This window comes from Ovis aries, chromosome 17 (genome assembly GCF_016772045.2).
Source record: "Ovis aries strain OAR_USU_Benz2616 breed Rambouillet chromosome 17, ARS-UI_Ramb_v3.0, whole genome shotgun sequence".
Lineage (NCBI taxonomy): Eukaryota > Metazoa > Chordata > Mammalia > Artiodactyla > Bovidae > Ovis > Ovis aries.
The window spans coordinates 52979814-53243737 of NC_056070.1; the positions used below are offsets into that span (position 1 = coordinate 52979814).

General features: G+C 43.2%; 6 protein-coding genes and 2 long non-coding RNA genes across 27 annotated transcripts; 4 read left to right on the forward strand and 4 right to left on the reverse strand.

Moving 5' to 3' along the window:
• Positions 1-2496: 2496 nt before the first annotated feature.
• Positions 2497-28317, forward strand: ZCCHC8 (zinc finger CCHC-type containing 8). 3 transcript variants are annotated; one of them, XM_004017335.6, is made up of 14 exons: positions 2497-2714; positions 3936-3978; positions 7281-7355; positions 9273-9378; positions 10533-10607; positions 12800-12903; positions 13017-13082; positions 13647-13707; positions 14174-14316; positions 15224-15366; positions 18059-18180; positions 19881-19967; positions 20223-20340; positions 22144-28317. In XM_004017335.6, the coding sequence occupies exons 1-14, from the start codon at positions 2516-2518 to the stop codon at positions 22923-22925; spliced, it is 2124 nt and encodes a 707-aa protein (XP_004017384.2). In that variant the 5' UTR covers positions 2497-2515; the 3' UTR covers positions 22926-28317. The 3 variants fall into 3 exon arrangements, with proteins under 3 accessions (XP_004017384.2, XP_042089971.1, XP_060257127.1); XM_042234037.2 differs by lacking the exons at positions 2497-2714; positions 9273-9378 and having other exon boundaries at positions 3957-3978; XM_060401144.1 differs by lacking the exons at positions 2497-2714; positions 3936-3978; positions 7281-7355; ... (1 more) ...; positions 12800-12903; positions 13017-13082.
• Positions 25722-170244, forward strand: CLIP1 (CAP-Gly domain containing linker protein 1). 10 transcript variants are annotated; one of them, XM_060401140.1, is made up of 27 exons: positions 25722-25773; positions 87647-87841; positions 91074-91645; positions 102265-102389; positions 103618-103840; positions 107544-107741; positions 108593-108696; positions 110651-110711; positions 112145-112177; positions 115758-115862; positions 119464-120408; positions 122403-122519; positions 124721-124778; positions 125977-126060; positions 126990-127146; positions 128990-129155; positions 129261-129476; positions 135328-135444; positions 137528-137634; positions 139377-139472; positions 142768-142888; positions 158040-158092; positions 164449-164566; positions 164647-164797; positions 165293-165342; positions 167627-167751; positions 168549-170244. In XM_060401140.1, exons 2-27 carry the CDS (start codon positions 87757-87759, stop codon positions 168772-168774), a joined length of 4413 nt encoding a protein of 1470 aa, XP_060257123.1. In that variant the 5' UTR covers positions 25722-25773; positions 87647-87756; the 3' UTR covers positions 168775-170244. The 10 variants fall into 10 exon arrangements, with proteins under 10 accessions (XP_060257123.1, XP_060257121.1, XP_014957099.1 ...); XM_060401138.1 differs by lacking the exon at positions 25722-25773 and adding an exon at positions 54901-54989; XM_060401139.1 differs by lacking the exon at positions 25722-25773 and adding an exon at positions 70390-70471.
• Positions 170245-175465: 5221 nt separating this feature from the next.
• On the forward strand, positions 175466-208093 carry VPS33A (VPS33A core subunit of CORVET and HOPS complexes). Of its 2 annotated transcripts, XM_042234039.2 has the most exons (14): positions 175466-175652; positions 179346-179411; positions 180054-180181; positions 181628-181814; positions 186719-186790; positions 187835-187951; positions 189009-189183; positions 192953-193146; positions 195192-195318; positions 196530-196597; positions 197454-197591; positions 200597-200734; positions 204677-204845; positions 205355-208093. In XM_042234039.2, exons 1-14 carry the CDS (start codon positions 175551-175553, stop codon positions 205534-205536), a joined length of 1863 nt encoding a protein of 620 aa, XP_042089973.1. In that variant the 5' UTR covers positions 175466-175550; the 3' UTR covers positions 205537-208093. The 2 variants fall into 2 exon arrangements, with proteins under 2 accessions (XP_042089973.1, XP_004017388.1); XM_004017339.6 differs by lacking the exon at positions 186719-186790.
• Positions 201809-211420, reverse strand: LOC121816865 (uncharacterized). The gene is made up of 2 exons (XR_006056576.2): positions 207301-211420; positions 201809-206665 (listed from the first exon to the last, which is right to left on the reverse strand). It is a non-coding gene; the product is annotated as an uncharacterized LOC121816865 (long non-coding RNA).
• A 202-nt stretch (positions 211421-211622) lies between these two features.
• DIABLO (diablo IAP-binding mitochondrial protein) lies at positions 211623-229663 on the forward strand. The gene is made up of 6 exons (XM_004017340.5): positions 211623-211695; positions 212566-212692; positions 216236-216367; positions 219556-219666; positions 219855-219951; positions 228756-229663. Exons 1-6 carry the CDS (start codon positions 211646-211648, stop codon positions 228953-228955), a joined length of 717 nt encoding a protein of 238 aa, XP_004017389.4. The 5' UTR covers positions 211623-211645; the 3' UTR covers positions 228956-229663.
• Positions 220030-228276, reverse strand: LOC132658042 (uncharacterized). The gene is made up of 2 exons (XR_009597009.1): positions 221113-228276; positions 220030-220134 (listed from the first exon to the last, which is right to left on the reverse strand). It is a non-coding gene; the product is annotated as an uncharacterized LOC132658042 (long non-coding RNA).
• Positions 229664-229795: 132 nt separating the features above from the next.
• B3GNT4 (UDP-GlcNAc:betaGal beta-1,3-N-acetylglucosaminyltransferase 4) lies at positions 229796-234610 on the reverse strand. Of its 5 annotated transcripts, XM_060401152.1 has the most exons (4): positions 234537-234610; positions 233993-234070; positions 231166-231314; positions 229796-231020 (listed from the first exon to the last, which is right to left on the reverse strand). In XM_060401152.1, exons 3-4 carry the CDS (start codon positions 231180-231182, stop codon positions 229940-229942), a joined length of 1098 nt encoding a protein of 365 aa, XP_060257135.1. In that variant the 5' UTR covers positions 231183-231314; positions 233993-234070; positions 234537-234610; the 3' UTR covers positions 229796-229939. The 5 variants fall into 5 exon arrangements, with proteins under 5 accessions (XP_060257135.1, XP_014957106.3, XP_060257134.1 ...); XM_015101620.4 differs by lacking the exon at positions 231166-231314; XM_060401151.1 differs by having other exon boundaries at positions 233993-234610.
• Positions 234611-234846: 236 nt separating this feature from the next.
• Positions 234847-250406, reverse strand: LRRC43 (leucine rich repeat containing 43). 4 transcript variants are annotated; one of them, XM_060401149.1, is made up of 13 exons: positions 250283-250406; positions 248730-248961; positions 248039-248149; positions 246359-246498; positions 243570-243808; positions 242527-242714; positions 241267-241499; positions 240961-241102; positions 240650-240805; positions 240371-240559; positions 240006-240036; positions 239840-239884; positions 234847-235168 (listed from the first exon to the last, which is right to left on the reverse strand). In XM_060401149.1, exons 2-13 carry the CDS (start codon positions 248787-248789, stop codon positions 235065-235067), a joined length of 1638 nt encoding a protein of 545 aa, XP_060257132.1. In that variant the 5' UTR covers positions 248790-248961; positions 250283-250406; the 3' UTR covers positions 234847-235064. The 4 variants fall into 4 exon arrangements, with proteins under 4 accessions (XP_060257132.1, XP_060257129.1, XP_060257131.1 ...); XM_060401146.1 differs by having other exon boundaries at positions 248730-248990; XM_060401148.1 differs by lacking the exon at positions 248730-248961.
• Positions 250407-263924: the final 13518 nt, after the last annotated feature.

Here is a 263924-nt window from a genome sequence, read left to right on the forward strand (position 1 = left end):
AACATATATGTGTATTTTTTGTTTCTTTTGGGCTTCCCAAAAGGAACCAGAGGAACCAGAGATCAAATTGCCAACAACTGCTGGATCACTGAAAAAACAAGAAGGTTCCAGAAAAACATCTATTTCTGCTTTATAGACTATGCCAAACCCTTTAACTGTGTGGATCACCACAAACTGGAAAATCCTTAAAAAGATGGGGATACCAGACTACCTGATCTGCCTCTTGAGAAATCTGTATGCAGGTCAGGAAGCAACAGTTTGAACTGGACATGGAACAGACTTGTTCCAAACGGGGAAACGAGTATGTCAAGGCTGTATATTGTCACCCTGCTTATTTAACTTATATGCAGAGTACATCATGCAAAATGCCGGGCTGGATGAAGCACAAGCTGGAATCAAGATTGCCAGGAGAAATATCAATAACCTCAGATATGCAGATGATACCACCTTTATGGCAGGAAGTAAAGAAGAACTAAACAGCCTCTTGAGATTGAAAGAAGAGAGTGAAAAAGTTGGCTTAAAACTCAACATTCAGAAAACTAAGATCATGGCATCTGGTCCCATCATTTCATGGCAAATAGATGTGGAAACAGTGACAGACTTTATTTTGGGGGCTCTAAAATCACTGCAAATGGTGACTGCAGCCATGAAATTAAAAGACGCCTATTCTTTGCAAGAAAAGTTATGACCAACCTAGACAGCATATTAAAAAGCAGAGACATTACTTTGTCAACAAAGGTCTGTCTAGTCAAGGCTATGGGTTTTTTCAGTAGTTATGTATAGATGTGAGAGTTGGACCATAAAGAAAGCTGAGCCCTGAAGAATTGATGCTTTTGAACTGTGGTGTTGTCTAGACTCTTGAGAGTCCCTTGGACAACAAGGAGTCCAACCAGCCCATCCTAAAGGAAATCAGTCCTGAATAATCATTGGAAGGACTGATGTTGAAGCTGAAACTCCAATACTTTGGCCACCTGATGGGAAGAGCTGACTCACTGGAAAAGACCCTGATGCTGGGAAAGATTGAAGGCAGGAGGAGAAGGGGATGACAGAGGATGAGATGGTTGGATGGCATGACCGACTCAATGGACATGAGTTTGAGTAAACTCTGGAAGTTAATGATGGACAGGGAGGCCTGGTGTGCTGCAGTCGATGGGGTCAAAAAGAGTCGGACACGACTGAGCAACTGAACTGAACTTGGGCTTCCCAAGTTCAGCTGGTAGCTCAGCGGGTAAAGAATCTGCCTGCAATGCAGGAGACCCCCAGTTCCATTCCTGGGTCCAGAAAATCCCCTGGAGAAGGGATAGGCTACCCACTCCAGTATTCTTGGGCTTCCCTTGTGACTCAGCTGGTAAAGACTTGGCTCACAATGCGAGAGACCTGTGTTCAATCCATAGGTTGGGAGATCCCTTGGAGAAGGGAATGCTACCCACTTCAGTATTCTGGCCGGGAGAATTCCATGGACAAAGGAGCCTGGCAGGCTACAGTCCATAGGGTCCCAAAGGTGGAAACTACTTGGCGACTTTCACTTTTCTTTTGTTTCTTTTGCTAGACTGCACCCCCTGTGAAAGCAGGGCCATCTCTATTTCGCTCACTCTTGCATCCTCAGCCCCTAGAACAGTGCCTGGCACACAGAACTCGGTAAATAAATGTTGAATGAAAGAGTGATGCTGCGAAGTCGCTTCTGTCGTGTCTGTGCGACCCCATAGACGACAGCCCACCAGGCTCCCCTGTCCCTGGAATTCTCCAGGCAAGAACACTGGAGTGGGTTGCCATTTCCTTCTCCAATGCATGAAAGTGAAAAGCGAAAGTGAAGCCGCTCAGTTGTGTCTGACTCTTAGCGACCCCATGGCCTGCAGCCTACCAGGCTCCTCCGTCCATGGGATTTTCTCGGCAAGAGTACTGGAGTGGGCTGATTGAAGGAGAGATACCACCAAAAGCTTCTAGGGACAAATCTAAAATAATTTAAAATCAAGCTAGCTTTTTATGAAAAAGTGAAACAAGTCCAATCAACTGAAGTACCTTCTCCAAGAACAAAAAAGGTAGTCTGTGGCAAAACTGGAGTTCCTTATTGCTGTTTGGGACGAACACCAGAATCTGTGACAATCCATGCATCGTGCTCTTTTTTTTTTTTTTTCTGCTTTTGAGGCAAAACCGGGACAACTCGCTTTGTAACACTTTCTGATCTGGTTCGGCTTTTTTCACGTTAAAACCAACCGATCCCAGTATGCAATGCAAACAATGAGTTAACAGTCGCCTAGAAACCACATATCCCAGAATGCCATGGTCCCAAGCAATTTCAGAAGTGGGTAAAGGAGACGCCACTGCATTCTGGGAGTTGTAGTCTCACAGGACTGGCCCGCCCCTTGTGCAACTTCGGCGGCCTACGTTTGGAGGAAACGCTGCTTGGGTGGCTTAGCGCGTTGGGGGCAGTAGAGAGCGGTTCCGCCCAACAAAACCTTCGCCTCCGGCCTGGTGGCCAGCTCCGCCTCTTCTCGTATCTTTCCCACAGCCCAAAATGGCGGCGGAGGTGGATTTTGGCGACTTAGAGCTGTTCGAGGCGTTTGACCACCCCGAGGAGTCGACTCCGAAGCCCGTTCATACCCGCTTCAAGGACGACAATGGCGACGAGGAGGACGAGAATGGGACTGGCGACGCGGAGCTGCGGGAACGGCTTCGGCAGTGCGAGGAAACCATCGAGCAGCTCCGCGCCGAGAATATCCTTCCCGTTCGCTGGGCCCTGTCACCGGGGCTTGTGGTGGGGCCCGTGCCGGGAGGGCTCAGGCGGAAATTCCACAAGGGCCAGAATTCAGCCTGAGAATCTAGGGTTCAGGTTGCGTAAGCTGTCCTCGAGGCCTCGGCGCAGACCTCTCTCCTTGTGGGATTCGTCTCCTCGACCTCATTCGCTTCTCCCGTCCGCGAGTCTGGGGCGGGATTTTAGCGCTATTCCGGACTGTTTGAACTGTTCAGTTATAGACTGTTCACCACGTCTCTTCCCGTCTTTTGAGTCATTATCCGGTCTCCTTTTTCGGAACCAGTGTAAAGTTGATGCAGACACGCTGTGTGGTGTATTAGGCGATACCGGCTACTTTGACCTGGGCGCAGATGTGTTTTTAAGGCGGGGCCAAAGTTAGTGGTCCTATTCTGCGGAGTTGGGGTTCCTAAGGAGCCGAGGCAGGCACAGAGAAATGGTTCATTGCCTGATGACCATTGGGGATTCATTTGAAAGTTCTTCCACTTTGAATCAGCTTCCGTGTGGAATGTGCATTACGTTTCCGTTTGATAGTTACGTGTCCACAGGCTTTCTAGTAAAATGTGTTAATATATTCTTACTGGGTGTTTGCGGGTGGGGGTTAACTTATTTTAAAATTTTTTGTTTATTTTTACTTGGCTTACAATTTTGGTTCAGGAACTGTTTTCTAGTGTAAGGTTTTCGAAGCCATTTTTTTCATAATGCCTTTTTCCTGGACATTTTATTGTGGAAAATTTCTAAAGATAGAAAAGTTGAAAGGATTTGGCGGTGAACATTCATAGATCCCATCCTAGATTTTTCATTTCTTAACAGTTTGTTATGCTGCATTTACCTTATTGAGTTATCATGATGCTTTTGACCTGGAACGTTTTCTTAAGTGGCTGTTTAACTTCTGACGGTACACCGTTGTCCGAATAGCATTTTTGGTTTCAGTCTGTTAGTCTCTTTTGAATTACATGACCCTGTCTTAGAAATACCATGTTGGAAGGGTATGTATTTTAGTTTTTTAGATCCAGGTACGAGTCCTGCAACAGAAAAGGTCAGTAAATGTGTCGTCCTCAAAACATTTATCTTTTAACTTTTGTAACGTATGTTTATAACATTGACATCAAAAGTGAGGTTAGTAGTTGAATTTTATGATCTTATTTCTGTTTAATGAGGGCGATACTCCTTAACAAGTAATAACATCAAGAACTTAAAAGAAAATTGAATATTTTGACTCGACCAAGGTATGAGATCTTGAATTTGCACTGTAATGTACTTTTTATTTTGTCCTGATATTAATATTTAATCACAGGTTTTTTGTTTGTTTTTTTAAAAAGTATTTGGGACTTTTGTATCACTTCTATTTGTTCCATGTACTCTGAAGAAAGCACAGTAATGATCCTTTAATTTGTGAGGGTAAAATTTGAATTCTCATAACTGCATTAAACTTTGAAACTGACTGGGTGAAAATACGTGTGAAACACCAGAAATTTTTTACTTAATCTTCAAAACCAGTTATCTTCAGGCAAGTTATCAACCTATTCATGTTGTTTCTATTCAATGAACATTTCTGGGAAGTTACAATTCAAATTACAGTATTGATATAGCTGAAGATTTATTTACACAATTAAAATGTGTCTGTAAATAGAAACAATGCGAGGTAAATTTTAGAAGAAGAGAAAGGAGTTGCTTTTGAAAAAGGTACAGTGAGTAAATTTGCTTTCAGGCACCTAATTTTAATAGATAATTACATGTTGATATTTCCTTTTTTATGTAATTTTATTTATTTGTTGGCTATGCTGGATCTTCATTGCTGCACAAGCTTTGCTCTAGTTGCAGCTGCTGCTGCTGCCGCCAAGTCACTTCAGTCGTGTCCGACTCTGTGCGACCCCATAGACGGCAGCCCACCAGGCTCCCCCGTCCCTGGGATTCTCCAGGCAAGAATACTGGAGTGGGTTGCCATTTCCTTCTCCAATGCATGCAAGTGAAAAGCAAAAGTGAAGTCGCTCAGTCTTTTCCAACTGTTAGCGACCCCATGGACTGCAGCCCACCAGGCTCCTCAGCCCATGGGATTTTCCAGGCAAGAGTACCGGAGTGGGGTGCCATTGCCTTCTCCCTAGTTGCAGCGAGCAGGGACACTCTCCAATTGCAGTGTGCAGGCTTCTCCTTGCTGTGGCTTCTCTTGCCGAGCACAGCCTCTAGGGCTCAGGCTTCAGTAGCTGTGGCAGTTGGGCTCAGTAGTTATGGTTCCTGGACTCTAGGGTACAGGCTCAGTAGTTGAATCGCACAGGCTTAGTTGCTCCACAACAAGTGGGATCTTCCCGAATGAGGGAGCGAACCGTGTCTCCTTCATTGGTAGGTGGGTTCTTTACCATGGAGCCATCAGGAAGGCCCCAATATTTCTCAGTGTGCATTTATTTAGTAGTCACTAAATCTAAAATATTTGTTAAAACAGATTTATTACAGAGTGGTATGTTAAGGCTTTCAGACTTCGGGGTGCCATGATGCAGTTTCACGTGGAATTTTTTTGTCCCTGGTACCAGCTGAAATAACCTGCTACATTGGTGACTAAAATTTTAGAATTTAAACATATTTCAGAATATGTCTAAAGAATAATTTCTCTATGCCCTACCTTCCTTCCTATCTATGTGAGGACACTCTGTGGATCTACGGTTGTTTCTGGTTAGGTAGTAAATGTATTGAATGTGAGTAGGATTCCTAAAAAAAAAATCATAATTTTTATACATGTAGAGATTTTTTATTTAGACAGGCGCATACTTTGTAATAGAGTCGATCATTTGAACGTTAAATATTTATTTTATAAGTGGGTTACAATCACCTGAGTTCAAACGATTGCAGCATTATAGGCTTTGCCAATTTATAAGAAGGAAGCATTAGTATCCTGAAAAAGGAGTAATCATATATTTATTCATTTATTTAGAATTAGGGTTTTCCACATTGTGAGACTGACAGAACTTTCTGTAGAAAACCAAGGAAGAAAAAAATTTAGATAAAATTTGTACCCCATTTGTCTTGATTTAACCCTTATTTTTGGAACTTGCATATTAAAGTGTCTCTTTCTTTTAGCCAGTAAACATTGTGAGTTGGTTTTTGTTGTTGTTTCTTCTTTATATGATGAAAATTTTTAATGTACAGAAAGTGGAAACAATAGTATAATTAATACTCCTTTTTATCACTTAGATTTAACAATATTTTGACATATCACCTTCTTCTAATTCCATATACATATTTTACCCCAAATATTTCAGCATGTATTCTTTTCTCTAAAAACTTTCATGTATTACCACAACACCATGATCACACTTAATACATGATTTCCTTAACAACATTCTCAACCATATTCAGATTTCCCCAACTGAATGTCTTTATCCCTGATTGCTCAAACTGAACTCCAATCAAGAGCCACACAATTGCATGTGGTTTTTAAAAACAGGGTGTTTTGTTTTGTTGGATAGTTTTATTTATTTATTTATTTTTGGCTGTGCTGGGTCTTTGTTGCTGTGTGGGCTACTCTAGTTGTGGTGTGCGGGCTTCTCGTTGCGGTGGCTTCCCTTGTGGAGCACGGGTTCCAGGGCGCTTGGCTTTCAGTAGTTGTGGCACAAGGGCTCAGAAGTTGCAGTTCCTGGGCTGTAGAGCACAGGCTCAATAGTTGTGGTGCGTGGGATTAGTTACTCTATGGCATGTAGGATCTTCCTGGACCAGGGATCGAACCCGTGCCTCCTGCGTTAGCAGGCGAATTCTTCACCACTGAGCCACCAGGGAAGCCCACAATGTATCTTTTTTTTAAAACTGAAGTTTGTGCAGATTGAAACAAGTTTCTGAATGTCTTCATATTTTAATTTTCTCTACTTGATGTGAGCAGTTCCACATACAGATTGATTGATTTCACATGCTGTACAGGTACAAGGATTTGAGGAAGGGGTGGAGAAATCAGATACAGCTGCTTGCAGGTTACCGAAGGAATATATAGCAGATTTCAAGGCTGCAGTCTAGTTCTATTTTTTCCAGTTTTTGAAAGTCACATCCAGAAACAGTGTAATTTTACATCTTTACTTTAAAATTTTGGATCCGAGATATATAGTGCAGTGTGCTCTGCCCTCCAAAAAGAGTCTACCCATTTATTTATAAAGTGTTTCCATTTCCTATATATTTCCAAGCCAAATTTATTCTGATTCTTTCAGAATTATATTCTTTGTAACCTGCTGGTTTACTCAGTTCCTCCTTCTCCTCAATTTATAAACAAACAGCCATTAGGTAAAGAAACTTTTTGGCTGAAAACTGAACTGCAGCTTTTAATTTTTTATGGAATATTTAAAATATATATGTAAAGTAAAAGATAATCTTTATAAAATTGTTCAAGTATGTAAAATTGGTGAAAACCGGAGTTCCCGGTGGTTCTTGATCTTATTTGTAAAATATTATATGATCTTTGGTACTTAGAAATGATAAAGGTTCAGTGTTTATATATACATATGCAAGTTTTACTTTAATGTCTTCTAAGAATATGTTTTAACTTCTGTTCTAGTGGAATATTGGTGAACAATACTAAGTTAGATGGACCTTTATTACAGATTCTATTTATGAACAATGTTATTTCAAAGTAAGTAGTTTTTTCTTTCCTAAATATTATGAGCTAATGTGTTTATGATACAATGTTTATATAAATATGCTGTTGTCATCTGTATTTATACCATCTGTATTCTTTTACTTAAAATTTATGGAATCATGGTAAGAGCCAGGACTTTGCAGTCATATAAACCTGAATTTGAATCTGACTACCTCTGCTTTCTACATATGTGAACCTGGAGAGGTCACTGACCCTCTCTGCATATCAGTTTCCTTACTGGAAAACAGGACACTAATAGTAACTACCTTTTAGGTAACTAAATGAGCACCTGTAAGAGCCCAGTGTTGTTGTTGTTTAGTTACTAAACGGTGTTTGACTCTTTGCAACCCCATCGACTGTAGCCCACTACGTTCCTCAGTCCATGGGATTTCTTCCAGGCAAGAATACTGGAGTGGGTTGCTATTTCCTTCTCCAGGGGCTCTTCCCTACCCAGGGATTGAACCTGCAGCTCCTGCATTAGCGGGTGGATTCTTTACCACTTAGTCACCAGGGAAGCCCCAGTAGCCCAATAGACAGCCACTAATAAAAGGCACTGCTACCACCATTTCGCTACCAAAATCAGGGAGCTGAGTTTTCCCTGTTGACTATGGTCAAAACTTACCACGTGATTTTTTTTTTTTTTTTTTTTTTTTGAATAGCAGAACTAGATCTTTGCTAGTTTTCAGTATTCTTGGGTCTAGGATGACTCAGTGCTTTCCTACGATGCTTGCTAGAATGTTCTGAAATGGTTTGAGGCCTTGGCCCATGCGTTGCTTGAAGCATGGTCATGGACATTTCAGATAGTTGCTTGCCCCCTCCCGCATCACATGTTGTTATCTTAGACGCTGTGCACGGTAAAGGGAGCATATTGAGGTGTTAACCTGCATGGCAGATCCACTGGCTACTTTATCTCACAGAAGTGGAACCTGAGGCTCTGTGGAGTGGTACAGCTGGTGGCATGGTGCTGGCCACGTGGGACTTCAGGGCTACTGTCACCATTAGAGTCAGCTTCTAACTCAAGCTCCTGGCAGACCTTTTTTCTTTTTTTAATTAAAAAAATTTTTTTTGGCCACGCTGCACAGCATGTAGGATCTCAGTTCCCCAAACAGGGATCGAACGTGCACCCCCTGCATTGGGAGCGCTGAGTCTCAATCACTGGACCCCCAGGGAAGTCCCTCCTGACAGTCTTAATGTCTGCACCACTCCCCTGGGGTTGTGCCTGCAGAAATCTTAGATGTCAGGGCTAAAGAGACCTGACAAGTCATCAAGTCCACGAAGAGGAATTTGGCTCTTTTGGCCACTTCTGAACTGAGTACCGAGGAGTATTTGATGAACACGGTTCTTGACCTGGAGAGCTGGAGAACATAGACCTCGGTCATTTTTCTTGCGTTGCGTTTTGGTCTTTTTTTTTTTTTCCTGCAGTGTCATATTTACATAGGTGTTGTCTTGTGTGTGCAGAAAGAGTCTGTAGGAAGAGGCTGTGGAAGAGCTGAATGCATTGATTGTGTGTGTGTTGCAGAAATAAGTGGCTGTGAGACAGGGTAGGAAGGGGGCTTTTTGTCATGTAACTAACTCTTTTTCTTCTTTTGAATTTTGAACCATTTTCATGTGTTATATATTTACAAATTGTTTGTAAAATTTATAAATCCATGTAGTCTTTGTGTAAGTATCTGCCAGCTGTTATATGCCAGGCACTGTGTTAGATAATCATCATCATTTTGTTAACTTGGCAAAAATGGGTTTTGTTTTTTTTTTTCCCTAAAGAATAGATTAGACTGTTACATAGAGTCAGTGATTTGATATAAACTCTGAAAAACAAAATAACACATGCCATCTTCTAAAAATGCATGACTTCAGTCAAGTCAGTGTTTTACTCTGTCTGGGTTCTGACCATTTTGTCCTCTTATGCAGGCAATATCATCAAGAAATAGAGGAATTTGTATCAAATTTAGTAAAAAGATTTGAGGAACAGCAGAAAAATGATGTGGAAAAGACTTCCTTTAATCTTTTGCCCCAGGTATTTCAAACTTAAGAGACTTTAAGATTAGTAGGTTTTGCGTTTTACTGCCAACTATTAGGCGGCTCTGGGGATCCTCTTGAATCAAAACCAAAATGGTTGTTGAGATTGTCTGTTCACTTTCCATCCTGCAACCTGGCTTCCTTCTCCACAATCTGACCAATGCAGCCATGGGGCTTTTTTCTTTTGGATTGTGATTGCTTTTCTTAGGGATAATATTCACACCTGGCTACACTCAAAGCCTGTCCCTGTGCACCATTCCCTAACTTGGACACATGGTTTGGGGCAGAAAATTAATTTTAGGCCAGGGAAAAACATCTCTTTTTGTGGGGACTATAAAAAATGGATTTTCTTGTGGTTTTTTTTTTTCCTAAAATGAAGAAGTTCATATGTCATCCTTTTCCCCCCCTCTAGTTGTTTTAAAAATCAGTAGCATGCCCAAAGAAATCTGAGAGATTCCACTGTGTGAATATTAGGGCATAAATTTATCTCAAGAATATCAGGATTATGATTTCTGGGCTTTTTTTTTTTTTTAATTAAAAGTTAAGGTAAGTAGAGGCTCTCAAATAAGGATCTTTAGCTGTTTATCCTCAGAGGTTGGAGAATGGAGTATTCTAATTTACTAAATTTTTGTCACCTTTAGTTTTCATCTATTATATATAATTTTTTTTAAAGATTCAAGGAACAGGATACATTTACCAATAAAAACCGTACTGAATGTTATTTAATTTTTGATTCAAGAAACACTTCAGAATTTTGTGCCTTGAGTATCAGTATCGACCAGCAATGTCAAGTTTATATATTTAAATTTTTGATTATCTGATTTGAAGATAAAGCCTGTCTTGTCAGTTTAAATGTTGAAAGTTCCATAATTAATATTTATTAACATAAAAGTCATTGTGTAAGCTAATGCTTCAGAAGATACTATCTTTTATATCTTTTTTAACTTCCTCACTTTGAAAATAGCTTTCATAAACTTTCCTACCTAGCTTAACTTCTTACTCCCCCTAATTATCACAGCAATGAATTCAAACTTATATATATCTTAATGGTATGTATTAGAAAATAAAGTGAATTTGTTCACATTCAATTATGAAATTTAAAGTTGTTAAAAATTGTTTAGCTTTTGTAACTTGTATTTTTCTTTGTGTTAGCCATCCAGTGTTATGCTAGAAGAGGACCATAAAGTAGAAGAATCCAGTGCCGTTAATAATAAGGAAGCTTTTAGTGTAAGTTTGGACGCTTTAGTTTTGAATTCTGCAGATATATTTCCTATCCTCTGTCCATTGGGAGCCTTTAAATGGTAAACTGATGTAGTCACGTGTCATCTAATGATCACACATTCTTTCATTAAATTTGTTCTAAACAACAGTGTCGACTTCAGCCTTCTAAATATTATAGTTTGCTTTTTAAGAACTATTCATTGTGACCTAGGGGTACAATGGATACACCTCAGAGGACTTTTTCTCCTGACTATCCTATCTGTTCATTCTCTTTTCTTTTCTTTTTTAAATAGATTTTATATTTTTCTCAAGTTCACAGAGAAATTGAGTGAGACACACAGAGATTTGCTACACGTCCCCTGCCCCCACACATTTATAACCTCCCCCTCTGTCAACATCTCCCACCAGATGGTACATTTGTTACAATTGATGACTCTGCAGTGACACATCATTATCACCCAGAGTCCATGGTCTAGGCTAGGGTTCACTTCTGGCGCTGTACGGTCTATGGATTTATACAGTCACACGCATCTACCATTACGCATCTACCATGTGTATCTACTGCTTCATATAGCGCAGTTTCACTGCCCTAAAAATTCTCTTTATTCCACCTATTCATCATCCTCTCCCCACTCATCATTTTCAGGAACTTGGATGAAAATATAGAAAGCATGCTTGTGGAACTTATAGATGGGTGAATCCAAGAGGGATAACTAGTATAACAAGTGGCAACTTGGGAATGTTAAATATTTGAAAGACTCATATAGTGAGTGAAAAACAGAAGATTTTTAACAGAGATGAGCCTGTATGTAGGCCTTTTGATGCCTATGCAAAATTCAGAAGTGTCAGTGCAGTGTCATGTGTGATTTTGCAACTTTTAAAGAAGTTTTTAAAGAAGATGATGGAATCCTGGATTCCATTAAAGGAAGACCAGTTTTCATGTTCATGGAGTATTGTGTGCCATTGACATACCACAGTTTAGACTAATAAGTGTGCAAGATCCTAGGCAGGTGCCACCTTAAATCCAAGAACCTTATTGTTTAGAAGGGAGATGAAGTTATCCAGTTCAAGGTCAGGGATCTTTCTTTAAAGCGCCCTGATAGCTAGCATCCTGGTCTTTTTTTTTTTTTTTTTTTTTTTTGACTCTTCTCAGTAACGTGGAATTCCCTTAAAAAAGAAAAAGAGAGACATACTTCTTCATTTCTCACATCTCTGATAGAAATTTGCACTCTCTAAAGGTTGAGCTGAAATGTGCTTCTTGTACTCACTGGTCCTGGTCTTTCCACTTGGCACTCTATAGGGTGATCTTGCGTAATACCTTTGGAGATATTAGCCTTTATCACATATGCAGAGTTGTGTCCATGTCTTATAAATCTTCTCAGTAAAATCTGTGGGCTCTTCATCCTCCCAGCACAGACAGGATATAGATGATATAAAGTGTTACTAGTTTTCTCAAGTGTGACGGTGGTACCATGATTTGTAGGAGAATGTTCTTATTCTTAGGAGGCTCATACTGAAGTATTAGGGGTGCCATGTTGTGAATGGTGCAATGCGGTAGCTGGTTATATGTGGAAGCTGGAACTCAGGTAGGAAGTTGTTAGTCTCCAGCAGGAGCAAATAATAGCTTAGACCAAGGTGAGAGTGGTGGCAGCTTACTTTTTAAAAATGGCTCAGTAAAAAGTATGTTTTTGTGTGGAGAGAGCGATGTGCACACAGAAATGTCCGTTAACCATCGTTGAATCCAGATGAGGGCTCATGGTGTTTCAACTTTTCTGTATGAAATTTTTCCAAATTTGTATGGAATTTTTCTCCTATTGGGAGACAAGGAAATGGAAACAATGAATATAGAAATAAAGACAGCTTTCTGAGGATCTTGCTACAAAAGGAAGTAAAGAAATGGGAAATAGAAGAATTGTTGACAAATTTTTGCTCTTTAAGTCTGGAGGGCGTGCCCCTGACAGTAGCAATCCAACAGGAAAAACTCCATGATCTAGGCAACGTGAGGGAATTCAGTGATGGAGATTTTACTGACACATCAGGATGTGACTCCTTCACTAGGGAGTTGATTATTATTTCTAGTAATTTCATCATCCAGAAATAAGTTGGTAAAAACAATTAATCATAGTCTTACAGTATCTAATGTCATCTTTTTTTTTTTTCTGCTTAAATAGCAATATTTTTTGACTTGTTTTCTGCAGGTTGTAGGAAGTGTCCTGTATTTTACTAATTTTTGCCTTGATAAATTGGGGCAACCGCTACTAAATGAAAACCCTCAGCTTACGGAAGGATGGGAAATACCCAAGTATCCTACATAGTGAATGAAGATCTTTATGCATCTTGCCATTAAGTTCACCTTTAAAAAAAAACCAAATTGTGCAGACTATGATAACTATTCCTTAATAAAACTCACTAAAGGTACCAGCAAGTCTTCAGCCACATTGTTTCTCTAGAAGGGCAAGAAATACAAGTAAAGGCAAAAAGGTTTGTGTGGGGAGTTGCTTTTGTTTTCTTCTTCTTTTTTAACCAAAACCATAAACTCTTATAGCTTGAAAAGTTAATATTACTGGCTTACTATAAATAAGCAGATTAAACCAGAATTTCAGTACATAGACATAGAGTAAATCTCTAAGTCACTCATATTGCAGCTCATTGGTTCAGGCCTGATGTGCCTGGGTGGGTGGAAAGGATTAATTACTGCTGTCTTTGATTGCTGTCTTATAACCATCTACCCCTTTCCAAGTTTCCTAAAAGAAAATATGATAATCTGTTTGCCTCAAATCCTTCTGTTATCAGCCACTGACAAAATTCAGAGGTAACAGATCAGTTGGGAACATAAGGGCTCTTGGTTAAAAGACTTGATCAAAAGTAATATTTGCGTAACTCATTAGGACAGGAGGTGAAAGTGAGGTCATTTCTGCAGATGTTAGTAATTGGTGATCTGCGTGCTTTCTTGTTCTGATACACGTTGCTGTCACACAGAATTTTATTGATTTGCTTTGATATTTCTATTTACATTGTGAAAATCTTTGTTTTTTGACCAAATAGGCCAAAGCCTCACTGTTTCAATTGTGGTTCTGAAGAGCATCAAATGAAAGATTGCCCAATGGTAAATTTTTCTCATATAAAAAAAAATCTTTGAACCAGAGCTTTCTAATATTTTCAATGCATCTATAGCATTGTGCGATATAAAGAAACTTCCTGTCTTACTTTCCTGTAGTCCTTAATTTTTAAATCTTTCCAAATTTGTCCATAAGTTTTAAGACATTATTTTAAAAAATAATAATTTATTACAGTGCTCTCTATTTAAGATGAATAAAACATGATGAGAATTCATGTTTAGACAATTTATTTTAAAAACTTTGTGATAGTACCAAGGTAATAAGAAATTGAAGGACTGCCTCTCTTCCTTGCTTATTTTTCTAAACTATCCAGTCTCTTTTATACTTGCTCCTTATGCAGTAAAACTGAAATAATCTGTGTGCTTGACCTAGGAAAAGTGCTTATGTTTATTTAATTTCTGAAATATTTCTACACTGTTTGATACCATTCTTTCTAAACACATTATGATTTAGCCTCGAAATGCTGCTCGAATAAGTGAAAAGAGAAAAGAGTATATGGATGCCTGTGGTGAGACAAACAATCAGAATTTTCAGCAGCGATATCATGCAGAAGAAGTAGAAGAGAGATTTGGAAGATTTAAGCCAGGAGTTATTAGGTACCTGTGTCATTTTACCTTAGAATGTCATTTCTATGTCCCCACCTTTTGGAACAAGTTCTGTGTATCTTCAGGGTAATAATCAGAAAATAAGTGTTCTCCCGCAAGTCTCTATATAAAAGGTACATCGATTAATCCAAAAGATATCTACAATAAGTCCCCTACATATAAAGGAGTTCTTTTCCAGAAGCATGTTCGTAAGTCCAGTTTGTTCATTAGTCCAACAAAGTTAGCCTAGGTATCCAGCTAACACAGTTGGGCATATATAGCTTAATAGGTTTCTAATATTTTTCACACAAATAATACATAAAAAAACTAACACAAAAAATAATTTTAATCTTGTAGTACAGTTCCTTGAAAAGGACAGTAGTTAACACTACAACAGCTAGCATAAGAGGCAGTCACGTCTTTGAAAGTTCGCACCTTGAAGGTTCGTATGTAGGGGACTTAACTGTATTGTGATTGATGGCACTGCTGTGCCACATGCTGTGTAATATGAGACATGGATGTGGTTTGTTTTTTTTTTTATTTATTTTTAATTGAAGGATAATTGCTTTACAATATTGTGGTGTTTCCTGCCATACATCAACATGAACCAGCCCCAAGTATGCATGTGTCCCCTCCCTCCTGAACCTCCCAGCCCATTCCACCCTCTAGGTTGTTACAGAGCCCCGGTTTGAGTTCTGTGAGTCATGCAGCAGATTCCTGTTGTCTGTCTGTTTTGCATATGGTGATGTGTATGTCTCCATGCTGCTGTCTCCGTTTGCCCCAACCTCTTCCCCACCCCCGCCGTGTCCACAAGTCTGTGCTGTAAGGACGTGGATGTGTTTAAAATACTAGAACAGTATGTATCTTCATCCAAGCAAGAATACAGTATTTTTTTTCCTCCTCTTCTATTTTTACTCAGTGAGGAACTCCAGGACGCACTGGGTGTGACGGACAAGAGTCTTCCACCTTTTATATATCGAATGCGCCAGCTAGGATACCCACCAGGGTGGCTCAAAGAGGCCGAACTGGAGAACTCAGGGCTTGCGCTCTATGATGGGAAAGGTATAGTATGTTCAGTTAGATAAGTCAACTTAAGGGTTCTGTGTCTTTCTGTTTTTTTAAATTAAAGAATAACAATAAAATAGAATGGGAATGGCTGTCTTGTTTAATGTGTACTGAGTTGACTAAAAAACATCATGATTTTCCTTTGTTTTATAAGGAAGGAACTAAAACTTCACTGAGAGTTATCAAGTAATTATCTGGACTTGCTCAGTGACTACCTAGCAAGGTAGTAGCTCTCCAGCTAGACCTCATAAACTCTTGCCTTTCTCAGTAATAGTAACAGAAATGTGACCTGTCTCTTCCAGGAGATCTATAAAAGTTAGAGTAAATAAACCTTCTTATTAATATAATCTAAAACGTCTCTTAGGTATCTAGAAAAATACTCACACATGTGCCCCAGGAAATGTCTATATGTGAAAATACTTTTTAGCATTGAATATGGTAGTGAAAAATAAAAAACAACATTAAGGGATCTTCCCTGGTGGTCCAGTGGCTAAGACTCTGCTCCCAATGTAGGGGACTCCGGTTCAAGCCCTGGTTGGGGAGCTAGATCCCACATGCTACAACTAAGACCCGGCGCAGCCAAAATAAATTACTTTTAAGAATATATATATATATATTTTAAGACAACATTAAGGCCGTAAGGGAGAATGTCTAAGTAAACCGTGGTAGATCTAAGGGGTAGAATCCTTGTAGAATTTAATAAATGGAGTAAATCCATGGAGCTCCCATGGCAAGATTCTTATGCAATACTGAGTTTAAAAGATAAATTTCTGGATAGCTTACTTATTATGATACTGTTGATCTTCCTGGTGGCTCAGATGGTAAAAAATCTACCTTCAGTGAGAGAGACCCGACTTTGATTCCTGTCTTGGAAAGATCCCCTAGAGAAAGGAATGGCAACCCACTCTAATATTCTTGCCTGGAGAATCCCAGGGACAGAGCAGCCTGGCAGGTTACAGTCTGTGGGTTCGCAAAGAGTCAGACACGACAGTGCTAACACTGCTGCTACCAGTACCGTTGATCTTAAAAAACAAAAATCCCACATGGATGAAACCATGCTGTATATTTTCTATGAGGAGTTATGTTTGTAAAAGATATTTTTGAAAAGAACCATCTAGATTTTAGGGTTTAGACTCACAGAGGCCTTCCCTGACCACCTGGTTTGAACGTCGGTCTCCCATGTTCACCTGCGTGTCCTGCCAGTCTCTGTCACTGCACCCTGTGTGTTTTCTTCATGCCCTGTCACAGTTCATACATGTTTGTTTATCATGTAGCACAGTGCCTGACATCTGGTAGATAGTAAATAAGTTTTTAAAAGTCTTAACCAATATACAGCAAACTCAACAGTGGTTATCCCTGAGAGGGAAAACAGGATTGCACTTAAGATTTTAGTATTATCTCTAATGCTCTAAATTAGAAAAGAAAGTGTTTCTAGATATTACTTAGGTCATTAAAATAAAAACAAAACATTTACCAAGCCCCCCTTCTCACGTAGTACCAAAAAGTATATTTAGCACAGTCCTTTTAATATTTTATATCCCCAAGTCATGCTGACATTCAAATTATCATTACTCATGCCACTTTCTGTAGGTGCTTGCAAGTCTGCTGTTCTCTCTAAAAAAACAAAATTTATCTGGCTGCACCTAGTCCTAGTTGCAGCACACAGGATCTTTGATCTTCTTGTGGCATGTGGGATCTAGTTCCCTGACCAAGAATGGAACCTGGGTCCCCTGCATTGAAAATGCAGTCTTAGCCACTGACTACCAGAGGAGTCCCCCCACTGGTCTCCTTAAATTTATTTGTTCACCTAGGGATTCTTTGGACACATGATTGTAGATAATTGAGAGTCTCTTAAATGTCTTTTAATCTGTAAGTTCCCTTTCTTGTTTTTAACAAAGCTCTGAATTTTGTCCTTTTGGGTTTTTTGAGATTTTGCTGATCATCCCCATGGTTTCCTTTTAGTATGTTTCTCTCTGTCCCTGTTTCCTGTGAAGTGGTGGTAAAACCAGTCATTGGTGAGCATTGCCAATATCTAATTATTGGGGATGGCACAGTGGTTGTATTCTCATTCTTTCATTACTTCTTGGCTTATTATCCTGAAAACTTCTATAAAGAAAAACTTCTCATCAACCATTTGGTTGCCTTAGGTATATAGACATGGGATTAGCAACATAAATGTTCGCTTTACTTAGTACTTTTCAAAAAGAATAAAGTAGTTCTCAACCATCCTTCAAGGATTGCTGTCATCTGTAAAGTGGTATTAGTAGTAAGTACCTCTTAGGGTTGTTGTGAAGAATAAGTGAGTGAATACTTATAAACTTACAAACTGTTTAAAGTACCATCTGAGAAGAAAACATTTTTCATATATAGTAACCATTATATAAATGTCTCTTAAATAAAAGAACTGGAATAGAGCATTAGGCAAATCATAAAATCAGTGCAAAATAGACTTTTAAGGAATTCATGGAAGAACTAAACTTTCCAAGTTTTTCAATATTTATATTTTTATCAAAATGGTATGTCCATGTTGTTTAAGAATTCTAATCTAATGGTTCAGACAAATAATGAAAGCCATTCTCAGAATAATTTTGTGGCCATAAATACAAGCACTTTCCAGGTCTGCTTTTGGTCCAGAGAGGGATTTATATGGGCACTTAGCAATATTAACCTTTTTGATGACCCATAATAGATGGTGCTGATGGAGAGACAGAAGCTGGAGAAGTACAGCAAAATAAAAGCGTCACTTATGATCTCTCGAAACTGGTAAACTATCCAGGTTTTAATATATCTACTCCCAGAGGAATTCCAGATGTAAGTATATTGGTTTTATATTCTTTTGGGGATATAAAATTATTTGTGTAGACTGTCAAAATGTTACCTTATATAGCAATTACTGTCTCATAAAGAAGTAAAGGTTGAGAATTCCTTTGCTGTGCAGTGGTTAGGACTCTATACTTTCAGTGATGAGGGTGGAAGCTCAATCCTGGGTTGGGAAACTAAGCTCCCATAAGCCATGCAGTGTGGCCAGAAAAAAATAGTAAATGTGACATGAATTTGAGCAAACTCTGGGAGATAGTGGAGACAGAGGAGCCTGGCGTGCTACAGTCCATGGGGTCAAGAGTTGGACATGACTTACCAACTGAACAACGACAACAAAATGTGTTACTTATGAGTTTAACTTTTTAATTTCCTTTGTGTTGACTAGAATGTTAAATGAAATCTTGAATACGTCAAAAAGCAAACCCAGTTTTTTCTGACTTTATGCCCTAAGGAACTAAAATAGAATGATTAGATTCTGTAAATCTGACGCTATCCTAAAATTAAAAGATTATTATTTCTTTTTTAACAACATGGGGTGGTTTGAAGCAGTATTGTAAGTTTTACAGAATTGCTTGGGAAGTATTTTTCTACCTGTAATCAATCTACATGTACTATAACTTTTTCCTACTTTTCCTTCTTTTCCCCCCACAAAGTAAAATTTCTCCGATACAAGAAAGGTTTGCTATACTTAATCTTTTCCAACTTTTATCTTATGTTTCAGGATTCAACAACTAACTGTAGTAGTGGTGATGGTGGTGGTGACATTTTAATAAAAAGGCATTCTAGGGACTTCCTTCATGGTCCAGTGGCAAAGACTCTGAGCTCCCAACGCAGGAGGCCTGGGTTCAGTCCCTGCTCAGGGAACTAGATCCCACATGCTGCAACTAAGACCCAGTGCAGCCAAATAAGTAAATGACTTTAAAAAAAAAAATCATTCTAGCTATTCTTAGGGACTGCGCAGTAGAGAAGCAGCCAAAGGTCTGAACTTAAGAGTCTGGTGAACAGATCTGAAGATGTGTGTAATTAGTAAAGGGCTGGCTAAATTGGGTGTACAAACTATCAGTGCCTCTGCAAATTGGGTCCAAGTCCCAGCCTACATCAGAATCCCCTTGGGGTACGCATTAGAAGTACACATTCCTGAGCACCCCCTCTCCTTAGACTTAACTTAGTCCCTAGAGTCTGTTGGTTTCACAGGAGCCCAAAGTGATTCCTGTTGGGAGCCGCTGTTGAATGTGTTACTGGCAATAAGAGAGAAAGGAGTGATTACTACTCAGTTTGAAAAGACAGAAGGTAGAAAACAGCATGAGTGAGCAAGTTAGGAGAAAGGGGCAAGGAACAGCCTATGGGCAGTACTGGTTAGTGTCAGGAGGGGCGTGGGGACCAGCCACGCTGCTGAGAGGCTGTCGTCACTGCCTGTAACTTCTCAGTAGTAGGCAGAGCCTTTTTGGCCCAAGTGGTTTTGTCAAGTATTCTTTTAGTATCCTGTCCTGCCTGTTGTACGGGCAGAGTTGGGTTTTTTTTTCCCCTTTCAGCGCACTATTATTTTTACCCCCCACCCCCTGCAAAAAGGAAAAGTCACATATGAAGCAGGAATGTAATTTGATATCACCACTTCACCTACTGTAAGCAGACTTCAGAGCATGACATTTTCCAAATACACACTTCTTTTTCCCTTCTCTTTTCATTGATAGGAATGGAGGATATTTGGGTCAATACCAATGCAGGCGTGTCAGCAGAAGGACGTGTTTGCCAATTACCTAACTTCTAACTTCCAAGCGGTAAATAGATCTTCAGAGTGTGGTTTAGAAAAATGTATAGCTTTCATCCATGGGGTTTTGTAACTCATAGGCATCTTGTTGCCTGTTTTTGTTTGTATATAAAGCGCTCTATGTTTTCTGATGAATCCAAAGGAAAAAGGTAACTACATTCATCAGTTACCTGGATTGGTCCTCTGTATCATGTCTAAATGGAGGGATGGAGTGTAATGCTTGGTCTCCCCCAACTCACTTGTGTTTGGTTTGGTTCTCCGTTAGCCAAGCATGAAGCCTAGCAGCAAAAGGTCTTCGTCTCAGTCCAGCCCCAGTAGTCCAAAGAAGCAGAAGAAGGAAGACAGCGCAGCAGCCTCACCCGCCGACATGGAACTGGACTCGGGTAGGTCCCACCCCGTGGTTCTGCTTTCATTGAGAAAGTAGGACGAGTTTGTATGCTGCTGAGTTCCCTAAGAAAGAGGAAGGTCTTAATGAGCAGTAACTCAAGAGTAAATCTTCCCTTTTATCCTTGGGTATCAGAGGACCCCCACTGTTGCTGGTCAGAGCCGAATTGGAAGGCTTATAGCTTGGTGTGAGAGCCGGATGGGCCCGCCAACCGGGCTCTTAAGACAAATCTTCGCACCCAGTCCCAGCGGCCCTGGATCTGGACTGGCCCCCAGATGGACAGTGCTTTGAGACACACAGTGGAAAATATTCCCCTTTGGCAGCTCATTCCCAAGAGGAGGAAGGGCGGGACTGAGTCAGGCTTTCTCAGCTATTCTTCCTAAGTGTATAAATTCACGAAATCCCGTCTCCCCCCAGGAAAGAGACTGTGAGGAAAGTCCATCCTTTCAGAAAGCCAAGGGAAGGGAACAAAGGCCTTGCCCTCTGTACTCCCCTAGTCTTTTGCTGTCTGAATCCTCTGGGTTTACCATGGAACCTGTGGTCAAGCAGGGTTGTGATGGTCCTGAGGGATGTGACCAGGGTGAGATGAGTAGGGTTAGGGCATTTGAGAAAGTGAGAAATGCAAATACAGAAGCATGAAGCATCATGGCATGTTTGTCCACCAACAGTGTGATAGTTGGAGTACAGACTGGGCTATAAGAAATGACGTAGTCAAAATAGGCAAGTTTTTGGTTGTGAGAGCCTCATCTGGTACAGAGGAGATTGAACTTCTAGATCATGGCAAGGCACTAAAGGGTTTCTTAATGAGATGGAAAGGTTAGTAGGACCAGATTTGTGTTTTAGAAAGACTAATTGTTTGAAGATGAGTATAAGGAAGACGAGTCGAGAGGCAGGAACAACTCTGATATTCCTGACCAACAGTAATGGTCCCAAAATAATGTAGCAGCTGTGACAGGCTGTGGGAGAGGGTGGACCCCAGAGAGCTAAGGACCGGGTGTGGGCGGAAGGAAAGGAGGAGGACTCTGGTGACTAGGTTTCAGTTTTGGAGACTTAAACCAGATACTACTGGTGGTGCCAGTGAACGAGTTAACAAACGGGGGAAGAGTCTGAGTTCCAGTAAAAGATTGCTTGTTTTATACAGGTCAGATCCCTTGTGTCTGTGAGACACCCAGATAGTGATGACCAGTGACCAGTTGACCACATGAACCGACAGTTCAGTTGAACAATCTAGACTGGGGTACAGAACTGGGAAATAAGCCAGGGAGTTTCCCAGTTGTCTCCTCCGCTGCTTCTTCCACATCTGCCCACTCAAGGGTCTAGGCAGCCTCATTTCCAGCCAGATTTCCTACTGTGTTACCCTCGGTTAGAGTTCCTGGCACCAGAGATCCTGACTTCTCCCACTGTAGATGTTCTTTTCAGACGGACTGAGGCCATTAAGCAATGATGATGGTATGCTTCCCAGGGGGCTCAGTGGTAAAGAATCTGCCTGCCAATGCAGGAGATGCAGGTTTGATTCCTGGGTCGAGAAGATCCCTTGGCGAAGGAAATGGCGACCCACTCCAGTATTCTTGGCTGGAGAATTCCATGGACAGAAGAGCCTGATGGGCTACAGTCCAAAGGGTTGCAAAGAGTCGGACACCACTGAGTACACCTTACACAGCGGGTATCTGAGGATCCAGTTTTCCTCTCTTGAGCCTGTTATTTTGCAATCAAACCTCTGGATTCACCTGAGTTCAAATAATAGATGCTAGTAAAATCAAGTGCTGTATGACAACTCAGTATCTCAACATCCTCATTTCAGATGCCGAGGTCCCGCATGGGTCCCCAAACAGCGAAGCTTTTCGGTTTCAGCCCCCGCTGCCCCCTGGCACGCCTCCCCCGCTCCCCCGGGGCACCCCTCCGCCCATCTTCACTCCTCCACTCCCCAAGGGCACCCCGCCGCTGACTCCCAGTGACTCACCTCGGACGAGAACGGCATCCGTGACTATGGACGAGGACGCGCTGACTCTGGAGGAACTAGAAGAACAGCAGAGGCAGATATGGGCGGCCCTGGAGCAGGCTGAGAGCGTCAACAGTGATTCGGATATTCCTGTAGACACACCTTTAACCGGGAATTCGGTGGCCTCTTCACCTTGTCCAAACGAACCTGACCTCCCTGTCCCAGAGGGAAAAACATCCCAAAGGCAGGTGCCAGGGGAGGCCGAGGTACCAGGCACTGCTGCAAAGAAATCAGAAGAGGAGCAAGCCTCGAGCCCAGGTTCTGAGACTGCTTTGCTTGGCCAGAAGGAAAAGGAAGAGTCCACTCAGGTAGACCCTAAAGGTGCTCTTGACCACGGCAGGGTCGAGTCAAACAGTGAGGTCAGGAATGGAGGGAGCAGCCAGCAGCTCCTTCATGCGGACTGCAGTCCTGCAGCAGCCACGAAGGCCCACAGTGCTATCCCCGACATGAGCAAGTTTGCAACCGGAATAACACCGTTTGAATTCGAGAACATGGCGGAATCTACTGGAATGTACCTCAGGATAAGAAACTTGTTAAAGAATTCACCTCGAAACCAGCAAAAGAACAAGAAGACTTCTGAATGACTGCTTGACATAGCACCCAGTGCTATTTAATTATAACTGTGTTCTGGTAATTAGGACTAAATGGACAGGTAAAATTGTTTTCCTATTTGTCCCTCCCACGTGAAAGAAAAAAAATCTATCCAAGGCTAAATTGTGGTCTAAGGTCAGGCCTCTTTTAAAGAACAGAAAGACTGAGCTTGCAGGCTTACTATATTTTATTCTCACTGATAAAAACTTGGGGGGAGGTAAGTAGGAGCCGGTTTAGAGATAGTTTGTTAAGGTTTATACTATTTTTGGATTGTGAATGTCTGTCAGGAGTGATGGTTTTTAATCTGTCTTTTGTACATCGTTTTCCCTTTCTACATTTTGCTAATTATCCTGTACGTAAGTTTAATATATCACTTTTTAAAAAGAAAAAATTTAACCATTTAAAATTCATATTTCAACTCTTAACAACCAAATGAGAAAAATCAGGGATGAGCAGCTTTATACCATTTGGGGTATTTTTGTAAATGATTTACATGCATCCGTTTTAATAACACTTTTACTTTTTTGTAACTTCATTCTTCATATAAGCTTGCTATACAGGTATGTTCATCTTTGTGTACAAAGGTTTAATAAATTAGTTTTCATATACATAATCTAAGACTTTGAATATAAGAAAATGATTCACAGTTAGTATATACAACCTTGTAAGTTTGGTAGTAAATTATGTGGTTGCAAACATTAGTAGTAGCAAAGGAAATTAAGACGTTACAAGTTTGGGTATTTTCAGTGGATTTCAGCCTTAAATATATCAATAGAAACAGCAGAATCTTTTAAAGTAATTATTTTGAAAAAAAATAAATGGTGGGCAGCTAGCCTTTGTACAAAAACAATTTTCTAGATTTGAATCCTATGATAATTGTTACAAACAAAAAGTAGGCATACACAAATTGTGTTTAATTGTCCGATACATAATATAGAGCTGAAACAGTTTTTGTCTTTATGTGGAATGCCATGACATCTTTACAGTCAGATCCATGAAAATAAACATATAGATGATCTTGAATTAGTCTTAGGTAATGTTATTCTCCTCAGAGGCCAGCAGAGGGTGCAAAATATAACCCTTCCAGGTTTAGTTTTCATTTTGGTAACTTTTGAGTATCCAAATTTAGTGTTCTATAAACAGTAAAGAGAAGGGAAATTATATGAAAAGGGAAAAATTATTTTCAAGGCCCTCATAGAACATGCTAGAAATTGAATAAAATGTTTAATCCTTTTGGCTTTTTTGTCTGAGTCAAAGTCCATAATAAAACTGATCTTTTACCATAGTTTTACATAGTGTTTTTACATACATTATCATACTCAACATTTCTGTTAGGTAAATGTCTTCTTCACATTATGTATATAACCTGAGGAAACTTCAGCAGCATGGAGAAGTCAAGGGGACTTGTCAGCATTCAAGAAGTGGTTGTTGGGACTTCCCTGGTGGTCCAGGGGTTAGCTTCCACTTCAGGGAACACACATTCGAACCCTGGTTGGGGAGCTAAGATCTCACATGCCACAAGGCACAGCCAAAAAAAAAAAAGAAATGGTTGTTGAGAGGCCAGTCCAACTAAAGACTTGACCATTCCCTAAATCATACACACAGTTGTTTAACTACCCCCTTAAACATTGCATTGCGGTCTCCTATGACCAGAGATAGCTAACTGTTATCTCTATAGCATGTCCCACAGACAATTTGTGTTGAGGTTCTTTGTGCATTACTATCCGATTGTCACAATCACCATATTAAGTAGGGATCCTTAGCTTCATTTTTAGAGGAAATGCTTGAGACACAGCAGGGAAGTAATGTGGTGAAGCTAATCTTGATCACTCAGACCCCCACTATCCATATCCATTGTACTGCCTCTCTGTCAAAAGCTCCAGAAAAGCACTAGATTCTCAATTGATTGCTATTTCTCGATTTATTCAGTTACGTATTAAAGACACACTTGTGTTGAGTTGTTCTGTGTGCTTTGGGGCATTAATAGAGGAAAACTGTAAAATAGAATCTGTTTTAAGAAGAGCTTGGATACTAGTAGGAGAAAATGGATGGTTTCCTCTTAGGAGATTCATCACATGGCCATATGACGTGGGCAAGGTACCTCAGCTATTCTGGGGTGGTGGGAGAGGCAGCTAGGGAAGACTGCCTTTAAATTCACAGAGCCAGGAGTTTCAGTATTCATTTAGAGGGCATTTGAAAACTTTTGGAACAAAGAACCTTTAAGCTAATCCTTAGAAAAGGTAGGTAGAACTACAGATTTCCGTAGACAGAATGAGCGTTGGAATATACAAGAAATGGCATGAGGAAAACCAGGCAGGAACACTCAAGAAATGTAGGATGGTAGGGGTAGAAAAAAGACTTCATTGATGCTAAGGACTCTTGATTGCTTTACTATGGGTTGGAATTTTATTAAGACTAAGGATCTGCTGAAGATTTTGCAGTGTGACTTGACCTCACCCAACTGGTATTTGAGGAAGAGAATCCTAAAGCAGAATTCAGAATAATTTGAGAGGAGACATTTTATGGAAGGGAACTCAGAAAAGCAGGAAGTAGTTGCCTTAAGAAGGTGCCCCATTTTTCAAATGTATTCTGTCCCATGTATTGGAGTATTAGGAAGAGTGTTGGGTGGAGGAGCGAGTTATTGTTTGGACTTGGCCATGTTGTGACAAGTCTCCAGGTGTGGGGAGGTGAGGTCATAACCAAACGCTTGTACTTCAGGATGGACTTGGAGCCAGGGTGGGGACCCGTATCTAATCTTTGCCTTTCAGTGAAAAGGAATGTGAATTGTCACACAGGCCACCAAAACAAGGCCAGCTAGCTGTTTGTCAGCTCCTTGAGCAGGTAAGAAGGCACTTTCCTTTCTAAAATACCAAAGGACTGATTTCTTTTTTCAGAAGTTTGCATGTCCTTACATGGGCAAAAGTATAGTTTACTTTGTGCCAACAAGAAGCTTCCTCCTGGTTGGTTCTGTTCTTTAGTTTCTCTGCTGGAATCATTTTGCCCTTCTGCCTCATAGTTGGTAGACTATCATTAGCACATAAAACCAACAAGGGTGTTGTAACAATTGTGAATTTATAAGGTAGGACTCAGTTCCTAAGAACTTGTGTTTTTCTTTAGCCTCTAGGAAAAAAATTTTTTTTCAATGTATTTGTTGGACTTGTACAAATTCACTTTTAAATGTTTAGGGTTAAATTACTTTGTTAAAGCATTTCTAAAGAGTTCCTAATTACAGAGCTCTTTCTATTAATAACATGGAGATCTCTGAATAAGCATGTTTTGAAAATCACCAGCATTCTAGCTAGAATGTTTATATTGAAATGTTGGAGTAGAGGGGGGAAAAGTGACAGCTGTCTTAAAGAAGATATCTTTTTAAATTTGTCTACTAAAGAAACAACTTTTGTGGGAGGGAGATGGGAGAAATGGAGTGAGGCTATAAAATAAGATTAAGCTAAAATACCTCCCTCGTAAAGGTGATCCATAGTCAGTCTAAGAAAGAAATGGAATATTTTATCCAAGCCAACCAGAGGATTATAGCCTGTGAGACAGTCTTGCAGAAATCTCCGAACTATTCCAAAGAGGTAAGGGTGATGGTCAGGGAATATGTGATTTTGGCAAAGGGGTATGTGCGCATATCTTTGAAACTGACTGCTATTCGAAAGGAATAGACACCTCAGTTAATGGTTTGAGTCCTTTTCTAAGTATGGGAAACTGCAAGAAACTGGGTTCATAAAGTTTTCTCCTGAAAATATCTATCCAAGAGCCAGTTCTACCAGTTTTCCCAGAGCACAAAATCCTCATCCTGGTCTTTGCCCTGAATTCCTTTCAGGGTGTGTTGAAGGACAGTGACTACAGTGGCTCATGACTTGATTCCTGTAGAACTGGATGGGGGCAACATTCTTTACAATCCCCTCCCTTTTGATCTTAATTTTGACTAAGGTTTTGGGAGGCATTTTGTGATCAATTTGTCATGACCCTAGGAATAATCATTCCGAGGTCAGATGGGGATTTTGTTGATAGGCCTGTCAATGTGCCATTGCTGAATTAGGCCCCTGTTAATTTCTCTTACTGGTCTGTTATTGTCCAGGAAATTGTTCCTTCTTATTGCTTCTTCCCATATCTAGAGCTATACAATCATGGATCTTATGGAACTATACATTGATTAAGTTACCTAGTCATTATTTTTATCAGAGGCGCAGTCACACATTTGGTAATGCAAGAAAAAAATAGGCAGAATGCAAATTGTAAAATAGGCAGACTACGAATAATATAGCTTGTGACATTAATAAGGTCATCAGTAAGTAAATTGTCTTCTAAGGAGTTAGGTTTGGTGTCAGAAGGGAAAACTGACCTTTATGGTTAAGCAGTTATTTTTGCTGTGAATATCTGGTTAACGCAGTGTGGATGCAGAGTACACATTAGAGGGAAGAGAGGAGACCCAAACCAGCAGAGAAATTTTTATATTAACTATTTTTTGTTATACCTTAAAATATAAATTGTATTTCATCACTCTATGGCTAGGCCTGTCTCTGTCATCCACAAAAAATGTAAAATTCACCTCCCATACCCTTCTGTTAGCTGATGTTCAATGCCTATGAGTTGGATCGAACTTCTAAGACATTTTTATTTGCAATTAAGTTACACTCTTTCATAACCATTTAAAGAATACATATGATGCTTGATTTCTCTTGGTTTAAAATGGTTACTTTTAAAGTTATAAGCAGAAAGAATAACAAAGCCATAAATTTGAAGGAAAATAACCCATAGAGAAAGCCCACATCCTTTTTTTCTTCATAAGGTACAGAAATATATTTTCTCACCAAATAATTTTCTAAACCCCAAACTTTTTTTTCTTTCCCCAAATGGAAATTCTTGATTTTGTTGTGGCTTATAATACACGTTTGCTTTATAAATTGAGATATAGAATACAATAAACATCCTTTATAACCACAACTTTCAGAGAAAATTTTGTTCATAGTTTGGTATATTGTCTTCCTGAGCAAATACATGCAACTAAACTGAACTGAAGAATTTTTTTATTAATGTGTTGTATGTATAAGCGGTTTTTAACAAAAGCGAGGTTATACTATACTTTCCTTGTCCGTATTTGAAATCTGAATGTTTATTATTAATGGCTGTACAATAGTGTACCATGTTTTATTAAATGTTGTTTACAATAATAATACAATGAAATCTGAATATTTGTGGAAATATGTGCATGCAATGTATCATTTCTAGATTATAAGTCTAATTCAATATCTTAGGTTTATGGGCTATTTTTATTCTTCTATGCAATGTCTTTGTATCCTTTGCTCATTCTTGTACTAGTTTACTTAATGATATATAATCCTTTCATTAAAAAACTCTGTTTTCAGGTGTACTGCAAAATTATGTTCTTAATTTGTCATGTATATTTTAACTTGTTTATTGTGTCCTTTGAAGTACAGAAGTTTCACATTCTTACAGGATATTCACCAACTGATATTCCAATAATGTAGCTATTGACTGAAGCTGTTATTGAAAAATTACTTCCCTTCCGCTGCTGCTGCTGCTAAGTCGCTTCAGTCGTGTCCGACTCTGTGGGATCCCATAGACCGCAGCCCCTCAGGCTCCCCCGTCCCTGGGATTCTCCAGGCAAGAACACTGGAGTGGGTTGCCATTTCCTTCTCCAGTGCATGAAAGTAAAAAGGGAAAGGGAAGTCGCTCAGTCGTGTCCGACTCTTAGCCCCCCATGGACTGCAGCCTACCAGGCTCCTCCACCCATGGGATTTGTGTATTTATTTGTTAAATACCTATTTATTTTTGGCTGTGCTGGGTCTTCATTGCTGAGCACAGACCTTCTCTAGTCGTGGCAAGCGGGGGCTCCATGTCCAGCTGCGGTGCGTGGACTTCCAGTGATGGCTTTCCTTGTTGAGGAGCATGCGCTCTGGGCTGCACGGGCTTCAGTGGTGGCAGTGCACAGGCTTAGTTGCCTGAGACAAGTGGGAATCCTAGTCCCCCGCATTGGCGGGTGGATTCTTAACCACTGGACCACCAGGGAAGGCCATCCCTACTATTTAAATTGTGTGATTAGTAAGACTACCCTCTATGCAATTCTCCAGGTTTATTTTCATGTAGATTTGACTAATTGCTGTCTAGATTTGGTCTACTCTACCCTACTATATCCCTCTCTTTTGGATTTTCTTTTGGAATAAGCTGAAAAGACAATGACATTGTCTTTCATTTTATTGCATTATTTTTACATAGGATTAAATTTTAAAAAAAAGACTCAAAATATCTTAAAACCCAACCAACCAGAGAAACAGATCAGGCTGGGGGAAAGAAAAAAATGTTATGAACCTAATTATTTTATTATATCTATGGTAAAGGGGAGATTCTGTTTATCAGGAGTGCATTTTTTAAAAAATATTTTTATTTATTTATTTATTCCAGCATTGGGTCTTAGTTGCAGTGCTCAGGTTTCTCTCTAGTATGGTGCACAGGCTTTGCTGCCCTGAAGCACATGGGATCTTATGTCCCCCCAGCCAGGGGTCAAACCCGTGTCCCCTGCATTTCAAGATGAGCTCTTAACCGCTGGACCACCAGGGAATTTCCTGGAAGTGCATTTTTTAAAATAAAATAAAATTCAACAATCTGGCCACATTTGGGATTTTTGTAATATGAAGAATTACTGAAAAAGCAAGGGTCTAACCCTGACTCAGCGTTCTGTCACAGTAGACAGCTGAGATTGCTCCTCCAGAGGGGTGACATCATGCCAGCAGCTAGTTCATGAGTCATAAGCAAGAATGACAAATGAAACAGAATTAGGACAGGTTGTGGGATTAGACCTGGGGCAAATTTCTCACGGCCTTCTAACAAGTGTCCTTCTGTTCCTACCTCGTGCTTTCCATGCCTGTCCTGATCTTTGACTCTAGACCAGTTACAGTTCTGCTTCTTGTATTGCTCCAGTTTACTTTAATGTTTGGTATTGGTGGTGGTGGAAATTTGGGATTGTTTTTTTGGGGGGTTTTGTTTTTTGCTTTGGTTGTGCACTTTTGAATTTTCTGTTGATATTTTTTAACATTGGGAATTTAATTAACAACAGGCAATAACATCCAGTGAACAAAAGAAAGGGTTAGCACAGTTGCTTGTTGCAAACCTCTGTGATCTCATTCAACCCCATGGCTTTCAATACCATCTAGGTACAAATGATTTTCAAATCTACATGACTAGCTGCTAAAATCCTCTTGAATTCTAGAATATTTTTTTCAGTTATTTAATAAGCAACATCTCCATTTGGTTGTCTTTGTTGATTTTTTTTAAAATATTAATGAAGCATAGTTGATTAACAGTGTTGTATTTAATTGCTGTTATACAACGAAGTGACTCAGTTGTACATATATAATTCTTTTTCACGTTTTCCATTATGGTTTACCACAGGACATTGTATATAGTTCCCTGTGCTATACAGTATTATTGTTGTTTAGTTGCTAAGTTGTGTCTGACTCTTTGTGACCCCTTGGACTTGTAGCCCAGCAGGTTCCTTTGTCTGTGGGATTCCCGAGGCAAGAACACTGGAGTGGGTTGTCATTTCCTTCTCCAGGGGATCTTCCTGACCCAGGAATCGAACCCGAGTCTCCTGCATCGGCAGGCGGATTCTTAACAGCTGAGCTACTTGGGAAACCTGTGCTATACCGTAGGACCTTGTTATTTATCCTGCTTTAATGCTTTTATATGAGAATATACAGAGGAATCCTGAGGCTCTACTGTGTTAGAGTGGGTGAAACAATGTATTTTCATGACATAATGTGGTTTCATAATTTAGAGAATCAAAGATTAGGACAGTCAGCAGGCGTTGGTAGGAGCAGAAAGGGTTGCCAACCTTCATAATTGAAGGAAACAGTTTCCCTGAATTCTATCCTGCAGTTGTGGTGACTCACAGTTAAGAACCTCACATTAGAGCAATCAGAGAGGAAGGGCGTCTAGGGCCTGCCTTAGGGCTTTTGTTCTGACTGTCTCTTCCATGACTGCTTTTTCCCTGAAATCCAGTTGGCTAAGGTCCCTCAGCTCCTTCAACTCTGCTTAAATTTCATCTCACTGAGACCAGCCCGACCACCAATTTAAAAGTCCACACACCTGGAACTGCCCTGGCAGTCCAGTGGCTAAGACACTGCAATCTCAATGCAAGGGGCTCAGGTTTGATCCCTGGTCAGGGAACTAGATCCCACATACTGCAACTAAGAATTCATATGCCATAACTGAAAGATTCTGCATGCTGCAATGAAGATTCCCACATGCCACAACTAAGACGCAGCACAGCCAAATAAATAAATATTTTTGAAAAATAAACCTCCACACACATGCACACACCCAATTACTTCCAATATTGATTTCCTCTTCTCTGTAAGGATTTTTCACTCTCTAACATATTATCAAATTAGTTGGGTTATTGTTTATTGACTTTTGTCCCCTACTAGAATTTAAGTTCCAGAGACTCAGAAATCTTTTTGTCCAGTGATATGTCCCAAGCACCTAGAACAGTGCCTGGCGCATTAGTAAATGCTCAATAAATCCTTGTTGGTTAAGTGACTAGATTTGGAAGTTGGAATATCATACTTGTTTATTACCTTTCAAAGACGGGCTGGCATCTTGGCAGAGAAGTGTATTCACGCACAAGGTAAGATCTCTAAGATCCCTCCCATCTTAATGTATTTCTGGGTTTTGTCCTCACTTAGGCTTCCTTCACCATGAACTGCATTTCATTTCTGAGGAACCAAAGCAATTTTCTAAACTCATTCTTCATTCTGAGCAAAATTGCCCTCATGTTTAACATGCTTTGTGTGAATGATTCACTCTCGGATGAATGTTGGGTGTGTAGGCAAATCATAGGTAGGTAGATCATATTGTGCTCTCAAGGAGAAGTTGTAGCCAAGTGTATTTCACAAAAGTGAAAAACTGGAGGCACAGAACATGATCTATTGAACAGTCCTCAGTTACAATGGGATAGGTCATGTTGATTTCCTAGTTCATTTAGCCTTTTCTCGTGAAGCAGTATTGAAGTTTGTCAAATACCTTATCTGCATGGAGATTATCATGTGTTGTTTTTTCTAAAACCTTTCTTTTTTAAAATTGTATTTATTATTTAATTTTGGGGCTGTGCGAGGTCTTCGTTGCTGTGTGGCCCTTTCTCTGGTTGCTGCGAGCGGGGGCTATTCTCTAGTTGCGGTGCGCCAGCTTCTCATTGTGGTGGTTTCACTTGTGGATGGAGCACAGGCCCTAGGGCGTGTGGACTTCAGTGGTTTCAGCTCCTGGGCTCTGGAGCCCAGGCTCAGTAGTCATGGTGCGTGGGCTCATTTGCTCTGAGGCATGTGGGATCTTCCCAGACCAAGGATTGAATCTGTGTCTCCTGCGTTGGCAGGAGGATTTTTCACCACTGAGCATCATGCAAGCCCCTATCCAGTGGTTTTTGTCTTTCATTCTGTTGATACAGGGCTTCCCTTGTGGCTCAGCTGGTAAAGAATCTGCCTGCAGTGCGGGAGACCTGGGTTCACTCCCTGGGTTGGGAAGATCCCCTGGAGAAGGGAAAGGCTACCCACTCCAGTGTTCTGGCCTAGAGAATTCCATGGACTGTATAGTTCATGGGGCCACAAAGAGTCATACATGACTGAGTGGCTTTCACTATTGATACAGTGTATCCCATTAACTGATTTTCAGATGTTAAGCCAACTTTACATTGTTGGGATAAATCTCACTTGAACATAATGTATAATCCTTTTTATATACTGATGGATTCAATTTGCTACTGTTTGGTTGAGAATTTTATATCTATATTTATCAAAAATATTGGTGTATAACTTTCTCTTTATGTTATATTGATTTTTAAAATACAATGAAGATAAATGAGTCTGTGGATAGTAATCCAATTGTCTAAGAACTTGCGTCCTTAAACAGTTATTTTTAAAAAACTTTCATCTTTCATTTTTCTGAGTTATTAAGGAAGTTATTCATTATTATTGAACAATTATGGAGAAAGTTATCTCATTATAAACCTTAAGGGCAATGATATATTCCATTCTATGATCTCATATACATGTGCCAAAGGGCACAGTCAGTTCAGTTCAGTTCAGTCGCTCAGTCATGCCCAACTCTCTGCAACCCCATGGACTGTAGCACGCCTGTCCATCACCAACTCCTGGAGTTTACTCAAGCTCATGTCCATTGAGTTGGTGATGCCATCCAACCATTTCATCCTCTGTCATCCCCTTCTCCTCCCGCCTTCAATCTTTCCCAGCATCAGGGTCTTTTCCAATGAGTCAGTTCTTCAAATCAGGTGGCCAAAGTATTGGTTTTTCAGCTTCAGCATCAGTCCTTCCAGTGAGTATTCAGGACTGACTTCCTTTAGGACGGACTGGTTGGATCTCCTTGCAGTCCAAGGAATTCTCAAGAGTCTTCTCCAGCACCACAGTTCAAAAGCATCAGTTCTTCGGCGCTCAGCTTTCTTTATAGTCCAACTCTCACATCCATACATAGCTACTGGAAAAACCATAGCTTTGACTAGACAGACTTTTGTTGGCAAAGTCATGTTTCTGCTTTTTAATATGCTATCTAGATTGTAGGGCTTCCCTGGTGGCTCAGAGGTTAAAGTGTCTGCCTGGAATGTGGGAGACCTGGGTTCAATCCCTGGGTCGGGAAGATCCCCTGGAGAAGGAAATGGCAACCCACTCCAGTACTCTTGCCTACAGAATCCCATGGAGAGAGGAGCCTGGTAGGCTACAGTCAGTCCATGGGGTCGCAAAGAGTCGGACACGACTTGAGCAACTTCACTCACTCAAGATTGTTCATAACTTTTCTTCCAAGGAGCAAGCATCTTTTAATTTCATGGCTGCAGTCACCACCTGCAGTGATTTTGGAGCCCCCCAAAATAAAATTTATTTATAAATGTTATGTAATTATTATCCAATTTAGTTGAATTTAAATTCTTAACTTTCAGGCATTCTCTGGCAGTCCCATGGTTAGGACTTAGTGCTTTCACTGTGGCGGCCCAGATTCAATCCCTGATTGGGAAACTAAGATCCCACAGCCATGCAGTGCAGCCAAAAATAAATAAATGAATTAATAAATAATAACACATTCTTTAACTTTTGCCAATTTTATCTCCAGCATCTGCTTTCTGGGCATTTTACATCTAACTCTGACTTTTGTTGATATGTAAAACTGAGACTTGGCTAATAATTTAGTAATGTCATATTAAAGACTGTGTATCAGTTACCTTGGAGAAGGAAATGGCAACCCACTCCAGTGTTCTTGCCTGGAGAACCCTGGGGACGGGGAGCCTGGCAGGCTGCCGTCCATGGGGTTGCACAGAGTCGGACATGACTGAAGCGACCTATTGCTGTGTAACATGATCTCAAAACTGAGCGACTTAAAACATTCGCATTTCATTATTGCTCATGATTCTGTAGGTTGAGTGGGTGGTTCTGCTCATCTCAATGAAGTTCATTCAGGTGCTGCATTCAGTTGGTAGCTTGACTGGAGACAGAGGGCCCGAGATACTTTACTTCCATTGCTGGGCACTTGGGGTTTGTTGTCAGCTAGACCCCTCTTTCCATTCAGTTGTCTGGAATGAGTTCATTTACTTATAGCAGAAGCATTCCAGGAAGGCAGAAGCAGATGCTGCAAGGTCTCTTGAGCCTACACTGTGATGTTCATACAATGTCACTTTTACCAAATTCTACTGCAAGTTGAAAAGACCAGCTCAGATTCAAAGGATGGGAAAAAAAAAACCCCACCTCTTGGGACTTCCGTGGCAGTCCAGTGGTTAAGACTCTGCACTTCCACTGTAGGGGGTTGTGGGTTCAATCCCTGATCTAGGAACTAAGATTCCATATGCCATGTGGCCAAAATATTTTTAAAAGGTAAAAAAATTCCACATCTTGAGAAGATGATCCATAAAAGTGGCTATTTTTGAAAATCTACTACCATATATATTTCAAGCAAAGTATTGTAAGTCACTTCAGTTCTTTAACTGAAAATTCTCATGTATCACATTAACACTTAGCGCAATCTGTTCTGTCTAGAAAGTAATCTATCTAGAAAGATAATATGCTTTAAAATGGTTTTGAACCTCACCTGTTTTGGAAATTGAGATTAAAAACAAGTAACTTCCAGAATAGGAAAAAAATTAAGTGGAATAAGATAGTGTTTAAAATCAGAAACCCCTGGGATAACAATGTCAAATGGTAATGCTAACAAGCCACACTAATTTTAGTACACTGAATTTTGAAAACACTCTACCCTTATCCATTTGGCTAGCAAAAATAGATTACTCAAGGAATTGTTTGTCTTAGGATTGGCCCAAAATATCACATCCAAGTTTAAACTCATATATTTTGTGTCACATGATTGACATGAGACATTATATTGATAAAATTTCAAGTTGACACAAATTAAATCCTGTTGAAATGAAAAAGATAGTATATGGCATAAATATTTGTGTGGCACCTACCCTATGCATTATACTTTTCTGAGACGTCTTTTTTCCTTTTTTAAAAATATTTTGTTGATGTGAACCTTTTAAACAATCTTTATTGAATTTGTTACAATATTGCTTCTGTTTTATGTTTTGGCTGTGAGGCATGTGGGATGTAAGCTCCCCGACCAGGGATCAGACCCACATCCCCTGCACTGGAAGGCAAAGTCTTAACCTCTGGACCGCCAGGGTAGTCCCTTCTGAGACATCTTTATGCAGAGGGGAATAAGGCCTCTAGTCCTGGGAGAAAAGAGAAAGCAATGATTAACTACTCGATGTGGCAGGACACGATAAACATCAGAAGATGACCATGAAGTATGACTGAAAGTTCAGAGTGGCCGAGAATGCTGCCGTTTAATCAAAATGCATTAGACTTTAGTCAAATAGAGGTGAGAAATCCAAGAGTAACTTCGAGAAAAGATTATATTTCTTGAAGCTATAATACAGTGAAAGGGATGCTTATTGAAATTAATGACTTTGATGATTAGACTTGGTTCTTAGATATCAGCTTAGAGGTGCTAGGCTATGTTCCTGAGGAAGACAGCTAGTACCAGAATTAGTCAGTTTAGCTTCTATTTGAAGATGTTACCACTGGCATTACCTAGTTGAATGTGATCCAGGAGCTCAGAAGGTGACCTTATCTGGAAATAGGGTTGTTGCAGTTATATTTAGTTAAGATGAGGTCATTCTGGAGGAGGGTGAGAGTTTCATACAATCTGACTGATGTCCTTAAAGAGGAAAATTTGGACACAAAGAGACACATCTTCTAGGTGGAGATGGAGGTAGAGACTGGAATGATGCACCTACAAGCCAAGTAATGCCAGCAAATACCAGAAGCAGGAGAGAGGCATGGGACAGGTTTTCCCTTGGAGTGCCCAGAAGGAAGTAACCTCGCTGACTTCCTCCTCTAGCAATGTGAGACAATGACAGTTGTTTAAGCCATTCAGTTCCTAGTACTTTCTTAGGGTGATCTCATGAGATTCATAATGCCCAATTAGCTAATTAGCATGCTTCTGTACCTCCATTATCAGGGACACAGGACCCTCTTTTCTTGGTGCTCTGTTAGTTACAACAAGTGGTTTTCCTCCTTGGTGTCAACATAACAATGCCAGCTCCATCCATCACATCTGTATTCCAGTCAGCAGGAAGGAAAAAAGAAAGGGAAGGGTTTGCCTTCTACCTTTAAGGACACTTCCCAGATGTTGCACATGTTACTTCAGCTTGGCCAGACTTAGTCTCAGGGCCACATTTAGAAACAGCCTTCATTCTGTATATCCACGTGCTGGAAAATTCAGGTGCAGAAAAAAGGAAGTTTTTTTTTCCCCCCAGTTGGTGGAGGCAGGCATCTAATAGTCTCCAGCATAGCCTTTGAAAACCAAAGCAGTGTAGGACATATGGTGAATGCAATACTCAATTTACCCTGATTGTGGTGTGTCCAGAATGGACAGATGTATGTTAGAGGCAAGCAGAGGCAAGCCAGAGGATGTGTGTGTGTGTGTGTGTGTGCGTGCTTAGAAAGCCACATGTAAACATGAATAAGGAAATGTGTATTATCCATTGCTCTGGTAACCATCTTACCACCAGCCTTAGGAAGAGACTCTGCCAAAGGCAGGGAAAAATAAAAGTTTGTGGGTTCTTGAAAAAGTTGAGTTGCTACATCAACCAGACCTGAAATTCAACCCTGCTCCACAATTCCTGTTTTGCAAACAGATTTAATTATTGTTTGAGCTAGGCTGAGTTAGACTAGGTGCTGAAATCATCGCTGTTACAATGTAAGAATTTTGAACAGAATAGGAACCTCTGCATCTGACTGGCCACTGCAGATTTAAGCCCCCTTATCTTCTTTTAGCTTTGGGAATTTCACCAGGGACTCAAATAGCTTTATCTGACAGGAAGCTATGCACAGTGATTTCCAGGTAGTTTTGATGGCCTGTCTTTGATGGAGTAATATTGATTTTGCATTCAGAAAAGGTTCAAGTATGGGGGCACAGACATTCTCAGACATTGCTGGTGGAGCTGTAAATTGATTCATTCTTTTTTGGAGGGCAACCTAAAAATGAAATTTAAATGTATATACTTTAGATTAAATAGTTATAATCTAAGAATTAATCCTACAAATATATGTCCATAATACAAAATACACAATGTACAAGATTGTTTAATGAAGCAGTGAATGTAGTAGCAAATACTAAAAATAACCTAAACATCTATTGATAGGAGTCTCATTAAATCATAGCACCCTCATGATCCTGTAATAATTGAAAAAAATGAGGAATTCTGCATCTTCTGACATGGAAAGAGAGTCATCTCCCAAATATATGCGTTAGCTAAATAGTATGTGTGACTATATATGCATGTTAATATATATTTATATGTAGGTTAATATATATAACATGTATTATGTAATGTATGTTAACTTTTATATAGTACCCATAAACATTAACTAAGTTATATGTATATGATTTTATATTATTAATAAGATTAAACAATTTTGATTTGCTGCCTCACATCATACCCAAAAATCTATCCCAGGAGAATAAAGTCTTAGTGTGAAAAGCAAAACTTAAATTCATTTATTTATTTTTGGCTGCACGGGGTCTTAGTTGCTGTGCAAATTTTTTTCTCTAGTTGCAGTGCGTGGGGGCTACTCTCTAGTTCTGGTGCGAGGGCTTCTCATTGCAGTGGCCTCTCGCTGCAGAGCACAGGCTCCCGGGGGCTCGGTAATTGTGGCACATGGCCTTAGTGTTTGTGGCTCCCAGGCTCCAGAGCGAAGGCTCAGCAGCTGTGGCACACAGGCTTCGTTGCTCCAAGGTATGTGGTTCACCTGGGTCAGGGATCCAACCCATGTCTCCTGCATTGGCAAGCAGATTCTTTACCACTGAACCATCAGGGAAGCCCTTAAATTTTTTTTTTTATAAGAAAATATAGCTTCCTGGCTCAGACAATAGAGAATCTGCCTGCAATGCAGGATACCCAGGTTTGATCCCTGGGTCGGGAAGATTCCCTGGAGATGACAGGCTACAGTTCATGGGGTCACAAAGAGTAGGACACAAGTGAGTGACTAAGCATGAGCATAGTAGAATACTTTGTGAACAAGAGTTTTAAAAACATTTGTTCATTGAAAAGCAGCATTTTCAGGGACTTCCCTAGGTGGTCCCATGGCTAAGACTCCATGCTCCCAAAGTAGGGGTCCCGGGTTCTATCCCTGATCAGGAAACTAGATTTCACACGCTCCAACGGTTAGGTTGGTGCAAAAGTAATTGCGGTTTTGCACTGTTGAACTTTGATGTTTGATATTGGAATACATACTTAAATAAATGTGGTTATGTTATGTATCATTTTAATGTGCATTTCTCACTTTATTTTTTGCTAATGACTTATTACTTACTGTTTATTTTAGACTATATGAATGATGTTAGACAAAAAGCAAATTTGAGCAATTTTTTTGAGTTCAAAATGGGTCATAAAGCAGTGGAGACAACTTGCAACATCAACGACACATTTGGCCCAGGAACTGCTAATGAATGAACAGTGCAGTGGTGGTTCAAGAAGTTTTGCAAAGGAGACGAGAGCTTTGAAGATGAGGAGGGTAGTGGCTGGCCATTGGAAGTTGACAACAACCAGCTGAGAGCAATCTTCAAAGCTGATCCTCTTACAACTACATGAGAAAAAAAATAACTCAATATTGACCATTCTATGTAGGGTCATGTGGCATTTGAAGCAAATTGGAAAGGTAAAAAGGCTTGATAAGTGGGTGCCTCATGAGCTGACCACAAATCAAAAAAATCAGCACTTTGAAGTGTCATCTTCTCTTATTCTATGCAACAGTGAACCATTTCTTGATTGAATTGTGATGTGTGGTGAAAAGTGGGTTTTATATGAAAACCAGCAATGACCAACTCAGTGGCTGGACCGAGAAGAAGCTCCAAAGCACTTCCCAAAGCCAAACTTGCACCAAAAAAAGGTCACAATCACTGCTTGGTGGTCTCCTGCCTGTCTGATCCACTACAGTATTCTGAATCCCAGCAAAACCATTACATCTGAGAAGTATGCTCAGCAAATCAATGAGATGCACCAAAACTGCAATGCCTGCAGCCAGCATTGGTCAACAGAATAGCCCAATTTTTCTCCACAACAACGTTGAACTGCAACCAACACTTCAAAAGTTGAACAAATTGTGCTACAACTTTTGCCTCATCTGCCATACTTGGCAGACCTCTCGCCGACAGACTACCACTTCTTCAAGCATCTTGACAACTTTTAGCAGGAAAAATAACTTCCACAACCAGCAGGATGCAGACATTTGGTCTTGGAAAGCAGCTTTCCAAGAGTTTATCGAATCCTGAAGCACGGATTTTTATGCCACAGAAATAAACAAACTTATTTCTTGTTGGCAAAAATATATTGATTGTAATGGTTCCTATTTTGATTAATAAAAATGTGTTTGAGCCTAGTTATAATGATTTAAAAGTTATGGTCTGAAACCGCAATTACTTTTTTATCAACTTAATAAGAACCCTCATGCTGTAACTAATATAAATAAATTATTAAAAAAAAGAAAAGCAGCATTTTCAAAAACTGAAAAAAAATAGACCACAGATTGGGGAAAGAATATATATATACCTATATACAAACATATATATCCAGAATATATAAAGAACCTCTGTAATCAAATTAAAAAATTAAAGACAATCCAACGGAATAATGGTAACATATAAAGCAGTAATCCACACAGGAAGATATATTGACTGGCTACAGGGAAAGATTTGGAGAAGGAATGGCAACCCATTCCAGTATTCTTGCCTGGAGAATTCCATGGACAGAGTCTGGCAGGTCATGGGGTTGCAAAGAGTCAGATACGACTAAGCTACTAACACAGGAAAAGATTGCCAGAAATTTCACCTGGCTCAACCTGACAGTTGCCAAGAGTCTGCTAAAAAGCATAGTCATCAATTTTAGAGGAAGGCCTATGAACTCTTTGAATTTCAGCCTTCAGTTACTCCAGTAGCCTTGAGCTTTTAACTTACATGGTCTCAGTTCTTTAATCTGTGAAATGGGGATAATAATACTATACCTCCTGTTCTCACAAGGACACAGTACTATAGCAAGTAATTAGCCTGTGCTATTCAGAGGCAGAGATCTAAAGCAGGGCATTATGGTTTGTTCTTATGCTGGTTGTATTTATAGCTGGAAGACATGGAAACTATAACTGGCTGGTTTTCTTGGGAGGTAGTTTTCTAATGCAGTTTTTCTTTTTAAGATTTTCTTTTTGATGTGGACCATTTTTAAAGTCTTTATTGAATTTGTTACAATATCATTTCTGTTTTATGTTTTGGATTTTTTGGTCTGGAGGAATGTGGGATCTTAGTTCCCCATCTAGGGACTGAGCCCACACCCCGTGCATTGGTAGGTAATGTCTTAATCACAGGACTGCCAGAGAGTCCCTCTAATGCAGCTTTTAACAGACATGAGTAGCTGGAAAGTAAAAGGTGTCTGTTGGGAAGAGATTGTACCTTTTCCTCTTGAACAGTACAACTTGAACATCATCTTCATTTGCTCTGTTTTCTTTCTTTCTTTCTTTGGCTCTGTTTTCTGAAGGAGATATCATATGTGAATAAATTCACTTAGATAAAATTGGCCTTTTGACTCTGTGCATTTAGGTTTAAAGCCTGTGTGTGTGTGTTTGTGTGTGTATGCGCAAGCACTTGCATGTGTTTTGTTGTTGTTACTGCTGCTAATGTTTGTAATTTTACTGCCAGACCAGAAGCATTGTATACAGATTATATAATGGGAAAAAAAAACAAACTAATTTTCTTTCGCACTTAAATTCCCTGAAATAAACACGGGAAGGAGAATTAACATTAGCAGCCTGAAGCCTTGCTCCATAATGACAAAAGGAACATTCTAAACTAAAATTAACTTTCTCACCAAAGACACTAATTTTTGCTTTTATGGTTTTCACATAGTTACAAAGTGAAAACGCACTGTGGTACAACATATAGGAAACTAACCTCAGATGCCAAAAAGATTCTATAAGGCTTAGACTTGGTGGACATTCGGGGGAAATGGATGTGAGGTGATAAGTTGTAACATCAGCTTATGGTTTTTGAGAGAGTAATGATAATTTAGCCCAAGCTTCTCAGATGCTGCTCATGGTAAAGAACCCATCTGTCATTACAGAAGACATAAGAGACACAGGTTTGGTCCCTGGGTTGGGAAGATCCCCTGGAGAAGGAAATGGCAACCCGCTCCAGTGTTCTTGCCTGGGAAATCCCATGGACAGAGGAGCCTAGCAAATTATACAGTCTATGGGGTCACAAAGAGTTGGACAGGACTGAAGCAATTTAGCACGCAATAATAATTTAAGAAATGAAAAGAGGTTTTTAATAAGCTTGTTGAATTATGGAATCTTTTCTGGAGGATAACAACATGAGAGTCAGTTCAGTTCAGTTCAGTTGCTCAGTCGTGTCCAACTCTTTGCGACCCCATGAATCGCAGCACGCCAGGCCTCCCTATCCATCACCATCTCCCGGAGTTCACTCAGACTCATGTCCATCGAGTCCGTGATGCCATCCAGCCATCTCATCCTCTGTCGTCCCTTTCTCCTCCTGCCCCCAATCCCTCCCAGCATCAGAGTCTTTTCCAATGAGTCAACTCTTTGCATGAGGTGGCCAAAGTACTGGAGCTTCAGCATCATTCCTTCCAAAGAAATCCCAGGGTTGATCTCCTTCAGAATGGATTGGTTGGATCTCCTTGCAGTCCAAGGGACTCTCAAGAGTCTTCTCTAACACCACAGTTCAAAAGCATCAATTCTTTGGCACTTAGCCTTCTTCACAGTCCAACTCTCACACCCATACATGACCATAGGAAAACCATAGCCTTGACTAGACGGACCTTAGTCAGCAAAGTAATGTCTCTGCTTTTGAATATACTATCTAGGTTGGTCATAACTTTTCTTCCAAGGAGTAAGCGTCTTTTAATTTCATGGCTGCAGTCACCATCTGCAGTGATTTTGGAGCCCCCAAAAATAAAGTCTGACACTGTTTCCACTGTTTCCCCATCTATTTCCCACGAAGTGATGGGACCAGATGCCATGATCTTCGTTTTCTGAATGTTGAGCTTTAAGCCAACTTTTTCACTCTCCTCTTTCATTTTCATCAAGAGGCTTTTTAGCTCCTCTTCACTTTCTGCCATAATGGTGGTGTCATCTGTGTATCTGAGGTTATTGATATTTCTCCTGGCAATCTTGATTCCAGCTTGTGTTTCTTCCAGCCCAGCATTTCTCATGATGCACTCTGCATATAAGTTAAATAAGCAGGGTGACAATATACAGCCTTGATGTACTCCTTTTCCTATTTGGAACCAGTCTGTTGTTCCATGTCCAGTTCTAACTGTTGCTTCCTGACCTGCATACAGATTTCTCAAGAGGCAGGTCAGGTGGTCTGTATTCCCATCTCTTTCAGAATTGTCCACAGTTTCTTGTGATCCACACAGTTAAAGGCTTTGGCATAGTCAATAAAGCAGAAATAGATGTTTTTCTGGAACTCTGTTGGTTTTTCCATGATCCAGCGGATGTTGGCAATTTGATCTCTGGTTCCTCTGCCTTTTCTAAAACCAGCTTGAACATCAGGGAGTTCATGGTTCACGTATTGCTGAAGCCTGGCTTGGAGAATTTTGAGCATTACTTTACTAGCATGTGAGATGAGTGCAATTGTGAGGTAGTTTGAGCATTCTTTTGCATTGCCTTTCTTTGGAATTGGAAAGTCATGAGAGTCACCGCCATGCAATTATCATTCTTAACATTTTGGGAAGGTTGATGAAATACTCTAACCATTTTGACTGGTGAGATGATTATTCAAATACAACAGTTGCTCTTACGATAGGTTTGAACTGGAACACTGAAGTCCTAGAAGGGGAAGTGGATGTTTATTACTTCTTGCTGCCTAGGATCCGAATGACATTCCAATTTGGGGGAACTGGGGGTAGATTCTGAGTGATTATGAAGTGGGTACTTTGGGGGGTATTGGGCAATCTAGGGGTGGGGGCGTGGGAGGTACAAACTATTGAATGTAACAGGCTTACAGGGAATATAGTCAATATTTTGTAATAACTTTGAATGGAAAGCAACCTTTAAAATTGTATAAAAAGAAAAAAATTATTTTAAAAGTGAATAACTTTTGGCTGATTCGTGTTGAGGTTTGATAGAAAACAATAAAACTCTATAAAGCAATTATTCTTCAATTAAAAAATAAATAAATCTTTTAAAAATGCATAATTTATATGCTTGGCATTAGTGTTCAACCTGAGATCAATCTAGGTATGCAGCAAGTTACATAAAAATATGCTAAACTACCTTATCTGGCAAAGTCCAGAACAATGAGATGACTTGTATGTGAAAATTCTACTTGTGCTTGTATTCATATATGGAACATACATTACTTATATGGATTATGTACATTACTCACACGGATTACACACATTACTCATATGGATTACATACAATTATTTATATACGGACTATATACATTACAGAACATGCAAGTGTCATCTGAGGACTCTTCACTAAGGAAAAGCTTCTATAACTAAGTTTTGGTTTCCCCTCAGCCCATGTCTACACTGCAGCCAGATTCAGGACTACAGGGCTTTGCCTTAAAAGCCAATTCAAATTCATAAAAATATACATTTTCTTAAAAAATTGGAGTAAAACACAGTTACACACAACATATAGTAACAGTAAAAATCCCCACCAGCCACTTCTGTTTTCTTCATAAAGTTCCTTTTCAAACAAGTCCGTTAGCCCTCAAATATTTATTGTCTCGTTCTAAGCAGCTCTATTTTTGTTCTTCTCAAATATTTGCCCCAGATAAACAGTTCTCTTTCTAGGAGAGGAATTCTGTCCTTTTGATCTTTCTGCTCCGACACTTCAGCCTGCTGGCTTTTGTCCATGTTCACTACCTCAGGATGGCAATAGAGCTGCTTCGGCTCCAGATAGCACATCTGTGTCTGTCTCCATCTATCGGAGAAGCAAAAGCTTTCCCAGAAGCACCTCTAGCCTAATTTGCTAGGAAAAGTGTGACTGAACATTAATTGCTGGGCACGTTGCCATGTCAGATACGACTGGGGTTTGTCAAGTCACAGGAGGGGAGAGGATCTCCGGCCGGGCAATCAGTGATGTCAGCCACAGCTGAGCTCTTTGAGGGACGCAGTCCTAGTTCTCTGTCCGAGTGTTGTGCCTGAAGTCTGTTCCTAACATATGCTCTTTCTTGGCTCGGTCAGGACTCAGAGCCTTCTCCTGCTGACTCAGCAGTCCCCTCCTGTTCCTGGCATAACTGGCACCTCTGAGTCTCTGTCACAGTGGGTCCTAGAACAGGCACAGAAAGCTCCCAACCAGCCATTCATGCCTAAGGGAGGCCCAGCAGTGTAAACTGTATCTTGGCTATGCCTGACCTTGCTGCCCATCGTCTTAACAACGTTGGCATAGAGCTACCACCTTGTCTAAGGGTTTTCTTCCAGACTCTCAAGTGTGGAGTAGACACAAACAGCCTTGTTCTGGAGGCCACCCCCCACCTCCCTGCCCCAGGTCTCAGCCTGAGGATCTGTCTTCCTCACCTGCTCTCCTGATCTTTTCCCAAGCATGGAAGTACAGCATTCTCTATTTCTTTGATACCATATTCTCTTTCTTCCTGATCTCTTCACATGTGATAAAAATAATACTCAGAAAGACACATATACCCACACAGATGGTGAGGCAAGAAATCAGTTAATTTAGGATCCATGAGTTAAATAAACTAGTTAATCTAGTATTTTTTGTTTGAAATCAATTAAAAACTAGTATTTCTGGGATGGAAGAATGAGGAGCATACTAAATCTGCCTATTTATTCATTTACTTAATTTTAGCTGTACTGGGTCTTCGTTGCTGTGAGAGGGCTTTCTGTAGTTAGAGTGGCTCCTCTTGTTGGGCATCACGGACTCTAGAGCACAGGCTTGCTACTTCTGGCACACAGGCTTGGTTGCTCCGAGGGATGTGGAATCTTCCCTGACCAGGGATCAAACCCGTGTCCCCTGCATTGGCAGGCAGATTCCCAACCACTGGACCACCAGGGAAGCCCAAATCTGGCTGTTTGGTTTGAGCCTTTCCTTTTACAAGGTATCTAAACAAGATTTAGTCATTTTTTTGGAACACAAGCACTGGCAGTGGCTGACAATTCCTGGTACTTATTTCCTTAATTTATAGTTCAAGTTTAATTTTGGTCTCTTTTGTACAGTTGGACTTTTTCGATCTAACACAGTTGAGATTGAACGCTTAGAAAGAGGCTCAATTTTTAAAATAATAGAATATTAGAGTTGGGAAGGACTTTAATTCTTCCAATTAAAAAATCTCCTTTCTAAAATCTCCCACCTACCTGGCTTTCATATATTCTCTACTTGTGTTTTTTTTTTTAATCTTTGTTACTTTCATTTATTTATGTGTGTATTTTTATTGAGATGCTATTCACATAAGATAAAATTAATCATTAAAAATATTTATGTATTTGGCTGCACTGGGTCTTAGTTTCAGCATGTGAGATCTAGTTCCCTGAGTAGGGATTGAACCCAGACCCTCTGCATTAGGAGCTCAGAGTCTCAGCCCCTGGACCACCAGGGAAGTCCCCCAAATTAATCATTTTAAAGTATAAAATTCAGTAGCATTTAGTATGCCACAACTGCTTCTATCTAGTTCCAGACTTTTTTTCACCCCAAAAGAAGACATAAACCCATTAAACAGTTGATTCCAACTTGCCTCTCCCCCATTAATCCCCACTAATCTATTTTCTGTCTCTATGGCTTTAGATATTTCTGGCTATCTTGTATAAATATCCTTTCTGCATATATCATATGAATGGAGTCAGACAATATGTGACCTCTTGTGTCTGGCTTCTTTCTCTCAGCATAATGTTTTCCATGTTCATCCAGCTTCTAGCATGTTGTTCAGTTGCTAACCCATGTCCAACTTTGCACACACCTGGCTTCCCTATCTCTCACTATCTCCCAGAGTTTATCCGAGATCATGTCCATTGAGTTGCTGATGCTATCCAACCATGTCATCCTCAGCTGCCCTAGTCTCCTTTTGCCTTCCATCTTTCATGTAGCAAGTATCAGTACTTACTTTTTTTGACTGAGTAATACTGCATTGTACATATGTATCACAATTTGTTTATCCTTTCATCTGCTGATGGACATTGGACTTGCTTCCACCTTTTGGCTATTGTTAATAGTGTTTCTGTGAACCTGTGTGTACATGTATTTGTCTGAGTCTGCTTGATTTTTTTTTTTTTTTGGCTGCAGATGGAATCAACTTTTCATGTACTCAACAAATATTTGTTGCATTAGATTAAAACTGCTGTATCAACTACTGATTTCACAAATGTTTTGCTTCACTGGATAGAAGTCACAGAATTTTTAAAATGTTTGTGATAGGAACTTTATAAGTCATCTTGTTCAACCCCCTCATCGTGAAAGTACATGCTCTCAAAGCAGTAGTCTATTTAGAAGGCCCTAAATACAGTTTATATCATAATGTGTGGTGCCCTACTGATATTGTTCTTTGTTAACTGAATGGGTACAATACGGCTTTTGTAGTCACAGATGGTTCTCCTTGAGAAGTGGTCTCTGAATTTAAATTTAGCAGCTTGTCATTCTTTCGTTGTTTTTCTTTACAAAAAATTCCAAAAAACCACCACCATCAGCATTGTTTGTATAAAGTAGATATGGCGGACAGTCTTAATTGGTTTCAGTGATAAAATTAATTTTCAGTCCAAAATAGTCCAAATGCTTCGTTGTGTTGTGGGATTTATTTTTTTGTTTCTTTTCTTTGAGGTTTAAGACACTGCCTTTCTCTGGATTAGTCTTTTTTAAGCCTTTTTTCTCTTTTTTTGGACATGAACTATTTTTAAAGTTTTTATTGAATTTGTTACAGTATTACTTCTCTTTTATGTTTTGGTTTTCTGACTACAAGGCATGTGGCATCTTAGCTCCCCAACCAAGGATTGAACTTGGCTGCCTTGAAAGGGGACGTCTTGACCACTGGACAGTCAAGGAAGTCCCTTGATTAGTTATTTTTTGATTAAATGAACTGGCACCTTGGGCTTCCATGGTGGCTCAGATGGTAAAGAATTCACCTGCAATCGTGGTGGTTCAGATGGTAAAGAATCCGCCTGCAATTCAGAAGACTCAGGATCAATCCTTAGGTCAAGAAGATCCCCTGGAGAAGGGAATGGCTACCCACTTAAATATTCTTGCCTGGAGAATTCCATGGACAGAGGAGCCTGGTGGGCCACAGTCAATGGGGTCGCAAAGAGTAGGACATAAGTGAGTGACTTTCACCTTGGCATTTCCCAGGTGGCGCTGGTGATAAAGAGCCCACCTGCCAATGCAGGAGAGGTAAGATCCGCAGGCTTGATCCTTGGGTCAGGAAGATCCCCTGGAGAAGGGAATGGCAACCCACTCCAGTATTTTTGCCTGGACAATCCCACGGACAGAGGAGCCTGGAGGGCTACAGTCCATAGAGTTGCAAAGAGTTGAACACGACTGAAGCTACTTAGCACATAATACTTTTGCAAGGAAATATTAATATTTCTTTAAACACCAAGGTTAAACATTTTTTTTGTATATGACATTATAAATCTTTCCATTTTTAGCAACTGAGTGAAACTGACAGGGAGTATGGTCTAGTGCATTATATCCACTCTGAACATAAAACCAGTGAAATTCATGGAACAGTGATTATCCCACCTTGATTTAGCAAAGCACAGAGCAGTAAAAGTCAAGGTTGAAGGGTAGGGACTTAATCTACACTGCTGTGCTCCCCTAATACCTGGAACAGTGCCTGGACACAGTAGGAGGTCAGTAAATATTTGATGGATGAGTGAATGAAATTAATTTGACTCTGGTTTTTGAAACAATGCTAATAAAAATAGATGTGATTTTAAAAATAGCATAGTGAAAATGAATTCCTGTGTCTTCTTTATAAATATTGTTTTAATTATGGACTATCTCTTAGGAATTACACATAAATTTTTATTGATGTATAAGTGACATATAATATTAATTTCAAGTATAAAAATGATTCAATATTTGTATATATTATGAAATGATCACCATAATAAGGCTAGTTAACATCTGTCGCCAGACACAGCTGCAAAAAAAACCTTTTTTACCTTGTGATGAAGACTTTCAAGATTTACTCTCTTAGCAACATTTAAATATGCAGTATAGTATTACTAACTGCAGTCACCGTATTACATGTTATATCCTCATGACTTATTTATTTTATAACTGAAGAATTTACATTTTTAATTGATATCTGTTACAGTTCAGGAACTTAAAAGAAAAAGGAAAAAAACTTACTTTTAATTAAAAGAGTATTCTTGTTTTGACAGCTTTTGTTTCATTTTCCATTTTAAAAGCTATATAAATCCTCCCATCTTTCAGAAATTTACAAACTACTCTTCAACCACTATTTTATATTGAGCATTGTTTCTGAATGGTGATAAGGACTATTTGCGCCTTAGTGAAATATTTAAAATAGACAGTAATGAAATTTAGAACCATTGTTTACAGTAATTTTCTCTGGATGTATGGGATTATAACTGCTTTGTTTTCTTCATTTTGCTTGTTTTAATTTAAATAACGAACACCTATTGTTCTTAAAAAAAATAAAGACAAAATACTGGAAAAATGTCCCTAGTTACGTAGCACCTGAAGTCTTACACTAAATCCTTTAAGAAACCAAACTACTATGAATCAAGTATATTCTGGGGATGAAGCTAAAAGCAATGAACCAACAATCTTTGCTCTTTTGAAAGTTACATGCTAGGAGGGGTGGAGAAGCACAGGTAATAAACAAATAAACCTGCTCTACAGCAGAAAGCTGTCAGAGAAAGAGTGAATCTAAAGAGCTGTATAGAAAGAAACCATTGACACGCATCACTTTGCAGAGAATATTCTCTATTCATTTGTTTGAGGACCTTAACTCTTAAATTCATTTGTTTGAGGACCTTAAATACTTAAAAAAAAATAAATTAAAGTAATGCATATCTGAGGTTATTGATATTGCTTGCTCCCAGCAATCTTGATTCCAGCTTGTGCTTCATCCAGCCCAGCATTTCTCATGATGTACTCTGCATATAATAAGTTAAATAAGCAGGGTGACAATATACAGCCTTGACGTACTCCTTTTCCTATTTGGAACCAGTTTGTTGTTCCATGCCCAGTTCTAACTGTTGCTTCCTGATCTGCATATAGGTTTCTCAAGAGGCAGGTCAGGTGGTCTGGTATTCCCATCTCTTTCAGAATTGTCCACAGTTTATTGTGATCCACACAGTTAAAGGCTTTGGCATAGTCAATAAAGCAGAAATAGATGTTTTCTGGAATTCTCTTGCTTTTCGATGATCCAGCGGATGTTGGCAATTTGATCTCTGGCTCCTTTGCCTTTTCTAAAACCAGCTTGAACATCTGGAAGTTCACAGTTCACGTATTGCTGAAGCCTGGCTTGGAGAATTTTGAGCATTACTTTACTAGTGCGTGAGATGAGTGCAATCGTGCGGTAGCTGGAGCATTCTTTGGCATTGCCTTTCTTTGGGATTGGAATGAAAACTGACCTTTTCCAGTCTTGTGGCCACTGCTGAGTTTTCCAAATTTGCTGGCATAATGAGTGCAGCACTTTCACAGCATCATCTTTTAGGGTTTGAAATAGCTCAACTGGAATTCCATCACCTCCACTAGCTTTGTTTGTAGTGATGCTTCCTAAGGCCCACCTGACTTCATATTCCAGGATGTCTGGCTCTAGGTGAGTATGAGTAATCACACCTTCATGATTATCTGGGTCGTGAAGCTCTTTTTTGTACAGTTCTTCTGTGTATTCTTGCCTCCTCTTCTTAATATCTTCTGCTTCTGTTAGGTCCCTACCATTTCTGTCCTTTATTGAGCCCATCTTTGCATGAAATGTTCCCTTGGTATCTCTAGTTTTCTTGAAGAGATCTCTAGTTTCCCCCATTCTATTGGTTTCCTCTATTTCTTTGCACTGATCGCTGAGGAAGGCTTTCTTATCTCTCCTTGCTATTCTTCGGAACTCTGCATTCAAATGGGTATACCTTTTCTTTTCTCCTTTGTTTTTTGCTTCCCTTCTTTTCACAGCTATTTGTAAGGCCTCCTCAGACAGCCATTTTGCTTTTTTGCATTTCTTTTTCTTGGGGATGGTCTTGATTCCTGTCTCCTGTACAATTCACAAACCTCCGTCCATAGTTCATCAGGCACTCTATCAGATCTAGTCCCTTAAACCTATTTCTCACTTCCAGCGTACAGTCATAAGGGATTTGATTTAGGTCATACCTGAATGGTCTAGGGGTTTTCTCTACTTTCTTCACTTTCAGTTTGAATTTGGCAATAAGGAGTTCATGATCTGAGCCACAGTCAGCTCCCGGTCTTGTTTTTGCCGACTGTATAGAGCTTCTCCATCTTTGGCTGTAGAGAATATAATCAGTCTGATTTCAGTGTTGACCATCTGGTCATGTCCATGTGTAGAGTCTTCTCTTGTGTTGTTGGAAGAGAGTGTTTGCTATGACCAGTACATTCTCTTGGCAGAACTCTATTAGCCTTTGCCCTGCTTCATTCTGTATTCCAAGGCCAAATTTGCCTGTTACTCCAGGTGTTTCTTGACTTCCTACTTTTGTATTCCAGTCCCCTATAATGAAAAGGACATCTTTTTTGGGTGTTAGTTCTAGGTCTTGTAGGTCTTCATAGAACTGTTCAACTTCAGCTTCCTCAGCGTTACTAGTTGGGGCATAGACTTGGATTACCATGATATTGAATGGTTTGCCTTGGAAATGAACAGAGATTGTTCTGTCTTTTTTTGAGCTGGAATCAAGATTTCCAGGAGAAATATCAATAACCTCAGATATGCAGATGACACCACTCTTATGGCAGAAAGTGAAGAACTAAACAGCCTCTTGATGAAAGTGAAAGAGAGTGAAAAAGTTGGCTTAAAGCTCAACATTCAGAAAACGAAGATCATGGCATCTGGTCCCATCACTTCATGAGTAGTAGATGGGGAAACAGTGGAAGCAGTGTCAGACTTTATTTTTTGGGGCTCCAAAATCACTGCAGATGGTGATTGCAGCCATGAAATTAAAAAACACTTACTCCTTGGAAGGAAAGTTATGACCAACCTAGATAGCATATTCAAAAGCAGAGACATTACTTTGTCAACAAAGGTCCATCTAGTCAAGGCTATGGTTTTTCCAGTGGTCATGTATGGATGTGACAGTTGGACTATAAAGAAAGCTGAGCGCCAAAGAATTGATGCTTTTGAACTGTGGTGTTGGAGAAGACTCTTGAGAGTCCCTTGGACTGCAGGGAGATCCAACCAGTCCATCCTAAAGGAGATCATTCCTGGGTATTCATTGGTAGGTCTGATGTTGAATCTGAAACTCTAATACTTTGGCCAGCTGATGCGAAGAGCTGACTCATTTGAAAAGACCCTGATGCTGGGAAAGATTGAGGGCAGGAGGAGAAGGGGATGACAGAGGATGAGATGGTTGGATGGTATTACCGACTCAATGAACATGGGTTTGGGTGAACTCTGGGAGTTGGTGATGGACAGGGAGGCCTGGCATGCTGTGGTTCATGGGGTCGCAAAGAGTCGGACATGACTGAGGGACTGAACTGAACTGAACTGAAAGTATAGCATGCACATTTAAAAAAATAAAGGACATCAGAGTTTTTAATGAAAGGTAACATTGTTCTGCGAATCGCCCCCAACCCTATTCCACAGATACCATTAATTTTTTGTCTTCAGTTCTTCAGGCAGTAACTTCCATGTATGTAAAAGTATACTTATATTGCTATTTATTTAGCATCTAAAGACATTATCTATTGACTTTGTGTTATGACTAAAGTGCTACTACGTCTTTCCCTCCACACAGGTCTACCACTATTTGCGGTTATTCTTATGGGATAATTTTATGATTTGTGCTTAGTCACTCAGTCGTGTCCGACTCTTTCTGACCCCATGGACAGTAGCCGGCCAGGCTCCTCTGTCCATGGGGAGTCTCCAGGCAGGAATACTGGAGTGGGTTGCCATGCCCTCCTCTAGGGTATCTTCCCAACCCAGGAATCGAACACAGGTCTCCGGCATAGGAGGTGGATTCTTTACTGTCCCTAACGTTATGAGTTAACCTTTTTTTTTTTTTTTTTTTTACCCCAAAAGAGTATTTAATGATTTCCCCACTTGGTAAAATGAAGATCTGGGAGCTCCTACTGGCTTTTAACTTCTGCCATTTCCCTCCATCTTCCAAACAATTGACAAGAGTCAGTTGAGTTGTAATAATTTTACAGCAGACATATATTAAAGAAAACTCAGTGGCTAAGCTCTGAAATCTCTGACAGTGGAATGTGAATGCTTTTTATGAAACAGAATTGAGAAACTTCTTTTATCCTAACACCAGCCAAATCATGAGATTGAACACAGTCAATGCCTAGGTTGCAGGGCTGGGACTAGGCCTTGGTCACAAAATTTAAGGGTGCACCAAAAACTCAGTAGTCAAGACAGTTACTATTTTGATGTAATACTTTAAAAACAAAAATTAATGCTTAAAAAACAGTCCAGAATGAAGAAAATAAAGGCATTTAGAAATAAAGATAGGCTCAGGAGAATGAATAGAGGAAAAAAAGAGAAAAACATGTATTGTTTTTTGCTTTCACTGTGCCATGCGGGATCTAGTTTCCCGACCAGGGTTTGAACCTGCACCCCCTAAAAAGGGAGTGCAGTTTTAACCACTGGATGGCCAAGGAAGTCCCTCAAAATGTTTATATTTGTACCCCACAATTAACGGTGGTCTGTGTGCCTCTTCCTATAGCATCTATGATTACATAGGTTGTGTATTAGAGCTGAAAAATGTTCAGATGAGAGGAAGGTGTGCCTTCCAGATTAGGAATGTGTGTGTGTGTGTGTTAGTCATTCAGTTGTGATTCTTTGCGACTCCATGGACTGTAGCCCACCAGGCTCCTTTGTCTATGGAATTTTCCAGGCAACAGCACTGGAGTGGGTTGCCATTATCTTCTCCAGGGGATCTTTCCAACCCAGGGATCAAACCCAGGTCTCCTGCATTGCAGGCAGATTCTTTACCATCTGAGCCACCAGGGAAGCCACTACATACTGTTGGGGTGCTACCACACTTTGGCTTCAAGACTTGCAAACTAATGCGATGTTGAATTAAGAGACAGAATTTTTGTCTTTAAAGGTGACTGGAGGGGAGGGGCCCGCAGATGAATTTTTTTATCTGCTCAGAACTCCATGCATTTTCAATGTAGTTTCCTTCCCCTGCTCTGTGCACGCCTGTTGGTCCAGGCAGCACCGGTGCTTTGAATAAGGGTCAGCAAAGGGGTCACCCTCCTGATTACTCCCTTCTAACAGAGAGGAGGAGGAAACCTCCGGCCCCCTATCCACCACTGAGTCGCTGCAAAATCCTGGGCTTCCACTGACAGCTGCAAATTCCTCTCCCAGGAGCTGCCAAGCTTCTGGGGTTGCCATGGTCCATGGGAGCGAAATGCTGGCCGCCCTCTGCTGCACCAGCCCGGAGCAGGCTGCTGATGCCTTTCCTCCAGTTCCTTTCAAAAGCTTTTAAAGAAGATCCCCGGGGGGTGGGGGGGGGGGGCGCGGAGGACCAGGACCTTAACCAGAGCTTCAGTGCAAGCGGCTGGGGCGAATAAAAGGCTTTTCTCAAAGTAATAGAGCAAGTGTCGGGCTTCCGTCTTTCCCTGGAGGGAAAGGGAGAGCAGAGATTGTCCTTCCCAAGCTTCACCTGCTGTAGGCAGCGCCTTTCAGCGTTTCCCGCAGGGATTCCTCATCCCGAGTCTTCCCTGGAGGGCAAGGAGGGCAGAAGAGGGTGCTCCTGAAACTTAGCCAGCTGTTGGCCGCTCCTCGTAGCTTGTTTCAAACGGTTTCTCACCCTGGGGGTCTAGGAGGAAAAAAAAAAATCAGCTCTAAACCAACCGGCTGTGTGATCAGGCTGAATGGATCTATCGGGTGTGACTTGCAAATTCTGGGCACACTTTCAGAAAATGGGGAGTGAAGCGAGATGATGAGAAGCCCCTTAGTCCAGGCCTCATGGGTTTCCCCGGTACCTTTCTCCGCGTCCCGGTCCTCTTTGGGATCTGAGGGCGGGACGGCGGGCGCGCCGGGAGTCTGGGGGTTCGCCTCCAGCCGCGGCCGGTGCAGACAAAGAGGAGGCGGTGTGTGTGTGGGAGGGTAGTTTGGGCCCGGCGCGGGTTGCGGGGTGCCGGCCGCGAGGTTCGGGGCGCGGGGCTGGCCGCGGTGGGCGCGGCGGCGGAGCGCGCTGGGAGGAGCCGCCGCGGCGTCTTCTGCAGGCGGCGCGCGCCCTCCCGGCCCCGCGGCGGCGCGTCACGCTCTCCCCCGCCCGGAGCCGACGAGCCGGGAGGCGGGAGGCGGCGGCCGCGCGGCTGCTGCTGCTGCAGTGGGGCAGGTGGTGGCGACTGGCGGCGACCGAGGCGGCGGTGAGTGGGGCGCGGCGCGGGCCCTCTCCCCTTCCCCACCCTCTCCTCACCTTTCCCTTCTCTCTCTGCCCGACCGGCCCCTGCCCGCCCGGCTCGGCGCCGGGGGTACCGGGCCCGGCATCCAAGAGGGAGGACCGAGTCCCGCGCACCGGGCCATCGCCGTGGGGCCGCGGGGGGCCCCGGAGAGATGGCCCTGGAGGCCAGGGGTCCCTGGGGGTGCTCTCCCCGGAGCCGGAAAGTGGCCGGCCCCGTGAGCGTCGAGCCCGGCCTTCCCTTCCTCCGCCCGCCTCAAGATGGAGCTTGGACTCCTTGCCCCTGCGCCGCCCCAGGCGCCGCTCCCTCCCCGGCGCCCCTCTTCGCTCCCCTCTGTCCTGGGGCGGCGGGCCGGACCCCCGGGGGGCCGAGGCCCAGCGGGACCTGTTGCCCCGGCGGTCACCTGAGCCTTCCTCGGGCCCTTGGCAGCGGTGCCCGCGAGCCGGCATGGAGGGCACCCTGGCCGTGGCCTCCGAGGCGGGCGCCGGCCGGCGGGCTGGCCTCGCTGGCCTCGCTGGCCTGGGGCCCGGCCGGCCGTGGCTTTTGTCCCCCACCCCACCCTCACGAATGGGACCGTGAATCTTGGAGAAGGTGGATGACAAGATTGACAGGGATTTCCGAAATAACACCGCTGCCCCGTAACCCGAACCTTCTGCCTCGTCAGGGGATTGGCTCCGGAGACAGATGACACTTGTTCAGAGGTTATTTTCAAAGCAGAGCCTCCTGATTCCCCTCCTTTGGAGGTCCTGTGCTTCAGAAATTGTGGTTTTTGATCCGCGGAGAAACCCTGAACTCCGCTGTTGCTCCACTTCATGTGGCTTTTCCATCTGGCAGGGACCGAGCACCACCCCTTCCTCCCTTCCCAGCCCCACCTCTTTGGTATGAAGAAATTACACGTTAAGTCTGTAATCCTTTAGTTACCTGTTTTTAGCAAAACCTGGGCGCCAATTAATGTGTTTAAAAAGGAGGGTGGAGGAAAATATATGCTGCTTTTTTTGGTTGTTGTTGGATTCAGCAGTCTTGCCTTCTTCCTGTTTCAGGTTAGGACAGTTCCTGGCCAGTAAGAGCTCAGGACTAGTGTTAGTGCTGCTGTTTTTATGGTTGTGGTTCTGGTCGGTGGTTTTTTTTTTCCCCTTTGATTACTACTGTTACCTATAGTATGTACAAGTCCAGAGACCAGGTCTGTTAGGATTTGGGGTGTAATAATAACCTTTTGCAAGAATCCTCAGGTATATGTTGCTCCTCAGCTTTGGGGCATTTTTCTCTGGAAATATTAACATTTATTGAGGGCTTCCTGTGGTCAAGCTCTGAGCAGGGCTTTTATGTGTTTTGTCTCAATTAACCTAGCCCAATGATGGTGCTATTCAGTGCTATTATCCCATTTTACAGAAGAGGCATGGAAAGGTCAGGAACCTTGCTCTGGGTCACATAGCTGATAAGTGGTACTGTCAGGATTTAAGCTCTGGTATTCTGACTCCTGGTGCTTGGTAATTGGTATAGTGACTCTCCTGCAAGGAGCAGGTCTGCCCTCCTTAAAGCAAAGACAGTGGGTGATTACTTGGCCAAGGGCTGGTCCTGAGTTTCTGAGGTTCAGAGAAAGTCGTAAGGTACAGCTTAGGCTTCTCACTAGGCCTAGTACAAAAGGGTGAACAACAAACTGGGTGGACCCTGTGAAGGTATGCTGTCTAAAGATAAAGATCGCCCATCCCTCTTTTTTTTTCCCCCAACAATTGCTTAAGCACTTGTGCTTCAGTGAGCGAGAGGTAGGCAGATCTGGTTTCTGTTCTTTATAAGTTTAAGTTTGGAATTTAGTGCTTTTCTCATTTACCTTAAAAAATTTTTTTTAACCTATTGTGAAACATTGAGTCTGTCCCATCCCTTGTGGTCTGTGAATACATATGAACTTAAGCAAGTAATGTTTGACTCTTGCTTTTAAGTTCTCTTTTGGGATTCCAAACCCAAATCATGATATGTAAGAGGTGGTTTGGTCCTTCTGTGCTCCACAAAAAGGTAGGCACTTTTGAGTTTGTCATATATTGGCTGCCTGTTCTTCATTATTTATTACAGATGCATTTCTGTTCTTCCCAGAGTTTGTGTGTATCTATCTCAAGCTATTTGTGTGTATGTATACATATGTATATGATACATATCTATATGTATATTTCAAGGACCTTGACTTTCACTTTATAGTACCCTCTACAGAATTCTGCAGAGTCCTGTGTGTTCAGTCAATATTTATTATTCAGTTAATTGAAAGTATGAGGTGCATAAGTTTCAGGTTTTTTATTTTTTAATATTTATTTATTTGGCTGTACCAGGTCTTAGTTGCAGCACGTGGGATCTGGTTCCCTGACCAGGCATGGAACCTGGGTCCCCTCCATTGGAAGCACAGAATTTTAGCCACTGGACCACTGGGGAAGTCCCAGGACTGGTTTTATAGAAAAAGACGAAACAAAACAAAACTGAAGGTAGTGTAGTAAAGTCATAGGAAGATGCTTACTATTTGTTAACATTAAAAGAAAACTTTATGCAATGTTAACTAAAATGAGCCTTTCACCTCGTATAATTTTCCGCTTTATCTGAATTATCAGCTTCTTTCTCCTCTTCCTTGTATAAATGAGGTGGGAAGTCGATTGTTTTTCTCTAATATAAAGAGTGGACACTGTTGTAATCACTGCAAACCAGTAAGTTCTCTTTTTCAGTATTTTTTTGTAGTGTGTGCTAGTCTCCTCAGAGGGAGTTTGTGGGGCTGTGGTGTACCTGTAGGTGGGCTGTACTGAGGTCTCATTTGGAATTCACTCAGCAGGTATTTATTGAGCACCTGCTGTGTGCCAGTTGCTGTTCTGGGTGCTGGTGATAACAGCGGTAAATAAAACGAAACGGAAAGCCCTGTTGTTGGAACTCCCTTCAGGTAGGGGAGGCAGACAGTAACCGTGTTAATACAATTTATTGTATGTTGGAAAGTGATACATATTTAGACTAAATACTACAAGTTTTGGAGATAAGAGGTAGGGTAACAGAAATTCTAAATAGGATGATGAGAGGAGACCTTGCTGAGAAAATGGCTTTTAAATAGAGATCTAGATGAAGTGAGGGAATGTTGATCCCCCAGGGAAGATCATACCAGAGGAATCAGTTGCAAGGGTCCCGAGGCAGGAGCTTGGGAGGGGCTAGATAATTTAAGGCTGTAGATAATTTAAGGTTGTAGTCCTTAAATATGTATTAAATACATATGTATTAAAATGTTAATTTATTTTTAAAATTTCTCTTTGTTTATGTACATATTTGTCTGTGCTAGGTCTTTGTTACGGAATGTGGGCTCTAGTTCACTGACCAGGGATTGAACCAGGTCCCTGCTCTGCATTGGAAGCTTTGGAGTCTTAGCCACTGGACCACTCGGGAAGTCCCTAAAATATTTTAAAATAGTGAAAGATAAAGAATTTTGTGCCGTGATACTAGTGATTTTGTTGAAGAAAAAGTTGAAGATCTGGGGGAAGTAAAGCTTAAAGAATTTCACTAACTTGCCTTAAAGGCCACACAGCCAGTGAATAGAGAACTAGAAATTGAACCTTAGTTTATATTATTTTAAGCAATGCACAGACTATATTGGCAATGAAACATTAAGTAAGTGGCTGGCAGAAAGGCCAGACCAGTGCTTGATGTTCAGACTTGCTGTTAAGAATATACTTGTCTGTTTGTATGCAGGATTTTTGCTCAGCCCTGGGAGCCCTTGTAACTGACATTCGCATATATTGCGTTTTCCTGGAATTATGCTCCTGGCAGGAAAGCCTTCCTTTTTAGTCTTAAAAGATTCATGATTCAAAATTTGTGTTTGATATAAGCCTTTAAGTGTCTTCAATCTTAATTGGAAGGCAGTGACGGTATTAGTCTCAATATGAATTTTTTAGATGACTGTTTAGGGAGGTTTTCAAACTAATATAGCATCTTATATATGTATTTTAATATACATAATGTATGTTTCCCATGTAAATGGAACTCAAGGAATCCATATGCTTTAAATCAGCACTTGAGTTACAATGCACTTTTAAGGGAAAACATATTGACTGATGGTACTATACAAGAATTTCAAGAGTGACCTCTTCAGATTTCAAATCGGGAACAGAAGAGCCTTTTTTTTTTTTTTCCGGTGGGTTGGCAGACTGTAATTAACCAACCTTGAATTTGGCTAGGACATCTGGGTTAATATCCTGGCCCTGGCACCAAGTACCAAGGAATCTTGGCCACGTTTAGTAAAGAGCTTTTTTTCAGATCTCCATCTGGCACTTACAGAAAGACAGATTCCACTAGCACTAACTCAATGGGTGGGTCTGTTTTTTTGATTGTCTGTCTGATGGTGGTTCAGCAACGCAATCTTAAAAGAAGTCTTCGCAAAATAGTAGTCCTATTACAGAATCCCTGTTGGGAACCCTTTCCTATATCTCTTTCCCTAGGGAAGTATACTCTCATCTGCCTCTTCTTAGGAATCCTAATGAGACTACAGACAGGCATTTCGCTGCCCTAATGTTTTATATAAGCATAAGGTCTAATATACTTCTGACTTGAATTAAGTAGTTTGGTATTTGTATTCTCTTTTGCTTACTTATGTCTAAGTATAGCTTGGATTAGATCCCAGTTTTAACTCTGCCCATTTTTTACACTTAAAATTGCCAAGTGCTTGTTTTACTGTATCTTTTCTGAAGTTAAAGGCCTGAAGATCCAGATGTTCAGGACGTGCAGATCATCCAAAATTTGGGTTTGATGTAAAATGGAAGCCAACTTTAATAGATTTTTCCCCCTCCCTGATTCTACAGCCCCCTAGTCAAGTAGAACACTGAAATATTTGGCATACTTTTTTTCCCTGTCTTCTCAGGAAAGATGAGATATTAGGAAAATTTTCTTTAAAATATTTCAATCAAATCTTTTGATCACCTGCCTTCTTTCTTTATCTGGTTTCGTCCATAGAATGATTTCTTACTGGAAACATTACATTCTAGTAACTTAAGGCAGGAAGGAAGATACATAGACTCTACTTTTCCAGACTATAGAAAAATAAACTTTATAGGCAGGGTAATTTTATTTTATTTTTTTTACAGCTTAAGTGAAAGAAAACTTTTTATCACTAAGTGTTTTTTCACACATGGGTGACTGGAAAAAAGTATATTGCTAATTTCTGTTGTAAGGCATATGTGGCTTGCTTGAGTTTCAACACTGAGATTCTAGAATCAGTCAAATTTAGATTTTAAAAAGAACGTTTTCTAGTGAAGTGATTACTTTTTTGAGGTTCTTGGGTTTATTTTCGCCTTGCATCCCAGTTTTACCAGGACCTTTGCATTTTAATAACATACACTAGTCATCCTTTAATATGTGGTTTCAATGCATAAGATATAAACACACATATTAAAAGACAGAGAAAAAAGCAAATTATCCATAATCCTACTGCCCAGAGAAAATTGTTGCAGTGTTTTGGAGTATATCCTTCTAATCTTTTTCTTTATACTTAAAAAATGTCTTATGGCTGGATCTGTATTTATATATATATATATTTCAATATTTTTATATATTTAGTTTTGGCTGTGCTGGGTCTTTGTTGCTGTGCGGGCTATGCTCTAGTGGTGGTGCGCAGGCGTCTCGTTTTGGTGGCTTCTCTTGTGGAGCACAGGCTCTAGGCTGCGTGGGCTCAGCGGTTACAGCTCCCCGGGCTCTAGAGCACACGCTCATTAGTTGTGACACAGGGGCTTAATTGCTCCTGAGCATGTGGGATCTTCCTGGATCAGGGATCGAACCCGTGTCTCCTGCATTGATAGGCGGATTCTTTACCACTGAACCACCAGGGAAGCCCTGTGTTTCTGTTTTGACGTAATTAAAAGTGTAACATTTTCACAGGAAATATTCTCAGCGCACCAACAAGAGGGGAATCAGGACTATTTTAAGTTTGAGGAACATCCCTGGTGGTCCAATGGTTAAGAATCCACCTTCCAATGCAGGGGATGAGGGTTCTGGCCCTGGTTGGAGAACTAAAATCCCACAAGCCTCATAGTGCCGTATTACTTAGCTATATGCATGCTTTTATATTGGTATAAAGCATTTGCTTTCTCCAGTGAAGTTTGAACCTTGGGAATAAAGATTTAAGGAAAAAAAAAAATGTTTGCGGTCCTGAATTTGCTTCAGCCCCAGCTCCTTGTGAATCTTGTGAAGTTGGACTAGTTGTTTGACTTCTAGTCTCTCATTCTGTAAAGTGGGGGTAACACCTGCCCTGTTCACCTGATGGGTTTGCCGTCTTAATGTGGGGATTTAGTGATGACAGTAGTGCTGAGGGAGTCACTGGTGCTGTCAAATACCAAAGAGGCCCAGGAAGACAGAAAAGACCAGTCCTGTATCACTGATTGACTGTGAGTCACCTGGCATGTTTTGCAAATGGCTAGATTTATTATAGTAAAGCTTTTCAGATGAATGTGACCAATCAACAGTGTCCTGTGGGGTAGGAGAAAACCCCAGAAATACTGATTTATCAAAAATCTCTTGAGAGCTGTGAGGACTCTGTGCTGAATATAAGCAGCTGTCTCACCAGGTGAGGCAGCTAACAGTGGGCCAGTTAGGGGCTAAAGCAGAGGCGTGCCAGGGCCCTGGAAGACAGTCCGTTTCACACGGCTTGTTGTTTGGTCCCTAGATCATGTCGAAATCTTTTGTGACTCCATGGGCTGTAGCCTGCCAGGCTCCTCTGTCCATGGGATTTTTCTCTCTGTGTGTGAGAGAGGATTAAGGAAGCTTCCAACCAGTCAGTCCTTAAGGAAATCAACTCTGAATATTGCCTGGAAGGACTGATGCTGAAGCTCCAATAATTTGACCACCTGGTGTGAAGAACTGACTCATTGGAAAAGACCCTGATGCTGGGAAATATTGAGGGCAGGAGGAGAAGTGGGCGACAGGTTGAGATGGTTGGATGGCTTCTTTGACTCAATGGACATGAGTTTGAGCAAACTCTGGGAGATAGTGAAGGACAGGGAGGCCTGGCGTGCTGCAGTCCGTGGGGCTGCAAAGAGCTGGACACGACTGAGCGACTGAATGGTAACAACACAGTGGGAAGTAGCTCTTGTGTTGGCGTTGATGGAGATGGAGGGTCTCTAGGCAGCGATGGGTAAGAGAAGACATTCTAGGCTGGATTGGATTGAGCAAAGGCATAAAGGGTAGCCTGCTGAGATTAGAGCAGATAGACAGTCTACTGCTCTGTACTTTGAGGGCAGGTAATAGGAAATAAAACTAAGACGTTAGGGCTTGCATCAAGGAGAGGCTTCCCTGCTCTGAGCAGGAGCCCCTTTTATTGGTCTGTAGGTCCATGGGGTAGAAATGAGGCAGACATGACTGAGCACAACACAGCAGCATTTTTGTAATCATTTAAGGTTTTTTTGCAAGTCTTTCTTATGATGATTGCTCAAAACTACCTGGTTGTAGGTGATAAATAGGAAAACTTCTGGGTATTTTTTGTTGTTCAGTCACTCAGTCATGTCTGACTCTTTGTGTCTCCGTGGACTGCAGCACTCCAGGCTTCCCTGTCCATTACCAACTCCTAGAGCTTGCTTCCGAGAAGGCAATGGCACCCTACTCCAGTACTTTTGCCTGATGAATCCCATGGACGGAGGAGCCTGGTAGGCTGCAGTCCATAGGGTCGCTAAGAGTCAGACACGACTGAGCAACTTCATTTCCCATTCATGCATTGGAGAAGGAAATGGCAACCCACTCCAGTGTTCTTGCCTGGAGAATCCCAGGGACGGGGGAGCCTGGTAGGAGGCCGTCTATGGGGTCGCACAGAGTCGGACACAACTGAAGCGACTTAGCAGCAGCAGAGCTTGCTCAGACTCATGTCCATGGAGTAGTGATGCCATCTAACCATCTCATCCTCTGCCGTCCCCTTTTCCTGCCTTCAGTCTTTCCCAGCATCAGGGTCTTTTCCAATAAGTCAATTCTTCGCATCAGGTGGCCAAAGTATTGGAGTTTCAGCTTCAGCGTCAGTCCTTCCAATGAATATTCAGGGTTGATTTCCCTTAGGATTGACTGGTTTGATCTCCTTGCAGTCCTAGGGACTCTCAAGAGTCTTCTCCAGCAGCCAATCCCAGCTCTGTTATTACTTTGCTACTTTATTCACTTTATGTTAATGCTTTCTGGAAGATCTGGTTCAAACTGATAACCTCTAGAACTTAGTTTTCTCATCTCTGAACTGGGGATAAAAGGAATTTCAAATAGTCATCATGACAATTAAATGAATTAATATCTGTAAAACAGTATCTGAACTCTTCTCTCCCCTTTGATCCCTTCTGTCTTCCTGCATGCCCATTCCTAAAGGAAGTCGGGGTTTAGCACCTCAGTTTTCTTCTCTCATGTAAGTTGAATGGGGGAAAACCCACTTCTACTAGTCTGGGAAATGAAAACCTTATTTCCTGCCATGTATAGAAAACTACTTTGAGTCAGAGTCCCTTGCCACTGTCTAAGGGCACATTTTTAGACAACAGCTTGCACTGATGAACTTTAATTTATGAGGAGCTAAGTATTTCGCATGGAGTAGGAACTCGGGCTTCTCATGTCAGAACTTGTGCCTTGCCAAACCTCAGGCCCTTTTGTATGTTTGTCAGTTTGATTTCCCACTGTTTAACTCAAAGGAGTTTCTTTGTAAGATCTGATAGAAACTTGCCGTGTGTCTGTGTGGAAGATTACCTACAAAGGTAAAAAATAACCAACAATGAAGTTGGGTTATTAAGATCCAAATGAAACCAATTCCTAGTTTCCATTGACAACCTCAGGGGTGGTTGTACGGGAAAACTGTCTTAGGGACATCTGAATAAATTTGAAATAGCCGAGTATCCTTCAGGATTGTGCAAACTGAAATTTGGTTATTTTTTCCATTCCCTCTAAAGACCTACAACTATTTTCTTTTTTCCTTTGGCTTGCGGGATCTTCGTTCCCTGGCCAGGGATTGAAGCCGGGCCCCCATCAGTGAAAGCATTGAGTCGTAACCACTGAACCGCTTGGGAATTCCCAGCCTGCAACTATTAAAATTGCTCATATGCAAAGTAAAAGCAAGAAGGTTTTTATAAAGAGGAAAAAAAAAAACAAAACAGTGAGGAAGTCATTGATTCTTCTGTTGTCTGTGTGCCCTTTTCCTGTTCAGAACAAACAGTTGGTGAGCTTTTGCATTTGGAATGGGCCACGTGTGATTGTTGAAGGGCAAGTGAAAAGTATGCCGATTTTGATTCCTCTGTGAAGGCTGGAAAAGGAAATGAGTTTTAACCTGCCTTGAGATTGACTCACTCATCTCACTGCTGTTTGTAACAGACCAGAAAACTTTTATTTATCTGCATAGATGAAGGTCAGGAGTCTTTAAACTGAAGACTGGGCTTTAAGTCCTGGACCGTTAAGTAACTGTGACCTTGACAAGTGGTTTCACTTTTTAGAATTAGTTTCCTCCTTGGTAAAATGAGGAAGTTGAACTAGATTGCAGGTCTCTTCTAATTCTAAAATTTTATGATGCTATATTAAGCACCCTTGCTCCTTTTTACACATTAGTATAATTGACTGCTGCCGACCTATTAAGTAAGTTCTTCTGGGAGATACTAACCAGGCCTAGTCATTTCAGTTCCTTATTTAAGATCTGTCTCTAAGCTGTTGGTATTAGAGTTACAGAATAGTAGGAATTTTGTGAAAACTTGTATAAATGAGCAGAATAGCTCAAATTATTCAGCTCTTTGAAAAAAAAAAGTCCTTTGCAAATGGAGGAACTCTGGGAGACTGCTTATTTTCTGCTTATCTAAGTAACAGGAACAGAAAATAAATCTTTGTCCAAACTGAACTGTGCAGAGACACTCATAATTGCAGGCCGACGCATCATGGCTCAGTGTTCCGTCTTAGAAAAGTCATCGAATGCTCCAGCTTTCTTTGCTTTGCTTGGGTTTTGGCATCCTCCCCCTCCTTTCAAAAACAGCTGTGGACTTTGAAACTCTGGGTACAACTTGTATTTGGTGCTATGTCATATATGCTTCAGAATTTAAAAACGTGTAATTTTCGAACACAGAATAATTTTTCAAGGGGTTTATGTCTTTCTATTGACATCCTATTCTGACTTTATTTGGCAAGCATCCTTAACTGAGTGTTGAATCATTTAACATTCTACTTCTGACTTTGATGGAAAGATGTAAAACTTTCTGTTTATCTTCAGCATCCTATTGTGTGGTATTCTCAGACCAACACTTAAGATTGGTAGACTGACTTTATAAATTGCTCGATAAGGGCTCTACCAGTTAGAAATTGAAAGTACAACTTCCTTGTAGCACCATTTGAATTAAGAGGCCAATTAATTTTCTGATCCTTCCCTGCTTGTGTCTGCCCTTGAGTGTCGAAATGGGTTTTTCACATTGATCCTTTTAGGCAAACAGTGACTACACTATTTTCATCTGCTGTACTTTATCCTTGGCTAGAGATGTGGTTTTTTTTTTTAATCTTTGTATTAATTTTAAGGCTGTTGGAGTCTGGCCTGTTTAAAAAGTTATATATTGTGTATGAAATATATATATAAATACTTACCTAGATGACGTTCGGTGAAAATGAATCTTTGTGGTCGTCCAGTACAATAAGGTGGCAAAAGGCTAAAGAAGACCCAGAATTATGCCTCCTGGACTCTTCATAAACACCAGTATTTCCTCAAGGATTTCCACCCCACAGTAACCCATCGAGAGTTCTTTGACATCTGGGTGGTCCTGTAGCTGTCGTCACTCTGGGTAGCAAGGGTTACTCAGGGGTTGGAAATCTTTGAGGAAATACTGGTGTTTATGAATAATTCTTTTGACAGTGGAATTTTTTAAAAAAGACATGTCTTTAATACTGGATAAATATTTGTTAGATAATCTACCGTGTAAAAGGCACAGTGATCTGAAGTCAGCAAGTGAAGACAGTGAGGATCATGGTTTGTCTGGTTTTTCTTTGACAAACCCCCTCCCTGCCCCATGTGTGATCTTAGTCCCCTGACCAGGGATCGAACCCATGCCCCTGCAATGGGAGCGTGGATTGCCAGGGAAGTCCTGTGAGGACCATGTGTTTGAGGAATAGCTGCTAGTGCACTTACTCAGATACACGTCTCCTGGGAGTTAGTATAAGTCAACCCTATAAAAACAGGCTGGTTAAGTTGGTAGATGTGGGAGTACTGAAAAGCGGCATTACAGTTAAGTTGGTATTTTTTACATTTAAACTTCAGTCCTGTCTCCCATGTCTTCTTTTCTCTCCCTTTAACTTGCATTATTGTTTTGTGTCATGCTTTATAATGATTTCTGAAAAGTATAAATTTAGCACTCCATGAATATAAATTATTACCAGCTCCATCTTCAGCTTGTGGATTAACCATAAACTTATCAAAAGCAGTACCAAAAGAACTTGGATGAACTGTGAGAAAGGCATCAGGCAACTTTCAGTCCTTAGAAGGTTCTGTGTCTTTAGCCAGGTGATCTTTGAAGAGTGCTTGTAATCTTCAGGCTAGACTGAGATGCTGCTTTTTCTAATTTATATGAGAAATTAAATACTGAATAGTAGTTTTCTCAGTTTCAATCTTTGCCTTGTATAGGGCTTCTTAGTTTAAGTCTTAGTCTCCTGCTGCTGTGGATGTCTTAAGATGTTTCAGGCTCTGTCCTGTGTCTCAGTATTTCATGGTATTCTCTTTTTTTTTTTTTTTTAACATTTATTTTGTTTATTATTAATCTGGCCATGCTGAGTCTTAGTTACAGCATTTGGGATCTTTGATCGTTGTTGTGGCAGGCAGGATCTTTAGCTGTGGCCTGCAAACTCTTAGTTGTGGCATGTGGGATCTAGTTCCTTGACCAGAAATCAAACCTGGGCCCCCTGCGTTGGGAGCACAGAATCTTAACCACTGGACCACCGTGGAAGTCCCTTCATGGAATTCTCTAGGGTGTTTCCAGATAGGCAGACGCTGCCTCCCCGGCCCCCTGCCCCCACCTTTAGGCATATTGCACGGCAGGACAGTCAGCTGTCTGGAAGGTGGATTCTCTCGTTTTCTCTCATTCAACAAGGGAAAGTGGCAATCTTTCACCTCTTGTGTATGTTTATTTTGGGGAGGGTTGTGTGACTTTTCCCCTGGCTGATCTTCCCCACTAGTCCCTATGGTTGGAATGCTCTGCTGGAGGTGGTGGAATAAAAAACAGAGGGGCCATCTGGATCTCCGCCTCTGTCATCACCCAGCCTTTGCAGACTTACCTCTTGCTTTACCCTCTAAGCCAACCACTTAGCTGCTGCTAAACCAGATGCCTCCAGTTCCCTGCTCACTCTTTATTCTAGTTATCTCACTTGGTATTGCAGTGATGTGAAGCAGTGGCTCTAAACTGTGCCCTAAACTGTGTCTGGTGACATCACACACATTTTCTCTATGTTCAGGGGCAAGCTTCCAGGAGGCCTGAACCTTAGGATGACCGCAGGTGGCTCCATGTCACTCATCACTGTTCCAGCACATTGAACACCTGCCAGATACTCTGTCCCAGAGGAGGTGCGCCTCTCTTCATCCCACAAGACATGTTCTGTGTCTTCATTCAGTAGACCGACACGTTTCCCCAGTGTTGATTCTTGGGACAGTGCTTTTTCCTCTCAGTCTTACATTTTAACCACTAGACTATCTCTGAATCAAAGCCAACTTACTAAAGTTCACGGGGGAAGAAACACAGGTGAGTAGGAAATGAATAAGTGACAGTGAGGTCTCATCCTTCGTCCCTCCTTCTCTCCCATTAGTTTTCCCCTCCAGGCTCTGGTCCTGTCTTTCCGCACGTTCTCACTCCACGCTTCCCCGAATCTGTGTTGGCTTCCTGCAGTCAGAATGCCACAAGCAGCTGAGCGTGGAGCCGCCTCAGAAGAAAGATGCGTTCACTCGCCTCTTTGTACTTGAAACACTGCCTCCTGCTCTGTCGCCCTTAAATCTGCCAGGCACTCCCTCTCAGGTTCCCTTCTTGTATCCTGAGACACACTTATTAAATTTTCATCTGCAACTCAGTCTCTGTTCTTTGCTTTGAGTTTTGCGTGGGTGTGTTTTCAAACGGTGTTGAGCCGTCAGTTTAACTGGGCAGTACCTTGTGCTATGAGCAGGGCTTCTTCTTGCATCCTGAATTGCTGTCAAATAGATATTTCAAAGGTCCTCTTACTGGAAATGTTACTTTTTTTCATCTTTATCTTAAGAGCAACTAAATTATTCACAGCTTTCCATTCAAGAGCTTATCCATGTTTCCTTTCCCACGTGAGTTGTAATGTGATTGTTGTGTTAGTTGCTCAGTGGCGTCTAACTCTTTGCGACTGTGTGGGCGGTAGCCAGGCTCCTGTATCCATGGGATTCTCCAGGCAAGAATACTGGAGTGGGTTGCCAGTCCCTTCTCCAGGGGATCTTCTGGACCCAGGGATCGAAGCCAGGTCTCCTATATTGCAGGCAGGCTCTTTACTGTGTGATCTCCCAGGGAAGCCTGTAATGTGGTGGGAAAGATGAATGTTGCATACCCAGGGACACTCGGATATCTGATTGGCAAGTTCATTATCTATGTCAAGGGGAGAGCATCCTTAGGGTCTGCCTTACACATAGTTCAAGAGCCGCACTGCCCAGTACAGTGGCCGTAAGCCATGTATGGCTGTTGGCAAGTGCAAGTTGAGATCTGAGTATAAGATACATAATTGGACTGTGGAATATTGCTCAGCTGTGAAAAGGAAAAAAAAAAACCGCGTGTCATTTGTAGAGATGTGGATGGACCTAGAGTCTTCATAATAAGTCAGAAAGAAAAAAAACAAATACTGTATATTATCGCATACATATGGAGTCTAGAAAAATGGTACAGATGAACCTGTTTGCAGGGCAGGAATAGAGGCATAGACATAAGAATGAACTTGTGGACACGGGGGGAAGGGGAGGGTGGGACAAATTGGAAAAGTGGCATTGACATAAATATACACTACCATGTGTAAAGTAGGCAGCTAATGGGAAGCTGCTGTCTGGCAGAGGGAGCTCAGTTTGGGGCTCTGTGATGACCTAGAAGGGTGGGATGGGAGGGGGAGGGAGGCTCAAAAGGGAGGGGATATGTGTGTACATATAGCTCATTCACAGTGTAAAGCAATTGTCCTCCAATAATAAAATTTAAAAAATAACACAATTGGATTTTGGCCTAATATAAAAAGAATGTAAAATAACTGGTTAGCAGTTTTATATTGATTACATTTGAAGTCATATTTTGCATATATTTGGTGAACAAAAATAGATTATTAATTTCACCTGGTATTTAAAATTTTTAAATACAATGATTAGAAAGTTCAAAATTATGCATTTACCTCACACTTAATTTCTGTTGCAAAGAGCAAGTATCTCTGTGTCCACAAAGGAAATCTAATTCGAGACTTCTAGCTCTTACACAGCTTTCACTGGAGGTGGTAATTGAATCATTTGCCCAAAGCCTCACTGGCCTACTCTTTGAAGGAGATCCCAGGGTTGGGAAACCCTCTAATGTTGTTGTCTTCATCAAATGCTTAGAAGGTGAGATACAGGTTGCTTCAGGTTGGAAAATCCCAGTATTGCATCGTTTTAGGGGTTCTTGTTTCATTGAGTCAGTTCAGGACTTTTTAAAACTCTTACTGTGCATCAAGTACTTTTTTAGGCTCTTTGGATGCAGAGACCAGTTTCATCCCTGACCAGGAGAAACTTAGTCATCGCGCAGTGTACAAACCAAACTGATTCATCATCCAGTTATGGAAGACTGCACGGTGGCTCGGGCAGTCCAGTCGAGGAGAGAGGGCAGGGCTCACAGGCGGAAGAGACCTCGAGAGGAGATGATGCATCTGCTTTTATTCTTCTAGTCATTTCCTGTGTCCCCCGGAAGTCCTGGCATGAGGGGATGTGCTGTGCAGAGCAGGGGGGTATGGGCCTTGGGTGCATAAACAGGCATGACTCTGCATTTGCCATATGAGGACTTTCACCTCATTTCAGCTGGGAGATGAGAACTGTTTCACTTGGCCCAGGCAAGCCCATCAGCTTACTGATTGGATTTTGATATCCTTCTGTGAAGTTGAAAACACTTGACTTTCCTTGTTTTACTCAGGAATTGAAGAAAATGTATAAATGAACTTCAGCTCTAATTGTGTTTTAATGTATGTACAGATGTATCAGTGTGAATGAAACGGAAAGATGGAAAAAATTGAGTAACTTGCCTTTCCTTGGTATAAATACGAGTCAGTTTGGAAAGTGACCAGAGTGTTGTGTAAGTGTTTTCAGTGGGTGAAGCAGGGGAGCTCAGGTTACACAGCGTCTCCCATGGTGGGGGTGGGGGACAGCAAGTGACACAGCCGGCAGCAGACACTTACATAACCGTGACTTCAGGGGATGGGATGAGGCTGTGAATGAAGCTCCCAGTCTCCGGAACAGGATATTAGAACACAGCCCTGTGAGTTTTTGTCTCTAGCTTGACTTGAAAATCAGCTTCAGAAACATCTTTCCTCTCGACTAGACTTTGCCTTATTCTCAGAACTTCTTCTCTCCTTCCCTTCTAAGTGTACAGACTTTCAACATTTTAGAATTAGACAGGCACTCAGAAATCTCAGCGTGCAGCCGCCTGCAGCTAAGACATTTAACCTGCCTGATGCTCCCCGTCTCTTCCCCAGCACCCAGCAGGACTGAGCAGAAATCCAAGTGCCCAGGTGCCCACTCTGCTGTTGTGGGTGCCTTGTTTTTGGAGGCTCAGCGTTAAACTCCCTCTCCTGGCAGGTTAAATTCATTGCAAACTCTTCAACTCTTCCTTGGCCTCCCAGTAGAATTTCCAGATTTCGTAAATGGAGTATTTCTGTTTTGCTGATGGGCTGTGAAGGGGCTGAAGGGAAGTGCAGATCTGATTTGCCTCGGAGGCAGTGCTTTTTGGAGGCTGATCTTATCAGGTGTGGTTCTTTCTTCCCCAACGTCAGGGCACTCTGAACTCTGGCAAAGTTGAAGTCACGGTAGCTTTCCTTTCACTTTTGAATCCTTGCCCTTTCACTTAGGGAGTTTGTATTTGAATCCAAAACAGTAGAACTACAAAAGGACAGACTTAGAAACTGATCTTATTTAATGAGTTATCCTTAGGATGCCGAGTTCCAGGAAGGGGTTAAGTGCTAGCTGAAGGTCATCCAGCTGGGACAGAATCCAGCTGTCTCATTTCCCAATCTAACCCTCTTCTCATACTTTTCTTTTTTTAGAGCCACTTTTTTTTTTTCACATTGAAAAGATAATAACACTAAACAAAAACAAAACCCAAAAAGCAACAGCAAAAGAGGAAACAAGACCTTAGGAAATCAGATAAGAATTATGAAGATGATTATTCCTTTTCACTTGGACTTATAATTTACACCACACTTGTTGTGGGGGACTGCTTGTTTTGAGGAACTTCTCGCTTCTGTAAAGTGCTTAAGCTTTTTTCTTTAGGTTATGAGGGGTGAGGAAGAAGGTGGAGTTTGGATTTTACTAAACTATCTTCTATAATAAAAAGTTTTTATTGTGGACAGTTTCATTCACATATGTAGAGAAGTAGTCCCATCACCACCTAACTCTTGAACATTTATCAACTCACCATCAGTCTTATCTTACATACAATCACACTTGTGTTCTTTAAACATATTTCTGCTCTTGCCAGTAAAATGTCTTTTTGCCTTTAAAAAAAATAGTACTTTTACTTGTCTTTCATATAATCATGCTTTTTATAGTGTGAAGCATGTCTTTCTCAGGAGCTTATCCTCAAATTTATTTTGAGTTTACTTAGCTGAGATGTTTTCCAAGGTCTCAGCAGAGTTTTGATCTCTTTGTCACTTGGTAAGAAAAGCTAGCTGCTGTAACATACTCCACGAATTTTAATGACTTAAATGGATGGAAGTTTATTTTCAGTTATAGAAGAGTCGGGGGTAGGTATTTCATGGCGGGGAATGAAGAAAAGTGATGCAGGGATTCAGGTTTCTTCGGTGTCCTCCCTCGATGCTTTTGAAGTCGCTCTGCTCATCTCCATCAAGCCACTGGAAGGGCCAAGAGTGGGAAGATTTTATGGGGAAGGCCTGAAAGTATACACGTTGCGGGCCCTGTTCTCCTTCCATTGGCTGGGCCTCAGTCACACCGTCACATTGAGCTGCAGAGGGAGCTGGGAAATGTGGTCTGTGACTCCAGGAAGAGAAAGAAGTAGGCTTGGTAAACACCTAGCCTGTCTGCCTGGGTGCCCACTTCTTATTGCTTACACTGGCCTCTTGTGCTGGTTTCTTTTTCCTGCGCACACAGCACACTAGAGTCTGCTTCCTTACTCCCTGACTACAACCCATTTTCAGTTCAGTACAGTTGCTCAGTCGTGTCCAACTCTTTGCAACCCCTTGGACTGTAGCACGCCAGGCTTCCGTGTCCATCACCAACTCCTGGAGTTTATTCAAACTCATGTCTATCGAGGCGTTGATGCCATCCAACCATTTCATCCTCTGTCATCTCCTTCTCCTCCTGCCTTCAATCTTTCCCAGCATCAGGGTCTTCCCCAATGAGTCAGCTCTTCGAATCAGGTGGCCAAAGTACTGGAGTTTGAGCTTCAGCATCAGATCTACCAATGAATATTGAGGGCTGATTTCCTTTAGGATGGACTGGTTGGAACTCCTTGCAGTCCAAGGGACTCTCAAGAGTCTTCTCCAACACCATAGTTCAAAAGCATCAGTTCTTCGGTGCTCAGCTTTCTTTATAGTGCAGCTGTCACATCCATACATGGCTCCTGGAAAATCCAGAGCTTTGGCTAGACGGACCTTTGTTGGCAAAGTAGTGTGTGCTTTTTAATATGCTGTCTGGGGTGGTTATAACTTTTCTTCCAAGGAGGGCCTTAGGAACTGGGCCTTAGGAAGCAGCCCATTTTACTGTGACTCAAAAAAAGTCATTAAAAATCTTTTTCCTGGGACTTCCTGGTGGTCCACTGGTTAAGACTCCGCACTTCCAAAAAAAAAAAAAAAAGACTCCACACTTCCAGTGCAGAGGGTTCAATCTCTGTTTGAGGAACTAAGATCCCACCTGCTGTGTGTCTTGGCCAAAAAAAAACAAAAAAATATATATATTTTCCTGCTTAAGTAATTATATCTGTTCATTAAATAAAATTTGAGAAATCCAAGAAAATCCAAAGGAGGTATAAATAATTATATTTGTTCATTACATAAAATTTGAGAAACCCAAGAAAATACAAAGAAGGTATTAAAACTACCAGTAATCCCATCACCTGGAGATAATGATTATTAATCCTTTGTTACATTTCCCTTCAATTTAAGAATGTTTAACCACTTAGAAATAACAATAAAATGTCACTAGTTCTTTCTTTGTTCTGGGTTGCAAATTCCAGAACTCCTGGGGTGGCGGGGAACCACAACAATGACAACAATCTGGCAGTTTTGGCTTTTCTTAGCAAAGGGACTCTGTGCAGAACTGTGGTGAGGCTTTGTATTTCTGGCATTTTCTTTTCCTTTTTTTTTTTTTTAATCTTGTGTATATTAAGGGCTTCCCTGGTGGCTCAGATGGTAAAGAATCTGCCTGCAATGTGGGAGACCCGGGTTCGATTCCTGGGTCAGGAAAATCCCCTGGGGAAATTATTTTTGGGGGGGGCGGGGGAGACAATTTTTTATTTTATTATTTCAAACACTGAACCATCATTAATGCATAAATGCAAATGCCCTCGAGCCCACAAATGAAATGTACCTGCTTCTAAGAAATGTTATTTTAAAGTGGAGATGGGATTTGCTCTCGGATGATTTCTTTCTCACACTGCTGCTGCTAAGTCGCTTCAGTCGTGTCTGTCTCCGTGCGACCCCATACTCGGCCTCCTACCAGGCTCCCCCTGTCCCTGGGATTCTCCAGGCAAGAACACTGGAGTGGGTTGCCATTTCCTTCTCCAATGCATGAAAGTGAAAAGTGAAAGGGAAGTCGCTCAGTTGTGTCCGACTCTTTGTGACCCCATGGACTGCAGCCCATCAGGCTCCTCCGTCCATGGGATTTTCCAGGCAAGAGTACTGGAGTGGGGTGCCATTGCCTTCTCCGTGGGGAAATTATCTTTAAAAATAATTTTATTTATTGAGAAATTTTGGGCTGAGCTGGGTCTTCATTGCTGCTCACAAGCTGTCCCTCGTTGAGGCGGGCGTGAGCCGCACTTCCTTGCGGTGCCTAGGCTTCTTACTGTGGTGGCTTCTCTTGTTGTGGAGCACAGGCTCTGGTGCACTGGCTCAGTTGCTGTGGCATGTGGGCTTAGTTGCTCCTTGACATGTGGAATCTTCCTGGACCAGGGATCAAACCCATACCCCCTGCACTGACAAGTGGATTCTTATTCACTGTACCACCAGCAGTCCTGGTGAAATCAACCTCTGGCTTACACATCAGAACCCTCCATCTTCTTAGTAAATAAATATTGGACTTGGTGAAGTTAGTGATGTAGTGGAGTGGCGAGACCAAGATGACATTTTAAGTTCATGGTTTACTTCCTCCTCGGTTTTCAGAATTCTTAAACATAGCTTAATTTCCCAGGAAAGAATAATAAGAGAAAGTGTTTGAAACGGAACCAAAATAACAACTTGCAAACTTGAAGTATATAAAAATATATGCATGGTAGTGAGCTAAATCCTTAACTTAGGAGGATGTGCTGTTCGCTGCTCACCTGCATTGCCTGTGCTGGTCTGTAGTGGAGAACGAGCTGCTTGATTTTACCCAGGACGATAATTTCTTGGGAGAAGGTACGTTTTTTTGAATTATCAGCTCCAAATTCAGGGCTACAGAACCTCCTGGTTTTCTTTTAACGTGGTGAGGTGGCATCCTAGAGGCCGACCAGCGTCAGAGTTCCTGTTTGTGATGTCAGCATCATGACCTCACAGCCAGGATTGCTCAAAATATTTGCCCAGCTCCTGCCAGGATATGAGCTGAGGCCTGGCCCGATTCTACAGACACCATGAGGTATCGGTTTGTCTCTTTTTGCTGGATTTGTGTTGACTTTTCTGCAACTTCAGTAGATTAGAAAGTTGACATTGGGCCCTCTATTTTATTGAAAAAGAATGTATAATGGTAAGAAGATCACTGTTTTAAAAGCACTTCTGGCAGGACATTTGAAAACAAAACGCAATAGAAGAGCAGAAATAGTTTAACTGTGTGGATGGGTATGTGGTTCACCAGTGGCTCTGTTTGCTGTGAAATTTGCTATCTGTTTTCCCATTCCCTGCAAATAAACATAACAATTTTTTGTTCTGTGGAAATATATCTATAGCACCAGCCAAGTAATAGTTTGAAATGATTAGACTTGTTTGTTCGTGGTATAAATTATTTATGACCTGGAGGCCTGAATTCTGATGTATCACAACTGAGAAGTTGTCATCATTTGGTTTTGAATGTATTGCTTTGCTCTTTGAACATGTTTTAGTTTGAGTTGGAAGAAAAGGTGTTGGTCCACACAGATACCCAGAAATCTAGTCTCTGAGGGTTAATACATAATAGAATTTTCTAAAGAATTGTCTTTCTTTAAACAGAAAAAAACTTCAGGAACCTGTGTTCCTGTGTGTTGGGTGTTAAGCACTTGATAAATTTACCCCTCCTATTTTTTTAAAATTGTCTTTTTTTTTTGGTTGCATCCCGGGAATTGAACCTGTGCCCCCTACAGTGGGAGCTCGGAGTCTTAACCACTGGACCTCCAAGGAAGCCCCTCCCCCAGCTATTTTTTATTTAAGTAGATATTGGATCTTTTCTCTAAGTTTGGTTCCATGAGTTTGAATTGAAAGATCACGGGGCCAAAATTCTGTTGCTGTTGTCATTTTTCTCCCTGCAAAGCATGTCAGTATCCGAGAGACTCAACATTTCAGTTTCTGGATTAGACCTCTTTTTAAAGCATTGTTCTCTGTATTCTCTATTTTTCCCCTCTGTCACAGTCACATGGCCCTATTTTCCTAAACACGTACGACCTACAGTCTCAAAACACTTATTCTTTGAGACTAGGAGCCCTTTTTCAGCTTCACTTGGTGTTTTCCCTTCCAAATGTGCCGGATGAGTCTCTTGGACTGGGATGTCTTTAACACAACTTTTTATTTTTTAATTATTTGACTGCTGAACCTTAGTTGTGGCACGTGGGATCTAGTTCCCTAATCAGGGATTGAACCCCGGCCATCTCCATTGGGAACACAGAGTCTCAACCACTGGACCACTAGGGAAGTCCCAGGACAACTTTTTAGAAATGAGTCATCCTGTACATGTAGGTTGTAGATCCCCGAAATCACCAGTTTAAAGTCAGTTTTGTCTATGGGTACACTATAGAACTCCTGTTTAACTGCTTTAGGTCAGTGTTCCCTGTTGAAAACATTTCTGTGCTTTCAGCATGTATTCTAACGCAGAACTGAATCTTTAACTTTTGAATTTTTGTTTGCTTTCCAAGACCTCTTTCATGGAAGTGTTAACTGGGATGGAGTCTGAATGGTAGTGGGTGTTTGCAAATGGGTGCAGGGGGTTGATCTCAGAGGGTCTTTTTAAAAAAGATTTATTTTTATTTACTTATGGCTGTGCTGGGTCTTCGTTGCTGTGTGCAGGCCTTCTCCAGTTGCAGACAGCAGGGGCTACTCTCTCGTTTTGGTGTGCGGGCTTCTCATTGCAGTGGCTTCTCTTGTTGCAGAACACGGACCTTAGGGACATGGGCTTCGGTAGCTGGGGCGTGTGGACTCAGCAGCTGTGGTGCATGGACTCAGCTATCCCACTACATGTGGAATCTTCCCAAACCAGGGATTGAACCCATGTCCCCTGGCTTAACAGGTGGATTCTCTACCATTGAACCACTAGGGAAGCCCCCAGAGGCATCTTGAAATGGCACTGTGGCAGTTTCCTGGGGCGGTTGGAGCAGTACCAGCTCTCTGTGTCTTGTATAAACTATTAGATGGCAGTAGAGTCACCTTTAAACTTGGGCTTCATTACTGGGTCTTTTTTTTTTTTTTTTTCATTTCCCTTTCAAGGTCCTGATAACTAACCCACTGTCCTTACTGTAGTAAAAAAATTTTTTTTATCTGGATGTTTTCAATATTCTTACCTTTATGAGGTGGGTGATAGGTGATTGCTTATTAAATTGCTTACTAAAAGGAAGAACTACAGCAATTCTTTCTTTGATTGGAGAAGGCTATAGTCTTGAACTGTATCTTTAACCTCTGAAAACTTGCTTGTTTAGAATGGGAGACTGATTTGTATGTAATTTCCTGTCCAGTAATGTGCAGTGAGAGAGGTTCTATTTGAGAGGAAAGTGGGGTGCTTGGATTCTTAGAAATAGTAATAGCTGGTATTTGATATACTTTCTATGTCCTGGCGTTGTTTTCATCTCGTGAAACTTCCCCAGTTGCTGATCCAGTATCTAACACACTAGACAAATGGATAGCAATCCTTGACTTCATAGAGGGTAGAAGACATTTCTTTTTTGTTGGGTGGAAGAATAGCCCTTCTTTCTGAAATCCCACCTTTAGGTAAAGCTGACATTCTCAAGAAATACAATACTACACTTCTTTTTTAGAAATACCAAAGAGGCTAGGTCTTGTAAGGTTATTTGCTTCCCTGAAATAAATATCTTGTCCTTTTATATTTGTTTTCTAGATCAGATCTTGGAGTTAATCACAAACACAGGTTATTAACCTAGTTCAAAATTTTTGCATATTTCAGGCCTGGCTTTTTTGTCTTCTTAAAATAAACCTGTAGGTTACACAGAAACAAAACAAAGCTGTTCTTCTGGTGTTGCTGTTTGACAGTGATTCCTGTTTTTAGGTGGAAATGTCAACCTTTCAGTGAGGAGGGAGGCTCAAGGGACTGTGTAGCTGAGCCGCCTGTGTCCTGGAGCCCTTCTCCCCGCTGCATAGTTGGTTCTCGGAAGTAGATCTCTCTTCTGTGGCATTTGAGAAGCATACAAGCAAAATAGTAGCTATTGTTAACTGTTCAGAAGTGAGCTGCTAAGTTCTAGAGACAAACATTTTACAAATGGTTTTTGGCTTGAAAAAATATTAGAACTATGGCATCAGTCGGTGGTATAAATAAAAGGTTCTGGGGGTTGGTGTGTGGTGTGTGTTGCAATATTACAGTTTGGAAAGTGGGATAATAAGATAATGTGACAGACTTAAAAAACAAATGAAAAAAATACACCAGAACTTCAGTTGTTTCATCTAGGGAGGCGTTGTTCACTAACTATAGTGATAAGCCATTCATAAACCCTTTTTGGAACTCTTGGAATTGGCCCATGTGCCTTGGATACATTTTTGCTATGTTCAGTAATTGCACATCATTGTATTTTTGAGGTTTTTAGATTCAAGTTTTGGAAACAGCTAGTAGTATTTTTAAGAGCCAAATCCAATGAAGAGTATTGAGCCATTGAAATGGTTGGTCACTATTGCTTTGGGTCACTACTAAGGTGTAACTTAAAAACTGTCTCTGAAGTTATTTCTAAATTAAGAGTTAAAAATATTTTTGACCAAAGCAGTATTATTCAAATTAATTTACTGTTTCCTCAGGTGGTTACTTTGAAGGACACTACTTGGCACATAGATGGTCCCTGGATGGAGGTGGTTCTACAACAATGCATACAATAGAACTTATATGGCTCTGGGCTGTTGAGCACTTGAAATGTGGCTGGCGTGACCGAGGAACTGAATTTTTAACTTGATTTCCTTTTAAAAGAATTTAAACAGTGCAGGTGGCTAGTGGCTACTGTATTGGAGAGTGCAAACCTAGAATATTTAGCTTCCTGCTAGACTTATAAACTGGGGTGAGCAGCTTATGGTGAGAAACCAAAAGTTATCAAGCCACAGTAGCTTGTGAAATATCTGATCCCCCTCCCCTCCTGCAGTGTGAAGAGTAGTAAAGTGTGGAATTTGTCATTTGTATTCAGTGGTATCTAATCTTTATAGCCTCTCCCAGGTTTATCTTGGCTAAGGTATTATCCAAAGGGTTTTAGATGAGAAGCTTTCTTTGTGTTTGCAGTTTAATCATTGTCTTTTGATGCTCATGATTCTTTCCTGCTGGTTAGGACCTGTCTTAGCAGCAAGCCCCTATCAGTTACCAGCACCCATGGCTGGAATGAATGAAATTCGACATGTCCCCAGAACAGAGGTTGCCAACTGTCAGTTAAAATCTTTGCTTGGTAATGGTGGTTAGGTTAAGATAATGAGAGGAACAAATGAAATAAATATAAAGCCTGAAGGGAAACTGTAGATATCTTTTCATTTTGGACCAGTTCAGTCAGTTCAGTTCAGTTAAGTTGCTCAGTTGTGTCCGACTCTTTGCGACCCTATGAATCACAGCACGCCAGGCCTACCTGTCCATCACCAACTCCCGGAGTTCACTCAAACTCATGTCCATCTAGTCGGTGATGCCATCCAGCCATCTCATCCTCTGTCATCCTGCCCTGAATGCCTCTCAGCATTAGGGTCTTTTCCAGTGAGTCAATTCTTCGCATGAGGTGGCCAAAGTATTGGAGTTTCAGCTTCAGCATCAATCCTTCCAATGAACATCAATCCTTCCAATGATCATCCTAAAGGACTGATCTCCTTTAGGATGGACTAGTTGGATCTCCTTGCAGTCCAAGGGACTCTCAAGAGTCTTCTCCAACACCACAGTTCAAAAGCATAAACTCTTCGGTGCTCAGCTTTCTTCACAGTCCAACTCTCACATCCGTACATGACCACTGGAAAAAACATAGCCTTGACTAGACGGACCTTTGTTGGCAAAGTAATGTCTCTGCTTTTCAATATGCTATCTAGGTTGGTCATAACTTTCCTTTCAAAGAGTAAGTGTCTTTTAATTTCATGGCCGCAATCGCCATCTGCAGTGATTTTGGAGCCCCCCAAAATAAAGTCTGACACTGTTTCCACTGTTTCCCCATCTATTTCCCATGAAGTGATGGGACCAGATGCCATGATCTTTGTTTTCTGAATGTTGAGCTTTAAGCCAGCCTTTTCACTCTCCTCTTTCACTTTCATCAAGAAGCTCTTTAGTTCCTCTTCACTTTCTGCCATAAGGGTGGTGTCATCTGCATATCTGAGGTTGTTGATATTTCTCCCTGCAATCTTGATTCCAGCTTGTGCTTCATCCAGCCCAGCATTTCTCATGATGCACTCTGCATGTAAGTTAAATAAGCAGGGTGACAATATGCAGCCTTGATGTACTCCTTTTCCTATTTGGAACCAGTCTGTTCCATGTCCAGTTCTAACTGTTGCTGCCTGACCTGTATACAGGTTTCTCAAGAGGCAGGTCAGGTGGTCTGGTATTCCCATCTCTTTCAGAATTTTCCACAGTTTCTTGTGATCCACACAGTCAAAGGCTTTGGCATAGTCAATAAAGCAGAAATAGATGTTTTTCTGGAACTCTCTTGCTTTTTCCATGATCCAGAGGATGTTGGCAATTTGATCTCTGGTTCCTTTGCCTTTTCTAAAACCAGCTTGAACATCAGGAGGTTCATGGTTCACGTATTGCTGAAGTCTGGCTTGGAGAATTTTGAGCATTACTTTACTAGCATGTGAGATGAGTGCAATTGTGTGGTAGTTTGAGCATTTTTGGCATTGCCTTTCTTTGGGATTGGAATGAAAACTGACCTTTTCCAGTCCTGTGGCCACTGCTGAGTTTTCCCAATTTGCTGGCATATTGAGTGCAGCACTTTCACAGCATCATCTTTCAGGATTTGAAATAGCTCAACTGGAATTCCATCACCTCCACTAGCTTTGTTCGTAGTGATGCTTTCTAAGGCCCACTTGATTTCACATTCCAGGATGTCTGACTCTAGGTGAGTGATCACACCTTCATGATTATCTGGGTCGTGAAGCTCTTTTTTGTACAGTTCTTCTATGTATTCTTGCCTCCTCTTCTTAATATCTTCTGCTTCTGTTAGGTCCCTATCATTTCTGTCCTTTATCGAGTCCATCTTTGCATGAAATGTTCCCTTGGTATCTCTAATTTTCTTGAAGAGATCTCTAGTCTTTCCCAAAGATCTTTAATCTTTGGACCAGTAGATTAAAAAAATAGAATTCCCCCACGCTGCCCCACCACACTGCATGGCTTGTGGGATCTTAGTTCCCCAACCAGGGACTGAACCCAGGCCACAGGAGTGAAATCTCTGAGTCCTATGCACTGGATCACCAAGGAATTCCCTCTTAAACTCTTTCAAGTCTCTTTCCTATTTAACTCTCCAATTTGATTTCTTACAAGAATCTTCTAACGTTTGCCATACTGAGCATCTTATTCATATGCTCCATACCTTTCCTCCTCCCTTGTTTCTTTTCTGAAATTTTTTCTCTGTGCCTTAAAAAAAAAAAATCCTGACCGCCAACACCTGTCCAACACTGTTGCTGACCCCCACCCCCTCAAATTCTGCCTTGCCCCTGAAATCTTTTCTTTCTGCCTCAGTCCACTCTACCTCTGCATCTTCTAAGACACCTTCAGGACCATCACATCCCATAGTTTGGTATTTCTCATGAGTGGCATTTTATTTTTAATTATTATATATTTGTGGGCCTTTTCTCTCCAACTGCATCATAAATTCTTGAGCTTAGGCCTGTGTTATATGTTGTTCTGTTACCTGTAGCAAGAACCAAAAATAACTTTTAAAAATATTGGGTACGTCCCAACTGGTTTGTTAACTCATTTAAACAATTGAGACTATTTTTCTCATTTTTATATAGTCAGCTTTGTTTATAAAGTACAAGTAGGGATATAAAGATGACTAAAATACAGTTTCATCCCCCCCAGGGCGTGTTTAATCTGTAGAATCTCTAGGGTGCTTCATAGGTGGCTCAGTGGTAAAGAATCCGCCTGCCAGTGAAGGAAACGCTGGGGATACAAGTTTGTTGCCTGGTTGGAAAGATCCCTTGGAGTAGGAAATGGCAACCTGCTCCAGTATTCTTGCCTAGAAAATTCCATGGACAGAGTCTGGCGGGCTGTAGTCCATGGGGTCTCAGAGTCTAATGACTGAACGACTGAACACATACTCATACACACACAGAATTTATGCCCATATAGACCCAGCTCGGCGTGCCAGGTGATAGGAAAGAGATACAGACTTAGTTCTATGGGAAATTGAAGGATGAACACATTTTCATTGGTGAAAGGTTTTGTGGGGCAGCTGCATCCCTAACTGGCCCTTGAGTAGGGTTTCAGCAGATAAAAATAAGTAGGGTTGGAAATGGAGAAAGAAGTGGCAGCCCTCTCCAGTGTTCTTGCCTGGGAAATCCCACGAACAGAGGAGCCTAGTGGACTACAGTCCAAGGGGTTGTTGCAAAGAGTTGGACACCACCTAGCAACTGAACCACCAAACGACCAGGCTTGGAAAGGGCTTTCAAGACTGAGTGAAAAAGCTGAAACAAAAGCATAGAGTGACACCAAGACTTATGTAGGGGTAGTTGCCAAATTGGTCACGTGGGTGATTCATGTGTGTGTAACTGAGAAAATGAACCTCTGATCTTATCAGTTGTTCAGCAGTGTTTCTCAAACGTTAGCCTCAGAACTGTCTGAAGGGCTTGGAATGCAGATAGCCGGCCCCACCCCTAGATTTCGTTTCAGTAGGTTTGTGGAAGATCCCAAATAATTTGCATTTCTAGCAAGTTCCCAGGAGATGCTGCTGCTGCTGCACATTTTGAAAAGTGCTGATAGCTCCGTTCCATCTGATATCTGCCTTAGAGAAATGTCCGTCTTATGTATACAGATACCCCAGTGTAAATGCATCATTGTGTTCACGTTGCTTTCCGAACCTACATCTGGTCTTGTATAGATTGTAGGTTCAGGCTTCTTCCATCACTCAGCCCCTAGCACAGTGCTGTAACAATGCAGGTAATACAGTAGTAAACCCTGTACTTGCTAACTTGACTTCCAGATCTAAAAATGATCTGAAGGAGAAGCACATGCTTCTGGAAGCCCTTAGGAACTGGGAAGCCCTCTGTGGCTCAAAATGTAAAGCAAAAATGCTTACAGTGGCAGTTCTCAAATGTTTTTCCTCAGGACCCCTGTACATCCTTAAAAATAATTGAGGTCTCCAAAGAGTTTTCATTTATATTGGTTTTATCCTTTGATATTTACCATCTTAGAAATTAAAACTGAAAATATTTTAAAATATTTATTAATTCATTAGAAATAATAATAATAAGCCCACTAACATGTTATATGTCTTTAATGAAGAATAACTATTTTCTAAAGTAAAAAAAGAATGGATGACAAGATGACATTGTTTCACGTTCTTGCCAGTCTCTAAATGACTGGCTTTAACAGAAGACAAGCTTAGTAAAAGACACCTCCTGCATTCGAACTGTAGTGATACGTTGTTTTGGTTGAAGTCCATGAAGAAAATTGGCCTTACCCAGATTTATAGGAAAGGCAGAGCATTTTCAGATATGTATGGATTTTTTTCTTTTAATACTTCTCCAAAAACTGGATAGGTTGTAGTTTCTTAAAGGTGAAATCTCAAACTGTATGAATGAACTTCTATCATTACATAAAAATCCACTGGTCTAATTTGTGCTTTGAATGAATGTGATTTTGTAACATTATACATTGTTGGTTGGAAAAAAATTGACTCACTGAATTATGAGATCTTTCAAATATTGTCACACTTCATTTATACAATATAATTTATTTGTTAGTATTGTCGCTCTCATGAGAAAAACCTGTGGTATTGAGACACTCTCAGGTTCACAGAGGATGTGTGAATAACTTGAATTTTATTTGTCAACAAATAGTTGTTTTCCTTGAAGTGACAGGCTCACATGATTCATTTTTAAGGAAATAGCTGCGGGATACCAAGTCTGAGAAACCATAGTTCCTGGTTGGGGAACTAGATCCCACGTGCTGCAACAAAGATCCCTCAAGCTGCAACTAAGACCCAGCGCAGCCAAAATAAGTAAATTAAAAAAAAAAAAAGAAAATAATTGGGCTTCCTGGGTGCCTCAGCAATAAGGGATCCTCCTGCCAATGCAGGCAATACAGGAGACAAGGGTTTCATCGCTGGTTCGGGAAGATCCCCTGGAGTAGAAAAGGGCAACCTGCTCCAGTACTCATGCCTGGAAAATCCCATGTACAGAGGAGCCTCGTGGGCCTGCCGTCCATGGGGTCTCAAAAGAGTGGAACACGACTGGGCACACATACACACACGTCATAGTATCATAAGGCTCAGCTGCGATAATACGGATAACATTTATTTCTAAATGATAATATTCTGGTGTTGTGGTCTTCACCTGTTGGGAGGGTGGAGGGGGTCCTTAGATCCAAATATAAGCATCAGAATTTCAAATATTCTCAATGTATTAGTGAGGCAAGTACATCTCTTTTCTTTTTGCATGTGTTTTGGAATTGATTCATTTCAATATGACATTGACTGACCTTGAAACACTATGCAGAGCAATTGTTTCTGGGTCATTACATTTTGTGGGTACCATGACCAAGAACTTTGATCTTTTCTTTCTCAGTGAATTGATTTTTTTTTTCCCCAAAAGCAAGCCTGACATGGCATTCATTAATAATGCATGAGAAAGAAACTTAAATTGGAAGATTTAAAAGCCAACATTGGTGATGTTCCTCCTAATTCTCTTATTGAGACATAGATTTTTCTCCTTCCTTAAATCTTGGTCACAGTTCCCCTGCTTTGGGATTCAAGTGGCTCACATGGACTGAGAGCCAGAGGCACAAAGATCAGACAACAGAAGACTTACAGACCCCGAGTTTATGACCATTCTTAGGTTCCTGATGCCTCTGTTTCTTGGGCCAAGGCTTTTAGGGGGCTTTTAGCGTTTTCTGAGCTTAGAGTGTTGAGCTGCAAGGTTTGCAACTGGCTGAGGCTGACCTAGTCACTTACTGTGGCGGTTTTCAGAATTTCTCTTTAGGGAGGAGCGCTTGATGTGAGCTCAAGAATTCACTGTTGCGCCTGAGTGAAATATTTTAAGGAGTACTTCATCCTCTCTTCTTAACACTATAATAGCTTTTCCAGGACCTTTGTGCCTCCTCCATCTGTTCTGTCCTTCCCTACCTGATCGTCATCACTTTATGATGTTGGACCAGGGTGAAGCGTTGGCAAGACACAGACCCCTTGGTACTCTCTGCACTTAGCTTATCCTCATCCTCCTCAAACATTTTTGCACATGCAAACAACCTTTTTGGCACCAGGAACCAGTTTCATGGAAGAATTTTTCCAGGGACCAGGTTGGGGTGGGAGATAGTTTCCGGATGATTCGAGTGCATTACATTTTTTGTGCACTTTATTATTATGACATTGTGATATATAATTGAATAATTAGACAGCTCACCATAATGCAGAATCAGTGGGAGCCCTGAGCTTATTTTCCTAGGCTCAGGTGGTAATATGAGCAATGGGGAGCAGCTGTTAATACAGATGAAGCTTCACTTGCTCAGCCGCTGCTCACCTCCTGTGCAGCCTGGTTCCTCAGAGGAATCAGTCTGTGTCCTAGTGGGTTGGGGACCCCTGGTCTAGAGGAGTCTCAGCCAAACCCTTCCATCTGTCTAAGGCAGTAGCAGGAGCAGGTACCTCTGCTTGCATCTGACAGACTGTGGGTGGTGAGGATCTAGCAATAAAGCACATGGTTTCAAATCTGAGTCAGAACCACCCGACCTGGTGCAGAGACTCCCAGCCCACTGCCATGGTCCTGGCAGCGATGGTGATGGTGGTGATAGTAAGGAACCCGGGAATTTTGTATTAATAGTCAGAATAGGCAACCAGTCTTCAGATTCACAGAAGTTCTGTATCTGTTAATCACAGTCTTCTCCCAAACCACACAGTTTACCTTTGACTTAAAAAAAAGCCACTTTTGTGACATTTTGAACCCTCTTGAGAACCATGGGAAATCTGCAGAGTGAGCCTGATGAAGCTGCTGTCTTGGTTTGATTTCCATTCAGTCTGATTAGCTTTGAATAGAAAAACGTACAGGGCTGTATTAGTTTCCTGGGTCTGCCATAGCAAGCGACCGCCAACCTGGTGGCTTAAATCTGTTCCGTCACAGCTCTGGAGGCCAAATGTCTGAAACCATGGTGTCGCCAGGGTAGGTTCCTTCTGCAGCTCTGAGGGAGAATCCATCTCAGGGAATCCATCTCAGGCTTTTCTCTTAGCTTTCGGTGGCTCCTGGCCACCTTTGGCTTGTAGATACATGGCTGTAATCCCTGCCTCCGTCTTCACCTGGCTGTCTCCTCTGTGCTCTTCTCTTCTAATTAGGACACTGATCCTCAGGTTAGGGCATGCAGGTCGTCCAGGAGGTGCTCACCTCAAGGTCTGTTCACAGATTCCTGATGGATATCTCTTTGATCAACAGATTTTCCTTGTCTTTTTTTTTTTTTTTTTTTGCCTCATGGCTTGTGGGATCTTAGTTCCCCAACCAGGGATCAAACCCAGGCCCTCGGCAGTGAGAGCATGGCATCCCACCATTAATACAGGCTAATATAGTTAATATTAGCCTACAGTTAATATAGCCTTGTCCCACTGGATCACCAGGGAATTCCCAGATGGATATGTCTTTTGGGGAGGCTGCCATTCAACCCACCACAGGGACCAAGGGGCCACAGCAGCACCTCTGTCAGCCCTGGCCGTGTTGTTTACTGATGCTCTGCATTGCTTGTAAAAGAGAGATTGAGGTCTGTGCCTCGTCACCCAAACTCGACTAGCAGGAAAAAAAAAATAAAAAAGCACAGAATGCAAACATTTGAGTGTCAGTAAATAGCATTTTTCTCTCTGAATTCTGTTTTCTTAGGTATTATGTCTAGAAATATTTTTCCCTATTCCAAAATCCAGAGGTCTTCCTTCTCTCTTAAAGAGCAAATTACAGTTTTGCGTGACCCCAGAAGTTGTAGATTCATACTTGATCTTGACTAAACAGATGATTGTGTTTCTGTAAACAGAATAAAGATAATTTTCCTTTAGTACTTTCTAGGTACGGCTTTCTTCTTACAGAGTTTGCCATTGAACCCTCTCTCTCATTTAACATATATATGGTTTTATATTGAGTTATTATATATTTCTGTGGATTAATCTATATATATAGTTAATATAGGCTTGTGCTCATAAATCTTAAGCAACATAGAAATGAATGAAGTGAAAACTGAAAGCTAACTCTGTTCAGTTTGGTGGGCATTTTTCTGAACCTCTTTATGGGTTATGTGGTTTTGGGGCAGTGTACTGAAATGATATTGTTAGATACTATAAAGAAAAGTGAGCATATTGCCAGCCTTAGCTTCCTGTCTTTAGGATAGTAAATTACTTGTAAACCTATTTCAACAGCATCTTCATTTTTCTAAAAGACTTTAAAAAAATATTTATTTTTGTTTGCTTAGGGATCTTTAGTTGTAGATTGTGAACTCGTAGTTTCAACATGTGGGATCTAGTTCCCTGACCAAGGATTGAACCCACGCCAACCCCTGCATTGAGAGCATGGAGTCGCAGCCACTGGACCACCAGGAGGTTCCAGCATCTTCAATCTTTTTGATATCTGGAGTTTTCTAGGTTCTTACGTTCATTGTGGAGACATAAGGAAGAGTTTAGGTTGTGAAAGCTGCTTTCCATAATTGTTTCTATTTTCTTTTCTCTCGATTCTAAACTCTTTTTCTGTTTATCTCTTTGCAGATTTAACCCAGAGACTGACTTCACTATAGAATCACCCACAGTTGTATCCATGACTGGGGAAAGATAGTGGCAACAAGCAAAGGAGAAACAGCTCTGACACACAGAAGACAATGAGTATGCTAAAACCAAGCGGGCTTAAGGCCCCCACCAAGATTCTGAAGCCTGGAAGCACAGCCTTGAAGACACCTGCTGCTGGTAATGCTTTATGTTTCTCTTTAACAGCAAGGAAATTTTAATCCTGTATGAAGACTTCTATTTGAAAGTCTTGATTTGAAAAATCAAGATTTGAAAAATGTAAGAAGACAGTCTTATAGAACTTCATATTCTTGAAAATACTTGAAAAAGTTTCAACTAAAAGACATAGAGTTTTATATCTAGAAGTCTTTTTTTTAAATGTTTATTTGTTTAGTTTTACTGGGTCTTAGCTGTGGCATGTGGGATCTAGTTCCCTGACCAGGAACTGAACCCTGGCCCCCTGCACTGGGAGCAGGGGAGTCTTAACCACTGGACCACCAGGGAAGTCCCAGATTTTCTGTCTAGAAGTCTTACTCAATGAAGAGTCTATCTTAATTTCATTTCTTCAGTATAAGGCAGCGGTCTTACACTTTTTGGCACCAGGGACTGATTTCATGGAAGACAGTTTTTCCACACACTTGCGGAGGGGGTGGGTTTGGGGATGATTCAAGTGCATTACGTTTATTGTGCCCTTTATTCCTAATCTAATGCTGCCGCTGATCTGACAGGGGGCACTCGTTTGTGGCCCAGAGGTTAGGGACCCCTGGTACACCGGTGCTAAAATAATTGTCAAGTTAACTTCAGTATTTGATCCTGACCGTGTTAAAGTGTTTCTTCAGTTTTCCTCCCGATGTATGTTCCTGAACCCATCAGGACCTTTCTCCTCGGGGTTTAGGGATATGTAGAGAAAGCGAAGACTAGTCAGACTTAAAAGATATGATGACAGTCATTGACCCGAAGTTGGCCATTGTCATCAGGGAGCAGGTACTACGGTGGCTCAAGTCTGGCTCATGAGGGAAGCCTGTGCCAGTTTATAGATGAACCCGTGCCTTTGATTATCTTTAGCAACCTGTTCCTCAGCTGTTCTTCTTCTCATCCTCTACCGTTTCCACTTACATCCCATAATGATCAGAGAGGCAAGAGGACAGGACATGTGATGCTTGCTTTTGTCATCTTTTTATGTGATTTATGTACTATTAAATCTAAAATCTTAGGTTTTCAGCCATTCTAGACAGGTGCCCACCATAATCTATTAAGTCCAACATTGTTTCTTCAAGTTCTTTCATAAAGACATTCATTGGGCTTCCTTGAGGAAAGGAATCTTTGTGGTTTGTTTTTTTTTTCCCCACTGCTGTATTCCATCTACACACCTAGAAAATTTCCTGGCATGTAACGGGAGCTTAGTAAGCATTGACTGATTAGAGATGGTAAGTTCTTTACATTGTATGTATCAGGATAAAACCTGGTTCTTTTCAGAGAGGCCATAAAAAGAAAGCTTTACTAATAAGGCAAAGGATTGTGAAAAAATGGACTTATTTCAGGGCTATTTAGCCTTGTGGAAATCAGTTCTAATTTTGGCATCCCCTTCTTCTCCCCCAAATCTTTCCTCTTTTAAGACCGCTTCAAATGCCAAACCTTCTATGAAGCCATCCACTGTTATACTTAACCCCTGTTAGAATTGTCTTTTTCACTTTTAATACTTTTTGTGCAGACCTTTTAGCATATAGAGTCCTTGAGTCCACAGATCATATGTAATTCAACTTGGTTTCCCCAGCCTTCCTTGGCACACGTGAGATTAAAGTAATTTATTAAGGCTAAAACTTATATGCTTGAGAGGAAGTCATTGCCAAGGAATTCAAGACACTTTTATGAAGATGGTTTTTCAGAAATTCATGCTTGCCGCACTCTGAAGAATGATGGTTGATGTACCAAGTGAAAGTCAAAGTGAAGTCGCTCAGTTATGTCCGACGCTTTGCGACCCCATGGACTGTAGCATACCAGGCTCCATGGACACGTTGATGTACAAAGCTAGCACTAACTCTTAAAAAAATAAATAAATAAACTAGCCCCTGTCTTTGGCAGATTATTATCTGTTCTATCTGAGAGCACCCACTGTCTTCTAAAAAAACAGCAATAAAAACTCTCCACAAACAGAAACTCCAGTCTCCCTTTCTGTGTAGGGTAAAGAGATGCTCAGATGCTCAGCACCCACTCTCAGCCAGCCAGGCCACTCTGCTTCCCAGGCTTTGTCTGGTTCACTCCTGCTGATCAGACCTCAGGCTAGATGTCACCTCCTCCAGGAGGCCTTCCCTGACTGTTCTACCCAAAGGCATTATCTCCTCCACAGCACTTAGACCACCTGAAGTGGCTTGGTGTGTCTCTTAACTGTCTGCTTCTCTACCTCTAGACTCTGAGCTCTACGAAGGCACAGACTATACTGTCTTGCTTTGTCTCCCAGTGAAGAACAGTGCCTGGGACTAGTTCTGGAGTGGCTGGAACTCAAAAAAGATGTATAACATGGATGAATACATTATTTCATTTAATTCTCATTTTGGGGGAAAAAACCCATCAAGATAGGTATCACTACTTTCCCTCTTTACAGATTGAAAAAAACTCGGGTCATGTAACATCCTAAGATCAGGATATGCCCGGTAAATGGCAGACATTAAGAATTCAGGCTCTGTTTGCCAGTTCACACTAAATATTTAATCAATGGTTGCTGGGTGGATGCATGAATGTATTTCTAGTGGAAATACCACATTTCTGGCAAAATTTTAACTCTGTCTTTACCATTGGGTAGAGTTTGCTAAGTCATCTTGCTTTCACAGGGAGTCTGGCTCTCTTTTCTTCCTTGCTGGGACTTCCACCTCTGCTAGCAAAAGAATACTCTTGAAACAGTGATGGTGGGGACTCCAGCACTAAATCTCCTCCTGTGTCAAGTTAATTGAGAATCTCTGTTGTGACTATTGGCCTAGTCCTGTCATTTTTAGGTGACCTCTCAAATGGGGGAATAGAGTCCATTTCAATGGGTCTGAGTTCAGGACCCATGTTGTGCAGGATATGGGGAAACAATGGAATCAGACCTATGTTATAAATTCTGGGAAAAGGACTGCATTTTTCCCCCTTGTTTTTGACTTCTTCCAATCTAAATTTCAAATAAAGATTAAGTCTTATCAGCTCACTGAGTTTTGATAGCACTGAAAACAGTAGTGATGGATCAAGTATTAATACTTTTTACCTCCTTGCTAAAAAAAAAAGAAATATAATCAGAGTATCTCTTGAAGTATAAGTATCTCTTGAAGAGTACTTCTGTTGCTTTTGACTCTTCTTCTCTAGTTTATTTTCGTTAACTTAGGAGTTGTCTGCTTAAATATGAAACTGAATCTTTTCTGATCCTTTCTTCTGTTTGCAGTTGCCGCTCCAATAGAAAAAACAATATCCAGTGAAAAAGCATCAAGCACTCTGTCCTCTGAGACACAAGAGGAGTTTGTGGATGACTTTCGAGTTGGGGAGCGAGTTTGGGTGAATGGGAATAAGCCTGGATTTATCCAGTTCCTGGGAGAAACCCAGTTTGCACCAGGCCAGTGGGCCGGGATCGTTTTGGATGAGCCCATAGGCAAGAACGATGGCTCAGTAGCAGGAGTTCGGTACTTCCAGTGTGAGCCTCTAAAGGGGATATTTACCCGACCTTCAAAGTTGACGAGGAAGGTGCAGGCAGAGGATGAAGCTGATGGCCCGCAGACAACTCACGCTTCCAGGGCGACTTCGCCTCTGTCCACTTCGGCAGTCAGCATGGCGTCCTCGTCCCCAGCCACCCCCTCAAATATTCCCCACAAATTGTCCCAACCAACTGCAAAGGAACCTTCAGCTACGTCTCAGATCAGCAACCTTACGAAAACCGCCAGTGAATCTATCTCCAACCTTTCAGAGGCCGGCTCGATCAAGAAAGGAGAGAGAGAACTCAAAATCGGAGACCGAGTATTGGTGAGTGCAGACACCTTCCGGGGCCGTCGTGTTGACTTGAGAGAGAATCACTGGCGAGGGGGTGAAATACACACATGTGGGCTCAGAATCTGTTCTGTTCACTCATTTCTAGAGAAATTAATCAGGTTTTCTGGTTCTGTTTGTATGAATATGCAACAGATTAGAAACTGGCAATGTAGTTTGTATATAGTGTAAGCATAGGTTTGCAGTGATCAACCTAGTTTTGTCTTCCAGTTTAGCTAAAAGAATATTGAATTTTTAGCTTGTAAATATTAAGATAGCTTTATCTGACAGAACAAGCTGAGAGGTGGACTGAGATGTTTTTTAACAAAGGGTTTTTTTTTTTTCTCTCTCTAGTTTTTAATATTTGCTTTTGGAATAGTATGTGGATAAAAATGAGATCCTGTCTTCTTGAGTGTCTTGGAAAACTCAGACATCACAGGATGTTATTTCAGAACTTCTGTGCCTTTTAAACTATCAGATTTAGGTCTAGGAAAAGGAAGGAAATGTACACTAGGTTCTGTTGTGCTAAAAAGGCAGGAAACACAGTGTATAAGGTCTATATGCTGTACATTCGTGAATCCCCGAATTTGACACAATGATTGGTTTATTCTTTTTTTGTTTGTTTTACATAAAAGACAGTATAGCAGTGCTAAAAACATAAGTTGAGTCTAACTCTGTCGTTATGGCCTGAGCAAGTTATTCAACTTCTTAGTTTTCTTGTCTGTGAAAACAAGGTTGAATAATAGTACTAACCTCTAGCATTGTTGTGAGGGTTAAAGTAGACGTTGTTGGTGTTGCTCATTTGCTAAATCATGTCTGACTCTTTGTGACCCCATGGACTGCAGCACGCCAGGCCTCCCAGTCCCAGATTATCTCCCAGCGTTTGCCCAAATTCATGTCCATTGAGTCAGAGATGCTGTCCACATATCTCATCATTAGGTCATGCATATATAATTCTTAGCAGTCAACACTCAATAAATGGTAGCTCTTTTTCTCACTGAAAATTTCAAAGTTTGCTGTTTTACTTTTTCAACACTTTTGTTAAGTTCAAGGTATAACGTTTGTCTGAAGCCTTTGACCCTGTGCTCTTTCAATATCCTTTATATCTGTTCAACTGCTTTAAAAAAAAAAGGAAAAGAAACATGGCTGTTAGTCTTTGGAGTATCCCGTGCATTTCATTTAATGTTTTAGCAGTGGATCCTTTATTTTTTTTTAATTAAAAAATTTTATTTTTGGCTGGGCTGCACAACCTGTGGGATCTTAGTTCCCTGACCAGGGATCAAACCTAGAGCCTTAGCAGGAGAAGTTCTAACCACTGGACCACCAGGGAACTCTGTATCAGCAGTGAATGGAGTAGCACCATAGAACTGATGAGAAAATAGGCTTTAAGAAGTATAGTCACTTGCCCAAGTTTGTACAACCTTAAGAGTGATGTTTCTGCAATTCAAGTTTAGGTGTTTTTACTCTAGAACCTGTTATGTGGAGTTGATGACTGATTGCGTAATTTTGAAATAGGCAGTTTTTGTGATTATATTGTCCTACAGACAAGGACATACAGTGCGTTGAAGGCGGGTTTTAGATTTAGAATTCAGGGCTTCTGCTTCCCAGTCCGGTAGCATCCACGAGTAGCATCCTGTGAATCCACGGGTCCCCTCATACTTGCGGCAGCCCTTTATACCTGTACCTTCAAGGAGTTCCTTCTGGATCTGTTAGTTTCAACGTTAGTGGTTCCTTCTTCCAGTTATAAAAGTCATGAGTTTTAGCAGTTGATGTTTCAGAATTCAGAGCATCATTTCAGCACATCAGTGCTTACCAAGGCTCAATCTGTAACTTGTTTGTTTGGCATGTACTCACTTCTTGGGGGCTTCTCTGATGGTTCAGATGGTAAAGAATCTGCCTGCAATGCAAGAGGTCCAGATTCGATCCCTGGATCTGTAAGATCCCCTGGAGGAGGGCATGGCAACCCACTCCAGTATTCTTGCCTGGAGAATCCCATGGACAGAGGAGCCTGGTAGGCTACAGTCCATGGGGTCACAAACAATCAGACACAACTGAGTGACTAATATAATTACAGTTCACTTCTATACCAACTTTGAATTTGTCCCAGCTGCAGTTTTGTTGCACTGGAGGTTTTTTGATGCTTGTGTGTTTAGTTGATCCGTGTGTCCAACTCTCTGCGACCCCATGAACTGTAGCTCACCAGGCTCCTCTGTCCATGAAACTTTTCCAGGCAAGAATGTTGGAGTGGGCTGCGGTTTCCTTCTCCTGGGGATCTTCCCAACTCAGGGATCAAACCCAGGTCTGCTGCATTGCGGGCAAATTCTTTACCATCTGAGCCACCAGGGAAGCCCTGGGTTCTCCCTCTGCTGGTAGCAAAAGAGGGTTTGGCTCCGAGTTTCCCAAATTCCCCTGCACAAGAGTGGAGCACCATGATCTGTATGTTTTTAATTTTAGTTATGTGCTGAGCCCATGGGCAAATGAGAGTTGGGACAGTTGGTCAAGGAGTCCATCTCAAAAATGGTCATGAGTAAGATGAGTCTGCTCCCAGGACTAGAGTCTTTGCTAAAGCTTTTTTGATCTTAGTGTTCTATAAGAGTGTGACTCTTGCAATTAAATATTCTGCACTTTTATTAGTCTCAGGTTCTTTTTTTTTTTTGGTTCCTATTAAATGTTTAAACAGTTACAAATAGATTTTATTTTTGTTTAAAAAAGCATTTATTCATTTAGCTGCACCAGTGTACCAAGTCTTAATTGTGGTATGTAGCATCTAGTTCCCTGGCCAGGGATCAAACCTGGGCCCCCTGGATTGGTGTGGAGTCCTAGTTACTGGACCATCAGGGAAATCCCTGTCTTTTGTTTTGAAAAGTAAATAAATAAATGCTGTGGGACACCCAGATGGTGTTTCAGTTTTCTGCATTGTCAGCCCCTTGGGGAGTCCCTCCCATTCTCTGCTGCTCTAACATGTATCCATCACCTCCATCTTAATTTTAAGCTAATCCTCCCTTTTATTTAACTTGTATCTGTTTTGTTCCTTAAGCAGCTGTATGAAGGTGCAATTTATGCATCCAAACATTCAATGATTTTTAATAAATGTACACAGTTATGCAGTCACTATAATCCAGTTTTAGAATATTTGCATCCCCTGGAAAGTTCCTCCTGCCAGTCTGCAAGTCATTCTCCACCGGCACCTCCAGCCCCAGGCAGTGATCCATTTTCTGTCTCTGCACATTTGCCTTTCACGGATATTTCCTATTTTTGGTGTTCAGTCAGTTGTGTCTGACTCTTTGCGACCCCCACGGACTGCAGCATGCCGGGCTTCCCTGTCCTTCACCATCTCCTGGAGCTTGTGCAAACTCAGTGTCCATTGAGTCAGTGATACCATCCAACCATCTCCTCCCCTGTCATCCCCTTTTCCTTCTGCCTTCTATCTTTCCCAGCATTAGGGTCTTTTCTAATGAGTCACCTCTTGGCATCAGGTGACCAAAGTATTGGAGCTTCAGCATCAGTCCTTCTAATGAATATTCAGGATTGATTTCTTTTAGGATCAACTGGTTTGATCTCCTTGCAGTCCAAGGGACTCTCAAGGGTCTTCTTCAACACCACAGTTCAGAAGCATCAATTCTTTGGCTCTATACAGTCCATGGAATTCTCCAGGCCAAAAATACTGAAGTGGGTAGCTGTTCCCTTCTCCATGGGATCTTCCCAACCCAGGGATTGAACCCAGGTCTCCCACGTTGCAGGCAGGTTGTTTACCAGCTAAGCCACCAGGGAAGCCCAAGAATACTGGAGTGGGTAACCTATCCCTTCTCCAGTGGATCTTCCCATATCCAACCAGGGTCTCTGGGATTGTAGGTGGATTCTTAACCAGCTGAGCTACCAGAGGAGCCTATATTTCCTATAAACGCCCCCAAATCTTACGTAGTTTTGTAATGGCTGGTTTCTTTCACTCAGCAGAGTGTTTGCAGTTCATCATGTAGTCCATTGCTTTTCACGACTGATGATACTCCATTTTATCAGTTTATACCACATCTTATTTATCTCCTCACCTAGTTATTTAGTTTTAATTAATTAAAAGATTTTATTGGAGTATCATTGCTTTCCAGTGTAATGTTAGTTCCTGCTGTATAACAGCGTGACTCAGCCATGTGTATACATATATCCTCTCCCTCTTGAGCCTCCCTCCCATGCGCTATCCCTCCCCTCTAGGTCATCACAGCGCCAGGCTGAGCCCCCCGTGCTATACAGCAGCTTCCCACTAGCAGTCTCTCTTACGACGCGTGTGAGTGTGTACACGTCAGTCCTAATCTCCCAGTTCACGCTTGCCTCCCCTTACCCCTCTGTGTCTACAAGTCTGTTTTCTCTGTTTGTGTATCTATTTCTGCCCCGCAAATAGATTTGTCTATACCCTTAAATGAATTCTTGCTTATGGTTTAAAATGTCACATTTTTGGTGCTTATAATCTTATATTGAAAAGCAGTTCTGTTGCTCACTCTCTGTGGTAACAAGTTAATCTTCTCCCCCTGCACTTTTTTTTTCCTGTTTCTTGATATCTTGGGGGCCCTGAATCCTGAAGGAGTTAATATGTTTTTCAGAAGGAAAGATTAGTTTCAAGAGATAGAAGTGCAAGTCAAGCATAGCTTCTAAGTGGTGTCTCCCTCATTATGTCACCTTTTGTTTACCTGTTTGTTCTAGGGAGAATTAAAGCATAAGAGAATGTCCGTCATCTGCTCTTTTAGTTTTTTAAGAGAACTTACTTACCATCGTTACTTTGTAGATAGGGAGACTCAAAATGATGAAAAGGGAATAGTGAAAGAATGGGTCTGTTTATTTGGCCTAGAGAAAATAAGATGGCTGAACAGCTGTGTTTAACACCCTGCAGTTCATCCAGTGAATACACTGAATGTCTGCTGTGTGGTTGCCAGGCAGTGTTCTAGGTGCTGTAGACTTGGCAGAGACCAAAACCAGCCCCGTTTTCCCTAGTGGATGTCCCACTGCATTAAAATAAACATCTCCGTTCCTTCCAGGGACCCGCAGAGTCTGGTGCTGTGGACCCTGCCCACACTTCCAAGCTCAGCTCTCTCTGCTCGGCTCCGTTTTCACTCCACTCCAACTACACTGGCCTCCTTGCTGTCACTTCAGCGCCCAGATTCATTCTCACCTTAGGATTTGCCCTTTCTTCTGCTTGGAATGTTCTGCCCCCAGGTCTTTGCATGAGCAGTGTCTCAAAGTCCTTGAGCCTTGACTCAGATGTCACCTCCTTAAGGAACCTTTCCCTGTCACCCCAACTAACGACCCTTCACAGCACTATCACCTCACCCAGCTCTGTGCTTTTCACAGCCCTCTATGTACTGAAAATGACCTCATTTGTTTATTTGTTCATTGGCCAATTCCCCAGACCAGAATCTAGGCTTTGTGAAAGTCTGGAAACTCTCTCATTCACTGCTTTCTGCTCAGGACTTAGAACAATGCCTGGCATGCAGTAGGTACTCATAAAACGTTGTCAAAAGAATCAGAGGGCTGGGACTTGCCTGGCGGTCCAGTGGTCAGGGCTCCATACTCCCACTGCAAGGGGTGTGGGTTTGATCCCTGGTCGGGGAACTAAGATCTCACATGTGGCCAAAAAACAGAAAAGAAAAAAAGAGTGTTTTAAACACTGTTGTCACATGGCACCCTTAAAGGGCAGGAGTAACACTGTAAGGTATGATGGGAGATGCAGTTAGGACCCGAGGATGAAAACTGGGCCAGGGGGACCTTACCTTTCTTATAGGAGTTTGTCACAGTAGAGCTGCCCAAAGCTGGATTGTTCTCTAGTTGAGGTGACGTAAACTACTGACAGGTCATCTCACAGGTGATTAAGTGTTAAGTCAGGGCTAAATTTGTATTGGTAAATACCAGTTAGCCATGTTTACGTTTTTAAATTAAGCTGCTTAACTTAACTACATGGCAGCTAAGCAGCCACCTCACAGAATTCTGTTGCTCAGGGAGCCCTGTGGAACAGTCCTTCGTTGCCACTCATTGGACCTTTTATAGCTTTATAAACTGAGGCACAGTGAGGTTAAATGGCTTGTTTGGGACTTGATGGTGAATAGATGGGAGGGTTGGGAGAGGATTAAAGGTTTCCCATTTCCTGTTATTGGACCCGTTCATTAGCCTTGCAGAATTTATCAGAGTTCTCATTTTTCGTAAGAGTTTACAAGGAGGTTGTCTGTCTCTGGTCCCACAGCATTTTTTAGAAACTTCAAGTGCCTGTCACTTTTTGCTGGAATTGTTTGCGTTTCTCTCTGTCAGGGTCAACACTTCTTTTGGTTTATTTTGTATCCAAGGGCCCAGGCATGCAAGATATATGTTGAATGAATGAATGAGAATTTGAAAATCTGACATTTGCTAAAGCATGAGCACAGGTAGGTTTTCCTTTAGCCAAGTTTCTAGTTTGAGTTAAGAGGTATAGTTTGAATTAATTAGAGGTCTTCAGTGATGACCTCTAATTTTGACTTAGGTTGACCACAGTGTTAGGAGTCATATATGTGTGTACATGCAATATATATGACTCCTGACACACACATATATATATTCCAAAAGTAAAGAGAATGAATGGTAGCTATTTGTGTTTGCCTATTTTTTAGTTTCAGTGTTCTAAAATTTTTTTTTTTAATAATCTTGTTATCTACCCCTGAAACATAGATTTGAAAATCATGGCTTATACTTAATGGAAATGCACATACTGTAATACTCTTGAGTTCTCTTCAACACATGAGAAATAAAACATAGCTTTATAAAATCATATTTAGATGCTTAGAAAAGAAATTGTAAAATGATTAAGTAGAAGAGTGAGTGATTTAGGACTTCATGTGACTTTCTGTCTCTGTTGAGGATATTTTGAATAATCTCTGAGGATCTTTTATAGGGGAAAGGAAAGCATTTCATCTGTCATATGAGTCAAGAATTCCAGGTTAGGGGAGAGGGAAAAGGATACTGTCCATTCTAGGAGCCAGTAATCATCCGTTTGAAACAAACTTTGTGGCATTTAGGGTAGACATATAGTCTGTTACCTGTGTTTAGAGGAAACGTTGCTGATCTGTTGTTTGTGGTAATTTGCTGTAAAGCTTCTGAACTGAGTGAAGCCGTGGTTTGTCTGGAGAGTTTGCTGGTTTGTTTAACAAGCCCACAGCCCGTCCGACGCCTCTCGGAAAAACAGTAGTCATGACAGTAACTTAGACTCACCCCCAAAGAATCCAGCAGATTATCTGGAGAGATTGCCTCATCTTTCACTAATGTGCTGTGTTCTGCTCATGTGATGTTGGTCAGTCTGCTGCTTAGGAAGGTGTGGAATAAGAGGATGGGTGAAACACGCCAGTCCTATGCAGGCTGCTGTTCATGCATTCCGTGGTTACCAAGAAGTGTGTTAGAAAGTCCGGTTTGCCGGATCTGGAACTAGTACTCTCTTTAGCATGGACACACTGGCTGCTGATATATGTCAGACTCCTACCCTATCTGTCAGACATTGCACGAAGCAATGTTATATGGGTTATTTTATTTAATCCTCACAACAGCCCTATAATTTTTCCCATTTCACGTATGAGGAAACTTAAGATTTAGAAATTAAGCGACTTGGCTCATCTATAGACAGAAAGTGAAGTCGCTCAGTCATGTCCGACTCTTTGTGACCAAGTTCCTCCATCCATGGGATTCTCCAGGCAAGAATACTGGAGTGGGTTGCCATTTCCTTCTCCAGGGGACCTTCTCAACCCAGGGACCGAACCCAGGTCTCCTGCATTGCGGGCAGATGCTTTAACCTCTGAGCCACCAGGAAAGGCCTACAGAGCAGGCATGTGAATCTATCCCGCTCCGAGCCCATGCTTACTTAACCTGTGTTAGCATAGCTCTTCCTCTGCTCGCTTCTGAGCCATCAGATTCAACCTCAAGCCACTGAATACCTTTTTCCTTTCATTGGTTTATGCGGGGAAGTGGTGTTTGCTGTGAAGTTGCCTTCGGAGAAGTCTGCCTTCGTCTCTTCAGCAGGCGCCGAGTGCTCCTCCGCTCTGCTGCGCGCCGTGGGTGGCAGCGCCGGACACAGCGGCTCCTGCGGGGAGTCTTCTCCGGCCTCCAGGCCTCCAGCTCCGTCTTCTCGGGGCGCCTGTCGCGGCCCCAGGGCATTTCTGGGCTGCCACCTGCGTGCTGTCACCCTTCACACTCCCTGCCTGCCTATCTTCAACCACACCTGCTTTGTGTCCTCAAATCAGACTCACAAAGAGATTCTTTTTCAGAGAAAAAATATACACAGTAGCTTTGAGGCTTTAATATTTTTCATCCTCAACAAAGGAAAAAAAAACGCGTGTCATCCCAAACTCTCAGGAAGCTGTGTTTGGAGAAAAACTGGAAACAAATAGCTTTGGTATTAAAAAGCAAATTAGGGAATTTTCTGGTGGTCCAGTGGTTAGGACACTGCCCTTTCACTGCCAAGGGTCTGGGTTTGATTTCCCCCTGATCGGCGAACTGAGATCCCACAAGTCATGGAGTACAGCCAAAGAAAATTAATTTTTTTTAAAAAAGCAAATTAGTATTGATCTTAAGACATTAGGAAGGGGAGAGTAATAAACCCCAAAGAAGCGAGAAAAAGGAAGTAGTGAGATAAAGAATGAATTAAATAAAATAGAGAACATTAAAAACAAAAAGGAAACACTGAAAAGCCGGTTCCTTGTGAAGGTTGATTAAATAAGTTATCTTCCCAAGGTAATCTACATTTAACACAGTCCCACTGGACTCTTTTTTAATTAAGCAAAATGACTTTTAAATTTATTGAATAAATAAACCTACATAACCTAAATGTCTCCCAGTAAGGGCTGATTTAATAAACTGGAGTGAATCCATGCAGTGGAACAACACACGACTGTAAACACAAGCAGGACGTTCTCTGTGTCTTGATGTGGAATAAAGCAAGGTGCGGGACAGCGCATGTGGTACACTGGCCTTAGTGTAAAAATGAAAGGGAGGAGTAAAAGTGCGAAGTAACATTTGCTTTTAGATCATGAAGAAATGCTGGCAGAAATGCTGGCATGGAGAAGTACTGTACTTCAATAGCAGAGGTTACCTGTGGTGGGGAGAGGGGGCAGCTAGGGACAGAAGTCTAGGAAGAGAGGCTCTTCTCTAGATACATGCTTTCTAAAAAATTATTTTTGGCTGCGCCCTGAACATGTGGGACCGTAGTTCCCTGACCAGGGATTAAACCTGCGCCCCCTGCATTGGAAGGCAGTCTTAACCACTGAAGCTCCAGGGAAGTCCTGATGTATACTTAACATCTGAAAGCTTTTGAACCGTGAGAATACATTGTCTATTCAAGAATTAATTTATTATAAAGAGTTACTTTTTTAGTCAATAAGAAAAAAGGGAACATCCCAAACAAAAATACAGACTTGAGTGAAGTCTGTATTGTGATACATCTGTATTATGGATGCTAAACAGCTACCATAATATAGCAGGGAAAGTGAAATGTCAAAATGTCAACAGAAACTGTCCCTGGGGGTTGAGAATACACAAATAACATGTATTTTTTGTTTGTGATGTTCTCAGTGGTCTGCAGTGACTTACCACCTTTATAATTGGGGAATTTTTTTTTTTTAATTGAGAAAAAGGTGTCCAGGTTCCATCCCTAGTTGGGGGAATTAGGATCCTGCAAGCCACGAGGCTCAGCCAAAAAATTTAAAAAGAAAAAAAAAAAGCTTAGTTAAAAGTAAGAAAGATCAATATTCTGAAGAAGAGTAGTAAGGAAAACCAGCACTAGCAAATATGATACAGGTTGTGAAGTAGCAGTAGCACAGATACTGAATTTCTGAAACTCTAAAAAGACTCAGATCTGTTCTCTTTCTGTGCACATGAGAGAGAATATGATAAAAATGAGTATCCAAAACAAAAATAATGGCAAAGGAAGGATTAGTAAATGGTAATGGGATAATTTTGGAAATAATGTTTGCATGTTATATCGCCAGCAGCTGGGACAAAGAGACATTTAAAAAGATTCAAAGCTTTGGCCAGTTCATGTGAAATAAAATGTGAAGAACTGTCATTTTAATAGTTGTGAAGCAGTGAAGAGCCTCACAGTAGAAAATATCAATATTTTAAATATTTTGAAGAATTAATATTTCATATGTGTAGATATATGAATATTTGTCCTTAATATGTATATGTTATTGCTTTACATGGGTAATGATATAAAGGAAGTTTGAGAAAATGAACACAGCCATTGTTGCAGTGGATTATACTCAAATTTTGTTTTTCTTTTAGTAACGTATGGGTTTTTTTTTTTTTTTTAGCAGATATTTATTTTGAAGCAGCAAACTCCCTCTGGAGTAACAGTAATTATTACTATTGGCATGAAGTAATAGTAATAATAGTAATTATTCCCTTTTTCTAAAGAATTCATTATTGGACTATGCTAGGTATCAGATCACTCTAGCAACAGAACCCAGGTGACCTTTGCTGACCTTTGAAGAGAACTCTTTAAACAGTTGGAGAGGAGGTTAAGAGAAGAGCTGCCCACAGAAATGATGGAACACAGTATTGGCTCTAACTGCAAAGGATTAAGCTGTTCACCTCTTCCTTTCACTATTCTCTGCTTCCAGGTTGGTGGCACGAAGGCGGGTGTAGTCCGGTTTCTTGGGGAGACAGACTTCGCCAAGGGGGAGTGGTGTGGCGTGGAGTTGGATGAGCCTCTCGGGAAGAACGACGGGGCTGTTGCTGGAACAAGGTGCGTCTGCTGTTGGAATTTCGTCTTCCTCCTGCACATAAAGATACTCAAGCCAGCCCCACCCAGTGTGGGTAATAAAATAGACATGAGCGTTTTGAAGAGCTGCACTTGTATTTCCTAAGACTCACCTACTGATTTTCCCTTCTGCTAGGATTAGTTGTTCTCTCTTAGATGGTCTGTCTTTTTTTTTTTCCCCTTGTTCTATTAAAAAAAATTTTTTTGTGTGTGTGTGAGCTTTTTAAGAAAACTACTTACTTATTTTTTAAATTTTTGGCCACACCCTGCAGCACATGGGATCTGTGGCACGTGGGATCTTAGTTCCTCGACCAGGGATCAGATCCACACTCCCTCTATTGGAAGGCGGAGTCTTAACCGTTGGTCCACCGGGGAAGTCCCCTGACTCTCGTTTAGTGATATGTGCATTGCATCTGAGTAGATTCTGAGCAAACATTGGGTTTATGTATCTATTTATTTTTAAGATTTTATTTTTGTTTTAGAGCAGTTTTCAGTTCACAGAACTGAGAGGGAGATGCAGCTAGCCCTTCTCGACCTCCTGCCCCACCTCGTGCACAGGCCTCCCCCCATTGTCAATATCCGGAGGGATGCGTTTATTACAGCTGATGATTATAAGTATATAGACGCTATGCACCAAATACAGTAATAATGCCTTGAGATTTTCGAAAATCTCTTAGTGCTGTGATGATTATGAAGCTATAGTGTTCATATTCTTGATATTAAGATGTTAAAAATGCGCTAGTCATAACATGTGACTCCAAGTGTCAGTCTGATAACTGACTAACCAGATGATACTTCTCCCCCTTTACTTGAGTGAATCGGCCAGCTAGGTGCTTGTTCGATTTCTTTTTCCTTTTGTTTAGCAAGGTTTTATTAAGTGGGATCACTGGGTTGCTGAACTCTTCTGTTGTGTGTTTATCAGATAGTAGAAATGACTTCCTTTTTACATAGAATCTTAGCAACAGACGAGTGATTCCGTCTCTGCGTATCACACTGTTGTTTCCTCGTGTGTCTTTGAGGACATTACTGAAGTTATTTATCAGCCTGCATACCCAGTGAACGCTGCAGGCTGGGTGTACCGCCCCAGCCGGTTGGTAGAATTCACAGCAAGCCGGTCACAAGTTAAGAGTCAGGAGAACCTTTTGGTTATAAGTTTTTCTTTCTTGTCATTAAGCCGCTTTTTGTTCCTGTCCTTAATTGTTGTCCCCTCAAGGTATTTTCAGTGTCAACCCAAGTATGGCCTGTTTGCTCCGGTCCACAAAGTCACCAAGATCGGCTTCCCCTCCACCACGCCAGCCAAAGCCAAGGCTGCCGCGGTGAGGCGCGTGATGGCGACCACGCCTGCCAGCATGAAGCGCAGCCCGTCCGCCTCCTCTCTCAGCTCCATGAGCTCCGTGGCCTCCTCCGTGAGCAGCAAGCCCAGCCGGACAGGACTGGTGAGCCTCCCTTCCTGTCTGTGCATCTCTGCATCCCAGGCATGTCAGATGCCCCCCACTGCCATCAGCACGCCTGCTTCGCTTTAGGAAAGGTTACGCCTCCTCTCACCCTTGTATGAAATGTTTGTTCACTGTAGCTTGTGAACATCCTTATACATTTCGCAGCAAAAGAGAACCCAAAAGAATTTTTAACAGCTCCTTTCAGACTCCTAAGACTGGGAGATACCACAGTGCTTGGTGAATCGATAGTAACGACTCCCTAGTCTAACATATGGGATGGTTGATCATTCTGATATTATTTTTGCATCAGGAAGACAGGAAAATTGGAGGGATCCCTTTCCCCAACTACCTGGGTCTCTTTCTCTTTGTTGTCAGACTAGGAACTAAAAGTATTTTGAGAAAAGGCATGTTCTTAGAATTTTCATGTTGTGTTCATGCAGTCTCACCCACTGAAAGCAGATCAGTGGGTGTGGAGTGTTCCTGCCTCAGGCCCGAGGATGCAGAGAAGAACTTAGACAACTGGAAAAGATGCCTGAAAGGCCCTGTTTTGTGTTGTCTCCTCTCTCCATCTCCCCTTCCCACTCTCTCTCCTTTTCTCCCCCTTTCCTGCTTTGATCAGTAAGATAAAATCATCAGAATCAAAATAGGCAGCATCTTGTTCTGTTTGTTAATGTCATGCTTTCTTAGGGCCAAAGCAATGACTTTTTGGCTTTGCTTCCCCACCCCCACTCCTTGCCCTTCAGTTTATTCGCTTGAAGTGAGGCAGATAACTGTTCAAATTTGACATGATTGCGTGCGATTACACTCCAGACTGGATTCTGGGTCTCTGGTTCATGACAATGAACTGCAGACAGGAATTAGAATGTGAAGTGGCGCGACTGGGGAGTAAGGCTGCTGGCCCCTGATCTTGCTTGGCCTTCTTTCCGTTGACACTGGGCAGGGACGGGACCTTCGGGGGCGTCTTTCTTTATAGCAGGGGCTACCCTCCTCTGCAGTCATTGAACTTCTTCCCCTTACGTTCAGGTGATACAGGTACCTGCTTGGACTATGTTATTCTGCATATAAAAGCCTGCATCTTCAGTGTGAAAATTACAAGTGAACTTGATAAGAAAAGCTTGACAAGAACTCTTAGAATGTCTGAGTGAAATGAAGGTGAAGAAAATCCTCTATTTGGATGAAGCCTTGTTCAGAGTCAGTCGGCCAGCTCTAATGTGGACATCGAGTTTATGTTTCAGGACATGAGTTTACATTTTCAGGACTAATCCAGGAGCAATTCTGTGGACATGTCTATTCTGGATTCGAAATTCTTTCTTGAGTGGGTTTTTTTTTTTTTTTTTTTGAGACATTTTTATTGTGTTACAATTGTGTCCATTTCTTTGGCAATTCCCCAAGCCCTTCCTGTCCCCCCAACCTCTCCTCTTAGTTTTTAGACCAGTTCTGATTCCTCTTTGAAGAAAACTAGCGAAAGAGAAATGAGTCTCATTGCCTTTTAAAGCAGCTTATTTTTATCTCTTTATATCGAGTGGTTACAGTTTCTAAACCAGAAATCACCATAAATGAATATGTGAAAAACAGAATAATCAAATGCATGATTTCCTAAAAATACAGCTCAACAATATGATCCATTGTACATATGTAAAAAAAGCTGAAAGATTCTTGAATGAAAATGATCTTCTGACAGTATTTATCACAGTTCCACAGAACCTTTAGAGTCTCTGTTATTTTCTCACAGTGCCCATAGGCCAAAAAAAAAATAGCTAACAGTTCTGTTTATTAAGTATTTCAGTCCAAACAACTTCATATTTATGTCCTCATGGTTTAGTTACTGTTCAAAAAAAAAAAAAAAGATTCTCATTAGATGAAAGCAAAAATAGTATTTGTAATTCATTCTTAAATAACCACAGTGAGTTACTGTTAGGTTGCTCCTCATGGGCATTGCACATCCTATCAAACCTTGGACTCGTAGTGAACACTGCCTCCCTCATTTTCTTTGCTACATTGATTTGGGCTTTTTGTCCTGGCAGTGGCCAAAACCCAGCTTTGGAGAGATGTGACTGAAAGGAATGTAGTGTCATTATAAATACAATCCAAGGTTGAAGCTGAATTCCCTCCAAGCTAGTAGTTTGCATCATGTCCAACAGGCGTCACTGTTAACCTGGGAGTTAGCTGCAGCACCCTGGGGTGTGTCTCCCTGCAGGGTTTGAGAAGCTCAGATTTAGTGTATTCAGGAAGAAATGTTGGCTAAGACTCCACGCTCCCAGTGCAAGGGGCCCGGGGTTCGATCCCTGGTTGGGGAACTAGATCCCATATGCCACAACTGAGGGTTGAAATGCCACACTAAAGATTCCACGTGCTGAAACAAATGAAGATCCTGCATGCCGCAATGTAGACCTGACACGGCCAAATAAATAAATCTCTTTTTTCTTTTTTTAAGGGAGGAAATATTAGTACGAGAAAGTATAACCACATAGTGAAACTGGAAAGTCAAGGTCAGGTGGTTAAAAGAGAGAACAGGAAGTCCCCCTCCCCCTCATATGTTTAAGTAATTCAAGAAATTGCTCTCAGTAGAAACAGTGGCATTCTCCTCAAGCCAGCGATCACTCGGTAAATGGTCTCAGACAAACGCTGGCCAAAGGTTTGCAGCTTTGTCTGGAGCCCCTCCCAGGCCCCCAGAGTCCAGCCTGCAAGAGTGTTATTCAGCTTGTCCAAATGACCTCTGAACTCTTTACCAGAAGGTTCTGTCCTCTGTGTTTTCACATGACAGTTAGGCACCTTGAGAGGTGTCTGCTATGTGAAACAGCAGAGATGAGAGCAGAAACAGGTTTTCTCCACGCTTCCCCCGCTGCTGTCTCTCCCTCAACTCCTGTTCTCCTCCCCCCTCCCCATCTCATCCACTCTTTCTCTCTCTCCTTCCTCCCCCTACTTTTCTTTCTCCACGAACTTCTCCTTTCCCCCTTTTCTCCGCCCGCCCCACCCCGTGCCATTTTTCTTCCTTTCTCTTACGTGTGTACTTGCACGCTCATCCATTCACACATGCTTGGAAGGCACAACACAAGTTTCCTTTTCATCGTATCCTTGTAAATGTTTTCTGGGGATTGGAAACCAGGTCCTCACAGCTGGATCCCTGGGTGAAATCACCTCTGCCTTTCGTTCTAGAAGAAAGGTGAAGCAAATCTGACAAAGTTCCGACTGTGTAAACTATGTAATCAGTTGAAGGAAGGTCTGTGATTCCTTGGGTGACATCATGGTCACTTAAAGGTGTGTAGAAGCTCAAGAAGTTGAAAAAAGTCTCATTCTAAAGTCTAAGGATCAGAAGATTGGCCAAATTGTTTTCATGAGAAGATAACTGTTCATGAAGTCCAGGTGGAAATGGAGTCTTGAGAAGCTTGTGACCTGGGTCCTGCAGGATTTTTCTACCCGGCCCCCTCAGCCCAGCTCAGGGCACCTTTGATTTTGAGCCACAAACATCTTCCTGGTTTTTCTGTGGCCTCTTTACATCGGTGGGCTCTTTGTGACATTGACAGGCCCGAGGCATGCACCGTCTTGTCTCCACGATGGAAAACCTTTCCTAAGCCTGGGCAAGCCTGCGAGCCAGGGGCAACGCTTTTACTTTGCCGAGGAGACGCCCGCCCTGCATGTACTGCCCCCTCCCTACATCCCTCATAGCATCGCCGCCCTTCACGTCTTTAACTTTCCTTTGCAGTTGACTGAAACTTCCTCCCGTTACGCCAGGAAGATCTCCGGCACCACCGCCCTCCAGGAGGCCCTGAAGGAGAAGCAGCAGCACATTGAGCAGCTGCTGGCCGAACGGGATCTAGAGAGGGCGGAGGTGGCCAAGGCCACGAGCCATGTGGGGGAGATAGAGCAGGAGCTCGCCCTGGCCCGGGATGGACACGACCAGGTGAAGTCTGGCCCCGACCTTGTGGTGGAGATGGTGACGGGTTCTAGGCTGATCTTGCTGCGGAGTCGGTGACGGTGTCTAGATTGAGGGCGGAGGCTGGGCAGCATAGCTGGTGCTCGGAGCCCGGGAGCTGATCCCTGGCATGCTGGAATGAGCACAGCTATCTTTGCTGGGCTTGTCTGAAAGCTGTGCCCTGGGTCCCAGTTTGCACCGTCGTAAAGGTGAGGTTCTGCTCTTCTTGAGCCTGCTGCGCTCTTTGGCCTTTGCATCCAGGCCTCTCGGCCTGTCTGTTGTCAGATGAGCTTAAACACCAGGACCTTAGTAGTGGTTGCAACTCCGGTTTTGTAGATTATGCTTTGTATGAGTTTCAGCTTCAAAAGAGATGAGAGGGGAGACTTCCCTGGTGGCCCTATGGTTAAGACCTCGCCTTCCAATGCCGGGGGTACAGGTTCAATCCTTTGTTGGGGAGCTAAGATCCTACTTGTGACCAAAGAAAAAAAAAGCACAACCAAGAAACACCAAAGCATAAAACCAATAAAACCAGTATTTTAACAAATTCAGTAAAGACTTTAAAAATGGTCCACCTTAAAAAATCTTTTAAAAAGAGATGAGAGTTGTTTTAGCATTACCCCCTTTTGCTTTAATGGTGTGGTTTTTCATCATCCGGCTCCCAGAAGTGCTGCCAAGAATAACCTGTTATAAGAGATCATAGAAAGCACTTTAACGTGACAAGGTTTTTGACTAATGCCAACCCACAGTTGTACCACTTAGCAGTAGCTCTTTGGGAGGCACGTCTGGGCCAGCATCTGGGTCAGGAGGAGGCCACTCACTGACACCCTTGCCTTTCCCAGCACGTCCTGGAATTGGAGGCCAAGATGGACCAGCTGCGAACGATGGTGGAAGCTGCCGACAGGGAGAAGGTGGAACTTCTCAACCAACTTGAAGAGGAGAAAAGGTGATCCCAAAACCGGCTCTCCTTTTTAAAGCACCTTAGGGAGAGCTTTCCCATCCACAGCCTTGCTGGGGTCAAACCCTTGGAACCACATGACTGACTGTGTGTTCAGTGGAGATGGGATTCCCCCTACTGTGTGAGGAGGGTTTGCTTTGACTTGGCTTTCTTGAGAAGTTTGGAACCAGACAGATGTGCCCTGATGAACTGAGTGGCTGTATATTGAGCACTGACTGTGCACCAGACATCCTCTAGGAGATGGCCCGAGCCAGTCCATTCAACCCCGGGGCCCACCTGAGCCATTCCTCAAGAGGGGATTTTTTTTTTTCTGGGCCCAGTTACCTGGTATTTATGAAACATTGTCCAAGTATCTGATGAAATTATGTGTGTTAGGGAGCGGGGTAGTGACAGAAGGGTCTTGACCTCGAGAAACTCACTGCCTTTATAGGAAAACAGAACTCTCAGTTAGAGAACTATCCAGGGCAGGATAAAATCCAGTGCTCAACTGTGTGAGACAGAGAAAGCAAGCTTGCTTCTCATAGAAGGTCTTTTGAGGCCATGAGCAAACAAGCTCTCCGGGAAAGGTGTCTGCGTAAAATCGGTTGACTGTCTCTGGGTTATGGGACGTTTGTCCTCAGTTGCACTTAATGCCATTTGCTGTCATTTCTGATCACAGTGATGTAACTCAGGGGTCTCTAGGATGACCAAGTGCTCAGGAAGGTCACAAGCATTGGCTGTTGTGGGAGGTACAAGACGGGGGTGGGGGGGGTCATACATTCAGTGGATCTCTGAGGAGATGACTAGCCACTGGGGAAAGAAGCACTACAATAGAAAGTTCTCCTTGAATCTCATTCATAAAAAAGGCTACACGTGAACAAGACACACTGACAGACCCTTCCAGGCCCTTCTGAAGGCCAAGGCCCCTGTACCACTTGCTTGGGTTTTTAAACCATCTCTTGCTGAGCTGACTTCTGGACAGTAGAAATGTTCCCCCAGCTCTTCAGTAAGCTTGAGGGCATCAACCTACGATTATGTTTCTGATTCAACTGAGTAGAATTTTTTTTATTCTAAACTTTGTTAGAAATGCTAGTGAATTATTATTGTTTTGCATGTAGCTTATGGACTTTGTCCTTTTTTCACAATCCGTAGGGTTGCAAAGAGTTGGACGTGACTGAAGCGACTTAGCATGATAATGGACTTTGTCCTCCTTTTCTTCCTTCTCGTATACCCAATTTTGTAAAGATTCATAGTTTGGGTGTTACCCAGGTCTTATAAATCTTCCTCATATCATATTTCATTGACTTTGTGATGGCATTGATGAAAACCCACAGCCCTTATCAGAGATTTTTATGATGTGGGTGGGGGAAAAACCTTGCATTTTTAGAAGCAAGAAATAGAATCCTTGATGGCCTCTCTCCCAAATTATTCCCAGTCTTGGAACAGGTACTCATGTTGTCCTGGGACTCTCTGCATGGGGAGCCTGCTGACCTCACCCTGGAATATCTGATGTGGGTGGTATAAAGACAGATTTGTTTTCTGTGCTACTTTCCCCCCTACGTTCTGTTACTGGAAAGCAGAAATTATAGACTTCCCTTCTCATACCTATCTCTATGGTGATCAGACCTTTTCCCTCCAGGTTGATCTTGTCTTGATTAGATCCATTTCTGGTGGTTGTGACCTGGCGAACCAGTTGATTTTCTCAACCCTTCCCTTTCTGGGATCCATACCTGGTTAAAACTTTGGCGTTTCCTAAATGGAGAAGAGCTTCTCCACTTTGTGGATTTATAAACCAGAGGCTTTAAAATGCATTTCTTCATTTTCTACATCTCTAAGGCATTTCTTTCCATCGTCATCTGCTAAATTCATCAGGACATTGATTTTATATATATAATCTGGGGAATAAGGCAGAGGTGTCCCCTAGTTACTTTCTTAAGTATTTTGTTTTGATTTTATTCCACAGGAAGGTTGAGGACCTTCAGTTCCGGGTTGAAGAAGAATCGATTACTAAGGGCGATCTTGAGGTAAAACCCCACCAGCCATCTAAAGCTTCTCGGGGTGCGGTATTCTGAAATTTGGATAAAACCACTGTGGCCAGAACAGGCAGCAGAGGGGGTGGCAGGAATCCCCGCCTCTGGGCTGTGGGCTGTGGCTGAGGGGCTGCCTGCCCTCCGGCCTGATACTGTGCATCTCAACTCTGGTAGCTGGGTAAAATTTTCACTGCCCTTTTCTCATGCTTCCAAATTCAAAACCTTGCGTTGGAGTCAATCAAGTCATAAGTCTGGCAGTGTGTCCTAAATGAGACTCTACTTATTCTTCCCTTGATCAGAATGGCATTTTAAAGAGCATTTTTTATTTCATCATGATAGTTCAGAACAGTCTCAGCTTTCCTTTTCAATTGAGCAGGATAAATCCTTTATAACCCTATAGAAAATAGATATATGCTATGGTAACTTATTTTTTAAAGTATTAGTAATTATTACCAGAAAAAGAGCAATTTTTATTTCATGGCATACTTTAATTCAGAGATTTTCCTTTAGCATCAAGTTTTCTCATCTCTTAACAGTTATTTAGGACTTCCCAGGAGGCCCAGCAGTAAAGAACACACCTGCCAATGCAGGAGACACGGGTTCGATCCCTGGGTCGGGAAGATCCCCTGGAGAAGGACATGGGAACCCACTCCAGTATCCTTGCCTGGGAAACCCCATGGACAGAGGAGCCTGGTGGCCTGCAGTCCGTGGGGTCTCGAAGAGTCAGACATGACTTAGTGACTAAACAGCAACAGTGATTCATAGGAGTTTTTTAATAAGACCCCAGAATTAAATGGCTCTGATGCTTTTCAAACCACTGCTAGATGTATGACACACGCAAATGAAGAATCTTTCAAACTTAGCAGGTTTTTGGTACTTTAACCTGTAGTATTTTAATAGAAGTTTCTTGTCTGTGCAGTTTTCAGAATACACATTTTTGCTACCATTACAATCTTAGAGTCTACTGTATGCCCACACCATGCTTAAATTTCAAAGCCCTTCCAAATAAGGCTGATTTCTTCTAAAATAAATGTATCTTTACAGTCAACAAAGAGTAAGGGAAACATTTTCTGAGGTCTGCTTTTATAAGGCCCAGAATGTAATGGATTATGAGTAATTTTGATAGCTGTCTTCCTCACTCATTTCATATAGAGTCACACTCCTTTAGTTGACTTCTGTGTTGTTCTCATCCATTTTAAAAACACCCCAAAATCTCACTAGAAGTTTCATATCATCATCTAATTCATGTCAAATACAGCCTACAATGTTTTGAGGAGGAGCGAGTTAAAATATTGACATCAGCACTAGAAAGGCTAGTGTGTCCGGTAAACTTGTAATTAATCAAAGTTATGCTGAAACCCTAACACATATTGAAACTCTAGTTGAATGTCTCTTTTGTTGTTAATTTTTTATTTTTTTGCTGATAGCAAAAGAGCCAGATTTCTGAAGATCCTGAGAATGTAAGAGGGCACTTAACTGTATGGATACTTCCCTTGTTAACACAGATTGATTACAGATTAAAATGCTTATTGATACACTCAAATACTAACTGCATAGTCTGACCTTGAGACATTGTTCTTAATATTTCTGTGCATGTGGCTTTCAAAGCAGTTACCTTTGAATCCTGAAGAAATTGTATGTAATGACTAAGTTCTGTAAACCCATTTGTCTAACACACAGGCACATGTTTGTTCTGTAAAGAATTTTGGCAAAAAGACAAGAATTATGTCTGGGGGCCCAACCTACTTCGTTTAATTCATAAGGCCTTCTAGTTTTAATAGAATTCTTCCAAAGTATATGATACCTGAGTGAAACATAAAACATATTAGATGAAGTTGTATTGTTACAGAAATTCTGGGGTAAAATTTCCCCAGGTTTCATTTATTCCCATTAGAATAAAGGAACACCGAGACCCAGACTGATTGCCTTTTGTGTGAGCGCCCGCTGGTGGCCCATGGCTGCCAGTGCAGCTGATAAGAAATTCAGACTTCCAGTTTGTTGGGTCAGTGTTTCCCCTAGTTGGTGAAGCTGGAGGCAAGCATTCTTCAGTGAAGACATTGTGTATTTTAAGTTTATTATTCTTAAATTAAACGTTTAATTGGAGGCTAATTGCTTCGCAATGTTGTGCTGGTTTCTGCTATCCAACAAGGTGAGTCAGCTATAAGTGTACATATATCCCATCCCTCTTAATTTATTATTCTTGAAGTGAGATTTTTTTCCCTAGTAGCAGTGCCACAAGATATGGAGATTTTTTTTTTCTTCCTACCTCTGTTTAGTATCAAACACCCAATTGAGATCTTACCAGAGTGGCTCAGAAGCAATCTTACCGGAGCACTTAAAAGCATGGCTTCACGGCACACCCTGCTGGCCAAGATGCCAATTGAAAAAAACCTGAGAGCTTCTTCCTCTTCTGATTTACCACCACAAGAGAATGAGATTAAAACAAAGGATTTTTCTTCCCAGCAGCTAAAATAGACAACTCAAGACTGAATTTTTTTTTTTTTAAGCCTCCGTTCTGAAGGGTTCCTTTTTGTGCAGCTACTTCAGTGATCTGGGTCTCTTCTCTGCTCCGAAAGTAGGCTCCTTCTGCTGCATCCAGAGTCAGTCTGCATGAGGCCTCCCTGCTGCCTCTCCTGTGCGCTTCCAGCAGAGCCTTGGCTTTCCCTCTCAACTCCCCCACCCTCCATGGCCTCAGGACACTCCTCTTGGGACACTCTGTCCTCGTCTAAGAAAGTAATAATCCTAAAAGCAGGGTGGTCCTATCCAGCCGAGCATTTCTGTGACGTACAGGGAAGGACAGGGAAGCAGCTTGCTGGTTCCTTTTGCTGATGGCTGGCCAAGTGCAGTGCAGAGCCCAGATCATCCATGGGCACTCTCTCGCCAGTTAGGAGACACCCAGAGGATCTCAGAACGGGGAGGATATCACGTTCAGTGGGTATCTGCATTTTATCTGGAAGTAGTAGCGACTTTTTGGGCTTCCCTGGTGGCTCAGACAGTAAAGAATCTGCCTGCAATGCAGGAGACCTGGGTTCGATTCCTGGGTCGGGACGATCCCCTGGAAAAGGGAATGTTTACCCACTCTGGTGTTCTTGAGGCTTCCCTGATGGGAAGTGATCTTTACCCAGAGAACACTGAACTCTGTGTCAAGAAAGAAAGGTACTGTTGCCTTTGCTTCTTCCTGTTAACTTTGCATTTCTCTTCTTGCTACTGTGACCCCAATTATTAAAACATAGATCTGGATGAGATTCTTTTTTTGTGAAAGCAGGTAAATTGAACAACCTCTATCTAAGGCACATCTGGGGCTTCCCAGGTGGCACAGTGGTAAAGAATCCACCTGCCAATGCAGGAGATGTGGGTTCGATCCCTGAGTTAGGGAGATCCCCTGGAGGAGGCGATGGCAACCCACTCCAGTATTCTTGCCTGGGAAATCCCATGGACAGAGGAGCCTGATGGGCTACACATCCATAGGGTCGCAAACATTGGAATATGACTCAGCAACTGAGCATACACACACAAGGCACATAGAGATGAAGGGGACTCTCCAAACAATTAAGTTTTTTATTTTTATTTCATTATTTCGTTGAGGGTGAAGAGCTGAAGCAAGTGAAGAATTTTTACAGAAATTTTTTTGTTTACTTTTAAAATATTCTGTGATGGTTTTTTATACCTGGTTCACAAGCAAACTGACCCCTTGAATACACTGAAATCCCTAGAGTACCACTGGAGTGAGTAAAGATATTTATAACATAAAAGATTCTACTTTCTGCTTAAGCTTTGCCCTGCTTTCTATCACTTTAGGGTTTGTTGTCTTTTTCCTTATATTGTCCAGACAGAGTGATCCAACTAGCTAAGACCACAGAATAACCAGAAACTGCTGGGGGCAGCTCTGCTGACAGGTTTTATCAGTTGATTATGTGGCTAACCTCTTTGGTTGGAGAAGTGAGTGGGGAAAGAGGTCCATTCAGACTGATCTAGATGATTTCAAGTTGATTAAGATTCTGCCACACTTAAGACTGTTTGAAAGAGATGGCCCTCTGGTTCTCCATCAGGTTTCATCAAAATCTGAGGTTTTAAAACATGTGAGGATCTTACTGGCTCTTTTCGCATGGAGCTGAAACTCTTGCCTTTCTGTTGAGTCACCATATTTCTTACCTCTGAGCTGAGGAGAAGTGATTGTTTTAGGATTAAGAGTATGAGCCCCTTCACAGTTCCAGCTAAACTTTTCTCCTGCTTTGAGCTCCAGGGATGGAGGCTCTCAAGCGTAACTGTCACTGAATTTTCTCTTTTAAATCGAATCCCCGTCCTCTTTTTTTTCCTGGTGACACTCTTTGGAAAGCCCACTTCCGTGGCTCCTCACCTGGCATGTATGAGAATGTTGCTAAGAATCCCAGATCCTTCTCATTCATCTCAGCCAGCACCACTGATGTGGTTTCCTTAGCTCCAGTTCCTAGACTTCCTTTGTTAGGTTTAATACTTGACCCTTGCTCACATCAAATTGTATGCAGAAGTACAGAGATCTGCGCTAGGAACTTACCAACCAGATGTAGACTTATGACATTAATCTTGTCCATATTTGAGTGATGGATGTTCAGTTTGAGGGCCAGTCTACTTTTTTAAGTCACTGAGTCAGTTACATACACATTAATGTCAAGTAGCTGTTGCGGGGAGGAGGGAAAGTGATAGATTAGAGGAATATTAACTATTCTAATTTGTGCTGATAAACTTCACTTATCAATATAACGTATATTTGGCTGCATGCGTCTGACACTTTTCATCTTGCCTCACGTGTGTTCCATTTTTTCTTTCTCAGTAGACTAGCTCATGTCCCCTGCCCACCTCATCCTCTCGTCCATAGTATTCATTGTCAGCCCCCCCAACCTCTTCATCTCAGTCCACCCTCATCCCCTCTCCATCACCCTTTGTGTCCACCCTTTGGCGGAAGGTACTGGTGGCTCAGCCTGCATGCCGCGCCCTTCTCCTCCTGTGCTGGCATGTCACGGTGGCACTGTTGTGTTTCTTCCTCTTCCTTTTTACTAACAGACGCAGACCAAACTGGAGCATGCCCGCATTAAGGAGCTTGAACAGAGCCTGCTCTTTGAAAAGACCAAAGCTGACAAACTCCAGAGGGAGTTAGAAGACACTAGGGTAATGGTTTTCACTATTTAACGAAGCCGATCCATGGTTGTGAACGATGGACACCGCGGGTGACGGGCCCCGCAGTTGGCCTACAGCCGTGACCCAGCGGTTCGACTTGAGTCTGCTGGTCCTGGTACCGCCCGGGTCCTCATGGGTGTAGGCTGAGGGGTGGGCCCAGGTGCTTTACGTCGAACACTTTGTCCAAGGTGGAGATTCATTCCTTTGGTTAATTCGGCCAAACTCATCATCTAAGCTCTGCAGCTCTACAGACTGCATGGACATCCACAGCTGCATCTAAGGGTCTTTGTATTAATACCAGGAAATAACCTTTCTCCTGTTTGCCACCAGCAGTCAATTGTCCTCTTGTTCTCATATTCCTAGTGCGTTTTCTAAGTAGTTTTTTTGTTATTGTTTTACTTTAGCTCTCTTTTTCTGCCTTCTTCCCTGACCTCTTGGGTGAAGAGAATGGAAAACATTGGCTCCTTTTAATGAGAGTTAAAGATTTTCACCCCAATTTTTTTTTTCCCTTGGCACCTGGTCTCTTTGTATTTCTGTTGCCCAGTAGGTTAAATTCTCAGTGGTCAGGAGGGAGAAGTGTGCTGGGAACAGAATGACTTCTGCCAAGCCCCAGCTCACAGTGTTTGGCCCTAGGAGGCAGTGGTTTAGTCATGTGTTCACTTGAAAAATGAAACAAGTGAAATTTATTTATATATACACTATTCCCAGCACTTTACAGATGTTAACTTAATCTCACCACACTCCCATGAGGGAGGTAGTAGCGTTGTCCCCATTTTACAGATGATGACACTGAGGCACTGAGAGGTTAACTAGTATGTCCCAGCTCACACAGCTAATTGAGATAGTTGGGCCAGCATTGCATTTGGGCCATTTGACCCCAAAGTCTGTGCTCTTAACCACTACAGGATGGAGTCAGTCTATTACAGAAGTCGTTTTGTGCTAAAAGATTTAAGAACTAATCTGAGACACATATAAGAAAACATGTATGTATATATACCTTTTAAATCCTGAATTTGACTGTCAGTAGCTAAATCACCAAGATGCTTAATTTTAAAATTTCAAAAATTATTCTGTCTCTAATCAAATTTGGTGTCCTGATTTTTTTCTTTTGAATTATTAGTGTTTGTAAAAAATTCTCTTCTCAAGAAATCATTAATCTAAAAAAATCTAGAAAATCAAGTCATTTTTCTTCTCTAAGTCGTGAGTTTTTTATTTTTTAAGAAGAAAGAAAATGTTCTCAGTTGGCCTCAAAACTAAAGATGTCTTCTGTGTATTTGGTAAGGAAAAAATCCTGGTAATTTGGTGCCATGTACTTGTTACCTGAGAGTCAGACTTGATCTGGGAAATACAAGGGACTGATAGGAAGACTGGGCTCCTGTGGTGTGGCTGGCTACTGAAGTAAGGATTTTTTTTTTTTTTAACTTCTGAAGTGCTCTCCTATACAGCTTTGTCAGCAAACAATTTTTTTTTTTAAATTTTCAGTGGATAAGAAAGCATCCATTCACAGCACAATTTATTCAAGTATTTCAGATTCAAACTATTACCTTTCTGTAACAGTCCTGTTGATCCTCACTCTTGGTCTGCCAAGTATGGAACTAACTACTGACCCATACAAATTTCCCATCACCCACATTCCTTTTTGGGAAGTGCTGTAAAATTCCTCTAAGCCAGTAAGCCCAGTTTATAAACAGTGTGCTTGGTGCTGTAGAGACATTAGCAAGAATAAAAAACAGTAACCTGGCTTTTATGGTGGAAAAGGCAGACACATAGATAGTTTCACCCGAGGGCAGATTTGGGGAAATAAAAAATAGAAGTGCTGTGAAAATGCTCCATAATCAAACTATTATTTTCCCTCATTTTTCACTTGGCATTTCCTTAGTTTGACTGTTTTGTTGTGACTGATTAAGAATTAGTGCCCCGTTGGGTTCAATTTATTTGTATTATAGACCTCGTAGCAATGGAGTTTAATAATGTACCTTATTTTGCGGTAGCATGCTCTCCAAGTCCTCACCTCCCAACCTCCACCCCAGAAAAAGCTAAGTCAATGAACTACCATCTTTCAAATACCTACAGTCTTAAAACACAATTAGACCCTGCTCTGAAATGTTCAGTGACTTGATCATGCAGCCTTGGGAGTCCCAAGTGCTTTATTTTCTTGTTCATGGTCAACCCTTTAGTCTTTATCCACCTCACAGCCTGTTGGTGGGCCACGGGGCTGAAGGAAACATACATCCATTGCCTCCTGTCTTGTTAAAGGCAGTGAGGGAACCAGCCTTCACCCTGCAGAACATTTGATCTGTGAAATTTGGGACTCACTGATGTCTTGAAATCATTCAAGGTCCCCTTCTATTTCCCAGGTTAGCCCAGTAAATTTTTATACCTGAAGCTACCATTTCCCACATTTTTTTGTGCACCGAACTGACTGCCTATCAGACGACAGAGGGAAATACCTTCCCAAGAATAAAAGGATGAAGGTTAGGAAAATGGTTTTCCTCATCCTGGGGTCCAAGCTTAAATATCAGTAGATTCCCAGGTTCTGTCCCCAAGCTCAGGTAGAATCAGCGTGTGTGGGCCTGCTCGTGCGCACACTAAGGTTGGGGAACCACTGGGTTAGGGCAGCGACCCATGTGCGCAAGACGGTGAGCGGTTACAAACTCTAAAAGGGGGAAGGCCTCTGTGTAAGATTCCTACGTATCATTGCAGGGAAGTAACCATTGTTTCCTTGTCCTTTCTTAAAAAAAAGTCTAGTCAATTTGTTCTTTGGTCAACCCATTTTTCCTCCAGTTGTCATGGTATTTACTGAAATATTTGCTAGGTATTTTTATGCCGGTGCTACGCAATAGAATTATGACATGAGCCACAGATGTTTTATAATTTAAAATTTTTTGGTACCCACATTTACATGCATAGGTTAAAAGGAACAGGTGAAATTAATAACATTTTATTTAAACCCATATATCCAAACTATTATAATTTCATCATATACTCAGCATAAGAAATTGTTAACAAGATATGTTCTATTTTTCCCCAAGTCGTCATTATTTGATGTATATGTGACTCTCACAGCCTCATTTTAAGTGCTGAGTAGCCATATGTGGCTCATGGCTGCTGTACCGGACAGCACACTTCTGTAAAGTCACTGCCAACAGATAGATAAGCGTTTATACCCCTTGGGTAGAGTAGGCAAAATAAAGATTCTTCTTCCAGAAGGCAGATATATAAGAACTTTGAAAGGTACTGTTTATATTAACTAACTATAGTTAATGGGTGCTCTTCCTGATTTAAGGTTCTTTAGAGGGGAAAGAGCTATTTGGGGGGTGAGTTAAGCTCAATAAAACTCAGTTTTATTTTCCTTTAGCATCTCAAAATGGTGAAAAGTTTGCCAAAGACTGTAATTGGGCTATATTTTGAATTGGAGTGTCCAGAACCAGGCTTAAGCCACAGTCAGGCCTGGATTGACACATAGACATTCTTGGTGGCTTGACTGCTGCCTGAGATGGGGTAGTCCCTAAAGATCTCCAAGCTTAGAGAAAATCATCAGTGATTCGTCATTTGAATGGCCTCTTCTTTCTCCTTGACTGCTGCTAACTAGGTGGCCACGGTGTCAGAAAAGTCCCGCATTATGGAACTCGAGAAAGACCTTGCATTGCGAGTGCAGGAGGTAGCTGAGCTGCGGAGGCGGCTGGAGTCCAATAAGCCAGCGGGGGATGTGGACATGTCACTGTCTCTCTTGCAAGAGATCAGCGCTTTGCAGGAGAAGCTAGAAGCCACCCATAGTGACCACCAGAAGGAAGTCACTTCTCTGAAAGAGCATTTTGGAGCCCGGGAAGAAACGCACCAGAAGGAGTTAAAGGCTCTGCAGGCCGCCACAGAGAAGCTTTCCAAAGAGAATGAATCCCTGAAAAGCAAGCTCGACCACGCCAACAAAGAGAATTCAGACGTGATCGCCCTGTGGAAGTCTAAGCTGGAGACAGCCATTGCGTCCCACCAGCAGGCCATGGAGGAGCTGAAGGTGTCCTTCAGCAAGGGGGTCGGCACCGAGACAGCCGAATTCGCCGAGTTAAAAACGCAGATAGAGAAAATGAGACTGGACTACCAGCAGGAAATAGAAAATCTGCAGAACAAGCAAGACTCAGAAAGGTCTGCTCACGCGAAAGAGCTCGAGGCCCTAAGGGCTAAGCTGATGCAAGTCGTTAAAGAGAAGGAGAACAGTCTGGAAGCCATCCAGTCGAAGCTGGACGAAGCGGAAGACCAGCACCTGGTGGAAATGGAGGACGCCTTAAACAAACTGCAGGAAGCCGAGCTAAAGGTAAAGGAGCTAGAGGTGCTGCAAACCAGGTGCAGCGAGCAAACCAAGGTTATCGGTCATTTTACATCACAGCTCAAGGCTGCCGGAGAAAAGCTCTCGGATCTTGATGCGCTTCAGAAGGCCAGCTCCGAAGGTAAATTGGAAATCGAGAACCTCAGACAGCAGCTTGAGGCAGCTGAGAAACAGATTAAAAACTTAGAGATTGAAAAGGATGCTGAAAGCGGCAAGGTTTGTAGCGACATCCTCCATCTTTTTTTTCTCCTCCATTTCTTATCTTGCGTTGTACCTTATTTTTCAGTTGAGGTCATTCATCCTCCAGACTCCTGACTTAGTTAAAACTGGTGCTGACCTAATTTCCCATATGAGTGGAGTATCTTCTGAGCATCTTGAGTATGGTTTCATCTGAGGAGATTAGAGAAAATAATGACTCAAGTGTATGGATAGATTCTGGTTTCCTCGTATCAGAATACTTTATTATTGGGTTGGCCAAACAGTTCATTCTTGTCTTTCCATTAACATCTTATGGAAAAACTTGAACTAACTTTTTGACCAATCTGATATTTTGTCTCTGGACTTGCTGTGATCTCTTGTTTCACCTTGATTCCAGTCTATAAACTCTTTTGAAAATAGAGAACTCCCCAAAATGATGGTGTTGAGGTAAATGAATTGAATGTATAAGAAGCTTAAAAGGTAATCACATCCTTTCCCATTGCCTGTCTGTCGAGTCATATATCGGCTTTCCAGATGGCTCAGTGGTAAAGCATGTGCCTCCCAACACAGGAGACGTGGGTTTGATCCCTGGGTCAGGAAGATCCCCTGTGGAAAGAAATGGCAACCCACTCCCTTATTCTTGCCTGGAAAATCCCGTGGACAGAGGAGCCTGGTGGGCTACAGTCCTTGGGGTCGCAGAAGAGTCAGACATGACTTAGTGACTAAGTAACAAGAGTCACAGGTAAAACAGAATGTGAACTCTAAGTGCACTTGACTCTTGTAAATTAACCTGCTGTGATCAATAACATTCACAGCAAAATGAAGGTTAAGAGCCCGGATCCCTCCGCACTGCTACTTATGTCTCATTGGGGTTTTTTCCTATGTCACAATGAGAGCATGGTCTAGTCCTTGCTCTTTGGAGGAAACTCTTGGACAAGTGTGCTTTTCACCAAGGCATAGGAAATGATAAGAAACCTTTGCCAGCTACATTTCTTACTAACTAGCCTTGTTAAATGTCATAATCATTTTTAACTATTGTTCGAGGAAGGAATCCTCTTTCCCAGTCCTCCTGCCACTAGTTGAGGCACGGGTGCTGATGCTGAATGTTGTGAGCTCTTTGTGGGAAAAGCTGCTTTGCTGGCAAAGAAGGAAGGGTTGTGATGGTTAAATGAGGAGAGGTGAGGACAGACGAATGGCAAAGATTGCTAAGTAACCTTAGCTGAGGATGACAAGCCCAGAAAATTTTTCTCCAGTCTCCTCATTTGGTTCCGAACTACCAATCCAAACACAAAAATTAAATTAATAAAGAATATGTAGCTAATGGTTGGTCTACTTTTTTACATGAAGATTCAGTGAAAGCCAATTTTTCTGATGGCTATTGTCTAGTACATGTTTAAAGTTTTATTTTACATGTTGAAAAACTTCAAACATGTACAAAATACAGAAAATGAAATACAGTCACATGAGTCTACTACCATTCCTATCTTACGGTCTTTAAAAATCCAGAAAATGAAACTGCTCCACTGTCTCATTTAGAAAGTAAGCTGCTGGGACTTCCCGGGTGGTCCAGTGGTTAAGAATCTACCTGCCAATGCAGGAGGCATGGGTTCGATCCCTGATTTGGGGTGCTCAAATCTGAAATGTTCTGGGGCTGCTAGGCCCGTGCACCACGAAAAAGAAAAAATATATATACAGTAAGCATCTATATTTTCTGTTTTAGATCGTGCTGATAGTCCAAACTTAGGTATAGAAAAATACTGTATTTTGATTATTTAAAAATAGCCATGGACAGTCTCATCTAGAACTGATTGTGTGACAAGTCATTGGCTTCTTAGAACTAAAAGCAGCAACACTGAACTGACTTTTTACCCATGCCTTTATTCCTTTCAGTTTTGTTTGGTTGTGTTTGTTTTCTTGTACATTTTTTTCATATTTGTCTTATGTTTTCTTTCTCATTCCTTTTTGTTTCCTTTGGTCCATTGGTTTCTGTACCATGTAACTCTGTCTGGTAGGCTAGTAGCATCACCAAAGAGCTGCAGGGAAAAGAGCTAATGCTTAATAACCTTCAGGAAAACTTGAGTGAAGTCAGTCGAGTGAAAGAGGCTTTGGAAAAAGAACTGCAGACTTTGGTAAGTACCTGTCAGGAATCTGAATCTCAGGGTTTCTGGCCAATTTGAATTGTTCCTGTTTAAAAAAAAAAAAAAAAAAACACACACAAAAAAAACCATGAAAAAATTTCTATAAAGAAAGAAGTATGGCACCTATTTCCTTTCTCTTGCAAAGTATTGATTGGCTGATAATCAGGGGAATTGGATCAAACCCAAACTAGCAATAAAGGTAAGTACTGCTTTTTTTTAATCTGTCCTTTGCCTCTGGTAACGCATTGACGTTTTGACATGTTGCCAACCACTTAGTTTCACTAAACATGGGGCCTTCCAAGTTATGTTAGGTTTCTTGTGTAGCTCTGGCCCTGTGCCTTGTCCTCCCTGCCCTGAGACAGCAAAGCCAGCAAGCTCCCTGATTTGGGGCCACAGGCACCCTCCATTAGCAAGGCAGTGATGTCTGTGTGTGCTCGGCCGTGTCCGACTCTGTGAGCCCATGGACTGTAGCCCACGAGGCTCCTCTGTCCATGGGATGCTCCAGTAAAATACTGGAATGGGAGTTCTTCCATGTGCCTTCTTACTTTCTACTTTTTATACCTCTGTGCTAATACCAGTGATGGATAAAAGTGTTTTGATATTTCTTTGATTTAAATGCCAATATTACATATTTCTACTTTTTAAAATGTTAATACATAGTTAACTGCACTATTCATTATGATAGCTACCACCCACTTGGCTCTATAAATTTGAATTAATTAAAATTGAATAAAATACAAAATTTGAGACTTTCCTGGTGGTCCAGTGGCTAAGACTCCACATTCCTAATGCAGAGGGCCCAGGTTTGATCCCTGGTCAAGGAACTAGATCCCACGTGCTCCAGCTAAGAGTTTGCATGCTGTGACTAAGACCTGGTGCAGCCAAATAAATAAATATTTTTAAAAATACAGAAAATTCAGTTCCTCCATTGCGCTAGTCACATTTTAAGTGCTTGGTAACTACACGTGGCCCATGGCTGCCAACTGACCAACACAGTATCATTGTAGAGAGTTCTGACGAACCCCCACAGTTTTGATGCACAGTACTTCAGGTACATTTTGAGAAAAGTTGGCCTGGAGATTATCATTTTTTAATACAGTGTCCTTTAAGAAAATGCATTTTGGGTGTCGTGCCATTTCTCTGCCCTCCTCCCCAAACTTTCAGGATGCCTTACTGTTTTGTTTTTCAAGTTAGAGTATTCCTCTGCGTCCTCTGAAGAGAAAACATGCCTCCTGAAGTTTGGCCTTGGGAATAACGCAGGTGGACAACCTGTGGGCTTTGATGGGCTTGTGGTTTGTGAGCCCATTTTTTAAATCAAATATTCATTTAAAAATTCACTTGGTGTGTCTAGCTCAGAATTCATCTCAGGAAAATCAGGAGAGTGGTTTTATCCTGCCCTCCTGTCATGTTTAGAAAAGATAATGAGTGAGCAATGGACTTTTTAATGTAAAGGAGTTGACACAGATCTAGTTTCCAGATACTAGGTTCTAATTATTCTTAGACGTAAAACATGTCAGGACTCAGATCCACAGATGTAGAAAACAAACTTATGGTTACCAAAGTGGAAAGGTGGGAGAAAGCGATAAGTTAGGAGCTTGTCACTGTCGTATACACATGACTATATAAAAAACAGATAACCAACAAGGACCTAGTATAGCACAAGAAGCTATACTCAGTGTTTTGTAATAACCTATAAAAGAGTTTGAAAAAGAATAGATCATTGTGTGTGTATAACAGAATAACTTGGCTGTACACCTGAAACTAACATAGCGTTATAAATCAACTAAACTTCCAAAAAAAAAGAAATATTAAAAAAAAACTTCTGAACCCTGTTTGCTGTCTCAGGCAGATTTATGGAGAAGTTCTGCTACTGGAGGGTAGCAACATGCAGAAAAAGTATATGCGTGGCACCACATGTACATACCCACACATGCATATACTGACATAAGTGTGCATATCCATACACATATACAGACATATGTGCATGCCCAGGCAGGCACACAGGTGCAAACCACATTCACTCGTGTGCACACATGCATGGTACGCATATGGTAGTAGTTGACACCTACATGTTTTAAGCATAAGTTAGCATTAATGAAACAAAACTAGCAACAAAAAATAGTGTTACAGTTATTGGAACTTTTTATAATTTGAGATATGTCTATTCTGAATGTCCGATTGTTTTTCTTTAGAAAGAAAAGTTTGCTGATGCTTCAGAGGAGGCAGTCTCTTTTCAGAGAAGTATGCAAGGTACGTCTCACTGACATAAGAGTACTTTAGAGGAGGTCACGTCCTCAAGTGGGAGGCAGTCTTCAGCTCAAATAAAGTTCCTGCAGTGCATAGTAACACTACATTCCCTTGGCTTTTTAAAGCCTCAAACTCCAATTGATTCGTTTTATTTTTTTGTAAGCAGTGTGAAATGTATATGGGTTTATTTTCAGTTTATCCCCTTCTACCTACCTACTGTTAGATGCAAATATGTCTAACATATTAAAATATGTGCAGATTAAAAAAAATAGGCATCATCACTTCTCTTACACTATCACCAAATCAACTGAGCTGTGTCAGCCTTCAGTCCATGCCTTCAGCCTCCTTTCCTCACCATCCTGAAGTCCCAACATGTTCTCAGTACTGGAAAGAGCCAACATTACCATCCAGACACAGCTTACCTTCCCAAACTGCTGTCACCTCTGCAGCCTAATCATTTCACCCAAAATCTATCCTGCCTTCTAGAAATATACAGTCCAGTTTCCCAGTTGTATTAAAAGACTCACCCCTGTCAAATATACCCAAGACACATTGAGTAAGAACAGCAGGTTACAAAATAGTATATACTCCATGGTTCCATTTACACAAACCTATGGGTACCATTTCCTACTCCAGGGGATCTTCCTGACTCAGGGGTTGAACTTTCATTAACTACATCCCCTTGGCAGGTAGATTCTTTATGACTAGCACCACCGGGGAAGCTCATACCAAACTATATGCAGATATATTCAACACTGTCCCCCAACATAGATGTTTGAATGGATTGTGTCCACGATATTTCTAGTAATGAACTCTGGGTGGTCAGGTTGACTCCCATTAATTCTTTCTTCTTTTTGACCTAAAGCTTGACCCGTGTTAAAATGTAGATGTACTTGGGTAAAGTATCATCTTACTTAAGCTTCAGTCATTGTATTGAGTTTTAAGTGGAAGGAGGCAAGAGATCCCTGGAGAATGGATGTTCAGTGCCTACCTAATCTTCCGATTTGGGGAGACAGAAAATTGCTTGCTTGCTTGCTTGCTTTAGGTTCATTATATAGTGGTTTGATTTCTAATGGGATTCTTAAGTATTCCCATGACCCCAAATCTCAAACTTTTGATTTAATTTGGTTATAAGACAGTCAAGCTTTAGGTGGCTTATTAACTCTGAGATGTATTAAACTTTTAACTTAATCCCAAATAGAAACTGTAAATAAATTACACCAAAAAGAGGAACAGTTTAACGCACTGTCTTCCGAACTGGAGAAGTTGAGAGAAAATTTAACAGGTAAGAACACGTCTCTGGTTATTATAAACGTTAAATATAGTAGGCTTCCTAGGATTTGAGATCGTTTTAGTGTGTGGTTACACGTATCTACTGTTCAAGCATAAAGTCTTTGCTCATTGTGTTCTCTTGTGATGAAATCTTGTTGGAGGTCTGTAAACCTCAGCAAATCCCCTCTGCCTTGCTTTCAAACAAGTCAGAATCCACCACACCTCACCACGCCCAGTGCTGCCCTTCATCCCAGCCAGCCAGCATCTTTAGTCCGAGCTGTAGTAGCAGCTGGCCACCTGGGCTGCCCACTTCTGCACTTGCTCCCTTCAGTCTTGTCTTAGCACAGCAGCCAAAGAGATGCTTTCAACTTTAAGTCAGATCATGTCACATCTCTGCTCAAGGTGGCCCAGTGGCACCCATCTCTCTCAGAGTAAAGGCTGTGGTCCTTAACTCCCATCAGGTCCTGTTACCTTTCTGATTTCATCCCATGCTGTTCTTCCCCAGGTTGCTTCCACTGCAGCTGTATCTGCCTCCTTGGTGATGCTCGACTGTGAAGCGTGTTCCTGCCTCAGGGCCTTTGCACCTGTTTTTCTTCTGCCTGCATCCCTCGTCCCTCATTTCCCCTAGGGTTTTACTTATACGTCACTATCTCAGAGAGGCCCTTTCTAAGATTTCACACTCCCCAGCTTCCTTCCTGGCTCCTGTCTCTGCTTGTATTCTTTTCCCCCTCTTAACACTTACCACTCTCTAACATATGATTTATTCTCTTTCTTGTTAGTTGTCTCTCTTCTTTGCTAGAATATCATTTTCATGAGAACAGAGATTGTTATGGACAGATATTCCCAGAGCAAGTTTTGGCATACAGGATGTAGTTAATACATTGTTGTTGATTATAACACAACAGCTCAATTTTTTTTCTATACATATATATATATATTCAGATATGGAGGCAAAATTTAGAGAGAGAGATGAAAGGGAAGAGCAGCTGATAAAGGCGAAGGAAAAACTGGAAAATGACATTGCAGCAATAATGAAAATGTCTGGAGACAATTCTTCTCAGCTGACAAAAATGAACGACGAACTACGTCTGAAAGAAAGGTATGTATGAGTATTAATAAGAGCGCCAGGTTTGGGTTAGGCTCTCAAGGAAGGTCTAGATGGGAGGAGAGCCAAACTCTTCAGGATAGTTATGTTTTAAAAGTTGCCTGTCTCTTGTCCTTTATTGTCTCAGTGTATCCTTGAATCAATTATTTAACTTTCTAAGGGGAAGGTAGTAGTTTACCAATGGCAATAGTGTCTTAAAAAAAATTTTTTTTTTAATTTATTAATTCGGCTGTGCTGGGTCTTAATTGTGGCATGTGAACTCTTAATTGTAGCTTGTGGGATCTAGTTCCCTGACCAGGGATCGAACCCAGACCCCCTGCATTGAGAACATGGAGTCTTAGCCACTGACCACGAGGGAAGTCCCAGACAGTAACATCTTTTACAGGCAGTTAAAAATATTTTTAACCAATTGCAGTGTAACGATAGATAACGATTATGAAGGGCTGACCACATGCCACACGGTATGCTGACCACTTTGTATATTTTTCTGATAATCCCACGAGGTGAGTATATTGTTGTTCCCATATTAAAGAAAAAGAAATCAAGGCATAATGAGGTTAGGCAACTTGCCTGAGGTTTCAAGTCTAGGCAAGTTCTGGTCCCAGCGCCCTTGCTGCCCTTGATCACTACACCGTACTTCCTCAGCGCTAAAGCTTCTTTCATCTAGCTCTCTGTTCTTGTCTTTATTCTGAGGCTCTTGTTGCTTTGATTTGTGTTAATGGCTGCTGTATAAAAATCAAATGTTTATTTTATAAGGCACGTTTTTTAGAAGACATGTCAGCACCATTAGACTTCTAATTCTGAAAGTATTAACACTTGGCAGTTACGTTTACATCCAGCCATGTGGGGGCTCCCCTGGTGGTCCAGTGGTTAAGACTGTCCCATTAATGCCCCTCCATTGCAGGGGGCACAGGCTTGATCCCTGGTCTGAGACCTAAGATCCCACATGGCGTGAGGTGTGGCCAAAAAATAACAGCAGAAGCGTTCAGCCGAGCACTCCCACATGGTTCAGCGCTGGTGGGTGATGGGCATCTGGGCCTTGGTTGGCTGGCTCTGGCCAGACTTGCCATGGGGCGGTCACAGCTGCCAGGTGGTTGTGGCGCAGAGCCTTGGAGAAGTTTCGTTTCCATCAGTGTTTTATCCAGTGTTTCCATCCAAGTTTCCCTCCTCTGATTTATGAGACAGCCTGCTCTCTAGGCTGATGGCCCTCATACATCTTCATTGGACCACAAGGTTATCTTTAAGCTAGAACTTCAAATTATTTATTGTTATTTTCATATCTGCATTCTGAAGTGGCACCCAAATGAGTCTTGAATATTCTAGTCTGCTAAAATTTGGAAACCTCTAAGTACTTAATACGTTTCTTTTTCGCTCATCTCTCTGTATTGATCTACATGCTGTGCTGTGCTCAGTAATGTCTGACTCTTTGCGACTCTGTGGACTGCAGCCTACCAGGCTCCTCTGTCCATGGGATTCTCTAGACAAGAATACTGGAGTGGGTTGCCATGCCCTCCTCCAGGGGATCTTCCCGACCCAGGGATAGAACCCAGGTCTCTTCCATTAGAGGCGGATTCGTTACCGTCTGAGGCGGACATAAAATAATAAATGTTCACACTAAGCGTAGTTGTTACTCTAAAGTATTTATAACCATCACAGTCGTTAAAAAGTATTCTTCAGGACAAGTCAAGTTTTCTTTTTTCCTAATTCGAGATGTTATTGCTCATAACATTTATCATCATTAAGCCAATTATTATCAATATTATTTTTTAAAGTATAACTCTAGGATTTAAAGTACTCTTTGGAAAAATCTGACTCTTCGTTTTGAAATTCCTTCTAGAAATGTAGAAGAATTACAGCTGAAACTAACCAAGGCTGATGAAAATGCAAGCCTTCTGCAGAAAAGTATCAGGGAAGTAACTCTCAAAGCCGAACAGAGTCAGAAAGAAGCAGCTAAAAAGCATGAGGAAGAAAAGAAAGAACTGCTGAGGAAACTGTCAGACCTGGTAAGGAGAGAGAGTCAGGGGGACTGGTGGCCAGCAGGGGCAGAGAGGGTGGCTGGCAGGACAGCTGTGGCCAGGTGACTTCCTCCTGACGTGGGGTGTCTGCAGGAAAAGAAGATGGAAGTGAGCCAGAACGAGTGTCAAGATCTGAAAGCCAGGTACGAGGAAGCCAGTTCTGAGAGCAGAGCCAAGCACGAAGAAGTCCTGCAGAACCTCCACAAGCTGCTACGGGACACAGAGGAGCGGCTGAAGGCCGCGCAGGAGGAGAACCGCGAGCTGCTGCAGAAGCTGGAGGAGCTGGGGAAGCAAGCCGACAGAGCCAGAGTATGTGGTGGGGAGGACTGTGTGCCCCAGTATAGTGAGCTTTGCGTCCCGCGTCAAGGTTGTAAGGGTGCTTAGAACGCAGCAACGCATGGAATGGGTTCAGTGGCCTTCAGAGCGCATGGCAGGAAGGTGAATGACGTCTCCTGTGGCTTCAAGTGTTTTGTACCAACCGCTCTCCCTTCTCAGGTGGTGGTGGCTACAGGTCTTTCCACCCTGAAAGCACTGTGTAGCCATCACCCCCTATGCTGCTTCAAAGCGCCTTCTGTTGCCTGAGCCCTGTCCATCTGCTTGTAATAGACTGTTGCAGAAAAGCATGTCCCCCTAGTCTTGGCCGTCTTGCTGCCACCTTGCACCAGGGTTAGGAGAGACATCGTGCAGAAAAGCAAGAGACAGAGACCACGCATGAGGCAGGTGGGCAGGGAATGGAGCCCGGTCGGAAGAACAGAGGAAAAAGTAAGAAGGGAGACCTCTGGAGACGGCTTTCATATGTGCCCAGAAAGGTACTAAAAGCTTATTAACAAGGAGGTTGGACTGAAGGGCTGTGAGAAAACATCCTACTACTGAGTAGAGTAGAACTCGGTGCATTGAATGTTATTTTATGGTGTCAGGATCCTGTCAGTGTCCCAATGTTTTCTGACCCTCTTACTGCTATTTAAATTGCTCAAAGAAAAGGAAATTATTGTCTTTCATTGTTTTTAATGTGTCAGAGAAATATTTATATACATGTGGGAGTTGAGTAGAATAAAATACAGAAGAATATATGTAGGACTTAAAACAGATCCCTGATACTGGGAATGACTGGGGGCAGAAGGAGAAGGGGATGACAGAGGATGAGATGATTGGATGGCATCACCAACTCAATGGACAAGAGTTTGAGCAAGCTCCAGGTGATAGTGAAGGACAGGGAAGCCTGGTGTGCTACAGTTCGTGGGGTCACCAAGAGTCAGACATGACTCAGTGACTGAACAACAACAAAACAAATCCCTTTTAAATTAAATGGAGCACATCATAATATATGTCATGTGTGAAAGTGAAAGATGCTCATTCATGTCCCATTCTTTCCGACCCCGTGGACTATACAGTCCATGGAATTCTCCAGGCCAGAATACTGGAGTGGGTAGCCTTTCCCTTCTCCAGCGGATCTTCCCAACCCAGAGATCGAACCCAGGTCTCCTGCATTGCAGGCAGATTCTTTACCAGCTGAGCTACCAGGGAAGCTGCTGCTGCCCATCAAGGCTTTCTCTTTTCCCTGTGAAATATCTCCAGTTTTATGAAACATTTAACACTGGATATAATTTCCAGAATTTTGGACTTTGAGGCTCCCTTTATCTTGGTAGACAGCAGTTCTCTAATGTTTCCCTTAAAATACTGTAGCCTGACTAAACCACAGCATTCTAGAGGTTTGTGTAAAGCCCCATTAATTTTGTTTGCTGTTGTTTTCATAAGGATCATTTGGTTAAAATGCCAGAATTCTTTCCCTTCCAAAGTAGTCTGAATATTCACACCTCAGTGTTTGTCAGCAGCAAGGGCTCAGCAGACACTTTTGAGAGCTGATGAAACCTTCAGATGTTTTCCCAGGAGAATTGATATACACACTCAAGCAGTTTCGGGTGAAATCTCAGGAAGTTCATGGAGCCCACGATGCTCCCGTGTTCCCTAGTTTAGTAGCCAGCAAACCAGTACAGTAGGCACTGGGCACATGTGGCCATTTGAATTTACACTAGCCCAAGTTATAAGTTCCCCTTCTCAGTCACACGCGCCACATGTGTGGCTAGTGGCTACCACAATGGACAGTGCAGATCAAATCCTTTTACATCATGGCAGAAAGTTCTGGGCAGCGCTGGTAGAGACACTATGGTCAATTTATTTTATAAACCAATACATGTTTTTAAAACCCATTTATTTTGGTCATCAAAGCCTAGCAAATCAGTCTGCATTTTTTGTCAGTTACATGTATCACTGGGACTAAATCAGTCTCAGGCCAGGTTCTTCAGTAAGTAAGGGTCTGTAAGTTAGTTTGAAAGGCAACAGTTTATAACACCTCCTCCCTTTTCCCTTTTTTAGTTAAAATATACTCACTTTTTGTAGTTCTTTGGATTGTGTTTTTAAAAATTCTTCTATGAATCCCTCCTACAATAGAAATTACTGGATAATTCGGAATGGCAGGAAAAGAATCCCATGCCTTGATGTCAAACTACTGTTTGTATCTTCTAGTTAACTGTCAGGAGTACTTCAGAGGTTGTTTCAAAGATGAACCAATAGAGTTATCTAGGTTTTGCAAAGCTACAGTTGCTTTGCATTATCCTTTTATGAACTCCGTTCATCCAGTTTCTTTCCCCTGTTATCCAGATAGTTTCTATGACATTTACCGTAAACTTTTTTTTAACTTCTATGACTTAGGTTATGTTAAGTTACTTGGGCTTGCATTTGTCTGCTTGATTTCATTTTGTTTCCATTCTTTCCATCTTTTGTCTCTGTAGTCGCTAACTTACTTACTAACATCAGCCAAAAGAGAAATTGAACTAATGTCAGAAGAGCTGAGGGGTCTGAAATCAGAGAAGCAGCTTCTTGCCCAGGAGGGGAATGCTTTAAAGTTAGAAAAAGGTTCACTTCTATCCAAACTTGTAGAGTTGGAGGCCAAAATAACTTTACTTCAGGAGGACCAACAGAAGCTCTGGTCAGTAAATGAAACTCTTAATTTAGAAAAGGAGAAAGTCTGGGAGGAAAAGCAAGACGCTGAAAAGCTTTATCAGCAGGAACAACTCGATAGAGCAGCTTTGGCTGTGGAGAGAGAGAAATTACTGAAAGAGATCAATATCGCACAGGAGGAACTCTTGAAGATAAATATGGAAAACGAGTCTTTGCAGGCTTCCGAAGCAAGCTTGCAGGCACTCACAGAGGAACTGCAGTTCAGCAAAGATATTCTAATGGCCGAGTCTCAGAAGTATCGGGAAGAAAAAGATCGCCTGGAGAATCATATCAAGAAGCTGGTCACTGAAAACCTCGCGTTGGCTCAAGATAAAGATGAAATTATTCAGAAGCTTCAGAGCTCCTATGAGGAGCTGGTCAAAGATCAGAAGAGCTTGGTGCAGGAGATTGAGGATCTCACAATAGAGAAAAAGTCAACTTTGGAGAAACAGTCAGGTCTTGACAACATGTGTATAGCCCTGAAGGTCGAAAGAGATCATCTTCTTCAGGGCAGCAAAGACCTGCAGTTCGAGAAGGACATGCTGCTTCAGGATCAGGAAAAGCTGAACGCCAGTCTGGAGACTGCCCTCCAGGTCAAACATCTGCTCAGCACGGAAGCCGGCGAGCTCCGCGCACAGCTGGAGGAGGCCAGCAAGGGCCTGAGGAAGGCTGAGCTGGAGATTCTGCAATTGCAGGCCACGAACACAAGCCTCACAAACCTGCTGGAAGAAATTAAGACCAGCCGGGAGATCACAGACTCCGAGTGCATCCAGCTTCTGCATGAAAAAGAGACCTTAACCTCATCCGAGAGAAGGCTCTTGGCTGAGAAAGAAGAACTGCTAAATGAAAATAGGCTCATCACCGAAAAACTCAGCAAATATTCGGAAGAGTCCACCCACATCGAGATGAACCTGAATGAGAAGATCACGTACCTCACTTCTGAGAAGGAGCTGGTTTGTCAGAAAATCACCAAGCTCAAAAAGCAGCAGGATAACCTCTTGAAAGAAAAATCGGTACTGGAGATGCGGAATGGGGATTTACTGGTAGAAAGAGAGAAGTCCATGAAGGCCATGGAAGACCTTAAAAAGAAATATGATCAAGAGTCAGCCAACAGAAGAATCGTTGTGCACGAGAAGATGAAACTGCTCAGCAATCTCGATGCTCTGAAGAAAGAGCTTCAAGAGAGGGAAAAGGAAAACCAAGAGCTCACGGCCACCAAGTGCGATCTCTCTCTGATGCTAAAAGAGGCCCAAAACGCCAAAAAGATGCTAGAAAAAGAACACACTGACGTATTGCAAGCCAAGGAGAGTTTAAGTGCTGAACTCAAGGCCTGCTGTTCTGAAAAGAACATCTTGTTAAGGGACGGGTTGAATCTGCAAGAAGAATGTCAGAAGTTAAATGAGAAGGTCCACACAATGCAACAGTCCCTCGTGCTGGAGAAAGAAGCCAGGACGCAGGACAAAGAGGCCTCCTTGTACGAGAGCAACAAACTCCATGGGAGGGTGGCGCTCCTGGAACAGGAGGTGGAGAAGCTGAGAACCTGTACCCAGGAGCTCCAGTCTGAAAACTACACGCTCGTCCAAGACAAGACCAACTCGGAGCAGAAAGTGGCTGACATCATCAAGGAGAAGGAACTCCTGAGTGCAGAGACGGCGCGGCTGGCCGCCAACATAGAGACTCTGAAGAGTGACTTTGCTGCCTTGTCCAAGTCCAAGTTGGAACTGCAGGAACTGCATGGCTACCTCACCAAGATGCTGGACGACCTGCAGCTGAACCACGAGGTGACCCTGGCCGAGCAGGCCAAAGCGACGCAGGACAACAGAAACCTTCTGGCCGAGAAAAGAGAGATGATGCTGAAAAAGGACGAGCTCCTGAAGGAGAAGGAGAAGCTGGCCGAAAGCTACTTCCTCCTCCAGAAAGAGATCAGCCAGCTGGCCAAAACCAACAGCCACATCTCAGCCAACCTCCTGGAGTCTCAAAACGAAAACCGTATTTTGAGGAAAGACAAGAGCAAGCTCACTCTAAAAATCAGAGAGCTCGAGACTCTGCAGTCCTTTACGGTAAAGTGGGAGGTTCAGGGATTGGGCCCCTGGCCTTAACCCTGTTCACTAACCCTGTAGTGGCTGAGGGAACGTGCCTTCATTTCCAAAGAAGGAAACACACCCCATTTAATCACTTGGTCAGGTATCTCAAGCTGTTTGTTACCACCTGAAAGGGCAAGTGTTTACCAAATGTCTAATTGCTGTCATCTCTCTCCATTAGAAAAGATTGCAAACTGTGAATAAAAAGGATAGATGTTTTTTAATTTAGGGAGAATTTTTCTGAGAAAGGCAACCATAGTTCTTAAAGGCTTAAGAACAATGGTAAAATGGTCACATGTTAAAACTTAGTATCTTCTATGTGGCTTTAATTGTTTCATAAATCTTCCCTCCAGTTACTGGGAAGGTATAAAGGCAGAATTCTCAGCAGCTGGATTTTAATGCCTTAAAAGATTTTAATTCACTTCTGTGATTTTATATTCAATACTGTATCAACTAAGGATTGGTTTCCATGTGTATATTATCTTTTTTATTCACAGCCATGCTTGTATTCATTGCCTACAGCTTCTCATAGACTAGGTCATTCAATGCTTCTCATGAAACACTTGAGCCTTAAACACTGTAACCGCCCAAATAATTTCCCTTTTTGTTTGAAAAGTTCCCAACCGAAATTCCAAGTGATTTCAAAAGCCCCAAATTCGAGATAGCAAGAAGAGTATTTTAAACTTCTAACAGTAAATATGATTAAGAGAAAACATTTGACCACAGAAGGATGTAAGCCTTTCTTATCAGTGAACATTTCTCTCAAACATAAGTCAGAGTGATGAGCACCATTGTCAGTGGAACTCAGAACTTAGAAGGCGTAGGTTTATAGGGATCTGAAAATACGTAAATTGCATATTTCAGTTTGGCTTGTTGAAAAATGGCACAGAAAGTGTCTATAACTTTGTTCTGGTTGTTCGTCTTGATCTGTCTGTCTTGGCATGGGGTTGGTTCCCGGCTCATCGTCTCCGTGTGATTCCCTTCACCACACAGATCCTGAGCCTTGTGGCCTGAGCGTTAGTCACCCCCTCCCAGGTTGGTAAGGGGTGCCCTTGTTTCTCACACTGCTTTCTCACACTTAGGCCGCTCAAACTGCTGAAGATGCCATGCAGATAATGGAACAGATGACCAAAGAGAAAACCGAGACACTGGCCTCCTTGGAAGATTCCAAGCAAACAAATGAAAAACTGCAGAATGAAGTAATCAGATTTAAATGGCTTTTTGTACAAAGGACAGCCTATCGACTTCATGGAATTCTTGATGACTAACTCAGGATGGTTTATTTACTTATTTTTTTTGAAGTGTGGCCTTACACAGGTTTGATCTATGTTAGTGGAGTCGCATGTACACCAGGATGGTGATCCTATGAAATAAAGTGTATTACTTCATTACCTATTTAGTAAGATCAACCTTTAAAAAAGGAGGGGAAAGCCCTGGTAGTGTGGGTTTCTGCGATAGTTGTTTACTGACACAACTGCTGAGAGGAGGTACCAGTGGCATTCTCTAGCTTTTGTGTTTTTTGTCTTAAATCACGTGTATTTTTTTTTTCTCCCAAGTGCCTCCCAACTTTGAGCCACTGGACTCCATCCCTCAGCCCTGAGTTTGACATAGGCCTTTTTCTTGGCCTATTTCAGTACTGCCTCCCTTATATCTCATTTTGAATCAGTCACTTCTGGGTCTCAGACAGATTTGTGGCGTCAGGGTAATTTTGATTCTGTCCAAAAGTAGCATTTCTTATCCTTGCACCTCTCTTTTGATGCCTGCCCGCCCCCCCTCCCCACACCCCATACCAGCCCTTTCTTTCTTTGGAAAGCTGTTATGTAAATCCAAAGCAGATTGCTTCGCCGAAATAGTTATGTGAAGTTCTATAGAACTTCAGATGCTTTTTAAAGTGGCAGGTGAGATGTTAAGAAGTTGAAGCCAGGGAAGATCCGGACAGGCACACTGCATAGCTGTCGTAAAGATCAGGTCTCCTCGTGATAGCAGAGCAAGGACTGAAATCCATAAAGGCATAAACATTTTGAAATAATTAGACGGGAAATAAAGCTTGATGTGGAAAAGAGTACATTTATGATTGAGTTGACAGTCTTAAGAGAACAAGACTTAAGCTGAAAACATAAAAGCATTAAAAATTATAGATGGTAATCGATTGGAAGCTAAAGTAAATAAGATTTTAAGGAATGTCCCTAAGCTTTGAAGGTAGATTCAGGGAGAATCCCCTGTTTCTATAACTTACCCCTTGGTGTCTCATTACAGCCAGAATACTGACTGGATGAATCATTTTCTGGTCTCACTGAACATTCCATGAATCTGGAATGTTAGGGAGCATTAAAAGGAAGATGGTGGTGTTAAAATTTGCAGGACACTTTCCAGGGCTCCTGACTTCCAGGGCTCCTGACAGGTAGCATATGGTAGGACAAAATGACCTCTGGCTGGAGGAGATAACTGTACGAGTCCTAGAAAGCCAGCATGGCACCAGGAGCACACATGTGTGATGGGTCACCCATGACAAGCTCCCCGTCCTTGGGGGCTGCGTACCTAGAACTCCAGCCACCTGCCAGAGCCTGAGGTTGGTCATGTCCCCACTAATTCCAATAATGTGTCTGCTTTTCCCACCAGAGGCCAGGCCGTAGGCTGGCCACATCCCATGTGGGCAGGTGATGGGACTGAAAGTGAGTGAGTGCTTTTCAGTCTCGCTATGTGGTCTTTCCCTTTTCAGACTGAAGTTCAGGTGAATAATTAAATCTTTCCCATCTACAAATATCCCAGGAATTTTTATAATGAGGATTATATAAATTGAAATTTGGCACTGACATTGAAAAATATCATATCCTAAATTACTAGTCTTGCGGGAAGAAAGGAATGTGTTTTCATTACAAAGAATTAGTCCTTGATGTCATGCCTTTGCAATTTATTTCTAATGTTTTTATTTTCTAATGCATGTTTTAAGATGCATCGTACATGAATAGCAAGCTCAATGATAAATTTTAGGAATTGTATAAAAATGAAAAAGACCTTTTGCTTTATGTTGCAATTTAGTTTGACCTTTTGGCCGGGTGTACAGGGAATGTCTGACTTAACCTATGGGGGAGGCTGCAGTTTATAATAGACTTGATCATTTGTTATCTCTTTACCTAGGTGATCTTTTTTTTAATTTGTTTTTTTTGCAAAGGATTTTAATTTCACCTGTCTAATGCACATTTTCATGAATGATTTGTCTATCCACTTATGTGATTGAAAAATGAAATAGTTTCATTAAGTTTTTTTCTCTTGGTCTTTAAGTTGGATACACTTAAAGAAAACAACTTGAAAAACGTGGAAGAGCTGAACAAATCAAAAGAGCTTCTGACGGTAGAGAACCAAAAAATAGAAGAATTCAAGAAAGAAATGTAAGTTTACCCATTATGAAAGAAATTATGGAACTTATTTAAAATTGCAAAAGTAGAAACAGTGCTAGTTACTTTTTTCAAGTACTTGACAAGTGTATAAAAAGTCAAAGTAATAGTCTCCATCCTGCCCCTGCTAAATGCCATTGCAGCCCTTGAGAATTCACCCCTATAACCACTGTGAAGTTGGGACTATAGCTCAGCTACAGGGTCAAAATGAAATATGTGCTGGCTGGTGAGTTGCAACACTTGGAATTCAAATGTGACTTGATAAAACCTTTTGCAAATACAAGGGGAAGTAGAACTTTTTCAGGTAGTATGTTTATATGTATGTGGAATCTAGAAAAATGGTAGATGAACCTATTTGCAAGGGCAGGAATAGAGACAGAACAGACACATGGACACGGAAGGGGAAGGTGGGACAAACTGGGAGATTGGGACTGACTTGTATACACTTCCAAGTGTAAAACAGATAGCTAGTGGGAAGCTGCTGTATAGTACAAGGAGCTCAGCTTGGTGCTCTGTGATGGCCTAGAGGAGTGGGATGGGGGTGGGAGGGAAGCTCAAAAGGAAGGCATATATGTATAAATCATGTATATATGATTCATGTTGTTGTACAGCAGAAACTAATACAACATTATAGAGCAACTATACCCCAATAATAACATTTAAGAAAAATAGTATGCTTATGTGGTAGCAATCTCAACATTAGGAAACATCAGACCCTCTATTAATTAATCCCTTAAAATTCTTTCAATAGGGGGTGGGGGAAAGCATACACTTTGAAGAGCATCAAATAGTCTTGATTTTAAGAGTAATCTAATCTTCTGTCATGGACATTAAATGAGCAGAACTTTGAAAGCCTCTTTCTGATCCAAGTTTACTCATCAGTCTGCTCCCTGTATTTTAGGCAGACAGGCTGCCCATGTTTCCTTTGTCAATACTGCCTTTCAAGTTTGGTTCTTATAACCGCTGCAGATGGTTATTTATCTGGCGCTGTACGTAATAGTTACAGAGTAGATTTCATTTTGCTTATCTGTTCTGAGAACTACTCTGTATCAACTGTGTGAACCGAACATTTAAAGCCAGTTAATCTGGTGAACGTTTGAGTAAGCCCCTTCTGCTAGGTACAGTTGAGCTAGGAAGGATCCAAAAATGAATTGTATGTGGACTCTGCCCTTCAAGGGCTTGTATTATTTATTTCCAGTTCTGATCAAACAAATAGATGAGATTCAAACAGAGACAAAAGCATCAGTTCCAAACTCCTCTTTCCAAGTTGCCATCCTCAATACTACTTGTTGATCAAGCTTGGGTTAAATTAGTATATTATCTCTAGTTCTTCTGTGAGTTCCTAAAATCCTCCTAGAAGAGTTCTTCTCTGGGCTACTTACCTGAGATGGACAGCTCACAACGCTGACAATGGATCCTTTCGTCCAGCCTTAGTTTTAGTGATATTTCTCTAGACGGTATTTAAACAGCTCCCAACGGTTCCATTTACACCTATGTATATGTGTAGAGTTGTGGTGGCCACTGGGAGAGGCTTGACTATCCTAGTGTGCCAAGGCTAAACAGCATAAATGGAAGCCGCCATTGCTTTTTCTATGATGGGGAAAAAAATTTAAAGCTGTTGAGAGAGGGGAGGTTCAGCTACAGTTTAGGATCTGCCCCCACCCCGTGACACAGTAGCTCTGCCGGCCTGAGGGTCTGGAGCACTACATTGACTTCAGCTCATTTGTGTCACACAGGCATCTGGTGAGGGAGGATCTGAGCATCAGGAGAAGATTCCCTCACCAACCTCCCTCTGCCATAATCCCACCTCTGAGCTCCCTGGGCCGCACTAGGTAATGGAGGGGCAGGGCCAGAGCGGACGTATCAGAGAGCCCCGGGGAGTCAGATAAAATCCCCCTGTCCTGCAGCACCATGCAGGAGCCTCCTGTAAGGGTCGCCACACTGGTGTAGGGTTCATGTGTCCCCGTCCTCACTCAAGTCTTTCTGTTCTGTCTCCACCCCTAGTCAGCATGGGGTGGTCTCACTCCTTCCAAGAGAGCGGCTTACTCTGTGTGCCCCTTTTTGAAAGACCCCGTTGAATAACAGAAGCTGAGCTCGCGCCTGTAGGCCCACGGGAGCAAAAACCCATGAGCCGTACTGCCGCCCACCTCCCCTAGGCCTGCCTTCCTCCCAGGGCTGGGTCCCTGCATCTCCCTTTCCCAAGGGGAGTAGTTCACTTGAGGAGGGGCTGCCGTTTTTCCTGGCTCGCCAGGGCTACGGAGAACCTTGCCTCGTGCCAGGCCTCAGAGCGGGACACAGGGGCAGTGGGAGACACAGCGGTGACGTTAGTGAGAAGCCTTGGGAGGGAGGTGTGAGGAGTGGGTTGAAAGCGCCCCCCTGCAAACACACCCCCAGTGACTCATTGTTCCCTGCCTGAGACTTGGCCACATTTCAGGGACCAGCTGATATAAATGTACTGTGTCATGAGAACAGTGCTGCTCAAAAAGAGACCCGCAGTCATTTCACTGTGCTCTGAGCTAGAGAAGGAGCAGCTTTTTGTGTTTTGTGACCACATACCTGGGACCTTCATGGCCGCTGGAGCTTTTCAGGTATTTCTCATTACCTGCTGGGACTGGAGTTCCTGGAGGAAAAGGGACACCTCTGCAAACCCACGAGTTCTAATGGGAACCAGCCCTAAGGATCTTGCCCTTGGCCCTGGAAACTCAGCTAGCCCTTGCAACTAAACGTTCCTTTTCCTCTATGCCATTTCCTAAACTGGTTTTAGGAAAACTCTTGATTTTGGCTAGCCAGGTCCTGTTTTTAGTTGGAAAGAGAACAAAATTGTGTATCTCTGGTGTGTAATTTTTGACTCTGAGGGAAAACGATATAAGCAATCTAATTTTGCCTTTAATTACTCACCTGGCTCAGTAGTAAAACTAGAATATACTAGGACTTTCCTGGTGGTCCAGTGGCTAAGACTAGGCCCTCAATGCATGGGGCCCAGGTTCGATTCCTAGTCAAGAAACTAAATCCCACATGCCACAACTAAGACCTGGTATAACCAAGTAAATATTTTTAAAAAGTAGAATATGTTTAGCATGGTAATTATTAAATTTATGATAGATTCCTCAGTAGAATGTTTGCAAGTCAATATCAGCAGGGTTTATTTTGCATCTCAGTTTTAAAACAGTGAGTCATCTTTTGTTTTGCAAGATATTGTTATATATATGGGGGGGAAAAGCAACTTATAAAATTGTGAAAAATATATTTGTAGGTATTTTCAAAATTATTCCTTAAAGTATGTCCAGGAGTTGGGCTGTTGGAGCCTCCTCCATCTATGAAATATACATATCTCCTCTGGTCTAAAGAAAAGGTGAAAGGTGTTTCTATATTCAGATCACAACTGAGGTCTGTCTCCCAGTTCTACCTCTAGTTCTCTTGATTCTACAACTTACTTGGGGCAAATCTTTTCACTTCCCTGAGCTGCAATTTTGAAATCTTTAAAATATAAATAATAACATGAGCCTCCTTGGGCTCTGAGGATGAAATGAGAAAATATACATGAGATCATACTGTAGATTTTAAAACATTGAATATATATCATTTGTATAAATCTTAGGGCATCTTGATATTTCCTGACTCCTTGTTTTAATTTCCCTTACTGGGAGCTCTTAATGGAAACCAAGGTTTTAAAATTTTTTTAAGGATGAAAATCTGTAAAAGAGAAAGAACAGGATCGAGAACTTACCACTGACAGGCCACACAAATGCTGAGACCAAATGGCTCCTAATGAAGGTTTTGACCACTTGGGAATAAAAGGTTTGGCTTATGATGATTTCATCATAAGTAAAATCCTCGAATTTATCAAGAATTGATAGACTTTAGCCAGAAGATAAACTTTACTTATAGTGTGTGTGTGTGTGTGTGTGTGTTGATCCATAATTGAAATCAAGCCTCCCAGCTTTTGAGTCTAAAATTCCTTCTTAGTTTTTCTTCACTTGCTAAATAAACATCTCTGTCAAATGACAAATTTAATGTGCTAAGAGAATTTTCGTGTTGACATATTGCCCTATATCTTCACAAAGTCAGCCCTATAGGTATGTTATAGGTACATGGAGAATTAAAAATCAAGAAAACTGCAGGTACCAAGTACTGCCACCCATTAGACAACTGAGGTTAAAAATAGACGTGTTCATGCATCAGCAGATGGAATCATACCCAGATGACTTGATTCAGAATTCAGCCACGTATGACAGCTCACTAAATGGAGTGTGGCCAGCCCAGACTTAAAATTCATAATTGCATCAAAACCACCTTCTGTGGTTTAAAACTAAAATCCAACAATCCAATAAACTATTTTGAATATCCACATGTAAAGGATAATTTGGGATGTATATTTCTAGTCAAGTTTAATAATGGGAAGAGGTTTAATTCATATGTTTACCCTGTTCACATTTTATATGCTGATATTCATGATATGTATGGTCAGCAAGTTGTATTTTTATTTGCTTCTTTTAATTACAAGTCAACAGTATGGAAAGAATACAATCAAAATTAAACACTTGTTTTGTAATTAGAAAACTACATTTCCTTTGGGCGTTTCACCTTTAGTCGTCCTGAAAATATACCCAGATTTACGGCAACACTTGATTCTGACAAATGCTAGCAAATGGAATTATCAGCTCTACATTTCTTCCTAAAAAAAAAAAAAAAGATTACAGATTTGTACAGTTAGAGCAGAATACTGTGGCAACGATGGAAATCACTATCAATGTAGTGAATTTAATTTTCTAATGGAAACAAAAAGGAATACCGGCCATTTCATCTGTCATTTATTTTAGAGTAACATTGCTTTTTTGTGTGGGAAGTATTTAGAAGTGGGGTAAGTGTGGGTGGTAAGAGAGTAGATGTAGTGTTGATTAGGTTTGAGGAGAAAAAATATAATAATTGCAGGCAGCAGTCCTCCCCCTGAGAGGTTAAAGCCGTTTGGCCCCTCCTGCAGGTAGACAATCCTGCCTCCTGTTATTACAGATCCTAGCAGGCACGTGACCCAGATATATTTTCCCCAGTGCTGTGGAGTTGGTCCTCTCCCACAGTTTCCTTGCCTGTCTTGTTTCTATGGTAACCCCACACTCGCTGTCCTTGCAGAGAAACCCTAAAGCAGGCAGCAGCTCAGAAGTCCCAGCAGCTCTCAGCGCTGCAAGAAGAGAACGTGAAACTTAACGAGGAGCTGGGGAGGAGCAGGGACGAAGTCACCAGTCACCAAAAGGTCAGTGGGCGTCCGTTGGGGTGGGCACCCCCGGCCCTGCCAGGCCAGCATCTGCTGCTGCCGTGGGCAGGGCTCTCGGAGGCTCCTCGGAGACTGTGCTTGATGTGGTTGGGTCATTCCAGTGGGATCTCAAGTCACCTGTGTTTTATGTCCCCTCATTTTCTAGCATGCTGCTGTAGCACTTGGGTAGGAGTGAGCTGACAGGTCCTTTAAAAAAAAAAACAAACACCAGGAACTTGCAAGCAAGGAGAAAATAAGACTTTTTATCAGATGATCTTATGGTAATGCGTTTAAATGGAAAGGGACAGTATGTTTTGCCTCCTGCTTTGGTTTCAGTTTTGTTTTTTTCTCTAAGATTTTTTTTTTTTTCTTCCATCAAAATTGATTTTAAGAAGAAGGTTCCAAGAATACAGATTTGGTGTGAAGGTTGGAAGCTGTTTTTAAATAGAACTCTGCTTTTCTTTTAAGTAAAAAACAATGTTTAAACAGCTCCTAAGGGAACTGTGTATACCTGTGCACTGATGCATTGGTTTATGAAATGTGTGTTATACCTGGAATGAACTAGAAGCTAACCACAACCCACTTGTTTCCCTATTTAAATTATAAAGGTTTCTGATAAGTTCATTAAACAGTGAAGCAAAACTGATTTTAAAGAATGCCCTATTCTTTTTTTTTAATTCTTAAATCAAAATGCTAGACTGTTAGCCACATCTGGCCTCAGAGCAGAAACTAAAAAAAAAAAAAAAGACATTTTAAAGAGAATTTTACTGTGTGGTCATTATTCTTTGCTTTGCATGTCAAGGGGAAATTTTTTTTTTCCCCAAGCATACTTTGCAAACATTAATTCTCATTTGGATAGAGTATTCTGGAGTAATTTGTACTGACTGTCCATTGACATGGCATCGTTTGTGGTGAAAGCACTCTTTGGAGAGTTGGTTTCAGACTTGTAAGTCTTCATTAGAGCTCTCCACAATGACACTCCTTCGTGGGAGAAATGGCCCACCTCCCCAGACTCCAGGATGACAAGTGATGCTCTTGGTGACTATAACTCACCCTCAGTGGCTCTTACCTTACTGTGAGACAGGCACAAATACCTGACAGCTGACCTCCCTATCTTCACAGTCGTTCCCATGAGCCGGCACTGTCATCACTCCCATGTGTTAAAGAGGAAACGGAAGCACCAGAAGGGAGTCACGTGCTCAACCTCATTCAGCCGGTAGTGTCAGAGACGTGTGTCAGATTCTGACTTGGGTCAGGGAAAGAATCAGAGTGGGTTGACTTAAACGGGGTCACTGCACTCTGCTTTGGTCAGTATGTGAGAGAGTAGGGTTCATGAAAAACAGAAGCCCTTGGACCGGACGAGGTTCTTTTCTTCCTGGCTCAAACCAGTGTGTGAAACACTGGGCACCTCTGACATCAGCGTGTCTGTAAGGACTCGCAAGGGAAGGATCTCAGCCAAGTGCTGAGTCTGTCTGTCTCCTTTTATCTCATCTCACAGAACATCTTTGGTGGAGAGCGTGGATCCCACCAGTGGGAGGAACACACAGAGGTCAGCTTCTCATCTTATGTTGTGACCTTGACTGGACCGTTGTTACATCTCTTGTGTGTCACTCAGAGCCATCAAGACTTAGGAATGACTCCTCACGGTTCCTCAGGCAGAGGTTTTCTGGGCTTCTCTCCATCTGCCAGCTCTTCCTCTTTTGCCTTGGGATTCAAATTTACCTTCCTTTTGAAAAGGTTTTGTGTCTAAAAATTTGAAACTTGGAGACTTTGAAGAGTGGTAGGAAACAGCACCTGCAAGAAGCAGCCGGGGCAGTGACTTCCGTTTAAACAGAGGGTGGAAAAAAAAAATATATTAGGGGGTGGTTTTGTCCTTTGGGTCTTACTCTGGAGAGAGAAGCAGGCGGCTGGGAACCAAACTATGACAGGCTGTGACACGCGAGACTGTACTTGCTGAGCACTGAGGAAGACTGCAGGTAACACTTCACTTGACGTGCGTACGTCTCAAAACGGTGGAGAGAATCTCCCCATTGAAAGTAACTTAGAACCAACCTTAGGCTAATGAAGATTGATTCATTCATCGGCTCTTATTACTCTTACTACATAATCTCCAAGAGTCCAGAAATCTAGACTCCAGCAGTCTACACAAGCCACTTACTTGCATAAAATCACGAATTTCCACTTTGTTGCTTGCTATGGTTGAGCCAAACTATCCATCAGCTTTGTTCAGAAATATACTACAGAGTTGGGCAGAAACCCTATTTCAGAAAAAGAACTGAGGCGGTGGGGACTTCCCTGGTGGTCAGTGGTTAAGATTCCATGCTCCCAATGCAGGGGGCCTGGGTTCGATCCCTGGTCAGGGAACTAGATCCTGCATGCTGCAACTGAGACCTAGCGCAGCCAAATAGATTAAAAAAAAAAAGAAGAAGAATTTTAATTGTGCTGTAGGACTCTCCAGCATTTCATGCTAAAGTGAAGGCAGTAAAGACTGAATGTGGGACAGATAAACGCTGACCTGGACCTGAGTTCCTTCCTGTTCCCTTTGCTCAGCGGCGCCACAATTCGCTGACCGTGTTTCAGTCACTGAGCAGATTGCTCTGCCATTGTTTCATAGAATCATCATACCTGCAATAGTGAGGTTACATTATAGGAAGGAAGCTGAGGCTCAAACATGAAGCAGTTTACCAAGGACACTGCCAGGCAGCGGAGGAGCCAAGATCAGAACTCATGTCTGACTAACTCGTAAGTCCATTGGCCTGCTACTATCCTTTGCTGAGAATAAAACTTATTTCTTTGTACTTCATCATTAAGTGTTAAGATTAAAAGAGAAAAAGAAAAACCCTCTGAACTAGGAATGGAGTAGGTGGGGTCAAATAGTACTATAAAAATGCACTTTCAATCCTACCATTACTTTTTTTTTCTGCCTCAAATACTTATTTTGCTTAGAAAACCCAAGGGATCCCAGAATCTGTTCTGTTATCTTAAGGCTCTCGCTGGGAATATTGGCCAAGGGTTTTGATTTCCTCAAGAAGCCCTTCATGAAGAGAACTATTTCATTTCCTGTGTGTTATTTGGAAGTGAGATGATTTGTTGCAATAAAGGAATCCCTGTGTCCCTGTGACAGTGGTTTTGTAGAATGTCCTCTCCTTTTATCGTTTTAAAAGCTGATATAGGAAGCTCTGAAATAATGAGGGCTAACAGAGAGCAGGACTGGCTGATGGAAGGTAGAGAGATGATCCACTCTGTGCTTCATTAGAACCACATCTGCCTTGATTGACACGTGGGCGCTGTGTTCCCCCTGGAAGAAGTGTTGGAGTAGTTGGCAGGCTCACCTGCTCTGGCTCGTAGCCCTCGAGAACCCAGCTGACCAAGCCAGAAGCAGAACCCACATGTTCGTATTCTTTGTGGTCTGCTCCATCAGACATCGTCCCTTCCAGTGAAAAATGGGTCTCTTAAGTCCCCTTTCCCAAGCAGGGTTTTTATTTTAAGAGGGGAGGGGAGTGATAACCAAGATCAGTTAGGGTTGTGAGAGGCGGAAGTGTTGGCGTTAGCTGGCATCACCTGTAACAGAAATCCTTACAAAATGTCACAGAGTGCCTCCTCTTTTCAAAGAGGCTATGTTAGATTGGACATATGGAATTGCTGTTGTTTTGCAATTTCATATGACTCAACCGACTAGATAACGTAATTTACCCTTTCTTATGGTTTTGAGGATTGTCATTATAATTGCTGTGGATGGTTTGCTCTCAACCTATTTCCCGCCTGATGGCCGACTGGTTTCATGCTGCTTCAGGTTTTGGGTGTGTGCACGTGTTCAGATACACACTGCATAAATGTACTGTTTTCAGTTTACAGTGTGCAACTCAGTCGCACTTAGCTCATTTACAGTGCTGTGTGACCATCACTTCTATCTAGAACATCATCACCGCCCCCCCCCCCCAACAAAGAAAACTCCACGTAAGCAGCCACTCCCCATTCCTCCATCCTCCCAGCCCTGCCAACCACGAATCCATTTTTAATCCCTGCATATTTGCTTATTCTGGACATTTCACGTAAGTGGCAATAGACAGTATGTATCCATTTGCATCTGGCTTCTTTCCTTGAGCATAGTGTATTGAGGCACATCCATGCTGTAGCCTGTGTCGGGACTTCATTTCTTTTCATGGCCGAGCTGTATTTTACCGAAGGGATAGACCGCATTTTGTTTGTCTGCTTCGGGTGTCTTAGGCTCCTCCTCTGTTCGGACTGCCTCACCTCCCTCCTGAAGCCTCCCCGTGACAGGAGCTGCTACCTCTCGTCGCCCCTTTGGGTCTTCCTAAAAGCAGGGCTCAGCCTAGCCACCCTGTTGACACTCGCAGCCCTGTCTTCTCCTCATCTTAACTTCCAGACTCTGAATAGTCTGTTTTCTCCCTGTTTCTCACCTCCCCCCCTTTTCCCTGCCCCCTCCAGTCTGCTTCCAGCCGTTCCCAGTGCACTCTGGCGTGAAGGATGGCTGCTCTGTGGTGTCTGCACACTCGGATGGCTCCTTCCACCCTCTGTGGACGCTCTGACTCTCCACCTCCAGCTTCCTCCACACCGTTTGCTCATGTTTCTCTTGCCTCTCCCACCACACCGCATCACTTGCTATTTGTGTGTCTGCTTTTCCAGGTCCTCTTCCTCGTCCCCCACTCGGTGCACTTGGCCTCGCTGCTGGTCGTCATCTCTGCTCTCCAGGTGGCCGCTGCCTTCCCTGGTTTGGGTCATGGTCTCTTTCTTGGCTCTCTGTGTGTGACACTCGGAACTCAGGCTCTCTCCCCACCCAGCGCTGAGACAGTAGGACTCCTAGAGCAAGACATGCAGGTTGAGTGAATGAAGGAGTGAACGGGTGAGGAAATAAGTTCCTCATTTTCAGCCAGGCCCTTTGGTCCTGTTTTGCAGAATACGATGCAGAGACTGTGAGACTTGCCCCTTCCACTTCTCTCACACGAGTCCACTCACTTCCAGTCTCCTGACTTTGTTGCAGAGAGCTCATGGTTGCCAAAATCCAGCCACAACATAAGCGGGCCATGCGCCCCGTGTGGATGGTAGATTTGTACAGTGGATTCAGGCTGGATCATGTGGTTTCAGGATTAAGGAAACCATGCAGTGCATTATTTATTTTCATAGAGAAAATACTAAAAATAATCCGAGTGATGTGAGTTCTATAGAGGCAGTCACCTTAGGGAGTCAGTTTTGGAATGTCTGATTTATCATTCCCAAACTGCACGTGTTTTCTTCCCCCAGGAGGGCTGCAGAGACACTGAACTGTCACTATGGGAACAGTGCTGATTTTTTTCCCCCTGGTTATTCGCAAAATGAGGTCACAGTTGGCTTATGGAAATGGGACAGGTATTAGATGACTCAGTCATGGTGTTTCATCAACAGCTCTTCCTCCCAGAGGATATGACAGATACAGTAAACAAAAGACTAGGGGCTATCATCTCAATTGATCCATGAATAATTACCTGCCTTTTACATAAGCCTGCATTCCCAGACCTGAATGTTTAGAAAGGAAGCACTATTTTTAGCTTGTCCTGTTTCGTTTTCGAAAAGTAGTGATCATCAGCCATCAAATTTTAATCTGGGCTGAAGTGGGGGTGCTCATGGGCAAGTAGGGGGTGAGTGAAGGTTGATCATAGACTCTCTCTCCCTCAATACCTAATGAAAGACATACACTTTTTCAACTATTAAAAGGGGCTCCAGGGGCTTCCCTGGTTAAGAAGCCACTTGCCAATACAAGGACACGGGTTTGATCCCTGGTCTGGGAAGATCCCACATGCGACAGGCTGACTAAGCCCGCGAGTGCCTAGAGCCCATGCTTCACAACCAGAGAAAGCCCACTTGCAGCAACAAAGACCCAGCTCAGCCATAAGTAAACAAATAATTTTTTTTAATAATAAAGAATAAATAAATAACAAGAGCTCCAGGAAAGTCCAGCAAAGCCAACCAGCTTCCTGTTGTAAACACTGAAATTGACAGTGTTCATAGTGGTAAGAGAAAGGAAAACAGATAGCAAAATTCCCAGGATTTCACTCTAACTCCCCTTAGCCCCAGTTTGGAGAAAACGAGACTGAAGGGAGTGACTAGGCAGCCAAGGAAAGATCTTTGAGGCTAAGGAGCCCTCTGCTACCACTCAGGATTCTACCAGACCTGGAAGAAAGTGCTAGTTGTCATTTTCCACAGCAAGTCCAGCCAACAGAATGGCTTAAGTAAATGAGGGTTGGATGGGAATGGGTGGTGGTTTTTTTTTCCCCCTTCAAATGATGGTAAATGCACAGGTAGGTAGTCCCAGTGGGTCCAGCCACTCTAGAACTTCCTCAGGGAAGCCGACCTTCCCTCTTGGCTCTGCTGCTGTCCTTAAGCTTGTAGTTTTCATCCTCTCACTCTCAGTGAGTCTTTTTTTTTTTTTTTCCAATGACTTAAACATGCAGACATTGCAGAACTTTCTGGAAGGAAGCAGGGGGAAGGACTAGCAGAGGGCTCCTCTTCACGGCCCTCTTATCTCTTCATTTGGAGAGGACCCACCAGATCTCTGTAATAGTGTCACCAGTTGCAGAGATGAGTCTGGATTCCTGCAGAAAGGGGCAGAAACACAGAGGAGATAAGAGCAGATGTTGAAAGACCCAACTTATGATGCTGCTCAGTCGCTTAGCTGTGCCTGACTCTGCAACCCCCTGGACTGTAGCCCGCCAGGCTTCCCTGTCCTCTCCCAGAGCTTGCTCAAACTCATGTCCATTGAGTCAATGATGCCACCCAACCATCTCATCCTCTATTGCCCTCTTCTCCTCCTGCCCTCACTCTTTCCCAGCATCAGGGTCTTTTCCAATGAGTTGGCTCTTCACATCAGGTGGACAGAGTATTGGAGCTTCAGCTTCAGCATCAGTCCTTCCAACTTGTAATACCTGCCAGGTAATAGAGTTACCTCTATCCCAGCACAATGGGTGAGATGCAGGATCTGGAGGAAAAAGCTCAGAGAGAGACCTATAGCAGACTTTATGCATCAACTGAATTGCACTCTCCCCATCCTTGCCTCTGACTACAGAAAGTATAGACCACAGCACCCAATTTTCAGTTGTAGCTTGAACATGAAGATGAAAGGGCTCAGATAAAGTAGGAAGGACATAAAGGACATTGACATTACATGTGAGCAAATAGAAGGTCTAAGTAGAGCTGCCCATGGTAGGATGAGCAACTGGAAACATACTGTACCAAAAGAGGAAAAAAGTAAAAAAAGGAACCTAGGAATCCAAAGGGTGATGAGGAATTCAGGCCATGAGAAAGCATTACCCAGAGTAAAATATTGCTCTGTGTTATATAAAAATTTAAATGATGTAGGGACTTCCCTGATGGTCCAGTGGCTAAGACTGGGCACTCCCAATGCAGGGGGCCAGGGTTTGATCCCTCATCAGAGAACTAGATTCCCACATGAAACAACTAAGTGTTCGCATGCCACAACTAAAGACCCTGCACGCTTCAACTAAGATCTGGTGCAGCCAAATAAATAAATATTAAAAAAAAAAAAAACTTTAGTGATGTAAATAAAACAACTGTTTAAAGAGACAAGGATGAAATAATACAAGCTGAGTGGAGATAAGGGAGAGTTAAGGAGACAAACTGAGGACCAAAGCCATACAGTATCAGAACTGCTAAATATGTCAGAAATAGACAGGGACCTAACAGATGTTTCTGAAAGTATACAGAGGATTCTTCAGGTCCCCAGGCAGAAAAAGCAGATTCCTTAAAAAGGGAGAAAAAACAGCCGACTGCAGCTGCATTCAATGCCAGAAAAAAGGAAAAACAACGCAGCACATTGTTTCCCAAGTTCTGATGGACAGAAAATATGATCACGAGCATCATATACAGATAGTTATTATTCAGGTAAAAAGACAGATGTTTCCAAACATGAAAGAACTTGGAAGCTGCAGCATCTGTGAGTCCTTCTGGAAAGTAGCTACTTGCTGATAAAATTTAGCCAAGCAAAACTTGGGACTTCCCAGGTGGTCCACTGGTTAACCTACTTTCCAATGCAGGGGATGCAGGTTCAATCCCTGGTTGGGGACCTCAGATCCCACATGTCATGCAGCCAAAACATTAAAGGGAAAAGGAAAAAAAACAAAGACTTACTAGATCGAGGAAAGCTGGGCAAAGGGACTGGAGGTGAGTACTAAGTCCAGGTAAATAGACAGCTAAGCTGACAGTTTAGGGAACTACAGATGAGGAATAGAGTTGTGATTTCAACTTTTTGTTTGGAAATCATTTCATGCTTTGTGGAAAGTTGTGAAAATAAAACAGAATACTCATATAGGCTAAGGAATTGTTTTTACCTAACCACAGTGCGATTGTCAAATTCAAGAAATGGAACACTATTATCTAATGTACAGGCCCTATTCCTGCTTAGGCAGTTGGTGGTGGTGTCCTTTATAGTTTTTGTGTGTTTTTTCTTTTCCTAATTCAGGATCCAGTTGACTCAGGTCTCTTCAGTCGTCTTTTTCTGGAATGGTTCTCTGCCTTTGTCTTTTATGACTAAAAAAAAAAAAAAAACACCAAAACAGGCCTGTACATATAAAATCTTTCATTTTGGTTTTCTCAAGTGTTTCCTCATGATGCTATTTGGATCACTCATTTTTAGCAGAAAAATAGCATAAGTGATACCCATTATTGCTTTATTCCATTATTGGTGGTATCAGTTCTGATCATTTAGTGGAGGTAACTTCAAAATATTTGCAAGTCAAAAAGAAAAAAAGATCAAAGACAAAGGAAAAATAAGAAAAACATACAGAGCATATGACTAACAAAATTTGAGGTGACAGAGTTGAAAGCAAGTGGAAGTATGCAAACTTCCTCATCTTTTACATCAGGATGATGTTTGATATTATTTAAAAGTAAAATTTGCTTATATGTAAAAAAATGATATTAACATCTTAGGCTTTTAAAAATATATATATTCTACTTTAAAGTTTTACAAAATAAATGTATAGTATAAACCTAGTGGGAGTTCTTGGAAAAGAATATGTCTTTGTGGTAAAGAACATTTTCCTAGGACTTCCACGGTGGTCCAGCGGTTAAAAGACTCCAAGCTCCCAGTGCAGAGGGTGGGGTTCAGTCCCTGGTCTGGGAACTAGGATCCCCACATGCCATATGTTGCAGCCAAAAGATTTTTTTTAAAAAAAGGACATTTTTCTGCCCTCAATCATTTTTTATATTTACTTTGCTTTTTTATTTCTTCTGTTAAATTCCTATGAAGTTAAATTTGCTTTTTTCTCCTAAATTTGCTTTTTTCTCTCCTTTCTGTCCTTCTTGTTCTGTATACAAAGAGAAGTGTGTGTGTGTGTGTGTGTGTGTGTGGCAAGACAGCTAATATTAATTGTTTCTTCTCTGAAAGGGCTGTTCGACAGAAATTGCCAAATCCTCCTCTTCCTTCCCCCCACCATTACCTTCTCCACTTCTGAGAGCAGGAGTCTGTCTGTGTGGGAGGCCAGACTAGAAGTCTTCAGACTCTGGGGCTGGGGCCTTGTCTTGTGCTGTCAAGGTGGAGCCGCTATTTTAGGCCTCAGAACACTAGCTTAGAGAAGAGGCTGGAGTCGCCCACGCGTGAACCACTTCCCTGGGGAAGTCAGTGACAATCGCAGCCGCTGAGCCCTGGCTTCCTTGGACTAGCTGAGCAGAGAGCTCCCTCTGGGAGGACCCGGGCTCCTCGGTGCCAGTGCTACTGACACTCGAGGACAGCGCCAGCTCACCGACTATCTGACACAGTTGTTCACGTGCCACATAGTTCTCGAGTGCCTGCCGTGTGCCCATGCGTGTGTGCTCCGTCGTGTCTGACTTTTGTGACCCCATGGACTGCAGCCCGCCGGGCTCCTCTGTCCATGGACTTCCTCAGTCAGGAGTACTGGTGTAGGTTGCCCTTTGCTTCTCTGGGGAATGTTCCCAATCCAGGGACCTAACCCACCTCTCCTGGATTGGGAGATGGATTCTTTAGCAACTGCGCCACCTGGGAATGCCTACTGTGTGCCTGCCAGTAACAAAACAGAACATTGCTTCTCCTCCCTGAAGGTTTTTAAAAAATATTTGTTTATTTATTTGGCTACACTGGGTCTTAGTTGCAGAATGCAGAATCTTTAGTTAAGGAAAGCAAACTCTTAGTTGTGGCATGTGGGATCAAGTTCCCTGACTATGGATTGAACCTTGGCCCCTGTATTGGGATCCCGGAGTTTTAGCCACTGGACTACCAGGGAAGTCCCTCCAGGAAAATTTTTATTCAAGTAGCTTTTTGGTTTTTTTTGTTTGTTTTTTGAATCCTGAAAATTTATTATTTGGGAGAATTTCAGATATTGATCCCTTGTTTTAGAGCTCATAATACTAATCAGAAAATACACATTTTGAAATGAAATTCAAAAGAAAAGAATAATTACATATAAGACAAATTATAAAGTAGTTTGACTGGACCTGCAGAAGCAGAAGTGTGTGTCTTTATTCTGAACTTCAGTACATCCTTCATGTCACACAAGCTAGTATGTTTCTTTAAAACAAATTACCCACCATGTTTATCACATTATAGAACAGTTTTGTGGACAGATGAGCTCTTTGAGGTTTTCTGGTCCAGTGTTCCCTCCAATCATGATCATTTGTATCAGGAAAATATATATTTTCCCTGCAACATTGTATTCTTAATAGTTTTCTGTAAAATAACCCTACCTTTTATTTAACCTTTTATTACAAACAAGTTCAGCGATATTCCTGGATATCCAACTCCAAAGACAGTCAGCTCTTGATCATTCATTTTTTGGTAAAGGTTTTTTTAATGATTTTTAAATTTAAAGAAATTTAAAAAATCTTATTGAATCTTCATTACAATACTGGCGTCTGTTTTATGTTTTGGTGTTTTGGTCTCGAGGCATGTGGGATCTTAATTCCCTAACCAGAGATAGAACTGCTGCCCCCTACATTGGAAGGTGAAGTCTTAACCAATGGACCACCAGGAAAGTCCCTGTTGGTCACTCTTGTTTCAATTTTACTCTCATTGACCATCTACTCTTTCATGGATTAATTTGAAGTAAATCCTAGACATACTATCATTTTATCTGTGAGCAACTTAATACCTCTAAAAAATAAAATTATTCATTTCTTTTAAATTGTAATGTTATTTTATAATTAGAAATAATCGGACATGAGTTTGAGCAAGCTCCAGGAATTGGTGATGGACAGGGAGGCCTGGAGTGCTACAGTCCATGGGGCCACAGAGTCAGACAGGACTGAGCTACTGAACTTAACTGATAAATGTTTGTAACATGAAACAATACAAATACATACCATTTCAAAGTTACCATTCCTCCTATTGTTATTTCATTGAGGCAACATTATAAATGGTTGAGTGTTTCTTTCCATAGTGCTCTTCGTTTGTGTAACAGTCTCTCTATATATAATAATTGTTTTTGTTTTTTACAAAACCTATATTGTATATATTACTCAAATTTGCCTGTTGTTGTTCAGTTGCTAAGTCGTGTCCTACTCTTTGTGACCCCATGGCACACCAGGCTTCCCTGTCCTTTATCTCCTGGAGTTTGCTCAAATTCATGGCCATTGAGTCAGTGATGCCATCCAATCATCTCATCCTCTGATGCCCCCTTCTCCTCCTGCCCTCAATCTTTCCCAGCATCAGGGTCTTTTCCAATGAGTCAGCTCTTCGCATCAGGTGGCCAAAGTATTGGAGCTTCAGCATCATTCCCACTGATGAATATTCAGGGTTGATTTCCTTTAGGATTGACTGATTTGATCTCCTTGCAGTCCAAGGGACTCTCAAGAGTCTTCTCCAGCACCACAATTCGAAAGCATCAATTCTTCAGTCTCAGCCTTCTTTGTGGTCCAATTCTCACATCCATACATGACTGCTGGAAAAACCATAGCTTTGACTATATGGACCTTTGTTGGCAAAGTGATGTCTCTGATTTTTAATGTACTGTCTAGGTTTGCCTCCCTCCCCGCAAAGTTATATTTATTAAGGTAAAATATACATAAAATTCACCTTTCATAGATATGTGGTTCGGTGAGTTTTGACATATATATACAGTCATATGATATACCCTTACAATCAAGATTTTCTTCTCCCCAAGAAGTTCTCATACTCTTTTTATAGTCAGTCACTTCCCAATTCCTAAACACCATTTCTCTCTTCTATGGTGCTATAGTTTTGCCTCTCTTTTGGGTTGGCCAAGAAGTTCATTTGTGTTGTCAACCTGGTTCAGTCCCTGGTTCAGTTCAGTTCAGTTCAGTCGCTCAGTTGTGTCCGACTCTTTGCGACCCCATGAATTGCAGCATGCCAGGCCTCCCTGTTCTCTTTTGGTGTCCTATCATATTGCCTTTTCATACTGTTCATGGGGTTCTCAAGGCAAGAATACTGAAGTGGCTTGCCATTCCCTTCTCCAGTGGACCACGTTCTGTCAGACCTCTCCACCATGACCCGCCCATCTTGGGTTGCCCCGTAGGCATGGCTTCGTTTCATTGAGTTAGACAAGGCTGTGGTCCTAGTGTGATTAGATTGACTAGTTTTCTGTGAGTATGGTTTCAGTGTGTCTGCCCTCTGATGCCCTCTTGCAACACCTACCATCTCACTTGAGTTTCTCTTACCTTGGACGTGGGGGTTTCTCTTCACGGCTGCTCCAGCAAAGCACAGCCGCTGCTCCTTACCTTGGATGAGGGGTATCTCCTTACCGCCACTGTTCCTGACCTTCAACCTGGGATAGCTCCTCTAGGCCCTCCTGCGCCTGCGCAGCCACCGCTCCTTGGGTTGCTTCTCCCGGCTGCGGGCCCTGGCCTCCGGCGTGTGGGTAGCTCCTTCCAGCTGCCGCCCCTGGCCTCGGGCTCGGGGTGGTTCCTTAGGGTCACTGCCCCTGGCCTCGGGTGTGAGGTGGCTTCTCCCAGCCGCCACTGGTTGGGGAACTAAAATCCTGCAAGCTGAGTGGTGCAGCCAAAAAAAAAAAAAGTCACAAAAGACAAGGAAAGAATGAAGAACCAGCTAGACTAAAGAAATATGACTACTAAATGAAACTTGTTATCCTGGATTCGATCCTGGACCAAAAGGAAAAAAAAAAAAAAAACTATTTCCGATGAAGAATTGGTACAGGACTTCCCTGGTGGTCCAGTGGGTAAGAATCCCCTGCTCCAGTGCAGGGAACAGGGGTTCGATCCCTGGTCTGGGATGATCTCACATGCTGAGGAGCAGCTAAGCCTGTACACAACTACTGAGCCCAAGAGCCCATCCTCTGAACCTAGGGAAGCCACTGCGGTGAGAAACCCACATATCGCAACAAAGAGTTTTGGTAGGAATCGTTGTGATTTTCTTTAGGATTGACTGGTTTAGTCTCCTTGCTGTCCAGGGGACTCTCAAGAGTCCTCTCCAGCACTGCCCTTCACTATCTCCTGGAGTTTGCTCAAATTCATGGCCATTGAGTTAGTAATGCCAGCCAGCCTGCCACAACTAGAGAAAGCCCACATGGCAACGATGACCCAGCACAGCCAAAAAATAAATAAAAGAGTCAGTACAATAAGTACCCTAAATTTCTGTTCCATGGAAATTCAGGCACAAGAACTTCATCTTCCAAGAAACGGGGAGAATCTCTGCATGCTGTTCTTTGCAGTGTTGAATGATTTTCCAAGTGTTTATTGATTACTTGTATTTTCTCTGCTGTGAATTACTTGCCATGTCACTTATGTATTTGTATCTGCCTTGTAGTCATTTTGCAGTCTTGTTAAGTTTTTTTCCTTTGTTTCAGTTTTTATAACTATAAAACAGTCTTCCTTGTTTAAAAAATAAATACAAACCACATAGAAGGACGCAGAGGGAATGAGAGCCCCTCTCATCGCCATATCCCACTCTCCAGATGTTGTTCTCCCTCTCATTTCATTTTTTAACGTTTGCCTCCCACTCTTTTTGGTTCCTTTTACTCTTTAAAAATTTCTAAGTATTTCCGTGAAGTGAATTACTCATGCACCAGGAGGATTTATCTTAATGGACTAGGAAAGGAACGTCTATAGTGGGAAAAAAAATCTGTATGTTAACCTCTGTAGATTTCTTGATAGACTCATGTTCAAAACATATATGTTTCTATTTAAGAATTTTTAGAGTATAAAGACCTTTATAGCAAAGCACATACATAACTGACACGTAATCAGAAATGAGACCACAACTACTTACTGTGAGTAGCAGCTTAAATTCCAGGAACCTGGAATCTTAAATCCTAGAATCCATAAATTCTTAAATAAATGGAAACCATTACAGAATCTTTGCTGTTATCCTTTGATTAAAAAACAAACAAACAAAAAAATGCAGGGGACCTGGGTTTAATCCCTGATCTGGGAAGATTCCACATGCTGTGGGGCAAGTAAGCCCATGGCCACAAGACCCAATACAGCCAAAAAAGAAATAATTTTTTTACCTGTAAGAGTCTGTTCACCTTTTTGTGTTGTTAACAGTGTGACTGTATTTGGCTAAACTCTGGTATAGTTTGGGAGTAGAGGTGTGTCTCCATCACAAGGTTGACTAGCTGAATCTTTTGGTTTTTTCATCCTTCATAGAAGAACAGAATGTTAGAACTAATGGACCACTGGGAATTCTTTTGTAACTTTATTTTATAGGTGAGAAAGAAATGAGTGGAATATAATAGACCTAAGATGAGGCCCTTGTAGAATAAATTACCGGTTCTTAGCCCTGCCCAAGCTAGTGACATTTGCCTTCTGTTATTTCAGGAAAGGAACCAGAATGCTAACAGTGAAGCTTCCCCTCATACATCTAGCAAGTAAAGGAAACATTTTTGGATGTTTTAGATAGGGCATGTACACAGTGTTGGTTAATACTCCAACTCTCAGGTCCCCAAGGAAGAGGAGTCATTGAGATCATAAGTGATTTGTAAATTAGTAACTGTGGGACTTCCCTGGTGGCCCAGTGGCTGAGACTCCACCCTTCGAATGCCATCCACATGGAGATGTGCACTTGGTCTTGTCTCACTGCCTCTCAGGAAAGCCAGTTGCTTTAGCTTCACTGGAGCGTGGGAATGTGACCTGCAGGATGAGAAATCAGCCTCTCTGAGGGCTTGTTATGAACTGAACTTTTTTTTTCCTGTGTGTATTTTTTTTCCAGCTGGAAGAAGAGAGATCGGTGCTCAATAATCAGTTGTTAGAAATGAAAAAGAGGTAGGCTTTTCTTTTTGTGTATATTATTTTTTTTGTGTGTGTGTACGTGTTTAATAAGGAAAATGTTGGAACATGCTGTGTGAAGTGACTTGTAGAAAACATACGACCTTCTTATACTCAGAAAATTGCATTGTGATAGTTTGGTACTCATAATTGACAAATTTGCAAAGTTTCAGTATGAATTATTACTAACAGAAGATTTTTGATTTTTAAGTCATGTTCAGTTGCATTTATTCAGAAGTATCCTAAAGTCAGATGGTCTCATATTACATACTGCTGTACCTCCTAGTTTCAGTAACTAAAAATACTGCCATTTTACCTAGAGTAATTGATCTGCATATAAATACTGATTTCAGTTATATAAAAAGTTTAATTTTTTCACAATAATAGGAAGCACCATTTTAAACATTTCTATTTATTTTCTGAAAAAGAGGTTTGTTACTTGTTAATTCTTTGATGATAATCAAATGCTATTCAAATGGAAGTTTCCAGGACTTTTGAGTAAGGATAAATGGGCCCCCAGGAATAATCATTTAGAAGCCTGATGCTTATGCTTTCTGATGGTCTCTGTCTGCTCTTTTAAAACGTGCAGTTTGTGTCTAGAGAAACTCTCTGCTTTACTCTGCATGCCAAGCAGGTTTAGCGTGCACTGTTGCTAAGACCCACAGCCTGTGGGTTGCTGTACAGTGGTTTGCTGTAGAGTACATCACAACAGTGACGTGCTTTTCTGTCTTATTAAATGTGAAAAGAAAAATAAACCTTTAGAAATAGTACAATCAAGAATTCCTGAGGCTTCCCTGAACAGACTCCTCGCTTCCACTGCAGGGGGCACGAGTTTGAATTCCACATGGCACTTGTGCAGCACGGCCAAAAATAAGTAAATAAGTTTTTTGAAAAGAATTCCTGTATACCTCAATTTAAAAAACATAAGAAAATAAAATAGGGACGAAAAATTCCTTCACAGGCTTGCAGAGTGCCTTGTTCTCGACTGTCAGGGCAGAGGAAGTTTCCCTTACTGACCACCGACACAGGCGTTTACGCTGACAGTGCTCCTCCTGCCTGCACGGCAGTTGCTGCAGAATCTAAGGCCTTATTTAGCCCACAAAGATATTCGGGTTCCATAAGCTACATTCTGAAGGAAATGAGGCCTCAGTCCAGGGGCGCCTTCCTCCTTTTCTTTTTTAAGACATCCTTAAACTCTTTCTTCTTTAAAGTTTCCCATCAGACTGCATATGCGTTTCACAACCGCCATACCCCTGGTCCAGCCAGGTGTCCACCAAGTGCCCCTCCTGAGCTGTGGTGACTGGCCTGCTACGACTTACCGGGGACCTGGGTACAAGCACAGCTCTGCCCATGGGGGCCTTGGGATATTTAACTTTACATGAAAAAGGCTTTGTTTCTTTAAAAAGAACCCCGTATATGCAGTTATCAAGGGTATGTGAAAACATAATAGCTCTTACTCCTGAAGCATTCTGGTAAGGGAATGTATAAAAATCAGCAGATGTGAGTACTGATGTAGTTAATCCCTTTGCATTTATGTAGCACTTGTAATTCACAGATTTCTCATACCTCCAAACAAACCACTGAAATGTATATTGGGGCTTGCATTTAAAAATGATGAAATCCAAACACCCAAACTTGGGCAACTTGGCTAAGAACTCAGATGCAGGCACAAGACCAGGACTTCAGATCTTTTTACACAGGGTCTTTGCTCACTGTACATTTAACGTTTATTTATTTTTACTTTTCAATATTTTTAAAAAAGAAAGATGAGAGGCTTTGTTAGTCCTTTCCTTGTGACTTTGACTAAATTACATGCCTCTCCAAGTGTGATTAGACATGTGACTTTTCTCTTTATTTTTCTGCTCCCGTGTTAGGTCCTGGGTATGTTTAAGAGAATCTCTCTTGAAAATTATTCTTTTAATTGAAAAATGCAGATAAAGTTAATTTTTCTGGGAGTGAAAAAATTTTAAACGTGGTTTCTTATATTTACAACTTTGGTGGGGGAGGGGTTCAAATTGTTAATTAACCCTTATGGAAAAATTAGGTCTATTTGAGAAGTCTGGATGCAAATATATTTTAGCTAATTTGGGGGGACCATGAATGCATTCTGAAAGCCAGCTTTATAAAGGATTTGTATGTAGATCTACGTAGGTAACAGATAAGTACATGTAGCATAGAGTACTAAAAAAAACTGGATACTTCCTTAATTTAAAAGTCTGGAGTGATTTCTCTGGCAGTCCTGTGGTTAGGTCTTCATCTTCTAGTGTAGAGGGTGGGGGTTCTGTCCCTAGTTGGAGAGCTAAGATCCCACTCATATGCCTGTGGTCAAAAAACCAAAACATTAAAAAAAAAACAACAACAATATTGTAGAAAGCTCAATAAAGACTAAATATGGTCCACATTTAAAAAAAAAAAAACCTGAAAAAAAAATCTGGAAAGTACTTAAAAATCACAAAAGATATTTGAAATGTGGTTGTTCAAGCAAGAACTGAGATCTTAGTCAACATACATAGAGAAGAAAGAATATAATTGCTTCATTCAGACTATATTGTTCATTATTTTGAAGTGCAGTACTTACTCCTGACATGGGGTGAAACGAAATATTTATCATTAAGACATTAGTATCCCCTTCTTGTATTTGCTCTGGTTTTTTTGCTATCTAACATTGAATCGCAGGCAACATGCAGTAAAATTTTTTCTCTTAGCCTGAAAATGTAATCATTTCTTTGGAAAACCAGACTCTGAGTTAGGCAGACCTCTTTCAAAGCAGTTTCCAAGGCATCCAGTAGATGAAGCAGAGCTAACCTCGACTTGCTCTAACTGACAGAAGGAGAGAAGCATGTTCCTCTGGCCAGAAAGCCTATGGCAGAGTCGGGAACCAGTTGGGCTTCCCTCCCTTCTGTAGGCTCTTTGATGTCAGAGAAGGAAGCCCAGAGCCAAAACCTTAGATGCAGACTGTAGAGTCGGGATTAATTCTGCAGGCGACCCCCACAAGATTCCCGTCAGGAAGGAAGACTGGTGGGCGGCCCGCCTGCCTGTTCTGAAGAGGTCACTGCCCCTCCAGCTCACTCAGCTCACTGTGGGTTGCTAAGTGTCTGACTGTCTCGAGCTTGCGCTGCTTATCAATGCTCATCTCACCCCCTCTCTTTTCCCTTTCCTACACTTGCTTCCTTTGCTCTATCTGTGTGTCTTTAATGGTAAGACTAAAGAAAGTCTATCCACGTTATAATAAATAAATTTCATATATTTTTTAGTAAACCAAGTTGTTGTATATATTTTTTGGCTGCCTTTGTCCCTCTGTGTCTTGCTTTTGTTTTGAAAAATATCCTCAGCAGTACACACACACACACACACACACACACACACACACGCACATATCTTTTTTATATCTCTATATACAGCACAGAACTTCAGTGCAAATTTAGTTCTCCTTGCTGTATTTGCAGTTCTCTTCGTGTTCCTAATATTTGGTTCTTGTTATCTTGCGTTTTTAAAGCCTGCCCCGTAATACTTTAAGGTATTTCCTTCATTACCGGACTTTATTTCTTATGTAAGTAGTAAGGAAAGAATCTGGGTTATACGTTCTCTTGGGGGAAAGATTTCTGGCCCCTGAAGCCCTTCTTTCATGTTATGTTTATCTTCCCTCCTTGATATTTTTAGTAAGGCCAAGTCACTCGAGCCAGAGTGTCTTTAAAGTAACACAGGCCCTCTTGTCGATGTGATGTGTGACTCAAGTGTCAGTAATGTTGGCAGAACTAGTTTAGTTTAGACCATCTTGGTTTGCACAGTGGGATTTGGGCTCAGGAATTGCCTAAGATGCTGACATTGAAGACCTGTCACCAAGAGGAGCTGCCAAGGTCTATTTGTCCCTTCAGAATTTGGTATACAAATCACAAGTCAGATCCCTTTCTTAACCACCCACCTTTTGATGACTTTTGTCCAAGAAATAACTGTTTGCTATCTTCTTAGAAGGCAGCCTCACTTAGAGGCCATATGTATGTGGGGATAAGCAGAAAAAGACACCTGTGCCTTCTTCTTCTGCCAGCTGATGGCGTCCTTATCCTCCCTAACACAAAGATTTAGAAGAATCTAAATCTGCTAATCCCCCAACCCTGGTATTTCTCAGTAAAAATATTTAAAATCACATTGTTCAAATTTGAATTGAATTTATAAGCGAATCTCAATTGTTTGCTTTGAAATAATTCCTTTATTATTTTACAAAGAAGCAGAAAGTAAAAATGGCCAAATCATGGAAATACAAGCTCTTACTTTTAATGGCCTTATTACACTTTACCTAATGTGCTGTATATAGCAAGGAACTGAAATAGATTTTATAATAGAATGAACTTCCAAATATCCTTTAATAGAAACATAAGGAGCAGAATATTTATTGAGTCTTCAGATAAAAATAGATGTTTATTTCCAGATAGAAAAAAATGCCTATACATTCCTTTCATTTAAATCTTTGGGGTTCTTTTGTTTTTTGTTTTACATAAGCACGATCCTCTTTCCTAGTGAGGTGTCATGCAATTAGTAATTTAACATCACCAGGTGTTCATATAACACTTGGGTGTTGAATTCAAGACATTTTCTGTAAGTCTCAGATTCTTTTCTTACTACTTATTCTGGGGTATAATTGTAAGCCACACACTGAGATAAATACAACACTTATATTTTCCATCTTTGTGTAGAACTTCAATTTACCATAAACCATGAGAATTCTGTAATTCGTGTGCCGGATATCTTGGGTCTCACTAACCAGACATACATTCTGCCATTTCTAACCTGGGCCTCAGTTTCTGATCCCTCCAGTCGGTTCTAAGACAGACCAAACCACTACGTGCTCCATGTTCACCCAGCTCCTCCCAACAGAACCAGGAGCGATTTTTCTCTTTGCACCGTGAACTCTCAATGATGATTATCCACGTGAAGACAGTGCCTTAGGTTGTAAGACCCAAGGGCTAGCTAGGAAATTTTCCACCAGTAATGTTTTTCCCCAAATATTTTTGTGATACAAGGTCTTTTTTCCTCTTGTTTCACACTGCATGTAATTTTTTTTTTTAAACTTATTTCAAAATTTAAGGTTTCCAGGAGCCGCAAATATAGTACAGAGAGTCCTACATCCCCTTTTCTCATCTTCCCCTCACATGTCCATCTTAGCACCCCTGGTCCTTTGATCCAAACCGAGAGAGTAACATTGGTCCAGACCCCTTAGCCAAACTCTAGACGTTGTTGAGATTTCCCCAGTTTTTCCACTCTATGCCCTTTTTCCTCTCCCAGGGTCCAATCTAGGAGACCCCATCACCTTCAGTTGTCACATCTCCTTAGTCTCCTCCAATCTGTGACACCTCCTCAGTCTTTCCTCGGCTTTCGTGACACTGGCACTTTTGAATTTTCACCACAAAAATGTAAATAAAAGCACACACATTTATAAACACACAGTAGCCTCCTGCCCTTTGGAGTCGTCTCTGTTGTGTCCCTCCTTCCCTGTCTTCCTTTCATCTCTCCCTTTCTTTTCCCACTCCCCTGACTCCAAGAAGCATCTTCCTCTCCTGGAAAGCCTGGCGCCCCTCCCTGTGCTGATAACCAGACGCTGAGTCGGCCTGAGAACAGACTCCCCATGCACTGACCTGCTCCCTCCAGGTGTCCCCCCAGCTTCCATTCTGCAGCTGGAAATCCATCTTCACATTTCTGTCCTAGCTTTTTTTGTAATTTACCTTTCATTTCTATGAGCAAGTGAAAGTCGTCTTCAGAGTCTTTATGGACGAAAAGTAATGATCCTTCAGGTTGAATAGTGGTCATAATCTCTACTACTGTTTTGGCCCATAAGATCTCCAAAACACACTCTGGGAACTTGCTCAAAGTTACTGAAATTAGTGAGAACCAATCGATACTTCCAGCATAAAATTGCTCTGCATGATGTCTGTACAATCGCTTTGCATGTGTGTATTTTAATTGTTGTTATTGCCTGGTAATCGAGAAATAACAGAATTCATCTGGGAGGGGGGTTAGATTTTTTGTTTTTAATAATTCTTTGCGGGGTGCAACAGTCTTGTTTTTTTAATTCATCTTCCGAAGTTATTAACTTGTTTCTTTAAATTCAAACGGATACAATGATATGCAGATTCTGGTATATCTCTGCATAGGTAAACTTTTTCTCCCCTCACAGTAAGTAAAACTTCAAGTAAAATTTCACCAGCATAATAGCCCTAAAGTCCCTGTAAAACTTCCCTGTGATACTTTCTCCCCTTATATTAAGCTAAAGTTAATTGAGTGTTTTTCTCCGATCCATGTACACTGACCACCCTCCCAGTTGATTTCTGGAATTTTTTTTGAACTCTTTGGTCTTTTAGAGAATCCAAGTTAATAAAAGACGCAGATGAAGAAAAAGCTTCCTTGCAGAAATCCATCAGTATCACTAGTGCCTTACTCACAGAAAAGGATGCCGAGCTGGAAAAACTGAGAAATGAGGTAGGGTACCCTCCTGAGGGAGCCTTCCCGCGGCCTGTCTGTGCGCGGACCCCGAGCCTAAGCCAGCCCATGTATTTCAGGTCACGGCGCTCAGGGGAGAGAACGCGTCCGCCAAGTCCTTGCATTCAGTTGTTCAGTCTCTAGAGTCTGATAAGGTGAAGCTTGAGCTCAAGGTAAAGAACTTGGAGCTTCAACTCAAAGAAAACAAGAGGCAGCTCAGCAGCTCCTCAGGTAACGTGACCACCGCCGCCTCCAGGGAGGAGCTCTTGCCGGGGTAGAGCTGCCCTTGGAAGGAGGCAGCTGCGCCGCCCCCCGAGGGGCCGCCCTGGCCTGGGCTCTCCCGCGCTTTCATCCAGGGAGACCCACTCAAAGGGCGCGTGCCTGCCTCTCCGCACTTCCGAACCTTCCCGCATTGGCAGAAATTTATATAAGGCAGTAGGTGACCGCTGCCATGTCGGGAGCGACCGCGGGTTCTGAAAGTGCACTGCCGGGAGGAGAACGTGACGGACGCGATAGGCCACCCACGGTGGGCCAGCCCGCGAGAGCGCCGCCGTGCCTCGGGGGGCAGATGCGGACCGGAACTCCAGGCGTGCGCTCGGGCGCCTGTGGGGGTTCCACACCAGAATGAGCTGCTCCCACTGGCCCTTGCGTTGTAAGAACAAGAAAACAAGATGGGATGGCAATTTTTAAAAATGTCCCTCCTCCACTTTTTTTTTTTACAATAAGGTAATACTGATACTCAGGCAGAAGAGGATGAAAGAGCCCAGGAGAGTCAGGTAATATGCCTTCCTTTTGCTTTGCTTACTTCTTGTTTTTTTTTTTAATCATTTAATCTTTTGACTAGGTAATGTATTCATATGGTCTGAGCATTGAACAGTATTAAAAATATATACACTGTTAAAAAAAAGAAAAACTCTCCCTCCAAACACCATCCCTCTCCTGCTCAGTTTCCAACCCCCTAAACAGATAATCAGGGTTATTACTGTCTTCTTAAATTTTTTCGGAGATTTTTTTCTTAATGTATATACAAACCAAGACTAACACAGTCTTTCCCCTCCTTCGTTACACAAATGGCATATAAACTGATCTCTTATTTTTTACAGATGTATAGTATTCCATTATATGGAGCTATACACACACGCACACACACCATAATTTAATCAGTCCTTGTTGGTTCACATGACTTTTGGGACGTTTCTGATCTTTTAGGTGCATTACAAACAATGCTATAGTGTACTGTCTTGCACATCTATCATATTACAGCTGTACTAATATTTCTTTAGGATTAATTCCTAGAAGTAGAATTACTCTGTTAAAGTTTCCTTCCTCATCTTTACCTTAAAAAGACAGCTCTTGAAAACTGTTTCCTGAAGCCAAAATTATCAAAATAGCTTTAGTTGTAAAAGTGGGATTACATGGAGGTAAACTATTCTATTTTTGGAAATGGATGGCATCACGGACTCAATGGCCATGAGTTTGATTAAACTCCGGGAGTTGGTGATGGACAGGGAGGCCTGGCGTGCGGCAGTCCATGGAGAGTTGAACACGACTGAGTGACTGATCTGAACCGATAGCCCAGAAGTAATAAACATGTATTTTCAGTTTTAATTATATATTTTGGACATATTTATCCCATTCAAAATTCAAAGATACAACAGCCATCCTTCACTTTTAAATAAAAGAGAAACTCAGTGAGTTGGTGATTTGTCTGTTACGACATCTCCTTTGAAAGGCGTGTAAGAATTCAACCAACAGCCTGACTTTAACCCTGGCTAGCATTGTCTGCGCTTAGTTTACATGTCTAATGAGCACAAAATTAACAATGTTTTCTCTCCCTCTCTTCCTTTCTGCTTCCGTTTGTTTCATCTGCCACTGCCAACACTTTTCTTCCCATCAGCAAATGGTTTGTTTTATGTTTCCTAATTTGTGAGCATGTATGTGAGTGTGTGTATATGTGTGGCTTCCCACTGTACTTCCCATTTTATGGCTTTTTTTCCCCTTCCTGATATGATACGTAGCTCCCAACAGGATATAGTCTTACAAAACACAGTTTGAGAAGTGAGATAAGAGTCAGTGGGTCTGCCTCCAATGTCAGAAGGGATATTCTGCAGAGAATAACAAAGCCAGTGATTTCTAGCTTTGTTTTGTAACTGCCCCAGTGGGAGAAAAAGGCCAAATATTTCTTTGAAAAATAAATACTAGATGGGCCAAAAAGTTTGTTCAGATCTTTCATCTTACAGAAAAATCCCAAATGAACTTTTTGGCCAACCCAATATGTATGTATGAGTGTACACACAGACACACATAATATTTTTTTAAATTATAAAGTAGGATTTTTTTTTTCCTGATGGACATTTAGAGAAATGAGACCTTTTCATTATTTGTAGAGGAGAGGAGAAACCGTTTTTAAATTAAAGTGCCCTTGCTTTAAAACGTTGGACAGGAGTATTTCCTCCTGGTGGTCAGGCATCTCCTTACTCCACTTCCCCGAGTCTGGGCCCCAGTCCCCTGAACGTTGCCCTCTCAGTGTGTGCCTGCATCAGTTGAAAGGAAGCTTAAGTCTTCTCTTTAAAATCCTTCTTTTGGGACTTCCCTGTCAGTCCAGTGGTTAAGACTCCTCTCTTCCACTGCAGGAGGCACGAGTTCAATCCCTGGTCGGGGAACTAAGATCCCACATGCCATGGGGTGTGGCCCAAAACAGGAAAACCCCAAAACAGCCCCTTCCTTTTTCTCTGAAGACCCACTTAGCATCCCACCATAACTAATAAGTGAATGTTAAATTGTGGTCTGAGGAGAATTTACATAAGCTTATTCAAATCTACAGAACGTGAAAGTCCTGGATTGGCTCTACAGTTTAGCTGAACAAGTAACTGGTTGTGCTTTTTGTACAATTGTGTGTGTGTGTGTGTATAAACATATTTAAAAAGGGTTGAGTCACGGCCATTGCTGGCCCCTGTGACTTCAGCACACTGCAACCACAGCCTGAGTATAATTGCTGACTTCTTGATGCTCCAGTGTACATATTTTCAGGCATTTTACACATTTTTTCCCCCAAATTAGATTGACTTCCTCAATTCAGTAATAGTAGACCTTCAGAGGAAGAATCAGGACCTCAAGATGAAGGTGGAGATGATGTCAGAAGCAGCCCTGAATGGGAACGGGGACGACCTGAACAATTACGACAGGTATTTCTTGCTCAGCGATGCTGAGTGGAACCTTAGCTCCATCTAAATACGTGTGTGTTTTTAAAGTTAGGTTCTCCAGACAGAGAAGGACAAATATGGCTTCTATGTGAAATTAAAAGAAAAATGGTACAAATGAACTTATTTGCAAAACAGAAATAGAGTCACAGATGTAGAAAACAGTCTTGACTTATGGTCACCAGGGAGTAAGGGGAGGAGGGATAAATTGGGAGACTGGGATTGCCATATACACACTACTGTATATAAAATAGATAACTAATAATGATCTACTGTTATAGCACAGGGAACTCTACTCAATACTCCATGGTGAACTATATGGGAAAAGAATCTATAAAAAGAGGGCTATATGTATGTGTATGGCTGGTTCACTTTGCTGTACAGCAGGTTTCGCAACACTGTAAATCAACTATAATCCAATAAAAACAAAAACAAAAGGAAAATATACATATAACTGAGTCTCTGCTATGCAGCAGAAAATTAATGAAACATTATAAATCAACTGACTTCAATATTATTTTAAAAAGTTAGGTTCTCCAGTGGATTGGAGAAACAATTGCTTTGTGATTATTTGGCCATAAACTGACTTCCACAGATCTGGCAAGAGAGTGGAAATGGTTTGATCTGAAGATTTTAAATGCGGACCGTAGTACTTGTACTTGAGGCTCCGCAGACTGCACCAGAATCCTTGCTTGTGTTTTATTCCTTACAAATGATACTGTCTCTTGAATTTCTTCTGAGGGAGATGAGTTTCTGATCATACACATTGGTAACATTTGCAGCGATGACCAGGAGAAACAGTCCAAGAAGAAACCCCGCCTCTTCTGTGACATATGTGACTGCTTTGATCTCCACGACACAGAGGATTGTCCTACCCAGGCCCAGATGTCCGAGGACCCGCCCCACTCCACACACCACGGCAGTCGGAGCGAGGAACGCCCCTACTGTGAAATCTGTGAGATGTTTGGGCACTGGGCTACCAACTGCAATGACGACGAGACCTTCTGATGAAGCCTTCCACCCAGAACTGGGCTCTCTCAGATGCACTAGTGTGTAGGCAACTGACCACCAGCATTATGCGTGCAGACTTCAGAACTCACGTTATTTTTGACCCCCATCAACAAATCTAAGAAAATATTTTGATCTTCCACAAAATCGCCCTTTTAGTCTCCCCGTATAAGTTTATAAGTTAAAATAATAAATAAGGGGGGGTTTCACCTCTGATTTTTGTCTTCTTGATTTTTAAAACGTATTCCATTGCACCAGATGCCATTACACTCATCGTCCCTATGAGGGAGACCTCACAGAATGACTCCTACCCTTTCAGGACCTTATTTAAGTTAACTTTAAATTATGCCGTTCCTCTTCATATTTGCACTAAAATATTTCCAGGCTGCATTTGTATATTTAGATGTTTGGGTTAAGCTTTGACACTGGAATGAGTTGAAAAAAAAGTATGCCACTTTGCATTTTCATCTACTCATTTATTTTATTTTTAGTCAAAGAAATAGCTGAGTTCTTTGCACTACCCAATGTCAGTAGTGCCTTTATTTCAGGCTTGATGATACTTTTAGGTGTGATTATAAAATCATGAAACAGGTAAAGGGAGGGGGAAGCCCCCAAACTGCTGTGGGAACGTTTTATTATAATCTCGATGCTGCACCCACTTTACTGTGGTGTTTTATCAGTTTTGCATAATTTCAGCTTCTATATATTATATGTATATATTTTTGTAAAATCTATATTTTGGGGAAAAAACCTATACAGTATGTCTTTCTTTTCAGATTTTTATCTTTATGAAAAAGGAAACACTTAAAATGTTCATCAGGACATGACGCGCTAGGCCAGGATCAACATCGCGTGGCTTCGCAGCTGTGTGTTCTCTGTTTTCATTTTCTTTCTTTATCAGGAATAAATAACTGGGAGAATTTTCTCCAGATTTTGTTTTTCTTCTCCAACAAATATCCCCAGCAGTTGGTTAATTAGATAATAAGCCACTCTAAAACACCTAAATGAACCAATCTACAATCTTTACAACTTTTTTTTTTTTTACTGTGTTTTTAGATGAATGTACTATGAGAAATTCAACATTAATAGTTTTGGATTTTCTTATCACAAAAAATAAAATGAAGGACCTCAACCACGAGTTTAGCAACCAGTTTGAATCTATTTATCTTCATTTGAATGTCTTTTAGAATATGTAAAAAGTAATAAATAAATGTATCTTCCAGGAGACATGTATAATAAAAACTTCTATAATTGTACATATGCCTTTGATGTATTTTCCCCTCCAGATTATCAACTATGTGTTTGACAAGTGAAAAATAAATATGTAATCAGTTGAAATTTGGGATTATAAACAAACATATCATAATAGGAACCGCTTCACAAACACAAAATGTAAAGCAGTATTAAAATCCAAGCAAACAAGTGTTCTGTATCTACTTTAATAAATGGTTATTCTTTTTTGCCAGTGTAGTAGACTGGTATTATTCTCAGGTTTATTTGTCCTAATGGTTTTTCTTTAAATGAGCAAGCACCAGAGGTCCAAATAGCAATTTCTACTGCAGTGTGTTGAGAAACTGCTTTTAAGAAATGATCGCAAAGCATTCTGTGACCCACTCAGCATAAAATAAATACCCAAGGTGGTTATCCATTGCTTTGTCTCACTATATTACCTCACAGAAATGTAAGTGGCACTGTGCAGTACCAACTACCTATTAAAGAATGAAGTTTGGAAAGAAACTCTGAAAGCTGCTGTGATATTTACCAAAATGATGACTGAACCAAGCAGTCTGGTTTTATGAGCTCTGATTCCCCCGCAGGTAGATATTTCCAAAGCAGAGGGACCAGTTGAACATGACCAAAAAAGTACCCTGACAGTAGTCCTGGACTTCAGCATTGACAGCTGATGAAAAGACTCAAACTATTAATCTACACTTATTGAGATCATTTCTCTCTCTCTCTCTCCATATATATATATATATATATACAACAAATCATGTTGTACACCTAAAATGAATGTTAAATGTCAATTATATCTCAATAAAAAATACATTTTAAAAAGAAAAGTTTCTAACACTAAACAAATTATTTTAAAATTAAATATGTTTGGGACTTCACTGGTTGCCCAGTGGTTGAGGCCCAGTGCTTTCAATTCAGGAGGCACAGGTTCCATCCCTGGTTGGATCCTGATGATGCGTGGTGAGTCTGAAAATTTTTGATAGAGTCAAGTATTTTTTATAGAGTCAAGTTGAGAGTGGAAGTATGTAAATATGTGTAACTGAATATTACCTCCAAATTCCACTCTGCTTATTCATATGTGGAAAAAAAAAGTGAAAGTGTTAGTCGCTCAGTGGTGGTTGATGCTTTGTGACCCCTGGAATGTAGCCTACCAGGTGCCTCTGTCTATGGGATTCTCTAGGCAAGAATATTGCAGCTCAGTCATGTCCAACTCTGTGACCCCATGGACAGCAGTATACCAGGCTTCCCTGTCCATCACCAACTCCCGAAGCTTACTCAAACTCATTTCCGTCGAGTCGGTGATGCCATCCAACCACCTCAACCTCTGTCGTCCCCTTCTGCTTCAATCATTCCCAGCATCAGGTCTTTTCAAATGAGTCAGTTCTTTGGATCAGGTGGCCAAAAAGTATTGGGAGTTTCAGCTTCAGCATCCTTCCAGTCCTTCCAGTGAATATTCAGGACTGATTTCCTTTAGGATGGACTGGGTATGTAGCTGCTATTCCCTTCTCCAGGGGATCTTCTCCACCCAGGGATTGAAACCTCCTCTCTTAAGTCCCCTGCCTTAGCAAGTGGATGCTTTAGCATTAGCACCACCAAGGTAATTGCTCAGTGCATCCTTTCTTCATAACAGTGTATAGAGGATTGAAGGGAGTCAGGCAAGACCAAAACTTTTCAAGCCTCATTCAGTTCAGTTGCTAACCTGTATCCGACTCTGTGACCCCATGGACTACAGCACACCAGGCCTCCCTGTCCATAACCAACTCCCAGAGTTTACTCAAACTCATGTCCATTGAGTCACTGATGCCATCCAACCATCTCATCCTCTGTCCTCCCCTTCTCCTCCCGCCTTCAATCTTTCCCAGCATGAGGGTCTTTTCAAATGAGTCAGTTCTTCACATCGGGTGGCCAAAATATTGGAGTTTCAGCTTCAGCATCAGTCCTTCCTATGAATATATTCAGGACTGATTTCCTTTAGGGTGGACTGGTATTTCCTTACAGTCCAAGGTACTCTCAAGGGTCTTCTCCAACACCACAGTTTAAAAGCATCAATTCTTCAGGGCTCAGCTTTCTTTATAGTCCAACTCTCACATCCACACATGACCACTGGAAAAGCTATAGCTCTGACTAGACAGATCTTTGTTGGTAATGTCTCTGCTTTTTAATATGTTGTCTAGGTTGTTCATAACTTTTCTTCCAAGGAGTAAGCGTCTTTTAATTTCATGGCTACAGTCACCATCTGCAGTGATTTTAGAGCCTAAAAAAATACAGTCTGTCACTGTTTCCACTGTTTTCCCATCTATTTGCCATGAAATGATGGGACAAGATGCCATGATCTTCGTTTTCTGAATGTTGAATTTTAAGCCAACTTTTTCACTCTCCTCTTTCACTTTCGTCAAGAAGCTCTTTAGTTCTTCTTCACTTTCTGCCATAAGGGTGGTGTCATCTGCATATCTGAGGTTATTGGTATTTCTCCTGGCAATCTTGATTCCAGCTTGTGCTTCATCCAGCCCAGCATTTCTCATGATGTACTCTGCATATAAGTTAAATAAGCAGGGTGACAATTTACAACCTTGATGTACTCCTTTCCCAATTTGAAACCAGTCTGTTGTTCCATGTCCAGTTCTAACTGTTGCTTCCTGACCTGCATACAGATTTCTCAAGAGGCAGGTCAGGTGGTCTGTATTCCCATCTCTTTCAGAATTTTCCACAGTTTGTTGTGATCCACACAGTCAAAGGGTTTGGTGTAGTCAGTAAAGCAGATGTTTTTTTTCTGAAACTCTCTTGCTTTTTCGATGATCCAACGGATGTTGGCAATTTGATCTCTATTTCCTCTGCCTTTTCTAAATCCCACTTGAACATCTGGAAGTTCCCGGTTCACATACTGTTGAAGCCTGGCTTGGAGAGTTTTGAGCATTACTTTAGTAGTATATGAGATGCGTGCAATTGTGCGGTAGTTTGAGCATTCTTTGGCATTGCCTTTCTTTGGGATTGGAATGAAAACTGACCTTTTCCAGTCCTGTGGCCACTGCTGAGTTTTCCAAATTTGCTGGCATATTGAGTGCAACACTTTCACAGCATCATCTTCCAGGATTTGAAATAGCTCAACTGGAATTCCATCACCTCCACTAGCTTTGTTCGTAGTAATGCTTCCTAAGGCCCACTTGACTTCTCATTTCAGAATGTCTGGCTCTAGGTGAGTGATCACACCATTATGATCATCTGGGTCATGAAGATCTTTTTCATATAGTTCTGTGAATTCTTGCCACCTTTTCTTAATATATTCTGCTTTTGTTAGATCCATACCATTTCTGTCCTTTATTGTGCCCATCTTTGTATGAAATGTTCCCTTGGTATATCTAATTTTCTTGAAGAGAACTCTGGTCTTTCCCATTCTATTGTTTTCCTCTATTTCTGTGCACTGATGACTGAGGAAGGCTTTTTTTTTTATCTCTCCTTGCTATTCTTTGGAACTCTGTTTTCAGATGGGTATGCTGCTGCTGCTAAGTCACTTCAGTTGTGTCCAACTCTGTGCGACTCCATAGACGGCAGCCCACCAGGCTCCCCCGTCCCTGGGATTTTCCAGGCAAGAACACTGGAGTGGGTTGCCATTTCCTTCTCCAATGCATGAAAGTGAAAAGTGAAAGTGAAGTCGCTCAGTCATGCCTGACTTCGCAACCCCATGGCCTGCAGCCTGCCAGGCTCCTCCATCCATGGGATTTTCCAGGCAAAAGTACTGGAGTGGGTTGCCATTGCCTTCTCCATCAGATGGGTATATCTTTCCTTTTCTCCTCTGCCTTTCACTTCTCTTCTTTTCACAGTTATTTGTAAGGCCTCCTCAGACAACCATTTTGCCTTTTTGCATTTCCTTTTCTTGGGGATGGTCTTGATCCCTGCCTCCTGTACAATGTCATGAACCTCTGTCCATAGTTCTTCAGGCACTCTGTCTGTCAGATCTAATCCCTTGAATGTATTTGTCACTTCCACTGTATAATCATAAGGGATTTGATTTAGGTCATACCTGAATGGTCTAGTGGTTTTTCCTACTTTCTTCAATTTGTCTGGATTTGGCAATAAGCCTGTTTCACCAGATCCCAAATAGCCAGTTAAACACTCAAAGTATTGAAAAGCATATACCTTTCTACTAAGCTATTTATTGAGTAATTATTAAATTATGAGCACCCTGCTAAGCCTTTTACATAGATTACACAATGTAGATTACACCCTGTTTCATCTTTACAACTCACCAGGTAACATGCGAATTTTACCTGGATTTTACATTGGATAGTAGTTACGTGAAATACCATGTTGTATAAATGTCTACTAGGAAGAGCTAAACAGAAAAGTCACTCAAGTTTCCCTCAGCCAATTTTGTATATTTTAGCCTACAAACTCAAAAGAGCAAAGCGCAGGACCTTTAGATTGCTATAGTTTAAAAGATTTATTAAAGATTGCTATAATTTAAAAATTGGAAGAAAAGTTATGACCAACCTAGACAGCAATTTAAAAAGCAGAGACATTACTTTGCCAACAAAAGTCCGTCTAGTCAAAGCTATGGTTTTTCCAGTAGTCATACATGGATATGAGAGTTGGGCTATAAAGAAAGCCTGAGCGCCTAAGAATTGATGCTTTTGAACTGTGGTGTTGGAGAAGACTCTTGAGTCCCTTGAACAGCAAGGAGATCCAACCAGTCCATCCTAAAGGAGATCAGTCCTGAATATTCACTGGAAGTACTGATGCTGAAGCTGAAACTCCAGTACTTTGGCCACCTGATGCGAAAAACTGACTCATTTGAAACTTGATGCTGGGGAAGATTGAAGGCGAGAGAAGGGGACGACAGAGGATGAGATGGTTGGATATCTTCAACGACTCAATGGACAAGAGTTTGAGTAAACTCCGGGAGTTGGTGATGGACAGGGAGGCCTGGCATGCTGCAGTCCATGGGGTCGCAGAGAGTTGGACACGACTGAGCGACTTCACTTTCACTTTTCACTTTCATGCATTGGAGAAGGAAATGGCAACCCACTCCAGTGTTCTTGCCTGGAGAATCCCAGGGACCGGGGAGCCTGGTAGGCTGCCCTCTATGGGGTCGCACAGAGTCGGACACGACTGAAGCGACTTAGCAGCAGCAGCAGCAGAGCGACTGAACTGACTGAAAAGATTTCCATTCAAATATAGCTTCATTATCATTTTACAGAGAGTATACTTGCTGCTAAGAAGAAAGCCTCAATTTTTAAACTGGACGTGCAGGACCTAACCTCTGTCCTTAAACTCAACCAGCACCCAGCGCAGGTGCCCCGGACTGTGTTGAAGTCTGGATGGGGTCTTGGGATGCCTCGGAACCCACGCGGTCGACGAAAGAGGCGGGCACTAGGACCGGGAGGGAGACCGGCAGATGGCCTTACATTATGGTTTTCCGGGTTTGGCGTGCTGTCAGCGACCCTGGTCACGTGAACCTATCGTCACGTGACAGCGTCGGTGGGCCACACGTAGGGGAATGCAGATCTGGTTGGAGTAGGGGGTAAAGGGGGCGGTGGGGCAAGATGGCGGCACACCTGTCCTACGGGCGAGTGAACCTCAATGTGCTGCGCGAGGCAGTGCGTCGCGAGCTGCGCGAGTTCCTGGATAAGTGCGCGGGAAGCAAGGTGAGGGACAGTGCGCGGCGACACCGCCGTCCGGCCTGGCCTCATCCGGTCCCTAGTTGCCTGGGCTCGAAGTGTACTAGGTCTCCTAGGGCTTCCAGGGAGGAGAGCCGGCGGGAACGATAAGTCGAGGAGAGGGGCCTTTTGGTGGGGCTTCTATCGCAAAGTACGCGTGGCATCGCTGTTGTTTCGTGGCTGCAGAATAAGCCACCGTGTTGTCTCAGCCCTTCGTGAACCAGCTTGTGTCAGGTGCCCCTCCTGTCCAGAGAGGCGGATCCGGTAACCCCCTGTCCAGTTCCCACCCGAGATATTGGAACTGGGGAGGCGGCCCCGCCCAGGAACGTAGCTGCACCAGTGTCCATTCATTACAAAGATCATATCCTCAAAAGAATTAACATGAACTACCAACACCTTGCAATCTGCTGCTCACTTGAATTGTGAGAAGTTGTAACTATCTGAGATTTTTAACGTCAGCTTACTTAAATAGTATTTTCTTGTTAGATGTTTATTAGCACCCAATTCACAATGGAATCAGAAACCGTAGATCAGGAACTTCATAGGACTTCTTTTAAGCTGTATGGCTTCCCTGGTGGCTCAGAGGTTAAAGCGTCTGCCCGCAATGCGGGAGGCCTGGGTTCGATCCCTGGGTCGAGAAGATCCCCTGGAGAAAGAAATGGCAACCCACTCCAGTATTCTTGCCTGGAGAATCCCATGGACGGAGGAGCCTGGCGGGCTACAGTCCACGGGGTCGCAAAGAGTCGGACACGACTGAGCGACTTCACTCACTTCACTTCACCTCCTTCCTCTCCCTTGAGGATTTATCAGTCTTCCTAAGTAACTGGCAATATAACTCTGAAGAGAAGAGGAAAATTGGGGAAATTCAGCAGTCAGTATTAGAAAAAATAGGACCCCAAGAGGTGGAGTGAGTGCTAACAGCTATGGAGAGAAAACAAAAGCAGGCTAAGTCCTAGGCGCCCAGTTCCAGTTCATTAAATAACTCTGAAATCTGAATGAGATCATGGATTGTATCGGTGTCAATACCCTGGTTGTAATATCTATTGTACTATAGTTTTGCGAAATGTTTGCATTGGGAGAAACTGGACAAAGCATATTGGGGAGTCTCCCTGTATTGTGTCTTTCAACTGAATATTTATAATTCTACAGATGTCTCAATAAAAATTTCAATTTAAAAAAGAAAGAAAAAGAACTGACACTGGAGTTTAGCAGTAGAAATGCTCAGAGGGTCCCAGAGCAATGCTCTGTGAGGTTGTTCAGTCCCAAGCTGGAGACTTGACTTCTTTATGCTGTTTATATTCAAGGTCCTAATATGGCCTTGGATGTTTTTTAAAAATTAATTAATCTATTTATTTTTATTTTTGTTTGCATTGGGTCTTCGTTGTTGCCTGGGAGCTTTCGCTAGTTGCAGAGTTTGGGGGCTACTCTCTAGTTTTGGTGTACGGGCTTCTTACCGCCCTGGCTTGTTGTCTTGTGGAGCACGGGCTCTCGGTCCACAGGCTTCATTAGTTGCAGCATGCAGGCTCAGTAGTTGTGGCTTGCTGGCTCTAAGGCACGTGAGCTTCAGTAGTTTCAGCATGGGGGCTCATTAGTCGTGGTTCAAGGGCCCTTGAGCATGCAGACTTCAGCAGTTGCATTACTTGAGCTCAGTGGTTGTGGCACATGGGCTTAGCTGTTCTGAGGCATATAGAATCTTCCCAGACCAGAGATCAAACCCATGTCCTGTGCGTGGCAAGTGGACTTCCACCCACTGTGCCGCCAGGGAGTCCTGGACATGTTACTTAAACTTTCTGAGCCTTTAAAATTTTTCTCTTGTCAAAATAAACTTTATAATACCTATATCAGAGGTTTTAGTTTTTATAATTGAATTGCATGCTACTTATAAAATAGTAGGTTGAACTGTTGGATTTGGCAGTTTCCATATGGTTCAGTTTGATAATAATACTGTAACACAGATACACAACAAACTACAGTTCCTTGTTTCCTCTAGTTGTTCAGTCGCTCAGTCACATCCAACTGTTTGCAACCCCATGGACTTTAGCACTCCAGGCTTCCCTGTCCTTCACCATCTGCTGGGGCTTGCTAAAACTCATGTCCATTGAGTCAGTGTTGCCATTCAACCATCTCATTTTCTGTCGTCCCCTTTTCCTCCTGCCTTCAATCTTTCCCAGCATCAGGGTCTTTTCAGCTCTTCACATCAGATGGCCAAAGTCTTGGAGCTTCAGCTTCAGCATCAGTCCTTCTGATGAATGTTCAGGGTTTATTTCCTCTAGGACTGACTGGTTTGATCTCCTTGCAATCCAAGGGACTCTTAAGAGTCTTCTTCAGCACCACAGTTCAAAAGCCTCAGTTCTTCAGTGATCAGCCTTCTAGTCCAACTCTTGCATCTATACATGACTACTGGAAAAACCATAGCTTTGACTAGACTGACCTTTGTCGACAAAGTAGTGTCCCTGCTTTTTAATACGCTGTCTGGTTTGGCCATAGCTGTTCTTCCAAGGAGCAAGTGTCTTTTAATTTCTTGGCTGCAGTGATTTTGGAGCCTAAGAAAATAAAGTCTGTTACTGTTTTCATTATTTCCCCATGTATTATCCATGAAGTGGTGGAACTAGATGCCATGATCTTTGTCTTTTGAATGTTGAGTTTTAAGCCAGCTTTTTCATTCTCTTTCACCTTCGTCAAGAGGCCCTTTAGTTCCTCTTTACTTTCTGCCATAAGGGTGGTGTCATCTGCGTATCTGAGGTTATTGATATTTCTCCCAGCAATCTTGATTCCACCTTGTGCTACATCCAGTCTGGCATTTCTCATGATGTACTCTGCATATAAGTTAAATAAGCAGGGTGACAATATACAACCTTGACGTACTCCTTTCCCAATTTTGAACCAGTTTATTCTTCTATGTCTGGTTCTAACTGTTGCTTCTTGACCTGTACACAGCTTTCTCAGGAGGCAGGTCAGGTGGTCTGGTAGTCCCATCTCTTTAAGAATTTTCCAGTTTATTATGATTCACACAAAGGCTTTAGCATGGTCAATAAAGCAGAAGTAGATGTTTTTCTGGAATTCTCACTTTTTTTATGATCCAGCAGAAGTTGGCAATTTGATCTCTGGTTCCTCTGCCTTTTCTAAATCCAGCTTGAACACCTGGAAGTTCTTGGTTCACATATTGTTGAAGCCTCCCTTGGAGAATTTTGAGCATTACTTTGCGAGCATGTCAAATGAGTACAATCGTGCAGTAGTTTTAACATTCTTTCGCATTGCCTTTCTTTGGGATTGGAATGAAAACTGACCTTTCCCAGCTCTGTGGCTACTGCTGAGTTTTCCATATTTGCTGGCATATTGAGTGCAACACTTTAACAGCATCCTCTTTTAGGATTTGAAATAGCTCAGCAGGAATTCCATCACGTCCACTAGTTTTGTTCCTTGTGATGCTTCCTAATGCCCACTTGGCTTCGAAGGACAGTGATTAAATCTTAAGTTTCCTATGACTGCCAGTAACATTACTTGCCCTGACTCTGTTTTTTTTTTGTTTTTTTTTTCCTTAAGATCCACACAATATAAATGTGACCACAGCCAGTTTCAGACTTTGAGGGCAGTAGTTCTACTATGTATGACTGCCATTTTCCGTTGATATTGTTGAAATTCTTGATATTAACTGTAATGTTCATCTCTTCCCTCCTGTAGGCAATAGTTTGGGATGAGTATCTCACTGGACCCTTTGGCCTGATTGCACAGTATTCACTGTTGAAGGTAAGTGAACTGTTCAGGTTTGTTCAGGTATTAGTAACTCTGTACCTCAGCAATAATAGTAAGATTTTACATTTCCTCCTGAGTAAATGGCTTGCAGGGCGGTTTGGTCTTTATAACACAGATGCTAATGTATGGCTAACATTTTGTATACAGTGATCCTTTGGTTAATGATTCTGTATTGATCCTAATTGCTCTCATTGTTGTCGTTTAGTTGCTAAGTCATGTCTGACTTTTCTGTGACCCTTTAGACTATAGCCTACCAGGCTCCTCTGTCCATGGGATTTCCCTGGCCAGAATACTGGAATGGGTTGCCATTTCCTTCTTCAGGGGATCTCTCTCCACTGCATCTCCTGCATCGGGAGGTGGACTCTTTACTGCTGAGCCACCACAGAAGTCCAGCATTATATGACTGTTACCTGGTATCTTTGATAGTTTATCGCGTTAAGAGTCATTTACACTCAAAGACTGTCACAGTGACTTCATCCTGAAACCTTACTGTTAATGCAGCTGGCTGTGGGAAATCTAAATTTTGAGAACAAAGCATTGATGTGCGTTGACTGCGAGTGTTTCTGATGTCCGAATCTGACGATGATACTTAAAGTTGAGTGATTTTGTTAACTTTTTGTGTGTGTGTTTTCTTAGGAACATGAAGTGGAAAAAATGTTTACACTTAAAGGAAGTCGTTTGCCAGCAGCCGATGTCAAGAATATAATTTTTTTTGTCAGACCCAGGCTAGAATTGATGGATATCATTGCTGAAAACGTGCTCAGGTATCTCAGAACTTATGTTTGTGCCGGTAGGAGTTAATTCTTCTAACGGTTTTAATGTCTTGAGCTTTTCATTGTAAACCCCTTCTCTTGCCAGTGCCTTGGATAGTGGTTTTTTGCTTCTTGTTTGTTTTTAATGTTTATTTCTATCTTGCCATGTTATGTCTTAGTTGCAGCACTCGGGACCTTCCATCTGCGTTGTGGCATGTGGGGTCTTCAGTTGCAGCATGCAAACTCTTTTTCTGTTTGTTTGGTTTTTTTTTTTAGTATTTATTTATTGGCTGTGCGGGGTCTTTTGGCTGCACATGGGCTTTTTCTAGTTTCAGAGAGTGAGTTTACTCTCTAGTTGCGATGTGCGGGCTTCTCTTTGCAGTGGCTGCTCTTGTTGGGGAGCACGGACTCAGAGCATGTGGGCCTCAGGTGTTGCCGCTCATGGGCTCCAGAGCGCAGGCTCTAGCTGTGGTGCACAGGCTTGGTTGCTCCATGGCACCTGGGATCTCCCAGATCAGGAACTGAACCAGTGTTTCCTGCATTGCCGAGCAGTTCCTTAACCACTGGACTGTCAGGGAAACCCATGCAAACCCTTCGTTGGGATCTAGATTCCTGAGCAGAGATCGAACCCAAGCCCCCTGCATAGGGAGAGCAGAGTCTTAGACCCTGGACCACCAGAGACGTCCCCAAAAGTGGTCTTTTAGAAAAACTAGGACAAATATGGAAAAATACAAGAATGGAAATAGGAAACTTGTGACATTGTTCAAACAGTCTGAGAGGGCAGTTATTATAAAACTGCATTCTTTTAGGACAGCTAAAAGTCTGGATATGTATCAGTAGAAAGGACCCTGGTTTTAAAAATGAACAACAACAAAAAAGCCTCCCTCTAATGGTTATACTGATTACAAGGTACTTGAATTTCATATGCTAAGTAAGAACTGATTAAAATTTAATATAGCATCCAGTCTAGAGAGGAAGTTCTCCCAGCTCCATCTGCACTCTGATATAATCGATTGATGTGGCCCCTAAAATCTTAAAAGCCATATGGGCTATTTTGAGAAGTTCACTGTCAAGGAGAGGAGAAAGAAGAGTCAATAGTGAGCTTTCATTTTAAAAGGAGTCTCTGTGGCTGCATTGGTTTGGTTAAAGATCCGTTTGTTTTCAATAAGACACATATACCATTTCAGTAAACCTCAGAGCTTTAATGCCCCTGAAAATAGTTAAAGAGAAAGCTAGAACATGCACATATTGGCTATGAATCAATGCTGGTTTCCTGTCAGGGGAAAAAAAAAGAGCAAGAAAGTGACTAACTGTTTGGGTCTGAAAGTCAATGTCATATGTTTATCTCACCAGCATTTATTTAGTGCTTTCTGTGTGCATGGCAGTGGAGATAGAGTAAGTGAAATAGTTGAAGACTCTAGGGAGCTCATAAGCTAACAAATGTCCCTTCTTTTGCAGTGAAGACAGACGTGGCCCAGCAAGAGATTTCCACATTTTGTTTGTGCCACGACGTAGCTTACTGTGCGAACAGCGATTGAAGGATCTGGGTGTTTTGGGATCCTTTATTCATAGGGAGGAGTATAGCCTAGATCTTATTCCTTTTGATGGAGATCTCCTATCCATGGAATCGGAGAGTGCATTCAAAGTAAGTTTGGCATTTTCTGCTTTAATGTCAGGCTGTGATTTTTGCTGAATTTGTGAGCTTGATGGTCATTTTCATCTCATATGTACAGCAGAATGATTCAGTATTTTTGCGGATTATATTCTACTATGGGTTATTGTATTAGGTATAGTTTCATGTGCTGTACAGTATATCCTTGTAGCTTATTTTTTTTTGTACTAGTTGGTATCTGTTAGTCCCATACCCCTAATTTGTCCCTCCCCTCTTCCATGCCCCACTGGTCTGGTCTTTTTTTTGGATGGGGGGCGGTGAAGTAGAAAAGGATAGCTTTATTGCTTTGCCAGGCAAAGCGGGCCACAGTGGGCCAATGCCCTCAAAACTGTGTGTCCGCTCCTGGAGGGAATCGTGAGGAGTTTTAGCAATGGCCCAAAGAGGGCATGATCAGCTTGTGGACGCTCTTCTGATTGGTCACTGGTGAGGTAAGTGGAGGTCAGCATCATCAACCTTCTGATTCCAACGGGTCTGGAGTCTGCATGCTTACTAGCAGCATACAGTTAACTTCTGCCACCTGGTGGGGCTGTCAGTAGCTGGTGTCTGGACTTACTGAGGCTCAGGTTCTTTGTGTCTCAGCACAGAAGGAATTCAGTGAGAGGCAAAGGGATAGGCAAGAAGCAGTTATTCATATGGGATACTTGTAGGAGATGCAGGCCGGCAGGTGAGGGAGCTCTGCCACCGCTGGTTGGTTTTCTATGCCTGTAAGTCTGCTTCTGTTTTGTGTATACATTCATGGTCGTATCTTTTTAGATTTCACATATGAGTGGTATCGCACAGTGCTTGTCTTTTTCTGTCTTCCTTCGCTAAGCATAATAGTCTCTAGGTCCATCCACGTTGCTACAAATGGCACGATTTCATTCTTTTTTTCATGGATGAGTAATATTCCACTGTACACTTGCTGAGTTGCTTCAGTTACATCCAACTCTGTGTGACCCTTTGGACTGTAGCTTTCCAGGCTCCTCTGTCCATGGGATTCTCCAGACTGCCATGCCCTCCTCCAGGGGATCTTCCCAACCCAGGGATTGAACCCATGTCTCCTGTGTTGGCAGGTGGGTTCTTTACCACTAGTGCCCCCTGAGAAGCCCAATATTCCATTGTGTGTGTGTGTATACAGACACATACATTTATATATATATATACACACACACACACACACACACCCCATATCTTCATCATCCATTCATCTGTTAATGAGCACTTGGGTCACTTCCCTGTCTGTTGTAATTAGTACTCTCATGAATGTTGGGGTACATACAGTATCTTTTCAAATTAGTGTTTTTGTTTTTCCAAATATATATCTGGGAGTGGGATTGCTATTTCACGTGGCAATTCTCGTTTTTTAAGGAATGTTCATACTGTTTTCCATAGTGGCTGCACCAATTTGTATTCCCACCGGTATCGTGGGAGGGTTCCCTTTTTCCTTTGCTCCACACCCCCTCCAGCATTTATTATTTGTAGACTTTTTAATGATGGCCATGCTCACTGGTGTAAGGTGGTACCCCACTGTAGTTTTGATTTGCATTTTTCTAATAATTAGTGACATTGAGCATCTTTTCATGTACCTACTGGCCATCTGTATATCTTTTTTGTAGAAATGTCCATTTATACCATATACTTATTTTTTTTATTGGGTTGTTAATTTTTTTGTTATTAAGTTGTATGAGCTGTTTGTATGTTTTGGAAATTAAGCCCTTGTCCATCGCTTTGTTTGAAAATAATTTCTCCCAGTTCGTACGTTGTCTTCATTTTGTTTATAGTTTCCCTTGCTTTGCAAAAGCTTATAAATTTGATTAGGTCCAATTTGTTTATCTTTGCTTTTATTTCTATTGCCTTGGGAGACTGACCTAAGAAAACATTGGTATGATTTATGTCAGAATGTTTTGCCTGTATTCTCTTCTAGGAGTTTTATGGTATCACGTCTTATATTTAAGTAAACATGGCACTTAAAAAAATTTTATTGGTTGATTCATATTTTTGGCTGCAGTGGGTCTTTGTTGTGCGCTAGGAGGCTAGTTGCAGCAAGCAGGGGCTACTCTAGTTGGCTCTTGACGTAGTTTATGATAGTTTTTGCTATGTGTACTTTCTTTGTTTTTAAGTATATTCTGTACTCAGATGAGTGCACAAATCATGAGTGAAAAGTTTGATGGATTTTAACAAAGTGAACACACCTGGCACTCTGCTTAAAAAAAAACAACAAAACTGCTACCAGTGTTCCAGAATGCCTACTTCTGCCACTTCTAGTTACTCCCCACCCTGTGTGTGTTTTCTTAATGTAATCATGTTTATCTGTGTTTCCTTCTTTGAATTTTGCGTATGTGACAGTGATCCTGCTAGTCTGGAGACTAGAACTTTTGAGAAGCACTGGTGTTGTGCCCAAAATTATTTGAAACTTTTTCTTCTGTATTATGTTGTTACTGTGATGACCATCTTCAAAGAGTTAACCCGAGGAAGAACTCTCTGGCACCCCTGATGAATTTTATAACCAAGAGAGTTTCTTGGCTCTTTTTTTTAAAGTCACTTTCCCCGTTGTTTTGCTTACAGTAAACCTCTTCCAATGGTAGTACAGATTTCTCCATCTGCCCCTGACTCTGCCCCCAACCTAATGTTTTATGTGAAACATACTTGAAAGTTGAAAGAATGGTACAGTGAATACCTGTATACTCATCACCTAGATTCTGGAATTAACATTTTGCTGTATTAACTTTAAATCATGTACCTATAATGGTGTTCCCTGGTATAATTCACATCTGTGTAATTAATGCGACTCGGTAGCAGCTGAGGAAAACTTGTCCCAGCATGACAAAACATGCCCAGAGGAGAGATTTCCTGTTTATTTAACCACTGCATATAAGTTAAATAAGCAGGGTAACAATATACAGCCTTGACGTCCTCCTTTTCCTATTTGGAACCAGTCTGTTGGTCCATGTCCAGTTCTAACTGTTGCTTCCTGACCTGCATATAGGTTTCTCAAGAGGCAGGTCAGGTGGTCTGGTATTCCCATCTCTTTCAGAATTTTCCACAGTTTCTTGTGATCCACACAGTCAAAGGCTTTGGCATAGTCAATAAAGCAGAAATAGATGTTTTTCTGGAACTCTCTTGCCTTTTCGATAATCTAGTGCATGGTGGCAATTTGATCTCTCGTTTCTCTGCCTTTTCTAAAACCAGCTTGAACATCAGGAAGTTCATGGTTCACATATTGCTAAAGCCTGGCTTGGAGAATTTTGAGCATTATTTTACTAGCGTGTGAGATGAGTACAATTGTGTGGTAGTTTGAGCATTCTTTGGCATTGCCTTTCTTTGGCATTGGAAAGAAAACTGACCTTTCCCAGCTCTGTGGCCACTGCTGAGTTTTCCAAATTTGCTGGCAGATTGAGTGCAGCACTTTCACAGCATCATCTTTCAGGATTTGGAATAGCTCAACTGGAATTCCATCACCTCCACCAGCTTTGTTTGTAGTGATGATCTCTAAGGCCCACTTGACTTCACATTCCAGGATGTCTGGCTCTAGGTAAGTGATTACACATCATGATTATCTGGGTCGTGAAGATCTTTTTTGTACAGTTCTTCTGTGTATTCTCGCCACCTCTTCTTAATACCTTCTGCTTCTGTTAGGCCCATACCATTTCTGTCCTTTATCGAGCCCATCTTTGCATGAAATGTCCCCTTGGTATCTCGAATTTTCTTGAAGAGATCTCTAGTCTTTCCCATTCTGTTGTTTTCCTCTATTTCTTTGCACTGATTGCTGAGAAAGGCTTTCTTCTCTCTCCTTGCTATTCTTTGGAACTCTGTATTCAGATGCTTATATCTTTCCTTTTCTCCTTTGCTTTTCGCTTCTCTTCTTTTCACAGCTATTTGTAAGGCCTCCTCAGACAGCCATTTTGCTTTTTTGCCTTTCTTTCCCATGGGGGTGGTCTTGATCCCTGTGTCCTGTACAATGTCATGAACCTCATTCCATAGATCATTAGGCACTCTCTCTATCAGATCTAGGCCCTTAAATCTGTTTCTCACTTCCACTGTATAAGGGATTTGATTTAGGTCATACCTGAATGGTCTAGTGGTTTTCCCTACTTTCTTCAATTTAAGTCTGAATTTGGCAATAAGGAGTTCATTATCTGGGCCACAATCAGCTCTCGGCCTTGTTTTTGCTGACTATATAGAGCTGCTCCATCTTTGGCTGCGAAGAATATAATCAATCTGATTTCAGTGTTGGCCATCTGGTGACGTCCATGTGTAGAGTCTTCTCTTGTGTTGTTGGAAGAGGGTGTTCGCTATGACCAGTGTGTTCTCTTGGCAAAACTTTATTAGCCTTTGCCCTGCTTCATGTATTCCAAGGCCAAATTTGCCTGTTACCCCAGGTGTTTCTTGACTTCCTACTTTTGTATTCTAGTCCCCTATAAGGAAAAGGACATCTTTTTTGGGTGTTAGTTCTAAAAGGTCTTGTAGGTCTTCATAAAACCGTTCAACTTCAGTTTCTTCAGCATTACTGGTTGGGGCAGAGGCTTGGATTACCGTGATATTGAATGGTTTACCTTGGAAATGAACAGAGATCATTCTGTCGTTTTTGAGACTGCATAGAGAGATTGTCTAATTGTCCCAAGGCACCAGCTGGGAAGTGACACAGCTGAGGTTTGGATCAAGACAACCGAGGTCGGGAACCTGTGCTCCTACCAGTGTAGGAACTGCTGGAGTCTCTCCTGTCACTTCCTAGCTGTTTTTTTATTTTTAACTTTTTATTTTGTATTGGAATATAGCCAATTAACAATGTGGTTTTTTCATTTTTATTATAATTTTCATAATTTATTGACTTTTTAGATTTTCTCCTCTTGAGTTGTCACTTTTGTATATTATGTTTCTTATTTCTGTTTTATTTTCAGTTGGAGAATAATTGCTTTACAGTGTTGCGTTGGTTTCTGCCATACAACAACGTGAATCAGCCAGAAGGATACGTATGTCCCCTCCCTCTTGAACCTCCCTCCCACCTCCCCCTAGCTGGTTTGATGTGTATTTTTGTGTCCCTTTTTCTATGCCAAAAGTATAATTTTGCCTACTCTACAAAATATACCCTGTATACTTCATAAGGTAAAATATATTTTCTGAAAATCGGATCACTCTAAAGATTGTTCAGCTGCCCCTTTTTCATTTCTCAAGATGTTACAGCCTTCAGTTGCCGTCAGTGTGTGTGAAAATCTGTGTCGTGTTTGTAAAGACTGCCACGTATTCCGTTGTGAGGTCACCTGGGAGTCTGGGGCTCAGAGAATACGTGCGCTTGTGGTGTCGCCATGTGGCCTCCCACAGTGCCCTCCTAGCCTCTGCACTCGCCACTGGGAATGAGAGAGGTGAAATGGGAGGGAGGTTCAAGAGGGAGGGGGCGTACGTATCCTTCTGGCTGATTCACGTCGTTGTATGGCAGAAACCAACACGACACTGTAAAGCAATTCTTCTCCAATTGCAAATAAAACATTGAAATAAAAACTGGTTCCCATCTCAGTCTCTCTTGGTAGTAGTGGTCTAGTCAATAAGTCGTGCCCAACTCTTTGTTACCCCTTGGACTGTAGCCCGCCAGGCTCCTCGTCCATGGGATTCTCCAGGCAAGAATACTGGAGTAGGTTGCCATTTCCTCTTCCAGGGGATCTTCCCAATCCTGCTTGGCAGGCACATTCTTTACCACGGAGCCATATGGGAAGCCCATAGAATCTTTTCTAATCAGTAGCTCATTCAAGAGCTGGTAAACGAGGAGGAGTACCTTCCAGAAGGCTCTGCCCTGGGAGAATTGCTTCCGTAGCTGTCTCCTGATGGCAGAGCTCTTGGGCTTCTGGCCTGGGCTGCCAAACAGCAGCTTTGTGAACTGGACCCCAGTCTGCAGCTTCCTGGCAAAGTGGAGAAGTGGAAACCATCTTACCCAGTGGCTGCCAAGTCCCAACACCAGACAGAGGCAGGCACCACAAGGCACCCAGGTGACCGTGATGGTAACTGGCTCTTCCTCTCCACAGGAGTGCTATCTGGAAAGTGACCAGACCAGCCTGTACCATGCAGCCAAGGGGCTGATGACCCTGCAAGCTCTATACGGGACTATCCCCCAGATCTTTGGGAAAGGAGAGTGCGCCCGGGTAAGAAATGGGAGATGCTTCTGATGGTGGAGCAAGGGCGCCCTGGTCCCTGGGAGAGGGAGGAGTGGGAATCTGTTTTGATTTGAAAATTCACATACTTGCTAACATTTCTTTATAGCTCCCAAATTGGCACAGTGTTTTGCAGATACACTCAGGGAGGCAGTAATTTGTATCATCCAATAATTGAAGTTGTGCATGTTCTCAGCTGAGATCACAGCAAGCAACCCTCTGCCTTCAACTCATACCATAAACAAGTGTGATTTTTGCCACTATAGTGCAGTACTCATTGCCACTTTTTTGTGTGTGTATGCATTTTTGTGCCTTTTTTTTTTTCCGGTTGGTGATTTCACTGTTAAAATGGCCCCCAGGGGTGGTGCAGAAGTGCTATCCAGTTTTCAGGATATAGGAAGGCTATGATGGGCCTTTAGGGAGAAAACTCATATTAGATGAGCTTCATTTAGGTGTAAATGATAGTGTTGGAGAATCAACAGCATATATTTAATGTCTTTAAATAGAACACACATAAAACAAGGTTATATATTGATCAGATGATGAAACTGTTGTAACCAGAGACTCAAGGAGCCCTCACCCTCGTGGCCCTACAGAGCAGTGGTTCAGTATTCACTGATTCAGCATTCACGGTGACTTATAGAATAGAACTTCTGTGAATAATAGAAATGGACTCTGATTTTATGCCTCGTTGAGAAATAGCTGGTAAAAGTGTTAAGTGTTGGAATGGGCATCCAACACGGAGTGGTTTTCTGTCGGTTTATTTCTTATCCATCTCACTCTTCCACCATTTTTCTCCATTTTTACTTTTTTGATACTTTCCATTTTTAGCTGATTTTTTTTTTTTTTTGGCTGTGCCATGTGGCACATGGGATATTAGTTCCCTGACCAGGGATCAAACCTGGGCCCCTTGCATTGGAAGCGCAGAGTCTTAACTACTGGATCACTAGGGAAGTTCTAGCCAATTTTTTTTTTTTTAGTCTTAGCCAGATTTTTAAATCTGCTTATGCCCAGGAAAGTCCCACCTGATCCCATGTTTTGTTTCCAGCAAGTGGCCAATATGATGATCAGGATGAAGAGAGAGTTTACAGGAAGCCAGAATTCAATATTCCCCGTGTTTGATAATCTCTTGTTGCTTGATCGGAACGTGGATTTATTATCGCCTCTCGCCACTCAGCTTACGTATGAAGGACTCATTGATGAAATTTATGGCATTCAGAACAGTGAGTAAAGTAACCCTCCCTTTTACCAATAGGTAATCTGATAGGAATATCCAAAAGACCAGTTAAATTTTTTTTTTTTCAAAGAAAAACCCATATTCTAAGCAGTATTGATTATAGTGGACAGAGAAGAAAAAATATGCCAAAATAGTAACTCAAAAGACCATTTTTTTTTTTCTTAAGATGCTTCCTTTCTAAATAACTCAGTATTTGGAAAAATTAAAATGCTGACTTTAGACCTGCAGACACTGGGATTCAGTGACATCTGAGCGAACTGTCCTTGTTGGTCACACATAAGCTGGCGAGTGTTTACTGCACGGGACTGTGTGTGCCCCCTGTGAGCAGAGGCCCAGGGCTAAATGCAGGTGGCCCTGCAGTTGGAGAACATAGATTCCAAGGTAGGCAGTCATTCAGGAAAGCTTGTGGATGAGGTGGCTTTTGTACTGAGTTTGGAAAGATGGGTAGAATTTAGGGGGGCGTTGCTGGTGAGGGGCAGGCAGCATAATACCTGCGGGGAGCTGTGGGGCAAAAAGCTTGCTGAGGCAGAGGGCACAGCGGGGTACATTCTGGGAGAACGGTGAGAACAGGAGGTTGGAGACACTTGATGATAGACTTGAAGGCCTGCGAGAGTTAGGCTTAACAGGCAGTTGGGGTCAGAGATCACAAGTATGTTTTATTTGCTTTTGACTGCATGATTTGTGTCTGTTTCTGTCACTGTTTAAAATTGGAGAAGACTCTAATAATGATCTTGATGTATTCCATGTCTTTAAAAACCTATGAGGCTCTGGCAACCCCATGACCACATTCCTATGTGGCAGCTGGTGCCCAGTGCAGATCCCTTCTTTAGACAGGCCCTTCTCTCCAGACTACCGCAGACTCCACCACTGCTGTCCCATCCAGGCCTCCTTCCCTCATTTACATGAGCCCCAGTCTCTTTTGGCATCCCGAGTTATATCACAGGGGGCCAAGGAAGAGCCCTGGAGGAAAGCATGGAGGCAGAAAGCCAGCTGGTGGTGGCCAGGGCTCAGGAAAAGCGTGGGGAGTCAACTCCTGTTGGGTACGGGATTTCCTTTGGGTTTTTTGTTTTTTAATTTTTTGGTTGCACCACAAGGCATGTGGTATCTTAGTTCAGCAAGTAGGAATTGAGCCCGCAGCCCCTGAAGTGGAAGCATGGAGTCTTAACCATTGGCCTGTCAGGGAAGTCCCAGGGTTTTCTTTTGGGATAAAAAAAGTTCTGGAACTAGAGACCAGCTGCGGTTATAGAAAGTTGTGTTTGTAATAAATGCTTTTGTAAAATGGTTAAAATGGTAAGTTTTATGTTGGGTGTATTCTACCAGAAGAATGCATGGATAGCAGATGGATAGATGGGTAGCCACGGAAGTAGATGAAGACACAGCGGTGAAGAGGGGTTTCCACAAAGCAGAGTCTTTAATAAGGCTGTAAAAAGTCTTATTTTAAAATTATTTGTTCCAAAATTTGGCTTTTTTTTTTTTTTTGGTTGTGTTGAGTCTTTTTTGTGGTGCAGGGGCTCAGTAGTTGTAGTACATGGGGTTATTTGCCCTGCACCATATGGGATCCCAGTTCCCTGACCAGGGATCAAACCCAAGATCCCTGCATTGGAAGGCAGATTCCTAACCACAAGACCACCCAGGGAAGTCACCAAAAGATGGCATCTTGAATACTTCTAAAAACTCCATTTCATGGACAGAGGAGTTCTATGCTAGATAGTAGGTAGGAATCAAAGAAATGAGGAGCCCCTCCTCTCATGGTTGCAGAGAGCAAAACACCTAAGATACCTTTAGAAGGAGCCAGGGTTTAGGGCAGGGAGGTGGCCTGGGGAGTGAGGGGAGGCTATGTAAGATAGGTGAGAGGTAGGAAGGGATTCTCCAAGAAGAGAAGGAATATGTGTAAATTCAGTTTCTTGGCAGTAAGGTGTTTTTTTTTTTTTTTTTTCATAAAAGTCAAACATTGATTAAGGGAAAATTGAAAAAATACAGAAGGAAAACACACATCTCCCATGATCCCTGAAATCCTGCCCCCAAACTTTGGGACAACCAATGTTAATATTTTGGTTGGTGTATTTCCTCATAGTCATTTTTTCTATGCAGAGTTTGTTTTTAGTTAACAGAAAGTAGAATCAGCTTGTACAAATTATTCTGAAATTTTTTTGGTGGGGGCGAGGGGGGCGTTGTGGGAGCCCACGCAGCTTGTGGGATATCTTAGTTCCTTGACCAGATTTTGACTGAACCTGAATTGAACCCAGGTCTTCACAGAGAAAGCGCTGATTTAACCACTGGACTAGGTACAGGGATTCCCTGAACCTCTTTTCTGATTTGGTATAAGATGAGCATGATCCAGAGGATGTTGGCAATTTGATCTCTGATTCCTCTGCCTTTTCTAAAACCAGCTTGAACATCAGGGAGTTCATGGTTCACGTATTGCTGAAGCCTGGCTTGGAGAATTTTGAGCATTACTTTACTAGCATGTGAGATGAATGCAATTGGGAGATGGTGATGAACAGGGAGGCCTGGCGTGCTGCGATTCATGGGGTCGCAAAGAGTCGGACACGACTGAGCGACTGAACTGAACTGAACTGAAGATGAGCATTTTCTCAGCATATGTATAATTTTAATAGCTTAACTAAAATCCATAATATATACTATACCATGGTTTGTACAACCCTTCCCCTAATGTTGGGCAGTTTTGTTGTTTGTTTTTTAATGGTTATAAAGGCATCTGTGTACATAATTTTTTTTCATATACTATATTTCTTCCTCTGCATTCTCTGATGCAGGATTTAGGGGTCAGAAGTATTAATATTATAAGGTCCTTGATTCATACTGCCAGGCTTCTTAGAGTTAAACCAGTTTATGTGCTAAGGCAACTCGTAAGAGCATGTGGGGTATTTGCGGAAATGTGACTAAGTTGGTTTGGAGGGAACACAGGTGGGAGAAGTGGGTTAAGGCTACTTAGTGGAGGAACTGGATGCTGTGCTGAGTAATTTGGGAGCTTCTCCTGGATTGGAGTGGACAGCTTCTATAAAAGCCAGATAGTAGGTATTTTAGGTTATACAGTGCCTCTGTGGAGTCTCCATTCTTCATTGTAATGTGAAAGCAGTTGCAGATGAGAGAAAACAAATGGGCATGGCTTTGTGCCAATAAAACTTTATAAACAGGAAGTGAGGTGAAATTGACTTTCAGGTGATAGCTTTCAAACTATTTTGGACAACAACAAAATACGTGTTATATCATGACCTACTACATACACACATATGTGTGTATGAAACTGAGGCAAAATTTTATTAAAAAAAAAAAACCCATTCCCCTACTTCATGTGATGCACTATGGTATTTAATGTTTTGTATGTCTGTTTATAATGCTGATTACAACCCACCAACTTGATTTCGTGATCCACTAACGGGACATGACCTACAGTTTGAAAAACACCGTAAGATAATGGGAGAGATCCTTGTAAAAATTTTTTAAGTGAAAATGTAACCCATCCCTGAATAAATTTAGGAACTAACTAAACGTTGCCGCAGTGATTTAGATAGGTGACTCCAAAGAAAAGTGGAACCATGATATTAGTATTGAAGAGTGACTGCATTCTGTACTGTGATTGTGGAAAAATCAGAGCCTCAGTGCCATGCACCATTTTTTCTAAAGCCAGCTTCCACCCTCTTCTGAGTTGGAAAATTCTCTTTAGTGCCTGAGCTAAACTGGTTCTTCCATTAAACACACGCAGGGCCTTGTTCCCTTCCACTGTTGTTCAGGTTATGTGAAACTACCTCCGGAGAAATTCGCCCCTAAAAAGCAGGGGGATGGTGGTAAGGACCTTCCCACAGAAGCAAAGAAGCTTCAGCTGAATTCTGCAGAGGAGCTGTATGCTGAGATCAGAGATAAAAACTTCAATGCTGTGGGCTCCGTGCTTAGCAAGAAAGCAAAGGTGATCTCTGCAGCATTCGAGGTAAGGTGGTTTGGTTGTTACCCAGCTTCTGTACGTCACAGGCTAGACTGCCCACCCGTCCTAACGAGCAAGGACTGCCAAAGTGCAGCCACTGAGCGGGGCTGCAGCCTCTCCTGAGAAACCGTGGGCTCAGCCACTGGAGGACCCAAGGTTTTCTTTCTTTCTTTTTTTTTTTTTAAATGTATGCACCTTTATTCATTCATTCATTCTGCACCTCGTAGCATGCAGGATCTTAGTTCCCCAACCAGGGCTGGAACCCCTGCCCTCTGCATTGGAAGCAAGGAGTTCTAACCTCTGGACCACCAGGGAAATCCCCCCAAGGTTTTCTTTTTAAACTTCTTCCCAGACCCATGAGAAAAGGTGTTTTTCTCTTTTAGGGAGATAAAGGGGTAGTATTTTGAGTTTACAAGCTTTCACTGTAAATATTTGTTTTACCTTCTTTTTAATTATTTCCCATCTCAAGAGGGAGCCAGCTGTACTCTAAATAAAAGATCCTCCATCATAGAACTTGCAATTTGGGCCAACAGTTCCCAGTTTAGCCAACATGCCAATGGCAAGGGAACTCTGCAGATGCAGGAGGTGATAATAAGAGTGAAATCTCAGGAGCCCAGAGCTTTTAAATGGATGGCTTCATTATCACCTTCCTGCCTTCTCTTGCCCAGCCACTGGTTTATTCTTGGTTAAGCTCATTTTTGAAACGGAAATTCAGTAAGATGCTGAACTCTGCCTGTTTAGTCTTTGGAAACATATATTAGGAGAACTTTGAAGATGATTTTTTTTCACTGAGTGTGTAGTTCCAGGTTTCATCTTTATTTTTTTTAGTGGTTTTTTTTTTTTTAATGTGGACCATTTAAAAAATCTTTATTGAACTTATTACAATTTTTGCCTCTGTTGTTTATGTTCTGGTTTTTTGGCCATGAGGCATGCGTGATTCGACCAGGGATCAAACCCACACCCCCTGCATGGGAAGGTGAAGTCTTAAAACACTGGACACACCTGGGAGGGCCCTAGGTTCATCTTTCTTAGGATTCAGTTCAGTTAAGTTTAGTCGCTCAGTCATGTTCGACTCTTTGTGACCCCATGAACCGCAGCACGCCAGGCCTCCCTGTCCATCACCAACTCCCGGAGTTCACTCACACTCACATCCGTCGAGTCAGTGTTGCCATCCAGCCATCTCATCCTCTGTCGTCCCCTTCTCCTCCTGCCCCCAATCCCTCTCAGCATCAGAGTCTTTTCCAATGAGTCAACTCTTCGCATGAGGTGGTCAAAGTACTAGAGTTTCAGCTTTAGCATCATTCCTTCCAAAGAACACCCAGGGCTGATCTCCTTTAGAATGAACTGGTTGGATCTCTTTGCAGTCCAAGGGACTCTCAGGAGTCTTCTCCAACACCACAGTTCAAAAGCATCAATTCTTTGGCACTCAGCTTTCTTCACCTAGACAGCATATTGAAAAGCAAAGACTACTTTGCCAACAAAGGTCTGTCTAGTCAAGGCTATGGTTTTTCTTAGGATTAGTATTCGTTCATTGATTTTCTTCAATTTTCTGAGTTACCTGCTTTACAATGACTAAACTTTGCAAACAAAAAAAAATTTCTCATCATGAAGTAAGGTCCTTTTTATCCATGGACAATACGCAAGATTGAGGTTCAGCAGTAAGAATGGATTTTTTTTCTGTTACAGAGGAAACTTTTTGCTATTTATATTCCCCTCTTAACATAATGTCTTGATTTTAATTTTTTACTCAGAAATGTTTGTGGATAACCAATATTGTCCCCACAAATACTAATCACAGTATTATCTGGTGCCTGGGAAGGAAAAAACCTTAGGCATTTGCTCCCTAAAAAAGTACTAATGTAGTGAACAGGAACACTGAGCCTGTCTTTTCTGTTTTTTATGTAATGTTGAAGATGGGTCTGGCCTGATTTATTTGTATTCCATTCTTTCTTTTGCATTAGTATAAATTGAATGTCCTCTAAGCAATACAAAGAAGAGAGCGCTTAAAATATCTTCCCCACTTCCCGCTTCTGCTCTTTTATGCATTTCAGGAAAGGCACAACGCCAAGACGGTTGGGGAGATCAAGCAGTTCGTTTCACAGCTGCCCCACATGCAGGCAGCGCGAGGCTCCCTCGCAAATCACACCTCAATTGCAGAGCTGATCAAAGATGTAACTAGTGAGTATCCTTGGGAAGTGATGGAGCTCACCTGGGGCTGACTGGTGCGCACCATGACTGACACCACGGCCACTGGCACCGCCATGCTCCCTTGGGAGGGTTAGCTCTGTTTTAATACCATATGTTATCCTCTGTTAATTAAATGTTCCCATGTTTATAGTCAAAAATGTTCCCTTTGTGGTTAACTCAGTTTTCTTTCATTAATACGATAATGTAATCATGTGATACAATATTTGGAATGTCAAAAAGAGAAAAAAATTCTTCCCCTAACATGAGGCAGTTAATTTTTTCAATCTGGTTTTTGTCTTGTCATTAAGGGTTACTTAGAGCAGAATCCAGTTTCTGTTTTAGTTTTGGTTTTTTCCTTGAAGACTCCCTAGGTAGAGAGCGTATATTAAATATTTTGAAAGAGCTTGGAAAATGTCTGTTACACCAAAGGTGAATTTACTTGTTAAAACACAGGCTATAAAAGCTGAGTTAGAGATTGTTCAACTCCCTGTTTTATAAAGTATACTTTAAATCTTACATAAAAGTGTTAGAAAATCAGTCCTTTGTTTTCATATTGATGGACGTGGAAATCAGGTGAAACTGGGTTCGATCTGATGATGCAAGTAAAAGGCTCTTGGCAAATTAGCTTTCACTGATACTGAAGAAAAATTCCTAAGATCTTATTAGAGTCCTAAGGATCTTGAGATTTCATGAGAGTCCTAAGAATGGCGAAAGGGTACTGCTGCTGCTGCTAAGTTGCTTCAGTCGTGTCCGACTGTGCGACCCCATAGGCAGCAGCCCACCAGGCTCCCCCGTCCCTGGGATTCTCTAGGCAAGAACACTGGAGTGGGTTGCCATTTCCTTCCCCAATGCATGAAAGTGAAAAGTGAAAGTAAAGTGGCTCAGTCGTGCCTGACTCTTAGCGACCCCATGGACTGCAGCCCACCAGGCTCCTTCGTCCATGGGATTTTCCAGGCAAGAGTACTGGAGTGGGTTGCCGTTGCCTTCTCTGAGCGAAAGGGTGCAGTGGTTGACTACTCCTGGATGTAACTTAGGAGGTCAGAGTTTTAGTTTTCCATGTTTCTTAGATTCTTTTCAGGTGGCAGTTTGAATTTTTTGTTTGCTTTCTTTTTTGCATGTCATGTTTCCTAATCATGCTCTGTGTATAAAAGCATTAACATTTATTGAATTTCTTACTTACAAATTTGCTATTTCCATTTTAGCTTCTGAAGACTTCTTTGATAAATTGACAGTGGAGCAGGAGTTTATGTCTGGAATAGACACGGATAAAGTATGTGAAAATGAAACTGTTCTAACAAATAATTGATACCTTATCAAAGCTAAGATTACAGCTATAAAAGCAATTGCGTTGATTCCCATGCCTTATCTAAATATTTTGAAGAGCAGGTGCAAAATGTGAAAATAGAGATCTTAAGTATTTAAGATTATTGTATTGAAGGCACTTTCTTCTATGCACAGAGAGGTGAGGCCCCGCCCCTAAAATCAAAGATCTCTAAACGAATATATTTACTTCCTAAGTGAATTGGTCTTTTTTTTAAGTAATTACTTTATTTGCAGCATGTGGGATCTTTTTGCTGTGGCATGTGGGATCCAATTCCCTGACTAAGGATTGCTCCCAGGCCCCCTGCATTGGGATCGCTGAGTCTTAGCCACTGGACCACCAGGGAGGTCCCAGCAAATTGGTCTGATAGTTCCTTTATATATCCACCTCTATTACTAAATTTGAAATGATTCAATTTGTGAAAATTCCCATCTTCTAGAAAGATTCTTGTTACTTTATGGTGATAAATTGCTGTCGGGGTAGCCAAGATCACACACCCAGGACATGCAACAGCCTCTGGAGGTTGTCCATCCATGGAGACAGATGAGTCCAGACAGGCTGCTGGGTCCCTCGAGCCTGCCCTCGCCAGCCTGTGTTCCCTGTTGGCTGGTGTGTCTGCGTGGTGGCGGGGGTGTGTGCAGCAGGGGCCGAAGGAGCTACTTTGGAGGGAGCTGAGGGAGAGTGCAAAAAGAATGAGCCCTTCTCCCACTCATCTCCTTTATTTGACTTTGAAAAATAATAGTAAATATCCAGTTCTGTCAGTCCCCAGACCAGATTCTGGTACCCGTTTACACTTTGTTTTCAGGTCAACAGCTACATTGAGGATTGTATTGCCCAAAAACATCCCTTGATCAAGGTGTTAAGGCTAGTTTGCCTCCAGTCTGTGTGCAATAGTGGACTCAAACAGAAAGTTCTGGATTATTACAAAAGAGAAATTCTACAGGTCAGTATATTTTTAAATGACTGATTTGCCAGAGGTGAAAGCGTCTTTCTAAAAAAATACTTCCCAAAGCTGATATTTGGGTGTAGTGTTTCCATTATCTTTTAAATGTTTTAATACCTGGAGGGATTGTCCTTGGTATTTGTCTGCTGTGTTTGCATAACAATAACATTAGTTAATGTTTATTGAGCTTTTACTACATGCCAGGCTTAGTTAGAAGAGTGTTATGTGTATTCATTTGTTTAATCCTTACAAAGGTGATGAGCGAGATAGTCTTATCCCCATTTTATGGATGAGAAAACTAAGGCAACATAGTAGTACTGTAACTTGCCCAAGGTCACCAGCTAGTGTGTGCCAGTTATTTTTCATTCCCTAAGTTGTGTCTCTGAGATGCCATGGACTGCAGCACTCCAGGCTCCTCTGTCCTCCACTATCTCCTAGAGTTTGCTTAAATTCATGTCTGTTAAGTTGGTGATGCCATCTAACTATCTCATCCTCTGTCATCCCCTTCTCCTTTTGCCTTCAATCTTTCCCAGCATAAGGATCTTTTCCAATGAGTTTGCTCTTTGCATCAGGTGACCAGAGCTTCCTATTGAACCTTAAGCTTCAGCATCAGTCCTTCCAATGAATATTCAGGTTGATTTTGTTTAAAATTGAGTGGCTTGATCTACTTGCAGGCCAAGGGACGCTCAAGAGTCTTCCCAGCACCACAGTTCTAAAGCATCAATTCTTTGGTGCTCTGCCTTTATGATCCAGCTCTCACATCCGTACATGTTACTGGAAAAACCATAGCTTTGACTATGTGAACCTTTGTTGGCAAAGTGATGTCTCTGAATACGCTGTCTAGGTTTGTCATAGCTTTTCTTCCAAGGAACAAGCATCTTTTGATTTCACAGCTGTAGTCACTGTCCACAGAGATTCTGGAGCCCAAGAAAGTAAAGTCTGTCACTGCTTCCATTTTCTCCTATTTGCCATGAAGTAACGGGACCAGATGCTATTAAAAAAACTTAGTTTTTTTAATGCTTAGTTTTAAGCCAGTTCTTCCACTCTCCTCCTTCACCCTCATCAAGAGAGTCTTCAGTTCCTCTTCACTTTCTGCTGTAAGAGTGGTATCATCTGCATATCTGCGGTTGTTGTGTTCTTGCCCAGAGAATCCCATGAATAGTATGTACCGGAGCCAGGACTAACCCCAGACAGACGGGGACTAGTGCCCCTGCTCTTTAACCAGACAGTTCAACAGAGGAAGGGAGCTTTCTGATGATTCCTTAGCCGACTTACTTAAATCAGGCCTGTTACTTTATAATAAGGAAAAGCCCACCATTGTTTTTAAAATTCTTCTCTCTGTTTAAAAATGTTTCAGGCTGTATGTATTTGCTGTTACTATTTACAGTTAAGTATGTTATTGTCAAAACTAAATACTCACTTAGTTTGGGTTTTTTGTTTGCTTCACCTTTAAAAAATTACCTGTGCATTCTCATCACATAACATTCAAATGAAGCAGAAGTACATGGTGCAAGGGCCTCCCAGGTAGCTCAGAAAGTAAAGAATCTGCCTGCAATGCAGGAGACCCAAGTTCAATCCCTGGGTCTGGAAAATCCCCTGGAGAAGGGAATGGCAACCCATTCCAGTATTATTATTGCCTGGAGAATTTCATGGACAGAGGAGCCTGGCAGGTTACAGTCCATGGCGTTGCAAAGAGTCGGACACAACTGAGCATCTAACACACACACACACACACACACACACATATGGTACAAACTGTGACCCCCCCCTCGCCTCCCCCTTCCCCCCATTCCCCTCCCTGGAGAGGACTTACGTGAGCAGTTTGGTTTGTGTGCTTCCAGATCCCCTTCTTTGTGTGTGTGTACAAAGAATGTTTACATACACAGACCATGGGGTGAGACCAACTGGATCTGAGTCCCAGCTCTGTTACTCATTAGCTGTGTGACCTTGGGCAAGTTATTTAAAGTTCTCTGTAAAATGGAGATAATAGTGTCTACCTCGTCAGGTTATAGTAAGAATGATTGAGTTAACATATTTAAAGCACTTAAAACATGGAAAGTATCATATAAGCATCACCTTTTATTACTCATCAGATCTCTTTTAATAGAAATAAAATCCTATTATGTGAAGTACAGTAAGTCCCCTACACACAAACCTTCAAAAGTTACAAACTTTCAAAGATGTGAATGTGCGTTCCATCAATGTGAGGCTTATGAGAAACTGCAGCTTGCCTTCCAATTGTGTTAGTTGGGTACTCAGGCTAACTTTGCTGGACTTAAAAACGTGCTCTCAGAACAGAACTTTTTCGTATCTAGAGGACTTACTATATTCTATTTTTTTGTCCTTACTATGTTCTATTTTTTTGACAGTTTTCTAATTTTTTCTTTTTTTAATGTGTGGATCCTAGCAGAAAGCAGTGCTCTTGTACTGAATAGTTTGATGGAGTTTTATAAAGATGGGGTGGACCAGGGACAGGCAGTGCAGTAGAGAACCACTCACCCCCTCCCATCTGAGGTCTGAATAAATCCAGAAACTTGTACTTAATCAGGATGTGTAGGTCTGCCTCATTCTGCTTTTAACAGCTAATTATATTCCATATGAAGATACACTATAATTTTTGGGGGGGCCATGCTATGGGGGATCTCAGTTGCCTGACCAGGGATTAGACCCCCACCTCCAGCAGTGGAAACATGGGATCTTAACCCCTGCACTGCCAGGGAAGTCCAGAATACTGTAATTTATTTGCTGCTCACTTAAGTTGGGCCCATAAATTCTCGGAACTTTAAGGTGAAAAGTTTAAATCCTTTGAGTGATCCAGTGAGCTGGATTTGTTGTCATGGGCAAGCAGCTTTAGGACAGGCTTCCGTCCTGCCCTGCCTGCGCCCATGGACAGTCATCGCCTGGATTTTGGTAACATGCCCCAGAGTGCTCACCAGTGGATTTGTTAGAAGTGCTCCTTTTTGAAAGTCACAGAAACCGTGTTCCTGATTTGATTTCTCTTGCAGACCTACGGCTATGAGCACATCCTGACTTTGCACAACCTTGAGAAGGCTGGTCTGCTGAAGCCGCAGATGGGGGGCAGAAACAATTACCCGACTATCCGGAAAACATTACGCCTTTGGATGGATGATGTAAATGAGCAAGTAAGATGCTCCTCTTTGACTCACTGAGAGCTTCCCAGGTGGCTCAGTGGTAAAGAGACCGCCTGCCAATGCAGAAGATAATAGGAGACTCGGGTTCGATCCCTGGGTTGGGAGGATCCCCTGGAGGAGGAAATGGCAACTCACTCCAGTATTCTTGCCTGAAAAATGCCATGGCCAAAGGAGCCTGGTGGGCTCCAGTCCATGGCGTCACAGAGTCAGAGGCCCGCATGCACACTTCAGCTCATTTGCATTCCCGTTGCTGGTGTATTGCCACGACGTACGCTACTTGATCTATTCATCCGCTTTGCTTTCTAAAGACAGTTTTCTAATTTTTTCTTTTTTTAATCTGTGGATCCTAGCAGAAAGCAGTGCTCTTGTACTGAATAGTTTGATGGAGTTTTATAAAGAGGGGGTGGACCAGGGACAGGCAGTGCAGTAGAGAACCACTCACCCCCTCCCATCCGAGGTCTGAGGGCAGGGGTTCCAGGAGAGCAGAGCTGTGGGGTGACAAGCCAAGGGACTCAACCAGCCTCGGGCAGCATTCCACAGAGGGATTCGGGGCAACAAAACGTGACCACACAGTCCTGTCCTCTCTCCATTTTCCAACTGGTGTGGAGCCCACGGGGCTGCCTCCTGGGCACAGAGCACCAGGTGGAAGGTGGGGAGGGTCAGGCAAGGATCCACCACAAAAGGAAAGCAGATGCTGAGAAGCAGGGTTCCTCCCACAGCCAACCCATCTCCACTCGGAATTGATCACTATAACCAGTTTGTTACGCATCTTCCCAGAAAGATTCTATATATAGACAAACATTTTTTAAAATATTTATTTATTGATTTGGCCGCTCTGGGTCTTAATTGTGGCATATGGGATCTAGTTCCCTGAACAGAGATTGAACCCGGGCCCTCTGCATTGGGAGTACAGAGTCTTAGCCACTGGACCACCAGGCAATCCTAGACAAACATTTTTACATAAATGGTGCATATTCTATACCTTGGGTCTTCAAAGTAGGGTGCACTTTGCTTTATATTTTTTATTTATTCCCATCTTTCTAAATTTCATTTTTCTTATATTCGTTTTTTGGTTTTTCATAAGGGGCTTTATTAGGCTGCCTCTTGGCACAAAAGCTAACAATTAAACAATCTCTTCTCTCAGTACTAAAATTGGATTGTTTCTCCCCGGTGGGAATATCAGTTCATTCAGTTTAGTCACTCAGTCGTGTCCAGCTCTTTGCAACCCCATGAACCACAGCACTCCAGGCCTCCCTGTCCATCACCAACTTCCAGAGTCCACCCAAACCCATGTCCATTGTGTCGGTGATGCCATCCAATCATCTCATCCTCTGTTGTCCCCTTCTCCTCCCGCCCTCAATCTTTCCCAATATCAGGGTCTTTTCAAATGAGTCAGTTCTTTGCATCAGGTGGCCAAAGTATTGGAGTTTCAGCTTCAACATCAGTCCCTCCAATGAACACCCAGGACTGATCTCCTTTAGGATGGACTGGTTGGATCTCCTTGCTATCCAAGGGACTCTCAAGAGTTTTCTCCAACACCACAGTTCAAAAGCATCAATTCTTCAGGGCTCAGCTTTCTTCACAGTCCAACTCTCACATCCATACATGACTACTGGAAAACCATAGCCTTGACTAGATGGACCTTTGTTGGCAAAGTAATGTCTCTGCTTTTGAATATGCTATCTAGGTTGGTCATAACTTTCCTTCCAAGGAGTAAACGTCTTTTAATTTCATAGCTGCAATCACCATCTGCAGTGATTTTGGAGCCCCAAAAAATAAAGTCTGACACTGTTTCCACTGTTTCCCATCTATTTCCCATGAAGTGATGGGACCAGATGCCATGATCTTCATTTTCTGAATGTTGAGCTTTAAGCCAACTTTTTCACTCTCCTCTTTCACTTTCATCAAGAAGCTCTTTAGTTCTTCTTCACTTTCTGCCATAAGGGTGGAGTCATATGCATATCTGAAGTTACTGATATTTCTCCCAGCAGTCTTGATTCCAGGTTGTGCTTCCTCCAGCCCAGCATTTCTCATGATGTACTCTGCATATAAGTTAAATAAGCAGGGTGACAATACACAGCCTTGACGTACTCCTTTTCCTATTTGGAACCAGTCTGTTGTTCCATGTCCAGTTCTAACTGTTGCTTCCTGACCTGTATACAGGTTTCTCAAGAGGCAGGTCAGGTGGTCTGGTATTCCCATCTCTTTCAGAATTTTCCAGTTTATTGTGATCCACACAGTCAGAGGCTTTGGCATAGTCAATAAAGCAGAACTAGATGTTTTTCTGGAACTCTCTTGCTTTTTCAATGATCCAGCAGATGTTGGCAATTTGATCTCTGGTTTCTCCGCCTTTTCTAAAACCAGCTTGAACATCTGGAAGTTCACGGTTCATGTATTGCTGAAGCCTGGCTTGGAGAATTTTGAGCATTACTTTACTAGCGTGTGAGATGAGTGCAATTGTGTGGTAGTTTGAGCATTCTTTGGCATTACCTTTCTTTGGGACTGGAATGACAGCCATAATTCCTGTGTTGTACCATGTAAGTTATGTATTAGTTTGGCTCTTCACTGCCCTGACCAGCCTGTACCTACCTCGCCCATCCACCTCTTACCCTCTTAGCACTCAAGATCTTACTTCCCCCAGAAGGGATGGAACCTGTGCTTCCTGCAGTGGCAGTACAGAGTCTTAATCCATGGATCACCAGGGAAGTCCCCTCCTTCATTCTTTTATACATGTATTTGACTGCATTAGGTCTTAGTTGCTGCATGTGGGATCTTTTCCCATGACGCATGGGTTTAGTTGCCCTGCATCGTGTGAGATCTTAGTTCCCCAGCTAGGAAATCGAACCTGCATCCGCTGCATTGGGAGGTGGATTCTTAACCTCTGGACCACCAGAGAAGTCCCCCCTCCTTCATTCTTTTAACTTCTTTTTAATTGCTCCATAGTGGTTTTTCAGTTATATCTTGTTTCCTGATTTATTAGAAATTCAAGTCATTTGCAGTCTTTCACTACTTCATACAGTGTTGCATTAGCATGTTTATGCTTTGGCCTTTTCTCCTCTGGTCTTATCCTCTCTGTGGGATAAATGCCTGAAAGTAGAATTGATGGGTCCAAGGGTTCTGTTTCTCGGCTAGAGTTTCACTTTACCTGCCAAGAAGTTTCTTGCCAAACCAAGTAACAGCTTTCTATCTTCAGTACCTAGAGGTGCTTTGAGTGGCTTTTGAAGGTTTGAGTCGAAAATGAACCTTTGGAGGGAACAGTATGGAAACAGGTACATTACCATGTTAAATACACAGACAGTGGGAATTTGCTGTGTGACACATGGAGCTCAAATCCAGTGCTCTGTGACAAACTAGAGGGGTGGGGATGGGGTAGGAGGGGGGCTCAAGAGGGAGGGGATGTATGTATACCTATCCAGGTGGTGCTAGTGGTAAAGAACCCGCCTGCAGGTGCAGCAGACTTGGGTTTGATCCCTGGGAGGAGGAAATGGCAATGCACTCCAGTATTTTTACCTGGAAAATTCCATGGACGGAGGAGCCTGGTGGGCTCCAGTCCATGGGGTTGCAGAGTCAGACTCGACTGCACACATGCACACATGGCTGATTCGTGTTGATGTATGGCAGAAACACAATATTGTAAAGTAATCATCCTCCAATTAGAAATAAATTACAACAAAGAAGAAAGTGACCCCTTGGCTGCTAAGAACAGAGCCAAGCGTGAGTAGACTGGAGAAGAATATTTATTGATATTAGAGAAAGATATTTCAATATTGCTGCCAGATATTTCAGCATTGGAGCCAGCTATTTTGGGGCTTTGTGTTTCTACCTTCAAAGCCAAATCAAATAATTTTGCATTACCCCAAAAGCCGCAGTTAGGTGGCTCCACTTCTCTGTCTCTTGCTGTACAAGCTTTTTTTCTCTTCAATTATTTAACAGAATCCCACGGACATATCATACGTATACAGTGGTTACGCCCCACTCAGTGTGCGACTGGCCCAGCTGCTTTCCCGGCCTGGTTGGCGGAGTATTGAGGAAGTTCTGCGCATCCTCCCAGGGCCCCACTTTGAGGAACGGCAGCCGTTGCCCACAGGACTGCAAAAGAAACGTAAGTCCGGGGCCCATATCTACAGATACTCATGCACTGTTTCTGTGGTTTTCATGTATTAACACAATTGCTTTGTAAAATACGTTTGTAAAGGACTTAGGAGTCAGAGTCCAATATTACTGCTGTTGTTAGTTGTGAATTATATTGTAAGCACTGGAACTCATTACTCCCTTAGGAGTAGCAGATTTCAACCTGAGTTGAGGATCTCCTAAGTTAGAAAAAACATTGAAATCAAAATCATGGTTCCTGAGTTTCAGGTGAACTGTCTGGACCAAGACATATGACTTTTCTTAGGAATGATGCAGTTTTTTAAGAGGTGGGAAAAGAAGCATCAATAATAAATAGTTCTTCCCTGGCAGTCCAGGGGTTAAGACTCTGTGCATTCCAATGCTGGGGGCGAGGGTTTGATCCCTGGTCAGGAAACTACGATCCCACATGCAGCACAGCCAAAAATAAATACGTAATTTTTAAAAATAATGATTCTTCATTCTGAAATGTTCAAATTTTAGGTCAACCAGGAGAAAACCGAGTCACTCTGATCTTTTTCCTCGGGGGTGTAACCTTTGCTGAAATTGCTGCCCTGCGATTTCTCTCCCAGCTGGAAGATGGAGGTACAGAATATGTCATCGCCACCACTAAACTAATCAACGGGGCCAGCTGGATAGAGTCACTAATGGAAAAACCTTTCTAGGGTGTTCCAAGTAGACTTACCAATGAACTACAGAATAAACTGCTCCTTTGAAGAAGTTACAGGAACGGCAGTGCAGTTCCATGGAGAAATAACAACAGGAATGCAGAATTTACTTTGGGGTCAGCTTCTTAAATTAGGCTGTTTTTTCCTTTCAGTTTCTCTTTTGGGTTCTTAAATTTTTTAAAGAAGAATGGAAGAGACTCAGCCTGTGTAAAAGAAATCCCAGTTTTTAATGTTCTGAGCCCAGGATCGCCATTAGAGACCTCTAGAAATATATGAAGGATGGTGGGGATGGATAATCTATTTAGCCATAAATGGGGCCAGTTCTTAAGAACACAGGGACCAACCAGGTAAAAATGAAAATAAAAGTGGAAGTCCAACCCCTAATAAACAGTGCTGAATTTCTTGGAGGTGCATCATGCCTAGGGCAGTGGCCAAGTGTTAGGGGTCTGGGCTGGTATCTCAAATCCCTGAGTTTGAGATTGTTTTTTCCTGTCGAACATGGCACCTCACATCCAGTGTCACCAGTCTCTATGTTACCCGGTCGTCAGGGCAAGTTTTGGCTCCTTCTGTTTTTGATTCCTCTGCTTCTAAAAAAGCAAAAGGTTTGGAAGAGCTTCTTGCCCCAGAACAGAGTTTACGCTCTCACTGATCAGCTCAATTGGTGTGAGTCCCCGACTTAATCAAGGGCTTTTTACATTGAGGAAGACAGCTTTCTGAGAATGTATTTGAAGATGTGTTCTTAGTGCACGTGTTATTAACTCATAAGAAACTTCAGTGGTAGATGCCTTCAGTTTTCTTCCCTGCTCATCGTGAGCCCCACCATCCAGCTGGTTCCCCCCGTGAGCAAGGACAGCTTTGCTTCAGCATGTGGCAGCTCCCCCTCCCAGGTAAGTGCCACACCTGCTGCCCCAACAGTCTGCAGCCATTCCTTACACAGCCTCCGATGTTTGTTTTGCTAGGAAACACCCAGCTCCCTGGTCTGGTGATGTCATCCCCCTCCGGTACAGCTTGTTGGTGATCCAGGCATCCAGCTGCTACCTTTCCCAGGGGAGATTGCTAGACTGTGGAACAGAGGAGGGAAGGTGCTGGCAAAGTTGGAAATCTCCCTCCTGCCCTGTCCCAGCATCTGAAAGAGTTAAGGCCAAGAAGGGGACTAAATTAATGGTTTTACAGCCCTTGCCCAAGTCTCCAGCAAAATTAGTTGACCCCCCCCCACTCTTTGCTGGGGTCCAAAGTCAGTGTCCCTCCCCAGATGTCATTTCTTTTCTCTTTAAAAAAAAAAAGATTTGGCTCCACTGGGTCTCAGTTGCAGCACTTGGGATCTTCACTGCAGCATGTGCGATCTAGTTCCCTGACCAGGGATCAAACCCAGGCCCCCTGCATTGAGAGCGCAGAGTCTTAGCCAGCAGATCACCAGAGACGTCCCCCGAGGTGTCATTTCTGTTGTTAATTAGTACCTGTACAGGTTTTTGTCTCTAGTGAAATTGTTAGCACACACCATGTTATGAGTGAAGGAGAAATTCTGCATTAAAAAAAAAATCTCTGTAATGTAAAAATGAGGGGTAGAAGAGGGAATATTTAAAAGATTAGCTTCTTGTGAATTTAACTTGGCTTTAACATTCAGTATTTGGAAAGGTCTTAAAGAAAGCAATTCCTGTTTTAGGAATCCTTTCTCAACCCCTTGTTAGCCCAGGGAGATTAGTTTATACCTTCCAGCCCCAGTGGCCCTCAGTCTCAGCTGCTGTAGAGAATAAAGCGCACCTTGTCCGTCAGTGTTTTTGGCTCCTGGGATTCAATCCAAGCCCAGTCAAGTCCTTCTGGCTGGGGTTTTGTCCTGTGAACAGACACTCGGTTGTGTCTCATCTGTCTGCATTCACTCATGACTCTCTACTCTCTTGCTCTGAGCATAGTTAGGTCAGCTCCTAAAAATGCATTCAGCATAAGACTTCAAAACCTCAACTGCTTCATTTGTATGTAAATAGAAAGTGCGAGATAATTATATATTATACGCCTTTGTGTAAGTTCACTTAATACTTGAAGCAGTCTTTGTCCCAAAGAAGTGTGCCCTTACTGAGAAAACGGGTACGTGAATGGTACATTTATTCTTGGGAAGGGTGGATTGTTTACATCACGTCTGGACTTTTTGTCTAGTTGGGTAGACGGTTCTGCAACACCAGCAGTCCTACAAAAAGAAGTCTCCGTACATAAAAAAGCCTACATAGGCGCTATTTTGTGTCCTTCTGTACACTTTTGTAGCCAAAAGAGAAATAAGTATTTGAACTGTAGTTTAACTGTGGAGCAAGAGACTAATGGTTAAAGGGGGTTTAAAACAGCGCACTTTAAAAAGTTTTTCTTGTATATTGGAGTACAGCTGATTACCAATGTTGTGATAGTTTCAGGTAGACAGCAAAGGGACTCAGCCATACATGTATCCATTCTCCCCAAATCCAGGTAACAGCACATTTAACTGGGAAGGGAGATTTCCATGTGTTCAGCCACTGTAGCTCTGTCCTCATGACAGGTGGATTATAATTAAACTGACATGCAGTCTGTCTCTTGTTTTCAGTTGTACTGTTTATATTCACCAGAGTTGAACTCAAAAAAAAAAGAAGTACTTCTTTAAAAAAAATACCAAAACAAACTGAGTGCCTAAAGCAGCCAGTAAGAGGGCTTGTGATAAAGATGGCAAGGCAGAGAAATACAGATGCCGCATAGACTATGAAAGATAAACAGAATGAATTATACTTGAGAACCTTGTATATATTTCAGTTCTATGGTTTAACAATGACATACTGTAGAAAATAGAGGATGTTTTTTGTCATCCAGCAATCAAAGACAGTACTGTAAAATTTCTCAGACTCTCTTATTTCTAAATGGATGCATGTGAACTTCAAGCTACATAATGTGTCTCAGCTTCAGTTACTCCATTGCAACATTATTTAGTTGCTAAGTCAGGTCTGACTCTGTGACCCTATGGACTGTAACCCACTAAGCTCCTCTATCCATGGGCTTTTCCCAGGCAAAAATACTGAAGTGGGTGGCCATTTCCTTCTCCAAGGGTTCTTCCTGACCCAGAGATCAAACCCGCGTCCCCTACAGTGGCAAGCAGATTCTGTACTGCTGAGCCACCTGGGAAGGCCACTCCGTTGGTATAAAATACCCCAAATTGGGTGGTGACTAGAGTCTACAAAGGCTGGAACACAAAACTGCCTTAAGATATCCATATGAAGGATGTGAGAGTTAAAGGGTAACAGAATCAGGTCTATTTTAGTAGCCTTTTGCATGTTACTTTGGTGTGGGATTAGAATATAAATCTCAGCCATACTTGCCTGTGACTCGGCAGGACACAGCCCTCCAGATGACCAGGTCTCTGTGGGGAGTAATTACTCACTGGCTTCCTGCACGCAGCTTGATAATGTTCCGCTCCTGTTTTCAACCCGGCTGCAGCGGGGCAATGATTTGATAATAAGAGATCCTGATCAAATTAGAGAGCCATTTGGCTTCTGGATGATGATGTTGATAAAAGGGTTGATGTCCACACTGCCTGTTTTTTTAAAGGTCAAAACATAGTCTTAACTACAAACTACTACAAAAAGCAGGAATGGGGGAAGCAGCATAAAGTTCGTGCTTTCTTGTCCCTTCATTGTTACATCTGAGAAAGGGTCTGTTATTTATTGGCTGGAATCCTGACTGGTTCTTTTTACCTTACATTTGGCAGAGTTGAAATTGGAAGTGGGTACATTGCAAGGGTGTCTATATAGAGTCTCTAAACTGCAACTCTGAATTAGAATTGAGCACTTGAGAGCTCTTGGTTTTCTGAGCTAGTTCGCACACAGATGCTTGCAGTTGCATGTTTTAAGACAAAAAACCTAAAGTTTTTGCTTTAGTTGGGCAGTCATAAGTGAATGCTGTATGTACAGTGGTTCTTCTTGTCTGAGACTCAAGGATGGGACTGCTGTTTGTAGAAGTTTGTTAGAAAAGAATCTGGACTGTATCCCACCCACAGTGTTTAGAAAAGCCAGGCAGGAGGGCCATGAAATCCCCCCTGTGTACCGCTTGCTCAGTGCCTCTAAGGCAGGAGCTTTTGCAGGCAACCTCAGAGCTGTGTGGGCTGTGACCGTGACACAGGCAGAGGGTGGGCAAGCCTGCCAGCGCCCCGCCTGGTCTGGACTTGCCTGTGCGCAGCTCCGTGAGAGCTCAGGGACCACGTGGAGACTGTGATTGGTCTCTAGACCACACCTAGTTGATGTGTGCAGCTGCTGCCTGGAAGTCCCTCAGCTCTGCCGACATCGCTGGAGCGCGCACAAGCCTACCTTCAGACAGCACCGGAGAGGGACCGCAGAGCTGCCGTAGTGGAGGATCCGTGGAAACTTTGCTGAGTGAGTGAAATGGGGAGACAGGGAAGTCGGTGGCTGGCACTGAGGGGTGTTGCTGGGCCAGGGCAGCAGTGGAGGTAAAGAATTGGTTTGTAGTTGTTACCATCTGATTCCATCTGAGGTGGAAGATAGAGGGCTGGAACAGATGCCAAGAGCATGATGGGCAAAGAGATAAGCCCAGGGTCAAACTGATACCCACCTCTTAGCACTCCTGCGATCCTGGCTGGCCAGGAGGGCAAGCATGCCTAGCCACAAAGCAGCGGTCCTCAAACTCTTGCAAATTGATACGCCTCGGAGCCAGAGAAATTGCAGAAGGGCTGCAGTGAGGGCCCGCTGCTTTCCCCCTACTCAAAGGGATCACTTTTCCTCTCCCAAGTAGTGCTGACAGCTGGGGCTGCAGCTTGAATGATGGCAAAAAGCAAGCTTTACTCCATCAGCCCATTAGCAACACTCAACATTAAAAATGCAGGAGGTGCATGGGAGGAGAGGGCTGGCAATGAAGACCAGTGCAGCAGCGGGAGCTGGGAACTCTTCTCTCCAGGCTTCCCTCCTCTGAGCTCAGATCCAGATCTGGAGCCAAATAATGAGAACGTTCAGTTTAAAAGAACTATATGATGTAAATGCAGACAGTGTCCACATGGTTGTTACAGAGAAAATCAGCCCTTTGGGCTTCCTTCGCCTCGGAGAGGGCAGTGGCAACCCACTCCAATACTCGTGCCTGGGAAATTCCATGGACGGAGGAGCCTGGTAGGCTGCAGTCCATGGAGTCGCAGAGTCGGACACGACTGAGCAACTTCACTTTCACTTTTCACTTTCATGCACTGGAGAAGGAAATGGCAACCCACTCCATATTCTTGCCTGGAGAATCCCAGGAATGGGAGCTTGGTGGGCTGCCGTCTGTGGGGTCGCACAGAGTCAGACACGACTGACGTGACTTAACAGCAGCCTTAGGAAGGTGTGTTTATACTTTTTAGAGGTCCTAGTCTAGCCCCGTGTCCACACTGCCTCTAACGGTGCCAGAATCGATTGCGCTTGCTTAGTGTCCAGCGGAGATTGGTCTAGACAGAGAACCGTCCTCTTGGCGTGCTCAGGGTCTCCTGGATGCCCCCACCCCGCAGGTCCTCGGGCCTCCGGTGTAGGGCGATGCCGACCTCGTCCACCATCCACGTGCTGCAGCTACTGCGAGAGCTGCTGGCCTTCGTGCTCCTCAGCTACACGGTGCTCATCGGGGCGCTGCTGCTGGCCGGTTGGACCACCTACTTCCTGGTGCTGAAGTGACAGCGCCGCCGGCCTGGCTCCCTGCCCCTCCCACCTCCCGTCCCGCACCGGGCCCCAACCACCTGCCCTCCAGGGCGCTGCTCCGCCTCCGACCTCTGTCCTGACGGACCCGAACGGCCAGCCAACGAGAGAACTCTCCAGGGGCGAGGACCCGAGACCCTGTCCAAACACCCTTCACGACGGCCGACTCCGCTCGCCTCCTTCTAGCCCAGAGTCCGGTCCGGTCCGCCCCGCCCCGCCCCACGCGGAAGCTCCGGCGGTTAAGTGTGTGGCAACGCGGTTTCTGCCGTTATCTTCAGCCCCGCCCCTTCCCCGTCTGCCCAATCCCGACTGCGCTCTCGGGCGGGGGCGTGGTCATGGGACAGCCCTCTCAAGTGGCGGCCGTTCCCCGCCCCCTGTTACCGAAGTGCCATCACTTCCGGCGTGTGCGCCTGGCGTCCTGCCGCCGCGGAATGGCCGCCCTACGGAGTTGGCTTTCTCGGAGCGTATCCTCGCTTTCCAGGTACCGCTGGGGTCGTGTAGGTCAGGATCTGACGGAGAGTGGGAACGCTGAGAGCCCCGTAACCAGACTGCAGCCCCAGCGTTGCGGGCTCGCGCTTCGCTTCTCGGCCGAGCGGGTCACCGCGTCCCGCCCCTCCCGGAGGTTTGAGGACGCCCTGCCCCTACTCCGGTCTGAGGCCTCCAAGCCTCCCGGGACAAGCCCGGACTTCACGTCCCAGTGACGCTTTTTTCGTTGTTCACCTGCCGAAAGAGCATTCCCCCACTTCGGGCTGTCTTTTGGGGGCGTCTCCGTCTGCCCGCGAAATGACTTCGGTTGGCCTCTTGAAGTCACAGGGGAGAATTAAGGGGAGAGGCCTGAGCTGGCGGTGGCTTGCCGGAGGGAGTTTTCCCTGAAGGCGGAGGAGTTCCGGAAGTGTTCGGTTTCCAAGCCGGCCTCGTTCCCCTCGCAGCGCCTGCGGGCTCCACGTAAAGTCGCAGGGACTATCAGACCCCTTGCAGCCTAGGTCGGAGGACCAGCGCTAAATCCTGCCTGCAGAAGCTTTTTTTATTTGGGCCTTGGTTTTTAAAAAGCTTTGAGACCACTATTTACACGTCTGCACCTGGTACCTCTTAAACTCCACCACCATCCGCCCTCATTCCCGCGCGGGGGAATTCCCTGCGGGCCAGGTAGCGATTGCCTGTGTGTGCAAGTCCAGGCCTTTCCAGTCCGCCCCGCTGCCCACTGAGTCCCGTCCTGTGAAAAGGCACCCTGCGTCGTCATTTGGGTTCCGGCCTGGCCCCACTTTGAGTCTCCAGCCCCTCCACGTAAATTGAAGAGGTTCTTACAGATGGGTGGTTGTGCCTTATTAAACTTATTAAACTCTGTTTCTAGGTACAGACAATGTGTTCCAGTCGTGGCTAACTTTAAGAAGCGCTGTTTCTCGGAATTGATAAGACCATGGCACAAAACGGTGGCTGTGGGATTTGGGGTCACTCTGTGTGCAGTTCCTATTGCCCAGGTGAAGTACCATCCTGTCACTCCGTGTTTTTGGTCTTTGTGTACTGTGTCCTCTAAAGTCTCAAACAGGCGATGACAAGCTCTAATGGTTTTCCCCCAGCGCTCTCCCCAACCCCAGGTGATGGTATGCTGTATCAGCATTGTTTCATAGCTGAGCAGATATGTTAATATCCTCATTTTGATGGTCTCATTTGGTAGAAATTGGTTTGTCAAGTTGGTCAAATTGTATAAAGAGGGAAGAAAGAAAATGTATTACAGAACAATAATCTTTTCCTTCAACAAAACTTTATGGGGCAACTTTTATGTGTCATACACAAGAGACTTGAGTAAATCAAGATTTCTGCTTTTGTAAATCTCACATTCTGGAGAGGAGGAGGAAGAAAAAGTGGAATGAGAGAAAAACAGATGAGCTCACAGATAGCGGAAGGTCAAAATGTACTTCGACGTTTGTACTTTGTGGGCCGTTGTAAGCATTGGAATTTATTATAAAGAAGCCACAGGTTTTAACATAAGATTATTATGTTCTGACGTAAATTTTTTTAAATTTATATTTAATTGTAGGATAATTGCTTTACACTGTTGTGTTGGATTCTCCCATACAACAGTGTGAATCAGCTCTAAGTATATGTATATACTTTCCTTCTTCAGCCTCCGTCCCACCCCTGACATAAGTTTTTAAAGGTTGTTGTGTGGAACTAAAAAGACCAGTTGGGGTCCAGGCATGAGATGATCATGGGCCTGAATCAGGTGGGGAGAAGTGGGCTGACGGTCAGCAGGTATTGCTGTTGGGTTAGATGTGAAGTATATAACTTAATTTCCAGTGGTTTTGAAAGGCCTCAGCAACTGAAAGAACGGTATTGCCAGATACTGGGATGGAGAGGAGTGGGTTTTGAGAGGAGTAAATTTAAGAGTTCGGTTTTGGAAATGATGTCTAGGTGGAGCTATCAACTAGACAGCTGATGGGGAAGTGATATCTTATTTTAAAACCATTGGTTATATACTTTATCAGGAAGAACTAAATAGGAAACCAGCAAACATTTTGGCAGAATGTACTTGATACTTAAATGTGTGTTTAATCATGACAACAAGATTAATTCCCCTTTTCACAAGTATTTTCAGCATCTTCTGAGGCTCTCTCATGAGCCCTTTCCTTTCTGTGCCGTACTCTGCCCTCGTCTCTGCAGACTGATGAATCTTTAACCTAAAAATGCTTACTTGGACACCAAGTCATTTTCAGTCATAATTAGGACAGCTTTTTCTTTCTTCCTCCAAAAGATTTTTTTTTTTTTTTTTTGGTCCTTTCTAGTTCGTATATCGTTCATAAGCCCTAGTTACCCCACTCAGTTCTGGGTCAGATGCCAGGAGCCTTTGGTTGACAGGAGCCTCAACTCACTCTCCTGCAGGAATAGCATTGCCACTTCCATTCTTCAGAGCCTACAGTGGCTCTCCATTCTGTGTCACAAAACTAAAATCCAGAGAACTTCCTCACAGTTCAGCAACCAGGCTAGATTCCAGAATATCCCCTGGTTGCATCATACGTATTCTCCTCCTTATTTCATCTAACCCAGGATACCTGTCCATTCTAATGCTGTCTTCAGACACAAATCCCACCCCCGTGTTGTTTTTTTTTAACGTATGTATTCATTTTGGCTGTGCTGGTCTTCCTTGCTGCGCTCAGGGTTTCTCTAGTTTCGGTGAGCAGGAACTCTTCTCTAGTTGTGTGTAGGCTTCTCCCTGCAGTGGCTTCTCATGGAGCACAGGCTCAGTAGTTGTGACGCAGGGGCTTAAGTTGCCTCACGGACATGTGGAATCTTCCCCAACCAGAGACTGAACTTGAGTCCCTTCCATTGGCCAGCTGACTCTTAACCACTGGACCACAAGGGAACTCCCCCACCTCTTTTTAAAGCCTTCCTAGTTACTTGCCAGCAATGATCTCCCTTTTCTGACCACTTATGTTGTATATTTTGATATTTGGTGATAATCCATTTGACTCTGAGTCAGCAGAATACAAAGGAAACTTTGGAGTGAGGAGGTTTGGTTTGGAAAGTGTTACATAACTATTCTGAGCTTCCATTTTCTCATCTTAAAAGAAGACATAATAATACCTGGACTGTTGTGAGGGACAAGTAAATAAGCACTGTAAAATGGAAAGCATTTGATGAAGCCAAAAGTAAATAGGCTTTTCTGATGGCTCAGCAGGTTTAAGAATTGCCTGCAGTGCAGGAGGCACAGGAGAACCAGGGTTTGATCCCTGGGTCGGGAAGTTCCCCTGGAGGAGGAAATGGCAACACGCTCCAGTCTTCTTGCCTAGGAAATCCCATGGACAGAAGTCTGGTGGGCTACAGTCCATGGGGTTGCAAAGAGTCAGACACAACTGAGCATGGTATAAATGGAGGGTATTATGAAGACTTAACTTACCAGAATAAGTAAAAATTAGCTTTTCATGAGCAGAGACGATATCATTGTTTGCTCTCTAGCTCCTCAGTGCAAGGTACATAATAAATTCTTATTTATTTGATCGAATGAAAAGTGTGATAAATGTAATTCATGATTTATTCATGTGTCTTTTTTTGGCTGCACCAGGTCTTAGTTGCAGCACATGAGATCTTTGATCTTTATGGTGGCATTTGAATTCTTAGTTGCCACATGTCAGATCTAATTTCCAGATCAGGAATCAAACGCAGCCCCCCTCCATGTGTTTATGCTCTAAATAGCAAAAATGAGATAACAGATGATAGAGGGATTGGTTTGTTAGTTCTGATACAGTAAGTCCTCCGCTGTGGAAGAAAAAGGGGAGAGTCATCACAGTTTCCAGTATTTAATCAAGGTGGTCACAGCCCCCTTAACTCATGAGCTGGTTATACTGGTTTTTGTTTTTTTTTTTGTTTTTTTTTTTCAAATAAAACAGCTGAGGTCAGAGGAAAGAGTCTTCCTGCTCCTCCTAACCAAGACTGTACAGCTCAATCAAGAGGGATTCGCCCTCTCCACCAGCCATTTACTTTCTTACGCTTAGCTTAACTCCTTATCAACTCTGTGAAACCTTTTCTAAACAATTCTCATTTAACATAGATATGATTGCTCCCTTATGTGCACCCCTCCAGACCTCTTCCATAGCACCCATGGTACTTGATTATGTTAATTTTCTACTTCACTCTTAGCTCCAGCTCCTCCTCCTCCATCTTTAAGATCCTCATCCAGTCTTTAAGATTCTTATCTTTATATCCCAAGCGTCTAGCACTGGTAATGAAGAATCATAACTTTGTGAAATTTGTGATTATAAGTATTAGTCTTTTATGAAAAGGAATACTTTGCTTTTCTTTTCAAAGTATGACAAAGAATGACAAATTTAAAAAGTAGGTAGAAAGCATACTGTAGAATCATTTTCATATGTTGTCTTTAATAGCACAAATAAAGCTTTAAAAGAAAATGTCAACACAGAAGCAGCAGAGTGTAGTTGCAGTGTGGGAATTACATTTTTCCCTTGACTATGATCTGAGCTTGAGTTTTAGGTTAAAAGTTAAATAAAAATGTTTGTGTCTTTCAGAAACCAGAGCCTCATTCTCTTAGTAACGATACATTAATGAGGAGGGCTGTGTCTTTGGTAACAGATAGCACCTCTACCTTTCTCTCTCAGACCACATATGCATTGATTGAAGCAATCACTGAATATACTAAGGTAAGTGTCTCCTCATTAAGTCTTTTTTTTTTTTTTTTTTTCCCTCATTAAGTCTTGATCGTCTACATCCATCGTTAGCAAACTGGCTCACAGATCAAATCCAGTCTTGCCTGTGTTTGTAGTTTGACTGGAACGTGGCCAGGTTCATTTGTGTTTGTGTTGTCTATGACAGCTTTCATGAATGAATAGTTGCAAACAGACCACTCTCTGGCCCTTGACCAAAAAAAGTTGCTTTGCAAATCAGTTTACCTGTACCATTTTTCTAGATTGCACATATAAGCAATATTAGGCAAATTTTTTTTCTCCTTCTGACTTACTTCATTCTTTATGACACCCTCTAGATCCGTCCATATCCCTGCAAATGGTACTATTTCATTCCTTTTTATGACTGAATAATATTCTATTGTGTATATGTACCATATCTTTTTTATTTATTTCTCTGTTGATGGACATTTAGATTGCTTCCATGTCCTGGCTGTTGTAAATAGTGCTGCAGTGAACATTGAGGTATATGCCTTCTTTTAAATTATGGTTTTCTCTGGATATATGCCTAAGAGTGGGATTGTTGGGTCATATGGTAGTTCTATTTTTAGTTTTTTAAGGAACCTCCATATTGGTCTCCATAGTGGTTGTACCAGTTTACATTCCCACCATCAGTGTAGGAGGATCCCCTTTTCTCCACACCCTCTCCAGAGTTTGTTTATAGATTTTTTAAATGCTGGCCATTCTGACAATGTGAGGTGATACCTCATTGTAGTTTGCATTTCTCTAATTAGTAATGTTGAGCATCTTTTCATGTGCTTTTTGGCCATCTGTATGTCTTTTGGGGAGAAATGTCTATTTAGGTCTGTTGTCCATTTTTTGATTGGTTGTTTTTTTTAATATATCGAGCTGCATGAGCCATTTGTATACTTTGGAGATTAATCTCTTGTCAGTTGCTTCATTTGCACATTTTCTCCATGTGGAGGGTTGTCTTTTAGTTTTGTTTATGGTTTCCTTTGCTGTGCAAAAGCTTTAATTAGATCCTATTTGTTTATTTTCATTACTCTAGGCAGTGGATCGAAAAAGATCTTGCTGTGATGTATGTCAAAGACTGTCCTGCCTATATTTTCCTCTGAGCAATTTATAATATTTGGCTTTACATTTAGGTCTTTAATCCATTTTGAGTTTTTTGTGTATGGTGTTAGGGAGTGTTCTCATTCTTTTGCATGTAGCTGTCCTGTTTTCCCAGCACCAGTTATTAAAGAGACTGTCTTTGTTCCATTGTATATTCTTGTCTTCTTTGTCATAGATTAGGTGGTCATAGTTTTGTGGGTTTATCTCTGAACTTTCTAATCCTATTCCATTATCTATATTTCTGTACCATATTATTTTGATTATTCTAACTCTGTAGTACAGTCTGAGGTCAGGGAGCCTGGTTCCTCCAGCCCCATTCTTGTTTCTCAAGATTGCTTTCACTACTTGGGGTTTTTTGTGTTTCCATATAAAATGTAACATTTTTGTTCTGATTCTGTGAAAATGCCCTTGGCAATTTGATGGGGATTGCATTGAATCTGTAGGTCACTTTGGATAGTGTGGTCATTTCCACAATACTGATTTTTCCAATCCAGGAACATGGTGTATGTCTCTTATCTGTGTCATCTTTGATTTCTTTTGTCAGTGTCTTATATTTTCTGAGTACAGCTCTTTTGCCTTCTTAGGTTTATTGGCAGGTATTTCTTTTTGTTGCAGTGCTAAATGAGATTGTTTCCTTAAATCTTTCTGATCTTTTGTTGATAGTGTATAGGAATGCAAGGGATTTCTGTGTATTAATTTTGTATCCTGCAACTTTACCAAATTTATGGATGAGCTCTGATAGTTTTCTGGTAGCACCTTTAGGATTTTCTATGTATAGTATCATGTCATCTACAAACAGTGACAGTTTTACTTCTTTTCCAATTTGGATTCCTCTTCTTTTTCTTCTCTGATAGCTGTGACTAGGACGTCCAAAACTATGTTGAGTAAATGTGATGAGAATGGACATCCTTGTCTTGTTCCTGATCTCAGAGGAAATGCTTTCAGCTTTTCATCAAGTATGATGTTAGCTGTAGGTTTGTCATATAGGGCCTTTATTACTTTTTATTTATTCATTTTAGTTTAATTGAAGTATAGTTGCTTTAGTGTTAATTACTGCTATATAGCAAAGTGATTTAGTTTATGTGTGTGTATATATATATATACACACATGTGATATGAATTTAGTTCCCTGTGCTATATAGTAGAACTCTGTTGTTTATCCATTCTCTATATAATGGTTTGCTTCTGCTAATCCCAAGCTCCCAATCCATCCCTCAACCACCCACCCTCTCCCCATTGGCAAGCACAAGTCTGTTCTCCATATCTGTGAGTCTGTTTCTTTTTGTAAATAATTTGTATCGTTTTTTTTTTTAGACTCCATATATATGTGATATATGTCTTTCTTTTTGGGGGTTATTTCACTTAGTATGATCATCCATGTTACTGCAAATGGCATTATTCCATTCTTTTTTGTGGCTGAGTAATATCTCATTGTATATCCACATCCTTATTATCCATTGATCTGTCAGTGGACATTTAGGTTGCTTCCATACGTTGGCTACTGTAAATAGGGCTGCTGTAGACATAGGGATGCATATATCTTTTTAAATTAGTTTTGCTGATCCTCATTTAATGTAGGTTCCCTGCAGACAGGACAGTTACCGCAGGGAAAAGGCTGTGGTTGGCCTCACTGTCCAGGAACCCTTTTTAAAAGAAAAATCTTAAATATAGCAGTTCAGTATATAAGACAGGGGGAACACCACACTGATCTGGTTCAGTTGGGGTTACCAGCAACACCAGGGGCTTCTGGGTTAGGATAGTTTGAAAGCCACTGATCTAATAGAGTATATGGATATCAGAATCATTTAAAGTAATATATATGTTTCTTTACCTTCATTTTCCAACAGCTTTATTCTCAGCCTTCTGAGTTTTCCATCTGCATTTTCTCTTTGTCTGAATTGCTAACAAGATTTTAAAACACAGAAGTTAACAAGAGATGTTGATGTCCTAAGATAACACCTTTATTTCATACAGTGGTGAGGTTCAATGAGAACAGCCAGTTTGCAGCATTGAGATGTAAGTCTCACCCTACTACACCTCACGTATTTTACTAATTTCTTCTGTATTTGTAGGCTGTTTATACCTTAATTTCTCTGTACCGGCAATACACAAGTTTACTTGGGAAAATGAATTCACAGGAGGAAGATGAAGTGTGGCAGGTGATCATAGGAGCCAGAGTTGAGGTAAGCAAAGAGTTACTTGGATTTTTCTGTTAGTGCTCCTGCCTCATTGTGGTATCTAAATTATTAGATGAAGGTGTTTTACCAATAACTGTTCTCTCAAACTGCTATTGAACTGAAGAAGTCCATTTAAATGTGCTTAATACTAATGAAGAGTCATGTTGTCTGAAGTGCTTTTGTTTAATTTATAGATGACTTCAAAACAACAAGAGTACCTGAAGCTGGAAACCACCTGGATGACTGCAGTTAGTCTCTCAGAGATGGCAGCAGAAGCTGCCTACCAGACGGGTAGGTTAAAGTTTTCACTGTAGAGGTGCTGTTGGAGTTTTCATCCAGCCGAAAAATGAGGGATACTGTGGGTCTTACTTTGTGAGAAAATGTTCCCGTTTCCAGCATATTAATATTGTTTTCATTTACACAAAGAAAAAATTAATGCCCCTGTAGACCAGACCAGTAGAAGCTAGATGGTATCTAGAAGATGAAAAATAATAAAACTGTCAGTTGGAAATTTTGATTACTTCCAAATAGTTAAGGATTTTACTTTTTAGTAACCCAGATAATCTGTGAATATTATCTGTAGCTCAGGCTTGTGGTAAACATTTTATAGATACTTTTAATCCCTGCAGTTCTTTTAGGAGTTATTATTATCATTCCCACTTTACAGATGAAGAAACTTGCAGATAGAGGGGGTTAAATAATTCACCAAGCATGCTGTGGTACCCAGTAAGTAAGCAGCCAAACCGGATTCAGCAAGTTAGGTCAAATCCTAAAGCCTTTGTCCCTGGTAGCCAGGGCATCATCCTCTCTACCTTAGTGCCTCCCAGTATAGAATGGTGCTCCATTCACCAGGGGTTTTTTAACCATCACTATCCATCCAGTGGGCTTGAGGTTGAATGATTTTCTAATGTATTTTGAGGGAGATCCTCATTTAACATGTTACCTGAATGGTCCCAAACTATGTCAACATAAAAATTCTTAAGAAACTGGTTTGTTAAAATGTTTGTTTTCTGAAATCTTAAAGATGTAAAAGATGTTTTAAGTAAATACAGAAGGAATTCTTAGTTAACTAATGCCCAAGGAATCAAGGGATTCTGCAAACAGGACTGGAATGAAGAACAAAACAACAGAAGTGTCAAATAGCATTCGTGACACACCAAAGATGGGGGCAGGGTCCCCAGGTACAGTGAAGAGGGAGCCTTGCTGAGAACATCGCCAGGCAGCCTTCACCACTCACTAGGCCAGCTTAAGATCTAGCAGGAACAAAGAGGGAAGGTAAACTACAAGCATTATCTAAGAAAAAGACGTTTTCCCAGAACTGACTGAAAGGGCTCACAAAGGTTCTGAACAGAATTTAAAATATAAGTGTACCTCACATGGCAAAAAAATATTCAGAATGTAAAATATACAAAGAAAAATCCTAAAAACTAGAAGAAAAAATAGAATACTTACAAAGGAAGTATATGCGTGTATGTTAATTTTTCAGTTGTGTCCAACTCTGCAACCCCATGGACTGTAACCCACCAGGCTCCTGTCCATGGAATTCTCCAGGCAAGAATGCTGGAGTGGGTAGCCATTCTTCTCCAGGGGATTTTCCCGATCCAGGGATCAAACCCATTGGTCTCTTGCATTGCAGGCAGATTCTTTACCTTCTGAGCCATAAGATAAGCCCCAGAGGAAGGATATTTGCAACCCTAAGATACAAGGTGACAAATCAATCATCATTCAAATATCTTTAAAATATAAGAGTGAAAGACTTCTACAAAGATTCAAGGTTTACCAGTTGCATGTACTTTCTAGAAAGTGTTTAAAAAAAATTAGAAGCACCTGAGATACAAAAATAATGAACAGAATTTAGTACAACTTGTCAGAAGCTCTGAATGTTAAATTTTTAAGTAATCAAATCAGTTTGGGAAAGCAGTGAAAGCATGCTAAGCTTCGTTGTTTGAGAAGGGAAACATTGGCTTAACATTAGACATTGTTTAACACTTCAAGAAGAAGTGTTGAGGGAAGGGACAAAGAAAACTTAATAAATTCAGTTAAGGCTAACGGTTGAAGAAATAAAGCCTGTTAATTAGAAAATGCAAAGTAAAGGAACACATTCAACAATCAGTAATCACCATAAAGAATAAATTTACTTATTAAATGATACTTCGTATTAAAAAATAATTCCAGCTAAAACTGTTTACAGAGGCACATCTAAAATAACACATAGGAAGACTGGGTATTCTAAGAAGATAAACTGAAATACTATCAAAAAGAAAGCTGAGCAAAAAGGTGACAGAGCAGTGTTAGAAGAGGAATTCAAGACAGAAAACATTAAAAGGGACAGAAGTTTATCAAGACATCACTCTTGAAATGTGCCTAATAAGGCAAAATCTGATAGATTTACAAGGAGAAATTGAGCTTTACACATATCTCAGGCTCACAGGTCAAAATGTAAAAAAAAGCGATTAGGTGTTGGAACAGGATGATTTTTTTTTTAAGCCTAACCAAATAGATACACTGAATACAGAATGTTGCCCTCCCCCACAAAAAAACCTCTTCAAATACAAATAGTATATAAACATGTACAAAAATTGATTTTTATGCCAAGTGACAAAGACTCAGAAAATTACTTGATATCCCCTTCCTCACCAAAAATAAAAATGGAAATTTAACTTGCACAACTCAAATATAAAAAAAAAAAACAAACACCTGATTTAAAAATGGACAGAAGACCTGAACAATTTTCCAGAGACATAGATGGCCAACAGGTGCATGAAATGATAGTGTCGCTAAGCATCAGGGAAATGCAAATCAAAACCACGATGAAATATCACCTCACACCTGTCAGCATGGCTGTTATCAAAAAGGATCATAAATAAGAAATATTAGAATGTGGAAAAAAGGGAACCCTAGTACACTGTTGGTGATGATGTAAAACAGTGTAGCCAACTGTGGTAAACAGTATTGTGGTTCCTCAAAAATAAACCTACACACCTATGATCAACTAATCTATGACAAAGGAGGCAAGAATATTCAGGGGAGAAAAGATAGTCTCTTCAAGAAGTGGTGCTGGGAAAAGGACATCTACAAGTAAATGAATGAAATTAGAACAATCCCTAATACCATACTCAAAAATAACATCAAAATGGATTTAAAGACCTAAATGTAAGGCTGGATATGATAAAACTCTTAGAGGAAAACACAGCACACACTCTGACATAAATTGCAACAATGTCTTCTTTGATCCACCTCCTAGAATAATGAAAATAAAAACAAGTGGGACCTAATTAGACATAGAAGCTTTTGAATAGCAAAGGAACCCATAAACAAAAAGAAAACCCTCAGTGTGGGAGAAGATATTTGCAAATGAAGCAACCCATAAAGGATTAATCTCCAAAATACACAAACAGCTCATAAAACGCAACAACAAAAAAACTCAATCAAAAAATGGGCAGAATAGTCAAGTAGATATTTCTCCAAAGAAGAAATACATATGGCCAATAGCACATGAAAAGATGCTCAGCTTCACTAATTAGAGAAATACAAATCAAAACTGTAATGAGATGTCACTTCACACCGGCCATCATCAAAAAATTACAAACAATAAATGCTGAAAGGCTAAAGGGAACCCTCCTATACTGTTGGTGGGAATGAAAAATTGGTACAACCACTATGGAGAATAATATGGCGGTTCCTTAAAAAACTAAAAATAGGACTACCATATGATCTAGCAATCCCACTCTTGGGTATATATCCGGAGAAAACCATAAATCAAAAAAATACAGGCACACTAATATTGACTACAGCACCACTTACAGTAGGTAAAGACGTGGAAGCAACCAAACTATCCGTCAACGAGTGGATGAAGAAGATGTGGTGCATCCTGGGCTTCTCTGCTGGCTCAGTGGCAGAGAATCTGCTCGCCAATTCAGGACACGTAGGTTTGTGCTCTGGTCTAGGAAGATCCACATGTCAAGGAGCAACTCAGCCTGTGCTCCAGAGCTTGGGAACTGCGGCCGTGGAGCCCCCATGCCCTAGAGCCCATGCGCCGCAATAGGAGCAGCTCCAGCAGTGAGGAAGGTGTGGCACAGACAGTGGAATATAGCTCAGCCATAATGAAGAATGAAGTAGCACTGCCACAACAGGATGGACCTGGAGAGTCATACTTAGCGAAGTCAGAGAAAGCAGTGTACAGTATCGCTTATACATGGAACCAAAAAAAGGCAAAGTAACTTACTTACAAAACAGAAATAGAGTCACAAATATAGAAAACGAACTTACGGTTTCCAGAGGAAAAGGTTGAGGGTAGGAATAAATTGGAAGCTTAGGACTGACACATAGATACTACTATATATAGAATAGGTAACAAAGAAGGGCCTCCTGTATAGCACAGGGGACTCAGCAGTCAGTAGTGAGCTATATGGGAAAAGAATCTAAAGAAGAGGAGATAGATGTACATGTATAGCTGATTCACTTTATTGTACACCTGAAACACACCATTGTAAATCAACTACTCAAAACGTGTTTTTAAAAGAATTGTAAAAATAAATAATAAAACTGAAAACTGAGAATTCTGTGGGTGCCCAGTGGTTAGGACTCCACACTTTCACTGCCAAGGGCACAGGTTCAGTCCCTGGTGAGGGAACTAAAATCCCACAATCTTTTTTTTTCTTTTTGCTGTGTGCAGCACAGCCAAAACAAACAAACCACTGCTATATGATCCAGCAAGTCCTTTCTGTGCTGTGTGCCTGTGTGTTAAGTTGCTTCAGTCGTGTCAAACTCTGTGCAGCCCTATGGACTGTAGCCTGCCAGGCTCCTCTGTCCCTGAGGATTCTCCAGGCAAGAATACTGGCATGGGTTGCCATTTCCTCCTCTAGGGGATCTTCCCAGCCCAGGGACCAAATCCATTTCTCTTAACATCCCCTGCATTGGCAGGCGGATTCTTAACCCTGGGAAGCCCTAATTACTTTCTACTCCTGGGTATATATCTGAAGAAATCTAAACTATGAATTTGAAAAGATGTATGCACTCCTGTGTCCATAGCATTATTTACAATAGCCAAGATTTGGGAAGCAACCTAAGTGTCCATCAGCAGATGAATTGATAAAGATGTGGTGTGTGTGTATACTACTCTGCCACAAAAGAACGAAATTTTGCCATTTGCAACAGTATGGATGTACTTGCAGGGTTTAGGCTTAGTGAAATGTCAGACACTGACAGGTACTGTGTATCACTTATGTGTGGGATCTAGGAAATAAAACTAGTGAATAAAACAAAACAGACTCAGAGGTATAGAGGACAAGCTAGTGGTCACCAGTGGGGAGAGGGAGGGGGACGAAGAGGAAGTGTCTGAACTAAACTACAAAGATGCACAGCACGAGAAATAGAGCTGTAGGTAATGTGTATAACTAAGTGGTTTAGAACCTTTAAAAGTTGTGAATAGTTACGTCGTACACCTAAAACTTCTATACTGTTGTAAATCAGCTATACCTCAATAAAGAAAAATGGAAATTTGAAAGTACTCAGAACTATCATGACAAGTCTCATTAATAGCAGAGACCTAGAATGTTGTAGACAAAGTAGCTCTTAAATAGACATGGACCCCTTATTTAAAGATGCATGTCATAAATACAGAGCACAGCAACCATAAATGACAGGTAATGTCCCCTGTACCAAGATGTATTGAAAATAAACTTTCAGCCCAGTAAGTTAGGAAAAGCAAATAAATTCAGACAGTGCCGAATGAAAGGTATAAGAAGACTAAAAAGAAATAGTCGAAAAGGCAAAAAACCCAGTTCCTTGTAAAGAATAAGGAAAATAAGGTTTGGTAAGTGTAACTTTTGAGAGTGCAGAAGTAACCTCAGAAAGAGCTGTTATAGTTTATCTATTTTTGGCTGCACTGGGTCTTTGGTGCAGTCTTTGGCGCTCAAGACCTCACTATGGTGGCTTCTCCTGTTGCAGAGCACAGGCTCTAGAGCACAGGCTCAGTGGCTGTACGTAGCACTCAGCAGCACACAGGCCAGTTGCCCCTCAGCATGCGGAATCATCCCGACCAAGGATCAAACCTATGTCCCCTGCTTTGGCAAGTGGATTCTTTACTACTGGACCACCAGGGAAGCCCAGAAAGAGCTATTAGGGGATTTTTTCTAATCACAAGAGAATATTATGCTATTTATGTAAATCCTAAGTTGGCCCAGGAACAATCAAAGCAAGAGGAGCAGCCACAAAAGTTGAAACAATATTCATAAAAAATCTGTGCCCCCAAATTAGACACTAAGTCCACACAGTTTTGTGAGAGAGTTTTATCAAATCTTCAAGAAACATAAATCCTGTGTTATAGAAAGTGTACCAGAAAATGACGACAAGCCTCCCAACTATTATAACTGTCTAAAGCCACCACGGGCTTCCATGGTATAAAGAATACGCTTGCCAATGCAGGAGACATGGGTTTGATCCCTGGGTTGGGAAGATCCCCTGGAGAAGGAAATGGCAACCCACTGGTGTGAGGTGGTACCTCATTATAGTTTCGATTTACATTTCTCTAATAATTATGTGATACTGAGCATCAATATTCTTGCCTGAGAAATCCTGTGGACAGAGGAGCCTGGTGGGCTACAATCCATGGGGTTGCAAAGTCAGTCACAACGTAGTTAACTAAACCACTACCATCAAAGCCACCATAGGCCCAAACCCAAGCTGGACTAGACCAGCACTAGAATAAAACACCTGCAGCTCAGTGTCACTTGTGGGTGGATAGAAGTAGCCACATACCTTCAAAATACAATTTCAGTTCAACACTGGGGAAAGAACCTATCAAGAGAACATAGGCAAAACATTCTCTGACATAAATCATACCGGTGTTTTCTTAGATCAGCCTCCCAAGGCAGTACAGATAAAAGTAAATAAATGGGGACATAGTCTAACTTACAAGCTTTCACGAAACAAAGGAAGCAAACAAAAAAGACAGCCTACAGAATGGTAGCAAATAATTGCAAACAGTGTGAACCGACAAGACTTAATTTCCAAAATATACAAACAGCTCATACAGTGCAACAACAGCAACCAAAAGAAAACCCAATCAGAAAATGGGCAAAACATGTAAGATATTTCTCCAAAGGAATACATATGGCCAGTAGGCACATGAAAAGATGCTCAACATCACTAATTATTAGAGAAATGTAAATCAGAACTATAATGAGGTACCACCTCACACCAGTCAGAATGGCCATCATTAAAAAGTCTACAAATAACAAATGCTGGAGGGGGTGTGGAGAAAAGGGAACCCTCGTATACTATTGGTAGGAATGTAAGTTGGTGTAGCTGCTATAGAAAACAATGGAGATTACTCAGAAAAGAAAGAACTACCATATGGTGGAGCAACCCCACTCCTGGGTGTGTACCCAGCCAAAACTATAATTCAAAAAGATACGTGCAACCCTATGTTCATAGAAACACTATTTACAATAGCCGAAACATGGAAACAAGCTAAATATCCATCAGCAGATGAATGGAGAAAGAAGATGAGGGTACATGTACACAACGGAATACTACTCGGCCATAAAGAAGGAAAGAATGCCATTTGCAGCAACCTGGATGCAGCTAGAGATTATCATACTAAGTAAGAAGGAGAAACGCACACACTGTGTCACTTCCCTGTGGAGCGTGAAACACGACAGATGACCCATCTGTGAAACAAGCATGGACACAGAGCAGACTGGTGGTTGCTGAGAGGCTGGGACTAGCAGATGTAAGCTTTTATACATAGAATGGGTAAACAGCAAAGTCATGCTGTATTACACAGAGAGCTATATTCAGTATCCTGTGATAAACCATAATGGAGAAGAATATTTGCAAAAAGAATATATGTATTACTGAATCACGTTGCTGTGCAGCAGTAATTAAGACATTGTAAATCAACTATACTTCAATAAAAATTCAAAAGATCTTACGTACATATAGTGAAAAAATATTTAATACCTATCAATATTTAATTCACTACTTAAGGTTATCTACAGTAGATTTAAGGAGAAAAGCCACCTCTGTAATATCAATGTATGTCCCAAGAAGCTTCAGTAAAATGTAGTGTCCATTTGTGATTTAAATCTAAATTAAGTACAGTTACAGTTTTCCTGACATGATAAAAGTAGCTGTACATCGTAGTGAAATATGAGAAACATTTCCATCAATGTCAGAAATAAGGGTGCCTGCTGTTCTCCACTACCTTTCAACGTTGTACTGAAGGTTCTCTTTAATGCAATAAGCTAGAAAAGAGCTGCTGGGTGTTCTGTAGATGAATTAAATACACACATCTATATGGGCTTCCCTGCTGGCTCAGCTGGTAAGGAATCCACCTGCAGTGCGAGAGACCCGGATTCTATCCCTGAGTTGGGACAATCCCCTGGAGGAGGGAACGGCTACCCACTCTAGTATTTTGGCCTGGAGAATCCCATGAGTCCATGGGGTCACAAAGAATCAGACACAACTGAGTGACTTTCACTTTCATATGATGAAATACACTAGCAACAGGTATCAATAAAATGATATCATTCAAAAATAAAACTGCAAAAAAAATAAAAAACTGCAAAATATGTTTAGTAAATACCGTTTGTGCCATTATGTCAATTTAGAGTCAATTTTTTCCTGAGTATTCCATGTGAATACAGTAAATTGGCCTTAGTGGTTCATAAATTGAACAGCAGCCCATCTAGTATTAATTAGTAGATGAAATGTTACTTTACAGTAACATTTTAAAGGATGAGAAAGATGCTCTTTAAACTTCCAAGACAGAGCTTTGACAGTTTTATGAGTGATCTCTTCACTGTCAAGCAGAAATGTATACTTGAATGTAGTTTAAAAAATTAAAACCTTAAAATGCCTATACTAAGAGCTGTGCAGCTATAAAGATGATTGTGGGAATTGCATTTGATAATTATGACAGCTGCTGATAGCTGGAGGAAAATGCCAGGGTTTTGACAATAGAGAGGAAAACAGACCTGTAAATGGAGGTAGAAGGTTCTCTACTCTGCGAGGAGGGCTCAGGTACAACCACCAAGAGCCCCCAGGCTTTCCTTATGTCCACTCAGCATAAATGGCCCATCTTCCGGCAGGCGCAGACCAGGCCTCTATAACGGCCAGGAGTCACATCCAGCTGGTGAAATCGCAGGTGCAGGAGATACGCCAGCTTTCCCAGAAGGCGGAAACCAAGTTGGCAGAAGCACAGACAGAAGAACTCCGACAGAAAACCCAGGAGGATGGGAATGAGAGGGCCGAGCCGGAGGAGCAGGAGGCCTACCTGCGTGAGGATTGACACTGCTGCCCGCTCAGCCTGCAGAAGGCAGGGCAGACGCCACCTGGCCCCGGCTTAGCACCACTTCCTCTGCACAGAGGCAGTGGCAGGGCCTGCCTGGGCCCATCAGGCCAGAGGTCATTGGGAGCTGTGAGTGCCTCACCCCTGTCCCCACCGTCTCAGGCTTGTACTGGACCTGGCTCTTAGCCCATGGGCACTGCACCCTATTTAACATTTCACCCCACTCAGCAGGGTTGCCCTCTTACCCACCCATGGATCTTTTTACCTCCCACCCAGAGCATTTCACCAACCTGGCCAGAGAGAGGGGGCCTTCTCTGTCATGTCCACAAGTTGAGTAGCTCTTTAACCTCAGTTTTCCCATCTTATTTACATTTTCTAATATGATTCAGTATTTGCTCCCTCCATAGGAGCATGAGTTTGGGGGGGAAGGGGAGACTGTCCTGTTAATAAGATTTCTTTGTGTTGAGTGTTTCTAATGCCTTCTGTGACCTGGCCCCAGTGCCCTGTAAGGATATCTCAGGCAAAGGAGCCTAAAGTCCATTGTTCTTAAGGGACTGAATATGGAGTGTTTACCTGGTGCTCACAACAGGACTTACTCCAACACATGCTTCTCATTTCCTTTTTTGCTTGGAGTTTCTCTATTGTATCTGAAGGAAGATAATTTTTTTTTGCATTTAAAAAAGAAAATGTTTCTGTGTGTCTTCTGGAGTCCTGTGCAGTGGCCCTCCTTTGCCCGCCACTCCCCCTGCCCCCCCTGACTAGGAGTGCCCTGGCACCTCATGGAGTTTTAGCAGCATCTGCCATGCTTCGCCCATTTAACACATACTGGTACAACTCAGCCAGATTTCAGTATTTTAATCAAAGTTAGCAAGGTTTGGGAGGGGTTTACAAAAACAAAGTCACCGTTCCCTGCAGCCTGTCCAGGGCCAGGTTGCAGGGTTCTTGATTTCTCATCATGTTTGAAAAATTAAACAGTCCACTCGCTCAGCCCACCCCAGGAAGCTGGGACAAGGGGGCAGCTGCACACTTGAGCCCCTCGTCTGTTACCAGTGCCCACATGGTCCACATCTCCAGGGGGCTGAGGCGGTGGACCAGAAGGAGCCCTCGGTACAGACAGGGGTCTAGAGGGTCCAGGGGCCGCCGGATTCCGAAAGTCTTGAAGCCAGCGTGGTGCATGGGGCTCACCCCCAGCTTTCTAAGGCACATCCCCACAAAGACGTCATCAATGGGGAAGAGTTCAGCCTCTTCCACAGTCGCCTGGAGGCGCTGCACGGTGGCTCTGGACATGACATACCCCCCACCCCCAGCATAGGGCGGGTAGTGGCGAGCCCTGTACATCAAGGGTGGGATGAAATATTTGACCTTGGTGTTCCTGTTGGGCAGGGCCTGGCGGATGACGTCCCCCACGAGGAGGTCCTGGGCTGGGTCCCAGCCATCCAGGAACTCCAGCACATTGGGGACATGGACAAAGACGTCATCATCTCCTTTTAGTACGAAATGGGCCTGGGGACAAGCAGCAGCCACCCAGCGCTGCAGGTGCAGCTCTTTGAGTGTCAGGTTGAAGAAGTCCTCAGCAAAGTCCCACTGCAGGATGTCATCAAACTCGCGACTCTCATAGGCCAGCAGCTGGGCCGGGGGAGCAGGCCCTGCCAACCCCAGGAGGAACACCAGCTTCAGCTGCCGGCCCTTAGCCCAGCTTCCCGCCCGGCCCCACGTGCTGCGGATGGCCGCGCGCCGCTCCACATGGCCTGGCTGCGACTTGATGGCCAGGAGCAGAAAGGTGTCCTCGGCACAGCCCGAAGGCTCCAGCAGGATGGAGAAGTTGCGGCAGTGGCGGTAGGTCAAGAAGAGGCGGTGACGGGTGGGCAGGAACAGGGAGGTGTTAGCCACCGTGTGGTTGGGTAGACATGGGCTGCGCCGGAGCCCTGGGGGAGCCCAGAAGGGCTGTCGGGCCACGAGCCCCCCCGCTGGCTTGGCCTCTTTCTTCAGAAAGAACAGGCAGCTGAGCAGCAACACTGCAAGGCTGTACGGGACCAGCCACCCCACCCTGCGGAACATGGTGGTCCTGCAAGGAGAGCGCTGGTGAGCGGACGCAGTCCTGGCCCGGCCTCCACCTCCTCCATCCAAGAGCAACCCACCATCGTGCGTGCGTGCATGCTAAGTTACTTAGGCATGTCCGATTCTCTGTGACCCCATGGACTGTAGCTCACCAGGCTCCTCTGTCCATGGGATTCTCCAGGCAAAAATACTGGAGTGGCTTGCCATTTCCTCCTCCAAGGGGTCTTGCCCACCCAGAGATCGAACCTATGTCTCTGGCATCTCTGCTTCCCTGGTGGCTCAAAGGTAAAGAATCCGCCTGCTGGTGTAGGAGATATGGGTTCGATCCCTGATCCAGGAAGATTCCGCACACCTCAGAGCAACTAAGCCTGGCACCACAACCATTGAGCCTCCAGCAACTAGGTCCTTTTATTTTTTTCAGTGTGTCCTCTGGCTCCTTCCGCAGCCCCCTCCCGTGGAACAGACCAAGCGCACCTGCCGTGCCAGCGCTTGCTTTCCTTCTGCTGTCATTAGAGAACTTGGCTCAACTTTTTCCCCCAAAAGACTTACAGCCACTTTAGATATATGAGACACCACAAGTGTTTTCAGTCTTTCCCAAGAAACTTAAGTACCTAATGAGTTTCAATGAAAATGACACAGCTTATTTCCAGAAACTCGAGAGTGGTCTGTTGATGGAAGACCCAGTGTCAGACATGACAGCCCCAGACACTGTCCTTAGGGAGTCTGGCCCACTGGGGAGCGGGGAGGAACCACTGTAGGGCAGCAGCAGGTGGCAGAGGCCACAGAACACGCCCTCCACACCTGCCCTGCGTGGCTTGGGTTTCCTGGGGAGTCACTTAAACAGGGCTTTAGGGAAAACACAAAAAAATGCACAGGAAGAGCATGAAACAAATGGGGAAGCCACAGACTTGTATCAGGCTCCCCTGCAGCCACCTCTCGCCAGTTCCTGCTGCTTACTGAGCTCCGGTTTTCTCTTAGCAAGTCTCCCGGTGATCCAAAGAGAAGGCTGAGAAATGGTAACTTAGCACAGCAACCTACCCACAGCTCACAGTAGCAAGGCCAGGCCTCAGTCTCCCTCCTCGTCACCCCCCTGCTACGTCCTGGACCAGCTAGCCATCACTTCGATCCAGTCTACCTGCATTAATCTCATCCCTGTTGTCTCTGCTGCCACTCCCCCAAAAGCATCTTTTAGAGCTGCCAGAACTGTGCTTTTGAACTGTGGTATGGGAGAAGACTCTTGAGAGTCCCTTGGACTGCAAGGAGATCAAACCAGTCAATCCTAAAGGAAATCAGTCCTGAATATTCATTGGAAGGACTGATGCTGAAGCTGAAACTCCAGTACTTTGGCCACCTGATGCAAAGAACTGACTCATTGGAGAAGACCCGGATGCTGGGAAAAATTGAAGGCAGGGAGAGAAGGGGACGACAGAGGATGCGATGGTTGGATGGCATCACCGACTCTATGGACATGAGTTTAAGCAGGCTCCAGGAGCTGGTGATGGACAGGGAAGCCTGGTGTGCTGCAGTCCATGGGGTCGCAAAGAGTCCGATACGACTGAGGGACTGAACTGATAGCTGCCAGGGCTGCCATAGCAGGCAAAACCGGCAGGGTCACAGCTCTCACAGTCCAAGAAGCCAGTACAAACCTCAGAGGGCTGAGAAGAAATTAAAGCAGTGTGATGGAATACAGTGACCCGGCAGGCTGTCTACTGCCCGGAAGCCAGTAGTTTAGCGAGACCTCCCTGATAAAGAACACCTGAGCAACTGAACAAAGTAAGGATCCAAACCACATAAAGGTCTAGGGGGAGGGGGAGACCTCCCTGGTGGTCCAGGAGTTAAGAATCCACCTGCCAATGCAGGGGACATGGGTTTCATTCCTGGTCCGGGAAGATTCCACCCGCCGTGGGGCAGCTACACCCATATGCCTAGAGCCTGTGACCCAGAACAAGAGAAGTCACTGCAATGAGAAGCCCGAGCACCACAGCTAGAGCCCCTGCTCACTGCAACCAGAGAAAGCGAGCGAGCAGCAAGGAAGACCCAGCGCAGCCAGAAATCATTTTTAAAGCTCTGGGGAGGCGGAGTGGGGAGAGTAGTGGAGAGCACGGTCTGGGCCGGAGGGAACAGTTGAGTGCAGAGCTCCTGACAGAGGACAGGAGGTGTGCAGTGTGGCTGGAGTGTAAAGGACAAGGAGGAAAGTGGTAGGTAGTGAAGCAGAAGCAAAAGCCTGAGGAAGGTCACGCACAAGATCCATAGTGAAGTTCCCCGGAAAGGTCTAGGGTTTTATTGTAAGCACTGCAGAGATCCCTTAGAGGATTTAGCAGAGGGAGTAAAAGAATTTACATTGTTTGAGAGGTCACTACTGCTGATGCTTCAGTTCAGTTCAGTCCCTCAGTCGTGTCCGACTTTGCGACCCCATGAATCGCAACATGCCAGGCCTCCCTGTCCATAAGCATACTGCTGATGCTTAGATGATGGTTTATGGAAGGGCAAGAATGGAAACAGGAAAGTAGCTAGCAAACTCTTCCATTAGTCAGTAAGGGAGCGCAGCTGAGACTAGGGTGGAGGCCGTGGGGCGCCTGAGGGCCAGATGGATTGCAGACACGGAAAATGGCTTTCAGGTGTGGGAGATAGGCTAGCTGCGGGAGAGGACGCCGGGGGAAGGGGAGAGTGGGAGCAGATTGGTGGCGCCATTTACCGAGAAGGGTGCAAAGCCAGCAGTTTGGTTTTGACTTGTGCGTTTCAGAGGCGCTGTGGACCCGATTGCCCCTTTGCCCACAGCGCTCCCAGTGCGCCCAATTCCTCGGCGCTCCACTGCGGGAGCTAACCCCCAACTCCCCACCGCAAGGACGGGGCCGTTCCTCTGCTCCCCACTACACTGCGCTTATTGTGAATCCAATTCAGTACCTGCTAAACATAAGCCTCCCTACATTCTGTGAGCCCCCAAGCCCGGTGCCAAGCTTCGGTGAGTGCACGCCTTACCCTCACTCAAGTGGGTGCTGAGCCCTAAGGGTCGGAAATTGCTTCTGGGATCCTCACTGGTCTCGGTGACCTGGTATGCTTCGATGAGGGAAAGGGTCGAGGGCTGGTTCATTCTCTACACGACAGTCCGTAGAGGACTGTTGTGGGGGCGCAAAGTCCCGCAGGGTGGCCAGAACAAGGACCAGAGCCCCGCGGTAGGCACCCCTCTCCGGGCCGGAGCACAGAGAGCAGCGCTGCACGACGGGGAATCCGGAGCAAGCGCCCCCAGGCTGCCCCCGGCCAAACCCCCAGCTCCGGCCATTCTTGCCCCAGTGGGGCGAACAGAAGCAGAGAGGTATCAGGAGACCTCCCTGGCCCCGACGGTTCACTGGGGGCAGGAAGCGGCTCCCGCCGGGCAGGGCGACCACGTCGGTACCAGGTCGGCGCATTGCCCCTCCCGGGCAGGGGCCCGGCACCCCTCTGCTCACACAGAGGGCCCCACCCAGCAGAGGGGCTCCAGGCGCCCCAGACCCGACACCGGTTCGCCCGCCCCTCGCCGACCTACCTGAGCCGTCACGCGGTCTGGGCACAGGCGAGGCGCTCGCGCAGCGGCACCAGGTGAGCAGAGTTTGCTCTTCTGGGCTCGGGCGGAGGGCGGGGCTCCGCGGCGGCCCAGCCGCGGAGGTCGGGCTTGGGGGCGGGGCTTCTGGAGGGCGGGGCCCCTCCCACCCCACGCACCTGCCGGCCAGGAGGTCCTCCCCGGCTCTCCCTGGCTCTCCCCCGCCAGGCACCCGCTTCCAATTCCCGGCTCCTCCCTACCCCAGCTCCCCCGGCCAGCAACCCCCTCCTCCCCTCCCCGAGGCCAACCCCTACCCCCAACGCCGTTCCTCCCTGGCCAGCCGCCCCAACCCCGCTGCTAGCCGCCTGCTCCTCCCTAGCCAGCATTCCCCGCTCCTCCTGGCCAGCACCCCGCTCCCCGGACGCACGGCGGCGGCTGGACAGACCGGTGTCAGAACCAGCAGGCCGGACAGTCGCGGGGTCAGAACTGGACCGGCCGGACATCCACGGTGTCAGAACCACCTTTAATCCCGCTCTATATGACGAGGCCCCGGAGCGCCTCCTCCGTCGAGCGCCACTGGATCAGCTGGATCTGGATCTCCACCGTCAAGGGCTCGGGCTGATAGTCACTTTCGAACACTGAAACCAAAGATTTTACGTCTGAGGGAATATGAAAATGTGAATCCGGAGCGATGAGCGGGTTGGCGGTGCACGGCAGACCCGGGCGACTCCGTCCCCAAAATGCAAACCTGACCTGGGTCCCCAGGCCAGCACGGTTTCAGAATTGCCCTGGGGTCTTAACCGTAATAAGGCATAAATCACATCTAATCAAGTCATTCAACAAGCTTCAATGTGAGTTACAAGATGAACTGGCTGCTTTTTCTTCAGACATCTTTTTCACTTGAAAGAAGGCTGACAAAATATGGTTATTTCTGCACTTCTTTGGCGGGCCCAGTGGCTAGGGCCCCACGCTCCCAATGCAAGGGGCCAGGTCCATTTCTGGTCAGGGAACTAAATCCCTCATGACCAGGGGCAGCCAAATCAATATATATATATATATTTAAAATATGGCTATTTCAGCATGAATATTTGGAAAATATTTTCTAAAAAACGAATGAAGCAAGCCTGGCACTCCAGGCAAAACATCTGAAAGCATTTGGATAAATACATTTATAACATTTGCACTTCCAGGTAGAACTTTGTAACACTGTGTCCGCCACCATGAACTTAACAGTTTTTCAATACTGGGAGACTTTTCAAATGATAGGTTTGATGATAAAGAAATCCATTTGGAGTTAATGGATAAAGAAACATGTGAACAGTTGGAAAATATGTGTAACTCAGTGAACCAATATTTCACAAAAAACAATGACCAGATGTTAGCAGTTGTTCATGAGTAAGACAGATGTTCAAAATGCAGTTTTTTTTAAGACAATGTAGACTAATGAATGTAACATAACTTATTATGAAAAACTTCATCCATATAGATTGTTTCCACGTTGTAACAACCTTCTTTTAAAAACTACTGGTTGTCAAGCCTGATGTAATGTCAAAGAATATCCACAATTATTTAAAAGTCTATTAAGGTATTTCCCTCTTTTCCAGTTGCATGTCCATGTGAGAATCTATTTTCTTCACACATTAACTACAGCAAACATCACACAGACTCACTGCAGAAGCACCTCTGCATATGTGGCTTCCTCAGTTAAACCAGACATTAAAGAAATCAGCAAAAATGTAAAAAGTAAAAGCTTTCTTTAAGCTCATTTTAATCCCAGGGCTTAACAATACAATTGCTTAAAATTAGTGATAAAGAGAAAACTTTTAAAGCTTAAAGAGAGAAAAAAAAGGACACATTATATACAGAGGAACAAAGATAAAGATGACATCAGATTTATCATCAGAAAAAAAAATGCAAACCAGAGGACAGCAGCAGAACAGTGGCCATTTAAACACTCAAATTTGAAAACTATCAACTTAAATTTCTGTCTTCCCTTCCCACTCTCCTTTGGGGGCTCCCACTCTGTGGATGTGATTTCCTTTGAATTTATGTCACTGATCACTAATGCTCTGTTCATTCTTTTTCCAGCCATTTTTCTCTCTGAGTTTAACTCTGGACAGTTTTTACTGCTTCAGGTTAGTTTCCTCAGTCTTCCTTCTGCATTGTCTAATCTGCCATTAATCCCACCGAGTACATTTTTCAAGTGATACTATGGTTTTCATCTCTAAAATTCTGATTTATCTTCCATGTCACTATGTAACGTGGTCAATCTTTCCTCTAGCTTCTTGGCTCTATGGAATATAATGATAAAGATGGATTTAATGTCCTTGTCTATGAATTCTATCATATATGTCATTGCTGAGTCAATTATAATTGATTCAGTTTCATTATATACTGAACTGTCTTGCTTTTTTACATGCCTGATAATTTCTCACTGGGTGGCAGACGTTGTGAACTTACCTTGAGTGCCTGGCTACCTCACCTTGGCTTGGCTATTTCTGTATTCCTATCAACATCCTTAGGTTTTGTTTTAGGACACAGTTAAGTCTGACCCTTTCAGGTCTTGCTTTCTCTTCCTGCTCAGAATCTGTAGTGTTTCCCAGGGTACTGGGCTCAACCCTTTCCTATCAATAAGCTCATATTTTCACGGCTTTAAACACCACCTAGAAGCTGGTTCATTCATTCAATCGATGTGCTGGGAGCTGGAGATTGTGTGGCTTTAAAGAATACAAGCATAGCTCCTGCCCTACTGGAGCTTACTCGTGTGTACATACGTGTGTGTGTGTATGTTAGTTGCTCAGTCACGTCCAACTCTTTGCGACCCCATGGACTCTTTGCGTCCACCTGGCGCTCCTCTATCCATGGGTTCTCCAGGCAAGAATACGGGAGTGAGTTGCCATGCCCTCCTCCAAGGAATCTTCCTAACCCAGGGATCGAACTCAGGTCTCCCATATTGCAGGCAGATTCTTTACCATCTGATCCGCTAGGGAAGCCCAAGATCTCACATGCTGCGGGACAACTAAGCCCGTGTGCTGCAACTACTGAGCTCGCACTCTAGAACCCGTGCTCTGCAACGAGAAGCCCCTGCAGTGAGAGGCCCTTGCACTGCTCCTAGAGAGTAGCCCCCATTCACCGCCCCTAGAGAAAGCCTGCATGCAGCATGAAGACCTGGTGCAGCCATAAATAAATAAAATTAAAAAAATTAAGCACTTACACAGATTCACATCTATGTAGCTATCATTGTGATACCTGTGATCATTGCGATTTCCTGTAAAGGAAAACGCAGGATGTTGTGAAGAAGATAAAGGGCCTAACCCCAACCAGACGATCAGCTTCCCTGGAGAAGGGTCACGGAAGCTGACTGACCCAGGAAGCAGCAGCGGAGTGAGTGGGAAGTGTGCAGTAAGTCCTCTGAGTAGACATGCCCCGTGCAGGCTAAGGAAACTGCAGGCATTCTGAGTGAAGACCACCAGGTGGTCTGACCAGGGCAGAGGAGATGGAGTCAGAGAAGAGGAGGCAGCTCGGCAGCACAGTCGACCACGGGGACTCTGGATGCACACTCGACTCAACTTCTCAAACTTCACGTCCCCAAAGCTGAGCTCGTCTTCCCGCCGCCCCCCGCACCGCCAGGCCCCAGTCACTGCCTGGCAGAAGTCCCGCCTGCGCCTGCGCCTGCTCCCCAGTCACCAAGTCGGCCTGTTCCTTCTTCCTCATGGCTTTCTGCTCCGTCTTCTACACACCATCCTCACCACCCATTCCTAAGTCCAGGCTCTGATTCTTGCCTTAAATGCTCCTTTTTTTTTTTAAGGTCACTTTTTTTTCCAGCAAGAGAAAATTCTCATAAAATTCAAAACATTTAAACCATTTAAAACTATACAGTTCGGTGACTTTTAGTAAATTTACAATGTTGTGCAACCATCACCACTAATTCCAGAACGTTTTCATCACCCCAGATGGAAACTCATGAGGCAGTCACACCCCTTTCCCCTCCCCCACTTCCAGGCAACCACTGATCTACTCTCTGTCTCTATGGACTTGACTAATCTCGACATTTCATATAACATGGAATCACACACTGCACAGTCTTTTGTGTCTGGCTTCTTGCCCTCAGCACTGAGTTTTCAAGCTTTACCCATGGAGTTGGATGTGTCAGGGATTCATTCCTTTTCATGATGGAATAATTGTATGGGGACTTCTCTGGTGGTCCAGTGGCGAAGACGAGTCTGAGCTCTCAATGCAGAGGGCCCAGGTTCGATCCCTGGTCAGGGAACTGGATCCCACATGCCACAGCTAAAAGGTCTCAAGTCCCACAGCTAAAGATCATGCACGCTGCAACTAAAGAACTGGACTGCCACAACTAAGCCCTAGCACAGCAAGTAATTTTTTTCTCTGAAAAATCCCACCGTATGGGTAGATCACATTTTGGTTATCCAGTTCATCCACTGATGGTCATCTGGGCTGTTTCCACATTGCCTGCTGCTAACAGCACTGCTATGATCTTACCTAGACTTTTGCAGCAGTCTCCCAACTGAGCAATGTCTTCCATCTTTTCCCGTAAGCCAAAGAGTTCTAAAAGTTAAATCTAAAACTTACCTATTCCAATGCTGCCACTGCCCACACAACAAGCCTGAGATCCTCATACAGCAAAGAAGAGTTAATGCCCTGCAGGAGCTTCCCAGGTAGGGCTCACATGGTGAAAGAACCTGCCTGCCAATGCAGGAGACATAAGGCACCAGTTCAGTCCCTGGGTGGGGAAGAGCCCTTGGAGGAGGGTCAAGTATTCTTGCCTGGAGAATCCCCACGGACAGAGGAGCCTGGCGGGGCACAGTCCACGGGGTCGCAAAGATTCAGAGACGACTGAGCAACTTAGCATGCTGTGCAGGAGCAGGATTACCGCTGAGCCGGAAGGACACTGGACCCCCGAACCCAAGCCTCCCCTCCCCACTCCGTTCTGCCCGCCCCAAGACGCCTGTTCTGCCCCGGGCAGGCCCCTGTGCACAGGGCCACAGGGAAGACTCAGGGCTTGGTCCTCAAGGTAGGCGTGGCCCTCCCATCGGGTGGAAAATACGACTCTCCATCCTCCCATCCCTTCAGTCCCCAGTCAGGCTGAGCCCTCAGGGAGTCCTGCCATATTTGTGCCCTTCCCCAAACTCCTGTGTGGAAATCCCAGCCCCCCAGGGGGATGCTGTTGGGAGGTGGGGCTTTTGGAAGGTGATTATGTCATGAGGGCGGGGGTTGGTTGGTGCTGGCCCCTCTCCCACCAGGTGAGGACCCAGGGAGAAGGTGCCAACCAGGCCAAGGGCTGTCACCTGGTGCTGCTGGCATCTTGGTCTTGGACTTCACCTCCAGTGCAGCTGGAAAGCAATGTCTGGTGTTCACTTGCCACCTGCCCTGGGGCAACTTACGGCAACCCTAACGGACCAAAGCTGGTCCTCGGCAAAGCCTCCCTGCCCTCTGCCCCTCATCGGCACCTACCTTTTTTACCTTTCTTATTCTTCTTTGCATCCTGAGAGAGAGAACCACAGAATAGGTTCCTCACTGGAGTGGGGGGGTACCGGGGAAGAGCTGGGTCCAGACGCTAGCGGGTGAGAGCTCCCTGGCCAGGGTCCCTCTTAGACCAGGGGGTTGAGGCGGGGGTCTCCGGAGGAGGAGCTGCCCGGCCTGCCTGCTTGCCTGGCCCTTCAAACTCGAGACGGCCACCCATCGGGCAGATGACCTTTGTTGCATGCCCCACCCCCACCCTCTTGTGGTTCTACTCCCCCTTCCCCAACCTACCCCCCTCCCTCCCCTCCCCCCCAGGCATCTGCGGGCTAGGGAGGGGTGTGTGGGGGCCGTTATACCCTGTTAAGTGTCAGCCGGTCAGCTTCCAAGGTCCGGATCACCCCAAAGTTGCACACGGTAGACACGAACGACTCCCCCGCCAGCAGGGCCTCTAGCACCACTGGGCTGCTGCCCAGCACCCGCAGGATGGGCGGGTCCTGGCGCATCTCCTTAGGAAGCTCCTTCTGCTTCTTGCTCCCCTTTTGCGCCTGTGGGGAGAGGCCAGGTGGGTGGACGGTGTGGGCAGGGGGCCAGGAGCATCTCCCACCACTCAGGCCACCATCCCCACCTGGAGGTACCTTGGGGGGTTCTTTCTCCCCTTTGTCTGCCTTGTCTTTGCCCTTCTTGTCTTTCTTGTCTTTCTCCTTCTCCTTCTTGTCCTTCTCTCCTTTGCCCTTCTTAGCAGCCAAGGGACTGTCTGAGGAAGGTGGCTGCTCCACAGGCCAGGAGAGAATCTAGGGAGTGGAGGCGGGGAGGAGGCTAGCGGGGATCTTTCCGGAAAAGCACAAAGACCTCACCAATGAGGGGGCAGGGCTACAGATACCCGACAGAAAAGCAGAGCACAGGAGACAGGGGCAGCGTATGAAGCCTGGAGAACGCTGGCACCCACCTTCTCCTCCACGACGGTGACCATGGTCCCTGAGAGCAGGAAGGCCTTGAGCGGCACCAGGTCCTTCAGCGTGTGCTGCAGCTCGTAGTTGCAGGGGATGACGTCAGACCAGGGCTTGGGCACCGTGCTGAAGAGCACTGTCCTTGGGAGCAGAGAGGCCACATGGTGGCGGGCTGTGCCATCCAGGGAGGGCTTTGAGAAGATCAGCAAAGCCAGGGACAGAAGGCCAGGAGGGATGGGGGCACAGAAAACAGTAAACACCCAGTGTGGTCTGGGCCTGGCCCCCAGCCACGTGAGCATCCTTACCCCGGGGATGGGCAGAGCCTGGGATCCAGGAGCGGCCGCAGCTTGGCCAGCTCTTCTGCAGAGCCTATGGACTGTGGCAACGGCTCGGAAGCGCCAGAGACAATGGACTCCTCCATCTCCCCCAACTCGGACAGGGAGGCCAGCCCTGATTCCAAGGACTCTTCTATGTCTTCGATGATTTCTTCCAGAATGTCCTCACCCAGCTGTTCCAAGCTGGAAGGGGGCTTGATGATCTGTCAAAGACGTGAAAATACATTCAAGACTGCCGGCCTCAAAGCTCACACCCAACATGACGCGCACATGGTGCGAACGGGCACCTGTGCTTGATGGATGTGAAGCAAAGAAACGCATGGCCTTAGAGGGCAGGAAGTTAAAAACCAACCAAGCAAACAAAGAAAACACCCAGTCTTGATTCTTCTGAAAGTTCTATGTTAAGAGTAAAGACAGGGTCCCTGGATGTTCAGTGGCTAAGACTCCGAGCTCCCAACGCAGAGGGCCTGGCTTCAATCCCTGGAAACTAGATCCCACACACCACAACTAAAGATCCTGCATGCCACAACAAAGATGGAAGGTCCAACATTCTGCAACTAAGACCCGGCACAGACAAATAAATAAATGAATAATAATAATAAAGAGTAAAAATAGTAACAATTTCTTCACACGTTAGGAAACCCTCGCATTTCTCCCAGTCGGATGACACTGTTGGGTTTTCTTGTGATGGGAAGGGAGAAGGGAGGTACAGGGGGAGTTGGAGGACAGGGTCGGGAGGCCAGCAGCCTACTCCTGAGAATCTCGGCTGCTTCCTTGTTAGGTCCTTTGCTTCTGTTTCAAGGGGGATGAGGAAGGGGTGAGCATGACTGAGAATCACTCCAGCTTCAAGGGGCTTCCCAGGTGGTGCTAGTGGTAAAGAACCCACTTGCAGGAGACATAAGAGATGTGGGTTCGATCCCTGGGTCGGGAAGATCCCCTGGAGGAGGAGATGGCACCCCACTCCAGTATTCTTGCTGGGACAATCCCAGGGACAGAGGAGCCCGGAGGCTACAGTCCAGGGGATCACAAAGAGTTGTACACGACTGAAGCGACTGAGCAAGCCAGCAACACCAGCTTCAAGAAAGGGGCTGAGCAGAAGCTGCCTTCCTGTTCAGAGGAGGGTATGCATTGGAAAGATCCATGCTAAGGGGTTTCCTGGTTTCCCTAAAGCCATCCCGTCTGCACAGGGGACCCTGAGAGCCCAAGGGCAGAGCTGCCCCAGGCACCCACCTCGGCCAGGACTCCGCTGTATTGGCTTCCCTCGCCTTCTTCGTCTTCTACAAAATCGTACGTCACATAGTAATTGTAAGTGATGAAAGGGCCTTGGGGCCCTGGTTCTGGGTCCAAGACCGAGGAGTCCAGCACCCCTCGGAGGTTTCCAACAGTCACCAATATCTGCGCCTCAGGCACCAGGAGATCTGCAGGAGGGAACAGGCAGGGGTGAGGGGAACCGAGGGATGAGATGGACAGAGAGCAAAGGAGGCCAGGTGAGCACGCCTCCTGCCTCCTGCTCTGAGCTGGGCTGAGCCTCACTTTGCAGACTTGGGTTCATGTCCCAGCGCTGCCAAGTTCAACATGCAGGGAACTGGGGTAAGTCTCAGGGGCTTCCCTGATGGCTCAGACAGTAAAAAATCCGCCTGCAATGGGTTCGATCCCTGGGTCAGGAAGATCCCCTGGAGATGGGAATGGCTACCCACTCCAGTATCCTTGCCTGGAGAAGTCCAAGGACAGATGTTACAGCCCATGGGGTCACAAAGAGTCAAGACACGACTGTGTGACTGACACTTTCACTTTCCTTTGGGCAAGACGCCCCTCTTCAGCCTTGTTTTCCTGATCTGTATAATGGAAACGACAGGAACTGCTTTGCAGGATCCTTGCAGATTGAGGCTATGTGACTTTAGCCGGTGCCTGACAGGCAGAGCACAGAGCTGTTATACCCTGTATCATCACCCTGACCTTGAGAAGACTCTGGTACAGCCACAAGAGGTGATCTCAAGCCACCAGCAAGCCAAGAAGCTGATTTAAAGAATGTTTCCCATTTGTCTCGGAAGGAAAGGAGGGGACTCCCAACCCCCTACCATTTCTGTCCCCAAATCTCAATCACGTGGATCAAAATCTGGCAGAGAACTCTGCCCAAGAAAGTGAGTTACACCTGACCAGGGTCTGAGTCAGCCGAGCTGGGTGACAAACAAGACACGTGCACCCAGTAGGGAGGTGGTTGGGCTGGGGAGCCCTCAACAATCCCCCCAAGCCCTGCGCCTTGGCCCCCTCACCCTCACTGTGGCTGAGCCCCCGGAAGAGATGCTTCTCGCTGGACGCCACGGTGATGTCATCCAGCACGCAGAGCCTGGCCAGGCTGTCGATGGTGAAGCCCCGGTAGTGGGGCACCAGGGCCAGTGGGTTGCCCTGGAGGAGCAGCAGCCTCAGGTGCTGCAGTGTCTGCAGGCCGGCCACCATGCTGTGCAGGTCCGTCAGGTTGTTGAAGCTCAGGTCCAGGGAGACGAGGTTGGGCCTGAAAGGCAAGTGGCACGGCCCAGGAGCATGAGGCCAGGTGAGCAGAGCGGTGGGGACAGGCAGCCGCAGTCGTGTCGCTGCGCCTGCCTCCGCCAGCACCCCCAGCACCCCAAGTCACGGCTGGACAAGGCCGGGTGCTGAGGGCGGGATGGGAGACTGTGGCCCTCCCTGACACTCAGGCTCAAGCTGCTCTTGATCCGAGTTAGCCTCCTGTCCAGATGGAGCCCCCGGTTCCCCCGACCCCCTTGCTGTTTCTGTGTACAGAGGTGGCCGTCACCTCCTGCCTCCACTCAACTTGTATGTGTATAGACCTCTTCTCAGCTAACCATCCGGCTATCTCCCAGACATCTAGAAGATACTCAGCAGAGATGGACAGGCTGGCGAGGAAGGTGGAGGCAGGCCTCTGTACGGAGGGGCCGTGGGGGTGGGTAGGAGAGTCCGACAAACAGGGGGGCCCGGGAAGACAGGGTGTGAGGCTTGAAGGGTCTAGAAGCTGGAAGAAGTGCCCCAGAGTCAGACCAGGCCATGACTGTGGGAAGCAGTCTGGTTTGTTCCTTTTTTTTTTTTTTTTTTTAATATTTACTTATTTATTTGACTGCACCAGGTCTCGGTCGTGGATGTGGAATTTACTTCCCTGACCAAGAATCAAACCCAGGCCCCCGGCTTTGGGAGTGTGGAGTCTTAGCCACTGGACTGCCAGGGAAGTCCCTGGTTTGTTTCTTGGGGCACAAGAAGAACCAGCTGCTAGGGACAGAGGAGGCACCCTGTACCTTCCACCCGGTGGCAGGCCTCCCTACTGTGCAAACCAGAAAGTGAATGGATTCCAACTCTGAGAGCAGCAGCAACAACAACAGTTCACAAGGGGACACCTCATCAGCACAATCCCGCCATCACACGTGACCATCTCCAGCCGCAGGGCAGCTTTCCCAGGTGGCCTGGGAACGTGCTCGTGGAAGGCCTGTCTCTGACCCTTAGGGAGGAAATTCCTGCCCTTTCCTGCCCTTCTTTCCTCCTCTCATCCTGCCCTGATGTTGACCAGCCAGTCACAGAAATACCTGAGAAGAACACTTCGTTTGGACCAGCACACAGATTTTGCCCAATACCAGCCTCCTTCAGGAGAACTGGTGGAAGCATCAGAAAGATGGATTCGCAGGACGTGTACCCTCCTTTTGAATTCAAAACAGCAAAAGATGGCGCTTTCACACATACATGTTTCTATGAAATCCACACTCAGCATCAAGCAGGTGATGTTATCATAAGCCTATTTCCCAAATCAAAGACCAGAACACTTAAGGGACGTCCCTGGAGGTTCAGTGGTTAACACTCCACGGTTCCACAGCAGGGAGTGCGGGTTTGGTCCCTGGTTGGGGAACTAAGATCCTACATGCCATGTGGCCAAAAATTTTAGATGAATAAATTAATAAAAAATAATCAGAATGCCTAGAACTCTGGCAGAGTTCTGAACTCAGCTGTCACACACAACCCAAAGTGTGTGTTCTCTTCCTGTGCCCCGTAGCTTCCCTGACGACGGAGGCCAGTGGAAGTCAGGGACTGGAATTGTGCATGGTCGAGGCTGTGCAGAGGCAGCTTTGTCAAGATAGAGAAAGAGGAGAAGGAGGAAATTAGGGTCAGAGACAGGCCTTCCACGAGCACGTTCCCAGGCCACCTGGGAAAGCTGCCCTGCTCCTTGAGGCCTTCCTGGGCTGTGAGGAAAGAATTGTCGTGAACCTCAGCCCAGGGAGGTCTGCCTGGGATGCTGGGCCCCAGGAATCCTCACAGAGGACTTGACAGGCCTCTCTGGCCCAGCTTCCTCTGAGGGAGGGTCTTTTTTGTCTTTTTTAATGTGGATCATTTTTAAAGTCTGTATTGAATATGTTACAATGTTGTTTCTGTTTTATGTTTTAGGGGTTATCAGCCCCAAGGCACATGGAATCTTAGCTCCCTGACCAGGGATTGAACCTGCAACGCCCTGCACTGGAAGGCAAAGTCCTAACCACTGGACTGCCGAGGAAGTCCCTCCTCTGATAGGCTTTCACAGGTGGTCTCTGCTGCCCTCAGACGTCTCAGATTGACCACTGCTCACCCACCAAGGAGACAAAGTCAGAGCAGGCTTGTCTGTAGGGCAGCGGCTCTCAGGTGGGGGGGGGATAGCTTTGCCCCCCGGTGGCCAGGTGGCACTTTGGGTTGTCACAGCGGGTCTGGGGTGGACGCTCCTGGCCTCTGATGGGTGGAGGCCAGGGAGCTGCAGGACGGCCCTCAGAACCAAGAATTCACTGGCCCAAACAGCAAGAGGAATCCTGAATTGGAAGCATGTCCTCAAAGCAAAAGGTCCGCTCACTCTCATTGGCTCTTGGTGCCCTTCCCTGGACCTCAGAGGGATTTTTGGTTTATGGGGTCAGAGAAAAAAACCCTAGGTCTGGACTTAGCAGCCAACCAGGAGTTATTACAGAAAAGAGCAAAGCTGAGTTCCCCAAGTCACCAGCTTAGAGAGGCCCCCACGGCATGTCCAGCCCCCTCCTTCCTCTTCCCACGGGGGCTCCCGAGTTACCAGTGGTCGCTGGTGACATGCAGACTCTCCAGGTGGCCCAGGAGGTTGTTGTGGCCCAGCCCCAAGTGCTGGAGCCGTGGGGGCGGGTGATGGCACAGACACTCCATGCTGGTTATCTTGTTGCCATACAGTTCCAGGACCTGAGACGAGCAGACAGACAGCCTGTGAGCCCAGGGAGAACAGAGTCCAGCCCCTCCTTCAGCCCTGAGCAACTTAGGAGGGGAGCTGCGAAGTACTCAGGCCTTGTCTCTCTCTGCCCACCTGGACTCCCTTCTAAGGATCCGGGAAGAGGAACTTCCCTGGTGGTCCAGTGGCTAAGACTCCACGTTCTCAGTGCAGGGGTCCAGGTTCAATTCCTGGTCAGGGAACTAGATCCCATATGCTGCTGCTAAGACCCAGTGTAGCCAAGTAAATAAATATTAAAAAATTAAGTAAAAAGTATAATAATAAAATAAAATAAATATAGCCTTTGGGTTGGTGATTTTAAAAGAAGAGTTCAAGAAGAAAATATTTCTCCAGTAGCTGTCAGAAAGCTTCTTTTCCTTTTGCAAAGGAAACTTTAAAATATGGAGTGGAGGTGATGTCGGAGAGGACGAGAAGGGACGTCTGTAATATTTTGGCAACCTCCCAATCCATGGCAGTTGTCCCTGGGGAAGCCAAAGTGCCCCTGGACCAAAGGAATAAACCCAAAGACAGCAGAGTTCTTGTGTTTCTCCTCCCAGGCCTTCCTCATTTTCTTCTTGAGCCCAGCACTGAGACATACAGTGGAGCCTCTTCTGCCATCAAATTTACTAGTCTCAGCATTTAATTTAAAACTGAGACTATTTTGATATACTCAGCTGAAGACTCATAATATTGTCTGGCCTACCATATTTTCATTGTGGTTTTATATATATTAAAACAAAATTTGTGATTTCAACCCTTTTTAAGCGACCATTCAGCAGCATTAAGTACACTCACTCAGGGTACAACCATCATGATCACTATCCATTTCCAAAACTTTTCATCACCCCACACAGAAATCTACCCACTGAACATCTCCCCAGTCCCTCCCTGCTCCCCCTAGTAACCTCTAATGTACTTTCTGTCTCTCTGGATTTGCCTCTTCTATGTATTTCACATAATCATCCAATACGTGGCTTTTTATGTCCGACCTCCTTCATTCAGCATCACGTTTTCAAGATCATCCATGTTGTTCATTTGATTGTCTTTTTCTTGCCACACTGTGTGGCATGAGGGATCTTAGTTCCCCAACCAGGGATCGATCCCATGCCCCCTTAGGTGGAAGCAAGGAGTCTTCCACACTGGACTGCCAGGGAAGTCCTTGTCATGCCTTTTCATGACTGTGTAGACAGACCACATTTTGCGGCTCCCTTCATCTGCTGATAACATACAGGCTGTCTTCACCTTTTGGCAACTGTGAACAGTGAACACTGGCGTACAGGAATCTGAGTCCCTGCCTTCGAGGCTTTGGGGTGTATACCTAGGAAGGGAATTTCTGGGCCACGTGGAAATCCTGTGTTTCACTTTTTAAGGGATCTGGCCAAACTTTCAAAAGCCTTGGACCCACCCTTAGCACAAGACATGATGGTCAAACCTCTTGGGGAGTGGGCAAGGAAGGGGCAGGGTTTCTGGGCAGCTCTGGCTCCAAGACCCAGAATGGAACCTGGGCTCCTTTACCTTGAGAGTTGGGGGCAGGTTGGTGGTGTCAATCTCCTTGATTTGATTAGCACTCAGCACCAACTCTTCAAGCTTCACAAATTTCAGGAGCTCTTTGTCCACCAGGCTCACCTGGAAGGGAGGAAAGGGAGATCGGAGGTGCAGTGGCCGGGGCGGCCCTGGAGTCTACTTGAGGACAGCAATGGTGCGCCCAGCCTCAGAGAGCGACCGCCCCACACCCCAAGCCCCTTCCTCTCTTGTGCGCCTTTCCTGCAGCCTTCTGCCAGGGCCTGCAGTGGCCTCTCACCTCTCAAGCCTCACCCCTCCTCTGACACCCTTCCGGCTTCCCTGTCTTGTGTCCCTTGCTGGACTGTCAGCTCCCGAGGGCAAAGATCAGAGGCATGGTGAACTCTGTGCTCTTAAGGGACTACTCTAGTTTACATCCCGCAGGGTCAGGCCAGAAACTTCAGGGGCCTGTCTGTGAATCCTCAGTTGACTTTGGCTCCAAGGACATTACGGGCCATCCTGGCTAGGCCTCCCTTCTCTGCGGCAACAAACTGGGCAAGTTTGCTGGGCTTGGTAGCCCTGCTCGGTGGACAAGCTGGTGAGATTAATCAGGAGGAGGGCAGGGCTAGGTCTTATCACCCAGTCCCGTAGGGGAATGGCTCCCCTCTCATCATCCCTGTACTTGAGGCTCACTCCCAGCACTCACATCCTTGTCCACCACCCGGAGCGACCTGAAGTAGGTGTAGAAGAAGCTGTCTTTGAGCATCAGTGGATTCTGGATGGCCAGCTCTTTCAGGAAAAGGTCCTCTGCGCTTGAGCCCTCCACCAGAGCCCAGGGTGAGTGGGCGCTGCGGACTAGGCCCAGCAGATCCTCTACCGTCTCCTCCCCAGGGCTCAGGGCCTTCTCCTCTCTGGGGATCAGCTCCCGCCATGCTCGGCTAGTTTGAGGAAGAAATCGTGACTTATTCTGCAGTAAGGGAAGGGGGGAGGAACAGAATTTCTCTCTTTATGACTCACCCCCTCTCAAGGATTCGAAACTCCTAAAATGGAATAGACTATAAGACAGGACGATCAGGGTGAGCTTAGAAGCCAGGAGGTGTAAAAGGCAATCTGTGGGAGGTACTTAGCCAGGAAAGGTTTCTGAAGCAGAGGCAGCAAAGGCTGAACATCTGGCCCTTTAGATGCCATAAGTGGAGGATGAAAGATTTTGGTCCTTGAGTTTACTGTCTTCCACCCCTTCGTCTTGAAAGACGTCTGCCTATGAAACCCCAAAGCACAGCACAATGCCAGGCACACAGTAGGGGCCCAGTCAATGTTTGTTCATCAAACAAGTTAGTTTCTTGATTAGCATCTCGGTTTTCTCTTCTATGAAAATGGGGACCAGCCTGACAAGGGAATATGGGGTTCCAGCTTCCCACTAGTCAATCCTAAAGGAAATCAGCCCTGAATATTCATTGGAAGGACTGATGCTGAAGCTGAAGCTCCAATACTTTGGCCACCTGATGCAAAGAGCCGACTCGGAAAAGACCCTAATGCTGGGAAAGACTAAGGGCAGGAGAAGGGGATGACAGGATGAGATGGTTGGATGGCGTCACCGACTTATTGAACATGAGTGTGAGCAAGCTCTGGGAGAGAGTGAAGGACAGGGAAGCCTGGTGTGCTGCAGTCCATGGGGTCTCAAAGAGTCGGACAGGAACACCAAAAAGCTTCCCACCAAGCCCATGGGAACCATTCATGACTCAGGACTTCCTGGCACACTTGAGAAGCCCCTGGTTCTGAAGGTCATGCTCCTCCTGCACTGGTGAGGACAGCCCCTTTGGCCACATCGCAGCAGGGTCCTAACTGTAAACCTGCTCTCAGGACGATATTTCACCCCTAAAGGAGGCTGGTGTCTTTAAGAGAGCCTGCCCTGCGGTCCCGCTCTGCTCGATGCGGGGTCCCTGCCCTCTACCCTGGGTGAGCGCCCACAGGCCACAGGTGGGGGCCTGTCTCGTCCTCCCCTGCAGTGTCCCTGTTCCCACAGTCCACCCCCATCCCCACCCCCAGGTCAGGACGCTCCCTAAACGCCCAGATCCAAACATCCTCTCCAGGCTTCTCCTTATCAACCAACTCCTGGGGCTGGTGGCGCCCTCAGCACCCAGAGCCAGCCCTTCCCCAGCCCCGCTCTGCGTCCCTAGGCCCTGGCCTGGCCCCTGGTCGGTCCCCTCCGTTTCCCAGACCCCCGAGCCCCTCCCCCGGCCGCCCCGCCAGCGCCCGCACCCAGCTGCCGGTGCCGCACGGGAACTCGTGCAGACACAATTGTCGCAGGTGCTCCCGGACCGCGGCGCTCAAGGTCCGGGTCTCCGGCTCCATGCTCGCTCTTTTGCCACGCCAGCTGGTTGCTAGGCAACCGCCGGGACGCTCCAGGCGGCGGAGGCGCGGCTGCGCAGGCGCCCCTGGAACCCACTATTCTCGCTTGCGGACACTTCCCGCAGCCAGGAATTAGAGACCCAGCTGCCCCGGGTTAGCAATACTCTTCCCATCACCGCCTGGGGGTGATTACTGTGGTGGCCCCGGCAGGTATTGAGCGCTTCCCAGCTGCTAATCTGTTTCTTTGGAGCACCCTCGGAATAAAGTATTAATTCTTATCCCCCTTTGGCGAAACTGGGGAGGAGAAATGAATCCAAGGACAAACAGTCCTCTCTAATCAGTGGATTCCAAGATGGATCTATTTAATCCCCGCGTCAGAAGTTTTAATCACTGTCTACCCAAAAGACAGATTTAGCACCAAGGTCCCATTTTAGACTGGTCCAATCTCATTCACCTTTCCATCCTCAGTATCTAGTCCACTGCCCGGCTGGCAATGGATTCCTGGGCACTGGTTTGTGAAATTAACGGGATAAGATGATGGTTGTCCAGTGGCTAAGATTCCACAGTCCTGATGCAGGGGGCCTGTGTTCCATCCCTGATCAGGGAACTAGATCCCATATGCTGTAGCTAAGAGTTCACATGCTGTAACTCAAAAGATCCTGCATGCTGCAAGTAAGACCTGGTGCAGTCAAATAAATAAAAATAAATATATAAAAAGAGATGGTTCTGGTTCCTATAATTTGAAAATGCAACATCTTGACTGAGATCTAAAATTCACCTGTTTAAAGTGCACAATTCTTAAGTATATTGATCAGTATCAGTTCAGTCGCTCAGTTGTGTCCGACTCTTTGCGACCCCATGAATTGCAGCACGCCAGGCCTCCCTGTCTACCACCAACTCCCGGAGTTCACTCAAACTTACATCCGTCGAGTTGGTGATGCCATCCAGCCATCTCATCCTCTGTTGTCCCCTTCTCCTCCTGCCCCCAATCCCTCCCAGCATCAGGGTCTTTTCCAATGAGTCAACTCTTCGCATCAGATGGCCAAAGTACTGGAGTTTCAGCTTCAGCATCATTCCTTCCAAAGAACACCCAGGACTGATCTCCTTTAGAATGGATTGGTTGGATCTCCTAGCAGTCCAAGGGGCTCTCAAGAGTCTTCTCCAACACCACAGTTCAAATGCATCAATTCTTCAGCGCTCAGCTTTCTTCACATCTATATACGACTACTGGAAAAACCATAGCCTTGACTAGACAGACCTTTGTTGGCAAAGTAGTGTCTCTGCTTTTGAGTATGCTATCTGGGTTGGCCATAACTTTCCTTCCAAGGTGTAAGTGTCTTTAAAATTCATGGCTGCAGTCACCATCTGCAGTGATTTTGGAGCCCCCCAAAATAAAGTCTGACACTGTCTCCACTGTTTCCCCATCTAGTTCCCATGAAGTGATGGGACCAGATGCCACGATCTTAATTTATAGTGCCACTATATCCATAGTGCAGCTCTCACTGTAATCTAATTTTCAACTTTTTCTTCATCCCAAAAGGACACACAACATAATAGTTTCAAGGATCAGATATGTTGAGCACGTCAGTACTTCATCCCTTCTTATGGCTGAATGATATTCTATATATGGGTAGAAGGCATTTTTGTTTATCCATTCATCAGTCGAGGGACATCTGAGTTTTTTCTACTTTTTGATTCTGATGAATAATGCAGCTATGAATATTCATGTACAAGTTTTGTATGAACATAAGTTTTCATTTCTCTTGGGTAGATACTTAAGAATGAAATTTTGGGGTCATATGGGGTCAACATTTCACATTTTGAGGACCTGCTAAACTATTTTACACAGAAGCTGCACCATTCATTTTACATTTCTACCAGCAATATATGAGAGTTCCACTTTTTCATATCCTCACCAGCACCAATTATTTTACATTTACAAAAACTATAGCCATCTTAATAGATATGGAAGTGGTATCTCATTGTGGGTGGGTTTTGTTTTTTTTTTTGCATTTTCCTAATGCCTGACAAAGAGATGGGAATACCAGACCACCTGTCCTGAGAAATCTGACACCTCTTGAGAAATCTGTATGCAAGTCAAGAGGCAACAGTTAGAACTGGACATGGAACAACAGACTGGTTCCGAATCGGGAAAGGAGTACAGTTCAGTTCAGTCTGACATGCCTGAGGGACTGAACTGAACTGAACTGAATGCCTGACTGGGCTCCCCTGGTGCCTCAGTGGTAAAGAAAACGACTCCCAATGCAGGAGACCTGGGTTTGATCCCTGAGTTGGGAAGATCCCCTGGAGAAGGAAATGGCAACCCACTCCAGCATCTTGCCTGGAGAATTCCGTGGACAGAGGAGCCTGACAGGCTACAGTCCATGGGGTCCCAAAAGAACGGGACACGACTGTGATTAAATAACAACAACAACAACAATGCCTAATGATGCTGAACATCTTTTCATGCGCTTATGGGCCATTTGTATCTTCTTTGGAGAAATGTCCGTTCAAATACTTTGGTCATTTTAAAATCGGGTTTGTTTGGTTTTTATCATTGAGTTGTAAGAGACTTCATATTTTCTGGACGCTAGCCCCCTGTCTTGTTCATGACTTTCTCCCACTCTGGGGGCTGTCTTTCACTTTCTTGGCAGTGTCCCTTGACATGCAAAATGTTTTAATTTTGCTGAGATGTAATTTATCTGTTTTCCTCGCCCCCCTTTGGTTGTTTGTGCCTTTGGTGTCATTTTAAGAAACCACTGCCTAATCCATAAAACTGAGTTTTGAGCATTCTTTCTATATTCTGCTCAGAATTCCTTTGTTGGATTTGCATTTGGTTAACATTTTTTTCCTAGTCTTGGCTTGTCTTTTCATCCTCTCAACAGCATTTTTAGATGATAATTTTTTTTTTAATTTTGAGGAAGTCCGATTTACTGACAATGATCCTGAAACACCCACTCTTGTGGACATCTGTCATTCTTTGTGATTGTCCTATATTAGAACACCTTTACTACTGTTAGGAAAATTTCCCAGAACTTGGAAATAAGACAAAAATGGAGCCATGCATCTTTTTAAAGTATAAAACAAATATCCAGGAGTCTACAGTGATATAAACACATCAAAGAGATGGACCAGGGAGGATGCCTGGGATTCCAGGGACACGACTGAGTGGTTTTACTTTTTCCTCGATTCCAAAACCACAGTATGGCTTCCCCTTGCCCAACAATTTATTCAACTCCCACTAGCAAACTTCCCAGTGACCCATGTTCTCAAACTGACAGTATCTCTTCAGCCTTTATCTTATTTGACCTCTCTGTGCCTTTTGGTGGTGCCAATCATTTCCTCCTTGAAACCGCTTCTTGTTCCATGACCACATGTTTTTCTAGTACATTTCTTTTCCTCTTGAGGATATCTTTTCAGGGTTTTAGACTAAATCCTCTTTCTGTACCTGTTCCATTAATGGAGGTGTGTGCCAGGGCTCCACCCTTGATTCACAACTCACACTGGTCCTCTCTCTTAGACATCCAGTTTCATCAACACAATATACCAGGTGGTACCCAATGTATGTCTCCAGTTCCTCCCTTCAAGCTCCAAGTCCAAATGCCCAGTAGCCTTCTGTACACTTCCACCTTAACACATCAATAAATAAATTCTTTGTGTCACCTGAGCCCTGTAATCCTCTCCCAGTAGGGACCAACACCATCCATCCAGATGCCCAAACAAGACACCTGGAAGTCATCCTCAACTCCTCCCTTTCCATTATCCCCAGATTCAATCAATCACCTCCTGAAGATTCCATCTCCTACAGATTTTGCCAATCCATCCACAGGTCTTCATTGCCTTTCTCACTATCACCCTGGTTCGCAGGGTATGCACCTCCGTTCTGGCTATGTTGAATGTGAAGTCCAGGTGGGCCATTCAGGTGGAGATGTCCATAGGGCAGCTGGAACACAGACCAAGCACTGGGCCCTTTGAGGCATGTCCATTAAAGAGCAAAGCAGGAAGATGATTCATCCTCAGAATGCACTGTGAGAGGCTGATATCCAAAACATATCAGAATAACATTTTCAGAGCGGAAAAATAGTCTCAAGAAGAGGAAATAGTTGATATTATTGCGTGCCGTGAAAGGGTGAAGTCAAACGATAGCTGAAAAGAACCCAGTAAGGTTGGCAATATGAAGTCACTAGAGACTATGTGGGTTCTCACAAAAGTCATAAACTTAACAGCTTAAGACCACAAAGTTCGCTATCGTTGTTCAGTCCCTAAGTCATGTCTGATGCTTTGCAACCCCATGGACTGCAGCATGCCAGGCTGCCCTGTCCTTCACTGTCTCCCAGTGTTTGCCCAAACCCATGTCCCCTGAGTCGGTGATGCCATCCAACCGTCTCATCCTCTGTCGTCCCCTTCTCCTCCTGCCCTCAATCTTTCCCAGCATCAGGGTCTTTTCAGATGAGTCAGCTCTTCTCATCAGGTGTCCAAAGTATTGGAGCTTCAACTTCAGCATCAGTCCTTCCAATGAGTATTCAGGGTTGATTCCCTTTAGGATGGACTGGTCTGATCTCCTTGAGAGTCTCCAAGGGACTCTCAAGAGTCTTCTCCAGTGCCACAGTTCGAAAACATCAATTCTTTTGCACTCAGCCTTCTTTATGGTTGAACTCTCACATCTGTACTTGACTGCTGGAAAAACCATAGCTTTGACTATACAGACCTCTGTTGACAAAGTGATGTTTCTGCAGGTCAGGAATCCAGTACAGTGTAACTGGATTCTGTTCTCTGCTTGTTCTCTGTTCTCTCTTTAGTTCTTTACCAGGCTAAAGTCAAGGTATCAGCTGGGGCTGCAGTTCTCACCTGGGGCCCAGGGGCCTCTTTGCAACTCACTGGTTGTTAGTCAAACTCATTTTCTTCTCATGCTTTCCACCTGGACCCTCCACCTTCAAGCTAGCAATGGAAGTTGGGTCATTCTCATGCTTTGAGCCTCTCTCACTTCTTCCTTCCTCTTTAAGTCTCGTGTGATGACACTGGGCCCACCTGGTAATCAACCTACCTTAGGGTCAATTGATTAGTAGCCTGAATTACATCTGCAAAGTCCCCTCTGCCATGTAATGTAACATAATTGTGGGAGTAAACACCAGAGGGTGTAAGTCATAGGGGCAAAATGTTACCTAGAGGGTTTTTAATAAATCATTGGAGTGAAAACCATATTGTGAGGTAAAAGTGTGTCTAGATCTCTCTGAAGAAGCTTGGATAAGAGGAAGAAAGGGGGACTTCCCTGGTGGTCCAGTGGGTAAGACTCTACTCCTGATGCAGTTGGCCTGGGTGTGATCCCTGGTCAGGGAACTAGATCCCACATTTTGCCGCTAAGACCCAGTGCAGCTAAATGAATAAAAATAAATATTTTTTAAAAGAGGAGGAAAGAGACAGCAATGACTAGAGAAGGACTTGGGCTTAAGGGTGGAAGGGGGTTGCCAGCTGTCTCTTTTGGTGTACATTGGGTTCTATGAACCACCCAGGTCTGACCTCATCCCTGAGCTTGTGACTTTTATCCAGTGGCTGACCTGACATTAAATAGATGGCCAGAGGACATCTCAAACTTAACTCACTCCAAATAGGACTCTTGATTTCTCGTCTCCAGACTTTTTCCCCTCACGGCACATTAACCATTCAGTGGCTTTATTTAAATCCCTGGAGCCACCCTTGATTCCTCTCTTCAGTTCATCTCCGCACCAGTCCACCAGCCGTCCCGTAGATCTCCAACTACTTGAGAGGTCCAAGTCACCATCACCTCTCACCTGTATGGCTGCATAACCCACCTGGGCCCTCCGCTTCCACCCTGGATCACACAACCCATTGTCCACTAAGCAGCCTATCTCTTTCTCATTCTCTAAAGGACACCAGAGCCTATGTTTCCCCACCTACAGCCATGCAGCGGTGCCTCATCACACTTAGAATTAAACCCAAATTCTTTTTTTTTCCTTTGGTTGCACCACACGTGACCTGTGGGATCTTAATTCCCCAGTGGCAATCCACTCCAGCACTATTGCCTGGAAAATCCCATGGACAGAGGAGCCTGGTAGGCTACAGTCTATGGGGTCGCAAAGAGTCGGACACGACTGAGCGGCTTCATTCATTCATTTAGTTCCCCAACCAGGGATCGAACACATGCCCCCTGCAGTGGAGGAACTGGAAGCTCGGAGTCTTAACCAGTGAACCACAAGGGAAGTCCTAAACCTAAGTTCCTTAAAGCTGTCTGTGGCCTGGCCTCTGCCCAGCTCTCCACCACCCTCTCCTTCTCTCAGTTCATTCCAGCTACCATGACCTGTGACATCAGGATCATTTTTGCACCATGGGGCCCCTGCTTGGAGCACCCATTTGCCAGATCTTCCCACAGCAGACTCCTACTCATCTTTTAGGTCTCAGCTTCAGTGATATCTCATTAGAGAGACGTTTCCTGCTCCCCTGACTGCATATGTCATCTGTCACTCTCTGCCTATCTCTATCTCTGATCCACTCTTGTTTATTAATGGTGTTTGCTGTCAGCTCCTTGCCCACGAGAACACAGTTTCCTGAAGTCAGAGACCTCATCTAACTTTTTGGCTGTCATTTCTGAGAGCTGAGAAGAACGTCAGGTCAGAGATGGCTCTCAAAATACAAGTAAGTGATTTCAGCAAATAACTCCGGGACTTCCCTGGTGGTGTGGTGGTGAAGAATGTGCACTTCCCTTGCACTGGGCCCGGTTATGGAACTAAGATCCCACATGCTGCGAGCAGCCCGACCGAAATATATAAAAAGTAAAAATTTAAAAACTAGTTGACAAGAACCAGGTAACTCTGGAGCATGGATTCTGGCTTGAGGCCTGTGATTACAAAGATGCTGTGGAGGATCCAAGGATGTTCAAGGCCAAACAGAGGGGAGTCAACACCTTTGACTCACTCAAGTACACAGTGGTTATCCGGGCTGTCCCCGAGCTCTGGCATGGGCATGCTTCAGAAACTTCCAGAGATAATACATTTTATAAGCTTTGTGCCAGCTTTACACCTACACACACTCACCATGACCCTCCCCAGAAATTTCTTGTCGGGCACTGACCCTCAACTCTGGTTAGTCATGCATTCCTTGGGGGTTCTGCCAGTCTACCCCGGGGGCTTTGAAATCTCTTCTAGTCAAATCACCAAGCTCTTTCCAAGAAGAAATGGCAAAGACGTGTATGCTTTCCTGTGGGCGCCGTGTGTGTATCTGCACTGAGTCAGGCATCTGCCCACCTTGAGGGTAACCTCAGCATTTCCTTCCAGCCTTGCTTTCACCCAGACTCGGATGGCAGAAATTTGAAAATGTTTTCTGGAGAAAAGCTGAGTAATGATTTTGCCATGGGTGGGACTTTTAGTGTCTCTCTTCCTTGCAACTGGCCCTTTATATATATGCCTCCCTAAGAGTATGGCGAGCACATCTCACTCCAGCAGCTGTTGCCAAAGCAGCCTCGCTCTCTCCTGCCATGGTCTCCGCCTCAGGTATCATTGGGTCCTGCGACCACTGATGCTGGCGGGCACGGTCGGGTCTCCCCAGACAGAGAGGAAGACTGGAGGGGCCCAGCCCGGCCCAGCTCCAGCGGTGGAAGCTGGGGCAGGTCGGGGTGTGCGGGCCACGCACCTCACGGCATCACTCTCTTTTTCCAGGATCCTCCGGGCTTGCCCTGCTCCTGCTCTGCTGTTCGGGAGCCTTGCTCTCCTCCCACAGCCATCCACTACCACGGGACATGCAATCAGCTGTGATCACAGAACTGCAGTTCTCATTTTCGAAACTCATGAAAGAATATGTAAGTGCCCACCAGATTTCTTTTCTAAGCCTTTTCTTTGAAATGCCTTCCTTGGCCCCCAGAAGAAGCCTACTCTTTTTCAGACCAGAAGCTAGGGCTGTGGACATACCCGGAAGGGACGGGAACAGCTAGACAGGCTTTTGTCGTTCTTGTTCAGTCGCTCAGTCGTGTCTGACTCTTTATGACCCCATGGACGGTAGCACATTAGGCTCCTCTGTCCTCCACTATCTCCTGGAGTTTGCTCAAATTCATGTCCATTGAGGGGGTGATACTATCTAACCATCTCATCCTCTGTCTCCCTCTTCTCCTCCTGCCTTCAATCTTTCCAAGCATCAGGCTCTTTTCCAACGAGTTGGCTTTTCACATCAGGTGGCCAGAGTATCGGAGCTTCAGCTTCAGCACAGACAGGCTAGGATGGAATTTTTGTGAGGTTGGTGGTGGGGGTCAGAGACACAGATTTGCCCAGCGAGCCAAGCTCAATTTCTCACACACCCCTACTTTTGTGGGCTTGTTCATCCCTGACATATTCGGTTCACAGGTAAATTTATTTTCCTCCTGCCCTGCTCTTCAAAGAGCAGCCAATCTCAGCCTAAGCTGTACATGATAGCCCAGAAAATATAGGATGCTAAAATCCTCCTGTGGGTCACAAGGAGCGTCTCTTACAGCAGATAAGGGTGGTTAACACATTAGATGTCTGTGTGGGTGTTACTTATGAATTAGGGCTCTGTCAGCCTCTAGCAGAGGCCCGGCTGAGCCTAACCCACAGCAGGGAAAGTGTGAAGCTGAGTACATGAAAATGCTCCTTCAGTTTCTCAGGGTTGTGGTCAAGACAGAAGCTCTTACACAGCTTTGAGTAAACAGAAAGCAACACGTGGAAGTGATTCGTAAGATTGGCCTTGCTCTTCCCTTCCATCCTGGCATTTAAACTTTAGCCTTGGCTTTGTGTGTGTGTGTGTTTAGTTTATTTATTTAACTTTGTCTGGGCTGGGTCTTCATTGCTGCACACGGGCTTTCTCTAGTTGCGAAGAGCGGGGGCTACTCTTTAGTTGTGGTGTGCGGACTTCTCATAGCAGTGGCTTCTCTGGTTGTGGGGCACAGGGTCTAGAGCAAGGGCTCAGAAGTTGTGGCATCAGCGCACAGTTGCTCTGCGGCTTGTGGGATCTTCCTGGACCAGGGATGGAACCTGTGTTCCCTGCATTGGCAGGCAGATTCTTAACCACTGAGCCGCCAGGGACACCCCTGCCTTGGCTTCCCTCTACAGATGCAAAGGCAGAGGCTGTTGGCTCTGGTGATCAGGCAGCTTCAGGTTGATGAGATGCTTCTAGTAACCACCACCTCCCACCCTGGCTAGGAGCGGGGGATATTTTTTTAAATTAATTTATTTTAATTGGAGGCTGATTACTTTACAATATTGTGGTGGTTTTGGCCATACATTGACATGAATCAGCCATGGGTGTACATGTGTCCCCCATCCTGAACTCCCCCCTCCCTCCCCATCCCACCCCTCAGGGTTGTCCCCAGTGCACCGGCTTTGAGTGCCCTGTTTCATACATCGAACATGGACTGGTGATCTATTTCACATGTGGTAATATACGTGTTTCAATGCTATTGAGAGGGGGATATATCAACTTTACACGGAGTCACAGAGAACCAGGAGCAGCACAGAAATGCAGACGCCTTCCCCTTCCCCACCTCTCTGGGCCCCTAAGCAGCTAAGAGTGGATTCCAGAAGGTTGTGCGGTCCTCAGAGGAGAGGAGACAGAGATGCTCAGAAGAGGCAGGATGGAGCCACAGTTAGTGGCACAGGCTTTGGGAATGGGGCCTGATGTGGGTTGGAATCCCACTCCATCACCTGATCTTGCACCAGCTCCACAAACCAGCTAAGCTTTAGTTTCTCCTGGGAGAGGGGACAGTGACCATCACAGCCTTGCAGGCTTGTGGCACTGGTTAGATGAGCCGCTGAAGAGAAAGCACTGCCCAGGCTCCTCGACTTGTCATTGATGTTTAGCTGCTCATTCGTGTCTGACTCTTTGCAACTCCTTGGACTGTCGCCTGCCAGGGATTCAGACTGTAGTCCGTGGGATTCTCTAGCCAGAATGCTGGAGTGGGTTGTCATTTCCTTCTCCAGGAGATCTTCCCGACCCAGGAGCTATCAGGATTTCTGGCTGCTTTGCAACACTAATGCTCACCCATTTCCCCTCCTCCTTCCACAGGAGCAGAAAGAGAAGGGAGTGGCCAAATCCTGCACCTGCCGCATGCAGTGTTTTTCTGTGAGCCCCCAGCCACCACACAACATCAACAGCTCAGCCATCCTGCCTTATTTCAGAGCGATCAAATCATTTTTCAATGACACAAGTAATTTTACTGATGTCATGGACCATCTCAAAAAACTTGAATTGCAACGTGCGCCAGACGTTTCTGTGCCTAAAGACACCTATCAAAGTAAAATGTTCGTCAAGTGTGTTTTAGAAATGTTTTCAAAGTGCCTAAAATTAGTGGGCACTGAAGCCCAGAAGGTCACTGAAGACCATCTGGTTGACCCTGTTCCTTTTGAATGGCAGGAATGCAAGGAGCCTTAAAAAAAAAAAAAAAAGATGAGTGACAGCTGTGTATGAGAATTCTGCTGTGAGTTAAGTAAATCATTCTAGTTATCATCTCAATGAAGCCTCAAAATTGCAAGTCCTGGGAAGACTGAGATATAAATGAGCTAACTTGAAAATGATTTCAAGTTATTTCGTTGTTCTTTGTTGTCTTGTTATTTATAGAATGTTCTTCTTCGGAAGACTTAAATTGTATTATACCCTTGTGAGGGCAGGAGGTGACAGCTATTTTAATTTATTGATATTTATCATACTGAGATTGTTAATGCTCCTTGGAGGAGCCCTTGGAAACTATTTAATAAATTATGCTGAATTTTTCTCATAACCTGTTTTGGATTTTGTGCATGGGTGAACAGTGGTGACTGAGGGGGTAGACGGGGTATCCAGGCTAGGTGGTGTTGGGGCTTAGGGTGACTGAGACGTGCTGTAGAAATAAATAATATCTGTCGCTGCTGTTTCTCCTCATTGGAAAGGCTTAGTGGCAAAGGATGATAATTTTAACAGTAGTAAGCGTTTATTGGGCATCTTCTTGCCAGACACTGAAAGTTTCACTCTCTCCTCTCTGTATAGGCGGGGAAACTGAAGCAAGAAGTCATGTAGTCATTTGCCCAAGACTACATAGCTGTTAAGTGTGTGTGGCTGGGGGACAGATTCAAGCCTTTTTTAAAAAAATGCATTCATTTTTGGCTGCACTGAGTCTCCACTGCCGCCCGCAGGCTCTCTCTAGTTTTGGCGAGTGGGGCTTCCCTTCCTTTCGATGATGCACAGGCTTCTTGCTATGGGGCTTCTCTTGTTTCGGGGCATAGGCTCCAGGCACGAGGGCTCAGTAAGCTGTGGTACACAGGCTTAGCTGCTCCATGACATGTGGGCTCTTCCTGAATCAGGGATCAAACCAGTGTGCCCTCCGTTGGCAGGTGGATTCCTAACCACTGGACCACGAGGGAAGACCCTCAAGCCTACTCTTTACCACTCTGCCAGCCTTTGTTCCTCTCTGGGCAGCAACTGGGTCTTCGAGGCATTTAACGCCATGCCTGACACAGAGCAATCATTCATGTGTCTATTGCCTAGCTCCCCACTGGGTCCCCAGTGTCCCGTCTCCCCGGCTCCTGCAAAGGTCTGTTCCATCATTTTAGCAGTGACACAGCCAGGGCCAAGGATTTCCTCATGTTAAGAGATACATCCATAGCTGTCCACAGTACATTCAGCGATCATCTGGACGAATGATTCTCCAAGTGTGGTCTCTGGATCAACAGCCTTGGCATCGCCTGACGATGTGTTAGAAACGCAAAGCCCCGAGCCACACCCCAGACCTAGCCAGGCCTACTGAATCTGACACTCTCGGGGTGCAGCCAGCAACCTGTGTTTGAACAAAACCTCCACATGTGTGCTGCAGCCTGAGAACCACGGTTGATCAGCGCTTTCATCTTCCCCTTAACCAGGGGGAAACTGAAGCCCAGAGAGAAGGTATAATTTGCCCAAGTTCTCATGTAAAAGGAACGAGGTTAGGGCTCTGAGATGCGCAGTCCAGCCTCGGCTTCTCATCATTATTTTTCTGGGTGTTTTCTTCTTCTTCTTCTTTGGTTCTGTTGCTCACCTTGCAGGATCTTAGTTCCCCAACCAGAGATTGAACCTGGGCCACCATAGTGTAAGCACCGAGTCCTAACCCCTGGACCTCCAGGGAATTCCTTCTGGTGGGTATTTCTACTCGAGTCCCATACCAGGCTTTTAAAGTCCCCGAATATCCTAGCCTCCAGTAACAATGTTTTGATCAGTCCTTCCAGAAACACCCATGTGCTTAGACATCTATTGTTCCTTCTGACTGTCCTATGTTGGAACATTCTTACTATTGTTAGAAAAACCATCCAAAACGGGGACATAAGGCAGAAAGATGACCATATGTCATTTCAAAGAATAAAATTAATGTGTAGTACTCTGTGGAGATATAAATAAATAAAAAGGAGAAAAGGGACAAATGTTCCCTGCATAATTCTAGTTAATAAACATAAAAGAAGAAAATAGAAAATCACCATTAAGCACCACAGTAGTAACTGCTGAAGATAATATCAAGAGATGAAGGCTGAAATTAATGGGGGATATGGAGGAGAAACACGAAATGTGCACAGGCCTCCAGCATCTGTCTCCCAGTTTTCACTAATCATTGTGGTGGTTTTACCTTGCATTCACAAAGTCTCCAGGAGGTGCTCTAGCCAGAATCCCCTCTCCTTGGCAGTAGGCTGGACAGTGACTTGCTTCTAAAGCATAGTAGTGACATCCCTGCTGGTCCAGTGGTTAAAAGACTTTACCTTCTTAAGGATCAGGCACAGGTTTGACCCCTGGTCATGGAACTAAGATCCCACATGGGTCCTGGCCAAAAAAAAAAAAAAAAACAAAACCCAAACCCAAAACCTAAAACAGAAACAATATTATAACAAATTCAATAAAGACTTTTAAAATGGTCCCAAAAAAAATCTTTAAAAAAAATAAAAAATTAATCACAGAGTCGGGATGAGAAAGACAGCAACCCACTGGAGGATAAACATGGCGGACACCTTCCCAAGACAAGGGGGCAAGGTCAATTCCACCTGTAGTGACAGAGACACCTCCAGGCAGGGTTCTTGGATGCCCCAGATGTATCATGATGGGAAGGGCACCCCCTCACTTTTGGGGGACTCTTCCCCCAAGTCCACAAGCCCAGTGTCCTCCTGAAAAAATATCAGACACACCCACATTGCAAACTGTGGGATGTTCTGCAGATTCCCTGACCTCTTCAAAAGTGTGAGAGTCAGGAAAATAGAGCAAGACTAAGAAATTGTCACAGAGCGGAGACCAAGAGGGGATATCATTGGATAGTCTTGGAAGGGATTTGAAACAGGCATTAGTGAAAACAAAAAAACTAGTGGATGCCCAAATTAACCCTGTTCTATTGTTCTCAGTTTTGATTTTCAGTCATGCTGCACAGCACGCGGCTCTCAGTTCTTGACCAGGGATCGAACCTGCGCCCCTTGCAGTGGCAGTGCGAAAGTTTAACCACTGGACCGCGGAGAAATCCCAGTTTCTTACTTTTGATAGATGTGTGCCGTGGGTACATAAGACGTTCGCATTTAGAAGAAACTGGAGAAGGGTGTATGAGAACTCTGTACCA

Bases quoted from the DNA above. Each gene is read 5' to 3' on its own strand.
- ZCCHC8 (XM_004017335.6), top strand. From the start codon at position 2,516: ATGGCGGCGGAGGTGGATTTTGGCGACTTAGAGCTGTTCGAGGCGTTT. The intron at 13,708-14,173 runs GTAAATTTTTCT...ATTATGATTTAG, and splicing joins AAATGAAAGATTGCCCAATG to CCTCGAAATGCTGCTCGAAT. The intron at 18,181-19,880 runs GTAAGTATATTG...TTTCATTGATAG, and splicing joins CTCCCAGAGGAATTCCAGAT to GAATGGAGGATATTTGGGTC.
- CLIP1 (XM_042234036.1), top strand. From the start codon at position 87,757: ATGAGTATGCTAAAACCAAGCGGGCTTAAGGCCCCCACCAAGATTCTG. The intron at 91,646-102,264 runs GTGAGTGCAGAC...CTCTGCTTCCAG, and splicing joins AAATCGGAGACCGAGTATTG to GTTGGTGGCACGAAGGCGGG. The intron at 134,225-135,327 runs GTAAAGTGGGAG...TCTCACACTTAG, and splicing joins AGACTCTGCAGTCCTTTACG to GCCGCTCAAACTGCTGAAGA.
- VPS33A (XM_042234039.2), top strand. From the start codon at position 175,551: ATGGCGGCACACCTGTCCTACGGGCGAGTGAACCTCAATGTGCTGCGC. The intron at 181,815-186,718 runs GTAAGTTTGGCA...TTTTATTTTCAG, and splicing joins AATCGGAGAGTGCATTCAAA to TTGGAGAATAATTGCTTTAC. The intron at 195,319-196,529 runs GTGAGTATCCTT...TTTCCATTTTAG, and splicing joins GCTGATCAAAGATGTAACTA to CTTCTGAAGACTTCTTTGAT.
- DIABLO (XM_004017340.5), top strand. From the start codon at position 211,646: ATGGCCGCCCTACGGAGTTGGCTTTCTCGGAGCGTATCCTCGCTTTCC. The intron at 216,368-219,555 runs GTAAGTGTCTCC...CTGTATTTGTAG, and splicing joins CAATCACTGAATATACTAAG to GCTGTTTATACCTTAATTTC. The intron at 219,952-228,755 runs GTAGGTTAAAGT...ATCTTCCGGCAG, and splicing joins AGAAGCTGCCTACCAGACGG to GCGCAGACCAGGCCTCTATA.
- LRRC43 (XM_060401146.1), bottom strand. From the start codon at position 250,375: ATGGAGCCGGAGACCCGGACCTTGAGCGCCGCGGTCCGGGAGCACCTG. The intron at 246,499-248,038 runs GTAAAGGAGCCC...TGCTCGTCTCAG, and splicing joins ACCTGCCCCCAACTCTCAAG to GTCCTGGAACTGTATGGCAA. The intron at 235,169-239,839 runs GTGACAGCCCTT...CTTTGGTTTCAG, and splicing joins CAAGATGCCAGCAGCACCAG to TGTTCGAAAGTGACTATCAG.